The sequence below is a fragment of the Balaenoptera acutorostrata genome, chromosome 19 (assembly GCF_949987535.1).
Source record: "Balaenoptera acutorostrata chromosome 19, mBalAcu1.1, whole genome shotgun sequence".
Lineage (NCBI taxonomy): Eukaryota > Metazoa > Chordata > Mammalia > Artiodactyla > Balaenopteridae > Balaenoptera > Balaenoptera acutorostrata.
Window position 1 is genome coordinate 51,280,611 of NC_080082.1, and position 230,807 is coordinate 51,511,417.

Consider the following 230,807-nt stretch of genomic DNA (forward strand, 5'->3'; position numbering starts at 1 on the left):
TCAACTATTATCAACTCATTGCCAATCTTGTTTTATCTATTCCCCTACCCACTCAACCCCTTCCCCAATTATCTGAAGCAAATTTCAGACAGATTTAATTTTTCTTATAAATATTTCCATAAATATTTTTAAACATAAGAACTATTTTTTGAATGACATAATCATAATATCATTATCATACCTAAATATTAACAGTAATTCCTTTATATAATCACATGTCCAGTGAGGGTCCAAATTTTCCTGATTGGTTCCTTTTTTTTTTTTTTTTTTTACCAGTTTGTTCAAATCAGGAAATCAGGATCCAGAGAAATTCCATACATTGCAACTGGTTGGTTTGTTTTCTAATCTTTTAAAAAAGATTTCCCCCTCCCTTTCTTTTTTCTTGCAACTCTTTATTCATGAAAACCAGGTAATTTGTTCAGGACTTTCCCAAAGTATGAAATTTGTTGACTCTATTCCCTTGGTTTCATCTCATGCTCCTCTGTCCCTGGTAATTCTTAAAAACTAAAGAGCTAAAGCCTTAATCAGATTTTGGTTTAATGTTTTTTTGTTGTTGTTGTTTTGTTTTGGCTGTGCTGCGTGGCTTGTGGGATCTTAGTTCCCCAACCAGGAATTGAACCCAGGCCCTTGGCAGTGAAAGCGTGGAGTCCTAACCACTGGACCACCAGGGAATTCCCTAGAATGCTAGAATGCATTATTGACCCCCAAATTCTTCACACTTCCCTGAATCCACCCATGTTTCCATTATCTCTTGCTGCATAATGTATCACCCCCAAATTTGGTGGTTTAAAGCAATCATCATTAATTATTATCTCGTGGTTTTGTGGTTGACTAGAGCTTAGCTAGGCAGTCCTCTCTCAGGTCCTTTCATGCATTTGCAGTCAGATAGTGGCTCATAATTGCTTTCACTTTAAAGTATTTTATTTATTTATTTATTTATTTATTATTTATTTAGTTGCGTTGGGTCTTCGTCGCTGCGAGGGCTTTCTCTAGTTGCAGTGAGCGGGGGCTATTCTTCATTGCAGTGTGTGGGATTCTCAATGCAGTGGCTTCTCTTGTTGCGGAGCACGGGCTCTAGGCACGCGCGGGCTTCAGTAGTTGTGGCACGCGGGCTCAGTAGTTGTGGTGCATGGGCTTAGTTGCTCCGTGTCATGTGGCATCTTCCTGGACCGTACTTCGGCAGGCGGATTCTTAACCACTGCACCACCAGGGAAGCCGTTGCTTTCACTTTAGATTTTTCTTGTTTTAATGTAACATGAAGTGGTCATCTGTAGAGTCAGTTCATTCTTGATACTTTGTGATTCTCAATTTGTAGAACTATTTCTACTTTATCCTTCATTTTACCTTCCCAAGAATTTTCAATAACTGTTCACTTCTTGCCTTTACTTCTTTATACTTTGCTTCCCATTAAGTGATCACATTTTTCATCACCTAGATTTCAACATCTTTCTTTTCAAGTTTCAACTTTAGTCTTTCAATTCTTCCATGTTTCAGAACCACTTATTGATTGTGTTCATGAGCTGTACAATAATCTGTTTCATTATAGCCTACAAATTGTTCTCTTTCATCCTCTGTTAACCAAATTTTCAGAAAAGGAGACCTGATTAAAATGAAGAGGTGTTTATTTGGGGTTTGTTAGGACTGCAACCAAGGAGATACAGATTTAAGAAGCACCTAAACTGTGTTCCGCTGGGCTACAAAATGGAGGAAGCTTATAAAGGCAAAAAACCACAAGTTTACATAAATTGCTTTTCAAGAGTTAGGATTGGAGCTGCCACGAAAAGAGTGCTTGTTAAGCAAGGATTGGTTGGGGTTCAAAATGATTACACAGTTTCAAAGTTACATAGCCACACAAATATAAGGTTATAGCTAGCAGCTGCTAGCAGATATTGTTTTGAAAACTTGGCTGGTGGTGTCCTTGAGTTTGATATAGTTCAAAAAATTCAAGCTCTCAGTGATGCAGGAATATGTCTGAAACCACGTCCACAGTGGCCACATGGCTCCATTTTTTCCCCACTTTATTTTTTATTTTTATACAATTTTTAAAGGTTACTTTCCATTTACACTTATTACAAAACATTGGCTATACTCCCCATGTTGTACAATACATCCTTGAGCCTATCTTACACCCAATAGCTTATGCCTCCCACTCCCCCACTCCCCCACTCCCTCACTCCCCCACTCCCCCACTCCCCCACTCCCCCACTCCTGTATTTGCCCCTCCCCTCCACTGCTAACCACTAGTTTGTTCTCTATATCTGTGAGTCTGCTTCTTTTTTGTTATATTCACTAGTTTGTTGTATTTTTTAGATTCCACATGTAAATGACATCATGCAGTATTTATCTTTCTCTGTCTGACTTATTTTACTTAGCATAATTCCCTCCAAGTCCACCCATGTTGCTGCAAATGGCAAAATTTTGCTCTTTTTTTATGGCTGAGTAAAATTCCATTGTATATATATACCACATCTTCTTTATCCATTCATCTGTTAATGGACACTTAGGTTGCTTCCATGTCTTGGCTATTGTACATAGTGCTGCTGCTACTGACCAGGGTTCTTGGACCCTTTAATCAATAGAAATTGATAAGAGGCCAGATGAGAAATTCAGGCAAGGCTTTATTGGGACTTGTGCTACAGCACAAGGGAGCAAGAACAAGTAACAGACGTCCTTGCCCGATCCTTGAGGAGGGGCAGCTGGTCCCTTAAATGCGTGCGAGTAGGAGCCGATCAGTGGGTTGGGCCATGTTCAGGGATCATTTGCTCCCAGCACCTCAGGGTTTTGGCCTTTTTGTATCTTATTGTTCATAATTGCCCTGACTCTGCATGTGTGCAGTTATTTTTAGTCTCTTATAGTTTCCTTTGTATTTTGTTGCTGGAGGAGACATTTGTCCAGGTGCAAGCACTCCAGTATAGGGTCCCAGGTCCCAGGTGCCAGCCTGTCTCACTGCTATGAACATTGTGGTGCATGTATCTTTTCAAATTAGAGGGTTTTTTTTTTTCAGATATATACCCAGGAGTGGGATCACATGGTAACTCTATTTTTAGTTTGTTAAGGAACCTCCGTACTGTTTTCCATAGTGGCTGCACCAATTTACATTCCCACCAACAGTGTAGGAGGATTTCCTTTTCTCTGCACCCTCTCCAGCATTTATTACTTGTAGACTTCTTGGGGATGGCCATTCTGATCGGTGTGAGGTGATACCTCATTGTAGTTTCGATTTGCATTTCTCTAATAATTAGCGATGCTGAGTACCTTTTCATATGCCTGTTGGGCATCTGTATGTTCTCCTGAATTCTGTGCTGGGTTTAACAATGAAAGCTCATGTTGAGTGCTACACATGGTATGGGAGGATTTCTGAAATTTTCTTAAAAGCAAGATTCCTGAGTTCATTTTCTTCCCTCTATTGCTATTCCTTCATTTTTCTTCTTTTCTCTCCTCTTCTCATTTGTAGTTGACTTGTTTCCCAAAGTTTGAGACTTTCTAGTATTCCAATCTTTACCTTTTCCAGGCTCAGAATTAGAACCACTGTCACTCTCTGCTTGTAACAGGGCAAAACAAGAAGCAGTAGTGGGAACAGAACTAAATACCACTGAGGCTATTGTAAAGATTTTTCTTTTAAAATACTTGTGTCAAGAATAAGTCCTCATTCATGAATGAAAGCTAGATTTCACCCGTAGACTCCTAACTGATGCTCCAAAACATATTCGCACAAAGTACATAGAGAAAGATAGAGTGCTGGGTGAGATCTAACTCAAGCAGAGTAGCAGCTTCAAAAACTGGAGGGTCCCATGAACTGGCAGTGTCTCTAGGTCACAGCCACAGCTTAGGCACATGGGCCTGGGGTCTGGCACTGGTCTCTCATGTCGAATCCCCATCCACCTGCCCTGGGCACAGCAGAGTGGCCACATCACTTCAGGGGCTCCAGAGTGCGTGCCCACCTATATTGCCTTTTGTGACCTACCCTTGGAAGTCATATACTATCATTTCCAACCACAGGCTCAACTAGTTCAAGGAGAGGGACCATTGAATTTCTCTTCTTCTCAAAGTCATATTGAAAGAATATGTGAGATAGGGAGATCTTATTGCGACTATTTGGAAAAAAAAACAATCAGTCACAACACTCTTGCCTTGAGTGCACTATATGCAAGATATAGTTTCCCTGCCCTTTATTTTGGATTTGGCCATGTGAGTTGCTTTGGACAATGTGCACATTCTGAGCCTAGGCCTTAAGAGGTTTTGTGTATTTCCAGTTTCCCTCTTCATTTTTAGCCACTGCCATGAGAAATATGTGCCCTGGCTACCTTACTGTCCAGAGACAATGAGAGCTGCCCCAGTCAAATCACCTCAGCTTAACCCATGGAGGAAAAGCTAACCCCCAGCCAACCTGCAGATGTGTGAATGACTATAAATGCTTGTTGTTTTAAACAAACTTTCTCACATTTCTTTTTTTTTAATTAATTAATTTATTGTTTGGCTGCGCTGGGTCTTAGTTTCGGTACGCGGGATCTTCGTTGCCACATGCGGGATCTTTAATTGTAGCATGTGGGATCTTTAGTTGCGGCATGAGGGATCTAGTTCCCTGACCAGGGATGGAACCCAGGCCCCGTGCATTGGGAGTGCAGAGTCTTAACCACTGGACAACCAGGGAAGTCCCACATCTCTTTTTCATGGTGAACTTAAGGAAGTTTTTTTGGCTTTTTTGATTGACCCCAGTTAGCCATAATACCCTAATTGTGCAGAATAATCTTTATCAATTATTATCACTTTGGACACAATACTCAAGAGGCTAAAAAGAAAACAGCTTCATTTTTGTCTCTCACTGTCTCTTTAAACATGCTCAGTGGAGCTAGATCTTCTTCGAACCTCTTAAAATTTAATTAGAGATCATGATTTTTCTGATAACTCCTACTTACTACAAATGGCTTCAGCTCAGTAATATAAATATGCAGTCTTCATGGCAGATTGAAAATTAAAACTTCTTCTGCTTTGATCTGCTTGCAGTTTATGGCAAATAGTATTTTCCAAAAATGGCTGTGACTATATTTTTGTTTCCACGTGGTCTTCCAGAACCTTGCCACTTTCCCATCAGGAAGTGGAGTCCATGTTCCCTCCTTTTGAATCTGGATGGGCTTTTAAAACTGTAAGTGGAAATGATGTTATGTGATTCTGAGGCTAGACATAAAAGGTGGTACAACTTCCATCTGGATCTTTCTTGGGACTCTTGCCTTGAGAACCTTGAGCTGCAATGTAAGATGTCTTAGGCTACCATGCTATTAAGAAGCTTAAACTACCCTACACAGAAACACCACCTGGAGAAACCTTGAGATTACATGAAATAAGAGATGTTCAGCCAGCTCCCAGTTGCTCCTGGAACTTCACACTGTTCCATGTTCAGCTATCATGAAAAATCTGAGCCAGAGCTGTCCAGATAGGCTGCTTCTGAATTCGTGACCCAGAGAAGCCATGAAAGATAATAAATGGTTGCTGTTGTTTGAAACCGTTAAACTCGAGAGACTGGATATACAAACACAATACCAGATCGTATACGACAACAGAGCTCTGACCCACAAACTCTGCAGTAAACAGCTGGTTTCCAACCAGAAAACCAAACTACAACTTTGGCAGCAATCAGCCCAGAACAGTCAGAACTTGGTCAATACCAGCTTCCCTATTTTTTGCCTCTGCTTCCAACTCAGAACCAACCAGAGAAAGCCAAACCATCACCCCCAAACCAATCACATAAGTTGCACTGCTTGTAGTTGGCCCACCTCCAGCTTCTCTATGCCAATAACCTCCATTCAGAATATACCTGAAGCCTTCCCTTTTTTCACTATAAAGCTTTGCCACTCCCCTGCCTGCCTTTGAGTCTCTGCCAAACACAGGTGACCGTGGCCTGTAATACCAGTCATTTGAAACAACCTAATGATAAAGAGAAACATTAATTACATAAGTGGCATGTAGAATTTACAGAATATTGTGGAAAACCCCTTAATGTTCAATATACATGTGATTTAAAAAGTAGGTTAAGAAAATACAAATATTAATGTGAAAGGATACTAGTTTAAATATAGCTATGTCTAAATACAGAAATTACTGTTTGTTTGTTTATTTATTTATTCATTCCTGGTTGTAGACGGTGGGAGGAGGCACCCGTGTGGTTTTGCGTTTGTATGTCCAGTCCTAGCAAGGTGGATGATCCCACGTGAGACTTCGAGTTCACCTGTGCCGGCCTCGCCACGCCCCCATCGCGCCTTGGGGAGGGGCTTGGAGAGCGCCCCAACCTGCGCAAGGTCTTCTGGGAGATGTGGTCCCGTCGCCTGGCCGCCTCTTCTGCTTGCGCACGGGCACCACCGGCTGGGCCTTCTGGGTCTCCGGCGCGGGTAGGTCGCGCTGGTTCCGTGGAACAGCGGCTGGTGAAGGCCCCGTGGCGACCTCCATTCCCAAGACCTCCGGGCCTAAAGAGGTGAGTCCCCTCGCTGGCTGAGGACAGCAGGAATAGCCAGGGGTCCCCGGGTCCTGCGAAGGGGGAACGTGAAAACCGAAAGTCCGGTAGTCTCGGAGTCCGAGGGGCGACGCAGGGGCTTCTTGGTTTTATTGACGTGGGGGTAGATGGCTGCGACTACCATTTACCCCCATCTACTACCAACAAGGGGATGGCGTGTCCCCTTGTTGGTGGGCCTCCCGGCATCCTTGGGTTGGGGGTTGGAGGCAGGGGTCCTTGGATTTAGGGGACAGCCCATGACGGGCATTTTGGTTTGGGAGGCTCCGCTGGTGCATTGCAACCCCAGATTGGTGGGGACAGGACAGTGAGGCAGGGTCCAGGGATTTGGGGGTGTCGACTGAAAAAAAAAAGCACAGCCTAAAAGTTGAGAATTATGTTTTATTTGGTGAACTTTCTGAGGACTTAAGACCAGGACGCAGCCTCTTAGATAGCTCTAAGGCAGGGGTCCCCAACCCCCGGGCCACCACCGGGTACCGGTCCGCAGCCTGTTAGGAGACAGGCCGCACAGCAGGAGGTGAGCAGCCGGCGAGGGAGAGAAGCTTTCTATGCCACTCCCCATCTTTCCCCATCACTCGCATTACCGCCCGAACCATGTCCGTCCCCCAGCCCCGCCACCGTGGAAAAATTGTCTTCCACGAAAGTGGTCCCCGGTGCCAAAAAGGTTGGGGACCGCTGCTCTAAGGGACTGCTCTGAAGAGGTAAGGGGGAAGCCAGGATATATAGGAGGTTTGCAACAAAAAACCGGGCAGTCGGAACATCAAAAGATTACTGTTAATTAGGAAAAACCCAGACATCTCAAGTTAATGAATTTAGCGCTTTTCTGTGTATGGGAAGATGCGAGAGTCTGGGCTCATTGAAATCATTCTTTTGATATGTACCTTAGCTATCTAGGGCCAGTATCCTGCTTTTCTCCATCCTGAATCCCCTCAGGGTTCACAGTTGGGGGTGGCTGCAGTGGGTACTGGCTTGCTGGCCACAACATCCTTTGTTTACTGATATGGCAGGCAGCATTCTTAGTCCACTGGGGGAGCATATTGGGGCTGTATGTTCTGAGGTGTTTGTCTGGGCAGCTAGATCTGTGCATGCTTGGGTTTGGGAGATGTGGGGAGGAATTAGGAAGTGGGTGCCCCTGGGTTTGGGATATAGTGAGGGTCATGAGTCTTGGTCTTTATGGTGACAAGATGTTCTGACATCCCTTAGTTTGGAGGTGACTTGGACTTTGAGGAGGGGGGCCAGAGTCTTGGATCCCCCCTTTTGTTGTAGATGCTCCTGTGAGGCCACCTTCACCTCTGACTCAGAGGGCTTTTTCTATAAGTGAGCCAAGGGATGTGTTATCAGAGGGATGGACAGACTGTGCTAGCCACCGGGGTGGGCTGTTCCCCCAGCCAGGCTCTCTGTGAATTGCCAAAGGCCTGCTGCCACTTTGCATCTGAGAAACCCCAGAGCTTAAAGTGGTCAGCAGCTTCTCTAAGCTCCCAGGTGCTGTGGAGTTAAATGACCTTCCCCTGGGTACTTGCCTCTGGGGTAGCAAAACCAGGAATATCACACCTATAATCACCTCCACAGTTATCTGCAAAAGAGAATTCTCCACACTGTTGGCCAGTGAGGGCTGTAGGGGAGTTGTATTTCCTTTGTTGTCTCTTTGGAAGTTATAGTTCCAGGTTTTAAAGGTGGAGGTGTCCCAGTTGTGAATTTGGTATCACAGGTGACTTGTAAGTCACAGGCCTGGCTGTATCTCTGCAAAGCCTCTCTGAGTGCAGAGGTTGCAGGATGAACATGCTCTACATTCTCGTTGGTCTTTCAGGTCAAGGTTGGCTCATGGCTCTTTTATTTTCCTTTAGGTAAGGGTGGATCTGCAGAGACTGAGTATGCGGATTTCTGGCCTGTGACTCAGTCCTCATTGCTCCTGGCTCCCCATTCTGCCCTCTTTGGAATCTGCTGGCCCTGAGAGATCTGTGAAAAGAGGAGAAAATGGCCCCAGGGTTCCTGGCAGCAAGACCCTCAGTGAGTGATTTTTAACCTCTTTCATGCAGTAATCCCTGTCCCCAGTTAGATGACATGTTTGTTCACTGCCTCAAAGTGCCCACCAGGACTCTAAGACAAACATGAAACGTGGCCCAGCTTTGGGAAACTCCGGAGGAAAGCCCACTCTCTCTCCTCAATTTACCTCCCCCCTTGACCCCATTGGTATCAGAGCTCTTGGCACACCTTAAACTTTGCCCCTACTTTTCATTAATTTAGTCCACAAATGGTTCAGCCTCTCTTCCACATGCCCTGGTGTGTACTGTGTACATTGCGAAGTATTGTCTTTTCTTGAGGGCTTGTAGGCCTTGTTGAGGTGGTTTGTTTGTTTTCCTTACTGCAATGAACTTTAAAATTTAAGTGGTATTAAATTAACAAGAATTGCAAGAATAGTACAAATTACACCTGTATACCCTTCATTCACATTCATCAATTGTCAACTTTTTGCCTGTTGCTTTATCATTCCATCTCTATATGTATATTTGTCATTTTCTGAATCGTTTGAGAGTAAGTTGCAGACATCGTCTTTTACCCCTAATTACTTCAGAATGCTTCACCTAAAAACAAAAGACAGTCCCTTAAATAGCCATAGTATAATTCAGGGAATTTAATATTGATACAGTACTATTGTCTAATCTCCAATTTATAATAATAAAAATTTGCCAGTTGCCCTAATAAGTTTCTTTATGCCCCACACCCCCTGCCCTTACCTGTCTTTAGTCTTCTTTAATCTGGAATACTTTCTTAACATTTCTGTCTTTATTGATCTTGACATTTTTGAAAAGTACAGGCTTGTTATTTTAAATGTTCCTCAAATTGGATTTGTCTTTTGGTTCTTCATGATTAGATTAAGATTACACACTTCTGGCAGGAGTAACACAGAAGTGATGTGTCCTCAATTTGTCATATCAGTTGGCACAGAATATTGATTTGTTTCATTATGATACTAACTTTGATCACTTAATGTTGAGTCTGCCAGGTTTCTCCACTGTAACTTTTCTATTTGAGGATTGGAGAGGAAGGGAACAGATCTCTTAAGCTGGATGTCACTATCATGTGGAAGGCATATCGAAATGGGGACAGAGAGGGAATAGAATCTTATATAGAAGATGGCCACAGTGATCCAGATAAAAGCTGATTATGTCCTGGACCAGGGTGATCACAGTGAAGATGAAATGAAACAAAAATATTCAAGAGTTAATGGTGGGGTGGCAGTGGGGGAGAACTTCCCTGGTGGTTCAGTGGTTAAGACTCCATGCTCCCAATGCAGGGGGCCCGGGTTCGATCCCTGCTCAGGGAACTGGATCCCGCATGCCACAACTAAGAGTTCACATGCCACAGCTAAAGATACAACATGCGGCAACTAAGACCCTCTGCAGCCTAAATAAATAAATATTTAAAAAAAAAAGAGTATGGGGGGAATAAAATCAATGAGATTAGGTATTTAATTGAGGGAGGTGTCAACTATAGATTTCTGAGTTTTGCAACTACATGCATGGTGGTGTGATTTTCTGAGATAGGAAATAGAGGGGTTACCAGATATTGGCAGTTATGTGTGGAAATGGGGAATCAGGAAGTGTGCCAGAATCCCAGGAAGAAACAGATAACACACTTATAAGGAATGATCAAAGAAACTTTCATGAAGGGAGTATTTGTAAGTTTTTCAGAGACCATTGTGGGATGGTTTCAGCATCCCTGGATTAGCAACATAATGGAGCCCTTACCACCACAGGCTGAAATGGTTAGGAAAGAGAGCAGTTCCTGGAACCTGGTTTCTTCTTTGACCCTTTGGTTATTTGGGAGTATGTTGTTTAATTTACACATATTTGTGATTTTCCTAAATTTTTTCCTGTTATTGATTTCTAATTTCATTCCGTTGTATTCAAAGAACATAAACTTTATATTATTTCTGTAATTTTAAATTTATTAAGATTTGTTTTATGACCTAGCATATGTTCTATCCTGGAGAATGTTCCATGTGCTTGAAAGTTCCAATATTATTGAAAAATATATGTATTCTGTTGTTGTTAGCTGGAGTGTTCTATACATGTCTGTTAGGTCTAGTTGGTTTATAGTTTTTTTTCAAGTCTTCTATGTCCTTGTTGATCTTCTATTTAGTCGTTCTATCTATTATTGAAGTTGGAGTATCAAAGTCTCCAACTGTTATTGTTGAATTATCTATTTCTCTCTTCATTTCTGTCAGTTTTTGTTTCATGTATTGTAGTGCTCTGTTACTAGATGCACTACATTTTTATAAACATTATATCTTCCTGATGGATTGACTCTTTTATCATTATAAAATGTCCCTCTTTATCTCTAGTAACATTTTTTGTTTAAAGTATGTTTTGTCAGATATTTGTATAGCCACTGTAGCTTGCTGTGATTGCTGTTTGCATGCTATGTATATCTTTTCACCTTTTAACTTATAATCAGTTTGTATCTTTGAATCTAAAGGGTGTCTTCTGTAGATAGCAACTAGTTGAATCATTTTTTTTTTAATCTAGTCTGATAATCTCTACCTTTAGATTGGATTTACAGGAAGCCATTGATTTATCATTTCGTTTCTAAACAAAGAAGTACTTTCTACCAACTTGCAGAAAGTATATACTAATAAGTAATTGTTTTCCTTTAAAAATTACCCATTGAAAAACTCTTTGCACATTCTATAAAACTGGCCTGTATTCTTCAAAATGTTAGTGTTATAAAAGACAAAGAAAAGCAGAGGAACTGTCTAGATTAAAGGGCACTAAAGATACATGGCAGTAAATTGCAGAACTTGCAATTTACTGAACTGAGTCTTCTCTCAGGTTAGAATATTTTATAAAGGACATCATTAGGATAACTAGAAGTGGAATATTTTTGATTGATGGAATGCTTTTTTATGTAATCTGTGACATTTCCTGAATTTGATATTTGCACTGTGGTTATGTAAGAGAATAGCCTTATTCTTAGGAAATATACACTGAAAGATTATGGGGCAAAGGGGCATGATGTACATCTCCTACTCTTAAATGGTTCAGAAAAAAATTATGTGTGTGTATTTGTGCAGAGAGAGAGTGAGAATGGTAAAGCAAATGTGGCAAAATGTTTTAACAAAAAGGTGAATCTGGGTGAAGGGTATATGGGAGTTCTTTATGTTATTCTTGTGACTTTACTATAAGTTGAAATTACTTTCAAATGAGGTTTTTAAAAAGCTGTTTGAAAATGATGGTGCATTTCGTTGATAGAATACTATGCAACCATAATGAAGGAGGAAGAAGCCTTTTAAGTACTAGTATGGAATGTCCTTCTGAATCTATTTAGGAAATCTTGATTGTGGTGGTAGTTACACAATATAGATGTTTGTCAAAACTCATCAAACTGTACCCTGAAAATGGGAGCATTTTACTGTGTATAAAGTATACCTCAAAGTTAATTTTAAAATACAACTCTATAGTTAGGGGAAAAAATTGCAAACCAGTGTGCATAGTATGCTATTGTTTGTATGAAGAAGAGAAAAAAAGGATATGTGACTTTTTCTTGAACATATGCATATTTAAGGATGGATGCATAAAAAGTGTTTAACTTTTAACAGAAATACTTAAACTTAAATGCATATTACTAAGCTGAAAGAAGCCAGTTCGAAAAGGTTACATGTTGTATGATTCCAACCATATGACATTCCGGAAATGGCAAAACTATGGAGACAGTAAAAACATCAGTGGTTGCCAGGGGTGGCTGGGAGAGGGAGAGTTGAATAGACAGAGGATTTTTAGAGCAGGGAAAATACTCTGTATAAAAGTATAATAGTGAATACCTGTCATTATAAATGTGTCCAGATCCATTGACTGTACAGGAGTGAACCCTAATTTAAACTAAGGACTTTGGGTGATTATAATGTGTCAGTGTAGGTTCATCAGTTGTACCAAATGTACCATTCTGGTGGGGGGGTGTTGATAATGTGGGAGGTTGTGCAATCTGGGGAAGGTTGTGGGGCAGGGGTTTTATGGGAAATCTCTGTACCTTCCCCTCAATTTTGTTGTGAACCTAAAACTGCTCCAGAAAATAGTCTTTTTTTTTTTTTTTTTTTTTAAGTTTAACAGAGGTTGTGTCCAGGGAGGAGAGATGGGGAGAGGGAGACTTTTGTCACTATATGTATTTTTACACATATAAACATATGCACATTGTAATACTTTTTCAAAAATAAAAATAAAAATTCTTGGGAAAGAAAAGCTATTTGAACAGAAAGGAGTTTAGGAAAGTGATCGTTTTAGACAACAAATTTACAAAAATAAGGAGTGTTTTTATAATAACCGTAACTGATTAGGAAATTAAATGAAGGGGGACAGATTCACAAAAGCAACAAGAATATCAAACACATTGCTTTGAACCTAAGAAAGAACATGCAGGATCTTTAAGAAGAAGGTAACAAACTCTCTAAGGGACAAGAACATTACCCATTGTTCTTAGATTTTAATAAGTGATTTAAAGTTCCACATGTATTTGGAGCAACATGAAATGGTTTTAAATTAAGAATCTTATAGAAAAATAGATGTTCCAGAACTTGCGGGAAAATACATGTATATAACACATGCACGAACTTTTATCAGTGTCAAGAATATGCTGTTTGTTAAATACATGAACATTTAGTAAGCTCTAAATTTACCACTCTCTGTGTGTTGTAGATTTTAGATCTAGATATCTTTTTTTACTGAGTTAGAAGTGCAAAGGAAATGTGCAAATTTATGACACCCTTTAAGGTAGCAGTAGAAATACAATCTAGTGTATAAATCAAGAAGTGGTGGACTGTTCAGGGACCTTTGGCATTTTTCAGAGTTTTTAATTTTTAAAGGCTTTTATTGTAAATGTTAACGAACACAAGGTAATCAGAGAATTTTTGGAAGCTCTAGAAAAGACAGAAAAAGAAACTCATAATTCCACCAGTTTTCAATAAAAAAATAGAAAGTAGAAAGTGAAATGTCCCCCATTTATCCAAAGGTAACCATTGTAAACAACTTGTTCTCTCTTTCCAGAAATTTTTTTTGCATTTGCTCCTAAACCCACACGGTACTGTGCATATGGTTTCTAAAATGAAAATATTAATAATCTGCAGTTTGCATTTTTTTCTCCAAACATTGTAACATGGACCTCTTTCTAAGGTAATCTATAATGTTATCTTCTCTTTAAAGAAGTTTTAAAAACTGGGTGTTATTGCATGACTTTGCTAATTAGAGTTTTTTAGAATCACCATAACTTATTAAATTTTTGCAAAAACTTTTACAAGTGAGATGTAAATTACATGCAATAAATTGCACAAATCTTAAGTACATCTTGGTGAATTTTTACATATATATACACAGCAATGAAATCACCACCCAAGTAAATATACAGAATGTTTCTGTCACCTTATAAAGTTCCCTTTGTTCTCCCTCCCAGTCAGTTTCCCCGATAGGCAACCACTATTTCTGATTAGTTTTGCCTGTTCTATAACTGCATAAATACAGTTTGTACTCCCTTCACTCAGCATAATATCTCTGAAATTCATCCAGCTGTCACCTTAACATTTTGTTATGTCACTTCTTATTCTGTAGTTTATATTTGTTTAAAAACAAAATAGCATAATATTTTGCTTGTTAAACATATTGCTTGTTGTAAATAGAAAAGTACAATTGGATATAGAGTTGAACGTGGAATTATCCTGTGTCCAATTTCCCATCCAATGCATTGAGAATCATTTACATCTATGTAAAATACTCATACTTTAAAAAAAAAAAATTTACAAAAGTAAATCTTAACACAGTTTGGCTGCTTTCTCTGTAAAGTTACACTAAAGTTGCCTTTCTTTGTCAGTATATACAGAACTGCCTCATTCTTTAGCAGATATTCAGTATTGTGTGGTCCAGTGTGGATGTACTTTCAGATAACTGAAAGTTCTTCAATATTACAAATGTAACTACAATAAATATCTCTGCACTCATATCTTCATGCTCTTGTGCAAGTCTGACATGTAGAATTGGAAGTGTGGGACCAAAGGTGTTCTGTACATTAAAAAACATTTTTTTTAGTGAACTGAATTTTTTGTATTGAGGATTAATTGACACATGATAAACTGCACATAAAGTGTTCAATTTTATATTCATATATATATTCATGAATATATATGAATATATTCAATTTTGACATTTTTATACACTCATGAAACCATCATCTCAATCAAGATAATCAAAGGATCTTATCACCCCCAAAGTTTCCTTGTTCACTTTTGTAACCCTTGCTTCCTGACCCTCCCTGCCCCCTCAATTTGAAGGATACAGTCAAATTGCTCCCCCCTAGAAGACTGTACCTATTTATGTTCTAACAGCATATGAGACTGATCACTTTCCTACAGCCTCACTAGTGATAAGGTTTTCAGATTTTAAAACATTTACTGATCTGATAGCTAAAAAGAGAAATTCAAGTATTTCACCAGTTCACCTTTTGAGAATTGTGGATTTGTATCCTAAAAGTGGCAGGTTTCCAGGAAATCTTCACAAAGGAGGCAGAATTTGCTGCCCTGTGACTTGATCAACCTGTGAAGCTACCGTCCTGAGAAAGTCAGAGCTGGGTACCCCTAGGAAGTAGGGTCATGCCTTGTACGCAGTGGATGCTTAGTAAACGTTTATCACCTTAACTGAGCTTTAGTTTATTAACTGTGCTCTCACTTAAATAGAGAAGTCCAGGACCCAGCCTGAAGTCTGGGCTGCTGGGACATCTCCTCTCCTGCCTACAGGAACAAAACAGCTACCTGAGCATGAAGGCTGCAGGAGGTCCCTCACATGCAGGAGTTCCATCTTTGGTGGAGACAACACCTCCTGAAACTCCCTCTGGATGTTCCAGGTGGAGTTTGGAGAGGCTGAAGAGAGATTCCCTCAGCAGAGCCACTGGGGCTGAGGGGATTCCCCTCCTAACAGGGAGGGCAAGATGTGGGACCATGTAGAAGCTGGAGTGACCTCAAAGAGTAAGGAGAAAGGTGAGAGTTAAATCATTACCAAGGCACACAGTAGGTATTCAGTAGGTTTTTGCAAGGAGGGAGGGAGAAAGTGTCTGGGTCGAAGGGCCATCTGTAAAAGTAGAAAGAGAGGAAAAGGCTTTCTAGGGGAGGGCCTAGAAAAGTCAGGTAATGGTAAACAAGGACCAGTGTTACCAGCTGAATACAATGTGCCCCTTCTCCCTTCTTGGTAACTAAGATACTGGTCTGCTTCAGTGAGCCAGGTTCATTTTTCACTGCTTCTTTCTTCTTACCCAGCACTGCCTTCTGCGGTTTCTGCCCTTCTTCAGGAAGAGGAGGAAATGCCCAAATTACAGGTAAATTAGAGTCCACTTTCTCTCCCTGAAAATATCACCCACATACCTCATTTTGGGGATTGGAGAAGGAGAGCAATATAACACGTATATTGTGCTGGCCCTGGGCTAGACATATGTTACTCCAGTTTCTCAAAAAAGTCTGAACATTGCTGGTAGGAGTGACAAAATGGTGTAATATACTTTGGAAAACAGTTTTAGAGTTTCTTATATAATTAAGCACACACTTACCATTGACCCAGAAATCCCACTGTATTTACCGAGAAGAAATGAAAATAGATGTCCACACAGAAATCTGTATGCGACTATTAGCAGCTTTGTTTATAGTGGCCCTGAACTAAAAACAACCCAAATGTCCATCAACTGATAAATGGATAAATAAAATGTGTTAATCCATATAATTAAGAACTGCTCATTAAAAAAAAAAAAAAAAGAAACAAACTGCTGATACATATAACAACATGAATGAATCTCAAAAGCATTATGCTGAGAAAAATAAGCCAGACACAAAAGAGTACATACTATGTGACTCTGAGACAGGCTGGGCCCTCGACCTTTTGCTGCAGTGCTGCAGTGCTTGCACCTGAACAAACGTCTCCTTGAGCAACAAAATACAAAGAACTATAAGGGACTAAAAATAACTGCATGCATGTGCAGTTGGGGCAAATTCTGGACAAAAGATACAAAAAGACCAAAAAAACTCGGCTGCCACTTCTGAAGAGCTGGGAGCAAAAGCAGGGTACTGCACATGACCCCTGCACTCAGCACCACCAAAGGGTTGGGCAAAACACCTAAGCCACCCCTCTGGCCCGACCCCTGGGCACACCCCTACCCTCACCCCATATAAGGAACCAGCTCACCTAACCCCCTCTGGGAGCAAGGGAAACTGTTGTTTGTTTGTGCTCCCCCTTGCTGCAGCAGGGGCCCCAGTAAAGCCCAGCCTGAATTTCTTATCTGGCCTCTAGTCAATTTCTATTGATTGGGGAGGAACCCCAGTTGGTATCAATTCCATTTATATGAAGTTCTAGAACAGGCTAAATTAATCTATAGCTGTTCTGTGCCTTCTCCTCTCTCTTCATGCTCTGAACAAACCCTTCCCTAGTAGAGAACCCCCTCTTCCCCACAGTGGTAGCCACTATTCTGACTTCTAGTACTGTAGATTAGTTTAGTCTGATTTTGAACTTTTTAAATAGAATCAAGAGTACATACAGTACTCTTTTGTGCCTGGTTTTTTTCAATATTATGTTGTGAGATTGATGTATATTGTTTCATGTATATGTAGTTTGTTCACTTTCATTTCAGTATAGCAGTAGTTTCTAAAACTTTTTGTTTCAGGACCCCTTTACACTTTAAAAAATGGCTTTTATTATGTGGGTTGTCAATATTACCAGATTGGCGGTTCAAGCTAATAAAAATTTAAAATATTTATTAATCCATTCAAAAATTAATCCATTATAGTTAATGTCACATTTTATGAAAAGTACTTAATTTTCCAAAACAAAAAAATAAAAAAGAAGAATGGAAATGTTTTATATTTTTGCTAATCTCTTTAATGTCTGGCCTAATAGAAAACAGCTGGAATCTCATATCTGCTTCAACATTTTCTCAGTTGCAAGCTCACACGACATGTAGCCTCCATATTGTTGTAAGAGAATGAGAGTGTATAAGCCTTGAGAATTATTATGAAAATAATATTGACTTTACAGACCCCCCTGACAGGGTCTTGGGGAACCTCATGGGTCCCTGAACCACAGTTTGGGAATTGGTACTGAATAGTAGTCCTTCATGTAACTCTACCAGAGTTCATATATCCTTTCTATTGTGGATGTGTGAGTGGGGATTTGGGGCCCATAATAAACATTGTTAATATATAATTATCAGAGGGAGGTTTCCTATATAGCATTTCTTATTAACCAAAGAGTCCTTATTGTTGATCTATGTCTTGTTCCTTCCCACACAACTGTCCACTCACTTTTCTTGCCAACTGGAATTCCCCACCTCCCTTCCCTCTACTCATGTTTTAACCATCCCACAAGGCTGGTACCTGGTTTTCTCCATGGTACCTGCCCTCATGGCCCCAACCCACCTTGGACTCCTTCTCTGGACCCTTCCCCAAGTAAATCTCAAGCTTATTCTGATTCATAGAATGTTGTGTGGATGACACCTCTGGAATTGTGTAACTTTTGGTGCACTGTGGTTGAAGTTTGAGTCTTCTCACCCAAAGAGACTTTAAGGGCTGAAGCATTAAAAAAAATGTGCCTCATGTATCTTTTCAATCTTCTACATGATATAACACAATCAAGTGCATGGGTGTGTGCCTAAGTTAGTCTAACTCAGGACCCTGGAAACTGTCAGGACCACTTATAGATGTCACTGGTGCTTGTCAGCTGCATTCCTCTGTGGGAATGGGTATGTCTGAGGGTGACTTTGTTGTTTTAGGAGCTGGTGACGTTCCAGGATGTGGCTGTGGACTTTACCCAGGAGGAGTGGGAGCATCTGGATCCCTCTCAGAGGCACCTGTACAGAGAAGTGATGTTGGAGAACTATGGGAATCTCATCTCCTTGGGTGAGAACAGGATCTTCCTGAACCCATCTGCTTTCTCTCGGGTTCAGTTGTATAGAGTAAATCCTGAGGGGATTTGCATCTGGGGGTCCACATATTCCAGATCCCTTAATGGTAGTGGGTATCAGATTTGAGAGTGCATAGAAATACCTGAGGTGAAGGCAAGAAATGCCAGTTCCTGTCCAAATTAAAGGAGACTAAAGAGATAAGACAACTAAATGCAATGGCTTATTCTAGATAGAAAATATCTAGGAAAAGAGTGCTAAATGGAACATATTTGAGACAATTGGCATCATTTACAAATTAACTGTGAACTAGATACTAATACTGCGTCAATGTTAAGTTTCCTGATTTTGATGGCTGTACTGTGGTTATGGAACAAAATGTCCCTGTTCTTAGGAAATGCGTACTGGAAGAATTTAGTCATAGAGAGCCATGGGGCCTGTAACTTTCTCTTAAGTGGTTTAAAAAAGAATTGTGTGAGAGAGAATAATAAAGTAAATGGGCCAAATATTAACAATTGGTGACTATGGGTTAGGATTCTACAGGCATTCTGTTCTGTGTATCACTCTTGCTATTTTTCTCTAAAGTAAAAGGTTATCCAAAAAATCTACGTCCCTAGGTTCTATCACCAGGGCTACTGATTCAGTGGATTTGGGATGGAGTCTGCATTTTTGATAAGTCTCTTCAAACCACACTTTGGGCAGTGCTTCTCTGGTGGACACAGAATCATTACTGCCTGTTCACCCCACTGAGAATTATTACTGTTGTATGTTGCAAATAGGCCTCTTCACTGAAGTTCCTGGAACTCCTGGAACCATTTTTTTCTCTGGGGGAGAAAATATTTGTTTGTTTGTTTATTTATGTGTGTGTGTGTGTGTGTGTGTGCCTACATATATATAAATATAAAATGTGATTTTGATGCGCAGTGGTTTTATTCACCTTTCCCAGTCTTCATAGGACCTTCACGAATACCAAGTGATAAGTTTGACTTGTAGCAGGGTCCTTGTCCACATCATATTGCCCTAATCCACCTGTCTTTCCCCTCAAGCAGGACATCTGCTGTCCAAACCAGAAATGATTTCCCATTTTGAACAAGAAGATGATGTGTGGATGGAGGAAAAAATACCAAGAAGCTCCTATTCAGGTGAGAACCAGTCAGCCAGGAGAAAATGCCATTAATAATCCTATGAATCCATGAAGGGGTGGGTAGCAACTTCAAAAATATATATTATTTGACTTTTTATGCTGATAATTTAATTGAAAATATTTAAATATTTATTTGATTGGAGGCAAATATCTTTTTTTTTCATATCTTTATTGGAGTATAATTGCATTACAATGTTGTGTTAGTTTCTGCCATATAACAAAGTGAATCAGCTGTATGTATACATATATCCCCATATCCCCTCCCTCTTGTGTCTCCCTCCCACCCTCCCTATCCCACCCTCTAGGTGGTCACAAAGCACTGAGCTGATCTCCCTGTGTGATGCAGCTGCTTCCCACTATCTATTTTACATTTGGTAGTGTATATACGTCCATGCTGCTCTCTCACTTCGTCCCAGCTTACCCTTCCCTCTCCCCGTGTCCTCAAGTCTATTCTCCATGTCTGTGTCTTTATTCCTGTCCTACCCCTCGGTAAATGAGAACCATTTTTTTTTTTTTTTAGATTCCATATATATGTATTAGCATACGGTATTTGTTTTTCTCTTTCTGACTTACTTCACTCTGTATGACAGACTCTAGGTCCATCCACCTAACTACAAATAACTCAGTTTCATTTCTTTTTATGGCTGAGTAGTATTCCATTGTATACATGTGCCACATCTTCTTTATCCATTCATCTGTCAGTGGACACTTAGGTTGCTTCCATGTCCTGGTGATTGTAAATAGTGCTGCAATGAACATTGTGATACATGATTCTTTTTTTTTTTTTTTTAATTTATTTTATTTATTTACTTTTGGCTGTGTTGGGTCTTTGTTGCTGCGTGCGGGCTTTCTCTAGTTGCGGTAAGTGGGGGCTACTCTTCGTTAAGGTGCACAGGCTTTTCATTGTCGTGGCTTCTCTTGTTGCGGAGCATGGTCTCTAGGTGCGCAGGCTTCAGTAGTTGTGGTACGTGGGTTCAGTAGTTGTGGCTCGTGGGCTCTAGATCACAGGCTTAGTAGTTGTGGCGCATGGGCTTAGTTGCTCCGCGGCATGTGGGATCTTCTTAGACCTGTGTCCCCTGCATTGGCAGGCAGATTCTTAACCACTTCGCCACCAGGGAAGCCCCATGACTCTTTTTGAATTATGGTTTTCTCAGGGTATATGCCCAGTAATGTGATTGCTGGGTCATATGGTAGTTCTATTTTTATTTTTTTAAGGAATATCTATACTGTTCTCCATAGTGGCTGTATCAATTTACATTCCCACTAACAGTGCAAGAGGGTTCCCTTTTCTCCACACCCTCTCCAGCATTTATTGTTTGTAGATTTTTTGATGATAGCCGTTCTGACCGGTGTGAGGTGACACCTCATTGTAGTTTTGATTTGCATTTCTCTAATGATTAGTGATGTTGAGCATCCTTTCATGTGTTTGTTGGCAATCTGTATATCTTCTTTGGAGAAATGTCTATTTAGATCTTCTGCCCATTTTTGGACTGGGTTGTTTGTTTTTTTGATATTGAGCTACATGAGCTGCTTGTATATTTTGGAGATTAATCTTTGTCAGTTGCTTCATTTGCAAATATTTTCTCCCATTCTGAGGGTTCTCTTCGTTTGTTTATGGTTTCCTTTGCTGTGCAAAAGCTTTTAAGTTTCATTAGGTCCCATTTCTTTATTTTTGTTTTTATTTCTATTTCTCTAGGTGGTGGGTCAAAAAGGATCTTGCTGTGATTTATGTCAAAGAGTGTTCTTCCTATGTTTTCCTCTAAGAGTTTTATAGTATCTGGCCTTACATTTAGGTCTTTAATCCATTTTGAGTTTATTTTTGTGTATGGTGTTAGGGAGTGTCCTAATTTCATTCCTTTACATGTAGCTGTCCAGTTTTCCCGGCACCACTTATTGAAGATGCTGTCTTTTCTCCATTGTATATTTTTGCATCCTTTATCAAAGATAAGGTGGCCATATATGTGTGGGTTTATCTCTGGGCTTTCTATCCTGTTCCATTGATCTATATTTCTGTTTTTGTGCCAGTACCATGCTGTCTTGATTACTGTAGCTTTGTAGTATAGTTTGAAGTCAGGGAGCATGATTCCTCCAGCTCCATTTTTCTTTCTCAAGATTGCTTTGGCTATTCAGGGTCTTTTGTGTTTCCATACAAATTGTGAAATTTTTTGTTCTAGTTCTGTGAAAAGTGCCATTGGTAGTTTGATAGGGATTGCATTGAATCTGTAGATTGCTTTGGGTAGTATAGGCATTTTCACAATGTTGATTCTTCCAATCCAAGAACATAGTATGTTTCTCCATCTCTTTGTATCATCTTTAATTTCTTTCATCAGTGTCTTATAGTTTTCTGCATAAAGGTCTTTTTTCTCCTTAGGTAGGTTTATTCCTAGGTATTTTATTCTTTTTGTTGCAATAGTAAATGGGAGTGTTTCCTTAATTTCTCTTTCAGATTTTTTCATCATTAGTGTATAGGAATGCAAAAGATTTCTGTGCATTAATTTTGTATCCTGCTACTTTACCAGATTCATTGATTAGCTCTAGTAGTTTTCTGGTGGCATCTTTAGGATTCTCTATGTATAGTATCATGTCATCTGCAAACAGTGACAGTTGTACTTCTATTCCGATTTAGATTCCTTTTATTTATTTTTTTCTTCTCTGATTGCTGTGACTAAAACTTCCAAAACTATGTTGAAAAATAGTGGTGAGAGTGGGGATCATTGTCTTTTTCCTGATCTTAGAGGAAAAGGTTTCAGGTTTTCACCATTGAGAACGATGTTGGCTGTGGGTTTGTCATATATGGCCTTTATTACGTTGAGGTAAGTTCCCTCTATGCCTACCTTCTGGAGAGTTTTTATCATAAATGGGTATTGAATTTTGTCAAAAGCTTTTTCTGCATCTATTGAGATTATCATATGGTTTTTATCTTTCAGTTTGTTAATATGGTGTATCACATTGACTGATTTGCATATACTGAAGAATCCTTGCATTCCTGGGATAAACCCCACTTGATCATGGCATATGATCCTTTTAATGTGCTGTTGGATTCTGTTTGCTAGTATTTTGTTGAGGATTTTTGCATCTGTGTTCATCAGTGATATTGGTCTGTAGTTTTCTTTTTTTGTGACATCTTTGTCTGGTTTTGGTATCAGGGTGATGGTGGCTTTGTAGAATGAATTTGGGAGTGTTCCTTCCTCTGCTATATTTTAGAAGAGTTTGAGAAGGATAGGTGTTAGATCCTCTCTAAATGTTTGATAGAATTTGCCTGTGAAGCCATCTGGTCCTGGGCTTTTGTTTTTTGGAAGATTTTTAATCACAGTTTCAATTTCAGTGCTTGTGATTGGTCTGTTTATATTTTCCATTTCTTCCTGGTTCAGTCTTGGAGGTTATGCTTTTCTAAGAATTTGTCCATTTCTTCCAGGTTGTCCATTTTATTGGCATATAGTTGCTTGTAGTAATCTCTCATGATCATTTGTATTTCTGCAGTGTCAGTTGTTACTTCTCCTTTTTCATTTCTAATTCTGTTGATTTGAGTCTTCTCCCTTTTTTTCTTGATGAGTCTGGCTAGTGGTTTATCAATTTTGTTTATCTTCTCAAAGAACCACCTTTTAGTTTTATTGATCTTTGCCCTTGTTTCCTTCATTTCTTTTTCATTTATTTCTGATCTGATCTTTATGATTTCTTTCCTTCTGCTAACTTTGGGGTTTTTTTTGTTCATCTTTCTCTAATTGCTTTAGGTGTAAGGTTAGGTTGTTTATTTGAGGTTATTCTTGTTTCTTGAGGTAGGGTTGTATTGCTATAAACTTCCCTCTTAGAACTGCTTTTGCTGCATCCCATAGGTTTTGGGTCATCGTGTTTTCATTGTCATTTGTTTCTAGATATTTTTTGATTTCCTCTTTGATTTCTTCAGTGATATCTTGGTTATTTAGTAGTAGCCTCCATGTGTTTGTATTTTTTACAGTTTTTTTCCTATAATTGATATCTAGTCTCATAGCGTTGTGGTCGGAAAAGATACTTGATACGATTTCAGTTTTCTTAAATTTACCAAGGCTTGATTTGTGACCCAAGATATGACCTATCCTGGGGAGTGTTCCATGAGCACTTGAGAAGAAAGTGTATTCTGTTGTTTTTGGATGGAATGTCCTATAAATATCAATTAACTCCATCTTGTTTAATATGTCATTTAAAGCTTGTGTTTCCTTATTTATGTTCATTTTGGTTGATGTGTCCATTGGTGAAAGTGGGGTGTTAAAGTCCACTACTATTATTTACTGTCGATTTTCCCTTTTATGGCTGTTAGCATTTGCCTTTTGTTTTGAGGTGCTCCAATGTTGGGTGCATAAATATTTACAATTGTTATATCTTCTTCTTGGATTGATCCTTTGATCATTATGTAGTGTTCTTCTTTGTCTCTTATAATAGTCTTTATTTTAAAGTCTGTTTTGTCTGATATGAGAATTGCTACTCCAGCTTTCTTTTGATATCCATTTGCATGGAATATCTTCTTCCGTTCCCTCACTGTCAGTCTGTATGTGTTCCTAGATCTGAAGTGGGTCTGTTGTAGACGGCATATATACGGGTCTTGTTTTTGTATGCATTCAGACAGTCTGTGTCTTTTGGTTGGAGCATTTAATCCATTCACATTTAAGGCAATTATTTATATGTATGTTCCTATTACCATTTTCTTAGTTGTTTTGGGTTTGTTTTTGTAGGTCTTTTCCTTCTCTTGTGTTTCCTGCCTAGAGAAATTCCTTTAGCATTTGTTGTAAAGCTGGTTTGGTAGTGTTGAATTCTCTTAACTTTTGCTTGTCTGTAAAGGTTTTAATTTCTCCTTCGAATTTGAATGCAATCCTGCTGGGTAGAGTAATCTTGGTTGTAGGTATTTCCCTTTCATCGCTTTTAATATGTCCTGTCACTCCCTTCTGGCTTGCAGAGTTTCTGCTGATAGATCAGCTGTTAACCTTATGGGGATTCCGTTATATGTTATTTGTTGCTTTTCCCTTGCTGCTTTTAATATTATCTCTTTGTATTTAATTTTTGGTAGTTTGATTAATATGTGTCTTGGCATGTTTCTCCTTGAATTTATCCTGTATGGGACTCTCTGCACTTCCTGGACTTGATTGACTATTTCCTTTCCCATGTTAGGGAAGTTTTCAACTATAATCTCTTCAAATATTTTCTCAGACCCTTTCTTTTTCTCTTCTTCTTCTGGGACCCCTATAATTAGAATATTGGTGCATTTAATGTTGTCCCAGACGTCTCTGAGACTATCCTCAATTCTTTTCATTCTTTTTTCTTTATTCTGCTCTGCGGTAGTTATTTCCACTATTTTATCTTCCAGGTCACTTATCTGTTCTTCTGCCTCAGTTATTCTGCTACTGATTCCTTCTAGAGAATTTTTAATTTCAGTTATTGTGTTGTTCATCATTGTTTGTTTGCCCTTTAGTTCTTCTAGGTCCTTGTTAAACGTTTCTTATATTTTTTCCATTCTATTTCCAAGATTTTGGATCATCTTTACTATCATTACTCTGAGTTTGTTTTCAGGTAGATTGCCTATTTCCTCTTCATTTGTTCGGTCCGGTGAGATTTTAACCTTGCTTCTTCATCTGCTGCATATTTCTCTGTCTTCTCATTTTGCTTAACTTACTGTGTTTGGGGTCTCCTGTTTGCAGGCTGCATGTTCGTAGTTCACGTTGTTTTTGGTGTCTGCCCCCTGTGGGTAAGGTTGGTTCAGTGGCTTGTGTAGGCTTCCTGGTGGAGGGGACTGGTGCCTGTGTTTTGGTGGGTGGGGCTGGATGTTGTCTTTCTGGTGGGCAGGGCTGCGTCCGGTGGTGTGTTTTGGGGTGTCTGTATGATTTTAGCCAGCTAAAATCTCTGCTAATGGGTGGGGTTGTGTTCCTGTCTTGATAGTTGTTTGGTATGGGGCGTCGAGCACTGGAGCTTGCTGGCCGTTGGGTGGAGCTGGGTCTTAGCATTGAGACGGAGATCTCTAGGAGAGCTCTCACCGATTGATATTATGTGGGGCCAGGAGGTCTCTGGTGGTCCAGTGTCCTGAACTCGGGTCTGACACCTCAGATGCTCAGACCTGACACCTGGCCGGAGCACCAAGACCCTGTCAGCCACATGGCTCAGAAGAAAAGGGAGAAAAAAAGAAAGAAAATTAAATAAATAAAATAATTTTAAATTTTTAAAAAAATTATTAAAATAAAAAGAGTAATAAAAAAAAGAGAGAGCAGCCAAACCAGTAAACAAATCCACCGATTATAACAAGTGCTAAAAACTATACTAAGATAAACGTAAAAATCAGAAACAAGTCAGTCGCAGACAGCAAACCCGAAGTCTACAGTTGCTCCCAAAGTCCACTGCCTCAAGTTTGGGTTGATTTGCTGTCTATTCAGGTATTCCACAGTTGCAGCGTACCTCAAGTTGACTGTGGGGATTTAATCCGCTGCTCCTGAGGCTGCACAGAGAAATTTCCCTTTCTCTTCTTTGTTCGCACAGATCCTCGGGTTCAGCTTTGGTTTTGGCCCCACCTCTGCATGTAGGTCGCCCTCAGGCATCTGTTCCCGCACAGACGGGATGGGGTTAAAGCAGCAGCTGATTAGGGGGCTCTGGCTCACTCATGTGGGGGTGGCGAGGTGGCGGGGTGGGGGAGGGAGGGGTATGGTAGTCATAATTGGAATTGACATTGCAACAGCCTGAGGCGCGCCATGTGTTCTCCCAGGGAAGTTGTCCCTGGATCATGGGACTCTGGCAGTGGCGGGCTGCACAGGCTCCCAGGGGTGTATGGATAGTGACCTGTGCTTGCACACAGAATTCTTGGTGGCCGCAGTAGCAGCGTTAGCATTTCATGCCCGTCTTTGTTGTCTGAACTGTTAGCCGCGGCTCACACCCGTCTTCTGGAGCTTGTTTAGACGGTGATCTGTCTTCTGTGGGCAGACAGGGAAGGAATCTCCTCTCCTTGCGCACCCTGAAACAATGGTTTCTTTCCTCTTAGGCAGGTCCAGAGTTTTTCCCAGACTCCCTCCCGGCTAGCTATGGCACACCAGCCCCCTTCAGGCTGTGTTCACACAGCTAACCTCAGTCCTCTCCCTGGGGTCTGACCTCCGAAGCCCCAGCCCCCACCCGCCCCGGTGGGTAAGCAGACAAGCCTCTTGGGCTGGTGAGTGCTTTTCGGCACCAATCCTCTGTGGGGGAATCTCTCCACTTTTCCCTCTGCACCCCTGTTGGTGCGCTCTCCTCTGTGGCTCTGAAGGTTCCCCCCCGCCCACCCCCCGTCTCCACCAGTGAAGGGGCTTCCTAGTGTGTGGAAACTTTTCCTCCTTCACAGCTCTCTTCCAGAGGTACAGGTCCCATCCCTATTCTTTTGTCTCTGTTTTTTCTTTTTTCTTTTGGCCTGCCCAGGTACGTGAAGATTTTCTTGCCTTTTGGGAAGCCTGGGGTCTTCTGCCAGCGTTCAGTAGGTGTTTTGTAGGAGTTGTTCCACATGTAGATGTATTTTTTTTTAAATTAATTAATTAATTTATTTATGGCTGTGTTGGGTCTTCGTTTCTGTGCGAGGGCTTTCTTCAGTTGCGGCGAGCAGGGGCCACTCTTCATCGCGGTGCGCGGGCCTCTCACTATTGCGGCCTCTCCTGTTGCGGAGCACAGGCTCCAGACGCGCAGGCTCAGTAGTTGTGGCTCATGGGCCCAGTTGCTCCGCGGCATGTGGGATCCTCCCAGACGAGGGCTTGAACCCGTGTCCCCTGCATTAGCAGGCAGATTCTCAACCACTGCGCCACCAGGGAAGCCCTGTAGATGTATTTTTGATGTATTTGTGGGGAGGAAGGTGATCTCCACGTCTTACTCCTCCACCATCTTGAAGGTCCCCCCCATATCTTTTTTTATAAAAGTATTAAATGCCCAAGCTCCTCAAACTCACTTGTAACCAGCATTACCATTTTCTTAGTTCCTCATTAAAATTTTGACCGTTGTTCACTCCATAATTGTATGAAAGTTACATTGTTAGCTTTTTGATAATTATACTTTGACAACATTAACCCATTTGTAGCTCATGGAATTTGACTTGGTGTTTCTAGTAACATTTAGTTTCCTTGACTAAGGAAAAGGTCCCCAATATCTTCCCATTCCCCTTGAAGCAAAAATGAAAAACCTAATGTCAGGAAGACAGAGACCAGCAGCAACACTTCTTCACTCAGTGAAGTTTCTTTGCCTTACCAGTACTGCCTAAGTGTGTCCAGGAGTACCGTGCAGCCTCAGACAAAACCTCTGCTCACTGTCGTCATCTAATATTCTTTGTCCCAGGAGTCAAGGATGAGAATGATGGGATTCTCTCTTGGCCAGTATCTCCAGGAGAAAAACCCTATAGCTGTCCCCAGTGTGGCCAAGACTTTAGCCAGCTCAGAAACCTTCTAATTCACCCGTGAACCCGTACGGGAGAGAAGCCCTCTCCATATGACGGGGGTGGAAAAGCCTTCAGTGAAAGGACAACAGACCTTAACCTTCCTGTGCTCCTTCCAGGAGACAAGCCCTACCGATGCATGGAGTGTTCTGGAGTCTTCAACTTAGAATCTGCTCTGAGAAGGCACAGGAAGGACCACATGGGAAAGAAACCTCACACATGTGAGGAATGTGGGAAGGACTTCAGCCGTAGCTCCAACCTGTCCATCCATCGGCGAGTACACACAGGCGAGAAGCCCTACAGATGTGGTGTGTGCGGGAAGGACTTCAGCCGCAGCTCCAACCTCTCTATCCACCAGCGCATCCACACAGGTGAGAAACCCTTCAGGTGCTGTGACTGTGGCAAGGACTTCAGCCGCAGGGCAGCCCTGCAGATCCACCAGAGTGTCCACACAGGAAGGAAGCCTCATGCCTGTAAGGTATGTGACCGGGGCTTCACCTCACGCTCTACGCTGGCACGACACCAGCAGGACCACGCAGGAGACAAGGCCTATGTGTGTGACACATGTGGCCGGGGCTTCAGCCAGAGAGCCAACCTCTACCTGCACCAGCGTGTTCACACTGGGGAGAGACCATTCCGGTGCGAGGCCTGTGGGAAGTGCTTCAGCTGGAGCAAGGACCTGGGTATCCACCAGAGGGTCCACACGGGAGAGCGGCCCTACAGGTGTGAGGCTTGTGGGAGGGACTTCAGGCATCGTTCGGCCCTCAAGAGGCACCAGAGGGTGCACACAGGGGAGAAGCCCTACCCCTGTGCCGTGTGTGGGAAGGGCTTCAGTCAGAGAGTCCATCTGCAGACGCACCAGAAAGTGCACTGTAGGGAGAGGCTTCCAGGATTGGGCTCTGCACATGCAGGTGCCTTCCGTGGCCAGGGCGAATGCCAGGGCATGGGTGCTGAGGTGCACAACGTAGATCAGGCTTAATGATGTTTGGCATTTATTAGTATTTATACAGAAAAGAGGACAGATCAACAACACTTAGATAGATGGAGAAATAGAACATTTTCAGCCCTCCCAAAAGACCTCTGCATGCTTCTTTCCACTCACTACCCCACAAAGGGAGTCACTATCCTGACTTCTAAAACCATAGATTGATTTTGCAAGTTATAGAATATCATACAAGTGGAATTACACAATATGTAATCTTTCATATAGAACTTTATTCACTCAGTGTCTGCATCCATGTTGTTGCATGTATTCAGAGGTTCATTCATTTTATTACAGAGTAGTATTCTATTGTTTGAATGAACCACAGTTTGTCCATTCACCTGTTGATGGACATTTACATTTGGGTTATTTCCAGGTTTTCCAGGTTTTGTTCGTTATGAATAAAGCTGCTGTGAGTATTTGGGTACACATCTTTGTGTGGACATATACTTTAATTTCTCTTGGGTATATACTTAGGAGTAGAATTGATGGGTATTTTTTTAATTAATTTTTTTAAAGATTTCTTTGATGTGGACCATTTTTTTAAAAGTCTTTGTTGAATTTATTACAATATTGCTTCTGTTTTATGTTTTGGTTTTTTGGCCACGAGGCATGTGGGATCTTAGTTCCCTGACCAGGGATTGAACCTGCACCCCCTGCATTGGAAGGCAAAGTTTTAACCTCTGGACCGCCGGGAAAGTCCCTTGATGGGTATTTTAAAACTTGTAAAAAACTGGGCTTAGTATTGTCTTGTACATTGGATTTTTACATGTACTTGGAAAATTTCAAACAAATACAGAAATGGAACAGTGTAACAAACACTCATGTCCCCATCATCTAGCTTCAGTAATCAATTCATGATGAATTTTGTTTCCTCTATTCCACCCTGTTCCCTCACACAGTCCTGAAGTATTTTAAAGCAAATCCTAGACTAGGATATTGTGTCATCTTTATATAGTATATATCTTCAAAAAATAAAGATTTGTTTAAAATGTTTTTCCAAAGAATCACTCTGTTTAAAAATTTTTTTATTAAGGTGAAATTCAGAAAACATAAAATTCACCATTTTAACCATTTCAGAGTATATTATTCAATAGTTTTAAATATATTCACAATGTTGTACAACCATCTCCACTGTCTGATTCTAGAATATTTTCATCAGGCCAGAAAGAAACCCCGTTACTATTAAGCAGTCACTTTGCATTCTCCCCCTCCCCCAGCCTCTGGCAACCACTAATGTACTTTCTGTTTCTATAGATTTGCCTATTCTGGACACTTCATATAAAAGGAGTCAGGCAATATGTGCCCTTTTATGTCTGGCTTCTTTCACTTAGCATAATGTTTTCAAGGTTCATTTATGTTGTAGCATATATTAGGACTTCATTCTTTTTATGGCCAAACAATAGTTCATTGTATGGATATACAGCATTTTAAAATCCATTTTTAAGTTAACGGACATTCGGATTGTTTCCAGTTTTTGGGTTTTATGAATAATGCTACCATAAACATTCATATACGAGTTTTTCATTGAGCATATGCTTTTAATTCTTTTGGGTATATATGGAGGAGTGGAATTAGTGGGTCATATGATCATTCTGTTTTACTGTTTGAGGAACTGCTGAATTGTTTTCCATAGATCCATTTTATCTTGCCATCAGCAATGTATGAGAGTCCCACTTACTCCACATCCTCAGCAACACTTGTCATTTCCCATATTTTGTTTGTTTGTTTTGTTTTTAATCATAGCCATACTAGTGGCTATGAAGTGGTATCTTACTGTGATTTTGATTTACGTTTCCCTAATTACTAATGATGTTGAACTTCTCTTTATGTGTTTACTGGCCATTTATATATCTTCTTTAGAGAAATGTCTATTCAAGTGCTTTACCCATTTTTAAATTGGATTGTTTATCTTCTTGTGTTTGAGTTGTAATAGTTATTTATATAATCCCAGGCCCTTATGAATATATTATTTGCAAAGATTTTCTCCCACTCTTTGGGTTGTATTTTCATTTTCTTGTTGGTGTCCTTTGATGTGTAAAAGTTTTTAATTTTGATGAAGTCCAATTTATTCTTTTCTCTTGGTGCTTGTGCTTTTGCGGTCATATTTAAGAAATAGTTACATAATGCAAAGTCACAAAAAGCTATACCTATTTTTCCTTTTAAGAGTTTTATAGTTTTAGCTCCTACATTTAGGTTTGATCCATTTTGAATCAATTTTTGTATGTAGTATGAGGTAGAAGTCCAAATTAGTTCTTTTGTATGTTGATACCCAATTGTCCCAGCACCATTTGTTGAAAAGACTATTCTTTCCCCATTGACGAGTCTTGAACCCTTGTTGAAAATCAATTGACTATATGTATGGGTTTATTTCTGGACTCTCAAGTCAATTCCACTGAGCTGGGACTTCCCGGGCAGTCCAGTGGTTGGGACTCTGCATTTCCACAGCAGGGGCCGGGTTCAATCCCTGGTCAGGGAACTAGGATCCTGCCTGCCACACAACATGGCCAAAAAAAAATCAACATCAATTCCATTAATCTATATGTGTGTCTCTATGCCAGTACCATACTGGTTTGATTACTGTAGCATTGTAGTAAGTTTTGAAAACAAGAAATGTGAGTCCTCCAATTTTGTTCTTCAAGAAAAAAGATATTTTTGGCCATTCCTTTGCAATAACAATATGACTTTTAGAGTCAGCTTGTCCATTTCTGCAAAAAAGGCTATTGGGATTATGATATGGATTGCACTGACTCTGCCGTAACTTTGGGGAGTATTGTCATCTTACCAACATTGTCTTCCAGTCCATGAACACAGGATGTTTTTCTGTTTATTTGGTTTTCTTTAATTTCTTTCAACAATATGTTTTGTAGTTTTCAGTGTACAAGTCTTATACCTCATTAGTTAAACTTATTCTTAAGTATCTTATTAATGTTATTGTAAATGGAATTGTTTTCTTAATTTCATTTTTGGGTTGTTCATTGCTGGTTGTACGGAAATACAACTGAGTTTTGTATATCAATTTTGTATCCTGCAATTTTGCTGAACTCGTTTATTAGCTCTAATGGTTTTTTAGTGGATTTTTTAGAGCTTTCTATAAGATCATATTATCTGTGAATAAAGATAGTTTTATTTTTTGCTTTTCAACTTGGATACCATTTATTTCTTTTTCTTGCCAATTGCCCTGGCTAGAACTTCCAGGACAATGTCTAAGAGACCTGTTGAGAGCAGATATTCTTGTATTGTTTCTTGTCTTAGAAGGGAAAGCTTTCACCATTAAGTGTGATATTAGTTATAGGTATTTTCATACATGCCCTTTTTCCTTCATTCTGTTAATATAATGTATTCCATTAATGGATTTTCCAGTATTAAACCAGCCTTGCATTTCTGGGATACATTCCATTTAGTCATAGTGCATACAGTAATTCTTTTTATAAGCTGCTTGATTCAATTTGCTAGTATTTTGTTGAGGATTTTTGCATCTATATTCATAAACAATATTGGTCTCTAGTTTTTCTCTTCTGTGATGTATATAACTGGCTTTGATATGAGGGTAATATTGGCCTCATAGAATGAGTTAGGAAGTGTTCCCTCCTTTTCTTTTTGAGGGGAAAATTTGAGAAGTATTGTTAATTTTTCTTTAAATGTTTGGTAGAATTCACTGGTGAAGCCATCTGATTCTTAACTTTTCTTTGTTAGAAGTTGTCTCAGTCAATTCGAGGTGCTATAACAAAATACCATAAACTGGGTGGCTTAAACAACAAACATTTATTTCTCACAGTTCTGGAAGCTGGGGAGTCCAAGATCAAGGGGCCAGCAGATATGGTGTCTGTTCTTGCTGTATCCTCACATGGCAGAGAAGAGAGACTGAGAGAGAGAGAGAGGGAGAGACAGGGCGCACTCTCTGGTTTCTTCTTCTTGCTAGTCCCATCATGGGCACCCTGCCATCCTGACTTCATCTAAACCTAATTATCTCCCAAAGACTCCACATCCAAATATCATCATGTTGGAGGTTAGGGCTTCAATATTAATTTTGTGGGAGACACATACGTTCAGTCCATAACAGAAGTTATTTGTTTACTGATTCAATCTCTTGTCATAGAAAGGCATACTTCTCTTGAATAGGTTTTGACAGTTTGTGTGTTTCTAGGAATTTTCCCATTTCATCTAGGTCGTCTAATTTGTTACCATAAAATTGTTCATAATATTATTTTATAATCCTTTTTATTTCTGTAAGGTCAGTAGTAATGTCTCCTCTTTCATTCATGATATTAGTAACTTGAATCTTCTCCCTTTTTTTCTTAGTCTATTATTACCAATTTTGTTGATATTTTCAAGGAACTAACTTTTGGTTTTATTGATTCTCTACTGTTTTTCTATTTTTTTGTTTATATCCTTTCTAATATTTATCATTGCCTTCTTTCTGCTTACTTTACATTTCTTTGCTCTTCTTTTTCTAGTTCCTTAAGGTGGAAGGTTAGGTTATTGATTTGAAATTTTTCTTCCTTTTAATGTAGCAGTTTATAGGTATGAATTTCCCTCTGAGTACTGCATTAGCTGTAGCCCATAAATTTTAGTGTGTTGTGTTTTTGTTTTCATTTATCTCAAAGTATTTTCTAAATTAGTTGTGATTTTTTTCTTTGATTAAGAATGTGAATTAATTTCCATGTATTGTGAATATTCATATTTCCTTCTGCTGTTGATTTCTAATTTCATTCCATTTTGGTCAGAGAAGATACTATGTATGGTTTCAGAGTTTATACATTTATTGAAACTTGTTTTGTGATATAATGTATTGTCTGTCCTGAAGAATATTTCATGTACACTTGAGAAAACTGTTTATTCTGATGTTGTTGGGTGGAGTGTTTTATATATGTCTGTTCAGTCTAGTCGGTTTATAGTGTTATTCAATTCTTCTATTTCCTTGTTGATCTTCTATCTTGTTGTGTGTCCATTAAAGGATGTGAGGTATTGAAGTCTTCAGCCATTATTATTGAACTATTTCTCCTTTCAATCTTGTCAGTTTTACTTCATATATTTTGGGGCTCTGTTGTTAGTTGCGTATATGTTTGTAATTGTTATATCTTTTGATAGATTGACATTTTAATTAATGTATAATGTCCTTGTCTTTTGTAATGTTTTCTGGTTTAAAGTCTATTTTGTCTAATATTATAACAATTCCAAGTCTCTTTGAATTATTAATTGCATAAAATGTCTTTTTCCACCTTTTCACTTTGAAACTGTGTCTTTGGATCTAAAGTGAGTCTTTTGTAGACAGCATATAATTAGATCTTTTAAAAAATCTTGTCTGCCAATCTCTGCCTTTAATTGGAGAGTTTAATCTGTTTACATTTAAATAATTACTGATAAGACAGGACTTCTGCCAGTTTGCTATTTGTTTCATATGTTATACATGTTTTGTTCCTCAAATTCCTTCATTATTGCCTTCTTTTATTTTTAATCGAATTTTTTTGTACTGTACCATTCTGATTCCCTCCTCATTTCTCTTTCTGTATATATATATATTTTTTTTCTTAGTGATTTCTTGGGATTACAATTGACATTTTATTTTATTTATTATTTTTATTTTTTGGCCATGCAGTGTGGCTTTCAGGCTCTTAGTTCCCCGACCACGGTTGAACCTGGGCCACAGCAGTGAAAGTGCTGAGTCCTAACCACTGGACCACCAGGGAATTCCCTACAATTGGCATTTTAAACTTATAACAATCTAGTTTGAATTAATACCAACTTTGCCTCGGTAGTATACAAAAACTCTGCTCCTTTACAGCTCTATCCCCTTTTTTTATTATTGTCACAAATTACATCTTTATACAGGTGTGCCCATCAATATAGATTTATAATTATTTTTTCATGCAGTTGGCTTTTTAAAAAAATCTTTATTTATTTATTTGGCTGTGCCAGGTCTTAGTTGTGGCACACGGGATCCTTGTTGCTGCGTGTGGGACCTTTGTTGCAGCATGTGGGATCTTTAGTTGTGGCATGTGAGCTCTTAGTTACAGCGTGCGGGATCTAGTTCCCTGACCAGGGATTGAACCCAGGCCCCCTGTGTTGGGAGCATGGAGTCTTAACCACTGAACCACAAGGGAAGTCCCCATGCAGTTGTCTTTTAATTCATATAGGGGTCAAAATGAGTTATAGACCAAATATACACTAATACTGACTTCTATATTTACCTGTGTAGTTACTTTTACTCGCATTCTTTATTTCTTCATGTGGATTTGGGCTATTTTCTAGTGTCATTTTGTTTCAGCCTGAGGGACTCTCTTTAGCATTCCCTGAAGGGCAGGTCAATACTGATGAACTTTCATCTGGGACCGTCTTAATTTCTTTATTTTTGATGGATAGTTTAACTGGCTATAGAAATCTTGACTGACAATTTTGGTTTTTCTTTTTCAGCACTTTGAATATGTCATCTTACTGCCTCTGGCCTTCATGGTTTCTAATGAGAAATCAGCTGTTAATTTTGTTAATGATTCCGTATACATGATGAATGGCTTCTCTCTTACTGCTTTAAATATTCTCTCTTTATCTTTGGCTTTCAACAATTTGATTATAACGTGTCTGCCTGTGAATCTCTTTCAATTTGTCCTATTTCGAGTTTCTTGAGATTCTTAGATGTATAGGTCCATGTTTTTCATCAAATTTGGAAAGTTTTTGGCTATTACTTTCAAATATTCTTTCTTCCTCTCCCCTACCCAGTTTGAGACTACCATTTTATGTATGTTTGTATGCTTGAAAATGTTCCACAGGTCTCTTATTCATTTTTCTTTTTCTTTTTCTTTTTGCTTCTCAGACTGGATAAGTTCATTTGATTTATCTTCAAGTTTGCCAGTTGTTTCTTCTGCCTGTTCAAATCTGCTATTGAATCTTCTAGTGAATTTTTCATATTAATTATTGTACTTTTCTGCTCCAAAATTTCTATGTAGTTCATTTTTGTAAATTCTTTTTCTCTATTGATATTTTCTATTTGGTGAAACATTGTTCTTGTGGTTTCCTTTCACTCTTTGAACATATATAAAATAATTGATTTAAAGTCTTTGTCTATTAAGTCTTTGTCTAGAAAGTCTTTGTCTGTCTGAGCTTTTTCAGGGACAGTTTCTATTAATTTCCTTCCCACCCTCCCCGGTGGATGAACTGTACTTTCTTTTTATATATTTATTTATTTATTTATTTTTGGCTGTGTTGGGTCTTTGTTGCTGCGCATGGGTTTTTCTCTAGTTGTGGTGAGTGGGGGCTACTCATTATTGTGCATGGACTTCTCATTGTGGTGACTTCTCTTGTTGTGGAGCATGGGCTTTAGGCACGTGAGCTTCAGTGGTTGTGGCACTCGGGCTCAGTAGTTGTGGCTCATGGGCTCTAGAGTGCAGGTTCAGTAGTTGTGGCACATGCATGGGCTTAGTTGCTCCGCGGCATGTGGGATCTTCCCGGACCAGGGCTCGAACCCGTGTCCCCCTGCTTTGGCAGGCACATTCTTAACCACTGCGCCACCAGGGAAGCCCAATATTCAATATTTGAACTGGGTCAGAGGATGTAGCTTGAGGGGGAATACTGACTTTTCTATATAGAATTAAATAAATGGAGGAAGAAAACTGATCAAAAATGCCTGAAAGCATAGGGAAAAAGAAAAGCAGAATTTTTAAAAAATGAGTCAAAAAGTAGCAATATATCATAGTGACTAAGCTTGTTATATCATAGTGACTAAGCTTGTGGACTTGGAAGCCAATCTTTGTGGGTACAAATTCTTGCTTTCCACTTTCTGTGTAACATTGGACAAAGCTTTCTAGTACCTTTTCTGGTCTTATTTTCCACATCTAAAAAATGTGAATAATTGTACATTTCTTAGGGTGAAATGGTATAATCCATTGTTATAATCAATGTAAAATACTACACATAGGCCTGGCACATAATAATTGTTCAAATTATTGTTACTATTACTATTATTACTAATTCAATAAAATAATGTGTTGAGTTATTGGATGGAAAGACAAAGATTCTAAGATTGGAAAAGAAATTTTGAGCTACATGCTGTTTTTAAGAAACAACTAAAATAGACTTGTACAGGTTGAAAATACAGGGATGTTTTAAAAAGATATCACAGGAAAATGTTAACAAAAGATTCAGGTATAGCAATATTAAAATATCAAACAAATAGAAAGCAAGGAATAATATTAAATATGGCATAGCTGATTCACTTTGTTATAAAGCAGAAACTAACACACCATTGTAATGCAATTATACTCCAAGAAAGATGTTAAAAAAATACATAAATAAATAGGGCAAAAGGAGATTAAAATTCTATACCACTAGAAGAGAAAAAAAACTAAACAAATGAGTAGAACCAAAGGCAGGAAAGAAAAGAAGAGGAAAACAAAATAGATAGGATCCTTGAAAATGAAGGGAGTAGTGAGTTTAAATCATAAGCACACAGGTATGTTAAGCATAAATATCCTATTAGGAGAAAACCACTTCGTATTGTATAATGTTAATTTTTTGGTTTTGATAATTGTGCTATAGTTATTTCCAACGTTAACATTTGGGGGAAGATGTTAACACACAGAAACTCTCTGTACTATTTTTGCAACATCCAGGGAAGCTTGTAGTTAAAAAGTTAAACAATTATAGAACCAGGGGATAAGGCTAATAAAGCAAATAGGGCAGAATGTTAGAATGAGTCTAATTACTCAGAGAGATGTGAGAGTTTATTACTCCTTTAAAAATGATCAGCAAAATAACTTGGAAATAAAAAGTGAAATCACTGAAATAAAAACAGTATAGTAAGTGGGCTGGATGGAAGAATAAATACAGTTTAAGTTGGACATGTTAAACAGGAAGATAGATCTGAGGAATTTGCCAGGATGCAGTGCAAATGGCAAGTATGAAACAACAGCTGAAAGTCATAGAGGAATCTGAAGGTCTACTGTATTCTCATCTCATAGAAATTCTAAAAGGAAAGAGCAGCCAAGAAGAAGGGGAGGAAAACATAGTCTATTCCCTGCAGCTGCAGACTAATGGTCCAAGGGGCCACAAATGGTTCTGAGTGGTCATGTGTTGGCAGCTGTGGTAGAAAAAGGCACCCTCATGGGTGGCTTCTGGGAAAGAACATTTATCCAGACAGTCTTAGTGCCCATTAAAAGCTGAAATTCACAGACTCTTCAGTGAGCAATTCCAACCTAGAACAAATGCTCAGTACAGTGTTTCAATGAAAACAAAGCATTGAAAATAATTTAAATATCCACCAGTACAGGAATGGGTAAATAACCATGGCTCATTTTTTTTTTTCCTAACAAAAAATATTTTAATGTAGGAATCAACATGTGAACATTATATTTAGGTGGTAAAATTCAGGTTACAAATATAAGATAAATATCAAATAATATCATACTTCTGGTTTAATGGAGAACAGTTGTGACAGTCATGCTTAACACCTTGGTTAAGTAATGAGAGAAATGGGTTGGGGTGTCATAGAAGTATGCAAAAATTTAACAGTTCAAATGATCCTTAGCCCTTCTGAGAAAATATAGATGGCAAATATGTGGCAAATATTTCTGTAATATGGTGGTTTCAATCCATTAGTGAGTGTTCTGTTCATGCATTTAAAGTAATGGCAGATGTTTCTGAGCACTGAAAATTAGATTCAAAGTAAGTCTTTGCTCAAGAAGTTAATGATACTATGAATCCCTTATATTAAAAAATATAGTTTATGGAATCTTAAAAAAAAAAAAAAAAAAAGGTTCTGAAGAACCCAGGGGCAGGACAGGAACAAAGATGCAGACGTAGAGAATGGACCTGAGGACACGGGGAGGGGCAAGGGCAAGCTGGAATGAAGTGAGAGAGTGGCATGGACACACATACACTACCAAATGTAAAACAGCCAGCAGGAAGCAGCCACACAGCACAGGGAGATCAGCTCGGTGCTCTGTGTCCACCCAGAGGGGTGGGATAGGGAGGGTGGGAGGGAGACGCAAGAGGGAGGAGATAGGGGGACACATGTTTATGTATAGCTGATTCACCTTGCCATACAGCAGAAACCAACACACCATTGCAAAGCAACTACACTCCAATAAAGATGTTAAAAAACAACAACAACAAAATATATAGTTTAAATTTGTAAAGTTTAAGGTAAAGCATACTTGTTTTCATAGTTATTTTTAGATATAATTGAGACTACACTACCATATATAATCAGCTATACTGCTGTGCACAGTTAATTCCAGTTACCGTATTTTATATTTGCTGATCATCAACAGTACACAGTTCATGCTCCAAAAGAAATATATCAATCCAGCAAAATGGTTACATTTAATTTTATTTTAAAGACAGATTAACTAAATTTAAGGAAGAATTGGCTTTTCTTGATATCTCATTTTCAAATTACTGATACAAATTTACCAGAGAGTAATTATTTATTTTGCCTAACATCAAACAATCTGCAAAAAGTTTCCAAGATAGAGGCATTCCTTGTTCCATTTCCAAAAATAAATAAAGGCTTTCTAACTGAAAGCATTTACATTCCTAGCTCTCTAAAGTAAACATTAAAAAACAAAGTACAAAAAATGATCTCTTGGCTTCTGAATAGCCCACTTAGTTACATAAAGTATTTTCTGTCCCAACACTTTCTCAAATTCAAGATATTTACTTCCTAAGAACATGACAAACAGTCTTCATTTCAAACCATTCAGTCCGTTTCCATGGCAACACTGCAGATTCCTTGGCCACCATAAGTTGCATTAGTTGACTGTGGAATTTCTCAATCTTCTTTACATCTTGAGCTTGGCCTGTTCTATACACCAAACAAACTAAATCATCTGTTACTTTAATATACAAACTCCCATCAGAATGCCTATATTTGAGAACCACACGTGCCTTCATAGGGTCTGCGAGGTAGAGTTTCTCCGCTGCACGACTGAACTCCTCGCAGGTCTGGTACTGTGGCATCGTGGGCCCGCGGCAGAACAGGAGAGAGAGGCAAAGCTACGGACCGGAGGTGGAGGCGGCGCGATGCGGCCCACCTACCTCCCTACCTCTCGCAGCCACCTACCGCGGCAGGGGCCCAGCCAATCCCGGCTCATTTTTACTATGAAACAATATGCAGCTTAAAAGAAAACCAGAAATATAAGATCTATATGTACCAAGATGGAAAAATTCCCAAGAGATAATGTTAACTAATCAAACCAGATATAAAACTATGTATAATTTATATACACAAAACGAAACTATTTCTATATATGTTTTATATTCTTAAAACAAATAAGATCATTAACATATACACACTACTATATATAAAATAGATAACCAACAAGGGCCTACTGTATAGCATAGGGAAGTATACTCTATTTTGTAATGACCTATAAGGGAAAGAATATGAAAAAGAATATGTATATGTATATATTTATAACTTAGTCACTGTGCTGTACATCTGAAACTAACATGACACTGTAAATCAACTATACTTCAATAAAAAACAAAAACAAATAAGATCAACACTAGGGACTTCTCTGGTGGTCCAGCAGCTAAGACTCTGAGCTCCCAAAGCAGGGGGCCTGGTTCAATCCCTAGTCAGGGAACTAGATCCCACATGCCACAACTAAGAGTTAGCATGCCACAACTGAGAGTCCACATGCATGCCGCAACTAAAGATCCCGCATGTGCAACTAAGGATCGTGCACGCCGCAACGAAGATCCCGCATGCTGCAACCGAGACCCGGCACAGCCAAATAAATAAATAAAAATAAATTAATTAATTTAAAAAAAGATCAACACTAAAAAATGTACACACAGGTAACAATTACTTAGAAAATGTAATAATCACAATTAATATATATCATTATAAAACTAAATAAAAACTTAGGATAGGTCTAAGAATAGGTCTTAGAATAAAGCCTCAGAATAGGTCTAAAAAGAATTATGGAAGATCTACTTGAATAAAAGTATAAGATTTTACTGAAAGACATAGAAGACCTGAATAAAAGGAAACAGATACCATAATTCCCAATAGGTAGATTTAATGTTAAAATGTCAGTTCTTTCTAAAATATTCTATAAATTCTAGGGCATTTCAATCAGAATCCCAGCATCGTTTCTTTAGTAGAATTTGAGTAGCCCATCCTGATACTCATTTGCAAGACAAAATGGGCCAGAAGAGCCAGAAAAGTTTTGGAAGATAATTACATAATGGAAGGACTTGCCCTATCAGAAGTCAAATAGTCTGCAGAACTTCAGTGTGTTATTGGGACAGTAACAAACATGGAAGAGAGGGGGGAAAAGATGACTCTTCAGTAAATGGTGTTTGGACAGTTGTTTATCCATCTGGGAAAAAAATAGTTACATCTCTACCTTACACTCTACCCCGAAATAAATTCCAAGGGAAATTTAAAAATCAAAACTATAACAATTAGGTGACATAAAGTTTTTTTTTTAATCTAAGCACGAGGATATCTTTGCATATAAGAAACAGAACCCAGAATCCATAAAGGAAGAGACTGATAAATGTAACTATGCAAAAACTGAATATTTAAAAGTCAAAAGACACTATCCCCTCCACCCAGGATGTGTACGTTGAGATTGAAGCCTCTGGGAGCAAATTCCAATCCAGCCCAGTGTGGGAGGCATGCAGTTTTAGCCGGAGGTAACTCCTGGAGGAGACAGTATGTCTCTCACAAAAAGCAAAGCCCTTACCCTTGACTTGGAATGCACTCTTTGTCCCAGGCCTGAGGAATGTAAAAGAGATTAGCAAAGCTATCTCAAGCCGGGAGACCTCAGGGAACTGAGAGTCCTGGTTGTTCCTTATGGCTGGGGGCTGTGTGTGTGCCTGGTTAAGGGAAGATAATGTTCAAGGATGGTCGTTGTAAACTTGTTGACGTCCATGGTGGTGACTGAACTGAGACGATAAGCAATTCTATGGGTTCATTGTCTAATAATGAGTTCCTCTTCTGTCTATATAAGATTCAGTAAATTCTAAATAAAGTGCCTTGCAACCATCAGTTGTCTTGGTCCTTCTGACCCCATACTCGCGGTGCTATTCAGTCCCTTACCCATCTCTGTCGGGACCTGGAAGACCCCCTGCGGTGGCTGGACCGTCGCAGCCCAGGGGAGCAGAGACTTGGGACTGACTTCCCCTCAGACCCCTGCGGGTCAGCGGGGCACCTGGTACAGACTGGGAAACCTGAGCAGGCAAATATAGGGTGCCAGGAATAATGATACCGACTCACGTGGACACATCTCCCACCGCTCCAATCCCCAACTTTGCTATGCTGCAACTCTGCCCTCTCCCCAAGTGCCTCGGATTTAAAACCCTGCGGAAAAGATGATTCTCCTATCACAGACTGGGGAATCTAAGTGGGCTACGGTGTGGTAAAGGACTCTGTTCACTTCCCCTCCCCCAACCCCACCCCGCCATAGCTACCCCGCACCTGCCCCCTCCCCCCAAATCCCAACTGCTCTCTTGGGTAGAGCGAGAGAGGGCATGTCTAGCAACACGCGGCAAATGCCTGGGGTAGGAGACGAGTGAGACTCGCGCAGTGACGAAGGAAACACATAGCCCCCAGATTAGAGAAAACGGCGGGAGACTGCACACTGGATCCTCAGGGGGACGCGCTGGACGAAAGCTCGCCAGTTAGACAAAGAGAAATCGTCGGACCTGAAAAGCCCTTGGTTTCCATAGCAATGTCTCAGTGTCCGCTGGTTCACGGATTTCTTTCCCAGGGGCCCTTTGTTGTTGGGAGGGCTTGTCCCTGCCGGTCACTCACAGCAATGGCCTAGCGTCCCAGGCCTCCAATTGGCTCCTTTGTTGTTGAGAGGCCCCGCCTTCACCAGTTATTTACAGCCCGGCGGTACCTCCCACCAGGTCTCCCATTGGACCCTGATGCGACCCAGACAAAAACTTCTTCCTAAAAGCCTCCGGTGTTTGGGTGTCTGCCGTTTCTAAAAAACCACCACCAACACCGCCCTTCACTCCGAGGTGTCACTGTCCCTCCAGACCGCACCCAGTGGTGGGTGGAATCGGTGCACTTGGCCGGACCCCGAATACAAACTGACTCACTGACCTTACACAATCTCCACCACTGACACACAGATCCTGATCAATGACCCCACAGGTCTGGCCTTCACGTAGCCCCTTCACTGATTTCACAGACACCCCATCACTGATAATGCAGATTCTCCCATCCCTGACCCCACAGACTTTCCCATCCCTGACTCCGTAGAACACCATCTCTTACTCCACAGACCTATTAATAAGGGGTTATATTCAAGGAGACTGTGTTGACCATTTTACACATCCATTTAGTGTGTGTGTGCTGAATACCTGACTTAGGTAGATTTTAGCATCTTGGTGGCCAATGCAGTTTCTTTGCCTTTTCTTCTTCTTTTTTCTTACTGTAGTAGCATCTTTAAAGACCTCACCCCAGTAAGTATGGAGTACCGTTTATTAGTGCCTATCCTTTATTGAATCCTTGTCATAGGCATTTATTTTCAATCATAGAAGTCACAATTCTTGTATATAATTCAAGGACACTAAAGATGCAGATATAAGAATGAGGGTTTTTTAAATATTATTATCTGTTTTTGGCTTCTGCAGATCATAAGTTCATTCACTTGTCTCAGATCACTAAATATATACTTTGTTTCCTTAAAAAAATTCTGATGAAAACCTTAAAAAGAGTAAAATTCTTTAGGAACTAGTGGGAAAACTCCACGGAGATGTTTTAGAAATAATGATCCTAGGGCATCTGAAATGACACGAACTAAATCTTGATTTCTTTGTCAATTACAAAAAATGTGGACTTCGGAGGAAATACTATATAAAAAGATACACAGACACTGTTTTATTGAGATATAATTCACATACCGTACAAATCACCCACTGAAAGTGTAAAATTAAATGGCTTTTAGGGCGCAGGGCGCTCTCGCTCGGTTGCGGTGCTCCGTGGTGCGGTGGGGCGGCCTCTGGGGCTCCCAGCCCTTCCCGGACTCGGCTTTGGGCTGACAATGCCCCGTGGCCACATTAGGGCTTCCCTCTGCCATTTAGGGAGGGGCGCCGGTGCCCTCAGCTGCCTCTTGTGGACATGAAGGCTGACTTTCTTGTCTTGACCACGTAACCAAGAATAACCAGGTGACATGAGTTAGTCCCTCCTTTCAGAGAAGTGACCTGCCATCGCTAGAAACCACAGGATGGTTCCTACAGTAACGTGGACCCAACCCCAGAAGACACTAAGTGAAAGAAAGCAAAGTGCGGAAAAACACACTGACAAGCTGATCCTAATATTCACTAGGAAATGCAAGGGACCCAGAATAGTCAAAACAACCTTGGAAAATAAGGACAAAGTTGGAGGACCTCACACTCCCCAATTTCAGAACTTACTGCAAAGTAACAGTAATCCAGACAATGTGGTACTGGCATCAGGATAGACATGTGGATTAATGGAACAGATTAGAGAGTCCAGAAACAAACCCATACACCTATAGGCAATTGATTTCAATTAGGGTGACAAGCTCATTTAATGGGATCAGAATATTCTTTTCAACAAATGGTACTGGGACCACTGCAAAAGAATGAAGTTGGATCCCTAACCATACCATATACAAAAGTTAATTCAAATTGATCAAAGACCCAAATGTAACCTCTAAAACTGTAAAACTTTTAGAAGAAAATGTGAGAATTCCCTGGCAGTCCAGTGGTTGGGACTCCACGCTTTCACTGCTGAGGACCCGGGGTTCAGTCCCTGGTCGGGGAGCTGGGATCCTGCAAGCTGCACAGCCAACAAAACAAAACAAACAAAGAAGAAAACGTAGATGTAAATATTTATGACATTAGAGTACACAATGATTTCTTAGCTATGACATCTAAACCACAAGCAACCAAGGAAAAAAATTAATGGGACTTCATCAAATTTTAAAACTTTCATGTGTCAAAGAACACTGTCAAGAAAGTGAAAAAATCCACAGAATGGAAGAAAATATTTGCAAGTCATATATCTGCTAAGTATTTATTACCCAGAATATATAAAAAACACAACTCAATAATAAGAAGACAACCCAATTGAAAAATGGACAAAGGATTTGAATGGACGTTTCTCCAGAGAGGGTATACAAAAGTTCAATAATCCCATGAAAATATACACAATTTCATTAGTCACTAGGAAAATGCAAATCAAACGCACAATGAGAAACCACTTCACACCCACTAGGATGAGTACAGGAAAAGAAAAATGGGCAATAACAAGCATTGTCCAGGATATCAAGAAATCAGAACTCTCATACACTGACGGTGGGAATGTAAAATGATGCAGCAGCTTTGGAAAATCGTTTGGCAGTTCCTCAAAAAAGTAAACGTAGAGTTACCATATGACCAGCCAGGTTTATACCCAAGAGAGTTGAAAACATATGTTCACAAAAATGTGTACCTGACTATTAAGAGCAGCATGATTCCTAATAGCCAAAAAAGAGAACAAATATCCATCAACTGATGAATGGATAAACAATATGTGTCTCTCCATACAGTGGAATCTTTCTTGGCCATAGAGAGGAATGAGCAGTGACGACACACTACAACATGGATGAACCTTGAAAACATTGCTCAGAAGCCAAAACACAAGGCCACATATGTATGCAAATCATATGCATCCATAGATGTAATATCCAAATACTGCATATATGCATTTATATGCAGTGTTCAGAATAGGCAAATCCATAGAGACAGAAAGTAGATCACTGGTCTCCAGGGCTAGGAAAAAGGCAATGGGGAGTGGCTACTAATGGCATGGAGTTTCTTTATGGGGTCATGAAAATGCCCAGGCGTAAGTGGTGGTATTTCCACAACCCTGTGAATATATTAAAAACCACTGAGTTGTACACTTTAAAATTGGTGAATGGTAAGTTTTGTGGAATATGAACTATATCTCAAATAAACAAAAAACAAGTAGGTTACAAAAAAAATTAAATGACTTTTAGTATATTCACAAAGTCGTGCAAACATCACCACAAATTTAGAACATTTTCATTACCCCCAAAGAAATCCTAAATCCACTCTTCTATTTCCTCCCAACTCCCCTACTCCTGGACAACCACTAATCTACTTTCTGTCTCTATATATTGGTCTAGTCTGGACATTTCATGTAAGTGGAATCACATAATATGTGGTCTTTGTGACTGGCTTCTTTTACTTAGCACAGTGTTTTCTAAGTTCATCCATGGTGTAGTGTCAACCTTAAAAATAAAATGGCCAGTTATTTTATGAGCAAAATGGGCTTATTCAGGAGAAGCAAAGAACTGCATTTCAGGACAAGCATGTTATAGGAAAAACTATAGGCAAGTACAACTGGCAAAGGAGAGGAACAGAAAAAGGAGGAGGCTGGGAGGGGCTGTTTTGAACTAAACCATTGGATGAAAGAGTTCATGGTGCAGCGTTTCTCATTGGCTGGGCTTGTTGCTGGGCAAGGAGAAGTCTTCCCCTTCAGGCCTGTACCACTTCCTCTTGGGGTGTGTAATTGAAATCAAGCGGTAGTGTGTGAGGTCTCCCCCTTCCACCTCCATTTTAAATGAGATTTCCTTTATTCTGTTTCACAGTAGCATGTATCAGTACTGCATTCCTTTTTATTGCTGAGTATTATTCATTTGTCCGGATATACCGCATTTTATTTATATATTCATTGGTTGATGGATATTGGGTTGTTTCCACTTTGGGGCTATTATGAATGCTAAGAACATTCAGGTACAAGATTTTGTGTGGACATATGTTTTCATTTCTCCTGAGTATATACCTAAAAGTGGAATTGCTGGGTCACTGTCACTTCTTGAGGCATCCATTTTCTGTCATGAGCAGTTTGATTTTAACACCTTGGAAGGCACTGAGGTGGATAATCTGGGATGTGAGTCTCCCAATCCTTGGTGCTAGGAAGGATGTGGCCTGCATTTGATCCTATATATGTGGAGGGGGCACTGTACATAAGGATAAACTTAAGGTTGAGTTTATTGCTTGATTTTGAAACTCTGCCCAACAATTGTAAAGGAGATAGAAATGTTTGGATTCAAATAGAAGAAAAACATATTCCGGTTAAAATTCTCAGTTTTCACCAGCTTGTAATGTAGGGATCTATATCGAAGAATGGCAAGGTTTTTATGCGTATTTTCTGCATAATACTAAACTATATATACTATAATACTACTATTTTGGGAACAGTCTCCAAGTGGAAGAATGGGGCTCTGGACTCTGTGGGTGGAGATTAAAGTCGAGGGGCACCGTGGGTCTCTGGGGCAACCAAGAAAAAAAAAATGCAGCAAGGCCAACGACCCCTTTGAAATGGAAAAATTTAAAATACTCACACGAAAAGGAGTTTGCTGAAATTAAACCAGTCAGTTGTTGCTTATAAGCGCAGCGTTGCGCTCAGAACCTGAGGTAAGCTGTAGAACATTGAAATGGCTGTCATTTGAATTAAATGCAATGTCTGCTGCCTGCCCACTCTGTATTGATTGCTGGTTAGAAACGTGCAACCTGCCCCGGGGCTCGGTTTTGCAAAGGGGAGCGTCACAGAGAGCGTCTGTTTGATTTCTTGCATTAATGTCTCCCCTGTCCATTTCCTTAATTTTTTTTTTAAATTTATTTATTTATTTATGGCTGTGTTGGGTCTTCGTTTCTGTGCGAGGGCTTTCTCTAGTTGCGGCAAGTGGGGGCCACTCTTCATCGCGGTGCGCGGGCCTCTCACTCTCGCGGTCGCGGCCTCTCTTGTTGCGGGGCACAGGCTCCAGACGCGCAGGCTCAGCAATTGTGGCTCACGGGCCTAGTCGCTCCGCGGCATGTGGGATCTTCCCAGACCAGGGCTCGAACCTGTGTCCCCTGCATTGGCAGGCAGATTCTCAACCACTGCGCCACCAGGGAAGCCCCCATTTCCTTAATTTTATTACTTATTAGCCCAGTGATGAGACCGGCTGTGTGCAAAGTCAGGTCTCGGAGTTAACGGGGTCGTAGCACCTGGACAAGGCCGGAGGATCTCCAACGCCGGGTGTAAATCTCAGAGAAGGAGCAAACAGCGCGAAGGGTTGATTGTAAAGTCCGGGTGGGGTGCCCAGCGCAGGAATTCTGAAGCTGAGACTAGACTCGCAGGACACCTTTTGTTAATGTTTGTAAGCGGGTCGGCCGCAAACGCTTCTTATTGGCCAACGTGAGCGAAACCTCCCCTCCTTTGCACATCCATTGACCAAGAGCTCTGTTTATACATATTTGAGGATACCCGCGTTTGTGCCTTCCTCCTTTGCGTTGCCTGGAAACGGTGTTCTGTCTATTAACAGTTGATTGTGTTTCCCATTGGCTACCGTTTCCTTCGGAAGCCCGCCCTCACAAGAAGCACCAACGAGCGCCGGGCCAATAAAAGCAGTCCTGGCGGAGTGTACTAAACGTGGTAGCGAAGCTGTGGTTGTCCCGGCAGGGGACTGCTGGACAAGGGGCGCGGCTGGGCGGGGGGGCGCCGCGCGGCGGGAAGTCGGCTCTCAAGGGGGGAACCGGGGCTCCGGCTCGGAACCTGAGTGTTACCACCTTCCTTACCTTACCCTTCCCCTTTCCGACAGAACTTGGTGGGCGGCCTAGCCGCTTGGGCTGCTGTACTTGGTTTCCCAACCTCCGACTCTCAGGGTCTCGGGATTAAAAGTAAACACGGGGATTTTTTTTAAAGCCCACCCGGGTAAAACGCCCTTTTATTTTTCCGCAGGGTTGGTTGGTTTGTTTCAGAACGCCCTGCGGGGCGGAGGGGGCGGGGAGTTGGTCGACGGGTTCAGGTTTATTAAATAAAATTAATTCCTGGTTTAGAGTGTGTTAATACTGTAGCGCCCCAACCTTTAAAAAATCCCATTCTTGCTAGCTGTATTATTTAGTGGGATGTCTTGTGATAAGGACAGCCAATTACAGTGGCTTTGGGATTTTGTTGCTGTTGTCCTCACTGAAACAAAATTTTAGTTTTGGTTGTCCTAACGGCAACTTCTCAGGCATTATAAAATCTTAATTTGAGAAATGGCTGTGAAAATCACAGCAAGTTACTTTAGAATTTTTTTCTTTTAAAGGAACATAAATTTCCGCTTTTGGTATTTTATTGTTAATAATGATTCCCAGTTTCTTTAAAATCTTATTTTTTGGCAGATATATAGAGAATGGCTTTTCTGAAAGGTACAGCCAGCTAAGGAGGTTTGGGGATTTTGTTTTGTTTAAAGAATGTAACCCTGTAAATAACAAGGTCCTACTGTATAGCATAGGGGACTATATTCAATATCCTGAGATAAACCATAATGGAAAAGAATATAAAAAAGAATATATATGTATATATATATATGACTTAACCACTTTGCTGTACAGCAGAAATCAACACAACATTGTAAATCAACTATATTTCAATTAAAAAAATGTAATCCTGGTTTTGACTCTTTTTTTAAAAAAATATTTTATTTATTGATTTTTTATATTTATTTTTGGCTGTGTTGAGTCCTCGTTTCTGTGTGAGGGCTTTCTCTAGTTGCGGCAAGCGGGGGCCACTCTTCACTATCGCGGCCTCTCTTGTTGCGGAGCACAGGCTCCAGACGTGCAGGCTCAGTAGTTGTGGCTCACGGGCCTAGTTGCTCTGCGGCATGTGGGATCTTCCCAGACCAGGGCTCGAACCCATGTCCCCTGCATTAGCAGGCAGATTCTCAACCACTGCGCCACCAGGGAAGCCCTGACTCTTTTAATAATGGTAATAACACCACCTTCCCAGCTCTTTTAAAACATTACTTGGTAGATCCCTTATTTTCATAGGACTTATTTCATATGTTTGGATGAGAGACCTAATGTGGGCTTTTTATAGAGCAGCCCTTACACTCTTTATAGGCCTTGTCCTTAATCCTCAGCATCCCTCTGCTCCTGACATTGTACCTAAAACTAAATTGAGTTTTTGTTGTTATGGGAGAGTTGCAGAAATATCCAGCACTAACCACTGTCTCCCCCTGATATTTCTCCACATCTTTGTACTGAATCCATTACTCAAATGGGTGTCCCTTTTCTTGGATGCCTGGAAACCATGATTGGATAGTCTTCTGACCTCCCTGCTGAGTTATCATTCTTTTCTCTCCTCTCTCTTTTCTTGTCCAAACTTGAGTTTGTGACTCTCAGCTCCTTTATGACCAGCCTTTTGATGCCTTTGGCTCCCTCTGACTCAGGAGTCCTTACTCCCAGATCCATGAGCCAAATTTTAGAGGACCATGAGAAAGTCCCATCTAAATTTTGGTAGTCCCATCTAACTGAAATGGAGAGTTTCCTTCTATCCTAAATGTAGGCTCCCTGGGTATGGAGCTTTGTTAGCAGTAGAGTCCATAGCAGTGTTTATGTCATAATACAGCATCTCCAAGTAGCCTTTATGGTTCTCACTGCTTCCCAATGATGGTTCCTAATGACAACCTGCCACTCACTGTTGTTACTCCTGTGTTAAAGTGGTTGGTCCAGGGACTATGTTGCATAAGAAGTTACACCCACATTTAGTGGCTCAAACAAAATATTATGCTCATGGGTTCTGTAGGGATCAAGAATTAAGACAGGACACAAGCATGGCCAGCTTTTCTCTATTCTACAATGTCTGTGGCCTCAGCATGGAATACACAACAACTAAGGGCTGGAACCATCTGAAGGCTCATTCCCTTGTGTCTGGTGCCTGGGCTGGGATGTTTGGAAGTCTGGGCTCAGCTGGGACTATCCTATGAAGTGCCTACACGTGACTTCTCCATATGGCCTTGGCTTCCTCAGAGCCTGGCAGTCTCAGGGTAGTCAGACTTACTACAAGGCACAGGGCTCCAAAGGCGGGTGTTGCAGTGATCAAGGTGGAAGCTGCATGGTCTTTTATGACAGCTTTGTAAGTTACAGAGAATTACTTCTGTGCTCTGTTAGTTTCAAACAAGTCCACTCAGAATCAAGGAGACAGATGGTGGACCCCACCTCTCAATAGAAGGAGTGTCAAGCAATGTGCAGCCATTTAAAAAAAAACTTTTATACTGACATGCCTATTAATATATCAAAAATTTTAAAATATTGTGATAGCTGCATTTCTATGTAGTTGTTTGAAATCCTATGAATTTTTTTTTTTTTTAAATTATTTATTTATTTATTTATTTATTTTTGGCTGTGTTGGGTCTTCGTTTCTGTGCGTGGGCTTTCTCAAGTTGTGGCAAGTGGGGGCCACTCTTCATCGCGGTGCGCGGGCCTCTCACTGTCGCGGCCTCTCTTGTTGAGGAGCACAAGCTCCAGACGCGCGGGCTCAGTAGTTGTGGCTCACGGGCCTAGTTGCTCCGTGGCATGTGGGATCTTCCCAGACCAGGGCTCGAACCCGTGTCCCCTGCATTGGCAGGCGGATTCTCAACCACTGCGCCACCAGGGAAGCCCATGAAATCCTATGAATTTTATGGCATGCATTTTACAGCATTATTCTGAGAAGGATTCAAGGACCTTCTCAGATGTAAGGAGGGCCTAGGACATAGAACGGCTCAGGCTCCTTCCCAAGATTTGAAGTGCACAGTTTCAGCCCTGGTTTATTGGTCAGGACAGGACTTTCTCATTTGTCTTGGACTCAGCGGTGATTTAGAAATCAGTCTATGACCTTTCTCTTTTTTTGGTTTAATTTTTTTCTGTTTTTCTCACCTCAATAGAGATTAGGAGATTCTTTTGCAGCCCTGTTCTTCTGTCTCGGATGCATTTGAAGCCAGTCTTTAGACTCATCTTACTGGTTTTGCCAAATTGCATTTTCATCCTCGTGTATATTGCATTTTCTTTTATGACCATTCATCAGTTTAGAAGTGTGTTTACTTTCCTGAGTTTTCATTTTCTTATTTTTCTTCTGTCATGTCTAGCTCCCAGAGCAAATACCAACCAAAAAGAATAACTTGAGGGATGTGGAGAGATACTTTCATTTCACTTATCACCAAATAGGTTGATTTTTAGTAATTGAGCATTAGGCACAGGCCTGGGAGGCCAAAGGCCTCATTTAAATCCCAGATCCAGTCTTTATTAGCTATCTGACCTTGAACCCAGCAATGAACCTCTCTGTGCCTTTGATTCATCATGAGGAAAATGGTGGTATCCAGAGTTGCCAGGTTCACATTAATTACCCAGAAGAAGTGCCTGGTCTTCATCTGGTCCTTGCTCCTCGAACCTTTGCCTGTTAATTGAAGAAATGCTGCTATGAACACTTCCTGGAGGTGTGGATGGCATTATTCTTGAAACAGTTTACAGAAAAGCTCCTTCACGTTTTCAGCCTCTTCCTCTGCTTTCTGTCATTCCTAAACCATCTCACTCAATCTGGTGTGATCTTAATCGTGTGTGTTTGCACAGATGTAATTTTTGGCTTATATGTGTCTTCAAAGCCTGATTGCCCACTCCTGACCTCTACCAGTATATGGAGTTTCTCAGGACCTACTCCCCAGCACATCCTTAGAGTCTCCTACCCACCTCCCACCCGCCAACTGCAACTTTATTGCTTAAACATTTCATGGCGGGCATTTCTTCCTGACATTGTATTATATTATATTATATTATATTGGGTTATTGTTCTCTGTGTATCTGTGCTGTGCTGCACTTCATGGAAGCAGGTGGGCCTGAGTAAGAATTTGCCTTCTGCTGAAGAAGGCTCATGAGTTGTTGTTGAACCGGGGAGAGACTGGGTTGATGTTACTTAAGGGCTTCCCCTCAGAAAGGAAAGACTGAACCTTCTCAGGCAAATCTTGTTTTTTATTCTTTTAGGTCTGAGTTTTGAACATATCTTGCTAGAGGTTGAAGAGGTAAGGCTAAGCTTTCAACATTCACACTGAGAAAGGCCCAGGAGGTGACTTGGGCCACAGTTTGGGGTGGCTAAACTGGATAGTAGGAAAGTCTAAACATAACCCGGAGGGAAATGAGAAAAGGCCCTCAGAAATCATGGAAAAAAATCCCAAAGTGTCTCTTTCCCTCTTTCCCCATGGTATAGCTGGAATGTGTATTCCCTTCCCTGTTCCACCCCCAAAAAGACATGAGGCCACACACTGCAGTGCTAGTGAGGGACAGAGGAGCTGTGGGCATGAGAATTTGATCACTCATTCAGACTCACACTCAGATACTTGTGTGTCACCTCCTGGTGTCCCCCCACTGGATAAGTGCTTCTCCAGGCCCAGCATATTTCAGTTGAGACATGCAGTCTGTGTAGTACCTGATGGTTTGGTTGTGACCTGGTATCATAGTGATAATAGAGACAGTGACCCTAACAGTTTAATGACCTTTCAGCCTGTGGGTAGGTAACTGGGAGATAGATACTGTAAGTATTGTAGTCTCTGTCTTAGTCACCTGTGATGGTTTTTTAATTTTTCACATACATTGTTGAGAATGTTTTAATAATTATAGATAATAGAGAAACTACTAATCACTCTAAAATTCTCCTGTTTCTTGGTCTAGAGCTGGGACTGGACCTCCCAGCAACAAGGAACCCTGAAGGCCAGAGTAAAAAGACAAGTACTTCCCTTTAAATTTCTCATCTGTTTTTTTTTTTCTCCCTGTTTCTTCTTCTTTTTTATTTATTTATTTTTTAATGCACATATTCTTAAGTACTTGGGGACTCTTAGCATGGTGGTAATTAAACTGGATTTGTAATTTTTTCATTGGAGAATTTAGCACGTTTTAAAATAATATATATATTTATTTATTTATTGTTTTTGCTGTGCCAGGTCTTAGTTGCGGCACGCGGGATCTTTGCTGCGGCATGCAGACTTCTTAGTTGTGGCATGCAGACTTCTTAGTTGCGGCATGTGGACTTCTTAGTTGCAGCATGCAGACTTCTTAGTTGCGGCATGCATGTGGGATCTCGTTCTCCAACCAGGGATTGAACCCCGGCCCCCTGCACTGGGAGCAAGGAGTCTTACCCACTGGACCACCAGGGAAGTCCCTTAGGCCATTTTTGCTTATTACTGTAACTAATATGTTCAGTTTTATTTTTATCATATTATTTCATGCATTCATTCATTCACATTACATTATTTTGTCTTATGGACCATTTAAAAAATATATATATTTATTTATTTGGCTGTGTCGGGTCTCCGTTGCAGCACATGGGATCTTTCGTTGCTGCGCTCTTTGTGGCGCATGGGCTCTTTGTGCGGCACAGGGCTTCTCTCTAGTTGTGGCCTGAGGGTTTTCTCTTCTCTAGTTGTGGTGCAGGCTCCAGAGTGCACGGGCTCTATAGTTTGTGGCACGCGGGCTCTCTAGTTGAGGCACCCGTGCTCAGTAGTTGTGCCGCAGCATGTGGGGTCTTAGTTTCCCGAACAAGGATCGAACCCATGTCCCCTGCACCGGAAGGCAGATTCTTTACCATGGGACCACCAGGGAAGTCTCCTGGAGCATGTTTTCTTTGCTTTTATTTTCTCTTGTGATAGTTGATATCATACAGCCAATATTTAGTTTTTTTTTTTTTTTTTTTAAGGATTTTCTTTTTAATTAATTAATTTATTTATTTTTGTCTGTATTGGGTCTTCGGTTCGTGCGAGGGCTTTCTCCAGTTGCGGCAAGCGGGGGCCACTCTTCACCGCGGTGCGGGGACCGCTCTTCATCGCGGTGCGCGGGCCTTTCTCCATCGCGGCCCCTCCCGTTGCGGGGCACAGGCTCCAGACGCGCAGGCTCAGCAATTGTGGCTCACGGGCCCAGCTGCTCCGTGGCATGTGGGATCTTCCCAGACCAGGGCTCGAACCCGTGTCCCCTGCATTAGCAGGCAGATTCCCAACCACTGCGCCACCAGGGAAGCCCAATATTTAGTTTTAATAAGTGGTTAATTTTATACTTTTCAAAAACATCTTTGCTGGCACATTTTCTATAATTATTCAATTCAAAAATAATACAAGAACTTTGGACTCCTCATTTTAAAATGAGGAATTCACGATGTATTTTAACTTTCCCTGCTCAACTTTTTAGGCCATGCCAATATCATCTGGGGTACATTGTGGGACACATGTTTATTAATGTTGACATTGTTTACAATATATAACCTGTTTTTCAGGAATCCCTTTAGACTTGGACATTAATTTACTTATATTTATGTCAATTATTTAGACAATCTCTGGTTAATGGTGTCAGTGCTTCATTTTATAACTTTTCAAACCTTGAGACCTTAATTTTGTTTCGTCTGCTAGGTTTAGGGATTATAGCTTTGGTTAAGATTTTCAGGAGAGGTGCATCAGTAACAGATAGGTGGCATTACATATCTCACATTATCTTTCCTTTCCTTGGCACATGAACAGCATCTGGGCTAGGCAAAAAACTCCTGGGTCACAGAACTCCCCCTTCACACTGTACTGATATTCCTTCATTTTTCCCTGTGTTTGCTGTGGTAGAATCTGGGATCAGCTGAATTTTTTTGTAAGTGACTTACAAAAGAACCAAAATCCTTCTCTTTCATTATGTTCACATCATTTTACAGGGTTATAATTGGCTTATTCAGACCCCAGGATAGAAAATGACCCATCTGAAGACCTCAGGCTCCAACCATATCACAAGAGTTGTCTGGTTTTGTTTGTGTGATTGTTTTATTATTACTGCCAGGTTTCAATGGTGGATATCCCCTCAGAGAATATTCCAGATTCCCTGAGTAGTTGCCAGGTCCAGGTCCTGTATCCCTCTTCTGTTCTCTGAAATAGTTCCTGTCAGAGTGGGAAGACATGATCTTGGATATTTAGTTTCAATCCTTTATGAAAAGTTGTAAAGATAATTTTCTACCCTTAGCTGTAAAGCACTTTTGGTGGGAAATTAGAATTCCTCTAAGAGGATTCAACTCTCATTTGGGTTACCCTAATTTCAAAAATTTTGGCTGTTAGAATTTTCTTTAATATTCATGAAGAAGTATATTTTATTTCCCATGAAGATTCATTCTCCTTAACAGTGAATTTTGAACTTTGTTTTCTTAAACATCCAAATTAGGTTTTCCTTTAGTTTTCTCTGTTATTGATGTCTAACTTAACCTTAGAGGTAGGCTTCCCTGGTGGCGCAGTGGTTAAGAATCTGCCTGCCATTGCAGGGGACACGGGTTCGAGCCCTGGTCTGGGAAGATCCCACATGCCGTGGGGCAACTAAGCCCCTGCACCACAACTACTGAGCCTGTGCCACAACTACTGAGCCTGCGCTCTAGAACCCGTGCTCGGCAACAAGAGAAGCCACTGCAATGAGAAGTCCGTGCACCGCGATGAAGAGTAGCCCCCGCTTGCTCCAACTAGAGAAAGCCCGCACGCAGCAACAAAGGCCCAATACAGCCAAAAATAAATAAAAATAAAATAAATTTATTTTTAAAACACAAAAGAAATTAGAGGTAACTTTTAATCAAAAAGGGCATAGCATAGAGATGAGAAGAGGGCACCTTCAACCCCAGCATGGAAATGAAGTTCCTATTCCAAAAAGAAACATCCTCACAATCTCAGCTTACTGATTTGGAGCTTCAATTCTCTTCCAGTTTATACTTGGATGGGAGTCGGGGGGGAAGGAGACACTCTTCAGCCAGCCATTTTGATATTGGGTATTTATGTATCATTTCTTCCTAAGTCTCTTCTCATTTCTATTATAATTTGTTTTGGGAGCTGTCAGTGATTTAACAGTATCTTTTAAAACTTTTTATAAAACTAAGTAGTTTTGTGTGTCAGCCCAGTATCCACTAGTGTCACCCATGCTACCCCTCTGCTGTGCGCAGATGGCGGCATGTCCACACCTGAATCTCTCCTGTGTCCCCCACTGTCAACAGCCAAAGGTACTCACCAGGGGAGTCAGCCATCCCCTTCTGTTCACCTCTACTGTGGTCCCCATGTTCCTACCTCCCTAGAGACCATTTCTCTCCAGAACAGCGGTTTTCAAGAGAAATATAATGCAAGCCACATATGTAATTTTAAATTTTCTAATACCTGCTTTAGAGAAATTAAAAAGAAACAAGTGAAATTAATTTTAATAATATACTTAGTTAACCCAGTATATCCAAAATATCATGATTTCAACATTTAATCAGTCTAAAACTTATTAATGAGTTAATTTGCATTCTTCTTTTTCACACTGTTTCTTCAAAATCTGGAGTGTATTTTACACTTAGGCATTCTCAGTTTGGATTAGATGTATTTCAAGTGCTCCATGGCCACATGAGATGGCTACCTTATTGGACAGTACAGCTCTAGAGAATGATTTTATGTACACTCTCCATCTCTCTTCCGGCCTCGTTTATTCTCATTTGCCCCAACACCCCCCAGAGTCTGTGACTATTGCCTCTCTCTCTCCTTTCTTTCCATTTGTCATGATCTTTTTTTAACATAGAAAATCATTTCCTTTCTTAAAATTCTGGCCTGATTTCTTCTGTCTTACATTCCTCTAGCCCCCATTTCAGGGGGTGACACACCTTTTTGTCTTGGTTGGGCATTTGCTTGCAATTACCTCCTAATGATTATTTTCTTTGACCCATTAGTTGACTTAGATATTTTTCCCATTTTTTAAAAATGTATCTTTCTTGACAGATCTCTAAATTAATTTTAGAGTTAAACTAGAAATCATAAATTTAGAGGTTTGTATAGAGTCCCTTATGTTTCTGCCTTGATTTTTAAAATAGCACATATAGGTAGATGTATTTTAAGATTCTAATATCTCTCTCTAAGTATTGCTTTGCCTCACTGAATATTTTTGATAATTATTTTTATATCTTTTCTATATATTTTAGGGTTTCCATTAAACTGATATAGAATTATATCAGAATAATTTATTTTTAAAAACTCCTACTTGAATGGGAGTGACTTTTACCTAGGAAAGGACATAAAAATGGGTGTCTTGAAGAAGTTCTTTCCTGTGCTATAATGGAGTGTTTTCAGGAAACAAGGTGTCAGACCCCCCCCCCCGCCACTCCCCCAGGAGGGAAGGTGGAAAGTAGGGGTTCTCAGAGTGCCAGGGTCACAGATTTTTCTGGAAGGTTTACATGGGGACCCTGGTCGGGTCCATCACTACCTGACGGAACACTCCCTGACTGGTACCTTGTACTTGTAGACATGATGCCGAAAATGCTCTTTCAGTGTCTTGAAGGTTTTTATATTTGAGAAGTTTACAGAGAAACCCCTAGCAAAAGCTTCAGGTCCCTTCTGCTTCTTTGCTCTTCAGTACCTCCCCTAGACCTAGCGTTAGATTAGTTAATAGTGTGGTCCTTGGACCAGTAGCATCAGTGTCACCTGGAAGCGTGTTAGAAAAGCAGATTCTCAGGCCCTGCTGAATCAGAAACTCTGGAGGTGGGGCCCAGCAATCTGTGTTTAAGAAGCCCTCCAGGTGGGTCTGCTGTACCAAATTTGAGTTACTGACACACGTCTGCTCTCTACCTGGCCCTTGCACAGGCATCTGGATCCTCTTGGAATCACCACTCCCCAGTGCCCTATCTTGGAACTTTCTAGTCCCTCCTACTTGAAGGCTGTCTTCCACAGCCCCTACACTTCCTGGCTTTGGTTTCTAGTGAGTTCTGTGGTATGTATGTCCATGTTTGTGACATTCTGGGAGGGGTGGCCCAGGCTGTGATTTGCCTCCTACTGCTGCAGGCATTAGTGGTGTTCAGAAGGGAAGGGAGAAGCTGTGCTCATGTGCTTCCCACTAAACAGAGAGACTGACACTCTCTATAGCTGTTTTATTTTTACTTTATCTCCTTGTCAACTTCACAGTGTAAATGCAGTTTATGTAAACGTCTCTACTGGGAGATGCATAAATATAAGTATTTATGTGAACATATAAAGTCTGCATATGTGGATAATCTCCGCATACATATCATTTATTTATCCATCATTACATACCTGTGGTGGCTAGCTGATTCCTCTACCTTACTTCTGTCTCTGTACCCATCTCTACCTGAACATGTATTAAATATTTTATTTTGAAAATAGACAAATATTATGTTTCCTTTGTGTTTTCTCTTTCACGGTGGAGCCTTCCCTCTGCTGGGGCTTCACTGTGAGACCAGCAGGACTCAAGGTCCTTTGGGAGGTCCTGGCTTCTCCTGAATCCTCTCTCACCTCTCCTGTTCTAACTGCTCTCTCTGGCCAGCTCTGCTGGAACAGAAGGTATTGCCTGCCACCCTATGGCTGCAGGTGACACAGCAGAGGTGTGGGCGGCTGTCTCTTGACTGATTCCTAGTCTTGCCCCTGAACCTGAGTTCCCACATGCATGGATTTAAGCACTGTCTTTCTGAGGAAGGGACTGTGCTCATTTTCCTCGTCTCCTCTTGAGGGGCTGTTTCCCGTGTTTATTGACTCCTCGTTTGTGCCCATCACTTGCTAATGTTATCCATGCTGCCCTCTATCTCTGTGTAAGATGGGAAAGCCTCCACACTTGACTCTGTCTCTTGTTTTTCATCCAATGTTACTCCCTGAATATACCCTCCAGGGGTATCTGTCTTCTTCCTTCCACATCTAGCACGATCCTTGTGTATCCACCTCCCTAAGGACTGTTTCTTTTTTTTTTTAATACATATTTTTAGAAATTAATTTATTTATGGCTGCGTGTGTCTTTGTTTCTGCGTGCAGGCTTTCTCTAGTTGCAGCGAGTGGGGGCTACTCTTCGTTGCGGTGAGCGGGCTTCTCCTTGAGGTGGCCTCTCGTTGCGCAGCACGGGCTCTAGGCACGCGGGCTTCAGTAGTTGTGGCACGCGGGCTCAGTAGTTGCGGCGCACAGGCTTAGTTGCTCGATGGCATGTGGGAGCCACCCGTACCAGGGATCGAACATGTGTCCCCTGCATTGGCAGGTGGATTCTTAACTAGTGCACCACCAGGGAAGTCCCAAGGACTGTTTCTTTATAGTGATTTTATGCACAAACTCCATATGTTCTTCCTGCCTCCTGTATCCCCATGAGCACCTCTCCCTGCCCCCATCTAATTATTTCTTCCCTCTCTCATATCCTATTGTTCCGTTCGTTTTCTGCCTTGAAAGTTGACCGCTAGCTTCTTAGTTTTCTGCCTTAATTTCTAAGTCATAGATTACTTTCAGGCTAAAAGTTTCCTTCTAACCACTGTTTTATTCCTCATCATTCATTGGAAATTAAATCAATTTTTAATAATTTGATTCATCAGTGATTTAGACTAGACCTTCTTCCCCAGTTCTGGAGTTTTGTTTTTCCCTTTTGTGGTCATTTTTATTTAAACTTTTGACCTCACTGAAACTAGAACTTCCGTCCAAAAATGTATATAGAGCTTAAGTTTTTGCCCTGTTTTTTTTTTGGCATTGTGTTTAAGGTGGTATCTCTGGGCATTCAGGTAACCTCATTCCACAGATTTCGATCTGAAGTATTTTCACTATTGTTTCTTCCAATGATTTTGTAGATTGCAGGTCAATTTCTTATTCAATTTATCAGTGACACAGTAGTTTGTATGGCTTTTAATTTCAAAGAATATTTTTTCACTTTTTTTCTTTTTAACTGATTTTTATCTGATGTTAATTTTAACCAGATATGTTCCCTAGGTAGGCATGACTAGATTTCTTTCCATTGTGTTTATAATTTAAATGGATTTTCACATCTTTGAGCCTCAGAGCCCAGATAGGAGTGTGGGAAATAGGACTCCTCAAAGGACAGAGATTAAATCTCAAAGCTCTTAGATTTATTAAGCAAACTCAGGTCCAGGGTAAAAGGGTTCTGTACCCCCAATTCCAATGTGTGGGGTGTTTTTCCTCCACACATCCAAGCAATTCTGGGACACCAAATGTGTGTCCTACAATTCAACTCAATTCTGACACTGTTTACCCAGAGATAGCATCAGATTCCACAGGTGAGGGGCTCAGTCCTTGTTCCCCACTCCACCCACCCAAGATACCAGTCATAAGTCCAGGTTGTCACCTGGGCTTCTGACCAACTGGCTATAGATTGGAGGTTCCAACAACTCCCTCCTCATTTAATTTGCTGGAGTGGCTCACAGAATCCAGAGAATCATTTTACTTACTAGATTACCAGTTTATCATAAAAGATTATAACTCAGGAACAGCCAGATCGAAGAGATGCATAGGGCAAGGTATGGGGGAGGGGTGCAGAGCTCTCATGCTCTCTGAACACGCCACTCTCCCTGAATCTCTACCAACCTGGAAGCTCTCCAAACCCCATCCTTTTGGGGTTTTATGGAGGCTTCATTACATAGGTGTGATCGATTAAATCATTGGTCTTTGGCGATTGATTCAACCTCCAGTCCCTTTCCCCTCCCTGGAAGGGAGAAAGGGGAGAAAGTTCCCAGAGCCCCATCATCACCCAACCTGCTGTTATGTTTGATTTATTATAGATAACCTGTCAGCCTGGATCTCTCTTCACAGACTGTGTACACATGTCTACACATAAGGATCTGGATTATCTCAGGATCCCACCTCCTCGGCTCCCCCTCCCCCTACATCCCTTCTCTGACACTTTTCAGTCCCTCCATTTCATTTGTGCTCCTCTCAGCCCCATGCCTGACTTTGGTGCCCACTGAGTTCTTTTAGAAACATTCTGCATTCAGGGATATGAAATCCTTGGTGAGGTCTGTCAAGGATTGGAATAGGGTGCTGGGCTGATCCTCCTTCCTGAACCTCTGTTTAGTCGGGGAGGCTGATGCTAACATGCAAACCTTTTTTTTTTTTTTTTTTTTTTAACTCCTCCAGGCAAAGGGATATTGGGAAAGATTCTGGAGTAGAGTGTTAAGATTTAACAGTATTCTTTGAATATTTGCACCATGATGGGCCTTGGAGGTGCCTTGAGGGTGGTGCTTTGAGTGGAGTAGTTATCAGGAAATTGTCGATTTTAAGGAAGTCAGGAAAGAAAAGATCACTCACAATTCAACAATTCAGGGTAAGCTCCTAAAGGACTCTTTCTGGCTACTTAATGCCCAGAAGCCAAGCCCTCACCTCTTATGAAAGCTACAGGCCAGTAGATGCCAATGAGGTTCACGTAGCATCAGATCTATCTATGCTTTTCCTTAATGTGGGGATTTTGGGTACAGAATTTAAGGAAGCACCAAAAACACTCAGTAATCAAGATAAATATTTTAATGTATTATCTTAAAAATAAAAATGATGAACAAAATCTCCCCTCCCCCCAATCCATGATGAACAAAACTGTCAAATTATGCCTCCTCTTCACCCCTCTCTCCCTCACCGCCGCCGCCGCCGCCGCCGCCGCCAGCTCGGAAAGTTTCCTCCAAGCTATACCTGTACCAGGGTTTGCTGGCTCGAGCCGCGGGGCTTCATTATACTACTACCACCAGGGAACATTTTGCTCTTTACCCAAGTCCAGCCTCTCCACTCCTCAAAATCCCGGGCACACAAGACGAAAGCCACTCCCACCGCCATTCCAAGTTGGCCCAAGCCAATCCTGCTCTCTCCGAAAACAGCCTTGGTGTTCCCTGTCTATACTGGTGCCCCCTCCCAACCTCGGGGACGTAAAGCCGGTATCACTCCTATCTGGGAGTCCCAACAGAGCATCACTCCGCTTCCCCACCCTCCAAGTGCTTTATTCTGAGCCGCGCCCACATCGGCCCGCCTCTGGTCCAGCCCGTGCCGACCCTGGTTTCAGCTCCGGGAAGGGGACACCAGTGGAGACTATGGTGGGGAAGCTTAGCTCCCCCGCGCCGCTGAAGGTCAGTGCGCACAGTCTGGTCACCCGCCGCCGCAACACCAGGCTCCAGGACCACATTTCCTAGACTTCTCGGGGGTGTCCGCGACGCTCTCGTGGCCTGCAGATCTCATTGGCCCTCGGCGGAGAAACTGGTGAACCTTGCGGTCTGGGCACCTTAACAACGGGCTCCTAAATTTGGCTGTATAAGAGGTGGATGTGAGAGTCACCCTGCGATGGAGAAGCCCACGCCCCTCTCCTCTCCATCCCAAGACTACACTCTCCAGAGGCCTCTGCGGCCACTTCCGCCCTCCCTTCCGCTCGCCCCTTAGCGTGAGGAGTCGGCGTAACAGGAACACTTCCGGCCGGTGGAGTCCGCCCATCAGGCCGGTTGGCAACGGGGCAGACAACAGTATTCGGGTCCTTCTCACACCTCTGCTCTTAGTTCCCGAGCTTCAGCCTCAGGATCGGTAATGTGCACCCCGCGTTCCGTGAGTGCCCAATAGTCACTGCCTCGTCCACTCAGCACGTCCCCATGCTTGTCCCGGTTTTACTCACGACGACACAGTCTGCCTTAGGGACAAACCCTTACTCCGCTGCTGGGGGATATGGGCTTCACTCTCTGGCCAGAGCTTGGGGCTGAGCTTGAGGGTGCTCGGTCACCCTGGGCCCTTTCTCCAGGGGTCTAGATGGGAATTGGCTTGTGGTGGTGAATTCTGTGACACTCCCAATCCCCAGTAGTGGGGCTCTGGAGCACACCCCGCCTGCACTTGGGAGGGGTTTTCCAACTAGGCATGCTCTTATATCTCTTCACATCCTCAGATCTGCCTTCTGAGACTTTGCCCTTCTTCAGGGAGAGCACTCAGGAGATCAGGAGAATGGCCACGGGGTTCCTGAAAGCCAAAAAAGAGGTGAGAATTTCCGTAAAATTCCATATTGGCTGTCAAGAGGATGAATCCATTCCCTTTTCTTGCTCTGGAGGCTGCCTTGTTGGTATTGGGCAAACTCTTTCCTGGTCCTGGAGGAGTGGCTTACATGGAGTTTCCCTCAACATTTCTTTCTGCTCCATCCATACTTCAGTCATCCTCGAAGTAGTTAATTGTGAACAACACACATGGAGCAATTTAAATAAAAATACAGGGACATCCAGGCTTAATTGTCCAGTGATAAGGATGAAAGGCAGGGACAGCAGAGTAGACTGTGGCCTGAAGTGGCTGGGGAGGACTTCCAGGAGAAGTAGGGCTGTTTGAACTACCCCTGCGAGTCTGGTAAATTGGAGAGTTGGTGAAGACATACCAGTGGGAGGGCAGGAAGAATGGTTAGTCTGAGGCTGGGCCAGTGGGCACACTGCCCTTAACACAGTGTGGGAAGATCGTATTTTAGGTTGATTTTTAAATAATGTACTGGTGAAGATACAGACTATCTTCACCAGTACATGGTATGGTCTGACCTGAATTTTACATTTGAGAGCATTTTCGGCGTCTGGCAATGGGGAGATTTCACCAAAAATTCTGGATTGCTTGCCTCTCAGAAAATAAACTGCACTCTACTTTGGTGTCAGGGAATTTGAGCTGAACAGTGTCTGCATCATTTGGACAGGTCCTGCAGTCTTTTTGCTGTAGTTTCCACAGTATCCTCCATACTGAGATTGAAACCATTGAAATCTAACGTTTTGCCTGTCTCTCTCAGTTTTATTACCTGCCTGGCCCCTGAAGGATTTTCGTTTTCCACCTCTGAGTCTGGGTGGCCAGGTCGAGTGCCAGGCTGAGGAGTGTAGACTTTGTCTTTGAGTAAGATGGATTTTGAAGGATGTTGAGAAGGGATTTGACATAGGAAATCAGAGCTATAAGCATATAGGAACTTAAGGGGAAACTTTCTAACCCCTGAGAATGGTGACTATGATGAGTTTGACTTACTTTGAATGTGACTGATATTTATTGAGCACCAACACAGTTGCCAGGCTTGTTTACTATCATTTTTGATATGCACTAACTTGGTTATTTCAGATCTGCCTTCATTGTCTTGATTTCTTATGTTTTTTAATACATTTATTTATTTTAATTATTTATTTTTGGCTGAGTTGGGTCCCCATTGCTGTGCATGGGCCCTCTCTAGTTGCGGCGAGCGGGGGCTGCTCCTCGCCGTGGTGCGCGGGCCCCTCATTGTGGTGGCTTCTCTTGTTGCGGAGCATGGGCTTTAGAGTGCAGGCTCAGTAGTTGTGGTGCACGGGCTTAGTTGCTCCACGACATGTGGGATCCTCCCGGACCACGGATCGAACCCGTGTCCCCTTCATTGGCAGGCGGATTCTTAACCACTGCACCACCAGGGAAGCCTTCTTGATTTATTCTTAATCCTGGTCTCCATGTTAGAGATTTACAATTTCCTAGGCATTATCAGAACAACTTTGAGAGTTCTGCGTTTCTCATTTGTAAAATATTATATTCATCTGAAAAGTGTTAGTACCAAGAATGCATAGGAAATCTGGGGCATTTCCTAAGGTAACATTGAATCTTTTGTGTGTACTTTCTTCACCACTCATAATGTTACTAGGGAAGCATTCTGATTTTCTGGGAAAAGCCAGAAATTTGTGTGAGCTGACTTTTCCTGCCCTTAATACTTTAAAAAAGAAAAAAGAAAAAAAAGCATTATGAAAACTTGATCAAAGTGCACAAGCATTTGAACTGATAAGTTGTTTAAGATGAAACCTCTGTGCCTAGAGGAGTACCTGGCACACATGATATGTTTGGTGCCTGGAGGAACCACACCTTAAAGAAATTAATTTGAAGGAACTAATAAGTAACAAGGGAGTTTCTGTTTGTTTTGATATGTTATTTGGGGCATGTAATTAACCACATATTTCAGGGTGTTTGAAGAGGATTTCCAGGTACTCTAATATGCATGACATCTGAATTACACAAAACAATTTAAGCAAATATACAGTAGGATATTAGCTATCACTGCCTGAGAGGGTAAAGTAGAATTTGTAACAAATGAGTTGGGCTGGCAGGCACATGATGTTACTAATTCTTAGTATTTTCTCCTTGATTCCATTGAACAAATTTGCTGAATGTTTACTGTTTGCAGAACTCTTGATAGACTACATTCAATGATGTGTAAAGCACAGCCTGCACACTTATGAGTCTTGCATTTTATTTTTAAATTTCTTTATCATTGGGATTTGGTTAATTTTATATACATACACACACACACCCCTACATACATACATTTTGATAGACCTTAATGATAAGATCATATTGTATTAAAGCTAGTGACATTATATCTACTCAGACCCATTTTTTAATAGATGAAGAAGGAACAACCAACATTTATCCAACTGAAAGCGATTTCAATATTAGTGCTTTGAGTGAATGATCCAATCCATTAGTTCTCAATTTGGGGGAACATTTAACTTGTTCTCAATATTTAACTGTTGCAAATAATGCTTCTGTGATCAACTTTGTGCATGAAATTCTTTTATAGATTTGTATTTATTCTCAAAACTAAAATATGACAAGGTGAGTAGAAATAAATATTTTGAAGCAGTGAGCACTCACACCAGTTGGAGCTTTGGAACCCTGCTTGTTCTAAAACATGTGATCCTATCAATTATTTCTTCCTTTTTTGAGATTCCCTTGTTCCATCACCATGTTTCACTTTACATTGTGCAGTTTTTTTGTTTTTGTTACACTGTGCAGTGTTACATTCCCAGGGTAGACCTGTCAGTGCAGATCTTCTTCTCTCATGTGAATGTTCACAATAATGTCCTGATTTGTTTCCCCATGTTGATATGTTCCTTTGCTACCCATTGCATCTGTAATCCTCATGTCCCCCAAACATTACAGTAACATCACTTTTCTGATCAGAAGTCTTCCTTCAGTGTCTCAACAACAGTGTCTTAGATATTCAGGGCAGTCTTCACTTCAAATGTGTTCTGTTTATGACATCATGTTCTGATTATTCATTCTGAAAATGTGTTTATTGCCAGCACAGTGGAGTAATCTCATATACACCTTTAATTTAGATTAAATTCATTTTTTAGGCACTTGGCTGGAAAAAGGGAGAAAAATAACTATTCAAGTCATTCAAATAAATCTATCCTCTATCACCTAATGACTTCATGCCTGGGAGGCAGTGAGAAATGGGAGGACTGAATCTGTTGCTGTCTGAATCTCTCTTAGGAGTTTGTAACAGCATGAGCATCTTGGCGATCAATTAACCTTGATCTCAAGGTTAATACTACTTGCAAAGTATTTTTCATATAACGTGACTCCTTTATCAATGTATAGGTTGGCCTTTGCTTCATAACAAACTACCCAAAACTTACTGACTTAAAACAAAATAATTTAGGGACTTCCCTGGTGGTCCAGTGGTTAAGACTCCGTGCTCCCAATGCAGGGGGCCTGGGTTCCATCCCTGGTCAGGGAACTAGATCCCGCATGCTGCAACAAAAGGTCCCGCATATAGCAACTAAAAGATCCCGCATGCTGCAACGAAGATCTCACACGCGGCAGCGAAGATCCCGAGTGCTGCGACTAAGACCCGGTGCAGCCAAATAAATAAATAAATATTTAAAAAGAAAAACAAAATAATTTATTAGCACACAATTTGATAGGTCAGCATTTTGAGCTGGGCACAGATGGATGTTTTGCAGGTTTCACTTGTGCTCTTGTTGCTGCAGTCAGCTGGTGGTTTGACTGGGGCTGGGTGACTATCCATGCATGACAGTTACCAAGCTGGTTGTCTCAGGTGTGTTGGTTTTTCTTGGTTCTTTTCCATGTAGGCTTGGGTTTGTTCTAGAGACTCTGCTTAGGCTTGATCAAACGATGGTCTTGGGTTTCCCTACACAGCAAGAGAGAGGACAACCCCAATGGACAAGCATGTTTTAAGCCTCAGCTCATGTTACGTTTGCTGATGTCCCTTTGATCAAAGCAGGGCACATAGCTAAGTGCAGAGTTGTGGAAGGGACTAACACAAGGGTGTAGATATAGGGAGACGTTATACAGTGGGGTTCATTACTGTAACTACCCTCTGGTCCCAGTGATCCATGTCCTTCCCTTGTGCAAGATAAACTCACTCCCCTCCCAAGATCCCCAGAAGTTTCATCCTCAAAGTCCAGTATCATATGCATATCAGTCTGGATGTGGCTAAGGCTTCTTCAGTGAAACTCCTTTTGAGTCAGAGATGTATACTAAAAAGACAATTTATTTGTTTCCCTCTACCCCCAACTACCCACCTAGCACACAGTGGTGAGACATGGACAGGAAAACTGCAATATACACTCCCATTCAAAGAGGGGAGGAGTTGGAGGCACATAGGAGGCCTCTTCATTTTGAACTGTCTCCAGCCCTTTTAGTCAAACTGATACGACTTCTTTAGAGTATATATATATATATTTTTTAATTTATTTTATTTAATTTATATATTTTTGGCTGCGTTGGGTCTTCGTTGCTGTGCATGGACTTTCCCTAGTTGCGGCGAGCAGAGGCTACTCTTTGTTGCAGTGTGTGGGCTTCTCATTGCAGTGTCTTCTCTTGTTGCAGAGCATGGTCTCTAGGCACGTGGTCTTCAGTAGTTGTGGGGCACAGGCTCAGTAGTTGTGGCTCATGGGCTCTAGAGTGCATGCTCAGTAGTTGTGGCTTATGGGCTTAGTTGCTCCGTGGCATGTGGGATCTTCCCGGACCAGGGCTCGAACCCATGTCCCCTGCATTGGCAGGCAGAGTCTTAACCACTGTGCCACCAGGAAAGCCCTGATATGGCTTCTTTAAAAACTCTTTGGGTTTCCCATGTATCAGATTATATTACTCTATTAAACAAAAAGCTACAATCACATTTCCTTTCCAGATAGGCCTCTCATCTTTGGGCAGGGTGTCAGTGCTGTGGAACAATACCTGTAAGAATCTCAGAAGCCCTTTTGTCTACTAGGCATCACCTTAACAATTTCAGAGGTCATAACATTTGGGTCTTTTAGCCAAACTCTTGATCTTTACCCTGAGGCCATTTCTTCTTTTGAGACTCTTGCTGGCTGGAGAGACTGGAGATGTAAAACAGTTTTATTTTCCAACCCAGCAAGTCCTGGCTTGTCTATATTATTTCCTCTAAATTATGCTTGCAAACTGCTTAGTTGCTTCTTTAACTCTTCTCTTTCTATACATTATCATGTATAGAAGCTAGCTAGAAGCATCCAGCTGAAGCTTTTAACAGGCTTTCAGGAGATCTATTTAGTCAGATGTGAGAATTCATTAGGTATTTTTTCTTTATCCTATATTAGTTCCCAGACTGCTAGCTGTATTGCTACTCAGTGGGAGAGGTTTGAAATGGATCATCCAGTTAGTGTTTACCATACCCTCCCTACATGCATGGGTCTCAGACAAAGAAACCATGAATCTTTCTAGAGCTGCAGGAATACCAGTTGTATTAAACTTGTTGAAATAATGTAGGTTGGTCTGTAACATAGCTCCTTTGTCAGAGATTTTCAAGGTATGTGTGTGTGTGTTTATTCTGAGGAGGATCTATAAGATCAGATCACTACAGGGACTGGGCAGGAACTTGAATGAGTGAATAGTCTTTTTCTCTCTAACATTTAATTATGAACAGCTTCAAACATAAAAAAAAAAAAAAATACAAAGACTTGTACCTTGACGTTCACATACCCACCACCGAGATTCAATAATGAGTATTTTGTAACATGTGCTTTACCACCTGTCTATTCACATGTGTAGTCCTCTACCATCAGTTCAAGGGTAGTATTCAAATATTGCCTTACATGCACAGTAGAGGACAGAGTTTTATATTCCTTTGACCTTTCAGACTCTCTGTAGGCTGCTACAACCTGCCTGCTCTCTTTCCCAACTAGCCACTTTTCATTCTTTATTCCCTCCCATCTCACATGCCTTGTCTGGAGTACCTAGCCTTCCTCGCTCCTTCATCCTTTGAATCCTGCCTAGCCTTTAAGACCAAGATCATACTGCCCTCTCATGAAACCATTTCTGATCTCTGTATCCTACAGTGACCCCTCCCTCTCCAGATTCCTCTGACCCAGTGATTTGCAACCATGACTATACATAGGAGCCCTTAAAAGTATAAAAGCCTTATCCCTGAAGAGCCTGATTTTATTGATTTGTGGTGGGACCCAGGAATCCGTAATTTAAAACACCACACAGAGAATTCCCTGGCGGTTCAGTGGTTAGGACCCGGTATTTTCACTGCCGAGGGCGTGGGTTCAGTCCCTGGTTGGGGAACTAAGATCCTGCAAGCTGCGCGGCACGGACAAAAACAAAACAAAAACCAAAAAAACCTCACCACCCACTTACTGTGTGGAGCAGTCAGTTGTCTGAGTCCTTACATTTATCAACTCATCTGATCCCCAGCACAACCTGGGAGATAAGCACTGTTATTCTCAGTTCAGAGAAGAAGAAACTGAGGTGCTGAGAGGTTAACTAATTTGCCTAAGGGTACACTAGTTGGGGACAGGTAGGTTCCAAATCCAGGCAGAGTGTTTTGAATCCAGGCTCTTCACCACCATCCACTTCCATTCCTCAGGCCCGAGCAGCACAAGTGGCAGTGTGAGGGAGGGGAAGGAGTGAGCCCTGCCTGAAGTATACGTAGTGGTGGGTTATTCATCCCCTGCCCCAGAGGCTGAGCTGCTTCATGTAGAACATAAATGCTTAGACCAAGTAGTCTCTGAAATTCTTCAAACTCAGCAAGAGGATTATTCTTTTAATGTAGTGTGTATGATGTCTTCCTCATCTTCCTGCTTAGATTTAAAGCTCCCAATGTGGAAGAACTTTTGCTTTTATCCCCCATGGCAGTGAGCCTAGCATGTTGACAGTGATAGGTGCACAATGATGCTGGCTAGATAGAGATGGGAGAGTAATGGTCTTTGAACTATTGGCACGAAGGTCATGTATGGGAGGAGAAAAATTCTTTTTTTCATTGGCTGTACATTAGACAAAAGACATTTACAAGAGAAAAACAATTGGCAATTTATTAACATGTGCATCATGCATACACATGGGAGTACTCAGTGATGGATAACTCAAAAGGGGTGGTTAGAACTTGAACTTATATAGCATCTTAACAAAATAGCAATAACTTTTGAGATGTGACAAGACAAAGGAAAAGGACTTTGCGTTTCTAGGCAGCAAATTGTGGGAAGGTTAATAATATATGGGGGAACTAATGGAAGATAAGGGCTAGTTAGTAAAGATTTGCTATGTAGATTTCTCTGGCGCCGATCCCTGGGCTGATAAGGGTCTAGAGTTGTATCTGGTGATTAATTTCTGTCCTCCTGGTAGAGAGGGGAAGGGGGACACCTTTGCAAATTTATGTTCTGCTTTTAGGCAAATGGGAGAGGGCAGAGAGCTTTTCTTGTGTCTGCTTATTAATTGCCTTCAGCTCAAAATAATCCTTATGCCAAAGTGGCATATTTTAGAGTGGTATATTCTGTTACCCTTTATTCATCATCCATAGTCAGGTCTAGAAATCTTCTCTACCTCCTCAGGGATGCCTTTTGATCTCTCATCCTGAGGTGTGGACAAGGCAGACTCCTGGATGAGCAGAGGTGTGTTTTGTGTTAAAAGGCGTTCATGGCGTTCGGGGATGTGGCTGTGGACTTCACCCAGGAGGAATGGAGGTTGTTGACCCCTGCTCAGAGGACCTTGCACAGGGAGGTGATGCTGGAGACTTATAACCACTTGGTCTCACTAGGTAAGAAGGGCTTCCCGTAGCACTTAAAGTCTGGCTCACAGAGTATTTTCTATATGTCACGAAGAAAGGCTACTCACAAAGCAGCTTTGTCTTAGGGTTGGGCTTCAAAACAAAAATTTACCTTTTTCCTCAGGTGGCTCTGGATTCAGTAGAGTTGAAAGCAGGTAGATTTATTCATATTGTGTATGCCACTCTGCATTTTTTTTTCTTACTTTATCTTGCCCCAAACCCAGGAGATTTTCATTCACCGTGTTAATATGCTGTTTTTCTGATCGGAGTCACCTTTTCTTAATCAACCCTTCTACTGCAGAGAGTTCACTATTCATAGGTCCTCTGTATCATCCTCTGGGTTTCCCTCACCATTTTGCCTCTGAGTTCTGGAATGGCCCCTTGAGCTCATAACCAAGAGTCTCCTTTTTTTCTTTCCTTATGAGCAGAAATTTCATTTTCCAAACCAAAACTCATTTCTCAGCTGGAGCGAGGGGAAGAGCCCTGGATAGAGGAGAGACAACGTCCGCTGGTTCTCTGTCCAGGTGAGTGTGACACAGGGTAGTTGGAACCGTCTGCAGCATGGCAGGTAGGGAAGGATGAGGCATCTCTCAGGTACTGGGAGGAAGCTCTTTTCTAGGCCCCTAGGTCCCTGGTAAGGCTGCCTGGCATGACCTCTTTTCCAGAATATCATCGTCAGTTTAAGGGAGGGACTTTCCTGGTTTCCTTGTCGCTTCCCTCCACCAGGAAGCCTCCCTTCCTCTCACTTGGCATTGTTTTCTGCGGGGGATACTTGTGACCAGTTCAGTCTGCTGCCATTTTCAGAAGTGAGTTTCATCCTATTTATTTTTGACTTGATATTTGGAAATTACTTCAAAATTACAGAAAATTTTCAAAAATAAAACTAGTACAAAGAACATTCTTATGTCCTCTACACATACACATATATGTATAAATATATATGGCATATATGTTTTTATAAAATGGCATCATAAAATCACCTACTAATATTTCACCCAGTTTGCTTTATCATTGGCTTGTGTGTCTCTTGTGTGCATGCTCTCCCTTCTCCCTCCACCATACGTATATTTGTGTGTGTGTGTATATGTAGGTTCATATGTGGATGTATGTTAAAAGATTTTCTAAGAATGGTGATATTCTCATATAACCACAGTACAGCTATCAACTTCAGTAAACTTAACTTCAACACAATAATTTTATCTAATACCTATCATCTACCTCTCATAATTGTCAGTAGACACAGTAATATTTTTTCCTCTCCAGAACATGACCCAGTAGTGCATTTACATGGCATATCTATTTAGTCTCTCTTAATATAGACCATTTCAATACCTCTCTTTAGAAGTATACAGTTCCACAGCTCCTTTTTTAACAACTTCATTGAGTTATAACTTATATACCATAATCTACTTATTGTAAGTGTACAGTTCAATTATTTTGAGTAAACTTTTAGAGTTGTGTGATTATCACATCCACACAACTTTAGAACATTCCATCACTCTAAAAAGTTACCTTGTGCCCATTTGCATCTATTTCTCCTCCCATTTGAGCTCCAGGAAACCAATGGTATGCTGTCTCTATAGATTTGCTGTTTCTGGACATTTTATATAAATGGTCTCATAAATATATATTTGTCTTTGTATCTGGCTTCAATACATAATGTTTTTGAGGTTCATCCATGTTGCAGCATGTACTGGTAATTCATTCCTTTTTATTGCCATATAATATTCCATTGTATTGATATACCACATTTTGTCTAGCTATTCACAGGTTGATGTGAATTGGATTGTCCACCTTTTGGTTATTGTGAATAGTGCTGCTAGGAATAGTCATGTACCAGTCTTGATGTGGACATATGTTTTCATTTCTCTTGCGTAGATAACTAGGAGTAGAATTTCTGGATTGTATGGTATGTTTATATTTAACCTTTTAAGAAACTGCATAATTATCTTCCCAAGTGGCTGTACATTTCTATTAGCATTTATGTTTTACATTTCTATTATGTTTATATTTTCTATTTTTGCATTTTCTAGTAGCAGTGTTTTAGAGTGTCAGTTTCTCTACATCCTTCCAAGCCAGCACTTGGAATTGTCTCTAATTTTGATTACAGACATTCTAGTGGGTATGTAGTGGTATTGCATTGTGGTTTAATTTGCATTTCCCTAATGACTGATAATGTTAATCTTTTCATGTGCTTATTAACCATTTGCATATCTTCTTTGGTGAAATAGCTACTCAGTTCTTTTGCCCATTTTTAAGTTGGATTGTTTGTCTTCTTTTTGAGTTGTAAGAATTTTTCATATATTCTAGACACAAGTCCTATATCAGATACAGGATTTTCAATTATTTTCAACTATGAAATGAAGTTTCAGAAAAAAGACAAGTCTGTGGATTGTCTTTTCATTCTCTTAATGGTGTCTTTTCAAGCATAAAGGCTTTAAATTTTGATGATGTTCAATTTAACAATTTTCTAATGGATTGTGCTTTTTGTGGTATAACTAAGAAGTTTGCTTAACTCGAGGCCACATAGATTTTCTTCTTTGGTTTCTTCTAGAAGTTTTATACTTTTAGCTTTTACACTTAGGGCTGTGATCCATTTTTAGTTAATTTTTATGTGTCATGTGAGGTGAAAGTCTAAATTCATTTTCTTGCATATGAATATTCAATTGTCCTGGCAGTATTTGTTAAAAATAGTATGCTTGACGTAGAGAATGGACTTGAAAGCATGGTGAGGGGGAAGGGTAAGCTGGGATGAAGTGAGAGAGTGGCATGGACATATATACACTACCAAATGTAAAATAGATAGCTAGTGGGAAACGGCCACATAGCACAGGGAGATCAGCTCGGTGCTTTGTGACCACCTGGAGGGGTGGGATAGGGAGGGAAGGAGGGAGACGCAAGAGGGAGGAGATGTGGGGATGTGTGTATATGTGTGGCTGATTCACTTTGTTATAGAGCAGAAACTAACACACCATTGTGGGGCAATTGTGCTCCAATGAGGGTGTTAAGAAAAAAAAATCGTATGCTTTCCCTCGTTTAATTGCCGTGGCTCCTTTGTCGAAAATCAGTTGACTGTAAATGATTCATTTCTGGACTCCTAATTTTGTTCCATTGATCTCTATGTTTCTTCATATGACAACAGCACACTATCTTCATTACTGGGGTCTTACAAAGTTTTGAGGTTGAGGAGTGTAAATACTCTAACTTTTTCAAAATTATTTTGGCTATTCTATGTTTTTTGAATTGACACATAAATTTTGGGTTCAGATTGTCAATTTCTACAAAACAAAACAAGCTTACTCTCGTTTTGATAGGGTTTGCATTGAATCTATCAATCAATTTAGGGAGAATCACCGTTTTAATAATATCGAGTCTTCTAATCTATGGTTGTCTATTTAGGACTTTAATTTCTCTCAGCAATGTTTTAAAATGTTCGCCTTTCATGTCTTGTGTCAAATTTATTCCTCAATATTTTATTATTATCTATGTTATTGTGAATGGTATTGTTTTCTTAATTTCATTTGTGGAATGTTCATTGCTAGTATGTAGAAATACAATTGATTTTTGTGTTTTGAGCTTTTATCATATTACCTTACTAAATACAATGATTACTTATTGTCTCTTTATTGAGGATTCCTTGGAATTTTGTACGTCCTGGATCATATAATCTGTGAACAAAAGAGAGGTTTACTTCTTCCTTTCCAATTTAGATGTCTTTAACTTCTCCTCTTCCTTGTTCTGCTACTCCCCTCCTTTAGCCTTTTGGCTAGAACTTCCAGTGCAGTGTAGAATGGAGTTGTTGATAACAGACATTCTTGTCTGGTTTCTGAACTTAGAGGAAAATATTCAGTCTTTTATCATTAAATATTATGTTAGCTGTAGGTTTTATGTAGATGCCCTTTATCAGGTTGAGGAAGTTCCATTCAATTCCTAGTTTGTAGAGTATTTTTACTAAGAATGGGTATTGGATTTTGTTAGATATTTCTGCATCTGTTGAGATGTTCATGTAGTTTTTGTCTTTATTTTGTTAGTATGGTGTATTTCATTAATTGATTTTCAGATGTTAAATGAGCTTTGCATTCCTGGAATAAATCCTACTTTATTATAATGTATAATTCTTTTTAACTTGCTGCTGGATTTAGTTTGCTAATATTTTGTTAAGGATTTTTTTCACCTCTGTTCATGAAGGGTATTTATCTGTATTTTACTTTCTTTTTGATATCTTTGTCTGCTCTGGTATCAGGATAATGACTACATATAATGAGTGGTGAAATTTTCTCTCCTCTATTTTTTGTAAGAACTTGTGAAGAATTTGTATCATTTCTTCTTTAAATATTGGTTAGAATCCCCCAGTGAAGACACTTGAACAAGGGCTTGTCTTTGTGTGAAGACTTTTAATTACTAATTCAGTCTTGTTACTTGTTACAGGTCTATTCAGATACTCTAGTTTTTATTGGGTTAGTTTTGATAGTTTGTGTTTTTCTAGAATTTTTCTGTTTTGCCTTTGTTGTCCAGTTGTTGGCATAAAGTTGTTTATACTACTCCCTTTTAATCCTTCTAATTTCTGTGAGGTCAGTAATGATGTTCCCTCTTTCTTTCTTGATTTGGTAATTTCTGTCTTCTCTATTTTTCTTGTTCATTCTAGCTAAAGATTGTTCAATTTTGTTGATCTCTTCAAAAATCAACTTTTAATTTCATTGATTTTCTCTACTCATTCTGGTTTTCTATTTGATTAATTTTTTATAAATGTGTATTATTTCTTTCCTTCTGCTTATTTATTAATTTGCTCTTTTTGTAATTTCTTAAGATAGAAACTTAGACAGTTGATTCGAAACCATTCTTCTTCCTTAATGCAGGCATTTAAAGCTATAAATCTCTCTCTAATCACTTCTTTAGCTACATCCCATAAATTTTATTATGCTGGGTTTTGTTTTCATTCTGTTCGAAATATGTTTCAATTTCTCTTCTGATTTCTTCTCTGTCCCTGAGTTACTTAGAGGTATCTTGTTTAATTTCTACGTATTTGTGGATTATCCATCTTTCTTTCATTTGTTGATTTCTAATTTCATTCCTTTGTGGTAGAAAAACATGCTTTATATAACTTTAATGTTTTTAAGTTTATTGATATTTGTTTTTTGGCCTAGCATATGATCTGTTCTGAAGAATGGTCTATGTGCACTTAAAAAGAATATGCATTCTGCAGTCATTGGATGGAATGTTCCATACATGTCAGTTTGGTCAAGTTGATTTATTAAGTTTTCTGTATCCCTGGAGATTTTCTGTCTAGTTGTTTCTATTATTGAGAATAGAATAGTGAAATTTCCAATATTGTTGAATTATCTAATTCTTCTTTTAGTTCTGTAAGTTTTTGTTTCATGCATTTTGGGGCTCTGTTTTTAGTTGTGGATACCTTTATAATTGTTTTATTTTTCTGATTTATTGCCCTTTTGTCTTTATGAAATACCCCTCTTTTTGTCTAGCAATAATCCTTGTCTTGAAATCTATTTTGTCTACTATTAATATAGTAGCCATTCCAATTCCCTTGTGATTACTGTTTGCATGGTATATCTTTTTTCATCCTTTTAACTTTTAACCTACTTGTGTTTTTGGATCCAGAATGTGTCCCTTGTAAATAGCACATTGTTTGATATTGCTTTTTTAATCTAGTGGGATAATCGCTGCCTTTTGTTTGGAGTGTTCAGTTTGTTCATATTTAATATAATTATTGATATGGTTTAAATCTGTCATTTTGCTATTTATTTTTAATATGTCTCATGTCTGTATTTCTCTAGCCCCTTTTATGGCATATTGTTGTTTTTTTTTTTTAATTTAAGTGTACTATTTTAATTTCACTCTTGATTTTAAATTTGTTTTGGAGTTATTTCTTAATGCTGCTCTAGGAAATAAAATATGCACCTTAATTTATCACAGTCTACCTCTAATTAATACTAACTTAGTTCAAGTAAAATATTTATACATATATTATAAAGCCCACAATATTGTGTTATATTTATTGCCTTTTATAATAGTTTTTTGTATTTTAGAGAAATTAAGAGGAAAATATACATATGTTATCTTTTATATTTACCCACATATTTACCAGTTTCAGTGGCCTTCATTTCTTTCTTTTCTTTTCTTTTTTTTGATCCTGCCACGTGGCATGCGGGATCTTAGTTCCCTGACCAGGGATCAATCCTGCTCCCCCCACAGTGGAAGCATGGAGTCTTAACCACTGCACTGCCAGGGACGTCCCTTGGTGGCCCTCATTTCCTCTTGTGGATTTGAGTTAGTGTCTCATGTCATTTCTTTTCAACCTGAAGGACTTACTGAGTATTTCTTATAAGGCATGTTTGCTATCAACAGATACTCTGAGTATTTGTTAATCTGAGAATATCTTTATATCGATTTCTCTTTTTCTTTTTGGCTGCATCATGTGGCTTGTGGGATTGTGGGATTTTAGTTCCCTGACCAGGGATTGAACCTGGGCCCTCAGCAGTGAGAGCTTGGAGTCCTAATCACTGGACCTCCAGGGAATTCCCTCAATTTCACTTTTGAAGCATAGTTTTGTGAGAATAGAATTCTTCATAGATAGAAGTCTTTTCTCTTTTATTTCAGCACCTTAAGTACATTATTCCACTGCCTTCTGGTCTCCATTGTCTCTGATGAGAAGTTAGCACTAGTCATATTGTTTTTCCCCTTGTACATGTTGAGTCATTTTTCCTTTGCTGTTTTCAAGATTTCCTTTTTGTCTTTTTTTTTTCTGATAGTCAACATTTTGGCTATGATGTGTCTAGCTAGGATCTCTTTGTGTTTATTTTGGGGTTTGTTGAGCTTCTTGGATCTGTAGATTGTTTTTCATCAAATTTGGAAGTTCTTTTTTTTTTTTTTAATTTGGAACTTTTTAAGCCACAATTTCTTCAGATTTTTTTTCTGCTCTTTTCTCTCTGTCTTCTCCTTCCTGAGTTACCATTACACATAGGTTTGGTTTACCTGATGGTGTCTTACAGGTTTCTGGGGCTCTTTGTTTTTCTTCAGTCTTTCTTTAACTCTGTCCTTCTGTTTTAGGTAATTTCTATTGATTTATCTTCAGGTTCACTGGTTCTGGTGCAAAGTCAAATATGTTGTGGTATCTCTCTAGTAACTTTGTAATTTTAGTTATTTTACTTTTTAATTTCATAATTTCCTTTTGTTTCTTATTAATTGTTTCTGTTCTTTATTGAGATTCTCCATTTTAAGTTGTTATCATACTTACCTTTAATTTTTCACACATTGTTTTCTTTAGTTCTTTGAATATATTCATAGTATCAGCTTTGAACTCTTCTTTTTTTTCCCCCCTATATCAGCATCTGGGCCCACTCAGCAACAATTTCTATTGGCTGCAATTTTTTCCCTAGGTATGTGTCACTCTTTCCTGTTCCTTTGAAAACTGGATATTTTAGATATTATATTGTAGCCATACAAAAAACAGGGTGCAGGCTGGATTATAAAAAATAGATCTTGGGAAGTATGGCTGAATGGGAGACAGCTTGTGATGTGAACATATTATGAATGACCAATGGGCAAAGCAAAATGGCCTAGGCAACCCTACCTATGACTGCTTTGACTAAAAACATTCTTTATTCAGCAGGATCAAAGCTAGAAATTCAACCTTGTCCCTCCTGTCCTCTGGCATTCTCTAGTCAACAAGCCCTCAGCCAACATGTGTGGCTCAGTCATCTCCCTCAGTTTTTCTCAAGTTTATGTGCAGGAAATCATCTCCATTCAGGGAAACAATATTCAGAAGATCAGAAACAGCAGCAGGAGCAACTCTTTGATCAAACCTGCTCAAGCAACAAAGCAGAAATTCAAGAGAGAGAAGATTTCAAGCTTTTGTTTGGGAGAGTAAGTAAAAGCAGCACTTCAAAGGCATTGTCCAGAACCCTGGAAGAACAGCCAGTAAGGCCCAAGGAAGACAACACAGTGGTGGACATAGGGCCCAGCCCTGCCCAGAGGACAAACCTAGAGGAAACAGACAAAATATTACATGGTTTAGAAGTCTCAGGATTTGGAGCAATCAAATATGGAGAGTTTGGGCTAGGCTTTATCAAGGAGTCAAACCAGCTCAACCTCCAGAAGACACACACAGGGGAGACCGCTTACATGTACACTGAGTGGGGACAAAGCTTTAGCAGTATGTCAGTCCTCATCAAAAACCAGAGGACACACTCTGGGGAAAAGCCTTATGTGTGCAGGGAATGTGGACGAGGCTTTACCTGGAAGTCAAACCTCATCACACACCAGAGGACACACTCAGGGGAGAAACCGTATGAGTGCAAGGAGTGTGGACGAGGCTTTACTTGGAAATCAAACCTCTTCACACATCAGAGGACACACTCAGGGGTCAAGCCTTATGTGTGCAAGGAATGTGGGCAGAGCTTTAGCCTGAAGTCAAACCTCATCACACACCAGAGGGCACACTCTGGGGAGAAGCCTTACATTTGCAAGGAATGTGGACATGGCTTTCGCCAGCATTCACACCTCATCAGACATAAGAGGACACATTCAGGAGAGAAGCCTTATGTTTGCAGGGAGTGTGAGCAAGGCTTTAGCCAGAAGTCACACCTCACTAGACACTTAAGGACACACACAGGAGAGAAACCTTATGTGTGCACAGAATGTGGGCGTCACTTTAGCTGGAAATCAAACCTCAAGATACACCAGAGGACGCACTCAGGGGTTAAACCTTATGTGTGCCTGGAATGTGGGCAGTGCTTTAGCCTGAAGTCAAACCTCAACAAACACCAGAGGTCACACACAGGGGAGAAGCCATTTGTATGCAGGGAGTGTGGGAGAGCCTTTACCCGGAAATCAACCCTCATCACACACCAGAGGACACACTCAGGGGAGAAGCCATTTGTATGCACAGAGTGTGGGCGAGGCTTTAATGATAAGTCAACCCTCATCTCACACCAGAGGACACATTCAGGGGAAAAGCCTTTCATATGCAGGGAGTGTGGTAGAAAGTTTAGCCAGAAGCCAAACCTGTTTAGGCACAAGAGGGCACACTCAGGGAATATACCCTTTGTGTGCAGGGAGTGTGGACAAGGCTTTTGTGATAAGTTAACTCTCATTACACACCAGAGGGCACACTCGGGGGGGAAGCCTCATGTATGCAGGGAGTGTGGGCAAGGCTTTAGCCGGCAGTCACACCTTATTAGACATCAGAGGATCCATTCAGGAGAGAAGCCTTATATTTGTAGGAAGTGTGGGCGAGGCTTTAGTCGGAAATCAAACCTCATCAGACATCAGAGGACACACTCAGGATAGAAACCTTGTGTGGACAAGTAGTGAAACCTTTAGCCAATAGTCACACTGCATGAGACACCAGAAGTCCCACCCAGGGCTGTAGCTTTAGTAATAAGTCAGCCATTGCCAGACACTAAAGTAGAGACATCTTATGTGTGATGGGGGTGTTCACGAGACTAATGGTAACGGTCAACATCTCCAATCCACCTGAAGGAGAATTGCTGGCCCATTTTCAGGGGCTCTGGCTTTCCCTAGTGGGGATGCTAGGTTGTGGAAGGTCTCTCAGGTAACTTGATGGAGAGAATACTTATTAAGTAGGTTGAAATTAGAGAATTGATACTATTCCAATATCATTTCCCAAGTATACTTGAACACTCCTTCCACAGTAACCTGGATGTTACAAAAACAGCAATTCTAGAATCCGTCTCTTGATGTCTGTCTTACCTTCTGAGAACAAGAGACAGAAACCATGGCTGATTTAATCTTGGTTCCACAGAGCATGACCCAGCAGAGTCAGCTTCAGGGAGAGTCTGGAAAATGGTCAACTCACGGGGACAGAGATAGTGCTTGGGTAGAAGGTTTTATTATACAAAAGGCTGACAGGGAAGAAAGATTGTAGGCATCCTAGCTCTAAGTTTGGGAAGAGGTGTCCATTTTTGGAAATATCGTATCTTTGCTTGCTTCCTGGGGCTTTCTCTGGTTTTCAGGTTGAATCCATACTAAAAATGTTTTTATTGACTAGTGTTTTTAGACTAGAAATGTACTATGTAGTGTTATGAAGAAAGTATGTACACATATACAGAAATACAAAATAAAATTACTTTCTATTCTTTGAGTTACCATACAGCATCCCATTAGTAATTATTTGGTTTAAATTTTTCCTACCATTGTAAAATATACTACTTTGTTGGTTGAGAATACTCTTTGAAAATGGCAGTGTCCCACAAATTCATTTAGAGTCGTGTCCCAAGGCCCAGTTTCTTTTCATGAAACTTGACTAAATGACTGTGAATTTTATCTGGAAAATAAGTTTTCTAAGAACAGGCAGGAAAATATAGAAATTGTATAATAACTTATCTTTTTATCTCTGTACAGGTATTTAGAATAGATTTGAAAACATAAAAGAACAAAGTATATGAGTATTTAGAAAGTGGTGATGTAGAATTTAAAGTACAATACTCAGTGGTTGGGTCATTGGCTTTCAGTTTAGGGAAAAAATAAACATAGGTCCCAAAGTCTCGATATCCAAAGGAGTTTGAGTTAGAGAATCACTATCTCAAATAATATGAGGTGTAAGAGTCATAATTTTTGTTCAAAATCTAAGTTTGAGTGGACTGAGCAGAACCTGGTGAAAAATTATGAAATATTATCTTAAATGGAGCAGCTGGCATGGCCTGCCCTTCTTAGCCCTCCCCATGGTAAATCCTGGCCTCATGCTATTACATTTTCTCAACAGAAAAATACCTTTTGAGTTTTAATCTCTTTAAGTCTTAGAACTTAATTACTCTTTTCCATAAAATCATGTCACAAAAATAAAGATTCCAAAATTAAACATGTACCTTTCACCAGTTTTTTAGCTTTCGGAAGGAATATTTCAGTTTTCAGTGTAATTGCTTCATAAAAAATAAAAGATTTTGCCTTAAATTGTTTAAAACTCTCAACAGGAAAAAATAGAGCACTGCTGGTATATGAAGATTTAAATAGATTCAAAGGGATACAAACTCTGGGAAACATTTCTATGGAGCAGCAACCAAACAGAAAGATCTGGAAATGTTCTGAGAAATAGGTAGAAAGAAGTCCCATCCTTTGACCCTGCCCAAGCCCACCTCTACTGATTCTTAAACCCACATCAGGCCTTCTGCTTAGAACCTCTCAGAAGAGACAGAATTAGGACAGGTAACCTGAGTTGTCTGCCTGGGCCTAGCATTAAAATCTGTGTGCAAATTTGGAAACTGATTAGGAGGCAAACACCACGTGGTATTCAGATATGTGAATCCTCTCAGTCTTGGAGGTTTTTTCTTGTTTTGTCTTTCAATCTGTGTCTGGACTATCCATGCAGGAGTGCCCCATATTTCATAACCTGAGGTGACAGTTGTAGATGTTTAAAACAGACAGAAAATGTGCCCCAGAGCAACCACTGCCCATCCTACCAATCCTATGGTAAGTAGTAGCCTATACTGCAGAAAATTTTGAAGAAAAGATGATGAACAGTATGAAACAATGAATATTGCTTCAAATCCGTTAAGCCTGTTATGGTCCATTGAAATGTTCCATTTTAAAAGGGGTAGCAGTAAATTTTAATGTAATTGTTTTCATTTAATTCTAATTCTAATTCTAATTTATTATTATGGATCAGTGGTTCCCTAAGTGTGGTCAGAGCATGTTTGGGGGCCCTTTCAAGTGATCTGCATGGTCAAAACAAATTTCATTATAACACTAAGACATTACTTGCTTTTTTCTGTTGTGCTGAAATTTGCATTGATGGTGCAAAAACAATCGTGGATAAAACTGCTGGGCTTCTAGCATGAATCAAGGCAGTGTCACCAAACTGTACTACTAGTATTATTGTATTTTTTACCACCCCCTACTGTGGTAAAAAAAAATGCAAGTTCCACTTAAGAATGTTCTTCATAAAAAAGTAAAAATTAATTTTGTTAAATCTTGACCTTTGGGTACAACATTTTAAAATTATACTGTTAATTTTGAGATAACTGTAGATTCACACACAGTTACAGGAAATTATATAGGGAGATCCCATGTACTCTTTACTCACTTTACTCCAATGGTAATGTCTTACAAAATGATACTATAATATCACAACCACGATACTAAAATTGATATATACACATCTTTTAAAAACTTTATGTGATAAAAAGAGAAATACACATAAAGTCCTTCATGCTGAAGTATGAAGTTGTTTCAAGGAAGTGCACTTCAATGATTGATTTGTGAGCTGAACCAGCTACCTTTTTATGGACACCAATTTTATTTGAAAGATTAGCTGACAAATTTTGAATAAGATGACTCAGACTTGGATATTTGGTAGACATTTGTAAAAAAATGAAGTGATTTTTTAAAACAATAAAGAAAACTGACAGTAATTTAGTTAATTTGACTTTCAAGCAAAAAATTAGAATATTGAAAAACAAGTTATCTGCCACCATGAACTTGACAGTTTCCCAATACTTACTCCTTTGTGATGAGATTGGGGGTGATTTTAATGAATGTGATTTTATAATACCATATAATGAAATATGTTGATGGAAGATCTGCCTAATTCATTGAACCAATATTTTCCAAACAATTAGTACATAATGCTGCAAAATCATCTGTGGGTATATTAAAGTATAAGACAGACAAATGGATTCCAAGAGATAAAAGCCAGATTCCACATTATAAGTAACCTTTAAGAAATTACCACTTGTTGATTTTTGGTGTAGTGTCAAAGGATAATGTTGACAATTACCTGAAAAGGCTATTAAAACACTCCTCCATTGTCTAACTCTATATCTATGTCAGGCCAGATTTTATTTATGTCAACACGTTAAGTGCAGAAGCACATATAAAATACCAGCTATATTCTATTAAACTGGACATTAAAGAGATTTGCAAAAATATAAAACAATGCCACGCTTCTCACTTTTTTTTTTTATGGTGGAAAATGTTCACACCCAAGTGAAAGTGAAACACTTTACTTTTCCCCTTTATGTGTGTTGTTTCTAGATGTTTATGGTCTGTAACCCACACTGAAAATACTACACACACACACATCAGAAAAAAAGTTGCATGTTATAATACCTAACATACTATTAACATCTATGCTTTATATAGTTTAAACTAGGCATAGAAGAAACAAATGCAAAGAAAATACTTAACACCTACTGACAGATATAAACCTACAATCTGAGGTATGCTGCTCTATCTAGACAACACAAACTTGGGGCATATTCACTTATAGAACTAAATGATATAATTACTTAATCTCCTTCATGCTTTTGGCTATGTCTCTTTCTGACTATACTTGGCAATTTTTTTTTTCTATTTTTTAAATCAAAGAAGCAGCTTTATGCTTTTAATCATTTCTTCAGTGTGTCTTTTTTATTTTATATTTGGTTAATTTCTGTTACTATTTAATCTCAAGCTAATTCCTTTTTATTGTATTGATTTTTCAAGCTTACTTAATCATAATTTGGTTTATTTATCTTCCTTTTTACTGTTCTGAAAGTCAGTTCATTTTTAAGTGGCATATAATTTTCATTTTTATTTTCTCTTTTAGACAAGAATTACTGTTTCAAAGAGTGCTTACAAATGGCTAGATGGACATATTCATTTTTACAATATCCTAGTATTTAGCTTTTTATTTTGTAGCATTATAATCAATGTATTTTGTGATTTCTTCCATTTTAATTCATAAAGTTCAGTTTTGAATGTGATCAAGCTCTGTATCGTAAAGCAAGTATTTAATGTGTGAGTGTGTGTATATCTATTTTAATAATATGCCAAAATTAACACAAATGGTTATAAAATTTGATATTTTTCTATATAGTTATTTTATTCTCTTGTTTTATATTAATGATCTGTATTTTTATTTATTAATTTATATTATATGTTTAACACATGTAAAATTAAATCTGTGATATAAATGTAGGTATAAATATTATTAATAGAACAAATGCCATTGTGTTCACCCCAGCAGAAGAAATAAGCCTTAATTATTTTTAAAAACATAGTATTTCCATTTCTGTAAGTGATATAATAAATAAATTTATGATCATGTTAGGAAGCATTTCTTCATGTATTTCAATCAAATTTTGCTTAACATATTTCAAAGCTGTTTTATTTAGACCTGTAGAAATTAATAACATTTCTTCTTGATGAATTTTTCCCTTTTAAAACCCATTCAATGCGTCTAATTAGTCTGCTCTCAGTATTGTTGCATTTGTCTTTTTTGGTAGTATTTACTTTTCTCAATTCTTTGTTTTCATCTTGATACTCTTATTTTGTGAATAGAGTGTCCTATTCAACATAGCGCTGGAAGCCATAGTCAGAAACAATTAGTTACAAAAGAGAAATAAAAGGCATCTAAATTGGAAAGGAAGAAGTAAAACTATCTCTGTTTGCAGACATCATTCTATACACAGAAAATCCAGGTGAATCCACAAAGAAACTACTAAGCCTAGTAAGTTCAGCAAAGCTACAGAATACAAGATTAACACACAAAAATCAGTTGTATTTTACATATATATATAACTGAACCACTTTGCTGTATACCAGAAACTAACACAACATTGTAAACCAACTATACTTTAAAAAAAAAGTTGTATTTTCATACGCCACCAATGAACCATCAGAAAAGGAAATTGAGAAAACCATCCCATTTACAACAGAATCAAAAAGAATAAAATACCTAAGAATAAATTTAATGAAAGATGTGGAAAGACTTCTACACTGAAAACTATAAAATTTAAAAGAAAAATACCTATAAAACTATATAATTTGAGAAGACCTCAATAAATGTAAACATATGCCATGTCCATGGATTGGAAGACTTACAATTGGTAAGATGTCAGTACTACCCAAAGAGATCTACATATTCACTTCAATTCCTATCAAAATTCTGATGGCCTTTTTGACTAAAATAGAAAAGCTAGTCCCCATATTTATGGAATTGAAAGGGGCCTTAAGTAGCCAAAACAATACTGGAAAAGAAAAGCAAAGTTGTAGGACTCCAACTTCCTGATATCAAAACTAATTACAAAGGTACAGTAATCAAGAGTGTGGTACTGGCATAAACATAAACATATAGGCAAACAGAATAGGATTGAGAGCCCCATTAATAAACCTAAACTTCCATGGCCAATAGAATTTTGATAAATGTGCCAAGACCATTTAATGGGGAAAGAACAGTCTGTTACACACATGATGGGACAAATGGATAACCTAATGCAAAAAAAATGAAGTTGAACCCCTACCTTAGTCTACATACAAAAATTAATTCAAAATGGATCAACAACTTAAATGTAAGAGCTAAGTTGTAAAATTATTAGAAGACAACATGAATAAATCTTCTTGACCTATTTGGCAGTAGATTCTTGGATTTGACACCAAACATATGAGCAAAAAAAAAAAAAAAAGATAAATTGGACTTCATAAAAATTAAAAACTTTGTGCATCAGAGGATATTAAGAAAGTGAAAGGACAACCTACAGAATGGTAGAAAATATCTGCAAATATATACCTGATAAGGATTTAGTATCCAGAGTATACAAAGAATTCTTACAGCTCAGAACAACAACAACAAAAAAACCCCACAATTTTAAAATGGGCAAAGGTCTTGGGAAGACATTTCTCCAAAGAATATATACCAATGGCCAAAAAGCATTTAAAAAACATTCATGATCATTGGTCATTAAGGAAAGGCAAATCAAAACCACAGTAAGATACAGCTTCACACTTATTAGGATAGCTGTAATAAACAAATAAAAGATGAGAATAACAAGTGTTGGCAAGGATGTGGAAAATTGGGAACCTTCATACATTGTTGGTGGCACAATGTAAAATGGTGTGGCTACTATGGAAAACAGTTTGGCAATTCCTCAAAAGTGAAACGTATAACCATATTACCCAGCAAATCCACTCCTAGGTACATACCCAAAAGAATGAAAACAAGTACTCAAAAAATACTTGTTCATGAATATTCATAGGAGCACTATACACAGTAGCCAAAAGGTGGAAAGAGCCCAGATTTCCATCAACAGATGAATGGATAAACAAGTTATAGTAGATACATACAATGGAATATTATTCAGCCACAAAATAGAGTGAAGTACTGATACGTGCTACAACTTAAATGAATTTCAAAAACATTTTGCTAAGTGAAAGAAACCAAAAGAAAAGGTCACATATTGTATGATTCCTTTTATATGAAATGTCCAAAATAAGCAAATCCATAGAAAGCAGATTAGTGTCTACCTGGGAATGGGAGAGGGGGAATGGATAGTGATTACTTAGTGGGTATGGGGTACTCTTCTGAGGTGATGAAAAATTTGAAACTAAGATGGTTTAATAACATTGTGAATGCATTAAATGCCACCAAATTGTACTTTTTAAAATGGCTAATTTTATGATAATTGTGAATTTCACCTCAAAACAAAAAGTAAATGGATGGAAAAAGATATACCAGAATAAAGTAGACTTCAGAGCAAAGAGATTTACCAGAGACAGAGAGATACACTACATACTGATAAAAGAAAAACCAGAAAGACGATACCAAACCTAAATATGTATGCACCAAATAATAGAGCTTCAAAATACATGAAGTAAAACCTAACAACTGAAATGAGAAATAGACAAATCCAAATTTATAGTTGGGGGCTTTAATCCCCCTCTTTGAGTACTTGAAATAATGACTAGACAGAAAATTATCAAAGATTTAGAATAAATAGCAGTCAACAGGATCCAATTGACATAGAACACTCCACTCAACCACAGCAGAATACATGTACTTTTCAAGTACCAACAGAATCTATAACAAAATCAACCATATCCTCGGCTATATGATAAACCTCAAAATTTTTTTAAATACTTGAAATCATACAGAGCTTCTTCTCCAACCACAGTGGAATCAAACTAGAAATTAGTAACAAATATAATAGAAAATTCTTAAACCACTTGGAAATGAGAAAGGGGACCTTGCAAACATTAAAAGGATATGTAAATACTATGAACTACTCTCCACCCATAAATTCAATAACTTACATAAAATGGGCCAATTCTTCAAAAAAAACAAAAACAAAAACCCTCTTACCAAAACTCATGAGATGAAGCATAATATGAATATTCCTATAAGTATTAAAGAAATTGAATCTAGGGAGTGACACCAACAAGGGCCAAATAAGATGTCCCTCACTTATATGCCCCCTTCAGCAATAATTTGGCATCCACCCATGAACAAAAGTGACTTTGTGGGGTCTTTGTGATCCAGTGAAACCCCAGTGGAGTCCAAGACTGAGGAGCCATTTTGATAAGGTTTGTTCATACACTGGCAACTGACCCACCAATGATGGTCCTGGCTACAGACCAAGAAACGGCTCTGTACCCCAAGAACTCAGCTACAGTCCCATTTGACTTTGGTTCTGTCACCAGTACTACACACTAAGGAACCTGGAAGGATGAACGTGCACCTATGCATTGGGTAATAGACCTCAGTCCCAGCTGTAGACCCTGAATTGGTGTGTGAACAAGTTCTATTCCTTTTCAGCTAGGGTTCAGGAGTCCCTGGAGGTAAGCCCGCCAAAGCAATCTGAGCTCAGTCAGATTGTAGATTCTGAAAGACTCTTATAACTGGGCTCCAGCCCATCACAGCCACAGTCCATGAAGTCTTGTTGGCACAGGGACTTTGCAGGAGACATTCCCATCTCTGACCCTGTAGATCCTGAAAGGGCCCTCAGCAGCTACAGTCTGCCAACAGTCCTGAGGGTCCAGGTTCCCAGTAGGAGACACTTCATTTCCATCCCCAGAGATCCTGAAAAGGCCCTATACTTGGCTCCAGCTCCTTCCAGCCACAGTCCATGAGCAGCCCTGCTGGCACAGGGACCCTATGGGAGACACATCTGCATCTCAGGAGATCCTGAAATGGCTCTATACTTGGCGCCATCCTCTCTAGCCACAGTCAGGTAGCAGTCCAGCTAATCCAGGGACCTGGCAGGAGAAACACCCATCTGTACCTCCACAGCCAGGTTTGTAGACCTCAGTTTTAGCTGTGGAAACTGAAACAGCCCTGGGGCTTGGTTGTAGCCCCTCTCAGCCACAGTTCAGAGCCCATCCTTATCACCCAGGGGCCCATCCAGTGGCTAAGTAGCAGCACTTCCAGGGACCCGATGGGAGCCACACCCATCCAAATGGTATAGCCACTTTGAAAGACAGTTTGGCAGTTTCTTATAAAATTAATACTCTTACCATATGATCTAGCAATCATGCTTCTTCATATTTACCCAAAGGAGTTCAAAACTTAGGTCCACACAAAAACCTGCATAAGTATGTTTATAGCAACTTTATTCAAAATTGCCCAAATTTGGAAGCAACCAAGATGTCCTTCAGTAGATGAATGGATAGATAAACTCTAGTACATCCAGACAGTGGAGTATTTTTCAACATTAAAAAGAAATGAGTTACCAAGTCACAAAAAGGCATGGAGAAATTTAAATGCATATTACTAAATGAAAATCTGAAAAGGCCATGTACTTCCAACCACATGACATTTCAGAAAAGGCAAAACTATGGAGACAGCAAAAAGATGAGTGGTTGCTAGGGGTTAGGGAGGAGGGCTGAATAGACAGGACGCAGAGGATTTTTAGGGTAGTCAAACCATTCTGCATGATACTACAGTGGTGGATACATGTTATTATATATTTGTCAAAACCCATAGACTGTACAACACTAAAAGTGAATTGGAATGTAAATTACAGACTTTGGGTGATAATGATGTGTCAGTGTAGGTTCACCAATTGTAACAAACGTACCACTGAGATTTGGAATGTGGTAGTGGGGGAGGTTGTACACGTTTGGGAACAGGGAGTATATGGGAACTCCCTTGTACTTGGAGCTCAGTTTTGCTGTGAACCTAAAACTGTTCCAAAAATTAGTCTGTTGTTTTAAATCATGAAAATTTCTGTCTTTAAAGCATTAGAAATTTAAAATTATACTGGTAACTTTTTTCCTTGAAAATTTGAAACGAGTTCACCAGTGAACTCTCCGAACCTGGTAGCTTCTGGGAGTTAAGCATTTTGATACTTCTTTGATTTCTTCCATAGTTATTAGCCTTTTAGTTTGTTCATACATTTAGAGTCAACTTTTTTTTTTTTTTTAAAGCTGTTTTTTTTTTTGTTTTTTTTTTTTAATTTTATAGCTACTTTATTTATTTATTTCTTTATTTTTGGCTGTGTTGGGTCTTCAGTTCGTGCGAGGGCTTTCTCTAGTTACGGCAAGTGGGGGCCACTCTTCATCGCGGTGCAGGGACCGCTCTTCATCGCGGTGCGCGGGCCTCTCACTATCGCGGCCCCTCCCGTTGCGGGGCACAGGCTCCAGACGCGCAGGCTCAGTAGTTGTGGCTCACGGGCCCAGCTGCTCCGTGGCATGTGGGATCTTCCCAGACCAGGGCTCGAACCCGTGTCCCCTGCATTAGCAGGCAGATTCTCAACCACTGCGCCACCAGGGAAGCCCTAGAGTCAACTTTTATAATACAAGCATAACATCTATTTCTAGCAGATATTCATATTTATTTTTATACACTTATACAGATTTTTATATGAGTAATAACTCTTGTAACAGCTTTTGTATTTCTGGTTATTTCCCCTTCTTTTTTTTTTAGTTTTTGTGTTTGTGCTTCTTCTGTTCTTTTTGATAATATTAGTAGGTGATTTATCTATTTTATTTTATTTTCTAACTCCAGATTTTGGATTGATATATTTATGCTACAGTTTTAAATTTCATTTATTTCTGTTCTTTTATACTTTTTCATTAGTTTCATTATGATGTTCTCCTACTTATATGATCTGAACGCAAATCAAAACAGTAGTGTAATATTTTTCCCTTCAGATTTTTACAAATGTAAAATATTGAGTATCAGTAAGATGTCAGGAAAAAGAAGGGTTGCCAGATTTAGCAAATAAAAATGCAGGATGCTCAGTTTAATTTGAATTTGTGATAAACAGTGACTAATTTGTCAGTATATCCCAAGTATTGAAACTCAGAGTATATGGCAATCCTAAGCAAGGGGCATTGTCAAGCTTTGTTGGTGCAATTAAGTTAGTATAGTGTTTTTTTTTTTTGTTTTGTTTTTTAATTTATGGCTGTGTTGGGTCTTCGTTTCTGTGTGAGGGCTTTCTCTAGTTGTGGCAAGCGGGGGCCACTCTTCATCGCGGTGCGCGGGCCTCTCACCATCGCAGCCTCTTGTTGCGGAGCACAGGCTCCAGACGCGCAGGCTCAGTAGTTGTGGCTCACGGGCCTAGTTGCTCCGCGGCATGTGGGATCTTCCCAGACCAGGGCTCGAACCCGTGTCCCCTGCATTGGCAGGCAGATTCTCAACCACTGCGCCACCAGGGAAGCCCAGTATAGTCTTTTTGAAGGGCAATTTGGCAAGATCTAAAGTATTTTAAATGTATTCAGAGAATCTTTTTCCTTATCTCTCATAAGGAAACTCTTGCTCATATGTACAAGTATAATATGTGTGACTGTTGATTGGAGCATTGTCTATAATAGAGAATTCCTGGAAATATCCACATACTCAAGTATCAGGGAATTGTTTTAAAAGATATGATACTCCCAAATAAAGTATACCCACACTTATAGTTCAGCTCTGTGTGTGGAATATTACCGAGGGTAAATTAAGAAAGTGAACCTTAGAGCATTGCTCATGTTTCCCACTTATGGAAATAAACTATCTATGCAAATGTGTGTGCGTGTGTGTGTGTACAAATGCACGGAATTGAAGATGTTCACGAAATAGTTAACAGAGGTTACCCTTGGGGAAGAGACTGACTTGGTAAAGAGCACTGAGTGAAATCTGACTTTTGACTTTATACTCTTTTGCATCCTCTGGATTCTGCCCAGCCATAAAATATTAATTAATTATAGTAACTAAAATTAGACAGCCTGCCCATACCAAGAGTTAGCAAGGATCTGGAGGATTTGGAACTCTGACACACTGCTGGTGAGAATGTAAAATGGTACAACTACTTTGGGGAATAGTTTGGCAGTTTCTTTTCTTTTTTTTTTTTTAACATCTTTATTGGAGTATAATTGCTTTACAATGGTGTGTTAGTTTCTGCTTTATAACCAAGTGAATCAGTTATACATATACATATGTTCCCATATCTCTTCCCTCTTGCGTCTCCCTCCCTCCCACCCTCCCTATCCCACCCCTCTAGGTGGTCACAAACCACTGAGCTGATCTCCCTGTGCTATGCGGCTACTTCCCACTAGCTATCTATTTTACGTTTGGTAGTGTATATATGTCCATGACACTCTCTCACTTTGTCACAGCTTACCCTTCCCCCTCCCCTTATCCTCAAGTCCATTCTCTAGTAGGTCTGTGTCTTTATTCCCGTCTTACCCCTAGGTTCTTCATGACCATTTTTTTCCCCTTAGATTCCATATATATGTGTTAGCATACTGTATTTGTTTCTCTTTCTGACTTACTTCACTCTGTATGACAGACTCTAGGTCCATCCACCTCACTTCAAATAACTCAATTTCGTTTCTTTCTATGGCTGAGTAATATTCCATTGTATATATGTGCCACATCTTCTTTATCCATTCATCCAATGATGGACGCTTAGGTTGCTTCCATGTCCTGGCTATTGTAAATAGAGCTGCAATGAACATTTTGGTACATGACTCTTCTTTTTTTTTTTTTTTTTTTTTTTAAACATCTTTATTGAAGTATAATTGCCTTACAATAGTGTGTTAGCATCTGCTTTATAACAAAGTGAATCTGTTATACATATACAATATGTTCCCATTTCTCTTCCCTCTTGCATCTCCCTCCCTCCCACCCTCCCCATCCCACCCCTCTAGGTGGTCACAAAGCACCGAGCTGATCTCCCTGTGCTATGCGGCTGCTTCCCACTAGCTATCTATTTTACATTTGGTAGTGTATATATGTCCATGACACTCTCTTACCCTGTCACATCTCACCCCACCCCCTCCCCATATCCTCAAGTCTATTCTCTAGTAGGTCTGTGTCTTTATTCCCGTCTTGCCACTAGGTTCTTCATGGCCTTTTTTTTTTTTTTTTTCCCTTAGATTCCATATATATGTGTTAGCATACTGTATTTGTTTCTCTTTCTGACTTACTTCACTCTGTATGACAGACTCTAGGTCCATCCACCTCACTTCAAATAACTCAATTTCGTTTCTTTCTATGGCTGAGTAATATTCCATTGTATATATGTGCCACATCTTCTTTATCCATTCATCCAATGATGGACGCTTAGGTTGCTTCCATGTCCTGGCTATTGTAAATAGAGCTGCAATGAACATTTTGGTACATGACTCTTCTTGAATTATGGTTTTCTCAGGGTATATGCCCAGTAGTGGGATTGCTGGGTCATATGGTAGTTCTATTTTTAGTTTTTTAAGGAACTTCCATACTGTTCTCCATAGTGGCTGTATCAATTTACATTCCCACCAACAGTACAGGAGGGTTCCCATTTCTCCACACCCTCTCCAGCATTTATTGTTTGTAGATTTTTTGATGATGGCCATTCTGACTGGTGTGAGATGATACCTCATTGTACTTTTGATTTGCATTTCTCTAATGATTAGTGATGTTGAGCATCCTTTCATGTGTTTGTTGGCAATCTGTATATCTTCTTTGGAGAAATGTCTATTTAGGTCTTCTGCCCATTTTTGGATTGGGTTGTTTGTTTTTTTGATATTGAGCTGCATGAGCTTCATTGCTGGCTTTGAAGAAACAAACTGCCATGAATTCTATAGCCACAAGTGATTTCTGCTAACTACCTGAAAGAGCTTGGAAGCTAATCCTTTTCTAATGAAGCCTCCAGATGAGAATGCAGACCAGCTGACACCTTGATTTTAGCCTTGTAAGATCCCGAGCAGAGGACCCAGGCAAGCTATAGCCAGATTCCTGACCCACGGAAACTATGAGATAGATAAATGGGTTTGTGGTAATTTGTGACATAACAGTAGAAAAATAATACACTGTTAATTTTATCTATCTGTTTTTTCACTATATGTGAAACACTAACATATTTCTAAAAGTCAAAACTACACAAAACAGTTCACCAAAAGGAGTAGAATTCCCTCAATCACTTCTATTCCCTTCCTTCCCCATATGCTCTTCCTCTTCTGGATTTGAACTCAAGGCATAAGAATGATGTTTAGCTGTGGGCTGATGTGCCAAAGCCAGCAGTAAATAGATACTGCAACAATTAGATTTTTTCAGCTAACATGGAGAAGCAGCAATGAAAATTAGATCAAACAAAAGCTGGATGGCTCTCAGAAGAAATTCACATAAGTTCCTTGTAATATATAAAAATATAGGTAAATGGATATGCATTTAGATATTTTAGGATAAAATTTAAATGTTTTAGTGTGTATCATTTTACATGATTTCCCACTAAAACCAAGCTTCTGTAATTAATCAACTGATTGCACTTGATAAAAGGTATCCACTATGAAAATAAATGATATAAAATGCATTTGATATAACTGTTCAGCTGATAAGCCACATGAACTTCTTGCTAAGTGGAGAAACAAATGCCTTCATTGTAAAAGCCACTTCCTGTTGGGCATTATATAACTTCCATCTTAATTGAAATTCCTAAATTATTATTCTTGTACCATCCTTTCCACTGAGCTGTACACACATATATCTAAATGCCTACTTGATATCACCTCTTTGATACCCAACAAGCATCTCAAAGTTAACATGACCCCCACCCCCATCCTAGACACCTGCTACATACTTGTTGTTTTCTGTCTTGGCAAATGATACTACCATTCATCCAGATGTTTAGGACAAAAATTTAGGCATTATATCTAACTTATTCTTTCCTTCATATTCACATCCAAGCATCAGCCATTCCTGTTAGTTCTACACTTAAATTGCATCCCAATTTGACCATTTTTCATTGACTTTACCATTTACTACCCTAATTCAAACCACCATCATATCTTAAGACCAGTGGTCTCCAAAATAAATCATATAGAAGCAAAACTGCCCACTGACAATTAGAGACCTGAGTCAACAGGACAAGTGGAAGTCCCCAGCCAGGCCCTTCTCTTCTCACCCCCCATCCTTGTTCCATGCCATAAGGGGCCTTAGGTTTAGACACTCCATCTTGCATGTCTAAGCTCTGTCTAATCTCACCAAATAGCTTCCACTTGGCCACCATGTACACATAGGCAACACATTCACCTTTCGGAGGACAGATCAAGGGATGGAGCTTTGGACACAGAAGAGGTGTACAGGCTCTGGAAGCAAGCTTGAGGCTACTTGAATGAGGAATTCTCAGATACCCAAAGCATGGTCTGAAGGGGGTTGTGAGCTCTGGACATGCATGTCTCTTTGCATATGGACTTCTTCTCATCAGGAAGGAAAGGTCTTGGCCAAAGGAAGGCCAAATTGTGGCTCTTTGTTTTTTTTTGTTTGTTTGTTTTTGTTTCTAAAGTAAGCTCTGTTTTTTTTTAAATTGATTGATTGATTGATTGACTGATTGATTGCTATGTTGGGTCTTTGTTTCTGTGCTAGGGCTTTCTCTAGTTGCGGCAAGCGGGGGCCACTCTTCATTGCGGTGCGCGGGCCTCTCACTATCGTGGCCTCTCTTGTTGCAGAGCACAGGCTCCAGACGCACAGGCTCAGTAATTGTGGCTCATGGGCCTAGCTGCTCCGCGGCACGTGGGATCTTCCCAGACCAGGGCTCGAACCTGTGTCTCCTGCATTAGCAGGCAGATTCTCAACCACTGTGCCACCAGGGAAGCCCTCTTTGTTTTTTTGAAAGATATTTATTTATTTATTTATTTGGCTGTGCCGAGTCTTAGTTGCAGCACGCAGGACTTTCGTTGCTGAGTGCGAGATTTTTGTTGCCATGTGGGATCTTTTTTTTTTTTAATTAATTAATTTATTTATTTATGGCTGCGTTAGGTCTCCGTTGCTGCGTGTGGGCTTTCTCTAGTTGCGGCAAGTGGGGGCTACTCTCCATTGCGGTGCACGGGCCTCCCATTGCAGTGGCTTCTCTTGTTGTGGAGCAAGGGCTCTAGGTGCCCGGACTTCAGTAGTTATGGCACGCGGACTCAGTAGTTGTGGTGAACGGGCTTAGCTGCTCCGCAGCATGTGGGACCTTCTCAGACCAGGGATCAAACCCATGTCCCCAGCATTGGCAGGCAGATTCATAACCACTGCACCACCAGGGACGTCCCATGTGGGATCTTTTTAGTTGCGGCATGCAGGATTTTTTTTTTTTTTTTTAGTTGTGGCATGCGTGCTCTTAGCTGCGGCGTGTGGGATCTAGTTCCCTGACCAGGGATCGAACCTGGGCCCCCTGCTTTGGGAGTGTGGGGTCTTAACCACTGGACCACTAGGGAAGTCCCGGTGTGGCTCTTTGTATGTTAATAATTATTAAAATGTTAGAGGTATTTGTTATTTTAATCAACTGGGTACTAATAATTATAATAACTAAATCTTTAAGAAAATTTTGACACAGAGCATTTTGGTCACAGGATAAGAATTAAAATTTCATTTTTGTTGCAGAGAAGTAAAACAAGATTTAATAAAAGATTTTTGAGGATAAGCAATTGTTATATTAAGATAAAATTCAGTGATGAAAGTGGAGTGGAAATGATTTCAAGTAAAAGGTACCATGCAAAATTTCTAAATGTTAAAAAAGAGCTTGCTTATGTGTTTAATGAATGATGAAGATATCTAGCATATTGAAAACATGCTAGAAATTATATCTTTGCATTATTTAAACTTATGAAAACATTGTAGGTGTCAACTTAAAAATGTAAAAGGGAGTACATTATTTTTAAAAATTGTTTCAAGGGGAATGTAGCAAAACATATGAAAGACCACTGCTCTGATAAAGGAAGATCAAGCTTAGTAAATGATGTGTCAAGGTATACCATCACAGACATGTATGCTATTGAGAAGTAAATAAGGTTGACCCCTGTACCACACCAGCTATCTGAACTTTCATAAGTTGTCACACCTCTGAGTCCAAATTCTCCCAACTGTAAAATTGGATAAGAATATTTATTTGTAGTATTGTGAGGAACAAATCAGATAACATTTACAAAGGAGATTACACAGTTCTTGGCTCTTATAAGTTACCCATTCAATTTAAATTCTCTTCCCTAGAAATTAGCAGTGGGTTTTATATGTATCTGGATTTGACAATCACAAATTGTGGTGTGGGAGGTTCTTCACTAGCGTTAATGTTAGAGTATGAATGCTTTCCAAACATCTCAATAAGCCGTGTCAAGTAAGCCCTGGTAAAATCGTGCTTTATTCTTCCCTCCACAGGGTTATACAAAAACATTCTAGGGCAAAGAATACGGATGGTCAATTAAAATAACTAAGACAAGAAGTCGTTCTTGGTTTCTTCATTCTCAATTTTACTTCATTCTCAATTCAAAGAAGAACTACTGCCTTCAAATAAGAAATAACTGAAAAAACAGAGCTTATAAATACAGAGTACAGTTTGGTGGTTGCCAGGGGCAGGGTGCGGGGGTTGGGCAAAATGGGTGAAGGGGATCCGTTATAAAATAAATCATGGGGATGTAATGTACAGCATGGTAACTATAGTTAATAATACTGTATTGCATACTTGAAAATTGCTAAGAGAGTAGATCTTAAAATTTCTTACCATAAGAAAAAAAAATTTTTTGTGACTATGGTGATGGATGTTAACTAGACTTACTGAGTGATCACTTTGCAATACATACAAATATCAAATCATTACATTGTGTACCTGAAACAAATGTAAAAGTCAATTATACATCAATAACTAATATACATAATAGTCTATAAAACAAATCACATACCATGATTCTCACACTTGTTAGGATATTGAGGACTGTGACATCATGAGGGCAATTAGTGGTTCACCATGAAATATTTATATTCGATAATAAATAAAGTTGGGAAAAGGTATATTCATTATAAAAACTACAACAAAATAGGTAAAAACATGAGTGCATCGAAATAACTACATATTAAACTAGACGTAAGCTATTTCAGAATTCGTATTGCTTTGTTATTAAGACACCATTACTAAATATGAGCCAGTTTTTGTCACCTACTAGGATTCCTTTATAAGGAAGTAGAAACATTGTTAAGAAAAGTTCCTGGGAAGAAAAATAACTTGGAAAGCTATATTAATTTATTTTCCAGCAAATTTTAAAATGCTCATGTGCTGATTACTTCCCTGTTGTTGTTTCAGCTCCAAGCATGTCTTTCTCTTATTCTGTGATGCTAGGGCTGGGACTCTGACAAAGACATTTCCCATTCTCCCTTGCTAGCTGGCTTCCTGTTATAGTTTGCCAATGGAGGCATTAAAGGGATTTTGGGAGACAGAAAGGGAGAAGGAACCCGCTTCGTATTTTCCAGTTCTTTTAGTATCTCTCTAGCAGCATCTAGATATATCTAGTATATCTCTAGCAGAATCTCTCTAGCTTGCCTGTAGAATCTTTCTGCTTTCCCAGCACCAGTACCAAACCTAGTTAACAGCCAGGCTGACACCCCTCTTCAGAGCTTTTAGGTTCTAGTAAATCCATCTCTTCCCCTTTGTTCCCCAAGCTCTAGGGTTTAGCTGCTTCCTGAAGTTACAAATCTCTCCCCTTTTTGCTCTTTGAGGCCTTCCTTCAAAGTTGTATAATCAATTTCCTGTAATTAAATCTTCTGTTTGAAATTCCCAGTATAGTTCTGCTTTCTTGATTAGACCCTGATAAACAGAGTCCTACGACAATTTCTTTGAGCAGTACAAACACGTATAAGGTTGACATACTTTGAGGACCACTGCCGTACTCTACTGGAGATGACTGGGCTCAAACCAGTGTTGGACTTGGTATGAGACAAGAAAAATAAAGGACAAAAAGTCTTCTTATGATCAATTACTGACATATGAAGAGATAGTCATATATACAGTTTCTCTGAAGGTACACCTTACCAGTCAGGAAGTATCTTAAATTTCTAGCACTTTAGAATGAAACATCCAAGAAGATCTCTAACCTGCTTGATAGTTAAGTCCAAGGAAGAGCTGTGTGATGTATTTGTCAAGCACCAAACCACAATTATCATCCAAAGAATTCTTTTTTTTTTTTTTTTTTTTTTGGCTGCGTCGGGTCTTAGTTGTGGCATGTGGGATCTTCGTTGAGGCATGTGGGATCTTTCATTGCAGCGCGGGCTCTTGTGATGCGAGGGCTTCTCTCTAGTTGTGGCATGCAGATTTTCTCTCTCTAGTTGTGGCGCATGGGTTCTAGGGCACATGGGCTCTGTAGTTGTGGTGCTCGGGCTCCAGAGCATGTGGACTCTGTAGTTTGAGGCACGTGGGCTCTCTCGTTGAGGCACCCCAGCTCAGTAGTTGTGGTGGGCAGGCTTAGTTGCCCCGCAGCATGTGGGGTCTTAGTTTCCCGACCAGGGTTCAAACCTGCGTCCCCTGAATTGGAAGGCGGATTCTTTACCACTGGACCGCCAGGGAAGTCCTATCATCCAAAGAATTCCTAACTGGTAAATTTCCCATTAAAGCAACCCAACTATTAAATGTTTGTAAAGCCTTAAAAAATAATTGCTTGCTTTCTTCTGAATGTAACAATGCAATGTAACAACAGTTTCACAGAGTAAACTGCAAATCACTTTAGTCCTAGTAGCCAGACTCCCTTTGTCTAAGACTCTGGGGCTTTAGCTATTAGAGGGCTCTTTCTGGGGAGGGGATTAGAGGGAATCTCCAAGGATGTGTTCTTATTTCAAGAACTTCCCTTTGCTTCCACACACCCCTACTTACCGAGATCTTGACTTGGGTGCACCTTCCCGATCTTCCAAGGTCTGGGGAAGAATGTTGATTTGTTTGGAACCTTCACTGACAAAGACTCTCTCCTTGACCAAACTTTTAGTCAGACTCCTCTGAACCCTCTTCTTAACTAGGCTTCAACCTTTGGGCTTCAGTGTTTGTCTTTGCAACACCCACTTTTAGCAAGAATTCTGTCATGTCAGTTTAGCTTGAGTTCTTGATATCTGATCACTCTCAATATCTAATTAAATTCCTCATCCACCCAGGTGGTATCTGATCACTCTGGCCAGCCCTCAGCAAGAATCCTGTTGGTCAGTATAGTGAGAATTCCCCCCTACCCTTTATGTCTCCTCTTTGTAATTTTCCATGAACTGACCACCCCCCAACCCCAACTTGCTCCTTGCCTATAAATCCCCACTTGTTCTTGCTATATTTGGAATTGAGCCCAGTTCTATACTGAAGTCTCTTTCCCCCTATTGCAATAGTTCCTGAATTTAAAAAACAAAAAACAAAAAACAACCCCCTCAACTACTGTTCAGCTCTGGTTTTCTTTAACATCACTCAGGGGTTCACATTCTTGTCCTCCTGACTGTGGACAGTTTTTCTTAAAGCTGGGCCCTAATTAAAGTTGTAAAGTGAAAAGGAGAAACAGCAATAAACCCCAGAGCTGTTGGCTACAACATTATAAATGGCTTTGGTGCAAATGAGCATCTTCCTACAGCTGGAATATAATTACCCTCTGTGCCTGGCATCACATATGGGGCAATCAGAGAAGGGATAATAAAAATGAGGATAACACTGACCCTACCCATGGCCGGAGGTGAAGGGTTGGGTGGGGGTGGGAGAACAGTTAGACCTGGAGACAGGCTCACACACAGACACACAAACACTCTTCTCCCACGTACTCAACCCTAAAGACAAGCCCAGAAACACCGCCCATTATGGATAAACTCCTGCGAGCTCTGGGATAAGAACACAGTTACAGAAACGTCATGCCCAAAGTCAGCCACAGTTCCTCACACACCCACAATCACTCTCCCATTCTTGGCGTGACAGACCCACAATCTGTCACACAACGACCCACACTCACGGGGCGTGACTGAAAATACAGAAGCTCACTACACCGACAGAACCCGTCGTCCCGTGGTGAGCAAGTACAAAAGTGTGCAGCGACAGTCACACACACAAACCGCCCCACCTGAGCATTCAATAACAGTCACGGACGTGCGCAGCTTCACCATTCCCTCACACACAGTAGCCCAGAGTCATTTGAGCGCCCAAGATCGCCCAGGGTCGCACACAGCGCTCCGGGTACCCGCACCTGCAGCTGCGGTCACCTGTAGCGCAGGCGCGATGTCTAGGCGTGCCTCGGGGCCCTCTGGGAAATGTTGTTCTTTCCGCAAAGAGGCCGAGGCGCAAAGCGTTCTGGGGCTCGTGGTCCGCGGGGTCGGAAGGAAAAGCTGAGTCGCTAGTCCAGGTTCCTGCAGCTGGAGTTTACCCAGCCGAGCTCGGGGTCCCGCGCGCCTCAGTCCCCGCCCCGCTCCGCCCCGCAGGGGATTCTGGGAGGCGACGTCGCTGGTCTCGGGTCGTTGGGCGTGTTTCCAGAGCCAGCGGCGCCGGGAGGTGAGTAGGGCCTGGCTACGCGCGAGAGCCAGAGGGCAGGGCCGGGCTTGGGGTGGACCGGCAGGGAGCGGGATGGAGACCAGGAGGGCGCCGCCGAGGAGACTGTGTGACAGGCTGCGGGTGTGACAGGGTGTGATCTTCTGTGTCACCGTGTATGTGATTGTGCGCGACTGTGACCGTCTGCCTCCGGTATAAAACTCCGAGTCTGTGTGTGTTTGTGCGTGACTGTCTCCGCAGGTGTAACTGTGTTATTGTATATGGGTTTGTGAGAGATTGCGGGTGTGACATTGTGTGTGTGTGTGTCGCTGTGTGGGTGTGTGTGTGACTGTGTTTGACCCCTTGTCCCTGTGGATGTAACTGAGTTTGAATGTGTGTGACAGAAGGTGTGATTACGTGCCCATGACCATCTATCTCTGCAGGTATAATTTTGTGTGAGTAATTGTGGCAGGATGTGTGACTTTGTGTGGTATGTCACTATGCATGAGATTGTGTGTGACTGTCTCTCTGTTGGAGTAACTGTGTATCATCATCTCTATCTTTGTGTTAATACCACTGTGTATGTATGTGACATTACAGTCGCAATTATGTGACCACATATATGTGTGTGATTGGGTGAGAATTTGTATGTGTATGTCAGACCTAGTGTGTGATTGTGAGACACAGAAAGATTAAAATTACTCACCCACATTCACACAGTTACTAAGTGACAGAATCAGGACTTAAGCCCAGGCTATTTGGCTCCAGAATCCTTGCTGTTAATTGCTAAACTCTCTTGATCTTTCCCACGCTGTGAGGGTGAAAAATGGGGGCCCTGAGTTCTGAGGGTGTTGGAGAGGATTGTCTGTGGTCTTGGACTGGGACCCTTCTGGACATGGAACTTAACCTGGGTCTCTTCGTTTGGTCCCATTGTGAGTAACAGAACCCCATCTAAAGGCACTGTAGTGAAACCATCCTCATATTGGCTGCCTTTGGGGGAGGAAAGCCCAACCTGAAAACCCAGTCTTCCTCTCCTTAGGCCATGGGGTTTGAGATTTTAGGTTTGTCCTTGTCAAAACTCTTCCATGTTTGGTGCTGAGAGAGGCTGATCCATGGCTCTTTTTCTCACATACCAAGTGAACTAAGTGTTTGGTTCTGACTTTACGTAACAAAGAAAAATGCTCTCATTTCCTTTTCAACTGTGTGTGTAAAATCTAAGTGGCAATAAGGGCGGCACTTCTCTATGCCGGGAGTTGGCTCAAGCAATCTTGACAGTGAGGAAAGGTTCTGACAGTTGGGTTGATTTGCCCAAGGTCACGTAGCCAATGAGGAAAGGAGTGGAGAGTCAGTGTGTGTCTGGGGGTCTATATAAAGCGCAAGTCTTTCCCAACACCTTTCAGAGACTGATGGTTCATCTCAAACTTGAAAAATATTATTCAGATGATACACAGCGATTTGAAACAGCAATTTAAAAGCTATTTCTTTTATGCAGGTGCTACTTAGAGCTCCCAGGTGCTGAGAAGACTTCACTGATTCTCCTCTTGGGTTGCAAAGGCTTTTATGGACAAATTCAAGCTGCATTGCACTAAGGAAATAATTTTCTTACAGATTGAGTTGGTTAGTGCAGAGTAGCCCAGAATTAGGGGGTTGTATATCTTAAATTCTAAGTCAAACACAACTGTCTTTGTTTTCAGAGTGAAGAAATGTTGGCTCTGAGAAGACAAGGAACTTGTTTCAGGCTGTGCAGTTTCTTGTTGGTTTGGTATTGAAATTTGTCAGTGTTTGCCTCAGGCTGAATTTCTGTGGAGTAATAAAGGTAACACCTGCTGCCTCTGAATATGCTTCTCTAAAAAAAATATAGCATTGATTTCTCAGGTTATGTTGAATATTTCCCATACAAACATTGTGGTCTCTTGAAAGAGGACCAGTCTTTGAGCCACACTGCAGTTTGACTCTTATGACTTTGAGTTAGCTGTTTAAGCTTTTTGAACCTCAATTTCACTTGGTGGTAAAATGGGGATAATAATACCTACCTTTGCAGTTTTGTGAAGATTAAATAAGATAATGACATACACAACATGTGTAACATTGCTATTTATATTACAGGAGCCACAGTAAGATTTATTTATTTGTTTATCAAATATGTTTTTAGCACTTACAGTGGTTCTGGCATTATTCTAGCACTAGAGATATACCAGTGAACCCAACAAATCCTGGCTGTCTTAAATCTTATACTATTGTTTGGGAAGACAACAGTTAACAGAAAAAAAAAAAAAGTAACATGTCCAATGATGTTAAATGCTAAGAAGAAAAATAAATCAAGATAAGGAAAAATAATAACTGGGAGGGAGATTCTCTTTAGGTAGAATAGGGAGGTCCCTCCAATGTTGTAACAATTGAGCACAGATAAGAATGAAGAGAGGGAATGTGCCGTGTCCAGGCAGAAGGAAAACCCAAGGCCACAGCCTTGAAAAAAGAGTGTGGACAGTGTTTGAGGAACTATAAGGAAATCTGTATGCCTGGAGTGGGGCGAATAAGGGGGAGAAGAGTGGGAAATGAGGTCTAAGGGGCAGCCAGGGCTAGATCATAAATTGTCTTATTGGCGATAGGATGGACTTTAGATTTTGTTGAGTTCAGGCTGTGTGTCCTTAATATTAGTCAGGACTTCAGGGGTTAAGTTCAACTTTGGCCTTTTTTCTCAGATCTTGGAACGGGGTAGGGCTGGTCCATGTAAAGAAACTAGGGACCGTAAAGGGGCAAAAAACTCTGTGAGTCTCAGATCAGCAACATAGGGCTGCTCTGCCATTTTTTTTTTTCTTGTTTAACTCTCCCTTCTCAGGACTTTGTTCTCCAAAAGAGAAAACTGAAGAAGGAAGGAAGAATGGCTGTTGGACTATGTAAAGCCATGTCCCAGGTAAGTTGATGTTTTCACTTTGTTTCCAGAAATTCCACATCATTTTTCAGGACTTTGGGACCTCAGAGAGAGTCACAAGTAGCCCAGTGAGCACTCTCTTCACTTCTCTCTCTCCACTATTTGTTCATATAATCCTTCTACAAAACATTTAGTTGCTTTTTTTACTCAGTGTTGTGCTTAAATGTATGATGGAACAGAATTTTTCCTCTTTAGATGGATCACGATTTGTTGTGTTGGAGATGAATGCAAGTGAAATAAAGGATGGAGTGTGATTATCAAATAGGGAGGTCAAGGACGGCTTTTCTGAGAAAGTGACAATTGAGCAAAGAAAAACCTGAGTGAAAGTAGGGAGTAAGTTTTGTGGAGATCTGGGGAAGGGCTTTAAAAATGTAGAAGGAATAGCAAGTACAAAGTTACTGTGGTGGGAGCATGTTTGATATGTTCCAAGGATAGCAATAAGCCAGTATCCTCAGAGGGAAATGTGCACTGTGAGATCAGAGCAGTAGCTGGGGACCAAATTATGCAGGCCCTTAAAAGTCATGACCAGAACTTTGATTTTTGTTCTAAAGGTGAAGGAGAACCATTGGGGTGTTTGTGATGTGATTTGATTTATGTTTTAAAAGGAAAATAAATAGCAGAGAAGTAAGAGTGGAAGCAGGGAGGCCAGTCAGGAGACTGCTGCAGTAATCCAGGTGGGAGGTGATAGCTGCCTGGACCATGGTGGTGGCATTGGAGCTGGTGAGATTCTGGGTGTATATTGGAGATAGAAAGTATGGGATTTGATGAGGGATTGGTTGTGGAGTATGAGAGGAAGAAAGAAATCATGAACGACTACAAAGATTTTTGACCTGGGCAATTGTGTAAATGGTCATGCCATTTACTGAGATAGGAAGACAGGGTGGGATGAGATAAGAATCAAGAATTGAGTTCTAGATATATTAAATTCGAGAGACCTGTTGGATATCCAAGTAAAGTATTGATTATATATCTAGAGTTCAAGACTGGAGATGTGAATTTGAGAGTCATTAGTGTATTTAAAGCCATGGGACAGGATGAGATTATCTTGAGGGTAGGGTTGTGGCGAATGTAGATAGGAAAGAGGTCCAAGGACTGAGATTAAGGCATTCAATATAAGAGGCTGACAAGAAGAGGAGGAACCAGCAAAAGAGACTAAGAAGGACTGATGTAGAAGGAAAACCAGGAGAGTGTGGGTCCCGGGAGTCAATAGTAGAAAGCATTTCAAGGAGATGATCAACTGAGTTAAATTCTTCTGAGAGAGACTGAGGAAGATGCTAGGACCATATGGGAGTACTTGGCAAACAACATTTTTAAAAAAATTTCAGGGTTTGGTGACCTTCAGGGACGTGGCTCTAAATTTTTCCCAAGAGGAGTGGGAATGGCTGGACTCATCTCAGAAGGATTTGTACAGAGATGTCATGTTGGAGAACTACAGGAACTTGGTATGGCTTGGTAAGGATATGTATCCCCCATAATTCAAATCGTCCCTATGAGGTGTTTTTGCTTCCTCCATTGGGAATATCTAGGGCATCTTAAATGCTCAGCTGGATTTCTACTTCGTGTTCCCAGGAAATTATTCAAAGTAGTTTCATAGAGTTATAAATGAGTATAGTTCCCTTTGCTCTAGAATGATGGTTTGGGATAGCAGCATTAGTATGGCGTGGGAATTTTTTTAATTGCAAATTATGGGGTCCCACTATAGACCTACAGAATCTGGGAATAGGCCTAATAGTCTGGGTTTTAATGAGCCCTCCAAGTGGTTCTGATGCCCATTAAATTTTGCGAACCACTGTGGCTTCTGATTCAGTAGGTTTGGGTTGGGGCAGCCTGAGAATTTGCGTTTCTAATAAGTTCCTAGGTGATGGTTCTTCTGCTCTAGTATTTTGAGAACTGCTGCTATGAAAGCTTTGTCTTTCTCATTCTCCATTCAAGCATCTTGCCATTCTCTGGCCCTTCCTCTAATGTCCTTTCTTGCCTGATGACCAAGAGATTGAGTCTGGGTCTGGAACAGCAATAGCAAGTTGATTTGTTTATCTATCTGTCTGTCTTGCTGGCTCTCATTTTTCTTCTCCTGTAAACAGGACTTTCCATTTCTAAGCCCAACATGATCTCCTTATTGGAGCAAGGGAAGGATCCTTGCATGGTGGAGAGAGAGACGTCAGATGGTCAATATGCAGGTGAGTGACGGGGAACAGGGAGGGCTGTTGTAAGGTGACAGCCCAAGTGGTCATAAGAAGACTGCCCTGCATTTGAGGAGGCTGTCCTGGGCTTCAGGGGGTCATTTCCTCTCTATATCTATCAAGTTATAGTCTCAATAATATTTCTACCTATACCCTAAATCTTGTTCCTTTTAAGTTCTTCTTTCCCCTTTATGGACAGAGTTATATACATTTCTAGATTTCTTTTTAGAGTTTTTATTTTTATCAAAGTTATGCATGCACATTGGTTGAAGAGACAAGTCTTTTATAAGGCTTATTCCTTTAAAAAAGGAGGTCTCTTGCCCTGCTTCCCAGTTTCCCTGTCCCTAGAGGGATCCACTTTCTTTACTTTTGCAGCTTCTTTTGGTGTTTCCTTCATGTCTCTAATAAATATGTTTATGTTGCTATTTCTTGATTGTTTTTTTCAGATTTAGTCCTTATCCAATATCTTCACTAAGAAAATAAGAATTTAGTACTTTCTTATCCTGAATCCAACATGTGTGTGAGCATGCACACGCACACACACAATTTCTGTCTTCCTATCTCACCGATATCATAATTTTTAAAGTTTTATTTATTTTTTTAATTGAAGTGTAGTTGATTTACCACGTTGTGCCAATCTCTGCTGTACAGCAAAGTGACTCAGATATACACATATGGACATTCTTTTTTTTTTATATTCTTTTCCATTATGGTTTATCACAGGATATTGAATATAATTCCCTGTGCTATAAGTAGGACCTTGTTGTTTATCCATTCTATATATAATAGTTTACATCTGCTAATCCCACACTCCCAGTTCTTCCCTCCCCCACCCCCTCCCTCTTGGCAACCACAAGTCTATTCTCTATGTCTATGAGTCTGTTTCTATTTTGTAGATAGGTTCATTTGTGCCATATTTTAGATTCCACATTTAAGTGATATCATATGGTATTTGTCTTTCTCTTTATGACTTATTATGGTAATCTCTTAGTTGCATCCATATTGCTGCAAATAGCATTATTTCGTTCTCTTTTATGGTTGTGTAGTATTCCATTGTGTGTGTGTGTGTGTGTGTGTGTGTACCACATCTTCTTTATCCTTTCATCTGTAGATGGACATTTAGGTTGTTTCCATGTCTTGGCTATTGTGAATAGTGCTGCTATGAACATATGGGTGCATGTATCTTTTTGAATTATAGTTTTGTCCAGGTATATGCCCAGGAATGGGATTGCTGGATCATATGGTAATTCTATTTTTAGTTTTCTGAGGAACCTCCATACTGTTTTCCATAGTGGCTGCACCAACTTACATTCCCACCAACAGTGTAGGAGGGTTCCCTTTTCTCCACACCTTCTCCAGCATTTGGTATTTGTAGACTTTTAAATGATGGCCATTATGACCGTTGTGAGGTGGTACCTCATTGTAGTTTTGATTTGCATTTCTCTAATAATTAGTGATGTTGAGCATCTTTTCATGGGCCTGCTTGCCATCTGTATGTCTTCTTTGGAGAAATGTCTATTAAGGTTTTCTGCCCATTTTTCGATTGAGTTGTTTGTTTTTTTGTTGTTGAGTTGCATGAGCTGTTTGTATATTTTGGAGATTAAGCCCTTGTCGCATCATTTGCAAACATTTTCTCCCATTCCATAGGTTGTCTTTTTGGTTTTTTTTATGGTTTCCTTTGCTGTGCAAAAGCTTGTAAGTTTGATTAGGTCCCATACCAATATCTTAATTTTTATTGAATCACTGTTCAGTGTTTACATCATTATGGCTATTAAGTGCTAGTCGTAGCTGTGCTGTGCATATACCAAGATTACTTTTTCTGTACTTTTTATTTTTCTTGGCATTAATAATTATCTGGGGTTTTATTTTTTTTCCTTAGTTTTCTATATACATATTCCTAACTCAATTCTTAACTCCCGATCAATTGTTTAAATCTCTTAAGACACTCAGACACATTAGGTTATCTATTGATTTTATCTTCTTGGAGAAATCTCTCCAGAGTCTTCAGATATGCTTCACTCTAGACAAATGGCTCATTACATTTGCTTGCATTCTGTTTGGGTTTATCTAACGTTTTCTCATGATTAGATTGAGGTAGTGCATTTTTGAAAAGAGTGCCACAGAAATAATGTTGTATCCTTCTCAGTGAGTGCATCATACCAAAGGATTGATAATATTGATATATCTTATTATCAATGATGTTAATTTTCATCACTTGGTGAAGGTGGTATCTGCCTGGTTTCTCCATTGTAAAGTTACTATTTTTCTATTTATAATTAATAAATATTTGGGGAAGATACTTGATACTATGCAGTTTCTTCTGAAACTTTTGCCCACTAATTTTAGCATCCATGGCCCTGTTGGATCTTGTTTGCAACAATTACCACTGTTGTGGTATTGACCTAATGTTGACATTTTTATTTCCTTCTTTTCTTTACACATATTAACTAGGATTGTTCTGTCTGGAAGAGCTGTTTCATCTCTCCCATTTGTTTATATATTAAAATATTTCTTCATATTTATGGAATGATGGTTTTTTTTTTCCTGTGTGTTAAAACTACTGTATCATTATTTTGTTGCTCAAAGTGTTCCAGCTTTGACCATTAGGATCTTCTTCAAGTTGGTTCCTGTGACCTTTTAACATGCCCCACTTCGTGGTTCCAGGTATTCCAGGTTCATCTTGTTTTCCTTTCCCCAGCCTTGAATCAACCACTTCTCCAAGGAGCCCTGGTTCCTTTTATTTGGAAATGATGTTTAGAAACCAAGGTCTGGGTACTAGGTGTACTTATTGCTACTGGAAGTGATTTCTTCTAGGCCCTCACAGCAGATTGAGCTGGAAAATATATGTATGTATACCAACACACACTTCTAGACAGACACACACTTCTATATTTATTTCTGCCTCTATTTTTTTTAATATATTAAATTATTGGTTTATGTTGATACCTTGATTTTAGTCCTACCCTCCACAGGGTTTATCATAGCCTTTCTCCTTTACTTACTTGTAATTTCTTCTTCTGACAATGAGAAGCAATGTATTTAATTATTTGCTCAATTTAAGTATACACACAAAGTAGTTTCAGAATTTCTAACCTATTCCTCTGTGAGAAATAAATTTACTAAGTAGATTACATTATTTGTATTTAGGTACATATGTACTTTTTTAGTCTTAAGTATTCAGTCAAAAACTATTTTCCAGAGTTACTTAGGTTAGTTCTTCTAGGTTCGTTTGTTTCTGTTGATTCCTATTACATCCTGATTGATTTCAATTTTTTTTTTGTATCTGAAACATTACTATGCTCCTAAGAATCAGACCTTTACAAGAATGTATCCTCAGTAAAGTGTTGCCCCTCCTCATCCTTACTGTCTTGTTTCTGTTCCCTACTTCTTCCTGCCCCTTTCTTACCCACCCCTTGTAGATCACCAGTCTGTATTTTCAGGTTTGTCCTTTTTACGTTTCTTTTGCACAAGTGAGCAGATATACCTGTAGATTTGCATTTGTTCTTTTCACTTAGCTATAATGACATGGTTTGAACTGCAAGGGTCCACTTATATGTGAATTTTTTCAATAAATACTTACTACATGATCCGAGGTAGGTTGAATCCATGGATGCTGAACTGCAGATTCAGAGGGCTGACTGTAAAGTTATACCCATAGCCCCTGCATTGTTCGGGGGTCAGCTGTACAGGAAATCACTCCATATGAGTTCATGGAGAGCTTCCTCATTTTTCTAACAGCTGCAGAATACTCCATTCTGTGGATGTTATGGTAATTTATTCAATACTCTATAATGTGTGAACTTTTAGGATGTTTGCAGTAGTTTACAATTACAGACAATGCTGCAATAAATAACCTTGTTAATATGTATGTTCCTGTTGTTGAGGCTTTATTTTCAGGGTTGTTTCGTAGATGTAGGATTGCTAAGTAAGTGCATATGTAGTTTAGGAATTGCCAAATTTCTCCCCAAAATGTTGTACCTGTCTGCTTTTTGTATTAGTTTCTTATGGCTCCTGTAACAAATTACCACAAATTTAGTGGCTGAAAACAACACAAATTTATTATCATATAGCTCTGGATCCAGGTCAGAAGTTGAAAATGGGTCTTACAGGGCTAAAATCAAGATGTTAGCAACCTGCCTTCCCTCTGAAGGCCCTCAGGGAGAATCTGTTTCTTGCCTTTTTATGCTTTCTTTAGGGCCTTTATCATCTTTTTATTTTCAACTTTGTAAAATCACCTTGTTTTAAACGTGAGCTTTATATGCAGTATAGAATTGAGTTTTGCTTTGTAAACCAATCTGGATATCATTTCAATTTAATAGGTGAAAGTCCAACCACGTTTTTGATATGTTTGGGCTTAATTCTGTACATTGTTTTGTGTTATATTTTCTGATTTTTACAGTTTTTAAAAAAGACTTTAACTTGTCTGTTTTCCTAGGCTTTTTTGGGGTCGTGTAATACTACAGTTTTTATAATAATTAGGAAGATTCTTCTTTTATTCTAGTGCCTTCACGGTTATAGTGCTCTGTTTCTTTAGACAGTATTTATTCCTTCTATTACTTGATTGGTCAGCTTTAAAAACTAGACTTTGATTTTTTTACCTGTTACAGATGAGTCACTAAGTAGCCTTATTATACTCCCCACCTTCTCTTCCCAAATTTTGTTACTTGTATGCTTTTTACATTGTCCAGGCATATTATATTTACATGCCCTTGTGTCACATTTATCCCAACCTTTTCTTTTGTCTTAATTCTGTAGTTGAATATATTTAGTGTTTTCCACTAGGTCATTTTGCTGAAATTTCTCTGGACATCTCTGGATTGGCTGAAACCTGCTCTCTAGCAGTTTCCTCAAAAAGAGTTCATGCAAACAATGTCCCTCTAAGCTCTACCTTGTTCATAATTGGCCATTCTTTCCTTAAGTTGCTTATAGTATAGTATTGGTGTTGAATGTTGTTACAAAGAAGTCTGATGCCAGCTTGATATTTTCCCTTTATGTATAAGTGCCTTTATATTTTGTTCTGACCTCCTAGATGGTTCTTTCTTTCATTTTAAAGTCATTTTATCAGGACATGTTTTAGTCTTGACCATTTTGGGTCACTTTTTCCTGGTAGATAGGTTCTCTCTCAGGATGGAAAGTCAAGTTTTTATTTCTGGAAATATTTTTTTCTTTTTTTACTGATGAAGTTAAAAATATAGGAGAGTATAGAGAATAACATAATAATATAGTAAAGGATTTCCTATTGATGAACAATTTTTGTATTTCTGAATTGCATACTTCATCATGTGTATTATTTATTTAATATACTGCTTGATTCAATTTTTAATATTTAAGAATTTTGCCTGTTATCCATGAGATTGGTCTGATACAAGAACGGTGAAATAGATCAGTGGAACAGTGAAGAATGTACAAAAATACACCCATGTATATATGAGAACTTAGTATTAGATAAAGGTAGTTTTTCAAATTAGTGATGCAAAAAGATTTTCTTAAAAGTTATGGATAATATTTGTATAATATTGGGTTTTGGAAAGTCTTTCTTAAAATGACGTAAAGGCCAGGCTCTATAATGGAAAAATTGGAAGATTTGAGTTCATACAAATTTTTAAAAAATTTTATCAGAAGCATTATAAATCAAGATGACATGTGACAATAAAATCATAAATGAAGATGACATGTGATTTGAGGGAGAAAAATGCTCATAAAGCCTTAATGTCTTAAATTTATAATGACTTCTATAAACTACTTAAAAGAAATGCCAGTGTAATTAAAATATATGCAAAGTACGTGAATAAGGAATTCACCAAAGAAGAAACCACAAAATATATAAAAGGTACATAAATATATATGCAAATGCTCAATTTTATAATCAGAGAATTGCAAATTAAAACAATAATGAGGTACTCTTTACTTGTAAGGGCAAAGATTTTTAGAATGATGTTAGCCAGTGTGAATGAGTTCGAAGACATATTTCATGTGGCTGACAGGAATGTAAATTGATAAAAAAAAGTCAGAACCATGACTTTCTCCCCTCTTTCCCCCAAGTAAATTCTTTAATTTCTTCTATAACAGTTTTCTTTCTCCTTGCAAAGGTAAAAAGGAGACATTTGCTTTCTTGATATTTTTCAGAAGGGGACTCTTTGTATGAAATCAAGGCATTATCTCCAAAACGGTACATTGATGAAGAGGATATATCCCAGGGGATGATAATGGAAAGACTTACAAGTTATGGCCTTGAATCCTCCAGTTTCAGAGAAGCCTGGAAATATGAGGGTGAATTTGAGCAGCATCAGGGAAATCAGGAGAGGCATTTCAGGCAAGTGACAACTCTTAAGGAAATCTCTGCAATGAAAATAGACAATGAATATAATAATTCTGAGAGAAATGTTCTCTTGAACTCAGTACTTTTAACACAACGGAGAGTTCCCACAGTAGAGCAAGTACATAAATTTGATATTTATGATAAAATGTTCCTCCCAAATTCAGTTCTAACTGAACATAAAAGACTACATGCTGAGAAGGAATCTTTGATAGGTAATGAATGTGAAGAATTCAACCAGAGTACATACCTTAGTAAAGATGCAGAAATTCCTCCTGGGGAGAAACGTTACAAAAGTAATGATTTTTCAGATCTCTTAAGTTTCCACTCATTACTTACTCAACATCACACAACTCATCTTGGAAAATTATCCCATGGATACGTTGAATGTGGTGCTGCCTTTAGCTGTTACTCGTTCTTTACTCAACCTCAGAGAATTCACAGTAGAGAGAAACCATACGCATGCAATGACTGTGGAAAAGCCTTTAGCCATGACTTCTTTCTCAGTGAGCATCAGAGAGCTCATACTGGGGAGAAACCATATGAATGTAAGGAATGTAACAAAGCTTTCAGACAGAGTGCACACCTTGCTCAACATCAGAGAATCCACACTGGAGAGAAACCCTTTGTATGCAATGAATGTGGGAAGGCCTTTAGCCGTTATGCCTTCCTTGTGGAACATCAGAGAATTCACACAGGAGAGAAACCATATGAATGTAAGGAATGTAACAAAGCCTTCAGACAGAGTGCACACCTTAATCAACATCAGAGAATTCACACTGGAGAGAAACCCTATGAATGTAATCAATGTGGAAAAGCCTTCAGCAGACGCATAGCCCTTACTCTGCATCAAAGAATTCACACAGGAGAGAAACCCTTTAAATGTAATGAATGTGGAAAGACCTTTGGCTATCGCTCACACCTTAATCAACATCAGAGAATTCACACCGGTGAAAAGCCCTATGAGTGCATCAAATGTGGGAAGTTTTTTAGGACTGACTCACAACTTAACCGACATCATAGAATTCATACTGGAGAGAGACCTTTTGAATGCAGTAAATGTGGGAAAGCCTTCAGTGATGCTTTAGTTCTAATTCATCATAAAAGAAGTCATGCAGGAGAGAAACCCTATGAATGTAACAAATGTGGGAAGGCCTTCAGTTGTGGCTCATACCTTAATCAACATCAGAGAATTCATACTGGAGAGAAACCTTATGAATGTAATGAATGTGGGAAGGCTTTCCATCAGATCTTGTCCCTTAGGCTACACCAGAGAATTCATGCTGGAGAAAAACCCTATAACTGTAATGAATGTGGGAACAATTTTAGCTGTGCTTCAGCTCTTAGACGACATCAGAAAATTCATAATAGAGAAACTCTCTGATTATGTATAACACGTATAAGAAAGAAAACATTTAGTCACCATTCAGTCCTTATTAAATAAATATCAGTGAGTTCTTCAGTTAGTAATTCTATGAATGTAGTACCTATGGAGAAGCCTTCAGTTCATGAGCATCCCTTATTTGAAATAGCCTGAGTAGTAGACATCTATTACTTCTGGATCTGTTCTGTACCCCATTTGAGACTTACCTCACCCTCAATGCATATCATTCTGATGAAATTGTTTAATCAGGGAGAGCAGTAGATTGGTCATAGGCAGGCCAATTATTTTCTTCAACCTCATGATAGATAAGGGATTTACAAATGTCCCTGTCTAGACCAGTAGAGTCCTAGGGGGTTATTGTTATGGGTAGTAAGAAAAGATTTTTTTTTCCCCACCCCAGAATTGCAAGTTTCAAGGATTTAGTAAGGTTAAAAACTCACCAGTAGCCTTTTTGCCACCACCTGAAGAAAGCCTTCCCAGGATAAATCCAACACAAAGGAAAACTGAGGTCAGAGACAGAAATCTGAGGGTGCTGTTTGATCTTCTGGATCCAGTCATGTCTGAAGTCTACACCATTTTTTACTTTTTCATTTTTGTGATCCAATAAATTTTCTTTTTTCTGCTTATGTTAATTTGATTTGGGTTTTTGCCTCTTGGAATCAGAGTCCTGACTCATACACGCCATGTTTGCTACACATGTGAGAAAACCTTAATCTTTTATATGGCATAATTGTTTATCCTGAGTATAAACCTCATAAGTATATGAAAGTTAAATACACAGCCTTCATAAAGCTGAGAGGATTGTTACATTTTATTTGTTGATAAAAACTAATTTAGTATTCATTAGTCTGTTTCACAATAAGGAAGAATTTTTAAAAATTCACTAGTAAAACTTATTACCAGGCTTTCTTATAGGGAATTAAAATCATTTGTGGCAGTGACTCACTATAGACCTTTAAAGAAAGACTGGCCAGCTAAGAGAATAATGGATACATCAGTTTAATGAATGGCTCTTCATCTTAAAGGAATTATTTGATTTTCTACTTTCAGTGTAGGTTTAAACATATCGTGTGATAGAATAAGATAGAATTGTAAATGAGGTCTTCTTTTGTGGGTGGGTTGTAAACTTGGTTTAAGAAGTTTATGGATAACTTCTTTGGAACTGGACATTAGACATTTCTGGCAGACAAAAAGAATGAGCCATTTTCAACTAATGGTTAAAGTAAAGCAGTTGGAGCCTAAAATTTTTAGAGTATAAATCATTACTATTCAGAGTAATGAGGAACAGGAGGGTGTGGAGCAGTATATTCCTCTTTTATCTGAGTGGATATACGAAGGTAAACTTTAATATGGAGACGTTGCCACTTTGAACAGTTAGAACCAGTTATAATCTTGGGCATTGTCTGGAGAGCATCTGTAAAAACAGATCAGGACAAATGAATTATGAAAAAGTGAAGGATTTACATGTGTATATATGTGCGTGGAGCAAAACAATGACTACGAATATAATAATGTCTTTAATATTCAATTTATACTTATATCTAATAAAAATCTGAAAATTATTTTTCTTAAATATTAAGACAAATTCCCTTTGAACAACTTAAATTACAGATCTAGTATAATTGAATACTTCAAACCTTGAACAGAAACAAATATAGTGGTTTTAAAACACTGCCAAACTTGCATTATATCTAAAATATATTAATAATCGTAAGCTAAATTCATGTAATCATTCCTTTATTCTCTCATATTTCCTGGGGGTATAGGAACACGTATTTTAATATGTTCTAAGAGTTTAGTTATAACTTACATCAGAAAGCTCCTCAGGGTTACTCTAAACTTACTAAGCTTAAAGGAAAAAAAATAATAACTCAGACCAGTGATGAGTCTGAGTTGTTCACTAATTGATTCTTGATCTAAGTATGGCACCTGATTTCTTCCTCCAAGGTGATATAAACCCAAGCCACTGATTCTGTTTTTACAGTTAAAACTTCACTTGTAATGTTGATAAAATCTGTTACAACCATGCCTTTAGCACAGGTGTTTGTATTTTACAATCTGATGTTTCTCCTCACAATGAGGTACCTAAATTTTGTTTATCTGCAACTATACAATCCATTGTCTTATTGTGATATATTGACTTGATCTTTTAGCATCATTAAAAACTCATGCTTTATTAGTACCTTATAGATATTAGGACCAGCTAGAGATTTCCTATCCTAAGAGATAAGAGTTTGAGTCTGTTTAGTTAATAATCTTTAGGACATGAACTAATCCATTTAGAACACACTGGTTAAACCTTCTCCACTTGGTTGAATGTGATCAATGACAATGACTTTTTGGATTTCTTTTTTAATCTGGTTATTGTGCTGAACATATCTTTCTGCCTCGTTACAGTTTATGCAGTTTTTGCTTGTCATATAGAAGAGTTTTCTTTATTTACTCTTGCTTAAGTAGAAGGTTTGTATTTGTGTGTTTATGTGTATGTGTTTTATTTAAAATTTTTGTATTGAGCACCTACTCTGTGCCAGGCTTTGTTCTAATCCAGGCTTTGGAGGTAACAGTTGTGAGTTAAACAGACAAAAATCCTTGCCTTCATAGAGCTAATTTCTAGTGAAGAAGATAGACAATAAAAAATATATATAAGTAAAACATATACTATGTAAGAGAGTAACTTCTAAGGAGAAAAAGATGAAGGAAGAGCTGGGTGACCAGGTTGATATTTTAGATTGTGTGGCCAGTGAAGGCCTCTTTTGAAGTTAACTTTTGATTGAAGACCTGGGAGAGATGAGAGATCTGTCTATTCATGCTACATATACACGTACACACATATACACATGTATAGGCCTTATCTACCTAATGGAAAGGAAATGCATATATGTATATGTATGTGTGTGTATATATATGTTTTATACTTTGTTCTTACTAAATTCTCATTATGCCTCTGGATTTGTGTATTGCATTTTAACATTTTTCTTTTTAGTCTCATGAACTCATGGCCTTCTACAGTCTTAACACATTTTAATTATAATGTATATATATTTTTTGATGCTCAAATTATCAGAATTTAGCCATTGGGGCCACTTTAAGCTAACTCCTTGCTCCCTTCAGCATTGCCCTGACATTTCTGCAAGCAACTTTACTTTCTGGCAATAATAGGATATTCCAGACCCATCCTAAATATTTTCTGTCCAAAGTTAGCTACCTTCCAAGGAATTTAGGGAGGGAGAAAACAAGCATATACTTTTGAAATGAGACAAGCTGGGACCTGGAATCTAGCACCCTTTGCTACAGTGCATGCACCTGGACAAATGTCTCTTGGAGCAACAGAATACAAAAAAAACTATATAGGACTAAAAATAACTGCATGCATATGCAGTTGGGGCAAATTATGAACAACAAGATACAAAAAGACCAAAAACCCAACTGCCACTTCTGAGGTGTCGAGGGCAAAATCAGGGTACTGCACATAATTCCTGCACACAGCACCACCAAGGAAGTGGGCCGACCACCTAAGCCACCCTTCCAGCCTGACACTCACCCCATTTAGGGATCAACTCACACCCCCATGCACACACCAAGAGCGAGCAAGGGCATCTGTTACTTGTTTTCGTTCCCTTGTGCTGCAGCATGAGTCCCAATAAAGCCTTGCCTGAATTTCTCATCTGGCCTCTTAGCAATTTCTATTGATTAAGGAGTCCAAGAACCTTGGTCAGGAACAGAGAGAGGTTATGAAATCAGAAATAGAAGTTTTCCAATAATTTTTCTCAGCAAAAGGTCTTGCTAGATGGATTTGGGGGCCTGAGAAAGAGTCTAAAGTAAGATTGCATTTTCCTTATATACTATATTTTCTATTTTCTATCGTTCCTCTTGCCCAAGAAGAAAAAGATGGCCCACAGTAGAGCTCATTTTAATAAGAAATATATATTAATTACTCTATAAAACTTGAAGTTGTTTTAGGATTTGTGAACATTGTTTCAATAACATTGTTAAAAAAGAACCATTTGAAAATTGATAATTTAAAATTGCCTCAATTGATGTAAATGAGTCAAAAGGAAATGTGGCTAAGCTTCTTCAGGTGTGTTAAAATTCCACTTGCTCTCTTCCTCCTAATAGAAGGTTTTCTTTCTTTTTAAAAGTATTTCAGACATCTCTTCCTGAGCAAGTGCAAAGGTTTATGTGATGTATTGATAGAAGTAAATTTTCCATGGAGTCCTGTACCCTTTTAGCAGTTACTGTATTTGGATGCTAGGACTGCACATGAATTGGGGGCAAAATTGCTGCTCTTATGATTGGGTCCCTTTTAGAGACAGCTGGAAAAAATGTTTGCTTTTTAGAGCATCATTTCACATTGATTCTAATTCTTAAAATATTTGCTGTACCCTACTTTATTCACAGAGCTCGGGACAGGGAGACAAATTGTATGACAGAGAAAAGCAGATTGCTTGAAGCCATGAGTTGAGGCTACTTTAGTGACAGAAGAATGAGTCACTTTCCTGGTCAGCTTTCTTAAGGCATTTGAGTGGGGGAATTTCTCACATGTTCTTCCAGAAAGAGTAGTGGAAGTATCCACTCTTTTGATTATTGGCACATGTATAGATGTTGGCGTTAGACCTTCACATGGATGTCAGGTCTTTGAGTTGGGAGAACCTGAAAAGGTGATTATACTTCTTTCAGACTCAGTTTGGTTATCTGTAAAACTAAAATAATTACAGCCTTCCACGTTTTTGTGAGGATTACTTGACTGTAATATATGTAAAAAGTTAACATGGCAATTATTAATGATGAAATTAAGTAGGAAGTTGAATTGCATGCCTGAGAGCCAGCTGCTTATATGAGACAGAATTGCAAATTCAGCCCCTGTGTCCTGTTTCCCAGTGTATGGAGTCTCAAACAGCAGTGCTCCTAGCCCTTCTCTCTGGTCCTGGAGAGGGAACTGCAGCTCCAGAGTCTCTTCAGAGCTCCCTGTTGGGATATATGGGGCTGTTAGGACTCTGCCTTCTATTAAAATAGAGGCCAGGAAGGGTATGGCTCTTGGTTTTTAAATTTTGCATTTATATTTTTGGACCTCAATTCCTAGTATATTACCAAAATTGTTTAGTCTAACACTCACTTCTTGGTTCTTTCCCCTGTCGCTCCCAATTCCTAATCTCCCCCATGGGCACATACACAGCTATGTTTGGTATGCATCCTTAAATGTGTATATATCCCCTATCAAATAAGTCATGTTGTGTGTTTGAAATTTATATTATTGGTATTATGCTATAAAAGTGTCACTTTTTTCTACTCAGTACCATATTTTGGATTGATCATGTTCTTCTGTGAACAGTGCTGTTATGCTATTCAGTGCTTCTAACATTTGCATAGTAATTCATAGTAAATGTTTACTACTTTTAATTTATTCATTTCTGCATACAACTCCTGGCTGGCACAAAGAACATCCTGGTATGTGTTCCCTTGTGGACCTGAATTAGATTAGACTACTTGCTGTAGAATATTGTGCAAAGGACTTTTTTGCACAATGTTATGAGGTACAACCAGATTACTTTCTAAAATGGCTGCAACTATCTACATTCTCCCCAAGAGCACCTCTGTGTCCTTGTAAACACTTGATTAGATTTATCTTCCTTGAATATTTTAGTTTGCATTATTGTTATTGACTACTGGTGAGTTGAAGTTATATCTCTATACTTCCTCATGATTTGGACCTTCTATCAAGTGGGTCTTTATTTTTTTAACCATGTTTAACTCTTATCAAATAGGTCATCAAATCTATTTACAAAAGTTTAGTTAAAATGTACTTGTAAGTCCATCTGGGCTTTAGGCTTTTTCTTCTTTTGAGGGGATGTTTCTATACTATTTCAGTGTATCAGATTTATTCAAATTTTGTTTCTTGTGCCAACTTTGGTATTTTATATTTTCTAGAAACGTATTCATTTTGTTTAGGTTGTCAAATTTGTTTGCAAACAGTCATTCATAAGATTCTTTTATAATTATTCTAACTTCATTTGGATTCTTACTCATTTTCTCATTTACGTCTTTGCTCTTCTATTTTTATCAGCTTTGACAGAGGTTTACATAACTTACGGATCATTGATCTTCAAAAAAGCCTATCTCTTGGTTTTGTTATCCTTTTCTCTTATTTTTCCTAATTCTTTATTGATTTCTTCTGCCCTTTATGTTTGTCATTTAATTCTTTTTTGAGTGTGCTCTGCCCTCTTAATCTACATTTTTGTGGGGTTTTTTAACATCTTTATTGGAGTATAATTGCTTTACAATGGTGTGTTAGTTTCTGCTTTATAACAAAGTGAATCAGCTATACATATACATATATCCCCATATCTCCTCCCTCTTGTGTCTCCCTCCCACCCTCCCTATCCCACCCCTCTAGGTGGTCACAAAGCACCAAGCTGATCTCCCTGTGCTATGTGGCTGCTTCCCACTATGGGTTTTACATTTGGTAGTGTATATATGTCCATGCCACTCCCTCACTTCGTCCCAGCTTACCCTTCCCACTCCCCATGTCCTCAAGTCCATTCTCTACGTCTGCGTCTTTACTCCTGTCCTGCCCCTAGCTTCCTCAGAAGCTTTTTTTTTTTTTTAGATTCCATATATATGTGTTAGCATACGATATTTGTTTTTCTCTTTCTGACTTACTTCACTCTGTATGACAGAGTCTGGGTCCACCCACCTCACTACAAATAATTCAATTTCGTTTCTTTTTATAGCTGAGTAATACTCCATTGTATATTCCAAATCTACATTTTTGAATTGAGAATTTAGTTTTTTGTTTTCCCTGAAAATGTACTTAAGTTGTATGTTTCCCACTACTACATAAGTTGTGTCCTACAGTTTTGGCATTTAGCATTTTCATTGTTGTAGTCTGTCCTATGCTGTTGCATTATGCATTTCCACATGTTCTGGAATTTATTTTAGGGGTTCCTTTTTAACTCACAATTCTTGGCTGTCTTTTTATTTGTTTCTAATGCTATTACATTAGAGGTTTATATTAATTCTTTGGAATTGAATGAGTCTTCCTTTATAGCCTCATATGTAATCAATTTTTATAACTGTTACATGTATATTCAAAAAGTATATGTATTTTGAGCTTTTGAGTATAAATTTCTCATCTGTTAGGGCAAACCATTAAACTACTGGATCTTTATCAATCTGATAAGTGGGAAATTATATCCCAGTGTAGTTTTTATTTGCTTTTTTCTTATTATGAATGGGTTTAAGCTTCTTTTCTGTGAATTGTCTATATTTCTTGCCCAATATTCAATTGGAAAGTGACCTTTTACTTATATAATAGGGAGGTTAGCTTCTTATGATGTGATCTGCAAATTTTTTTCCAGTGTATTATTTGTTTTTTGAATTTGCTTACAGTCCTCTTTTGCCATGCAAAATTGATTTTTACGTTATCTAATTTACCAATATTTTCTTTTAAGGCTCTTAAGTTTTGATTCATATTTAAAAGGCCTATATCTTGAGACAATTTAATATGTTTCACATGATTTCTCCTTCTGTACTTTCATTTTTCTTACATTTTAAGTTTTTTCATAAGAATCTCATTCTACCCCCATATGACTACCCCATTTCTCAGCATCATTTACAAATAATCCACCTTTCCCACTTATTGTAAATGTCAACTCAAGCATATACTAAATAAACAGATGTAGTTTGGTACATTTATGTATTTCCTATTCTTTTAATACCGGTTATATTAAACAGGTATTAAGTCTACTATCTCTTGTCAATTGTTTTCAGAGAGGGGGTTTTGCCATCTCTGGCTATAATTGTGAATTTGTCTGTTTTTCTTTTTTGGTTCTATAGGCTTTTGCTTTATGTGTTTTGAAGTTCTTGTATTAAATGCCTAAACCTTTGGGATTATTATGTACTCTTAACTAATATATCCCCGTATCATTACAAAATGAACTTCTTAGTCCCTGGCAATATTCTTTGCTCCCAAACCTACTTTATCTGATATTAATATACACACTCTAGCTTTCTTTTAATTAGTCTTAGCATAGCATATCTTTTCCCATCCTTTTACTTTTAACCTATTTGTGTCTTTCTATTTAAAATGTGTTTCTCGTGAAGAGCATACAATTGGGTATTGTTTTTAAAACTCAGTCTGCAAATCTCTGCTGTTTAATTGCAGTGTTTACACCATTCACATTTAAAAAATTGTTGAAGTGAAATTTACATAATATGAAAATAGCCATTTTTTTAATCCTCAATAAACTTTATTTAGACACAAAGAGACACAACAGAAAATACATACACAGATACAGATTTTTTTTTCTCTATAGGATGAACAAACATCACATAGGGAATTTAAAAATTGGGTGCATGGAATGTAAGAAAAAATTGCAAAGTTCCTTGTTCACTCACACTTAAAACAAACACATATTTCAGGGGAAGACAGGGATATACCATCCCTACAGCAGAATTCACAGTTGTCTATAACAGTACACAGGTGTTAGGAAGGTAATCAAAGGAGTTAGGGATCCAGTTACTCTTGATATGACAGAATGCTCACAACACTAGTAGAACTCTGTTTAAACAGAAGACAGAATCGAAGATGCCACACCCCCTGCACAGATGCTCTGCAAGCTGTCGGCTAGGTCATAAAGCAGCTCAGCAGAAATGCCACGTTAACTTTCAGCTTGTGGGAAAATAGCCATTTTTAAGTGAACAATTTAGTAGTATTTAGTACATTCACAATGTTGTTCATCCACCACCTGTCTAGTTCCAAAACATTTTCATCATTCCAAAGTAAAACCCCTTACCCATTAAGCAGTTTCTCCTCATTCTCCCCTTAGCCCCACTAAGGCAACCACTAATCTGCATTCTATCTCTATGGATTTATTTGTTTTGGATATTTCATATAAATGGAATCATGCAATATGTGACGTTTTGTATATGGCTTCCTTAGCATAATGTTTTGCAGGTTCATCCATGTAAGCATTATTTGTACTTCAGTTTTTTTATGGTTGACTAATATTCCACTGTATGTATGTACCACATTTGTTTATCTGTTCATTGTTGGATGTTTGGGATATTTACACCTTTTGGCTATTGTGAATAGTGCTGCTGTGAACATGTGTGTACTTGTACTTGTTTTCAGTTCTTTGGGTATATACCTAGGAGTGGAATTGTTGAATCATATGGTAATTCTGTGCTTAACTTTTTGAGGAACTGCCAAATTGCTGTCTACAGTAGCTGAAGCATTTTACATTCCCACCAGCAGTATACAAGGTTTCCAGTTTTTCCACATCCTAACACTTATTTTCCTTTTTTAAGAATTATAGCCATCCTAGTGGATGTGAAGTGGCACTTCGTGTGGTTTTGATTTGCATTTCCCTAATGACTAATGATGTTAAGCATTGTTTTGTGTGCTTGTTGGCCATTTGTATATCTTCTTTGGAGAAATGTCTATTCAAGTCCTTTGCCCAAATTTTAATTGGGTTGTCTTTTTATTGTTGAGTCATAAAAAGTTATTTATATATATTGGATACTAGACCCTTATCCTATACATAATTTGCAAATATTCTCCCTTTCTGTCGGTTATCTTTTCACTTTCTTGATAATGTCTTTTGATGCACAAAAGTTAATTTTTATTTTTATGAAGTCCATCTTACCCAACCAATGAGATGTAAGCAAAAGGGATGATTATCATTTCTGTGCCTGCTTTATCTGCCCTTCCTCTACCCTATTTGCTGGGAGATATTGAGAATTTTAATACTCATCTTTGCCCCAAAGATGGAAACTACTTGTTCAGGAAGGCAGAGCTATCCCACCAGTCCTGGACTGCTCACCCTTAGACTCTTACATGAGGGAGAAATGTATGATATTTAGGTCACAGTATTTTGGGGTCTTTATTATATCAACATAATCTACACCCTAACTTATACAACTCCAGTGTGCCATACAAATATTACCATTTTCTCTTCGTGCCATGATAAAGGTTGGGAAGCACCATGATCTGCACCATTTCTTCTTGGTCCCTTTTGCTAGCCCCTCCTCCTCAGTGTCATAAAGGGGAAAATCCTTTCTCTCCTATCCATCCAGGTATTTAGCTTATTCTGGCCCCAAGATATACATTGAATACCCCTAATTCTTGTAGAAAAGTTGAGCATATAATGGGTGTTGGCCAAAGGAAGCTATTGCCTTGCCTTGGGAGGCACCTGGGGTAAATAAAGGTTGGTGGGCCCTGGTGCTGGAAGCCCCCAGGATGTCCCCCTCCACCAACCCCCCAGGAGTCCAGCACCCATGAAAGACTGTACCTGCATTATGGGTTGCCCTGGCATAGTGTTTCCTTCCTATTTGGGAGACAAGTCTTTTTCTCCTGCTCTGCTTGACCTGAGACAAACAACGATACCAGGTAAAACGAGCCTCTCAAAGTTTATCTTTCAACTCTGAGCTCGGTTATAATTCAATGAGCTACCAAAATTAACGTGAGCTGCTAGCTCCTTGGCTTGTTGGTCCCCCTGGACAAGAATCACCTGAGCGCTTCTCTCCTAGGAAGATCCTCCCACCTCTGGGGCTTGACCCTTTCCTTCCGGTCTCACCCCTACTCCCCCTCCCCTCACCTCCTCCACTCCCCCGAACGGAGCTTATTCCTTTCCACTTGTGATTTCGGTGCCTTCCGTCCCACCCCTCCCTGCAATGCCCCATGTCTGTGCAAGGGCACCACTTGGGACCCCAGCCCTAGTTCTTCCAGCGGATCAGTGGACGGGTCGGGGCTTTCTTTGGCTCTGGGGCGTATCCGGGGCCGCCCCTCGCGCGCGTTACAGCTCTCCGAGCACCGGCGTCTGCCTCTTAAACTACAAGCCCCAGAGCCCTTCGCACCTGAGCGTTTCCAGCCGTCTCCCTGCCCCCCGCCCCAACTACATTTCCCAGGGGCCACTGCGGCCCGATTCAGTCTGGTGACGTAGCGGCGTCGGTGCCTAGCGTTTCTCAGCGTGAGGCAGGTAAGTGTGTTTCCGTCTGGTTCTGGGGCGCTAAGCGGTGCGACCTGAAGCTCCAGAGGGGTCAGACTGTGCGGGCCGAGGAGGTGCTGTCTCTCGGTCTTTGTCCGGGCGAGAACGAGTACGTCCGGTTTGTCGGCGTGCGTTCGTCTGTGTGTCTACCAGGCTGCTCCTTCGAGTGTGTGTGTCAGTGTGTGTCTTTTTGTCTTGTGTTGCTACGAGGGTTGCATGTGTGAGGCCACAATAGCGTGTTTGTGGGGCCTACGCCTGATCTGGTGTAGTGCGTTACTATGGGTCTGTGATTAAGGGGAGATTGTTGCAGCCTGTGTGACTGACGCTGTGTCACCACGTTGGTGAGACTGTGTGACCCTGTGTGGCTGTGCCAGTGTGAGCGTGCGACAGCTTTTGTGTGGCTGCCGCCGGGGGTAATCCTTAGTAACCCAGTGATTCCTTGGTGTTCGTGAAGTTCGTGAAGCGTTTCCTTTCTCTCTGCCTCAGATATGGCTGCCTCTACCAAAGTAGATAGGGTGAGTGACTGAGAATCTGTCTTCCTTGGAGGAAAGGCCTGAGCCTTGCCTTTCTGCATTCCTCTTCCCTGTAGTGCCTCGCCTAAAAGTGGGCTCAAGCGGAGATAGCAGTACCAATTTGTGGAGCACGATCATGGCTCTCCCGGGCCGTCATTTTCTAGGGTCTCTGATGCCTACAGCTGTGAATCCCTCTTGCTTCTTCCTCCTTTTCCCCAATAGCCTTAGAGAATCCCTGGGAAAATGACCTCTAGGAGAGAAGACAGGAATTTGAGTTTCAGTTTGAAGCCTTCAAGCACAGAGATTCTCCTGAGTTGCAGACTCGGTCTTGTAATGTGAATTCACAGATGTGGCCCCATATAGCTAAGAGAAGACGGCTGGAGTTTATGCTCCTCAAGGCCGCACTGTCTCTTACCTAAAGAGGGCTAGTTTTGGAGTCAGAGAAACCTATATTCTACTCTGGGCTCCATCACGTCCAAACCATGTCATTCTGGATGAGTTACGTTAACCTGGTTTCCATCATCTGTAAAATGGGGGGAAATACTTAACATTGCACTTTGTTTTGTGTTTTTTATTTTTTCATTTTTTGAGAATCAAATGAGATAATATATACAAGTTCTTACCTAGTTGCTAGTATTATTGATATCATTATTGCTATTAGAATTATTAAGGTAATTTAAACACATCGTTTGAACATCTCTGGTGTGTACTTGCCCTGTTCAGGAGAGAAAGTTGTGAACTCCATCCCATTGAACCTAAGGCAAGTTCTGTGGCAAAATGCAGCCATTTTGTCAAGGATGCAGGCTGTACCTTGGTGTCTAAGGGACTCAACTCCAGCTTTTGAGGGTTTTTTTGGGTTGAAGAATCTTCATGTGTTATCCAGGGCCAGAGAAGGAAGTGGGGTGAGTTTCAAGTTGTGTGTTTGGAAGCTGCAAGACAGGCCTGCAGCCTTCTATCTCCTTTTTCCTCCTCCAGACCTACAGGACTCTGTACTCCCCACCAGAAGAGCCTGAACGGAGAAGTTTGTACCATTTAAGCCTTAAAGCCATGGCCCAGATGAGTTGGTATCTTCCCTCTTTCTTCTAACACCATCTTGTTATGATGACTTATGCACGACATTTTGTCTAAAGTTTGCTATCCTAACAGGTTTCTCTGAGCAATTGGTCCTCAGTTCCTTGCATCCCTAGAGATGAGAGGGCTGAAGATATGTTCTCAATTTACCCAATTCTTACTCTTATCATCCCTGCTCCCGCGACCCTCTCTTCATGTATTTATTCAGGAAACTAATTCCACCCATCCAGGGAACTTTGTGCTCCCCACAACCCTGATGATGCAGAAATACACATCTTGGAGAGAATTGAAAACCTTTGTAACTTACGTTGTCATGTGGAATATTTACCAGCCCATGAGGCACAGGCACTGCCAGAAGGACATAGGCCAGGGATGGAGCAAGACGTTAGAAGGACCCTTTTCAATCTGAAATGAACCCTTTCATTTCAAGATTGGGGGAAACTGGGGAAGGGCGGGTGTCCCAGGTTTTGAATAGGTCATTTTGGAAGGTGGTTGGTGCAGCAGCTGTTTACCAACAGATGAATCTGTAAAACTCTAAGACTGATACATTCTCTTTGCATTTTAACATTTCTGAATTGGGGATGCCTTTTTTTCAACCAATGGCGTCTTCAGTTCGGTGAAATACAGTAACATTACCTACCTCATAAATAGTAGTTTTTAAGGCCAAAGAGGAGATAGTCCTGAGAGACCTGACAGGGACCACCTTCTTTAGGAGGACTTGAAAAGAAGGTTTGTGATTGAGGCCTTTAACACAGAGATGTGGGTCAACGGGGTAGGGGTTTGGGCAGGGAAATGATAAGAGATGAAGCACAGGGTTCATTGTTGTTCCTGAAGGGTCCAGTTTAAAGTTGATGCAGTTTGAGTAATGACCATGTATGTGGAACTCTGAGTCAGCTTTACCAGCTCTCTGTCATCAGGGTGTAGTGTGGCCCAATGGACTGTTACAAGTCACAAGTAAGGAGCTGATCTCCTTGACCTGAAATTTGGGGATTCCTTGGACGGGTTCCCAGAGGTCCTTGAACTCTAAGAAGTTGTATGTATGGAGTTGCATATTGGGGCCTAGGTGTATTTTTCTAGGGATCAGATTAAAAAAATTTGACTTAATTCCCAGAGAAATAACCCGTGTCCTAGCTCAGGCTGGTATAATAAAATACCATAAACTGGGTGGCTTAGAAAAACATTTCTCACAGTTCTGGAGGTTGGAAGTAACATCAGGGTGCTAGCTAGCCTGGTTGAGTTCTGGTGAGAACCATCTTCCAGGTTACAGACTGGCAGCTTCTCCTTGTATTCTCATGTGGCCCAAAGAGGGCGCTCTGTTCCCTTCATCGCCTTCATCCCATTTATGAGGTCTCTATCCTGATGACCTAATAATCTCCCAAAGGTCCCACCTCCAAATACCATCATATTGAGGGTTAGATTTCAACATAAGAATTTTGGGAAGACGTAAACATTCAGTCCATAACAACTCCCAAAGTGTCAAGAACCCCTGGACTAGAATCCCAAGACTATAAGAACTGGCAAGGGTGTTTGCAATAATCTTGCCCTAAATCAGTGCCCTACAATGAATGCATTGCTGAGTAATTTATGGTTTGTGCATATCACAGAACTTTGTATAACCATAAATCATATTTAATTATTCAACAGTTAGTTACACTTGAATATAGACTGGGTATTAGACGATGTTAAGGACTTACTGTTAATTTTTTTAGGTGTGGTGCCATTATATTAGGTGTCATTCTTTAGAGATGTAACCTGAACTATTTAGAGCTGAAATGTCATCATATCTAATTTAAAGTAGTTAGCAAAATATACATAAATCAAATATGGCACTCTGTAAACAACCATTAAGCATAGGTGATGAGTATATGCTTGTTTATTGCTCTCATTTGTATATTTGAAAAATTTCATAATAAAAATGTTTTTAAAAAGCATAGGTAGATTTTTTTAAAAAAAGACTATTTTAGAGAAATTTGAGGTTCATAGGAAAATTAAGAGGAAGGTACAGAGGTTTGCCATATATGTCTTGCCCCCACACATGCATAGCCTCCCCCATTATAAACATCACCCACCAGGGTGGTACATTTGTTAGTTGATAAACCTACACTGACAATCATAATCACCCAAAGTCCATAGTTGACCTTAGGGTTCACTCTGTGTTGTACAGTACATTTATCCATCATTATAGTATCATACAGAGTATTTTCGCTACCCTAAAAATCCTCTATGATCCACCTATTCATCCCTTCCTCAACCCTTATCCCTGGAAACCACTGATCTTTTTACTGTCTCCATAGTTTTGCCTTTTCCAGAATATCATATGGTTGGAAGCATACAGATGTGGCTTTTTTTAGATTGGCTTCCTTCACTTCTGTGCATTTAAATTTTCCTCCATGTCTTTTCATGGCATGATAGCTCATTTCTTTTTAGCACTGAATAGTATTCCATTGTCTGAATGTACCACAGTTTATCTATTCACCTACTGAAGGACATCTTGGTTCCTTCCAAATTTTGGCAATTGTGAATAAAGTTGCTGTAAACATCCACTGAATGTACCACATTTTCTGGTACATTGTCTGAATGTACCACAGTTTATCTATTCACCTACTGAAGGACATTGTCTGAATGTACCACAGTTTATCTATTCACCTACGGAAGGACATCTTGGTTGCTTCCAAATTTTGGCAATTGTGAATGAAGTTGCTGTAAACATCCACGTGCACATTTTTTGTGTGGACATACATTTTCAACTCATTTGGGTAAATATCAAGGAGTGATTGCTGGGTCAGTGGTAAGAGCATGTGTAGTTTTGTAAGAGACTGCCAAACTGTCTTCCAAAGTGGCTGTTCCATTTTGCATTCCCACCAGCAATGTATGAGAGCTCCTGTTGTTCTTCATCCTTGTCAGCGTTTGGTATTGTCAGTGTTCTAGATTTTTAGCTATCCTAATAGGTGTGTAGTGGTTTCTCGTTGTTTTAATTTGCATTTCCCTGATGACATATGATATAGAGCATCTTTTCATATGCTTATTTACTATCTGTATATCTTTTTTGGTGAAGTGTCTGTTCAGATCTTTTGCCTATTTTTAAAATCAGGTTGTTTTCTTATTGTTGAGTTTTAAGAGTTCTTTATATATTTTGGATAACTCCTTTATCAGATACATTTTTTGCAAATATTTTCTCCTAGTGTGCAGCTTGTCTTCTCATTCTTTTGACATAAATATTTTTCCTGTTTTTTGAAATAATCACTTATAGAAAATAAATAAATAGTATCATTAGGGAGAATATTAGATAATAGACACAGTGATGAACCAGAATACTCGAGAAATTAAATTGTATTTAAATAGTATTTATGGAGAAAAGTATAATATTTTTAAAGATCTTATAAAATAAATATATGTACTGTATTTATTTATTTTAATTTTTGTCTATGTGGTCTTTCTCTAGTTGCAGCAGGTGGGGGCTACTCTTTGTTGCAGCGCGCGGGCTTCTCATTGTGGTGGCTTCTCTTGTTGCGGAGTACGGACTCTAGGCACGCGGGCTTCAGTAGTTGCATTGCATGGGCTCAGTAGCTGTGGCTCACGGGCTCCAGAGCACAGGCTCAGTAGTTGTGGCACATGGGCTTAGTTGCTCCATGGCATGTGATATCTTCCCAGACCAGGGTTTGAACCCGTGTCCCCTGCACTGGCAGGTGGATTCCCAACCACTGTGCCACCAGAGAAGTCCCCTATAGGTCCTGTAAAACAGTGTTGCCCACCATCCAGTTCTACCAGGATTAAGTCATTGGCTAATGACTGGAAGGAATTCAGGACAAAAGACAGGATAAGGTACCAGCCCTGCAGTCTTTGGGGATCTTCTCTGGTCCCCAGACAGGCCATCAAAATGTTGACCTAAAACAGACTGCCAGATGTTTCTCCAGATGGGTTTATTCGGGATCAGCAGAGAATTGCAGTTTGGGTCTGCAACCATGTTGAGCCTTGTGCAAGACTGCCCCCCATGGCTAGGGAAGGAGAGCACTTTTATAGAGGGGAAAAGGAAGTTGGGAGGGCTACAGTAGACAAAGCTAGGCAAGAAGAGTCTTTCTTCCTGTTGGGCTCTATCATTGCAGGGTGTGAGCGCTCCCCCTTCTGGTGTCCTGACTCGATTTAATTGAGGTTTCTGTCATTAATTTTTGACATGTTGAACCCATGAACACAAGCCCCACTGGCCACCAGAGCCAGGCTATCAAGGGATATATTCTCTGGGCAACAGCCACAAAAGCTGGGGCACCTGATGTGTGCACCAGTTTTTTGTTGGAGATACCTGCGATCTGGGGTGGGGCAGGGGAAGAGCATGAAGATGGCAGCCACTAGCCTTGATATTAGCTGCAAGCCTCCCTGGTCTCTGGAAAGGATTGTATGTGGCCCCAGATGTGTGTTTAATTAGAAGCCTAGCCCTGAGGCCACAGCTATGAAGATAAGCTAATAGGCCTCTTTCACAGAAAGACTGGGCATTTCAGTCAGCTACCTCTCCATTGTGCCCCAGGTTGGGAGGAGCAGGGTGTAGCTTGTTATGAACATTTTCTCCGTTTGCTACAGTCCTATACAACCTGTGAATATAAGCCCTGCTGGCCACCAGAGCCAGGTAATCAAGGGGCATCCCCTGGGCAGCAGCCACAAAATCTGGGACTCCAGATGTGTGCACAAGCTCCTTTCTGGGAGATACCAGCAACATGGAGTGAGGCAGAGGGATAGTGCAAAGTTGGTACCTGCCAGCCTTTCTGATCTTTGGAGAGTATTTCAGTAGACTTCTAGATGAGTGTTAAGTTAGAAGCCTGCCCCTCAGGCTGAAGCTTTAAGATAAGCAAATAGGCCTCTTTCACAGAAAGCCTGGGGGTGTGTTTCATGCTGCTACCTCTGTCCTGTTTCTTGTAAGAGCAGCCAAGTAAGAACTGTTTCTGTTACCGAACCAAACTTGGGTCTGCTTGCCTGCGTGCAGTGAAGCCAATCTGCTGACACTGGGTTGTGCTGAAGGAAAGTGCAGCATTTATTGCAGGGCGCCAAGCAAGGAGTCCAGGGCAGCTAGTGCTTAAAAGACCTGAACTCCCTGAGGGCTTTCAGGGAAAGGTTTATAAAGACAGGGTGAGGTTTCTTTAATATTGAGCTGCATGAGCTGTTTATATATTTTGGAGATTAATCCTTTGTCCGTTGATTCGTTTGCAAATATTTTCTCCCATTCTGAGGGTTGTCTTTTCGTCTTGTTTATGGTTTCCTTTGCTGTGCAAAAGCTTTGAAGTTTCATTAGGTCCCATTTGTTTATTTTTGTTTTTATTTCCATTACTCTAGGAGGTGGATCAAAAAAGATCTTGCTGTGATTTATGTCAAAGAGTGTTCTTCCTATGTTTTCCTCTAAGAGTTTTATAGTGTCCAGTCTTATATTTAGGTCTCTAATCCATTTTGAGTTTATTTTTGTGTATGGTGTTAGGGAGTATTCTAATTTCATTCTTTTACATGTAGCTGTCCAGTTTTCCCAGCACCACTTATTGAAGAGACTGTCTTTTCTCCATTGTATATCTTTGCCTCCTTTGTCATAGATTAGTTGACCATAGGTGCGTGGGTTTATCTCTGGGCTTTCTATCTTGTTCCATTGATCTATGTTTCTGTTTTTGTGCCAGTACCATATTGTCTTGATTACTGTAGCTTTGTAGTATAGTCTGAAGTCAGGGAGTCTGATTCCTCCAGCTCCGTTTTTTTCCCTCAAGACTGCTTTGGCTATTCGGGGTCTTTTGTGTCTCCATACAAATTTTAAGATGATTTGTTCTAGTTCCATAAAAAATGCCATTGGTAATTTGATAGGGATTGCACTGAATCTGTAGATTGCTTTGGGTAGTATAGTCATTTTCACAATGTTGATTCTTCCAATCCAAGAACATGGTATATCTCTCCATCTGTTGGTATCATCTTTAATGTCTTTCATCAGGGAGAAAGGGAGAAGCTCAGAGTTGTGAGTTTCCTCCCAATTGTAGGTTGCCATGCCAAGGGTGGGGTTTATGGTGAGATTGCCTCTCAGCCTCTCCCTACCTGTTTGGTTTTTTTAATTTTATTTATTTATTTATGTATTTAACATCTTTAGTGGAGTATAATTGCTTTACAATGGTGTGTTAGTTTCTGCTTTATAACAAAGTGAATCAGCTATACATATACACATATCCCCATATCTCTTCCCTCTTGTGTCTCCCTCCCTCCCACCCTCCCTATCCCACCCCTCTATCTCCTACCTGTTTTGATGGGGGTTTTTTCCTTGTTTACCCAATACATGGGAGTTCCTCAACTAATTTTTGGATTTCTTTCAGAGGGAATTGTTCTGTATGTAGCTGTAGATTCATTGTGTCTGCGGGAGGAGGTGATGAGTTCAGGATTCTTCTACGTTGCCATCTCAAACTAGATCCTCATTCCGCCCTTTTCTTGAGGAATAATGCATGTCCAAATTCAGATAGCTCTATTGACCCGTCTGTCCGGTGAAATCTTAGAAGTAAAACAGACTTCATTCTATCCTATTTTCTCTGTCCCCCTTTAGTCCCAGCTGGCACTTTTTCTGCTGCTATAATTCCATCTCTCTTCCTGGCTCCAGCTGAGATGGCTGATTAAACGCATTGGTAATCTCTTTATGGAGTGACTGTCCAGCCACACTCTTGGTGTTCTCTCCAGAGCACATTTTCTCATTTTTTGCAACGTGGATAGGCTGAGAATTTTCCAAATCTTCAAGATCTGGTTCGTTTTTGCTTAAAAGTTCCTTCAATTTATCTTCCTCTCCTCCCTCATTTTATAATAAACATTAAGAAGAAACCAGGCTGCACCTTCAACATTTTGCTTAGAAATCTCCTTAGCTAAATCCAAAGTTGTCACTAATTTCCACAAAACACTAGAACACAGTTCTGCCAAGTTCTTTGTCACTTTCTAACAAGGATCACTTTTCTTCCAGTTTCCAAGAGCATGTTCATAATTTCCATCTGTGAGCTCACCAGAATCACCTTTAACATCTGTATTTCTACGAACAGTCCCATTAATGCAATCTAGGCTTTTTTCTTTTCTAAATTTATTTATTTATTTATTTATTTTTGGCTGCTTTGGGTCTTCATTGCTGTGCATGGGCTTTCTCTAGTTGTGGCGAGCAAGGGCTACCCTTCGTTGCCGTGCGCGGGCTTCTCATTGTCGTGGCTTCCCTTTGTTCCAGAGCATGGGCCCTAGGTGCGCGGGCTTCAGTAGTTGTGGCACATGGGCTCAGTTTTGGCTTGTGGGCTATAGAGCGCAGGCTCAGTAGTTGTGGTGCACGGGCTTAGTTGCTCCTCAGCATGTGGGATCTTCACACACCAGGGCTCAAACCCATGTTGCCTGCATTGGCAGGCGGATTCTTAACCTCTGCGCCATCAGGGAAGTCCGTAGGCTTTTTCATACATACACCTAAGAACTCTTTCAGCCTCTACCCATCACCTAGTTCCAAAGCCATAACCACTTTTTTTTTTTTTTTTGGCATTTGTTACAGCAGCATTCCTACCTCATGGTCCCAAAATCTATCCACAACAGTCACTTTCCAGCTTAAATCTATTATTGTTTCCCTTTATCCAGTGGAAAATACCTGATCTTTTCTGCATGAAATGCTTCATCACCTGGTCTCTGATTACCTAAAGTAATCTCTCTGGACTCCATATGATTTTCTTGCAGTCTGCATAATCCCCACTCATTCTGCCACTTCTGTGATACTACACATGAGGTTTCCTTTACCTAAAATTAAAATATCTGTTACTGTATTCCCAGTTTTTATGGGGTTTATTTAATCTGTCTATATTTATTCAGGGAAGGCTTCATGCCCTCCCCAGGGCTATGTCATGTACTTTCTTCTGCTCTCCCAAAGCCTTCTGTTGTCTTTAAAACATTTACCAGAGTGACTTTTTCCATTTAAAATAACTTCTTTGAAATTATACATGCTGTTTGTAACATATTAAAAAAATACACAGATGTAACTTTTATTACAATTATTTTAATGTAATTTTTACATAACTCTCTTTTATCCCTATCTGTAATCCGTTCAAACTCACCGTGTCCTTAAGTTTGTCTCCTTGTGAAAAAATGAAAGACAAATGTTATTGGTTTTTGTTGCTTTTTTTTTTAATTTTTAAAATTTTATTTATTTTTGGCTGTGTTGGGTCTAGTTGCAGCGAGCGGGGGCTACTCTTCGTTGTGGTGCACGGGCTTCTCATTGTGGTGGCTTCTCTTGTTGCACAGCATGGGCCGTAGGGTGCATGGGCTTCAGTAGTTGTGGCTCACGGGCTCTAGAGCGCAGGCTCAGTAGTTGTGGTGCAGGGGCTTAGTTGCTCCACGGCATGTGGGATCTTCCCAGACCAGGGATCAAACATGTGTCCCCTGCATCCGCAGACGGATTCTTAACCACTGTTCCACCAGGGAAGTCCCATTTTTTGTTGCTTTTATTTTTAATTTACATAAGCAATATGGTGCAATAAACTTTTTAAAACTTTTTTCACTCAGCAAAACCATGTCTAGTTCTTTTGTTTGTACTGCTCCATAATATTCCACCTGATTTTATTTGGCCATTCCCTGAGTGAGCGATACTAGATTGCCTCTAATTCCTCCAACAAACTCCACCCCTCCAACAGCATAACAAACAAGACTATGATTAAAATTCTTATACATATCTTACAGAAATGTGAAATTTTCTCTGGGATATATACCCCAGAGAATGAGATTGGTGTATCATAGGGTTCACTTATACTTAATTTGACCAAGAACTGCCAGGTCACTCTCCACTATGACTGTATATTCCTGGTAGTATTGTATAAGAGTTCCTCTTTCACCACACCACTACCAACACTTGGCATTATCCAGCTTTCTAATTTTCACAGTCAGCTATGTATAAATTGGTATCTTGTCTAAATTTTGTTTACCTGACTATTGAAAAGTTTGAACATTGTTTCTTTGACTTGTTAAATATTTGGTTTTCCCAGTCTGTAAAATGACTTCATATCTTTTTCTTGGAGGTATCTACTTTTTTCTTTTTGATTTGTATAGTTTAGTAGCATATTCTAGTTGATAGTCTAGATGATAGTTACATGTTAGTGCTAGATGTTGCAAATATCTTCTTTCAGCCTATCATTTTTTTTCTGGTAACTTTGGGGTCCTTTGCTTAATAAACATTAATTTTGGTATAGTGTAAGGCATCTTTGAAATTCTTTTTTACCTATAATTTGTGCTTCCTTGGATTTTGTTTTAAGGTCTCCCCAACTGAAGTCACAAATATATTCTACAGGATTTTTCTCCCATTTATTTTTCACAATTAGGTTTTTATTCCACCTAGAATCCTTATTTGTATAGGACTTATGGTCAGAACCCACTTATATTTTTCTCATGTAATAAGCTACTTTCCTAATATAATTTTCTAATAGTTTATCATTTCTTTACTACTAAAGAGTGTATATATATGTGTGTATTTCTCTAATTAATTCCATTGGTCTATGGGAAAGTTAACAACTAGAGGGAAGCATCCACACAAAATTGCTCTCACTTCTGACACCAATTCCAAGTCTGAGGGGTTCCCAAAACTACCTTAAGTTGTCTTTTTTTTAAAATTCATTTTATTTTTAATTTCTTTAGTTTTGGCTGCATTGGGTCTTTGTTGCTGCATGCGGGCTTCCTCTAGTTGCAGTGAGTGGGGGCTACTCTTCATTGCGGTGCACATGCTTCTCATTGTGGTGGCTTCTCTTGTTGCGGAGCATGGGCTCTAGGTGCATGGGCTCAGTAGTTGTGACTCACGGGCTCTAGAGCACAGGCTCAGTAGTTGTGGCGCACGGGCTTAGTTGCTCTGTGGCATGTGTGACCTTCCCACACCAGTGTTTGAAAACATGTCCCCTGCATTGGCAGGCAGATTCTTAACCACTGCGCCACCAGGGAAGTCCTTAAGTAGATTTTAGAATAAGATTATAAGGTAGCTCAAAAAATCCCACTGGGATTTTATTTGGAATCTCATTGAATTTATATATAAATTTGGAGAAATTTGATATTTTTGATATTTTTATTTTGCTAAGTCATCTGATCCAAGAACATGGAATATCTTTACATTTATTCAAAACTTCCCCTTTAAGAGTTTAAAGGTTTTTCCATAGTAGTCTTGTGTGTTCTGTGTTAATTCTTAAATATTCATTGCTAGTGTGGAGAAATTTTATTGTTTCTAATAAAATGATCTTGAATCTAGCAGACTAGCCAAACTCTCATAGTTGTCCAATAGTTTATATGTTCACTTGGTTGGATTTTCTAAGTAAATGAATCTTAACGTCCTCAAATATTGAGTTTTATTCCTTCCTTTTCAGTCCTCACACATCTTATTTTTGTCATCTTAGATCATTGTTTAGGAATTCCAGTAATATGTTAAACAATGCAAGTGGTACCAGTCATTCTTTTCCTGTAACCTATGTTTAAAAGGATTGACTAGTTTCTTCATTATGAACTACATTTTGCCATGGGATTTTGCTGTGTATGTTACATATAATTAAGAAAGGTCCCATTTAGTCCTACTTTATTGGAGGTTTTTTTCACCCCAATGACTAGTCCTTGAATTCAATCAAATTACGTTTCTGTACCATTCGCATTCCAAGGAACATCACTGAGGGAGCACCTTTTTCTCTTATCCTGAGGAGGCAGGGTCTTTATTCCTTTTCACTTCTGAGTTCCTTGTATCTCTGTCTTTAATGCAGGGCTTTTCCTCCTACTGATACAAGTGGGATACTCCCAAATCCCTGCCCTTCCCGTGCGGGAGATGGGAGACCTATCCTTGACAGCTCTTCTCTGTCATTTGCTTGCTCTGGAAACTTGACTCTTTTGTAATCAATGGGATATTTATGGTAGATTAAAAATGGGCCACAAATCATTCAACGTTTTCCCATTGTGGGGAGATACCTGATTCCTCACTTCTTGAATCTAGGATGATCTTAGTGGTTAGCTTGACTAATTGAATATGGCAGAAGTAATGCCTGTGGCTTCTAAGGCTAGGTCATAAGAAGCTGATGCTTCTGCCTAGTTATCTTGGAATACTCACTCTTGGGATGCTCCATATTGGAACCCAGTCACCATACTGTGAGAAGTTGAAGCCACACAGAGGCCGTATATAGATGTTCCTGGCAACTGCCTCAGGTGAGCACCTAGTCAACAGCCAGTGAGCCAAAGTGGATGTCCCAAATTAGATGAAAGACATGAAACTACACCTCCAAGAAGCTTAATGAACTCCAAGCAAGGTAAACTCAGATCCCCACTGAGATGCAGTATACTAAAATTCTCAAAAAACGAAGAGAAAAGTCTTGAAAGCAGCCAAGATAGAGACTTGTCACAAACAAGGGATCCTTAGTAAGATTAGCAGCTGATTTCTCATCAGAAACCATGGGGGTCAGAAGGCAGTGGGATGAAACATTTAAAATGCTGGGGTGGGTGGAACAAAAAACAACCAACACTGTCAACCAGGGATTCTATATTGGCAAACCAATCCTTCAAAAATGAAGGAAAAATTAACATATTTCCAGATAAACAAATGCTAAGAGAGCTCATGTCTACAAGACCTGCACTGCAAGAAATGCTAAAGGGAGTTCTTAAGGTTGAAACAAAATGACATGAGACAGTAACTCAAAGCAATACAAAGAAATAATGATCATTGACAAAGGTAATATATAGATGTATACATTAAAGCTATCACCATTGTTTTTCAGGTTTGTAACTCTCTTTTTGTTTCCTATATGACTAAAAAGACAAATGCATACAACAATAATTATAAGTCTATGTCAATGGGCACATGATGTATAAAGATGTAATTCGTGAAATTACAACATAAAAGTTTGGGATGGAGCTGGATAGCAGCAGAGTTAATGTGTCATTAAACTAAGTTGGTATCAATTCACACTAGATTGGTATAAATTTAGGGCATTAACTATTAATTCCCAAATTGCAACCAATAAATTACCTTAAAAACATACTGAAAAAGAAAGGGGGGATAAGAATTACATTGGAAAAGGCATTATTAGAAGAACTGAACAAAAATCATATAAGACATATAGAAAACACATAGCAAAACAGAAGAACTATGTTATCAGTAATCACTTTAAATATAGATAAACTTACAAATTAAAAAACAAAGGAAGCAGTATGGATTTTTTGATAACTTGATGCAACTGTATGCTGCTCACAAGTGATTCATTTTATACCCAAGTCACAAATAGGCTCAAAGATAAATGATGGGAAAAGATATTCTAAGCAAATGAATAGCAACCAAAAGAGATCTGGAAGGAGGGTCAAGATGGCAGAGTAGTAGGATGTGGAGCTCACCTCCTCCCACAAACACATCAAGAATACATCTACATGTGGAACAGTTGTCACAGAAAACTAACTGGAAACAGGCAAAAGATATCCTATACAACCAAAGCGGCAAGAAAGATCAACATGTAACTGGGTAGGATGGGGAAAAAAAGGCATCAGGTCAGGACTGGCACCCTGGGAGGGATTTGTAAGGAAGAGAAGAAGGTCCACACGGGTAGACCCTTGCCCTGGAAAGGGAGCATATTATATTGACTTACAATCTGGGCATCCCAGTCCTAGGGTCCTGAACAGAGGAGACAAGTCACCTTGCCTACTGGGAAATCTACTGAGACAGACAGGAGGATTGAAGAAGCTTAGACTCTCCTCTCAAGGAGTGTGTGTGTTCTGGCTCACTAACAATCCATGCAGAGAGAGACTTGCAATAGTGGGTGCTGCCTTGCCACACTTCCCAATCTGAAGGGGCGAATACCTTGGACCTGCTCACTCCTCACCATGGCCTGGCATGAGGTCAGGGCAAAGATTCAGTCTAACTATGCAGAGATAGATCAGGGTGCCTAGGACGTGATCCAGGCAGAACCATGGAGACCATTGTCATTGCATGCACAGGGGAGCAGCAGGGCTAGCTGGGCAGACATTGCAATGTGCAGACCAGGTGGTGCCACAGGAGTGGCTAAGCACTGAATCCTGGGCAGAAAGGCCCTGGGTGAGGACTCAATCTAGCTACAAAGAAGCAGCCAGAAGGGCCTGGGGCGTGATCCAGGGGGAGCTACAGAACCCATTATCGGTGTGTAGAAGGAAGTGGCAGCTCTAGTGGCAGAGCCTATTGTAAGCATGCACATGGCGGCAGCAGGTCCAACTGCATCAGACACTGTCAGCACACTCACTGGGCATTGCCACAAGAATGCACAGCAGCTAAGTGCTGAAACTGAGGCAAACTGGCCCTGGGCGAGAGTACCCAGCAATTCATTTCCCAGTGAGCGTGCCCCGGCTCTGCTGACTACACACTGCACCTAGTGCCAGATCTGGGGCAGACAGATCCTGGGAGAAGTCTGCTACAGAGTCAGACCAGATCCCAGGCAGCAACACAGCCACCTCAATTCCTGCAGCCACAACACCCTGACACCCAGCCCCAGTCTACTGCACACCACAGCCTTGCACTACATCTGGGATGAACAAAACAGGAAGAGACACGACCATGGGCTGCTTGTGAGCAGATGCCTACTCAGGCAGTGCATGCATAGGTTCTCTGTGACCACACAGGCCTCACCTGGTTTAGCAATCACTTCCTTTGGGGCAGGACATGAACTCAAGGGCAATGGAACCTGATTGAACTTGACCTCGGGGCTTCTACCGTAACAACTGGAGAGCAGACCCAGCCCTGGAGAGGGTGATGACAGCCACAGGGTAAAGAGGAAGCCCCTCCTCACATCCAGAACAGGCTCAAGGCACCACAATGCAAATCACACCCCCTATCAAGGGGATAATGGCCACCACACTCTGAGGAAACACATGGCTGGCATCCATGCCAAAAACAGCCCTCACACCAAAAATATTGGACACACAGCCTACACAGGGATGCTCTCACATAAAAACAGCTCTTCAAGAGCACGGTGGATAACTGTTTCTTCTAAATTCATAGAACAGAGAAAGTTAAGTGAAGTGAAAGAGCAGAGGGCTTAATCCTAGTTAAAAGAATAAGAGAAATCCCCTGAAAAAACAAATAATGGAACAGACCTTAACAGTCTACTAGACCCTGAGTTCAAAATGGAGGTAATAAAAATGCTAAAGGAATTAAGAAAGATTACCAATAAAAATTCAAATCACTGTAATAAGGAACTAAAAACTATAAAGATGAATCAATCAAAAATAGACAATTCAATTGCTGAGATAAAAAACAATCTAGAAGCAATGAATAGCAGACTAAATGACACAGAAGAACGAATAAGTGATCTGGAAGATAGAATAATGGAAATCACCCAATCCAGAACAGCAGACAGAAAGATACATTTAAAAAAATTAAAGTAACATACAGGATTTATGGGGTAATATAAAACCTGCCAACCTATGCATAATAGGGGTTCCAGAAAGAGAAGGGAGAGAAAAGGGAATTGAAAATGTATTTGAAGAAATTATGGCTGAAAACTTCCCAAACCTAAAGAAGGAAACAGATATCCAGGTACAGGAAGCACAGAGGGTCCCAAACAAGATAACCCAAACAGACCAACACCAAGACATATAATTAAAATTCCAAAAGTTAAAGAGAGGATTCTAAAGGCAGCAAGAGAAAAATAGTTACAAGGGAACCCCCATAGGCAATCAGCTGATTTCTCTGTAGAAATTTTGCAGGTCAGAAAGGCCTTCCATGATATATTCAAAGTTCTGAAAGAAAAAAACCCCACAATCTAGGATACTCTACCCAGCAAGATTATCATTTAGAATAGAAGGAGAGAGAAAGAATTTCTTAGACAAGCAAAAACTAAAAGAATTCAGCAATACTAAACCTACCCTGTAAGACATATTGAAGGGTCTTCTCTAAATAGACTAAAAGCAAGAATATATAGGAAAGGGAAAATCACAATAAGAAAGGCAAATATATAAAAGGATTGAAGACCACTTAAATGAGCCAGTAGATTTTAAAAGTCAGAAAATTTTGTAAAAGCAATTATAACTACAAGTAACAGCAAAAGGATAAACATAAATATGTAAAATAGGACATTAAAATCACAAAATGTGGGGGAGGGGAGTTTAAAATGTAGATATTTTAGAATGTGAACTTGTATGACTATCAATTTAACACAAGTAGATATAGTTATGGGCCAACATACTTGAGCGCCACAGTTACCACAAATCAAAAACATACAGTAGGGACTTCCCTGATGGCACAGTGGTTAAGAATCTGCCTGCCAATGAAGGGGACACAGGTCGATCCCTGATCCAGGAGTATCCCACATGCCATGGAGCAACTAAGCCCATACGCCACAACTACTGAGCCTGCGCTCTAGAGCCCACGAACCACAACTACTGAGCCCATGTGCCTAGAGCCTGTGCTCCACAAAAAGATAAGCCACCGCAATGAGAAGCCTGTGCACCACAATGAAGAGTAGCCCCTGCTCGCCACAACTAGAGAAAGCCCGTGTGCAGCAATGAGGACCCAACGCAGCCATATATTAATTAATTAATTAATTTTAAAAGTTCATTTTTTTTGGACACTTCTTTATTTCTTTATTTCTTTATTTATTTATGGCTGTGTTGGGTCTTAGTTTCTGTGCGAGGGCTTTCTCTAGTTGTGGCAAGCGGGGGCCACTCTTCATTGCGGTGCGCGGGCCTCTCACTATTGTGGCCTCTTTTGTTGCAGAGCACAGGCTCCAGACACGCAGACTCAGTAATTGCGGCTCACGGGCCCAGTTGCTCCGTGGCATGTGGGATCTTCCCAGACCAGGGCTCGAACCCGTGTCCCCTGCATTGGCAGGCAGACTCTCAACCACTGCGCCACCAGGGAAGCCCCCAAAAGTTCATTATTATTGTCTATCATCCATCCATCTATTCACTCACTTACCATCACTCTATCCATCCATGTATCCATACATCCTCCCTCCCTCCCTCCCTCCCTTAAAAAAAATCAATAAGGCAACAGAGGTCCTAAATGATATAATAGACCAGTTGGACTTAACAGATATCTGTAGGACATTCCATCCAAAAACAGCAGAATACATGTTCTTTTCAAGTGCACTTGGAACATTCTCTAGGATAGACCACATACTAGGTCACAAAATAAGCCTCAACAAATTTAAGAGGATAGAAATTATTTCAAGCACCTTTTCTGACCACAACAGTATGAAACTAGAAATCAACCACAGAAAGAAAAACAGGAAAATAATGAACTGATGGAGACTAAACAACATGCTACTAAAAAAACTAATGTGTCAACAACGAAATCAAAATACCTTCAGAGAAATGAAAATGAAAATACAACCTTACACAATTTATGGGATATAGCAAAAGCAGTTATAAGAAGGAAGTTCATAGAGATACAGGCCTTCCTCAAGAAACAAAAAAGTCTCAAACAACCTACCTACCACTAAAAGAATTAGAAGAGTCAACAAAACCCAAAGTCAGTAGAAGGAAGGAAATAATAAAAATTAGAGAGGAAATAAATAAAATGGAGATCAACAAAAATAGAAAAGATCAATAAAACCAGGAGCTGTTTTTTTTTTAAAGATAAAATTAACAAACCTCTAGGCAGGCTCACCAAGAACAAAATAGAGAGGACATCAATAAACAAAATAGGAAATGAAAGAGGAGAAATAAATGATATCATAGGAATACAAAAAACCATAAGAGAATACTATGAACAGTCATATGCCAACAAATTGGGCATGATAGAAGAAATGGACAAGTTTCTAGAAACATAGAGCCTGCCAAAACCGAGTCAAGAAGAAACAGATAATTTGAATAGACTGATGACTGGAAGTGAAATAATATCTAGAATTTAAAAAAAAAACCCAAAACAAAACAAAACCAACCTCCCTCTAAACAAAGGTCCAGGGCCAGATGGCTTCACTGAGGAATTCTACCAAACATACAAAGAAGAACTTATACCTATCCTTCTCAAACTCTTCCAAAAGACTGAAGAGGAGGGAACACTCCCAAATTCATTTTATGAAGCCACCATCACCCTGATACTAAAACCAGACAAAGACACTACAAAAAAGAAAATTACAGGCCAATATCTTTGATACAGATGCAGAAATACTCAACAAAACATTAGCAAACCAAATCTAACAATACATAAGAAGGATCATACACCATGATCAAGTTGGATCATTCTAGGATGGTTCAACATACGCAAATCAATCAATGTTATACACCACATTAACAAAAGGAAAGACATAAACCACATGATCATCTTAATAGATGCAGAAAATGCATTTGACAAAATTCAACGTACATTCATGATAAAAAAAAATATCTCTCACCAACGTGGGTATAGAGTGAAAATACTTCAACATGATGAAAAACCATTTATGACAAACCCACAAGCAACATAATACTCAACAGTAAAAAGTGAAAGCCTTCCTGCTAAATTCAGGAACAAGACAAAGATGCCCACTCTCCCCACTTCTATTCAACATAGTATTCGAACTCATAGCCACAGCAATCAGACAAGAAAAAGAAATAAAAGATATCCAAATTGGAAGAGAAGAGGTAAAATTGTCACTATTTGCAGATGACATGATACTCTGTATACAGAACCCTAAAGACTCCACACCAAAACTATTATAACTAATAAATGAATTTAGCAAGGTAGCAGGATACAAGATTAATATACAGAAATTTGTTGCATTTCTTTACACTAACAGTGAAATATCAGAGCATGTAAAAAAAAAATCCCGTTTAAAGTGGCATCAAAAAGAAATACCTAGGAATAAACAACCAAGGAGGTTAGAGACCTATAGGCTGAAAACTATAAAACTGAAGGAAAACTGAAAATGATTCAAAGAAATGGAAAGATACCCCATGCTCTTGGATTGGAAGAATTAATATTGTTAAAATGGTCATACTGGGCCTTCCCTGGTGGCACAGTGGTTAAGAATCCACCTGCCAATGCAGGGGACACGGGTTCGAGCCCTGGTTCGGGAAGATCCCACATGCCACGGAGCAACTAAGCCTGTGTGCCACAACTACTGAGCCTGCACACCTAGAGCCCGTGCTCCGCAACAAGAGAAGCCACCGCGTTGAGAAGCCCGTGCACCACAATGAAGAGTAGCCCTCACTCTCCGCAACTAGAGAAAGCCCGTGCCCAGCAACAAAGACCCAACTCAACCAAAAATTGTTGGGAACCAGCTGCAAGCTGACACAGTTCTTGCAGCTTAAAGCATGGCAAAGTCCTGCTTAATCCTTGACAGGACCTGAAAGAGTTATTAGAGAAGATATGAGTCTTGGCCCGTGAGGTTGCTTGCGGTTTCTATAAGTATAGTTTGTCCTTGGCATGCTTTGGTAGTCACAGTCTGTTCTCACGCATGTTTATATCCTGGTTCACAGAATGTTTTGTACTATAACTTCAACACTAAGGAAATACTGTCTGATGATTCAGTTTGGTGATTTTAACAAAAACATGTATTGTCTACTGCAATATATAAAAAGAGGTTTGACGAGAAATAAAGTGTGTGTGTTTATACACCACCCTCCTGACCCTGTCTCTTCTTAATCCCCTCACCTGCTCTCAGGACTTGTTCCTCAGTCTTACAGCGACTGACAAGTGGTGCCCGAACAGGGACCTGAGTACGTGGGCTGTTGAGAGGGACCCCGGAAATATTTCACGCACAGACATATACAGGGTAAGTTGGATTGTACTGGGGGATATTTTAGATGTAGCCTTTCTTTCTGTTTTGTTCTCTTCAGGAGTAAAAATGGGGCAAACTGGATCTAAGGAACAACAACTTTTCGTTCAGCTACTATATGTTATCCACTCGGGGCGTTAAGGTTATGCATAAACAGCTTGATCGTTTTCTTCATTTGGTGCAGGAAATTTGTCCATGGTTCCCAGAGGGAGGAACTGTTAATATTCAAACATGGGAAAAAATAGGTCAACAATTGAAAACTTTCTATTCCCTTCATGGACCTTCTAAGGTTCCTGTGGATACTTTTTCATTTTGGAATTTGATAAGAGATTGTCTTGACCCAACTCATGAGATTCAGAAATTATTCAAAGCAGCGTCTTTACGCCGCTTCCCTTCTGCTCCTCAGTTACAAAATTTGCCTGAGGAACCTGTTTCTCCTACTGCGCCTCCCTTGTTGGCGACCATGCCGTCTTCAGAGTCCCTGGAGGATGATGATGAACTATCCCCAGAGGATGAGACTGAATTGGAGGAAGAGGCTGCACGATATCACAATCCTGATTTTGATGATGGCATTTTTGCAGCTCTTAAGAATGTGCCTGCTGAATCTGAAAACTTTCCTATATTAGATAAAACTTCATTTACTGCTTTAGCCCAAGCTTTAACTTGGGTAAAACATTTTCATGATGTTACTCAAGATGCTTCCCTAGCCCCTATTGCGCATTCTTCTGGCTCTTCCTTGCCAGCGAAAGCTCCTGATGAGTCCCCTTCAGTAAATCAGGGGTCTATTTCTGTTTCTTCTACTTCCTCTCTGCCTGTGAGTCTTTCTTCTCCACTCCAAACTGCTTTATTTCAAGCTTCTAAGCAGGGGGAAGATATATCTTCTTTGGGGTTTGAAAACAAAGAAGGGGGAATATACCACAACCCTGCACAATTTATTGCGACGTTCTTTATATACTTTAAATTTTTTGAACATAGATAAGCAAGGACAGACAGCTGCAGAAAGATTTTGGCATCCTCGTGCCTTGCCTTTTGCTGAAGTCCGTTGGCGGGATCCTCTGACTAATCAATGGAATGGTCCAGATCCTGTACTAATATGGGGACGAGGGCATGTTTGTGTGTTTCCTAGGGACCCTAAGGATCCTCGTTGGATACCTGAGTGCCTCGTGAGAGTCTATGGATCCGGACCAGATGGTGAATTCCCTCCCCTGCAATATGGATCCGGACCGGATGGTGAACTCTCTCCCCCGCCATATGAAGAGAACGCGGCTCAACAACACTCCCAATCCTCCCAAGAAACCAGCTCTCCAAGCTCGTCAGTGTCGTCTCTCCTGCGCCACGTGGATGGCCAACCCTCCAACATGGGGCCAATTGAAACGACTGACCCAGAAGGCGGAGGAGATGTTGATGCAGCAGCAAGTGACTAAGTCCCCACAAACGTTGTTTGTGGCTATGTTGGCTATTATCTCTTGTCAGGTAGTTTTGGGTAATACTGATGCTTATTGGGCATATGTCCCTGATCCTCCATTACTTCGCCCTGTAGAATGAAATGATCCCTCAATTCCTGTTTATGTTAATGATACTTCCCTTTTTGGCTATCCAAGCAGTGATTTTATTACCCCTCTCACTGTAACTCGTTTGTCATATACTGCCTTTTCTTTGCGTGCCCCTATCTGTTTTTCCATTCCTGCATTTTGGTATAACCAACACGAACGATACCGGCATGGATGTCTTTCGGTAGGACCCAGGCCTTCTTATACATATCAGTTCCAGTATCGGGATGAAACGTGGTCTCGCAGGAATGGATTTTGAATATTATGAGGCTATCCACTCCTTATTTTAAGGCTACAGAGGATCCTCCTAAGGACTTGCCTCCCTGCACTCAACAATATTTTCCCCCTTTTCTAACCCCTCAGAACCTTTATGGTCATATCCTCCGTGGCATCAATGCCGATATTCTACACCAGTGTGGCATCGAATTAATTCCTCATACTACTGAAGCTGTTTTGGACTGGTCTTTTCCTCAACCTTTTGCTGAACTTCTTATTAATAAGATTGAATCTCCAGGGGGATGGGTGACGGGTGTCCTCTCCACCAATTTAGGAAATGTACAAAATAATATTTGGAAGTTGATGGCTGCTGTGGGGCCTGTTGTCCTTTCACATCAACAACATCCTGTTAGGAACTTAACCGCTTTTGTTATGGCTTGTGTTCCATCACCCTATGCTATTCTTACTGGTTCTGTCTACGTTTTTCAAAAAGAAGGGTTTTATGACATACGTTGTGATAATTGTAATTTGACAAATTGTATAACCACGGGGGAATCAAACCGGGGATTTCTTCTTGTTCATCAGCCTCCCTTTGTTATGCTCCCTGTAAATGTTACAGGTCCTTGGTATTCTAATTCAGGTTTGCAGGTCATGCATGAACTTTCCCTTCTTTTACAACGGCCTAAGCGATTTTTGGGGCTACTTATAGTTGGAATTACAGTGCTCGTTGCAGTCATTGCTTCTGTAGCTGCTTCCGCTACTGTGCTGACTCAAAGTATTCACACTGCCACATTTGTGAATAATTTAGCTGTTAATGTCTCTAATGCTTTGGGAACTCAAGAAACTATTGATTGATAGAAAATTAGAAAGTCGTGTTAATGCGTTGGAAGTTGTTCTTATTCTTGGAGACCAATTAGCTGCTCTAAAAACTGCCTTTTCTATGCATTGTCATGCAGAATTTTCTGCAGTCTGTGTAACCTCTAAGCCATGTAACGATTCGCAGTGGCCTTGGCCTCAGATTAAGAATCATTTATTGGGAATTTGATCTCATTCCAATCTATCCCTTGATATTACTCGCTTACATGAGGATATCACAAATATCCAGCATGCAGCTCCCCTAGATGTAAATCCAGTGGAAATTGCTCAAGACATATTTACCCAGATTACACGTACTTTTGCCCTGAGTTCTCTTATTAACCTCCTTTATCCTACAATTAATTGTTATTGGTATTTTAATATTATTGTGTATTTGTTGTTTTCCAGTCCTCCTGCGAACTGGCTTACGAGCAATTGCAGAACTCCGAGCTGGACTCTACCACCTCACATTAAAAAATAAGGAAAGGGGACATGTCGGGAACCAGCTGCAAGCTGACACAGCTCTTGCAGCTTAAAGCATGGCAAAGTCCTGCTTAATCCTTGACAGGACCTGAAAGAGTTATTAGAGAAGATGAGTCTTGGCCCATGAGGTTGCTTGCGGTTTCTATAAGTATAGTTTGTCCTTGGCATGCTTCAGTAGTCACAGTCTGTTCTCAAGCATGTTTATATCCTGGTTCGCAGAATGTTTTGTACTATAATTTCAACACTAAGGAAATACTGTCTGATGATTCAGTTTGGCGATTTTAACAATAACATGTATTGTCTACTGCAATATATAAAAAGAGGTTTGACGAGAAATGAAGTGTGTGTGTTTATACACCACCCTCCTGACCCTGTCTCTTCTTAATCCCCTCACCTGCTCTCAGGACTTGTTCCTCAGTCTTACAGCGACTGGCAAAAAATAAATGAAGGGAGGGAGGGAGGGAGGAAGGAATTTATTTAAAAAAAAAAATGGCCATACTACCCAAAGCAATCTACAGATTTAGTGTGATCCCTATCAAAACACCCATGATGTTTTTCACAGAACTAGAACAAATAATCCTAAAATTTATATGGAGTCACAAAAGACCCAGAATTGCCAAAGCCATCCTGAGGAAAAAGATCAAAGGTGGTGGCATAACCCGTCCAGACCTCAGACAGAACTACAAAGCTACAGTAATCAAAACAGCATGTTATTGACATAAAAACACATATAGATCAATGTAAAAGAATAGAGAACCTGGAGTAAACCCAGACACCTACAGTCAATGAATCTACAAGAAAGGAGGCAAGAATACACAATGAAAAGACAATCTCTTCAATAAGTGGTGTTGGGATAGTTGGACAGCTACATGCAAATCAATGAAATTAAAACACCATATATAAAAGTTAACTAAAAATTGTTTAAAGACCTAAATTTAAGACATGACACCATAAAACTCCCAGAAGAGAACACAGTCAAAGAGCATTCTTGGACATAAACCACAGCAATATTTTCGTAGATCAGTTTCCCAAGGCAAAACAAATAAAAGCAAAAATAAACAAATGGGACCTAATCAAACTTTAAAACTCTTGCACAGCAGAGGAAACTATCAACAAAACATAAAGACAGCCTACTGAATGGGAGAAAGTATTTGCAAACAATGCAACCAACAGGGGGTTAATATTCAAAATATACAAACAGCTGATACAACTCAATATTAAAAAACAACATAATTTAAAAATGAGCAGAAGACCTAAATAGACATTACTCTAAAGCAGACATACAGATGGCCAACAGGCACATGAAAACATTCTTACCATTGCTAATTATTAGAGAAATGCAAATCAAAACCACAATGAGGTATCACCTCACATCATTCAGAATGGCCATCACCAAAACTATAAGTAATAAATGCCGGAGAGTGTGTGGAGAAAAGGGAACCCTCCTACACTGTTGGTGGGAATGTAAATTGCTGCAGCCACTATGCAAGACAGTATGGAGTTTCCTTAAAAAACAAAAAATAGAGCTACCATGTAATCTGGCAACCCCACTTCTTGGTAAATATTTGGAGAAGATGAAAACTCTAATTCCAAAAGATACATGTGTCTCAGTGTTCATGTAGCAGCACTATTTACAACAGTCAAGACAGGGAAACAACCCAAATGCCCGACTGGCTTAAGAAGACATGATATATGTGTGTGTGTGTGTGTGTGTGTGTAATGGAATATTAGTCATAAAAAAGAATGAAATATTGCCATTTGCAGCAACATGGATGGACCTAAGGAATATTATACTTAGTGAAGCAAGTCAGACAGACAAATATATGATATCACTTATATGTGAAATCTAAAAAATAATACAAATGAATATACAAAAGAGAAATGGATTCACAGGCACAGAAAACAAACTTATGGTTACCAAAGGAAAAAGGGAGGGGGGGAAGGGATAAATTAGGAGTATGGGAGTAACAGATACAAACTACTATACATAAAATAGATAAGCAATAAGGATTTACTGTATAGCACAGGAGATTGTATTCAATATCTTATAATAACATATAATTGAAAATAATCTGAAAATATATATATATGTAACAATCACTTTTCTGTACACCTGAAACGAACACAATATTGTAAATCAACTATATTTCAATTTTTAAAGGTTTAAAAGTTAGTTGTAATCTTTAAAGATATAAAAGTATTCACTAGAGGAACTAAAAAAGTGATCTTGTGTAGATAGATTAAAACACAAAATGGGTTTTAGGTCTAAATTTTTATAAGACAAAGGAAATTATCTATTGATAAAGGTGTCAATGCATTTAGAAGATAAACATACTTGCACTAAACAGCAGAGCCTCAAAATATATGTAGTAAACATGGACAGAATTGTTGGGAGAAATAGTTCTACAATAGTTGGGGACTTAAGTACCTTATTTTCAATAATGAAAAGTATATCTAGATAGAAGATCAATAAGTAAGTGGAATTGGACAACACAAAAACCAACTAGCCCTAACAGACATATTTGGAACATTCCACCCAACAACAGCAGATACACATTTTTCTGAAGTGCACATGGAACATTCTCCAGGATCATAAAGTAATTCTCATTTTAAACAACTGAAAGCATACCAAGTATCTAACTAATATGAAACAAGGTTAGAAGTCAATATTAGAAGGAAAATTGAAATTTTTGCAAATATATGGGAATTAAACAACATACTCTTTAAATGACCAATTGGTCAAAGAAGAAATCACTGGTGAAATTAGAAAATACTTTGAGATGAAGGAAAATAAAAACACAACATACCAAAACTTATGAGATTCAATGAAAGCAGTTCCCAGAGGGAAATGTACAGCTATAAATACCTATGTTAAAAAGGAAGAAAATCTTAACCTAACTTTACATCTTAAGGAAGTAGAAAAGAGGAGCAAACTAAACCCAAAACCAGCAGAAGGAAGAAAATACAGACAAAAGCAGATACAAAGAATAAATGAAATTTAAAAATAGAATCAGTGAAACCAGAAGTTGGTTATTTGAAAAGATTGAAATTGACAAACCTTTAGATAAAGTGTTTAAGAAAAAAAAGAAGATGCAAATAACTAAAGTTAGAAATAAAAGTGGGGACATTGCAAACTTTACAGAAATTTAAAGAATTATAAAAGAATACTACAAATAATTGTACACCAACAAATTAAATAATGTAGATTAAATGCACAAATCTCTAGACACAAATTACTGAAATTGACTCAATAAGAAATAGAGAATTGCAACAGACCTGTAACAAGTAAAGAGGTTGAATCAGTAGTTCAAGACCTTCAAGAAAGAAAAGTCCAGGTCCAGATGGCTTCACCAGTGAATTTAAACTTTTAAAGAAGGATTAACACCAATCCTATTCAAACTCTTCTGAAAAATAGGAGAGAATTATCCCTAACACATTCTATGAAGCCAGCATTATCCTGATATAAAGCCAGACAAAAATACCACTAGAAATGAAAACTACAGATAAATACCTCTCATGGATATAGGTACAAAAATCTTCAACAAAATATTAGCAAACCAAATCCAACAGTACATTAAAAGGATTGCACAGCTTGACTAAGTGGGATTTATTCCAGGTATACAAAGGTGCTTCAACATAAGAAAATAAATGAAGTTAATACACTTCATTAATAAAGCAAAGGCAAAAAAAACCCAACATGATCATCTCAATTGATGCAGAAAGGCACTTGAAAAAATTAAACAGCCTTTCAGGTTAAAAATGCTCAGCAAACTAGGAATAGAAGGGAATTTCCTTAACATGATAAAGGGCATTTATGAAAAACCCACAGCTAACATCATCCCCAACGGTGAACACCTGAAATCTTTTTCCTTAACACCAGGAACAAGACAAGAATATCTGATTTCACCATTGGTATTCAACATTGTACTGGAAGTCCTAGCCAGAGAAATTAGTCAAGAAAAATAAAAGGCATCCAAATTCTAAAGGAAGAACTAAAACTATCTCTGTTTGCAGATGACATGACTCTATACATAGAAAATCCCAAAATGTCCACAGGAAAAAACTGGAGCTAATAAATTTTAGTAAAATTATAGGGTACAGGATCAGCACAAAAAAATTGTTTTTCTATACACTAGCAATCAACAATACAAAAAGGAACTAAGAAAATTCTATTTATAATAGCATCAAAAAGAATAAAATATGTAGGAATAAATTTAACCACAGGAGTGAAAGACTTGTACACTGAAAACTATAAAACACTGCTGAACAAAATTAAAGACATTATTAAATGGAAGGACATTCCATTTTCATCAATTGGAAAATGTAATAGTGTTGTATTACTCTACTAGGTCTGCCATAACAATGTACCACAGACTGGATGGCTTAAACAACAGAAATTTGTTTCTCACAGTTCTGGAGGCTGGATATTCAAGATCAAGCTGTTTGCAGATTTGACGTCTCCTGAGGCCTCTCTCCTTGACAGATGGCCTTTTCTCTGTACATGCACATTTCTGGTATTTTTTCCTCTTCTTAAAGAACAAAATTCGTATTGGATTAGGGTCCCACTCTTATGGCATCATTTAACCTTAATTGGCTCCTTAAAGGCCCTATCTCCAAATATAGTCCCATTGTGGGTTAAGGCTTCAACATAGGAATTGGGGGACACAATTCAGTCCATAACAACTAGTAAGATGGCAGTAATCCTCGAAGCAATTTACAGATTCAGTGCAATCCCTATCAAAATTCTAATACTTTTTTTTTTCAGATTGGAAAAGCTGATCCTCCAATTTATATGAAATTTCAAGGGTCCCCAAATAGTCAAAACAACACTGAAAAAGAAAAACAAAATTGGAAGACTCACACTTTCCCATTTCAAAAACTACTTCAAACCTAGAGTAATCAAAACAATGTGGTACTTACATAAGGGCAGACATATGGATCAATGGGATAGAGCTGAGTCTAGAAATAAACCCAAATAGCCATACCCAATTGATTTTTGGCAAGGGTGCCAAGAAAATTCAATGGGGTACAAATAGTTTCTTTAAGAAATCTGCTGGGACTACTGGTTAACTACATGCACAAGAATCAAGGTGAACTCCTGCCTCACTCCATTTACAAAAGTTAACTTGAAATTGAACAATGACCTAAATTTAAGAGTTCAATTATCAGATTCTTAGAAGAAATATAGGGGTAGATCTTCCTGATCTTGAATTTGTCAACTGATTTTTAGATTTGACATAAAAAACACAAGAAGCAAAAGAAAAGATTAAAATGAAATTCACAAAAACTATAAACTTTTTCTACAAAAAGACCTTATCAAGAAAGTGAAAAGACAACATATAGAAGAAAATGTTTGTAAATCATGTACCTGTTGACCATTTGTATCTTCTCTTGAAGAGACAGAAATCCTAACACAACTCTGCTTGCTTGTGGTCTATTTTAATTAAATGTGTGTGTGTGCACGCACACACACTACCACTCTATTATACTGTCAGATTTTTCTTGGAATTCCATATGTTCTTTTCATACTGTAGATTAGACCTAAAACTGATTCCTACCTTATCCCCGACTGCCTCGATTCCTGTTTCTCTGCATACTCGATGGGTTAGACCAGCAAAAATCACAAGGCTGACTTCAGTGGTCAGTTTGGATATGTGCCTTTGTATCCCTAATAATGGTGAGACCTTCATGAGCAAGGGACACCTTCGATGGTGTACATGGTTCATGAGAAAATAGCTAGAACTGATAGGGATCTTCATTACTTGGTCTCATCCTGCTCAATAGTTTTTCAACTGTGGTTCCAGGAAGGAAGCTCTAGTTAGATCCCACAGTATTTATCAAGATTCTTCCCGCTGGTAGGAGCAAAGCTCCATCTAAATTACCTTCTCAATTAGGTTATTTGAAACTCAAGTCACTTCAAGGAAAAGAATAGTGGAATTTTCTCTGTAAAGGTGACAATTACTCTAGTATTAGGCCAGCCTCTTGTCTCTTAAATATTAGCTCTGCATCTTTTTTTGTTGCCTTTTTTATTTTGGCCTATGTTGGTCACTTAACTTTTTCCAGTATTCAGCTTTAAAATCCCATTCCAGAAGTTAACTGGCCACTTATCCCAGAGAAAAATGGAAAACATCCTATGATTAGGAAAAAGGCAAGGATGTCTTCTCTCACCAGCGTATCTGGAAGCCCCAGCCAGTGAAATAAGACCAGAAAAGTAAATAGAAGGCATACAGATTGGAAAGAACAGCAGCAACAACAACAACAAAATTGTCTCTATTTGCAGATGACATTGTTTTCTATATAAAGAATGAAAAGGAATCTACAAAACAAAAATATCCCTCTCTTGCCAATGAAACAGTTAAGTTTATATCTAACAATATATGTACAGGAGCTGAAAACCAGAAGACACTGATGAAAAAACTCAAAGATCTAAATAAGTGAAGAGACATATTGTGCTTATGGATTGGAAGTCTCAACACAGTAAAAATTTCAATTTTCTCCCATGTAATATAAAGGTGTACTGCAATTCTTATCAAAATCTAAGCAGCATTTTTGAAAAAAAAAGGTGGATCTAAAGTTATAAGGAAAAGCAAAGGAATTAGGATATAGCAGTTTTGAAAAAGAAGGATAAAGGGAGAAGAATCACTATTTAGCTACAGTAATCAAGACAGTGTGGTGTTGGTAGGGTGACAGATACATAAATCAATGGAACAGAAAAGAGTTCAGAAATAGACTCACATAAGCCAGCCACCTCATCTTTTACAAAAGTGCAAAACAATTGAATAGAAAAAGGATAATTTTTTTCAACAAATAGTGTTGGAACAATTAGACATCATAGGCAAAAAAAATGAACCTTGACCTAAATCCTATACCTTATACAAATTAACTTAAAATATATCATAAACTAGGTAATATCCACATTAAACTTTAAAATTTTTGTGCATCCAAAAAAACCAATATTTTAATAATGCAAATATTTGACAAATGGTTTGTATACAGAATATAACACTAAAAATTAAAAATTAATTACCCATTAGGGCCACACCCAGTGGCAGTGAGGTAAGTTTGCCTCTGCTTCACCAACAGGGTAGTATCAAGCAGGATGAACTTCCATGGTGGCCCAAAAGCACTGAGGTCGAACTAGGTGGTTCCAAGCAGTGCTTCTCAATAATCAGCTTCTCACTCTCCTCAGTGTTATCAGGGCCCAATGGGGAGCTGAACTTTCATCCCCACTTAACAAACTCTAGCAACAAAGGTGGTGCTAGCCAACACCCTCTCCCCACTTTCATCCTCCCCATCTGTTCTAGCTGGGCTGAATGCAGAGCTTAACTTCCACCCCCATCCACTGAAAATGAGGTGGGTGGCCGTGTTCGACTTTTGCTGGGGTGGAGTCTGTGGGGCCTAGCAGGGTGCTGAACATCTACCCCAACCTGGACTTCTAAGCTACACCTAAATAGAGTAACTGCCTGCATAAAGGAAGGATCTCGAATCTAACAACACAACCCCCAAAATGTCCAGAATAGAACTGAACATCATTAATTGTATCAAAAAACAGGAAAATCTCAAACTGAATGAAAAAAAAGACAATCAAGAGACATCAACACCAAGATAAATTAATCTGACAAGAAATTTAAAACAGCAATCATAGAAATGCTTCAATGAACAAATTATGTACACACTTGAAACAAATAAAAAAATAGAAAATCTTTGCAAAGGAAGGGAGAATATAAAGAGCAAAATGGAATTTTTTTGGGGGGGCTCTGTTGGGTCTTTGTTGCTGCGTGCGGGCTTTCTCTAGTTGCGGCGAGTGGGGGCTACTCTTCATTGTTGTGCATAAGCTTCTCATTGTGGTGGCTTGTTGTGGTGCATGGGCTCTAGGGCGCACGGGCTTCAGTAGTTGTGGTGCACATGGGCTCAGTAGTTGTGGCTTGTGGGCTCCAGAGCGCAGGCTCAGTAGTTGTGGTGCACAGGCTTAGTTGATCCACGGCATGTGGGATCTTTCCAGACCAGGGATCAAACCTGTGTCCCCTGCATTGGCAGGTGGATTCTTAACCACTGCACCACCAGGGAAGTCCCCAAAATGGAATATTTTTAACTGAAAAATACAGTAGCCAAAGTAAAAGACTCAATGGATGTGCTCAAGAACAGAATGGAGGGGAGAGAGGAAAGCATCAGTGAACTTAAAGATAGAACAAGAGAAATTACCCAATATGAACAACAAAGAGGGAAAATATGCTGAATCCTGGAAGGAAAGGGGAAAGTCAGGCTGAAAAGGCATTCAAAGAAATAATGGCAGAAAATTCCTCAATTTTGGCAATAAACATAAGCCTACAGATTCAAGAAGCTGAGCAAACCCCAAACAGGATAAACCCAAAGAAATCCATGCCAAGACACATCATAATCAAAATTCAGAACACTAAAAACGAGAAAAAAAATGAAAGCAGCATGAGTAATGATACATTACCTGCAGAGGAACAATGATTTAAATGACAGATTTCTGATCAGAAAACATGACGGCCAGAAGGAAGTAGCACATTTTTCAAGTGCTGAAAGAACTGTCAATCCAGAACTCTATACCAGCAAAAAATATTCTTCATGAATGAAGGTGAAATGAAGACATGCTCAGATGAAGGAAAACTAAGAATCTGTCAGGAGATCTATTCTAAGGAAGTTCTTCAAGCAGAAGAGAAATGAAGGAAATGTGGAATATCAGGAGTGAGGAAAGAACATAAAGTAAAAATATGGGTACATTTAATAGATTATCTTTCTCCCGTTGACTTTCCAAAATTATGTTAGATGGCTGAATCAAAACTGGCTACATTATCTAATGTAGTTCTTAAGGTATATAGAGGAAATATTTAAGATAACTATGCAATAAAATGGGGTAAATTAAAGGAGCTCAGTTGAGATAAGGTTTTGAACTGGTTCAATGTTAACAAAAGTAGACTGTGATGAGTTACATATGTATAATGTAATACCTAGGGCAACTACTAAAAAATTATACAAAGAAATGTACTTAAGAACTCTATAGATAAGTCAAAGTAGAATTCTAAAAAAATGCTCAAATAACCCACAGCAAGACATGAAAAGTGAAACAGAGGAACAAAAAAACAGAACAAAACAACAAATAAAGTGGCAGAGAATGTTCATAGCAGATTTGTAATAACCCCAAATTGGAAACAACTCAAATGTCTTTCAATGGCTGAATGTTTAGAGAAACCATGGTATACCGATACCATAAAAAACTACTCAGAAATTACCCAAAAAAGAACAAATTATTGTACCTGCAACAAGTGGAATTCATCTCAGGAGAATTATGTTGAGTGAAAAAAGCCAATCTTAAAAGGTTATATAGTGATTACATTTATAGAGCACTCCTATATGAAAAAATTATGGAGAATAGATTAGTGGTTGGCAGGGATTAGAAGTGGGGAACAGGGGGAGGAAAGAAGGATGGTTGTGACTACAAAGGGATAGAACAAGGGATCTTTGTGGTGTTTCAAGTTCTATATCTTGATTGTGGTGGTAGTTACACAAATTTACACTAGATAAAACTGTATAGAACTAGAGATACACATACAGAAGTGCATGTAAAATCAGTGAAATCTGATACGGCCTGTGAATCACACTAGTGTCAAATGTGATACATAACTATAATTACATAAAACATTACCATTAGGGGAAAGCGGATATAGGGTACACAGAGTACTCTAGGTTATTATTTCTTCAATTTCTATAAATCTGTAATTATTTCTAAATAAAAACATTTTTTGAAAGTCCCAGTAGAAAAAAACAGACAAAATACATGAATTGGCTATTCACAGAAAAGGAAATTTGAGTTCTATAAATATTTGAAAGGCCTGAATATAAAACAGCTGTGGTATAGGAAGAAGTGAACTTTCACATCCACTGAGCTCTTTACCTGACACATAAAAATCACCAGCATTTGAATTCCCATTTAAGGATCTAGAAACCAAAGAAAGATTTGTTGAAATACATTGAAACTGCTTCTGCTCTGATACGGCTTGATATTTTACATTAACATTTTACAGTATGCATGAATGGTCTTTCTCCCTCAATTTGAACCAACCCAAATGCAGGTGATTTTGTTTTCCAAATGGAGAGTCAGTTACCCCAACAACTGAATATTTCTTTTGTTTCTTCACTGCTTTCAAATAGGGAAGAACTTGTGTTTAAAATAGAAATGAAAAATTTAAAAATTGGTCTCAAAGGCTACGGTATGCTTCTGATGTGTGTATCCTAATTAACATTATGAGGAGAGGGTAAGCAAAATATTACCTTAATTCAGGTTTGGTTTGTGTATTATTAAAGATATTTTTCTATAAATGTTAGTATCTGATCAAAAATAAGAATCCATTTTAAAATTGTTTCTATAGGTGCAGGTTTTCTCTATCCATTTGATTTTTTAAAAAATAAATGTATTTATTTTTTTGCCTGTGTTGGGTCTTCGTTGCTGCATGCGGGCTTTCTCTAGTTGTGGTGAGCAGGGGCTACTTTCTGTTGCGGTGCATGGGCTTCTCATTGAGGTGGCTTCTCTTGTTGTGGAGCACAGGCTCTAGGTACATGGGCTTCAGTAGTTGTGGCGCACAGGCTTAGTTGCTCCATGGCATGTGGGATCTTCCCAGATCAGGGATCGAACCCGTGTCCCCTGCATTGGCAGGCAGATTCTTAGCCACTGCATCACCAGGGAAGTCCCTATCCATTTGATTATTTTAGAGAAACAAGAAAATAAAGACAGGCAAGAGAGAATAAAAAAACAAAACCCACAATATAATTTTGACAACCAGATTTGTTACTACTGTCATATCTGCTTTCATTCTTTTATTAAAGAAATATTACAGATAAATATAACAAGTGCCTTCACTTCCTAAAAGGCAACCAATGTCATATATGTATCCATGATCAATACACAGTACTGTTCTTTGCATTGTTTTATTAAATTTATAGAAATGTTATATCATGTTTCATTGTACATTTTGCTTTTTTCTGTCAATATTATGTAATCTATCCATGTAATGATATATCAAATTTGTATCTTTAAATATTGTGTTCTATCATACAAATAATCACATTGTATCAATCTATTCCTCTACTAATGGAAATGTATGTTCTTTTCAATTTAGAGTAATACAAACCATGATGCAGTGAACATAAAGAGATGCATGAACACATGCATCTCTGTGCATATATGTGGGTGCCTCTGAAGCCAATACACCAAAGTAGAATTGAATGTTCCATATTTATGTTTTTAAAGAAATTCTGTTACTCTAAAGTAATAAATATAGTCTATTTTTTCATCATATAGAATTTTTCTTTTTATATTCTAGTCTTCAATCTGGGTTTTATTTTTGTATATGGTATAAAGAACTAACATTTTTTGTTCATATGAATCTTCCATTTATTGAATAGGCCATCCTTTTTCCAATGATTTCAATAGCACTATAACACACAAAATTCCCATGTCTTTACTCCAGTCTTCAATTTGTTTCCACTGATTTATTTACTCATAAAGAACACACTGTTTAAATGCTACGAGCTTTGAATAAATATGCAATGATATCTAGTAGTCTATCTTCTCTTTTGTTTTTCACGTTTGTTTCAGCTATTTGTGGCCCTTTACATTCCTATATAAAATATTGAATCAGTTTGTGAAATTCTTAAAATATAAGTAACTGGTAAAAACTTTGAGTGGAAGTACTTTAAACTTAGTGATTTGTGAGAAAATTTATATTTTTTTACCATGTCAAGTCTTTTCAGAAAATGTTATTTTTCTCAAAATTTCAAGTGGGACCTTTTGTGACCTTCAAAATGTTTTATAACTTTATATATATGTGTCTTGTAATTCATTATTGTTTATTCTCAGATATTTTATATCAAGATATTTTCTAATTAACTATTCTAGTATGAGAGGTTATTTTAAGAGTTTTTTTTTTCTCCAATCTTCTTTTTCTTGGTTAAGAGATTGGCTAGGAGCTCAAGTATCATGCTGACATGCTGATGCAAATATCTTACTTCAGGTTTTAAAGAGAATGCTGGATAAATATTATCGTTAGATAAGATGTCTGCTGAAGATTTCTGACGATCAGCTTTCTCATTACACAATTTGTCTCCTTGGTGAGAACTGTGTCACAAATGTGACTTCTTCAAACGGCTTTCCCACATTCAGTTTTCTGCTCTAGATCCGATAATGTAATGTGCAAGGAGGTGCTAATTCCTTCCGAAGGCTTTTCCATATTCACAAGATTCATAGAGTTTCTATTTCTAATGAGTATGAATTCTCTGGTGTCTAACAAGGTGTGACTTTTGGCTGAAAGCCTTACCACACTCATTACAACGATAAGGCTTCTCACCTGTATGTTTTCTCATATGAAGTGTAAGAGATGAGATTTGAGAAAAGGCTTTTCCACATTTACTACAGTCGAAGGGTTTCTCACCTGTATGACCTCGTATATGTATAGTAAGGGAGGAACTCTGGGAGAAGGCTTTTCCACATTTATTACATTCATAAGGTTTCTCACCTGTATGACCTCTCATATGTACAATAAGGGAAGTTCTTTGAGAGAAAGCTTTTCCACATTCATTACATACATAGGGTTTCTCACCTGTATGACTTCTCATATGTAAATTAAGCAATGAGCACTGAGAGAAAGCTTTCCCACATTTATCACATTCATAAGGCTTTTCTCCTGTGTGACTTCTCAGATGAAGAGTAAGGGAAGCAATTTGAGAGAAGGCTTTACCACATTCATTACAATCATAAGGTTTCTCTCCAGTGTGAACTTTCTGATGTGTAATAAAGTTTTGCTTTTGGCTGAAGGCTTTACCACATTCATTACATTCATAGGGTTTCTCTCCAGAATGAATTTTTTCATGAGCAATGAGATTTGATTTCTGGCTAAAGGCTTTGCCACATTCCTTACATATATAGGGTTTTTCTCCAGTGTGAATTCTCTGGTGTCTAACAAGATTTGACATCTGAATGAAAGCTTTCCCACATTCATTACATTCATAAGGTTTCTCTCTAGTATGAATCTTCTGGTGTGTAATGAAGTTCTTTTTGTGGCTGAAGGCTTTTCTACATTCCTTACATTCATAAGGTTTCTCACCAGTATGACTTCTCAAATGTACAGTAAGGGCTGAGCTTTGAGAGAAGGATTTTCCACATTCATTACATTCATAAGGTTTCTCACCTGTATGAATTCTCACATGTATAATAAGCATGGAAAACTGAGAGAAGGCTTTTCCACATTTATCACATTTATAAGGTTTCTCTCCTGTATGACTTCTCATATGAAGAGCAAGAGATGCTATTCGAGGGAAGGCTTTACCACATTCATTACATGCATAAGGTTTCTCCCCAGTATGAACTTTCTGATGTGCAATGAGGCTTTGCTTCTGGCTGAATGCTTTTCCACACTCATTACATTCATAAGGTTTCTCTCCAGTATGAATTTTTTCATGATCAATGAGATTTGATTTCTGGCTGAAGGATTTCCCACACTCCTTACATGCATAGGGTTTCTCTCCAGTATGGATTCTTTGATGTCTAATGAGATTTGACATTTTAATGAAAGCTTTCCCACATTCATTACATTCATAAGACTGCTCCCTACTGTGGATTTTATGATGTTTAATGAGTTTTTCCTTTTGGCTGAAGGCTTTTCTACATTTTTTACATTCATAGGGTTTCTCTCCAGTATGAATTCTCAGGTGTCTGATGAGGTCCAAAGTTTGATCAAAACCTTTTCCACAATGATTACACTTAAAGGGGGTTACTACAAGATGGGATAAGCTATTGCCAAATGATTTCATAGGTTCGTTATAGTCACAATGTTCTTTTCTTATAAGGATTCTCTCATTATAACAGTTGAAATTATTATGTTCTAAACACTTTCCAAATAAGTCGTATTTATAGAGATTGTGACTGGAAGGAAAAAAGTCTGAGTTTGGAGAAAATGCATTTGCTAATTTCTTATGACAGTCATTCACTTTTTCTTCAGTCAGTGTTTTTGTGAATTTATCTTCAAGTTGTGTCAAAAGTCTGTCCTGGATTTTCTGATGCTCATCCATCCCCCATATTTCTCCTAAAACAAATTGCAAATAAATATCACTTGTAAATTTTTCCAATATTATATCAAAAAAAATTTTTTTAAATATACTAGTATGGGATTAATTATTAGCTTATGGCCTAGTGTCCTATTAAGCAAATTCCAGGTACATATATCTCCTATTTCCTAAGCTTTAGGAAATTCCAGGAAAGGAAATATGAGTAGAGACAGATATTTATGAATACAAATAGCTTTGACTGCTTTTAAATGGGATCTGAAAGAAAAAAGGTAAACTGTTGGATAAATAAGAGGGAGAATTCAGAATGTACAAATAAAGTAAGAAGAAGTAGCGATAGAGAAAAAGACAAAAACAGGAAGCTAAAAAATCATAAAAGTATTTTACAGGACTCCATTTAAATAAACTTTTATAAACTGTTTGATATAATTTTCTGGAAAATATAAATTACCAAAACTGACTCTATAAGATGTAGAAAACAAATACCAATTTCCACAAAATAAAAAGAAAAATATGAAAAGAAATACCCCAAAACAAAACAAATAGAAAAGGTCCAGAGATATTATCATGGGAATTTAAACAAACATCTAAGGGACAGCTGTCATGCTGTACAAAATATTATGAAAGAAAAAAGAATTCCCATTTTTTTGTGTGTGAGACAAACATAATATTAACACCAACACCTGATAAAGATGACAACCAAAAAAGCAAACTATACACCAATTTCATTTTTGAATATCAATGCAAAAACTCTACATAACAAAATGACCCAGAAGAAAAAACAAGTGACCCAAAAGCACATTAAATATAAGACATACATATGTTGTTTTTTTCCAGGAATATAAGTATGTTTCAATATTAGAAAATCTATTACTAAAAGTAAATACATTATAGGTCAAAAGTGAAAAATCAAGTAATCATTTCCAAAGATATTAAAAAGATGATAAAATTCAACACCTATTTTCCATAAAAATAACTTTATAAAATGGGAACAGACAGACACTTATTTAACTTGAGAAAAAGCACAGTACAACTTAAACCCTGGCACTGTTCTTAATGGGAAAAATCCCAAAGCATTCACATTAAAGTCAGGAATAAGAAAAAGATAAGTACTATCACAACTATTATTACAGTACAGGGTAGTGTATTAAATAAGAGAAAGAAATGAGGTATAAAAACTTGGAAAGGAAAGGTAAAGTTAACATTATTTGTCAATACTAAAACTGTTAACTTGTAAAATCGATTCACCTGAAAAATTATAAAAAGTAAAAAATTAAATTCACTATATATAGTAAATTAATATTCAGTTTCAGTAACCTTCATATAAATGAACAACTATTTAGAAAATATAACAAAAGACTACACTTACAATGACAACAAAAATATGAAAAATCTGGGAATAAATTTAATAAGAAATGTCTAAAAATTATAAGAAAACTTTAATATGCACACACAGATTTGAACAAATGAAAGTGTTATAGGTTGAATTGTGTGTTCCCCCTTTAAACTATATGTTTAAGCCCTAACCCCCAGTACCTCAGAACGTGAAGTTATTTGAAAATAAAGTCATTGCAGATGTAGTTAAGATGAGGTCATACTGGAGTAAGGTAAGACCCTAATCTAATATGACTGGTGTTCTTATAAAAAGAGTGCCACATGAAGAGACAGAACACAGGGAGAACACTATGTGAAGATAAAGACACAGATTGGAGTTATGCTGCCACAAGCCAAGGAATGTCTGGGGATACCAGAAGCTGAAAGACACAAGGAATCTTCTCCTGTAGGCTTCAGAAGGAACATTGCCCTACTTACACCTTGATTTTGTATTTCTAGCCTCTACTTCGTTATGGCAGCTCTAGGAAACTAAGACAAAAGGTGTATCACATTCCTGGAAAAGAATATTTGACAGCAAAAATGGTAATTATTTGCAAGTTAACCTATCAACTTAAAGTGGTTTCAATAAAAATGTTTGAAAATGCAAGTAAATAATAGCTCAAGGGAAAATGATACTAGGGGTTGCCAGCAGAGAGGAAGACATGGGTAAGAGAAGAAAAATTACTCTTCAATATATATCCTATTGTACTTAAAAAAATTTGTACTACAAGTATGTATTATATATTTTTAAAAGTAAATAAATAAAATTGTTCTGAACAATACAGTAATTAATAAAATGAGAACAAACAATAGGAAGGTAAAAATTGGATAAAAGAATCAGAGTAGGGACTTCCCTGGTGGTCCAATGGGTAAGACTCCGCTCTCCCAATGCTGGGGGCCTGGGTTTGATCCCTGGTTGGGGAACTAGATCCTGCATGCATGTCGCAACTAAGAGTCTGCATTTCACAACTAAGAAGTCCATATGCTGCAACTAAGAGTCCACGTGCTGCAACAAAGATCCTGCATGCCGCAACTAAGACCCAGCGCAGCCAAAGTAAATAAATAAATAAATATTTAAAAAAAAGAAGAATCGGAATATAAAACTGGAAGAGCCTGCATAGCATGATTGAAAGGGAAAACAAAGAATGGGAAATTATGCTTAAATATGGCCTCACAAATACATGAATTTATCTCTGATCCTACACAAAACCACACTAAAATGAGATAAGGAAAGAAAAAGATATAAACTAATAACAAAGACAAAGACCACTCTTCCACCCTAGAGAAGATGGGAGATTACTCTCTTGGGAAATATAAGCAGAAAGGCTCTAGAGGCAAGGACACCAGGCAGAGAAATTCAGAGATAAGGAACTGGCTCAAACGTAGAATAAATGAAAGTCTACATACCCAAGGGTGAGACATTCAGTCCTCAGTGGCTTCTTAGCTCTAAGATAGGAAAATGGAGATTTTTCTCCCTCTCTGCCAGACTGAGAATAAAGTAAAGGAAAAATGCTTGTGAAGCTATAATGCAGGTGAAGTTAGAGACGTGGTTGCAGATTATAAATGTAGAAAAGAAGGCAGAATACTAAGCTTAAGCTATTGAGTCCCTGCAGTTCAGGGAAACAGAAAAGCTCAATTAAGCAAAAGGTGTTGAGGGAGAAGGTAAGATCAGGTCTTTAAAGTACTATCCAAGCAGAAGTGAAAAAGAGTTCCAAGGGCAAGATCAAAATATCAAATGTGACAGAAAAGACTCCATGTTTTAAGATGGTGGAATGAAAAACTATCTGATCTCTTTTCCTCTATACAAACAGGAATGAAAAGTCATTGATTCTTCAATGATCCTAGGTGGTGGCTGTAACCCCAATTATAATAAATGAGTTAGTGTTGACAAATACAGTGAAGGGTGGAATAGGGAAAAAAGGATTCTAAGAGAAGACAGCTGTTCATGCTGATCTTGGGCAGAGCAAGCAGCTGACATTGTCAAAATGGATATCACACCTTGAAGGGCAGAATTAATTAACACATGATTACAACATGGAAATTTGAGAGTGCAGACTGATTACAGGAGACTTGACATCCCAAGGTATGTCAAGGAAGCCAGGACTGAACAAGGAAACACTGTGAAATACTGTCTTTTTAGGAAGAAGTTTGTTGGGGTGAGAGTGTAATATTCAGAGTTATGAGAAGACTTGCAGCTGCAGTTCCTTTTTGGATGAGAAGAAATAAAACCTAAACATATATTCACACAACCATGTAGAATAAAAGGCTTTAGTATGAAGAACAAATGCATTCCTATACATCAAGAGTCAGCAAACTTTTTCTTAAAGGTCAGAGAGTAAATATTTTAGGCTTCATGGGTCATATAGTCTTTGACACAACTATTCAACTTTGCCTCTGCAATGTGAAAGTATTAATAGTCAAGATGTAAATGATTCATTGTGGCTATATTCCAGTAAAACTTTATTTACAAAAAGAAGTGGCTGGCCTACAGGTCATAGTTTGCAGATTCCTGCTCTAGATCAGAGAACTTTCTTTCCTTCCCTAACAATACCCTTCTTTAAAAATCAGGTCAAGGAGGAACTATCCTCACTCATAAATGAGAAGGTACTGGAATCAGATCTCTAAAAAAATATAAGAGAAAAAAGAAAAAAAACATGAGATAAAGAAAGCAGACAAAAAATTCAAGCTAAAACAATTGACACATAGTAAATGAAAATCTTGATTAAATGTATTGCCATGAATGAAAAAACTTAATGAAAATACCAACTATAAAAAGAGCTCAAAATAGAAATATAAATGCATGAGGAAGAAACAATGAGAAAACAAAAAGGGTTAAAAAAAAATTAACTAGCAGAACCAAGAAAGAAAGAAAAGAGAAAAATAAAACCATCCAAAATAATGAACACCATGCAAGTGGGGGGAAAAAAGAGAGAGACAGATAGGCTACATAAAGACTTTTAGGGACTCCCCTGGTGGTCCAGTGGTTAAGACTTTGCCTTCCAGTGCAGGGGGTGTGGGTTCGATCCCTGGTCAGGGAGCTAAGATCCCTCATGCCTCGGAGCCAAAAAACCAAAAAACATAAAACAGAAGCAATACTGTAACAAATTCAATAAAGACTTTAAAAATGGTCATCAAAAAAAAAAACTTAAAAAAATATTTAACGACTTTAAGTATTGAAATTACAGTAGGGTAACCTCATATTGCAAAACAAGATAGTGGATAAAGCAGAAATTCTGAAGCATCACTGGGCTTATAGGAAGTAGCATAAATCTCCAAGAACACTGCAGTCCTCTCCAACAACCATGCGTGAACACCATACACACAAAAAATGAACAAAATAAAAACAAGTATTAGCCAAAACCAGGTCTGAGAGAGAGCAGACCTGAAAGCAACCTGCAAGACGGATCTGTCTGGAGTACCTATGCAAAGCCTTGTTAACTAAAGTATAAGGCTCTTGGGCCATCAATTAAGAGGAGAAGCTCAACTAAGATTCCTACAAAAAGCCAGGACCTTCAAAGACTGTTCAACTGATCCTCACTTGGTAACGCCTCTTGGCATCCACCAGAAGCACATGCAAATCATCTTCAGAGGAAAGCAACCCCAATTTAGGACAATAGAATTAGCACAAATTAAGATTTTAAAAATTTAGATTTAGAATCAGCAATCATCAAGTATGTGAAGAACCAAAATACACTGAGTCCTCAAAAACAAGATATTTAAACCTGAGAACTTAAAATACTGGAACTGTCAGATACAGAATACAAAAGAGCTATGTACAGTATTTTTAAAGAAGCAAAAGATAAAAACACAAAGCTGAAGAAGCCACAGAAATTACTAGGAAGAATCAGAAAGATGTGAGAAGAAAAAAACATAGCAAAAACAAAAAACAAAAACAAAAAGAAGAGGAATTTACAAAAATACAAAATACTACTAAAAATTTTTTCAAAGGTGGATGAGTTTAAAAGATGAATAAACACGGTTGAAGAGAGAATTAGCAAACTGGAAGATATATCTGAAGTAATTACTGAGAAGGCAACACAGAGATACAGAGGAAGAAAATAGCAAAGGAAATTTAAAAATATGGAGGAAAAAAAAGGTCTAGCATCTATCTAATATGAGTCTCAGTAGTAGAGTGTTAAGGCAATGAATGAGAGCCAATATTTGATGATGCTAGCTGAGAATGTTGCAGTATTTACAGAAGACATAAATAAGAAGACAACACTATGAACAATTTTATAAAAACAGATTTGAAAATACAGATGAAACAAATTGTTAAATATAACAGATGGCCCGGGAACATCAATATATGGTAACCTTCTTAAAATACAGAGGAAATTTAAATATTTATGGCAATTACTTTGTTCAACTCTGTGAAAATTAATTTGAAAACCAGGATTAAAATGGATATCTTTCTGGAAAATTACAGCCTATTATCAAAAACTATTGCCAAGAGAGACAAAAACATCTATATAGAACAGTTATAAAAGGAACAATGGAGAAAAGCTGTCAAAGAAACTTCCCTCAAAAATCTGCAAGGTCCAAATAGTTCAACAGGTAAGATAAATAAAAATTTTACGGGAGTTTTATGCCAATGCTATATAAATGTTCTAGAACGTGAAGAAAAGCTTCTAAATTTTATTTATGAAACCAGTGTAACATTGACTTCAAAGCTTGACAGAGTTAGGATATTTAAATTCATAGCGAAAATGTAAGTATGATTCATTATTATGTAAATAATATTCACCCATATACAAAAAAGGAAAAAGAATCATATGATAAATCTCCTGTAAGAAAAGATTGTTATTTTAACTATGTGAACTTTAACGGCGGCAAAAAGTACTTTAAAGAGCAATGAGTGACCGGAAAAAAATACTAGAAAAACAAGAGAAAGGGCTAATCACCATAATGTTAAGAATTCATATAAATTAAGAACTCAACAGAAAAAATGGGGCATAAAACACAAACTGTTCACAAAAAAGAAATATAGATAGATTTTAAACATATGAAAAGATGCTTGCCTTCATTTATAATAAAGGAAATGCAAATTCAAACTATAGTAAGTTATTTTTCACTTATCAAACTGGCAAAGATTTAAGGAATGCTAATAGACTAAGTTGCAGAAATTGTTAGAAGTATAAATTGTTATCTCCTTGAAGAGCAAAAAAAGACATCACAATATCTTTCAAGTTAAAAATATATGTATGTATATGTATGCATGTATATGTATATATGTGTATGCATTATACATATGTATACACATGTATCACAAACACACAAGCACATGCATATATACGTGACAAATGTAGCAGAAAATGGGAGATAACAGAAAAGTAGCACTGACTTTAAAACTTTTATTGAAGTAAAAGGATTGTAGACATTACTGAAGTATGAGAGCAAAAGCTAAATTACAGTGGGAAGTGTGACTATGGGTACAAAATATGATGCTAAAGCATTTACAATGGAAGGAAAAAGAGAAAATAGTAAAGGACTCTAAATGTCAACAAGTGTATTTAAACAACTTCAATTCTGTAAATATCTGAACGTAAAAGGAAAGGAGCCTATGTAAAAAGGTGGGCAGAAAGACTAGAATGATTATCAAAGCAAAGCTGGGAATGAATTAGGAAATGTTGATATCTAGCACACAGGTAAGAAAGCTAACTGGTCTTTTAGGTTCTGAGGAAAGAAGTTAAACATGTTATCTAGAAATGAGATCTTACATATATAAAAAATTCATACCAATTGTCACTACAAAGTTCTATGGCCTTAAAAAAATTAACTTTGAAGAACATTTCAGAGTGATCAAAAACTTACAGATTAACAATTAAAGGGCCCTGGCCCCTCCTCACCTGTATGGTTCCTTCCCACTAACCTGGACAATGTCTCTTTGACACTTCTTCCTCCACCACCCATGGTTCTTCTTCTTGCTCCAACTTGAAAATCACATCAGGTTTGGTGAATGGACATCCTGTCAAAGGGAAGTGACATAAGATTTGGGCATAAATACTAGGAACAATCATTCAAGAACTGAGGCTGGCCCAGGGAAACCAGGCTTTCTGAAGGACAAGAAAACTATCTTTTCTAGGGATACTGCCCCTTGAAACATAACCAAGGATGACATTTTGCTTTGAAAGCTGCAGCATGCACATGAATGTGAGCAAAGGCACCTAAAGGCCAAACTCAGTCTAACATTTAAAGGTTCCACACATTTCAGAAACACTGGGGGAAAAAAAGGTAATCTACTCCCAGAGTTTGAGTTATATAGGAAACTACCCTTACCCACAGTGATTAAGTTGTTATAGTTTTCTAGCATCACATTCCGGTACAGGTTCCTTTGAGCAGGATCCAACTGCTGCCACTCTTCCTCAGTGAAGTCAATAGCCACATCTTTGAATGTCACTGTTCCCTGTAACAACATATTCCCACTCAATCTGGAGTCATCCATCTTAGATGTAGTGGACAAAACATATTGAAACTTGTTCTGATAGTACACAAAGGTAAGAGATTATAAAATAAATTTTACCTGTTTTTGTTATTGTCTGAAAGAAAAATATCATTTTAGCAACATCCTGTTAGTTTATGTTCATTTATTGATTTAGCAAGCACACATCTTTAATAACTACTGTGAGATAAAGAGATCTTGGGTACTAATTTATACTGAGTGTAAAAACTGGGGGAATACAAAACTTTACTCAAGTTAATTGGTCTGGGAACTCACTAGATCCCTGTGATTCATTGGTACATGAAAAAATGAAAATAGGATTTGGATGGAAGCAGAAATGGGGAGAGAATGACTTTGAAATATAGTAGGAACATCCAAACAGAGATATTCATTGATTTAGCAATTGCACATATTGTTCATTAGATCAGAAGAAATCTAAATTGAAAATGAGGATTTATTGTCCATAAGCCTATAACAGATGTCTGCAGCCACAAAAACTGGATGTATTTTTGTTCAGAGTTCACATATACTGAAAAAAGAGTGCCACAAATAGAATCCTACAAATACCAACAGATATAGAAAAAAAGATTAGTTAATGAAGTTTTTTTTAAATGGTCTGAACTTGAATTACAACCAGAACTGTGAGAAAACAGCACCAAGAAAGATTAAAGTGTCAGAAATGAGAGACTGGTAACAAATTTCTTCAAAGAAGTGTGATTTGAACATAGAAATCAAATGCACTTTTCCTAGTTAAAAACCAAAATGCCCCAAAAATATAAACATAAGAAAAAATCTTCAACAGCACTGGAACAAAGGTAGCTGTCCATATTTCCTATACTTTGAGAAATTTCTATGAGAGATGGGGTAAGATAAAAGGAAATCACCAGGAGCTAACTCATAAAAAATGTTTCTGATAATTTATTTCTAGGTCCTAAAAGGACCCTATGACCATGAACATCCACTAAGGTTGAGAGTATGCTGTGGGAATAATGGAAACTCCTCTTTTGGAGCCCTTTTCTGCTAAAGATCAAGGACTTGTAAACAATCAGGCTTAAGAAACCAAAAGCAATCATGGCAAAATAAGACATCCCTCTGCAGTGGCCCCACTGCAAAAACAGTAATTTGGCATCCATCCATGGACAAAAGTGCCTTTGTGGGAACTGTGGGGTCCAGCACCATATGCTAAGGGACTCAGAAGGAGTCTTGCCTACCCACACATTGAGTTATAAGCATACAGACCTCAGTCCTGGCTATAGACCCTGAGAGGCATGTGAACTGACTCTAGCCTCTCTTGGTCATGGTCCAGGAGCCCCCAGAAAATGACTGTCTTAGACAAGCACCCAATAGAAGACAGAGCTTTTGTGAAAGTACACGTCTCCAGCCAAGAAGTTCCAGTACATCAGTGGAGCAAAAAATACAAGTTTGGACTCATCAGAGAGGGTAAGAGGAACAGTTTGACTTTACCTACTTCACTCCTCCACCAAGGCAACACAGTTTAGGGCCAAGAGAAATCTTGGCCCATGATTTCATTCATGAAGGAAAATAAGAATGTGTGAATACCCTGCTTTCCCAGCTATGTGGGATGGTGCCAAAGAGTGTCATTTTTCTCTCATCACATCCAAAGTACTGAATTGTGAGCTGCGTCACTGAAAAGTCTGAGAGAGCAGGAGATAACATTCTCAGAGGACGTTACAGAGAAGCGGATCTTACTAACTGTGCTAAGGACACCATCAAGAAGAAAAAATGAGAGGAGTCAAATAAATAAAATAAAAAATGAAAGAGGAGACATTATGACTGATATCACAGATACAATGACCATAAGAGACTGCTATGAACAATTATATGGTAACAAAGTGGATAACCTAGAAGAAACATAGAAACATACAACCTACCAAGACTGAATCATGAAGAAATAAAAAATCAGAACAGAACAATATTGAATAAGGAGTTGAATCAGTAATCAAAATCTTTCAATAGAGAAAACCCTCTCCTCCCACCAAAAAAAGAAAAGCCGAGGACTAGATGGCTTCCCTGGTGAATTCTACCAATCATTTAAAGATGAACAGATGCCAGTCTTTCTCATACTTTCAAAAAAAATGGAACTGGAGGGAACACTCCCAAACTCATTTTACAAGGCCAACATTACCCTGATACCAAAGGCAGATAAGGACACTACAAGAAAAACTATAGGCAAATATCTCTAATGAATACAGATGCAGAATTTTTCAACAAAATATAGGCATACTAAATTCAACAGCATGTTAAAAGGATCATACACCACAATGAAGAAGGATTCATTCCTGGGATGCAAGGATAGTTCAACATATGCAAATCAATACATGTGATACATCACTTTAATAGAATGAAAGACAAAAATTATATGATCATTTCAATAGATGCAGAAAAAGCACTTGACAAAATACAACATCCTTTTGTGATAAAAACTCTCAAAAACTCTCAACTGAGTATAGAAGGAACATACCTCAGCATAAACAAGGACATATATGATAAGCCAACAACAATATCATATCCAATGGTAAAAGGTTGAAAGCTTTTACTTTAAGATCAGAACAAGACAAAGGTACCCACTCTCACCAGACCTATTCAATATAGTATGGGTAATCCTAACCAGAGCAATCAGGCAAGGAAAAAAAATACATTCAAATAGGAAAGAAAGAAGAAAACTGTCTTCGGTTTTTTTTTGTTTTTTTTTTTTTGCATATGATATGATCTTATATATAGAAAATTCTAAAATCACCACCAAAAATACTGTAAGAACTAATCAACGAACTAAGTAAAGCTGCAGGACACAAAACCAACAGACAGAAATCAGCTGTATTTGTATACACTAACAACAAAATATCTGAAAAAGAAATAAAACAATCCCATTCACAATAGCATCAAAAACAACAAAAATACTTAGCAATAAATTTAACCAAGGAGGAGAAAGATCTAGACACTGAAAAATATAAGATTTTGATGAAGGAAACTGAAGAGGACACAAATAAATGGAAAGATATCCCATGTTCATGGATCACAAGAATTAATATTGTTAAAATGTCCATACTACCCAAAGCCATCAATAGACTCAATGCAATCACTATCAAAACTGCCAAAGACTTTTTTCGCAGAAACAGGAAAAAGTGATCTTTTTATGGAAAAACCCGAATGAACTTTTTGGCCAACCCAGTACAATTTGTATGGAGCCACAAAAGACCCCAAATGGCCAAAGCAATCTTGTGAAAGAACAAAGCTGGAAGCATCACATTTCCTGATTTCAAACTATATGACAAAGCCATAGTAATCAAAACAGTGTGGTATCTGCATAAAAATAGACACATGGACCCATGTATAAGAAATGAGAGTCTAGAAATAACCCCCTTGTATCAGTCAACTAATATTTGACAAGGGAGTCAAGAATATTCAATATGGGGAAAGGATAGTCTCTTCAATAAATGGTGTTGGGAAAATTGGATAATCACATGCAGAATAATAAAACTGGACACATCTTACACCGCTAAAATTAACTCAAAATGGTTAAATATTTTAAATTAGACCTGAAACAGTAAAACTCCTAGAAGAAATCATAAGGATAAAGCTCTTGACATTGGTCTTGGCAATAATTTTTTAAATATGACATGAAAAGCATGAGCAATAAAAGCAAAAATCAATAAGTGAGGCTACATCAAACTAAAAAGCTTCTGCACAGAAAAAGGAACAATCAACAAAATAAAAAGGTGATCTATGGAATAGAAGAAAATATTTGCAAATCATATATTTGATAAGGGGTTAACACCCAAAACAAAGAACTCATATAACTCAATAGCAAAAAAAAACCCAACTTGAGTAAAATTGGGCAGAGGAACTGAATAGACATTTTTCCAAAGAAGACATACAATTGGCCAACAGGTACATGAAAAAATGCTTGACATCACTAATCACCACGGAAATTCAAATCAACACCACAATGAGGTGTCACCTCACACCTGTTATAATGGCTATCATCAAAAAGACAAGAGATAAAATATGTTGGAAAGGATGTGGAGAAAAGGGAACCCTTGTTCACTGTTGATGGGAATGTAAATTGATACAGCCACTATGGAAAACAGCACAGTACAGAAGTTCCTTAAAAAACTTAAAAATAGAATTACCATATAATCCAATAATCCCATTTCCAGGTATATGTCCAAAGGAAATGAGAACAGGAGTTTGAAGACATATATGCACTCCCATGTTCACTGCAACATTATTAACAGTAACCAAAATATGGAAACAATCTAAGTGTCTGTCTACAGATGAATGTATACAGAGATGTGATATATACGTATACAATGGAATATTATTCTGCCATGAGAAAGATGGAATCCTGCAATTTGCAACTCCATGGATAGACCTTTAGGGCATTATGCTAAGTGAAGTAAGTCAGATGAAGAAAGACAATTACTCTATGATATCCCTTATATGTAGAATCTTGAAAAGTCAAAATTATAGAAATGGAGAACAGAATGGTGCTTGCCCAGGGCTAGGAGGTGGGGGTGATGGGAAGATGCTGGTCAACAGGTATAAACTTCCATTTATAAGATGAATAATTTCTGGGGATCTAATGTACAGCATGGTGACTATGGTTAACAATACAGTATTATATACTGGAAACTTGCTAGAGAGTAGATCTTAAATGTTCTCGCCCTAAAAGAGAAATAATTATGTGAGGTGATGGAGTTTTTAACCAACTACTGTGATAATAATTTTGCAGTATATAAGTGTATCAATTCAACACGTTGTACACCTTAAACACAATGTTACATGTCAATTATATCTCAATAAAGGTAGAAAAGAAAATTTTTAAAGAAATGAAAAAAGAAAAAAAAAAAAAAGAAACCAAAGGCAAAGTGTCAGGGTAAAAAAACACTGAAAGGACTTCCCTGGTGGGACAGTGGTTAAGAATCTGCTTGCCAATGCAGGGGACATGGGTTTGAGCCCTGGTCCAGGAAGATTCCACATGCCATGGAGCAACTAAGCCTGTGTGCCACAACTACTGAGCCTGCACTCTAGAGCCCACAAGCCACAACTACTGAGCCCATGTGCTGCAATTACTGAAGCCTGCGCACCTAGAGCCCGTGCTCTGCAACAAGAGAGGCCACAGCAATGAGAAGCCTGCACACCACAACGAAGAGTAGCCCCCACTCGCCACAACTAGAGAAAGCACAGCGACGAAGACCCAATGCAGCCAAAAATAAATATATAAATAAATTTTAAAAAAAAACACTGAAATGCACGGGATAGTTGGGACTTCCCCTTAAGTGGGATAAAGACCAAAATAAGCTCAGAAAAAGTACCTGGTGAGGAATTACGGCTGAGGAGAAAACATAATGCAGAAAGCTAGTCCTACTATAATGGTTTCATTAATCACATGAAAGGATAAGAGCACATAAGATGAATTCTTGCTGACAGTGCCTCAGCCTCAGATTTCTCCTCAGGGAGTTGTATTTTCCTCAGTAAGTTGGATCAATAAACTAATAAATAAATTACAAAACTAACACCACAGATTTTGCAAGAAAATTGTAATTGTACCCTGCTCAAGAGTGACAGAATCCAAAAAGAAATCATTAAAATAAACTTGACGAAAATACTTTTTTAAAAATTTAGTAAATATGAAGCATAATCTTAATATGAGAAATCTAGAACTTATATACATAAATCCCCATAATTAAAAATTGATATTTTAAGCATAAACACTGAATTAGGCAAATAAGTTTAATGAAGAAAAATAAATTTAAAAAATAAACATACAAAATTAGGAATAAATACTGAAACAAACTGAACTTCAATGAAATTAATAATTTAAAAAGAAATATGAAACCAAGACTGATCTCAAAATGAAAAAAAAAAAGAAAAAAGAAAAGAAATCCAGAACAGTTGATACTGTAGCACAGACTTTTACTCTTCTATCCCAATATTTATTTCCCCCATTTCCAAATTTTTGGCTGGGCATATGGCCTCCTGTGCCATTATCATTCTTATTATCATTCTTCATCTCCTTTGAAGCTAGGTATTTTTATATAAGGTTCTGGACAATAAGATGAAAGGAGTATTATGTGCAACTACTGGTAAGTGAGCTTAAAGGGAAGAGGTATACATTTTCTCCCCAGCTTCCTCCTTCCTATAGACTGTTAAGTAACTATGATGACTAGGGCAAATATAGGCATTTGGGATAATGAGGTAGAAGCCAAGTATTAGAGGATAATGAGGTAGACAAATGAAATAGAGGAATCCTGGGTCTCTCTGCCTTAGAGATACAGGACCAGCCCTGATTTGTTGGTACCTGAATTCCTACAGAGACTAATAAAATTCTGTCCTGTTTAAGCAACTGTTATGTAAGATTTCTGTCACAGTCAATAATACAGGTAAATCTATTAAGACAGATAAATGCTTATGCTAGAAAGAGAACATTTCAAAATGCTATCTTTGTGGCAGCCATAGAAATATGCTCCCAGATCCCCTTCAAGAGAACCAGCTGTGAGACGCATAATTGGTGAACAACCTCCAGCTGCTCTATCTTTAGTTCTACTACTGTGTTCATGCTGAGACCATGCTATGCTCAAGCCACCACTGGCTATTTTTCCAGCCAAAGGCTAAGCACAGTGAGGGTATTAGGGACTGGACTATTTTACCTGACATGGGACTCCTCTAATGGGAAAATTTTGGTCAGCAACTCCCCACTGGCCTGGATGAGACTTTCTCACAGCTGCATGAAGGTCTGAGATGGCAGAATAAAGAATCAGCAAGCTTAAAGATCGAGAGATCAATAGAAACTATACAATCTGAAGATGAGGAAAAAAAAAAGAGTGAAGAAAAATGAACACAGACTATGAGAAATGTGAGACAGAAATAAGTACATCCACATACACATAATATGAGTACCAGAAGGAGAGGAAAGACAGAAGACTACTCAAAGAAATACTTGCTGAAAACTTCCTAAATTTGATTTTTAAAAAACACTAATATACATATCCAAGACACTCAATGAACCCTAAGCAGGATAAACACAAAGAGATACAAACCTAAACACATCATACTCAAAATGCTGAAAGTAACAGTACAGAGAAAACCTTAAAAGCTGCAAGAGGAAAACAATCCTTTATCTACAAGGCAGCCACAATAAAATTAACACCTGACTTCTCATTAGAAACAATGAAGGTCAACGCAATGGGACAGCAATATTTCAAGTGCTGAAAGAAAAAACACTATCAACGAATAATCCTGTAACTAGCAAAGTTACCTTCAAAAATGATTATACTAAGTGAAAGAAGCCAGACACAAAAGTCACATATTTTAGCATTCTATTTATATAAAATATCTGGAATAGATAAATACAGAGACTGAAGGCAGATTGGTGGTTGCCAGGGGCTGGGGGAGAGGGGAAGGGGGTAGTAAATGCTTAATGGGTATGAGGTTTTATTTTGGGGTCATGAAAATGTTTTGTAACTAGATAGAGGGGTGGCTGCACCACATTGTGAAGGTACTAAATATCACTGAATTGTTTGCTTCAAAATTATTAATTTTATGTAAATTTCACCTAAAAAAAAAGATGAAATATATTCCCAGAGAATTCATTGCTAGCAGACTGGCCTAACAAGAAATAATAAAGGGGGAAAAAAAAAGTAATAATAAAGGAAGTTCCTGAGGCTGAAGGGAAGTGACACCAATCATTAATTCAAATCCTCATGAAAAAATGAAGAGTTCAAGTAAAGCACTAAGCAGAATACAGAACACACAGCAGCCTTGTCAATTTAATTTTATTGTCCTAGGCACTCTGTTCTATGTTTCTGGAGATGTGAACATTTGCAGATGAAACTTAATATGGCAACAAAGAACAAAATGATGTGATATTCTTGCACTAGGGTTAATTTTTTGCTTCTGGATGGATGTGCTTTGTCATCAGTAATATCTTCAGACCTTCCATGGCCTTATTTATACTGCCTTGGGCCTCTCACTGGCACTCACAGATTCCAAACGTGTAACCAGTATACTAGTTTTGAAACGCTTTTTAATGTATGTTCCCTTATTCTTCATAACCTTTCTCCATTTTAGTTTTACTGTAAAAAGAAAGACAGGGGGGAAGATGACTGGGGGAAACCCTTTCTTCCCCCTTGGAGGCCTGGGATAAAGGAAGGCCATGGAGGTAGGGACATAGGCAGTTAAATGTGTGCTCAGAACTTCCCACACTCCAGGGCATTAAGGTGAAGTAAGAAAGGTAGTGAATTAAGAGGGCAAAGTGTCATGGTCAAATTGGGGGAACTTTAAGTAGCCTTTGTGTCCCATGTAGCATATATCCTGAGTAGGGAGTGATAGGACCCTTGCAGAAGGCAAGATGACACCACAGACTATTGCACATGGAAGCCAGGGATTCTTTGGAGGTTATGACAGAGACTCAGAGTCTATGGAGACAACAAGATCCAGGGGAGGAAAGTTGAAAGGAGGGGGCCCTTGGATCATGACTGAGCTGAAAAACATACCACAAATTCATCAGCTACAGAATGCCCAGAAAAAGAAGCCAGCTAAACTAGATTCAGTGGATACCAGTCAGCACACATCCATAGAGAATCACAGAGGACCCTCTTCCTCCCAAAGCTATGAAGATTTTCTTCTATATCTCAGATACCACCTTAAGAGAGGACAGGGGTTTAGAGGGGAATCTGAATAACTGAATAATTCTTCAAAGAAACAGTTTACTGATAGGACTAAGTTTTGAATCAGACTGCATCAAAACTAGTTTTTCTTTTCATGCTACTGATCAGAACTCATAAGAGATAGGCGAACACATTTTTAAAATAAAGAAACTATATTTTTAACATACATATCAGTGTTGTATGAGTAATTCTGTGACTCATACATATGAAGTCATTGAATAAAGTTAAGGGACAAAGAAATATGGACTATATGTATGATGTGAGGAGGTAAATGGCTTTCAGACAAGGTTCAAATTCTCTAAAGAATTTACAATCACAAAATTGACTTTAATAGAACAGTATTGGCCTTGGGCAAAATTCATCTTCATAGTTTAAGACATCTTGTCCAAAACAGCATTCACTGAGGATGTGTGATAGGTACAGAACTCCTGCTAAATAAAACAGGCTTGCAAGGAACTTATATCTTGGCTTCACCTTACCTTCTAACACCAGAATCAAGAAAATCTGCTTTCAGTAAAGTTCTGGTATCAGTTATGTATACCTTAGTATAAATTAAATTAATGTATTAAATATCCAGGAAAAAAATATTCAAGTGGTTCCCCCAACCAGGTTACAGGATTAGTTTAACATTCAAAAATTGATGACTTTAAAGGAGGAGGATCAAGATGGTGGAGTAGGAGGACACGGAGCTCACCTCCCGCCATAAACACATCAAAAATATATCTACACATGGAACAATTCTCACAGAAAACCAACAGGAAGCTGACAGAAGGACTCCTATACCTAACCAAAGCTGCAAGAAAGATCTCCACAAAACTGGGTAGGATGGGGGAAAAAAAGGCATCAGGTTGGGACCTGCACCCCTGGGAGGGATCTGTAAGGAAGAGAAGGTCCACACAGGCAGACCCTCGCCCTGGGGAATGATCAGGTTGACTCACAATCTGGGCATCCCAGTTCTGGGGTCTTACATGGAGGAGACAAGCCCCCTTGCCTAATGGGATCTGCTGAGACAGAAAGAAGGGCTAGAGAAACCTAGATCCTACTCATGAGGTATGCTAGAGAAGCCTAGACCCTACTCATGAGGTGTGTGCATATGCTGGCTTGCCTACAATCAGGATGGAGAAAAGCTTGCACCGGCAGCTGCCACCTCACCGCACTTCCTAATCCTAAACAGTAAATGCCCCAGCCCTGCTCCCTCCACACCACAGCCTGGTGTGAGATCAGGGGAAAGATTTGTTTAGCTCCACAGAGACAGACAGGGGGCTCCAGGGGTGTAATCTGGATGGAGCCATGGAGCCATTGTCAGCGTGCACACGGGAGGGTGGGTCTAGCCAGGGGAGACACTGTCAGCACGCACATCAGGCAGCAGGTCTAGCTGGGCAGACATTGTCAGAACATCGTGTAGTGCCACAAGAATGCATAGTGGCTAAGCACTGAATCTCGGGCAGGTAGGTCCTGGGAGAGGGCTTGATCTAGCTATGCAGAGACAGCCCAGATGGCCTGGGGTGTGATCTGGAGGGAGCCACAGAGCTTCACTGTCAGCTTGCGCACAGTGGTGGTGGCAGCTCTAGCAGTGGAGACTTTTGTCAATGAGTGCACAGCGGCAGCAGAACCAGCTACAGCAGACAATGTCAGTGTGTGCACTGGGCAGTGCCACAAGAATGCATAATGGCTAAGTGCTGAATATTGGGCAGACAGGCCCTGGGCAGGAGTGCACAGCAGTTGGTTTCCCAGCGAGAGTGCTCCAGCCCCACCCACTCAACACAGCAGCTTAGCACCAGACCTGGGGCAGACAGATCCTGGGAGAAGTCTGCCACAGAGGCAGCCCAGATCTCAATTCCTGCCCACCTCAATTCCTGCCCACCTCAATTCCTGCAGCAACAACACCCCGACACCCAGCTCCAGTCTACTCCACACCACAGCCTTGCACTAGATCTGGGAGGAACAAAACAGAGAAAAGGATGCACCTTGGGCTGCTTCTGAGCAGAACCCTGGACACCTACACACATGGCACATAGGTTTGCTATGAGCGCATGGGCCTCACTTGCTTCAGCATTCACCTTCTTTGGGGTAGGGCACGCACGGAAGGGCAGTGGAGCCTGAGAAACCTGACCTCAGGACTTCTACTCCAACATTTGGGAAGCAGACCCTGCCCCTGACAGGGTGGTGACAGCCATGGAACAAAGAAGAGACCCCACCTCCCATCTAGCACAGGCTCTGGACACCACAAGACCAACTATCAAGGGAATAACAGCCAGCACACTCTGAAGAAAAATGTGGCTGGCATCCATACCAAAACCAGCCCTCGCACCAAAAATGTTGGACACACACAGTCTACAAAGGGACGCTCCCACATAAAAACACCCCTTCAAGAACACAGTAGATAACTGTTTCTCCTAAATTCACAGAAGCAGAGAAAGTTAAGTAAAATGAAAGAGCAGAGGGATTACTCCTAAAAAAAGAACAAGAGAAATCCCCTGAAAGAACAAATAATGAAACAGACCTCACCAGTCTACTGGACCCCAAATCCCCAAAAAAAGGGTAATAAAAATGTTAAAGGAATTAAGAAAGATTATCAATAAAAATGAAGATCACTGTAACAAGGAGCTAGAAACTATGAAGGTGAACCAATCAAAATTAGACAATTCAATTACCAGGATAAAAACCAATCTAGAGGCAATGAATAGCAGACTAAATGATACAGAAGAGTGAATAAGTGATCTGGAAGATAGAATAATGGAAATCACCCAATCAGAAAAGCAGACAGAAAGACAAATTAAAAAAAAAAAAGAAAGAAACATGCACGATCTATGGGATAATATAAAATGTGCCAAGCTATGCATAATAGGGGTTCCAGAGGAGAGGAGAGAGAAAAGGGGATCAAAAATGTATTTGAAGAAATCATGGCTGAAAAATTCTCAAACTGAAAGATGGAAACAGATATCCAGGTACAGGAAGCCCAGAGAGTCCCAAACAAGATGAACCCAATCAGACTCATGCCAAAATATATCACAACTAAAATCAGAAAAGTTAAAGAGAGGATTCTAAACGCAGCAAGACAGAAATAGTCAGTTAGAGGGAACCCCCATAGGCTATCAGCTGATTTCTCTATAGAAACTTTTCAGACCAGAAGGGAGTGACATGACATATTCAAAGTCCTGAAAGGAAAATATCTGCAACCTAGGATACTCTACAGCAAGATTATCATTTAGAATAGGAGGAGAGATAAAGTATTTCTCAGACAAGCAGGGCTTCCCTAGTGGCACAGTGGTTAAGAACCCATCTGCCAATGCAGGGAACACGGGTTCAAGTCCTAGTCTGGGAAGATCCCACATGCCACGGAGCAACTAAGGCTATGCGCCACAACTATTGAGCCTGCGCTCTAGAGCATGAGAGCCACAACTACCGAGCCCACGTGCTGCAACTACTGAAGCCCGTGCGCCTAGAGCCTGTGCTCTGCAGCAAGAGAAGCCACTGCAATGAGAAGCCCGCACACCACACGAAGAGTAGCCCCCACTCACCGCAACAAGAGAAAGCCCATGCACAGCAATGAAGACCCAACACAGCCAAAAATAAAATAAATTAAATAAATTAAAAAAAAAATTTCTCAGACAAGCAAAAATTATAGAATTCAGCAATACTAAACCTACCCTAAAAGAAATATTGAAGGCTCTTCTCTAAATAAACAAGAAACAAGAATCTATAGGAAAGGGAAAATCACAATAAGAAAGGTAAATATATAACAAGATTGAAGACCACTTAAGCCAGTACATAGATTAAAAACAATCAAAAAAAATTTTAAAGCAACATAACTACAATTAATAGCAAAAGGGTAAAACATAAATATGTAAAATAGGACATCAAAATCACAAAATGTGGGGGAGGTGTAAACTTTTATGACTATCAGTTTAACACAAGTAGAGATAGTTATGGGTCAACAAACTTGAACTCCACAGTCACCACAAATCAAAAACATATAACAGATTCACAAAAAACAAAGATAGGAACTCAAGCATAAAACAAAAGAAAACCATGAAACCACAAAGGAAAAAAAACAAAAAGAAGAAATGAACAAAGAACTGGAAAAACAAGTGGAAAACAAGGTTTAAAATGGCAATAAGTATATACCTATAAGTAATTACTTTTAATGTCAATAGACTAAATGCTCCAGTCAAAAGACACAGGGTGGCAGACTGGATAAAAAAGAAAGAGCTACCATATGATCCAGCAATCCCGCTCTTGGTTATATATCCAGGAAAAATGAAAACTCTAATTTGAAAAGATACATGCACCCCAATGTTCATGGCAGCACTATTTACAATAGCCAAGACATGGAAATAACCCAAGTGCCCATCAAGAGATGAGTGGCTTAAGAAGATGTGGTATATATACACAATGGAATGTTAGTAGCCATAAAATGAATGAAATATTGCCATTTGCAGCAACATGGATGGACCTAGAGAATATTATACTTAGTGAAGTAAGTCAAAGACAAATATTATGATATCACTTATATATGGACTCTAAAAAATAATATAAATGAATCTATATACAAAATAGAAACAGACTCACAGACATAGAAAACAAACTTATGGTTACCAAAGGGGAGGGGGAGGGACAAATTAGGAGTATGAGATTAACTGATACAAAGTACTATACAAAAAACAGACAGGCAATGAAGACTTACTCTATGGCACAGGATATTATAGTCAATATCTTGTATTTATATTTCAACACCTATAATTGAAAATAATCTGAATATATATATTTATAACTGAATCTCTTTGGCTGTACACCTGAAACTAACACAATACTGTAAATCAACTATACTTCGATTTTAAAAATTGATCACTTTAATTGACCAAATTAACAGAAGAAAAGGAGAAACATTATTTGATCAAGATCACATATATGGGCTTCCCTGGTGGCGCAGTGGTTAGGAATCTGCCTGCCAATGCAGGGGACACGGGTTCGAGCCCTGGTCCAGGAAGATCCCACATGCCGCGGGGCAACCAACCCCATGGGCCACAGCTGCTGTGCCTGCGCTCTAGAGCTCTCGAGCCACAACTACTGAAGCCCGCGCACCTACAGCCCGTGCTCCGTAACGAGAAGCCACCGCAATGAGAAGCCAGTGCACCACAACAAAGAGCAAAAGCAGCCAAAATAAATAGATATAATAAATTTATTTTTTTTTAAATCACATATACAAGAAAATTGTATGACAAAGGTCAATACCAATTCATGATAGACCCCCTTAGCCGGCTAGGAATAAAAGGAAATTTCCTTCATCTGTAAGAGTATTTACAAAAAAACTTTCATGGAATATCATACTTACTGGTGAATCATTGAAAGTATACCCTTAAGACTGAAAAGGAAACAAAGATGACTGCCACCACATCTATTCAGCATTATACTGAACATTTAGCAATTGAAATAAGGCAAGAAAAAAGGGAGGGCATGAGAATTCAAAATGATGAAAAGTGTCTATTTGCAGATGATATATTTGTAAACATAATTCAGTTCAATTTGAAATAAAAACCTAAGCAGCTTTAATTGTGGAAATGGACTAATTCTAAAATTTCTAAGGAAATATAAATCACTACAAATAGCTACAGCAATGTTAAAGAAAAACAAAGATGGAGGATTTGTTTTCATTATCAGATACCAAGATTTATAATGAAAAAGACATGGTAATTAAGATAGAATGCTATTGACATAAGGAAAAATAAAACAATGGAAGAGGATATAAAGTCAGAAATACATATATTAACATGAATATGTCTTGAAAACAATATGGGGTGAAAAAAGTGAGTTGAAGAACTGTCAGTCCATTATGTTCCTTATTATTTAAAAATCTAAAACAGAGAGCAACATTATATAATATTCATATATACAAATCAGTGTGGTAAAAACATAAAACCATGGACTCTTGATATACATAAAATTCATGAAAGTGACTGACTCTGGGGACAGAGTATCTGTAATATTCTAATTATTTTACTGAAAAAAAATCTCAAAGCAAAAATGACAAAATATTCAATATGCTAATTCCAGGTATTGGGTATATGGCTGTTTATTCTATTTCTCCCTCTCTCTTCCTAGATTTTAAAATAATAATTTTTTAAAAAGATGAGAGAAGACAGAGAGAGATGGAAGCAAAAGCAGCTCTGTATTACTTCAATTTTCTATGTTCTCACTGACTTCAAGTTTATTCTCATCAATTCCTTCTTCTATTTTCTCACATTGTTTCTAATTTCTAGAACTATATTTTGTTCATTTTGTTTATATTTATTAACATATCATTATTATTCAGCCTGCAGGTTTTCTTCTGTACATTATTTTCTAGATGTTCTGTAACATAAATTTTTATGTCTTTCTTGATCTAAGTTGCTTATGCTAGTTTTAAAATTTCCATGTGGAAATGTTTTCTTTTTGAATTTTTATTATTAACTTCCTATGTAACTGCATTCTGGAACATGTACAGTTTGTACTTTTGAAATTTATTGAGTTTTATTTAGGCCTAATATACGGTCAGTTTTTTAGTTTTTCCATATCTAAAAAAAGGATATTAATTGATTCCAGGCTATAAGCTATGATAATCAATTAGCTCTATCAAATTATTATTGGTAGTTATGTTCATTTTGTTGTCTGCTTTATGTGTCTATCATGAGCTAAGACAGATCAATAAAAGTTTCCTATTGATACGTTTCTTATTATTTTCACAGTATTCCTTATAGTAAATTTTCTGCAGTTTATTTGGTACAGAAGTAGTCCTAACCATTTATCTTTATTACCTAACGCACTTATCAGCATTTTAAAGCACTGTTCTTTTTGTTTTTTTAAAGCTTACAGTCTTGGATGAATGGATAAAGAAGATGTGGTACATATATACAATGGAATACTACTCAGCCATAAAAAAGAATGAAATAATGCCATTTGCAGCAACATGGATGCAACTAGAGATTATCATACTAAGTGAAGTCAGAAATAGAAAGACAAATACCATATGATTTCACTTATATGTGGAATCTAAAATATGGCATAAATGAACTTATCTACAAAACAGAAACAGACTCACAGACACATAGAACAGACTTGTGGTTGCCAAGGCAGAGGAGGGGAGGGAGAGGGATGGGCCGGGAGTTTGGGGTTAGTAGATGCAAACTATTACGCTTAGAATGGATAAACAACAAGGTCTACTATATAGCACAGGGAACTATATCCAATCTCCTGGGATAAACCATAATGAAAAAGAATATTAAAAAAAGAATGTATATATGTGTATAACTGAATCACTTTGCTATACAGCAGAGATCAGCACAACATTGTATATCAACTAAACTTCGATAAAAAAATAAAGCTTACTGTCTTGAATTTTATAGTACCTAATATTAACAAATAGCCGTTTTTCTTTCTTTTAAACTGTATTGATATGGCTTTACTTAAACAATGTTTAAATTTTCTCTGGGTCAAAAGCTTCCCATCTATAAAATGAAAATGTTGGAATAAATATTCTCTTAAATTCTCTTTGAAGAGTTAATCATTCTCAATAGAAAAGGGGACAGCTAGGAATAAGATGAGATTCTTTCATGAATCCTGGATTTTTTGACAGAGTGTAAAAATATAGTCTTTTCTAACAGGAAATTTTGCTTTTCTAATTATCATATGTTTATTTACTACCTAGAATCCAGTTAGTAGTTTGCCATTGGTAGTTCACTATTTCAGGTAACATTACCTATTCCATATTAGGTTTGTGAGGAGATATAATATTCAGCAATTTTTGCTATTAACTTTCTTATCTTGATTAATGGCAACACTAACACCTTTTTTGAAAAATGGAACTGTAGCATAAGTTTTGATTCCTACCTCTTCTTCAACACCTAGGTACAATGTGTCAACAAGTTCATTTGACTCAGTCTCACCAATACCTCTTAAATCTCAACTCTTCTATTTCCCCTATATGTTTAAGTAGTGGAACAGGAGAATTAAACAATTGAAACTTTTTTTTCTGATAGCTCAGAGACTATTTGAGGGTCTCATAGTAGTTGAGGTTTTCATTATGAATACTAACTGCCACTGAAGAGAATGAGAAAATAATTCTTATTTGAGCCCTGGAGTTATGGTTTTTTATTCAATAAGTTACCGACTTACTAGATGTGCCCAGCACTGGTTTAGAGCCTAAGGATATAGCTGTAAGACAGACATAAGTTCTGGTCCTCCTGGAATGTGCATACTAGTTGAGGGAAACAAATTAAAACATAAACATGTAAATATGTAAGATAGAATAAGATAGTGTAATGGTTGATCTTATGTGTCAACCTGACTGGGTTGCAGGTTGCCCAGACATTTGGCTGAACATTACTCTGGGTGTGTCTGTGAGGGTATTTCTACATGAGATTAACATTTGAGTCAGTAAAGTGAGTAAAGCAAATCGTCCTCCCTAATATGGGTAGGCCTCAGCCAATCAATCAAAGACCTGAATAGAACTGAGTAAGAGGGAGCTGTTTGAGTTGGGACTTTAGTCTTTTCTGGTAGCTTTACTAGCATGTTCAAAGTTCCCCAGGGATAAAGTTTGTCTGTTCCAAGTGTGGAAAAAGCTAGTATCACTGAAAGACAGTGAATGAGGGAGGGTATAGCAAAAGATAATGGTAAAGAAATAGGAAGAAGGCATATCATGAAGGGTTTTGTAAAGGACAATAAGAAATCTGGATTTTATTCCAAGTGTAAAGGGAAGCCATTAGTTGATTTTAAGCAGAGAAGTTAACACCTCAGGTTTTTAAATTATCACTTCGGTTGTTCTCTGGAGAATGGACTACAGATGGTTAAGAATGTATGCAGGGAGATTAACAGGCAGTTACTGAAGTACTTCCAGGTAAGAGATGATACGGCCTGGGTTACAAGAGCCATGGAAATGTTGACAAGTGATCAGATTTGAGATATGATGAAAAACTGGACTAATCTGATGATTATTTTAGAAAATCATTTTATTTGCATTTCATTAATCATGAGTGAGGCTGAGGTCATACAGGACTGTGGTTGTTTACAGGCTTCACAGTTACACCACCTGGGACTAAATCCTGATTCTACTACATCCTTTACCTATGACCTTGAGTAAATTTCTTAATCTTTCTATGCTTGTTTCTTAACTCCTGAAAAAAAAATGAAGATTCTTTATGAAGTCTATGTGAGGTAATTGATGTAAAACTTTAATTAACAATAGAGATTAGTTTTTATTATTATTTACAATTTTTATCAGGCATTTGTTCTTACTTTTTCAATTTTGGATTTCTTTTTCATGTCCTATATGCAGTTTTCTACTGGATTTTAATTTGGTTTGTAAATAGTATTTAAATACCAGATTGGGTCTACCATATGTATTATTAAGATTGTTGTCAAGTTTTGTCAATTTACTTTATGGTGATTGTATCAATAGGAGAATATAATTTTTATGTACTCAAATTTAGTTGACCTTCTTTTTTACTGCCTATGAGTTTGATATTATGCCAAAAAAACAGCTAGTGACTGTAGAAAATATACTCAAGATGGTTGTCTTGCAGTAGTCAGAACTCTCATACACTGTTAAGAGTACAATTTTGGACAATCACTTTGGAAAACTGTTTGGCAGTATCAATTAAAGGTAATCTTAAACATAACTTATGACTCAGAAATTCTACTTTGGTAGAAAGAAATATGTACATATGTGCAACAAAAACCTACAAGAAAATTCATAGGAACAGTATTTTAATTGTTCCCAAATAAAAACTACCTAAATGCCTATCAGTAATCGAATGGATACATAAAATTATGGTTTATTCACATTAATTAAATAATATACAGTAGTAAGGTTAAGTAAACTACTTACATGCAATGATTCAACATGAATCTGGCAAACAAAATATTAAGCAAAAGAAGTCAGACACAAAGTATATAGGTTACATAAAGTTTAAAAATAGGCATAAATAATCTATAGTGATATAATCTGAACAGTGGTTACCCCTGGGGTGAGGGTAATAACTGGGAAAGGTGCAGGAGTCTAATGGGTGTTAGTGTAATATTCCATTTCTTGATCCAGTGCTTATGCTGGTTAAACACATGTATTCACTTTGAAAATTAACTGAGGAAAAAACTAGAGATACAGAGAAGCTGCTAGATAGGGGCACCTGGTCAAAGAAAGGTATATCTCAGTATGGCAAAGCTCTGCGCTAAGGGTGAAAAGGCAGTAAAGTGAGATTTGTTCAATAGCTAAGAGTGCAGGATAAATCTGAAAGAGAAAGATTCCAAAGGAAGTCTGAAGAAAAAGGATGAAGTTCTGAGGAAAAGGAAATGTCCTTGAAGAGGAGACAGACATTACTTATTCTAAGAGTAAAATGAAGAAGAAATAAGGAACCACGGATTCAATTCATTAAAACCACAAACATTCACAAAAACCACATATACCAGGCATTGTTCTAGGGGCTGGAGATACAGCAGTAAACCAAATAAAGCATACTCTTTGTTCACATTCTAGTGGACTAAAATTATAAGAATTTACCATAAATGATTACTTCAGACTGTGGCTGAATCTCAGCAAACACACATGGAAAAAGATAATTATACAGGGTCATTTGAAAGACACATCCCATCTATTTCTTCAGATAGTCTAGCTTTTTTTTAAAATAAGGTATGAAAGCATAGAATAATGTGGTAAAATGCATTAATCTTAAGTGTACAAACTGAGACATTTTTATACATTTATGTATTTGTGTACCTACCACTCAGGTCAAAATACAGAGCATTTTCAGCATACTAGAAGATTCCCTCATGTCCCTTCCCAGTAAATACCCCTTCGGGGTAACCACTATTTTCTATCACTGAGATTAGTTTTCTAACTTCAGATATTTGGAATCACATAGAATGTACTCTTATTTCTGACTTCTCTTATGACACATGTTTGTGAGATTATCTATGTTGTTATAAGTAGCAATAATCTGCTTTAGGGAGTGTGTGTGTGTGTGTGTGTGTGTGTGTGTGTGTGTGTGTTTATGTGTATAGTGTCCAACTGCATGAAATACTATAATTTATTCCATTTTCTGTTGATGTTGATTTGCGTTCTTTCCAATGCTGGGCTATTTTGACATATATTCTTTGCCTTATCCTCGATCAAAACAGACCATCAGTGGGGAGTTTCCTGGTAGTCTCGTGGTTAGGATTCGGCACTTTCACTGCCATGGCGCGGATTTAACCCCTGGTTGGGGAACTGAGATTCTGCAAGCCGTGTGGCATGGCCAAGACTTTAAAAATTATTAAAAAAAAAAAAAAAAAGACCACTAGAAAAGCTGGGTTTACCAACTACGGGAAGTCTCACTACAATGTATTCATTGACCTAGGTGCCAATGAAAAACTTACTTCTGCTAATAAATGTTCACTTTTATCCTTATGGACAATGCACATTATGTAATGGATTTCTGCCCTTGTTTACCTATTATAATGAAATTCAAAATTGAAGCCCAAGTTTAATCTCTCTGAATGAAAGCATTTCTGCATAATCATATTTTAACTCTTTCTTGGTCTTAACCTTCCAACTCTGTTTCCTCTGAAAATATGTTTTATCTGTACAGGATTTTCCAATTTAGTGTATGGATTACTGCAATTCCCTTAAACTGCACTGTAAAATAAGGCAGGGAACAAATATACTACTTAAAATTTACCTGCAACTCAGTCATTTCCTTTTCTTTCTGGGAGTGGACTGGGCCTGAGAAGGCAGAGCTGGAGAAGAGAATAAAAGCCATTAAACAAGGTTTGTTTTGCAGTTCAAGAAATCTGCACCCACAAGGTAGATTAAAGGTCACTCTATAGCAAAATGATACTTGGAGCCATCAGAAAGGCCAAGAATATACATTCCCCAGGTATAAAGATGACTACTACATCATGTGGAGCTTATGCATATGGTGAACAGGAATAGGAGTACATATGTAGGAGATGCCCCATGAATTTATCAATAGCTCTGTATCAGAGAATAAACAGTTCACGTGGAGCAGAAAGATATATAGCTTCATGAAAGCACATCACCAAGAAAATTATGAAACTGACAACATACCTAAGGTATTTTAATGTATTGAGACTTTTAAAAAGAAATATTTTAAGTACAAACTAAATGGGAATTTAACTAAAATGGTGATGATTTTATATTTTGAGAAAAGAGTCAGGAGAAGTTTATGTGTGTGAGTGATGTGTATCAGAGGTACTGGTGGTGGTAAGAACGTTTAATTCTTATTTTCCATAGTATAAAAAATCTAAATCTGAAAAGTGTCAAATAATAGCAGGATAAACATATGATTTGGAAAAACGGAGTAAACAAAAGAAGGCACAGTTAAGAGTTGAAAGTGATTCTTTCTGGGGACAGGAATTAGAGATGGGGAGAAAAAAGGAACAGGGTATAGTTTTTCTTATTCTTATTACAAGACTAGTAGCACTATTTGATTTTTTTAAAAAACAATTAACATATTATTTCGCCCAAATACAAACTGAATCATAAAACAATGTACTATGTACAATTAATAATATTATGTATTATGTAATATTCATAATATAATGTACATGCTTATAAGCATGGGGTAAATAATGCATGATTATACGTATAATGTAGTATGTACTATCAACAGGTTAATGCAGGGGTCCCCAACCCCCCGGCGGTCCGCGGCCTGTTAGGAACCTGGCCGCACAGCAGGAGGTGAGTAGCGCGAGAGCATGGCACTCCCCATCGCTGGCATTACCGCCTGAACCATCGCTCGCTGGCATTACGGCCTGAATCATGCCCCACGCCCCAATGGAAAACCTGTCTTCCAGGAAACTGGTCCCTGGTGCCAAAAAGGTTGGAGACCTCTGGGTTAACATACACGCTTATAAGCGTGTGGGGTAATTAATTAATGCACGGTTATACATATAATGTATTATGTGTGGCAGCGGTCCCCAACCTTTCTGGCACCAGGGACCGGTTCTGTGGAAGAAAATTTTTCCACGGATGGTGGCGGGGGGGATGGTTCAGGCGGTAATGCGAGCAATGGGGAGTGGCAGATGAAGCTTTGCTAGCTTGCCCGCCGCTCACCTCCTGCTGTGTGGCCCGGTTCCTAACAGACCACAGACCAGTACCGGTCCACAGCCCGGGGGTTGGGGACCCCTGATGTATGATATAATATATATGCAATTCCAGGACACCTAAATCAATCAACTCTCATATCAACACAACGAGGTCTATATTATGGACAATGCTCAGAAATTTGTGGATCAAATCATAGTTTTATACCCATTTTAGTACCACTAAAATACTTTGAAAAATGATCCGCATCAATATTATAAATTCATTAAGAAGCTAAACAGCATTAACTTGTTAAGTTAAAGACTGGGAGTTAGGGGGACTTCCCTGGTGGCACAGTGGTTAAGAATCCGCCTGCCAATGAAGGGGACACGGGTTCGATCCCTGGTCCGGGAAGATCCCACATGCTGAGGAGCAACTAAGCCCCTGCGCCACAACTACGGAAGCCCACGCACCTAGAGCCCGTGCTCCTCAACAAGAGAAGCCACCGCAATGAGAAGCCCGTGCACCACAACAAAAAGTAGCCCCCGCTTGCCTCAACTAGAGAAAGCCTCGAGCAACAACAAAGACCCAATGCAGCCAATAAATAAATAAATAAATAAAAATACCTTAAGAAAAAAAAAAAAAAGACTGGGAGTTAAAACTCCCCTTAACGATATGCTACAACTGGATATATCAACATGATTTATTACTATTCTATCAATAATTCTACCCCTATTTATTATATTCCAACTAAAAATTTCAAAATATATTATTCAAACACAGAGTTGATGTCTACCAAAATACAAAAACAACCTGCCCCTTGAGAAACAAAATGAACGAAAATCTATTTGCCTCTTTCATTATCTCAACAATAATAGGACTTCCTATCATTATCTTAATCATCATATTCCCAAGCATTTTACTCCCAACACCTAATCAACTAATCAATAACCATATAATTTCTATTCAACAATGACTAGTTCAGCTAACACTGAAACAAATAATAGTTATTCACAATCACAAAGGACAAACCTGAGCACTAATACTAATATCACTCATCTTATTTATTGGATCAACAAATCTATTAGGACTATTACCACATTCATTTACACCTACTACACAACTCAATAAATCTAGGAATAGCAATTCCCCTATGGGCAGGAACTGTAATTACAGGCTTTTGCCATAAAACAAAAGCATCCTTAGCTCATTTTCTACCACAAGGAGCACCGGTTCCTCTTATTCCTATACTAGTAATCATCGAAACTATTAGCTTATTCATTCTCAACCAATAGCTTTAGCCGTACAATTAACAGTTAACATCACAGCAGCACATCTATTATTCCTTTAATTGGAGGAGTGACTCTAGCATTGCTGAATATTAGCACCACCACAGCCCTCATTACATTTATTATCCTTGTATTACTTACTACCCTCGAAATCGCCATTGCCATAATTCAAGCTTACGCATTTACCTTACTAGTAAGTCTTTATCTACATGACAATACACAATGACCCACCAAACCTATGCATATCACATAGTAAATCCCAGTCCCTGACCCCTTATAGGAGCTCTCTCAGCCCTTCTAATAATAACATCAGGCCTAATTACATGATTTCACTTCACTTCAACATTATTATCACTAGGCCTTAACAACGTATTAATGATGATGAGACATCATCAGAGAAAGCATTTCCCAAGGCCATTATACATCAGTTGTTCAAAAAGGACTCCGATATGGAATAATCTTATTATTTCAGAAGTCCTCTTTTTTACTGGCTTTTTTTGAGCCTTCTATCACTCAAGCCTTACCCCTACACCTGAACTAGGTGGATGCTGACCACCAACAGGCAGCCGTCCCCTAAATCCATTAGAAGTAACACTTCTTAATACCTCTGTATTAAGGGTATCCATTACCTGAGCCCACCACAGCCTCATAGAAGGAAACTGCAAACACATACTCTAAGCTCTTATTACAATTGCCCTAGGCTTTCATTTTACAAGTCTACAGGCCTTAGAATACTACGAAACATCCTTTACAATTTCAGATGGGTCAACTTTCTTCATAGCTACAGGATTCCACAGACTACATGTAATTATGGCTCTACTTTCCTTATCATTTGCTTCTTACATCAATTAAAATATCACTTCTCATCTAACCATCATTTTGGCTTCGAAGCTGCTGCCTGATATTGACATTTTGTAGATGTAGTATGACTATTCCTTTACATATCCATTTATTGATGAGGATCTTATTCTTTCAGTATTAAACAGTACAGTTGACTTCCAATCAATTAGTTTCAGTATAATCCAAAAAAGAATAATAAATCTAATACTGACATTAATTACAAACATAGCACTAGCCTCACTAATTGTATTAATTGCATTCTGACTTCCCCAATTAAATATTTACACAGAAAAAAATAAGTTCTTATGAATGTGGGTTTGACCCTATAGGATCAACACATGTACCATTTTCCATAAAATTTTTCCTAGTAGCCATTACATTCCTCCTTTTCGACTTAGAAATTGCTCTCCTTTTACCCTTACCCTGAGCATCTCAGACAAATAATCTAAAAACAACATTCATTATAGCTTTATTCCTAATTTTATTACAAGCAACAGCCTAGCCTAACCAAAAAGGACTAGAATGAACTGAATATGGTAGTTAGTTTAAACTAAATTATTTTGACTTGTTAGATTATGATTAAGTTCATTACCAAGTGCCTTTAGTATATATAAATATTATTATAGCATTCACAGTATCTCTTATAGGATTATTAATATATTGATCTCACCTAATATCTTCACTATTATGCCTAGAAGGCATAATACTATCACTATTCATTATAGCAACCCTGATCATTCTAAATACACATTCTACCCTAGCCAGCATAATGCCAATTGTTCTGCTAGTATTCACAGCTTTCAAAGCTGCACTCGGACTGTCCTTACTAGTAATAGTATCAAACATATACGGCACTGATTATGTACAAAATCTTAATCTCCTCCAATGTTAAAAATTATTATTCCTACAATTATACTAACACCACTAACATGACTATCAAAGAACAGCATAATCTGAATTAATACCACAGTCCACAGCTTATTAATCAGTCTTATGAGCCTTTTCTTCTTAATCAATTTAATGACAATAGCCTCAACTTTTCACTAATTTTTTTCCGACTCCTTATCAACACCATTATTAATTTTAACATGATTCTTCCCATTAATACTAATAGCCAGCCAAGTTCACCTATTCAAACAATCATTAACTCAAAAAATTATACATTACCATGCTAATTATATTACAAATATTCCTAATTATAACACTCACTGCCATAGAATTAATCTTATTTTATATTTTATTTGAAGCAACACTAGTCCCGACACTTATTATCATTACCCAATGGGGTAATCAAACTGAACGACTTAATGCAGGAGTTTATTTCTTATTTTATACACTAGTAGGATCGCTTCCACTCTTAGTAGCACTAGTGCATATTCAAAATATCACAGGCTCACTAAATTTTCTAATACTTCAATATTGAACACAAGCAATATCCATCTCCTTATCCAACATTTTCATATGACTAGCCTGTATAATAGGCTTTATAGTAAAATACCTCTTATAGCCTTCACCTTTGATTACCTTAAGCATATGTAGAAGCCCCTAATGCAGGATCCATAGTCCTTGCAGCCGTACTACTAAAACTCGGAGGCTATGGTATATTATGAATTACAACAATACTAAACCCATTAACAGATTTCATAGCATACCCTTTTCTCATACTCTCCTTATGAGGAATAATCATAACGAGTTCAATTTGTTTACACCAAACAGACTTAAAGTCACTTATCACATATTATTCTGTCGGTCACATAGCACTTGTTTTCGTAGCCATTCTTATCCAAACACCTTGAAGTTATATAGGAGCCACCGGTCTAATAATTGCCCATGGCCTCACATCATTCATATCATTCTGCCTCACAAATTCAAATTACTAACAAATTCACAGCCGAATGATAATTTTAGCCAGAGGTCTACAAATATTCCTCCCATTAATAGCAACATGATGACTACTAGCAAGCCTAACAAACCTAGCTCTACCCCCAACTATTAAGCTAATTGGAGAACTATTTGTAGTAGTATCATCCTTCTTATGATCAAATGTCACCATTATCCTAACAGGAATTACTATAGTAATTACTGCCTTATACTCAATATATAAGTTAATCATAGCACAACAAGGCAAATATACAAACCCTATCAATAATATTAAGCCATCATCCATACGAGAAAATGCTCTCATAACTCTTCACATTTTACCTCTCTTATTCCTATCGTTAAGTCCCAAAATCATTTTATGGCCCTTGTACTGTAAATATAGTTTTAAAAAACACTAGACTGTGAATCTAGTAACAGAAGACTAAACCTTCTTGTTTACCAAAAAAGTATGCAAGAACTGCTAATTCATGCCTCCATATCTAACAGTATGACTTTTTCAAGCTTTTAAAGGATAGTATTGATCCATTGGTCTTAGGAACCAAAAAATTGGTGCAACTCAAAACAGAAGTAATAAACTTATTTACCTCTTTCACACCAGTTACACTATTTATACTAACAATACCAATCATAATAACAAACACCAACATCTACAAAAGTAACATATATCGATCCTATGTAAAAACCACTATCTCATATGCTTTTATCACCAGCTTAATTCCAACAATAATATTCATTCACACAGGACAAGAAAGAATTATCTCAAGCTGACACTGAATTATTATCCAAACCCTTATATTATCACTTAGCTTCAAACAGACTCTTTCTCAATAATATCTGTGCCAGTGGCATTATCTGTCACATGATCTATTATAGAATTTTCAATCTGATATATGCACTCAGATCCTAACATCAATCGATTGTTTAAAAACTCCTTTTTCTTATCACAATACTAATTCTTGTCACTGCTAACAATCTTTTCCAGCTTTTCATTGGATCAGAAGGAGTTGGAATTATATCTTTTCTACTTATCAGGTGACAACATGGATGAGCAGATGCAAATACAGCTGCTCTCCAACTAGTTTTATATAATCACATTGGAGATATTGGATTTATTATTATCAGTAGCATGATTCCTATTTAAACGCATGAGACCTACAATAAATATTTATACTTAACCTAAATCACCCAAACCTGCCTCTAACAGGACTTGTATTGGCCACAACTGAAAAATCCGCCCAATTTGGCATCACAAATGACTTCCCCCAGCAATAGAAGGCCCTACCTCCATCTCAGCCCTACTTCACTCAAGAATAGTTGTAGCAGGTACTTTTCTACTTATCCGCTTTTACCCTTTAACAGAGAATAATAAATTTATCCAAACAACAATATTATGTATCGGAGCAATTACCACATTATTTACAGCAGTATGCGCTCTTACCCAAAATGACATTTAAAAATTCTTGCCATCTCTACTTCAAGCCAATTAGGCCTTATAATAGTAACAATCGGTATTAACCAGCCTTACCTAGCATTTCTCCATATTTGCACACATGCCTTGTTCAAGGCCATACTATTTACATGCGCTAGATCCATTATTCATAGCCTAAATGATGAGCAAGACATTCAGAAGACAGGTTTATTTAAAGCAGTATCTTTTACCACAACAGCCCTCATTATCGAAGTCTCACACTGACAGGAATACACTTCCTCACAGGATTCTACTCTAAAGACCTAATCATCAAAATCGCTAACATGTCATATACCAACACCTGAGTCCTACTAATAACTCTCGTCGCCACATCCCTTACAATTGTCTATATCACTCACATTATTTTCTTTGCACTATTAGGACAAACTTTTCCACTTTAATTCTAATTAATGAAAACAACCCACTCCTAATCAATTCTATTAAATGTTTACTAACTGGAAGTATTTTCGCTGGATTTCTTATCTCCAACAATACTCCCCCAACAACAATTCCACAAATAACTATACCTTATTATTTGAAACTAACTGCCCTTGCTGTAACCATCTGGCACTGAAGTCAACCTCACCACACAAAACTTAAAATTTAAGTACCCTTCAAATTTCTTCAAATTTTCCAACCTCCTAGGGTATTTCTCCATTATTATACACAACTTCCCACCATACTTAAATTTATCAGCAAGCCAAAAATCACATCAGCCTTCCTAGATTTAATCTGACTAGAAAGTATCTACCAAAAACTACTTCCCTTATTCAAATAAAAATTTCTATGCTAGTATCAGACCAAAAAGGCCTAATCAAACTATATTTTCTTTCATTCCTCATTACCCTCACCCTAAGCATAATTCTGTTTAATTACCACGAGTAACCTCTATAATAACCACAACACCAATAAGCAATGATCAACGGGTAACAATTACTAGTCAAGTACCAGAGCTATACAATGTCGCAATTCCAATAGCCTCTTCACTAAAAAAACCCAGAATCTCCCATATCATAAATTACCCAATCCCCTAGTCCATTAAACTTAAATACAATCTCCACTTCTTCATCCTTTAAAACAGGGGTCCCCAACCCCCGGGCCACAGACTGGTACCGGTCCACGGCCTGTTAGGGACCGGGCAGCACGGCAGGAGGTGAGTGGTAGGCAAGCGAGGGAAACTTCATCTGCTCCTCCCCATCGCTCGCATTACCACCTGAACTATGCCCCCCATCGCTCGCATTACCACCTGAACCATCCCCCACCCCGCTACCCGCCGACCGTAGAAAAATTGTCTTCTACGAAACTGGTACCTGGTGCCAAAAAGGTTGGGGACCACTGCTTTGAAACTTAGAATACTATTGAAAATTCTATCAACCCTGAAAGAAATATACCTAGAACGGTCTTATTAGAAACTCAAACTTCAGGATACTGCTCAGTAGCCACAGCTGTCGTATAACCAAATACTATCAACATTCCCCCTAAATAAATCAAAAATGCTATTAGACCCAAAAACGAACCACCAAAATTCAACACAATCCCACAACCAAAACCACCACCTACAATCAACCCAAGTCCACCATAAATAGTTTTTTTTTTGATTAATTTATTTTATTTTATTTATTTTTGGCTGTTTCGGGTCTTTGTTGCTGTGCGCGGGCTTTCTCTAGTTGTGGCGAGCAGGGGCTACTCTCCGTTGTGGTGTGCAGGCTTCCCATTGCGGTGCCTTCTCTCATTGCGGAGCACGGGCTCTAGGCACGCAGGCTTCAGTAGTTGTGGCTCACAGGCTCTAGAGTGCAGGCTCAGTAGTTGTGGTGCACAGGCTTAGTTGATCCACGGCATGTGGGATCTTCCCAGACCAGGGCTCAAACCCACATCCCCTGAATTGGCAGGAGGATTCTTAACCACTGCGCCACCAAGGAAGCCCTAGGTGAAGGTTTTGAAGAAAAACCCACAAGACTAATTACAAAAATAGTACTTAAAATAAATACAATGTATGTTATCATTATTCTTACATGGAATCTAACCATGGCCAATGACATGAAAAATCATTGTATTTCAACCCTAAGAACACTTAATGACCAACATCTGAAAATCATCCATTAACAAAAATTAACAATGCATTTGTCGATCTCCCAGCTCCATCAAACATTTCATCATGACAAAATTTTGGTTCCCTACTGGGCATTTGTTTTTGTTTTTTTCTGGGGTTTTTTTGGCCCTGCCACAAAAAGATCCCCGCCCTGGCTTGCAGGGATCTTAGTTCCCTAACCAGGGATTGAACCTGGGCCCTCAGCAATGAGAGCACAGAGTCCTAACCACTGGACCACCAGGGAATTCCCTAGTTCTACAAATCTTGACAGGCTTACTCTAGCAATACATTATACATCAGATACAATAACCACTTTTTAATCAGTAACACATATCCGAGACGTAAATTATGGATGAATTATCTGATATCTACATGCAAATGGAGGCTCCATCTTTTTTATTTGCCTATTTATTCATGTAGGACAAGGATTATACTATGGATCCTACACCTTTTTAAAATATTTACTTATTTTATTTATTTTCTTCTTTTAAAATTTTTTTGGCTGCATTGGGTCTTAGTTGCGGCACGTGGAATCTTCGTTGAGGCATGCAGGATCTTTTGTTACGGCACGTGGGCTCTTCGTTGTAGAGCTTAGGCTTCTCTCTAGTGGTGGTGTGTGGGTTTTCTCTCTCTAGTTGGGGCGTGTGGGCTCCAGGGCGCATGGGCTCTGTGGTTGTGGCCCTCGGGTGAGCACGTGGGCTCTGTAGTTTGTGGCACGTGGGCTCTCTCATTGAGGCACGTGAGCTCAGTAGTTGTGGCAAATGGGCTTAGTTGCCCCATGGCATGTGGGATCTTAGTTCCCTGACAAGGGATCGAACCCATGTCCCCTGCATTGGAAGGTGGATTCTTTACCACTGGACCACCAGGGGAGTCCCAGACCCTACACCTTTTCAGAAACATGCAACACTGGAATCATCTTATTATTTACAGTCATAGCTACAGCATTCATGGGCTATGTCTTACCTTGAGAACAAATATTCTGAGGAGCAACGGTTAATACTGTTCTCCTCTCAGCAATCCTATGTATCCGCACAAGCCTCGTCGAATGAATCTCAGGTGGCTTTTCAGTAGATAAAGCAACTCTTACATGATTCTTCGCCTTCCATTTTATTCTCCCATTTATAATTGCAGCACTAACAGCTGTCTACTTACTATTCCTCCACAAGACAGGCTCCAATAATCCCACAGGAATCTCATCTGATATAGTCAAAATTACATTTCACCCCTACTGTACAATCAAAGACATCCTACGTGCCTTGTTACTAATTTTAATACTAATAATATTAGTGCTATTTTCACCCAAACTACTAGGAGACCCAGACAACTACACCCCAGCAAACCCTCTCAACACACCACCTCATATCAAGCCAGGGTGATATTTTCTATTTGCACATGTTAATTCTATGATAAATTCCTAATAAACTAGAAGGAGTATTAGCCCTAATCTTTTCAATCTTAATTCTAGCATTTATCCCAATTCTTCACACATCCAAACAACGAAGCATAACATTTCCACCTCTCAGCCAGTGCCTATTTTGAGTACTAGTAGCAGACCTATTAACACTAACATGAAGTGGAGGACAACCCGCAGAACACCCCTTCATTATGGTATTTGTCTTTCTGTTTCTGACTTAGTTCACTTCACATGCTAATCTCTAAGTCCACCCATGTTGCTGCATTTCCATTTATTTTTAATTTATTTTCTTTCATCATGTTTTTTTTTTCATTTTCAGCATACAGTGCCTGTACATACTTTGTGAGATTTATTAAGTATTGTATTTTGGGGTGCTAATAAAATGGCATTTAAAATTTTACTTCAGCAGCAACATGGATACAACTAGAGATGATCATATTAAGTGAAGTCAGAAAGAGAAAGACAAATACCATATGATATCACTTATATGTGGAATCTAAAATATGATACAAGTGAACCTATCTATGAAACAGAAACAGCCTCACAGACATAGATAACAGACTTGTGGTAGCCAAGCAGGAGGGGAAGGGGGAGAGATGGAGTGGGAGGTTGGGGTTAGCAGATGTAATCTATTATATACAGAATGGATAAACAACAACGTCCTACTATATATATAACACAGGGAACTATATTCAATATCCTATGATAAACCATAGTGAAAAAGAATATTTAAAAATGTACATATATGTATAAATGAATCACTTTACTGTACAGCAAAAATTAACACAACATTGTAAGTCAACTATACTTCCATAAAAAATAAGAAATAAAAAAATTCTATTTCAAATTCCAATTGTTCATTGCTGGTATATAAAAATAACAGACTTTGTATACTCATTACATATCCTACAACCATGCTAAAGTCACTTGGTAGTTCTAGGAGTTTTTTTAAATATAAATTTATTTATTTTTTATTTATTTTTGGCTGCGTTGGGTCTTTGTTGCTGTGCGCGGGCTTTCTCTAGTTGTGGTGAGCGAGGGCTACTCTGCATTGCAGTGCGTGGGTTGCTCATTGCAGTGTCTTCTCTTGTTGTGGAGCATGGGCTCTAGGTGTGCAGGCTTCAGTAGTTGTGGCACACGAGCTCAGTAGTTGTGGCTTGCAGGCTCTAGAGTACAGGCTCAGTCAGTAGTTGTGGCACATGGGCTTAGTTGCTCCGTGGCATGTGGGATCTTCCCAGACCAGGCCTCGAACCCGTGTCCCCTGCATTGGCAGGCGGATTCTTAACCACTGTGCTACCAGGGAAACCCTATTCCAGGAGTTTTTTATAGTTCTTTGGTGTCTTCTATTTAGAGAATCATGTTGTCTACAAATAGAAAGTTGTATTTCTGTTTTCCAATTTGTATGCCTTTATGTCTTTATCTTGCTTTGTTCACTGGCTAGGATTTCCAGTAGGATGGTGAATAATGGTGGTGACAGAGGATATCCTGGCCTTGTTCCCAATCTTAGGGGTAAAGCATTCAGTATCTCATCATTAACTATAATGTTAGCTCTAGTTGGTTTCTGTCTCTGTTGTTTTTTTTTTCAGAATGTAAAGAATGTTCCCTTCTATTCCTAGTTTGCTGAGATTTTTTTCATGAGTAAATGCTGAATTTTCTCAAGTACTTTTTCTGCATCTATTGAGATAATCATATGATTCTTCTTCAGTATCATATTATGGTGCACTACAATAACTGATTTTCAAATAATGAACTTGAAGTTCATCTTGCCTTCCCAAGATGAATCCATTTGGTCACGATATATTATCTTTTTATATACTGCTAAATTCAATTTTTCAATTCAATTTTGAGGATTTTTGTTTCTAAGTCTGTGAAAAATATTGGTCTGTAGTTTTCTCTTCTTGTAATGTCTGTCTGGTTTTGGTATCAGGGTAAACCTGTTTCATAAAATAAGTTGGAAAGTGTTCCTCCTCCTCTATTTTCTGGAAGAGTTTATATACAATTGTTATAATTTCTTCCTTAGATGTTTGCTATTTCACCTGTGAAATTACCTGGGCATAGAGTTTCCTTTTTAGAAAGTGTTTTTTTTTTAAATTGAGGTATAATTGACATATAATATTATATTAGTTTCAGGTATACAGCACAATGATTTGATATTTGTATACATTGCAAAATGATTACCACAATAAGTCTAGCTAATACTCATCACCTTACATAGTTACAAATTTTTTTTCTTGTGATGAGAACTTTTAAGATCTACTCTCAGCAACTTTCAAATACACAATACAGATTATTTTTAACTACAGTTGTCATGCTGTACATTATATGCCCATGATTTATTTTATTACTGGAAGTTTGTACATTTTGACCCTCTTCACTCATTTCACCCCCTTCCCTCTCCACCTCCCCCCTCCCCTCCCCTCTGGCAACAACCAATCTGTTCCCTATAGCTATAAGCTTGGATTTTTGTGTGTGGGGGGTGGGTTTGTTTGTGTTTTTAGATACCACATAAGTGAGATCACATGGTATTTGTCTTTCTCTGACTTATTCCACTCAGCATAATGCCCTCAAGGTACATCCATGTTGTCACAAATAGTAAGATTTCCTCTTTTTTATGGCTGGATAATATTCCATTGTGTTTACATACCACAATTTCTTTATCCATTCATCCATCGATGGACACATAGGTTGCTTCCGTGTACCAGCTATTGTAAATAATGTTGCAATGACTGTGGGAATGCATAAATCTTTTCACCTTAGTGTTTTCGCTTCCTTTGGATAAATAACCCAGAAGTGGAATTGCTGGGTCATATGGTAGTTCTAATTTTTATTTTCTGAGAAACCTCCATACTGTTTTCCATAGTGGCTATACCAGTTTCCATTCCCACCAACAGCGCACAACACAACACATCCAAACCAACACTTATTTCTTATCATTTTTTTAAAATTGGTTCCCCCACTCTTTTTTAAAAATTTATTTATTATTTTTGACTGCATCGGGTCTTAGTTGTGGCACACAGGCTCTTTCGTTGTGGTGTACGGGCTCTTCATTGTGGCACAGGCTTCTCTCTAGTTCTCTCTAGATCTCTCTAGATCTTTTACTTTGTTTAATGGCTAAACTATTATTGTTTCAAATTGCTTGACTGTTTTCCTTTGTTTCTGCATTTTCTCACTTCTCTGATTAAATTTGCTCTTTGGAACACACCCCCAAAAAGTCTGCATCTACCTTCAAATAATATGACACTGCTTCACTTGTAGTATAAAAACCACAACAACATATTCCAAATTCCTCCCATCCTTTGTGTTATATTCGTCATATATTTCACTTTTACCTATGCCATAAACATACAATATTTACTTTAGATGACCATGTATCTTTTAGAGCAATTACGTATAAGAAAGGAAATGAATTTTATTTGAATTTCATTGATTCCAGTTCCAATGCTCTTCATTTCTTTGTGCAAATCCAAGTTTGATTGATATCATATTCCTTCTGCATCTCCTGTAGAGAAGGTCTACTGGCAATCAGTTTTTTTTAAATACATATATTTATTTATTTATTTATTTATTTTTGGCTGTGTTGGGTCTCATTGCTGTGCGAGGGCTTTCTCTAGTTGCAGTGAGCAGGGGCTACTCTTCATTGCGGTGTTCGGACTTCTCATTGCAGTGTCTTCCCTTGTTGCGGAGCACAGGCTCTAGGCACACGGGCTTCAGTAGTTGTGGCACGTGGGCTCAGTAGTTGTGGCTCGCGGGCTCTAGAGTGCAGGCTCAGTAGTTGTGGCGCACAGGTTTAGTTGCTCCACAGCATGTGGGATCATCCCGGACCAGGACTCGAACCCGTGTCCGCTGCATTGGCAGGTGGATCTTAACCACTGCATCACCAGGGAAGCCTGCAATGAGTTTTTGATTGTCTGAAAAAGCATTTCATTTATTTATTTTTGGCTGCATTGGGTCTTCATTGCTGCATGTGGGCTTTCTCTTGTTGCGGTGCGCAGACTTCTCATTGCGGTGGCTTCTCTTGTTGAGGAGCAGAGCCTCTAGGCGTGCGGGCTTCAGTAGTTGTGGCTCGCAGGCTCTAGAGCACAGGCTCAGTAGTTGTGATGCATGGGCTTAGTTACCCTGCACAGGCTTCATTGCTCTGCAGCATGTGGGATCTTCCCGGACCAGGGATTGAACCCATGTCCCTTGCATTGGCAGGTGGATTCTTAACCACTGCGCCACCAGGGAATCCCTGAAAAAGTATTTATTTTTCATTTTTGAAGCATATTTTTGCATGGTATAGAATCCTGTATTGATAGCTTTTTTCTTTTAGTACTTTAAAAATTTGTCTTCATTATCTTCTTGCTTGCATGATATCTGATGAGAAGTCTGCTGTATGTGATTCTTATCCTTGTCTCTCAGTACGTAAAGTTTCTATTTTCTTGAAGTTGCCTTCAAAATTTTCTTCCTTATCTTTCTTTTTCAGCAGTTTAAATATGATAATGCCCAGGGACATTCTTGGTGGTCCAGTGGTTAAGACTCTGTGCTCCCAATGCAGGGGGCCCAGGTTCAATCCCTGGTCAGGGAACTAGATCCCACCTGCCACAACTAACAGCCCGCATGCCACAACTAAAAGATTCTGCATGCTGCAACTAAAGATCCTGCATGCTGCAATGAAGATCCCGCATACCACAACTAAGACCTGGAGCAGCCAAATAAATAAATAAATAAGTATATTTTTAAAAAATATGATATGCCCAAAAGTGTTTTTCGTTTTTGTTTTATTTGTATTTATCCTGCTTGGTGGTCTCTGAGTTTACCAGTTTGGTGTCATTAACTTTGAAAAAGTTTCAGCCATTATTTCTTCAAATATTTTTTCTTCATTCTCTCTCTTAACTGGGATACCAATTAAGCATATATTAGACTTTTTATACTGTCCCATACCTCTTGGATGCTCTATTCTGGCTTTTTTCACCCACTCTTTTTCTCACTGTGTTTCAGTATAGGTAATTTCTATTACTCTAAATTGAAGTTCACAGATTCTTTCTCCAGCTGTGTCCAATCTACTAATGAGTCTATCATAAACATTATTCACCTCTGCTGTGATTCTGATTTCTAGCATTTCTATTCAACTTTTTCATATAGTTTCCATCTCTCTGCTGAAATTACCCATGTGATCCATTACATATTAGTCATAGTTATTCTAAATTCCTATTGGGTTGTTCCAATATCTATGTCATATCTGAGTCTGGTTCTGATGATTGCTTTAGCTCTTTGAAGTGTGTTATTTCTTACCTTTTCACATACCTTATAATTTTTTGGAAAGCTGGACATCTTGGGTAGTACAGCAAATATAAAGTTAAGTATTTCTTATGCTTACAGATTAGCATGCCTTTCCTTCTGCTAGGTTTTTAACACGGGGGTTTGAGTCAGCAGATGGGTGGGGTTTAGGTTTTTCATTGCTGTGGTTACCTTCATTGTATCACAGGCTTCAAATTCTTCTAAAGATACCTGTGTTTAAGGTATGGGTTGGTTTACCAGGCATGTTTACTCAATATATGTTTCTCCCTTGGCGATGAGTATTCCATCTGTGCTGTTCCCCACAGAGAATCTCTCTTGCAGGTCTCCCAGCTATGTTCCACTATTATTTTTATTTGATGCTTGTTATCCTCATGGGCGGATTGGGCAGTAGGGGTTGGTAGAGGAAAGCAGTCTCTTATATTCTCACTAAGCCTAAGTCTCAGGCAGGCCCCATGTCCCTGGGTCTTGGTTATGTATGTGGCTTTCATGAACGCTCTTGCCTCTCCTCCAGCTGTGTGCTAGGTCTAGCACATATTCCTTCCCCACTCCCAGAGGTAGTGCTTTTTTTTCAGTTCACTTTCTTAAACTGCTATAAGTTTCCACCTGTGCCCTAAGGTAACAGTTTTTGTTGCTTTTTATTATACAAACTAAAGTTTTTTTATTCTGCAGCAAAGATGGGTCTGTGCTGTTGTTCCCTTTCCCAAAGCAGCACCACAAGGAAAGATATCACAGGGTTCTCCTCCATCTTCACAATGAGGGTCTGATGGGATTCCTGGAGGAAAAGCCTAACAGAGATTGAAAACTCCCAAATTTGCAACTCCCTCAGTGGCTTTATACTCTTGCTGGCCCACATTCAACCTCTGACAAGTTGTTTAAAAAATTTAACTGTATCTTCTTACTGGCTTATATGGTGTCTGGCAGTATCCACCCCATGTGAGTGAAGGCTCAAGTCCTATTTCTCCCAGAAGGCATCTGTTTTTCCTCAGATTTCAGGTTACTTGGTTGCCCTGTGACCTCAGTTCTCTGAAGAGTTCAAAAAAAGTTGTTAATCTGCAGTTCATCCAGTTTTTTCCTTGTTTTAAGGGTGGAGGCAGAGCTCTTTCCATCTATGTCCCTGAGCAGAAACCCAAAGTCCCTCCATTACAATAAACTTTTAAGAACTGCTTCACTTGGAAGGCACACAGCAAAAGTCCCTCAGCTTATTTTGGCATGGGGCCCCAAAATACCTCCCACATGAAGTTAGGATTAAGATGGTATCTTAATGTTAAGTAAATTAGCTATGTTGGAGTTGCTGCGGGGAAGTGTTACAGGCAAAGCAGTAGCGATTGGCAAGGCGTCAGGGAAAAAAGAATAAATTTGGAGGAATTCAAAGTGGACTGACTGGAGAAATACTTTAAAAACAAATTCTCATATTAGATGTTCTATTCATACCAAATGTTATTTTTCTTGTCCCTTTGTAAAGAACTTACTTGAGGTATATCCATTTTTTCAGTTTCTGAACTACTATGCATACTTCCCTCCTGAAATGAGCTCAGTTACAGTTAAAAAACAGTAACAGCTTGGGCATCTGTATCATCATCATCGTCATTATCATCATCTCTACCTGCTTGAATCCAAATTTTGCCAAAAACTCCAAAATCATTGAGAGCCCCACCCCGGCTGCATTTCCCAAAGCAATTCTCTAGATAGTTTGAGCTAACTTACATACTGGGGAAATGGCTCCATTGTGGATGAGTATTTTCTTTCCACCACCAAAAATCACATGGGAGGGGGGCACAAGTTATGGTTATGTGCTTTTTAAAAAAAACACAGTGCACTCACTCCCTTAAAAGCCACTGCATATCATTTCCCCCTACATAGAAACCATTCCCTGATTGCTGATCAGCTGCATCTTTCACTTGACCAATGCCTTCTTGTCCTTAAGTCAAATTAAGAACTACTTTATCCAGGAAATTCCCTGGCGGTCCAGTGGTTAGGACTTGGCACCCTCACTGCTGTGGGCCCAGGTTCGATCCCTGGTTGAGGAACTAAGATCCTGCAAGCCACGCGGCATGGCAAAAAACAAAAAACAAACAAACAAAAAAACTACTTTATCCCTTGATCAGGATACCCCTCTATTGGATCTATCTTATTCCTACATCCCATGAGCTTGCCCAACATGTGGCATTTATCATTCTGCCATAGCATTTGCTGATTCGTCTCTCTCCCTAGGACTGTGAATCACTTAAGGCAGGGACTACTTATATGGCTTCTTTATGGCCTAGCACAATAATTTACATTTCAAAGGGTACAGTAAAAGTTTGTGCAGTGCATTTAAAATAACTATGACTAATATGCTCAGGGCTCTAATGAACAAATTAGAAAAACAGATAATGTAAGGAGAGAAATAGACACTATTTCTATAGACACTAGAGAAATAGACACTATAAGAAAGAATCAAAAGGAATGCTAGCAATCAGAAATATATTAACAGAGGTGACCTAAATGGGAAGGAAATCCAAAAAAGAGGGATTATATGTATACATATAGCTGATTCACTCTGCTGTACAGCAGAAACTAACACAACATTGTAAAGCAACTATACTCCAATAAAAATTAATTTAAAAAAATACACTAACAGAAACGAAGGCATTCAGGAAGAGGTAGAATTGTCATTATATGTAGATGACATGATACTCTATATAGAAAACCCTAAAGACTCCACACAAAAAACTATTAGAACTTATAAATGAATTCAGCAAGGTAGCAGGATACAAGATTAATATACAGAAATGTGTTGCATTTCTTTACACTAACAAAGAAATATCAGAAAGAGAAAGTTAAAAAAAAAATCCCATTTAAAATCACACCCAAAAAAAACCCACCTAGGAATAAACCTAACCAAGGAGGTAAAAGATTTATATGCTGAGAACTATAAAACATTGATAAAGGAAACTGAAGACAATTCAAGGAAATGGAAAGATATCCCATGTTCTTGGATTGGAAGAATTAACATGGTTTAAATGGCCATAGTACCCACAGCAATCTACAGAGTTAATGTGATCCCTATCAAATTACCCATGACATTTTTCACAGAACTAGAACAAATAATCCTAAAATTTACATGGAACCACAAAAGACCCAGAATTGCCAAAGCAATCCTGAGGAAAAAGAACAAAGCAGGAGGCATAACCCTCCCAGACTTCAGACAATATTACAAAGCTACAGTAATCAAAACAGCATGGTACTGGCACAAAAACAGACATATAAATCAATGGAACAGAATAAAGAGCCCAGAAATAAACCCACACACCTACAGTCAATTAATCTTTGACAAAGGAGGCAAGAATATACAATGAAGACAAGACAGTCTCTTCAGCAAGTGGTGCTGGGAAAGGCGGACAGCCACATGTAAATCAATGAAGCTAGAACACTCCCTCACACCATGTACAAAAATAAACTCAAAATGGCTTAAAGACTTAAATGTGCCATGACACCATAAAACTCCTAGAAGAGAACATAGGCAAAACATTCTCTGACATAAATCACAGCAATGTTTTCTTACGTCAGTCTCCCAAGGCAATAGAAATAAAAGCAAAAATAAACAAGTGGGACCTAATCAAACTTATAAGCTTTTGCATAGCAAAGGAAACTATCAACAAAATAAAAAGCCCACAGACTGGGAGAACATATTTGCAAACGAAGCAACTGACAAGGGGTTAATCTCCAAAATATACAAACATCTCATGCAGCTCTTTGTCAAAAAAACAAACAACCTAATCAAAAAATGGGCAGAAGATCTAAATAGACATTTCTCCAGAGAAGACATACAGATGGCCAAAAATCACATGAAAAGATGCTCAACATCACTAATTATTAGAGAAATGCAAATCAAAACTACAATGAGGTATCACCTCACATCAGTCAGAATGGCTATCATCAAAAAATCTACAAACAATAAATGCTGGAGAGGGTGTGGAGAAAAGGGAACCCTCTTGCACTGTTGGTGGGAATGTAAATTGATACAGCCACTATGGAGAACAGTATGGAGGTTCCTTAAAAAACTAAAAACAGAACTACCATACGACCCAGCAATCCCACTACTGGGCATATACCCTGAAAAACCATAATTCAAAAAGAGACATATACCACAATGTTCACTGCAGCACTATTTACAATCGCCAGGACATGGAAGCAACCTAAGTGTCCATTGACAGATGAATGGATAGAGAAGATGTGGCACATATACACAATGGAAAATTACTCAGCCATAAAAAGAAAGGAAATTGAGTTATTTGTAGTGAGGTGGATGGGCCTAGAGTCTGTCATACAGAGTGAAGTAAGTCAGAAAGAGAAAAACAAATACTGTATGCTAACACATATATATGGAATCTAAAAAAAAAAAAAATGGTTCTGGATAACCTAGGGGCAGTACAGGAATAAAGACGCAGAAGTAGAGAATAGACTTGAGGATGTGGGGAGGGGGAAGGGTAAGCTGGGATGAAGTGAGAGAGTGGCATGGACATATATACACTACCAAATGTAAAATAGCTAGCTAGTGGGAAGCAGCCACATAGCACAGGGAGATCAGCTCGGTGCTTTGTGACCACCTAGAGGGGTGGGATAGGGAGGGTGGGAGGGAGACGCAAGAGGGAGGAGATATGGGGATATATGTATATGTATAGCTGATTCACTTTGTTACAAAGCAGAAACTAACACATCATTGTAAAGCAATTATACTCCAATAAAGATGTTAAAAAAAAGAACTCAACCATGTTAAAAAAAAAAAAAACTAAAAGTAGAGTTACCATATTATCCAGCAATCCCACTTTGGGGCATATATCCTGAAAAGACAAAAACTCTAATTCAAAAAGATATATGCACCCCATTGTTCACAGTGGCACACTATTTACAATACCCAAGACATGGAAGCAACCTAAATGTCCATCAGCAGATGAATGGATAAAGAAGATGTGGTGGACATATGTATAATATATATATTATATATATATATATATATATATATATATATACAATGGAATATTATTCAGTCATAAAAAAAGAATGAAATAATTTGCAAATTTGCCATTTGCAAAAACATGGATGGACCTGGAGATTATCATACTAAGTGAAGTCAGACAAAGACAAATATATCACTTACATGTGGAATCTAAAAAATAGTACAAATGAATCTATATACAAAACAGAAAACAGACTCACAGACATAGAAAACAAACTTATAGTTACTAAAGGGGAGAGGAAGCAAGGGAGGAATAAATTGAGAGTATGGGATTAACAGATGCATATAAAATAAACAACAAGGATTTACTGCATAGCACAGGGGACTATATTCAATATCTTGTAATAAACTGTAATGTAAAGTATCAAAAAAAGAATATATATGTGTATAACCAAATCACTCTGCTGATAACCAAATCACTCTGCTGTACACTTGAAACTAACATAATATGGTAAATCAACTATACTTCAACAACAATAAATAAATAAAAGTCCAGAATTTTCCAAAATATATTTATATGGGAAAAAAGAAGAGGAACCAAGACTGTCTGAAGAAATATCTGATTTTAGGGCTGGAGTGGGAAAACTACAAGATGAACCTAGAACATCTTGTGCCAGAAATTAAGGAAGTGCTCAAAAACTGATAGGGCCATGTTAAAAAGATAAAGCAACAGGCTCAAAGAGGCTGCCACTGGCCAAATTAGGGGCAATTTGAGCACGAAAATAAATATTTACAGTAATAAATTATAACCTACTGAATAAAATAAGAATCCATGAGCTCAACGGGATATAAACCAGTAGGGAGAAAGAAAAGCTCTTCCTTTGCACTATAATGCCAACCAATAAATGTAAAAGGAATAATATAAACATAAAACCACTTACCAACTGGATAGTGGTTCAGACTGAAGCTGTCAATGGAGGCTAAGAATGGGTAAAGTTTCAATGAGGAACAGGATTTTAGCATCATACTGGAACATTTTCCAACAGTTAAAAAGAAAAATAGAACTTTACAGTGAAGACATCAACATGACTAGATGATCAAGGTTAACATCACCAGTGATGGGACAGAATGACATAATGAGAAAATCAAAGTTTGTCAGGAATACATGCCTGAGTCTAGGCATGAAGAAACATCCAATGGAATCAAGTTGAGTGCCAGCCTACAGAATATAAGGCCTGTATTCTTTTAAACTCTCAAGGACATGATAGACAGAATGACTGAGGAACTGTTCCAGGTTGGAGGAGGCCAAAGAGACATGACAACCAAATGCAATGTATGAAGGAATCCTGTACCTGAAAACTAAAAAAGACATTTTGGGGGGACTTCCCTGGTGGTGCAGTGGTTAAGACCCCATGCTCCCAATGCAGGGGGCCCAGGTTCAATCCCTGGTCAGGGAACTAGATCCCACATGCATGCCGCAACTAAGAGTTCGCATGCCACAACTAAGGAGCCCACGTGCCACAACTAAGGAGATGGCGAGCCACAACTAAGGAGCCTGCCAGCTGCAACTAAAGAGCCCACCAGCCACAACAAGACCCGGCACAACCAAATAAAAATAAATAAATATATATATTTTTTAAAGTATGAAGAAAAAGACATTTTTGGGACAACTGGCAAAATTAAAATTTGAACAGGTTCTCTAAATGGCAATGTTGTATCAATGTTGATTTCCTGACTTATTGGGAGGTCCTTGTTTAGGGAAATACACACTGGAGTATTTAGGGGATGAAGGATCAGGTCTGAAGCTTGTGGTCAAATGGTTGAGAAAAAGACTCATTTTGTGTGTGTGTGTGTGTGTGTGTGTGTGTGTGTGTGTGTGAAAGAAAGACAGAGAGAGATATCACAAGTTGGTGAATCTGGGTGAAGGCAATAAGAGAGTTTTTCTGTACTGTACTTGCAAATTTTCTGTGAGTTTGAAATTAGTCTGAGATCTTTTTTTTTTTTAATTAAAATTGCTTAGTGCTGATGGAACTCTAAAAAGAAAAAAAAAGAATGCCTTCAATGGACTCATCAGTAGACTCAACATGACTGAGGAAAAAATCAGTGAACTTGAAGACAGGTCAACAGAAACTTCCCAGTGCTCACTTCAGCAGCATATATACAAAAATTGGAATGATATAGAGATGAATAGCATGGCCTCTGCACAAGGATGACATGCAAATTTGTGAAGCATTTGATATTTTTTAAAATGATGGGGGGGCAGGGATAGAAATGTAGATCTTTAGAATGCATTCAAACTTTGATTATTATCAACTTAAATTAGACCATTATAAATATAAGTGGGTTTATGTCTGTCTCATGGTAACCATTAACCAAAAATTTGCAGTAGATAACAAAAGATAGTGAGAAATGAATCTAAGCATACCAATAAAGAAACCCATCAAACCACAAAGAAAGAGAGCAAAAGGAGAAGAAAGGAACAGAGGAACTACAAAACAGCCAAAAACCAATTAACAAAATGGCAATAAATACATACCTATCAATAATTACTTTAAATGTAAATGGATTAAATTCTCTGATCAAAAGACATAGACTGGATGAATGGATAAAAAAAAACAAGACCCATCGATATGCTACCTATAAGAGATTCACGTCAGTTGTAAGAACACACACAGACTGAAGGGTCCATCTTTTTCCATGATGATATTCCATGCAAATGGAAACCAAAAGAAAGTTGGGATAGCTATACTTATATCAGACAAAACAGACTTTAAAACAAAGACTGCCATAAGAGACAAAGAAGGGCATTACATAATGATAAAGGGGTCAATCCAACAAGAGGATAAACATTTGTAAATATATATGCACACAACATAAGAGCACCTAAATATATGAAGCAAATATTAACAGATCTAAAGGGAGAAATAGGCAGCAATACAATAAGACAATGGATAAATCGTTCTGACAGAAAATCAATAAGGAAACATTGGCCTTAAACAACACATTAGACCAGACAAACTTAACACATATATACAGAAATTCCATCCAAAAGCACCTGAATACACCTTCTTCTCAGGTGCACATGGGACATTCTCTAGGATATGACAGGCCACAAAACAAGTCTTAACAAATTTAAGAAGACTGAAATAATATCCAGCATCTTTCCCAACCACATGGTATGAAACGAAGTCAATTACCAGAAGAAAACTGGAAAATTCAGAAATATGTAGAGACTAAACAACATGCTACTGAATAACCAATGGGAACAAAGAAATCAAAAGCAAAATCAAAAATGTCTTGAGACAAATAAAAATGGAAGTACAATACACCAGAACTTAAGGAATGCAACAAAAACAGTTCTAAGAAGGAAGTCATAGCAACAAATGCCTATTTCAAAAACCAAGAAAAATGTCAAATAAACAATCTAACTTTAAACCTTGAGGAACTAGAAAAGAAGAATAAAAGAAGCCCAAACTTAGTTGAAGGAAGGAAATAACAAGAATTAGGGCAGAAAAAAATGAAATAGAGACTAAAAAGACAAGAGAAAAGATCAATGAAACCAAGAACTGATTCTGTGACAAGATAAACAAAATGGACAAACCTTTAGCTAGACTCACCAAGTAAAAAGAGAGAGGACTCAAACAAAATCAGAAACAAAAGAGGAGATGTTACAACTGATACCACAGAAATACAATACAAAAGATAAGTGACTATTACAAACAATTATACGTCAAAAAATTGGACAACCTAGAAGAAATGCATAAATTCCTAGAAACATACAACCATCCAAGACTGAATTATGAAGAAACAAAAAATCTGAACAGACCAATTACTAATAAGGAGGTTGAATCGGTAATTTAAAACCTCCCAGCAAACAAAAATCCAGAACCAGATGGCTGTACTGGTGAATTCTACCAAACATGCAAAGAAAAATTAATACCAATCCTTCTAAAACTCTCCCAAAAATTAGAAGAGGAGAAAACACTTCCAAACTCATTTCACAAGTCCAGCATTACCCTGATACCAAAACCAGACAAGTATACCACAAGAAAAGACAATCACAGGCCAATATTCCTGATGAACACAGATGAAAAATCCTCAACAAAATATTAGCAAACATGAACTCAACATACATTAAGAATCAAACACCTCACGGCTTCCCTGGTGGCACAGTGGTTAAGAATCCGCCTGCCAGTGCAGGGGACACGGGTTCAATCCCTGGTCCAGGAAGATCCCACATGCCACGGAGCAACTAAACCCATGCACCAAAACTACTGAGCCTGCGCTCTAGAGCCCACAAGCCACAACTACTGAAGCCCGCGCGCCTAGAGCCCGCACTCCGCAACAGGAGAAGCCACTGCAATGAGAAGCCTGCGCACCACAATGAAGAGTAGCTTCCACTCGCCACAACTAGAGAAAGCCCATGTGCAACCACGAAGACCCAACGCAGCCAAAAATAAAACGAATTTATTTTAAAAAAATTTTTTAAAAAAGAATCAAACACCTCAATAAAGTGGGATATATTCTAGGGATGCAAGGATGGTTCAATAACCACAAATCAACAAATGTGGTATACCACATTAGCAAAATGAATGATAAAAAGCCATATGATCATCTCAATAGATGAAGGAAAAGTATTTGACAAGATTCAACATCCATTTTTGACAAAAACTCTCAACAAAGTGGGTATAGAGGAAAACGTACCTCACATAATAAATGATATATATGACAAGCTCAGAGCTAACACCATAGTTAATGGTGTGAAGCTAAGAGCTTTTCCTCTAAGACCAGGAACAAGACAGGATGCCCATTCTCGCTATTTTTGTTCAACATAGTACTGGAAGTCCTAGCCAGAGCAATTAGGCAAGAAAAAGAAATAAAAGGCATCCAAATGGAAAGGAAGAAGTGAAACTTTCATTATTTGCAGATGACATGATATTATACATAGAAAACCCTAAAGACTGCCAAATAACTGTTAGAACTTATAAATGAATTCAGTAATGTTGCAGGATACAAAATTAATATACAGAAATTGCTGCATTTCTATGCACTAATAATGAACTATCAGAAAGAAAAATTAAGAAAACAATTCCATTCACAATTGCATCAAAAAGAATAAAATACCTAGGAATAAGCTCAACCAAGCAGGTGAAAGACTACACAATGAAAACTATAGGACACTGATGAAAGAAATTGAAAAAGACACAAATAAATGGAAAGAAATTCCGTGTTCATGGATTGGAAGAATTGATATTGCTAAAATGTTCATACTACCCAAAGCAACGTATAGATTCAATGCAATTTCTATCAAAATTCCAATGGAATTTTTCACAGAAATAGAACAAACAATCCTAAAATTTGTATGGACCCACAAATGACCCCAAATTGCCACAGCAATCTTGAGAAGGAATAACAAAGCTGGAGGCATCATGCTCCCTGTTTGCAAACAATACAAGACTTCTCTTTGTTTTGTGTGTTTGTTTTGTATATACTTTAAAATACTTTGTTTTGTATATTTGACTTTCCAACCATGTAAATGTCTTACATGATTATAAAACAAAATTAAAACAAATGTTAAAACAAAAGCTAAAATAATTAATTAAATTAAATTAAATTAAAACAACAACCAAAAAACCCATAAGCCACACCGAAAAATCAAAAGCAGAGTGAAACAAATGAACCTACTCATATGTTACATTTGTGGCTTAACCACACACAGAGAAATTAGTTCTAGTTACTTTAAAGCACAATAATTGGGTTATACGTCCCTAGAGAGACAACCCCAAAGCAAATAGATCTATAAAGAAACATTAAATTATTTGCAGTAGGAATATTTTAAGTACTAATAATATTGCTCTGAACTATCTTATTTATATATACATATACACATCTACAGATGGATGGATTAATAAATAAAAGACACAAAAATGAAACCAAAGTAGAAACTCTATAATTCTAAATTTTTTTGATTGCAAATAGCAGTACGAACTCATGGGGTCTACTCTGTTAAGAGTATATTTCCAGCTACAACATTAATAAACATTGAAAACATATCACGTGAAAGAAGCCAGTCACAAAAGACCACATATTGTACAATTTCATTTATATGAAATGTCTGAATAGACAAATTCATCGAGGCATAAATCAGATTAGTGGTTCATTAGACTGGGAGGAAGGAGGAGAATATGAGATTGACTGCTAATGGGTACGATAATTCTTTCAGGGAGGACAAAAATGATGTAAAATTACACGATGGTGATGGGTGCACAACCCTGTGGATTTTTTTCAAAAACATTCCGTTGTACACTTTAAAGGGTAAAACGTATGGTATGTGAATCAAGCTACTAAAAAAAACTACAAGAATATATTTCCTAGCTCTGCCCACCAAAACAAAAAGCCTAGAAACAATGACCATGTCAGTAGCAATAAGCACCATAACTGGGGTTTTCTCCCAACCATTCTAGCTAGTCCCTTTCAGTCTTTTTTGCTGGTTCCTCCTCATTTTCCAGACTTTCTCATGTTGAAGTGACCCAGAGATAAGTCCTTTACCTCTATCATTTTCCATCTACCCTACCCTCTAAGTGATCTCTTTAAATATCACCTGTATGCTGATAATCCCCAAATGTATGTCTCCAACCTAGGTCTCAGATCTTTCTTTTGAACTTCAGACTTGTATATCCCACTGCCAACGTAATATTTCCACCTGAATGTCCAATGGGCATCTCATACTTCAGATACAATATTCCAAACTGAAATCTCACTATCTCTCTATGCCCCAGGTTCTTCCTACCTTCTTTCCCTTCTCAGTTAATGATAACTCCATTCTTCAAGTTGCTCAGATTAAAAAATATTGTGTCATCTTGTCACACTTACACTCCACATCAGTTCTATCAGCAAATTATGTCAGCTTTACCTTTAAATTATATCCAGTACACGACTACTTCTCACCAGTTTTACTACTCTGGTCCAGGTCACCAATATCTTTTCCCTAGATTAATGCAATAGTTTCCTAATTGGTCTCTCTGCTTCTGCCCTTGTCCCTGCCCTCTTCCCCTACTCTTCTTCTCATAATTCTCTCATCAGAGTAACCAAGGCAATCCTCTTAAATCGTAAGGAGATAATATCACTTGCATGTTCAAAACTCTCCAATAGCTTCCCATCTCATTCACAGTAAAAAGCCAAGATCCTTAACATGGCCCATAAGGCCCAATCTGATCTGCCCTCCTTCCCTCCAATTACCTTTCTTCTCTCATCTCTCACTACTCTCCCTCTCATTTGCTCTATTTCAGCCACACCAGCCTCTTTGTAACAGGCATATTCCCACCTCAGGGCTTTTCTAACTGTTGTTCCCTCTTCCCTTAATTATGTGCATAACTAGCACCTTTATTTCCTTCATATCTTTATTATTACATTTTCAGGATGCATTCTTAACTACCCCATCTAAAACTCCAAGTCTCATCCCTGATTCTATATATCCTCCTGCTTTACTTCTTCTCTTAGAATGTTTCACTATTTAATGTATGTTATATTTAACTTACCTCATTTATTATCTGGCCCACAACAATGTAAGTACCATGATAGCAGAGAGTTTGTCTCCTTTGTTCAATGCTATATCCCAAGTATCTATAATTATTCCTGTCACACGCAGCATTCAATAAATGGTGAGTGGATGAATGAATGAATCCTCAGTACCTGAAGAACCTGGAAAAGAAATTTGAAAATAGAACACTGCTTTAGAAAAACACCTTGGAAAACACATAATTCACACAAAAAAAGATTTTTAAATGGTTGACTTCAGTAGTAATCAAATAACTGCAAATTAAAGAAATTATTTTACATCTATGAGGTTAACAAAGATTACTAATACTAACGATAACCATTGTTATCAAGGGTGTATGAATATAGGCAATCTTATACTATGCCAATAATACTGTAGATTATTGGAACCTTACAAGAGAATAACTGGATAGAATTAGGGAGTCTTTAATAAGCACATATATCTCAACCTATCAGTTCCACTTCTAAGAGCCTGCCCCCCACCAAAAAAAAATTAGGAAAGTGCATCATAACATGCCAAATAGTTGCTGATAAACCCATTCTTTATAATGGCAAGAAGTTGAAAAGAACCAAATTACCCATCAACAGGAGAAAATGCATTAAAATGTATACCATAAAGAAACTTTTAAATGATGACATAGATGTGTAATTGTTTAAATGGAAAAATATTAACTGCACATTGTTAAATGGCATATGTAGATTACAGAACTGTATGTATAGCGTGATTCCAATTTTATAATATACGAATGCTTATGTATGTATTCACAGAGGGAGGGGTGAAAAGATGGGAAATAAATTTTGATAGTGGCTGGTAGAAGTATGAATGCTTTTTGCTTTCTTGGAGCTTTTCTTTATTTTGTGATTTGGGGGAGGGAGTGAGGGGCAAGGCGCATTGTTACTAAGCACACAAAACAACGTGGCCAATACACAGAAATAAAATTTTAAATAAATACTGAAACAACGTGTTGGGGCTATTGATATCTCATAGAAAAACATATTTACGATTACCATCTCTAAAGAAATGAAGCACTGGTACAAACAGTCTCACAAATCTACACACACAACCGAACTCTGCCTTTTATCGTGGTTTGCAGGCACGTTCATAGTGAAACAGAAAAGGAAAAGCACATCCACAAACTCCGCCTGCACACACGACTCCACGGCCACATCAGTCACAGACAAATGTCTGGCAAATAAAGTCCTATCAAGCCACACGCTCACAGTCCTTCACACGTCACTCCCACGGCCTCAGGGAACCACCCGCACGGGCAAAGCCCTGCCCGGCGTCCTCCTCCAACAACACAGGCACCGGGTGGTCCGCAGGCCCCTACTCCACCCAGCACAAAGAGTCCCGGACTCTGAGCTCGCGGCTTCCCGAGCACCCACCACCGAGCCCGCAGACACAGGCCCCAATTCCGCACCTCAGCGCCGCCCAAGTGGCACAGCCGGTGCAGCCCGAGTTAGGTAATCCATTAAGGTCAGTGCCGGCTGTGGCCGAAGGCAGCACAAGCCTCGGTCCGTTAGACGCAGGATAACTCTTCCCAGAGCCCCTCGCGGCTCGCCGGGGCGGGACTAGCCCTCCAGTTGACGAGTAGCGGGAATAACCAACCGCTGCGTTGAGGGGCTCTCAGATCTGCCGAGGGGCCTCAGCTGAGAGTTTTGCGGCAGCTGCCTCCAGTGAGTCCGGCCCTCGGAGCCAGGGAGTGCCACTTGGTGCTGAGACGAATCTGAAAAGGTCCGCAGTTTTCCTGCCCCGGACTACATTTCCCAGAGGCCTTCTCGGCCCAAATCTATTTTCTGCGAAAAGTCGCCTCCTCCTTACAGTTGTCTGGATCTTCGGGTTCTAGGCGTTACGGTATCTGGTTCGTGAAGGAAGCACCGCTGAGTCGGTTTCGTTCCGTCTGGTCCCGGCTCCACCTGGGACTGGACTTCAGTGGGGTGAAAGTGGGGCAAGGTCTGGGCACCGTGAAGAGACGAGATGGGCCAGCCTGAGCCTCAAGCTCCTGGAGGCAGTCAGAAAAGGGAGGAGTACCGTTGCGTGATCGGGTGTGGGAGATTTCAGCGGTGGAATTTGTGGTAGGGAGTCTATGGGCTCGAGAGACTCTGAGGTCCAGTGACTTTAGGGTCGTGCGAGTTTGCGACCATTCGTGTGACCATGGTCGCGCCGTCTGTTCTAGTGACCTCTTGATTCTGACTCTGCAGTTTTAAAGAGACAATGTGCTGTGTCCGTTCTTTGTGTTTCTGCTTTTCTGACGGGCACCTGTTACAATATTGAAATTTACATGGTTAAGTCAATACACGAGTCACCAAAATATTAAATGGAAAAAAACTATAGAGATTCGTGATTGTGTATTACTGGAAACACCCATGCTTTTTTTTTTTTTTTATTTACACTGTGTTACTCCACATTCCGTGTGTGTTATATGGACAGAAGTGATACAGGTAATCTAGAAAGATGTTGTTGAAGAAGGCAAAGACACTGAGCCATCAAATGAAAGGTCATGTCAACAATTCAAAGTAGCCTCGACATCAGGAGTGAAAAGTGTAAGTTGAAAAGTAGACAAGTAAGCAAGTGCAAAAACCTAAGAATCCAGCAACCCGGACTATATGTCACTCTTGCCCTAAAGACCTGATTTCTTTTTTCAACATTTCATATGAGTTCCGCTCTGATTTAAGAATTTAAAAACAATTGACAATGAAAGTTGAAGACCCACTGCAATAATTTTGCAGTAGAGACCAAAATGGAGAAAATATCCAAGAAAACACTACTGTATGCTTTTGTGCAATAGTATGTTGGCAAAGAGAACAGAATACAGTAGACTACAGCATGCTAAATATCAGGAACTTGTAGTCGTTGAAGGTATCAAAGAGGCTTCTGGCTCATAAGCTTACAGTGAAGCTACATAAAGCCTAAAGAACTATGTTATCTCTAGGAAGCAGAATAAGATAGTCTTCCTTTCACAGCCTTCCTTTCACTAGATGATAATAGGCACTGTTTCTGAAAAGTGTGAATTTCTTTCTGGGAAGGGAAAAGAGGATCCCAAACACTGCATAGAGAGAACATGTCCTCTAAATAAGTTTTGCTTATTTGTCTCATGTGTCTTTACCAACAGTATATTTTTTCTGTCAACTGTAAGAATTATTTTTTGCTAATTATTTTGTTAAAAGATGAGAACAGAGTTGGTTCTATGTCCATTCAGCTTCCTGATTTCATTTTTTATACTTGTAGATTTGTCTATTTCTCCTTTTATTTCTGTTAAGCTTTGCTTTATATATTTTAAAGCTCTCTTGTTGGATGATACATATTTAGAGTTGTAATAGCTTCCTGTTGGATTGATCCAATAGGAAATTATGGAATCTACCCTTTATAATATCGCTTTTTGTCTTAGTCAGTTTTGATATTACTGTAGCTTCACCATCCTTCTTTTGGCTAGTGCATTATCTTTTTCTACCCTTTTGCTTTTAACCGTTCTGTTTTATTTTTAAAGTATGTCTCATTAAACAATATTATTTTAAAAATAAATAATGACAATCTTACTCTTTGACATATTTAGTGAATTTACATTTAATGTAGTTGGGTTTTGGTCTACTACCTTAGAATTTGTTTTCTTTTCGGCCTAGCTTTTTAAAAAATTTTAACTTTTTATTTTGAAGTAATTCTTGATTCTCATGCAGTTGTAAGAAATAATTCGGGGAAATCCCATATACCCATTATCCAGTTTCCCCCAGTGGTAACATCTTGCAATACTATACACTGTATCACAACCTTGACATTGATACTTTCAAGATATTTCCATCATCACAAGAATACTTCATGTTGTCCTTTTACAGCCATACCCACTTCCCTCCTTCTCTTAACCCCCTCCTTAAGACCTGGCAACCCTAATCTGTTCTCCATTTCTATAATTTTACCCCTTCAAGAACGTTATGTAAATGGAATTATAAAGTATGTAATTGGACTATTGACTTTTTCACTCAGCATAATTTCCTGGAGATTCATACGTGTTTTTACATATGTAAGTAATTCATTCCTTTTTAATGCTGAGTAGAAGTCCATGTGGCTATGCCACAGTTTGTTTAGCCATTCATTCATTGAAGGACATATGGGTTGTTTCCAACTTTTGGCTGTTATAACTAAAGCTGCTATATATATTCATATACAATTTTTTCGTGTGTATGAAAACAAATTTTCATTTCAAACACCAAGGAGAGTTTTAGAAGGAATTTGTCCATTTATTTATTTTTTTAATCTATCTGGAATTTTCACTGAGATTGTATTGAATATATAGATCAATTGGGGAGAATTGACATCTTTAAAATGGTGACTCTCATAACCATAAGACACAATATGAGCACAATATATATCTTCTTTAATTCCTCTAAGCAATATTTTATATTTTTTAATGTACAGATAATGAAATATTTTGTCAGATTTACTCCTAGGTATTACAGCGTTTTTGATGCATTGTAAATGGTATTTTTAAAAATTCAATTTCCAGTTGTTCATTGCTGGTATATAAGAAATACAATTGATTTTTGTATCTTGTAGCCTGATACCTTGCTTAAGTCACTTAGTATTTCTACTAGAGTTTGGAGGTTCCACTGGATTTTCTACATAGATGATCGTGTCATCTGTGAAAAAAGACAGTGATATCTATTCCTATTGCAATCGGCAGATATAGTATGGACCCACCTACCCACCCAAAATATGGTTGGGATGTTGAGACTGATGACGCCACACACACACCAAGAGGGTATGAAAAGTTTTATTACTCACACAATGAAGCTTTCTAGGAAAAGCAAGGCAGGTGTCCCAAGAAAGTCTGCAAATTGTTTGCAAAAGCAAGGAAAGGAAATTGGCGTGGAGCGTTTATGGCAGAGGCTTGTGTGGTTTAAATCTCCCGCTAGTGTCAAAAAAGAGAGCTCCTGAGCTTGCCCAGGTTGGGGGCACAAGAGAAATAAGGAGTGACACTCAAAGCTGTAAGCAGCTTCTTCTGCTGCTCCTGGTGCTGCTTGTGTGCGTGTTTGGTGAGGACCTGGAGAAACAGCAGCTGAGGAGACTCCGGAGATCACCATGGCTGACAAAAAGACCAAGGAAGGACTGAGAACAATGATCATATTAATTTGAAGGTGGCAGGGCAGGATGGTTCTGTGGTGCACTTTAAGATTAAGAGGCATACACCACTTAGTAAACTAATGAAAGTCTATTGTGAATGACACGGTTTGTCAATGAGGCAGATCAGATTCCGATTTGACGGGCAGCCAATCAATGAAACAGACTCACCTACACAGTTGGAAATGGAGGATGAAGATACAATTGATGTGTTCCAGCAACAGACAGGAGGTGTCTACTAAAAAAGGAACCTGCTACTTTACTCCAGAACTCTGTTCCACAGACCAAAAGGACATTCTCGCTTAGAAAAATGCAATTTGGTTCCACCACATCCTAACTACTACAGTACAGTTTTCTCTAGTCTTTCATTTTCCTCTTCCCCATTCCTTTATTGTACGTAAAGTAACTGGTGTATGCAGAAGCATATTGCTTTATTTTTTATTTATTTATTTTTAAATTTATTTTTGGCTGCGTTGGGTCTTCGCTTCTGTGCGAGGGCTTTTCTCCAGTTGCAGCGAGCGGGGGCCACTTTTCATCGCGGTGCGCGGGCCTCTCACTGTCGCGGCCTCTTGCAGTTGCGGAGCACGGGCTCCAGACGCGCAGGCTCAGTAGCTGTGGCTCACGGGTTTAGTTGCTCCGCAGCATGTGGAATCCTCTCAGACCAGGGCTCGAACCCGTGTCCCCTGCATTGGCAGGCAGACTCTCAACCACTGCGCCACCAGGGAAGCCCCCATATTGCTTTCTTAAAAACTAAATTATGGCCAATGGTATGTTTTGATTGACATCAAATGAAAATGGGATGGGGGAAAACACTAGTTCTGTGAAAATGTCCCCTTTCCATTAGTGGTATGCTTGGTCACCTCTTATCTTTATATGCCAGTAAGTTATTTTGCTCTCGCTGTTTAACAAAAAAAAAGGAATATAAAAAATCCTTGCATACCTTGTTCAGCTGGAGAATTTTAATGTTTTTCATTTATCATTGTTAAACCAAGGACAATTTTATGACTTTTTTCTATGTAGATGTCACAAGTAAGGTAGTCTCTTTAAGTAGGGATAAATTACTCTAAAAGAACTAAATCCTAAAATAGTACAAATAAACTTATTTCCAAAACAGAAATAGAGTCACAGATGTAGAAAACAAACTTATGATCACCGAGGGGGAAGGGGGAGGTAGGATAAATTGGGGGATTGGGATTGGCATGTACGCACTACTATATATAAAATAGATAACTAATGAGGAGCTACTGTATAGCATAAGGAACTCTACTCAATACTCTGTAATGACCTATATGGGGAAAGAGTCTAAAAAAAAGTGGATATATGTATAACTGATTCACTTTGCTGTACAGCAGAAACTAATACAACATCGTAACTCAACTATACTCCAATTAAAAATTAATTTTAAAAAAAGAAAGAAGGCTTCCCTGGTGGTGCAGTGGTTGGGAATCTGCCTGCCAATGCAGGGGACACGGTTTCGGGCCCTGGTCTGGGGGGATCCCACATGCCGCGGAGCAACTAGGCCCATGAGCCACAATTGCTGAGCCTGCGCATCTGGAGCCTGTGCTCCGCGGCAGGAGAGGCCGTGATAGTGAGAGGCCCGTGAACCAAGATGAAGAGTGGCCCCCGCTTGCCGCAACTCGAGAAAGCCCTAGCACAGAAACGAAGACCCAACACAGCCATAAATAAATAAATAAAAAATTTTAAAAAAAGCTATGAGCAGGCAAACATCAAAAAATGAAATTAGGCTCTTCATCACACTGTCAAATCTGTATGCAGTTTATTTCTTTTTCTTTCCTGGTTTCTCTGGCTAAAACCTTCTATACAAGATTGAACAGAAGTGGGGACAGTGAATATCGTTGCCAAGATCTTACTTAGAGGGAAAGTATTGGTTTTTTTGGTTTTTGTTTTTTCTTAATTTTATTTATTTATTTATTTATTTATGGCTGTGTTGGGTCTTCGTTTCTGTGCAGGCTTTCTCTAGTTGCGGTAAGCGGGGGCGACTCCTCATCACGATGTGCGGGCCTCTCACTATCGCGGCCTCTCTTATTGCGGAGCACAGGCTCCAGACGCGCAGGCTCAGTAATTGTGGCTCACGGGCCCAGCTGCTCTGCAGCATGTGGGATCTTCCCCAACCAGGGCTCGAACCCGTGTTCCCTGCATTGGCAGGCAGACTCTCAACCACTGCACCACCAGGGAAGCCCCAAGTATTCAGTTTTGTACTATTAAGTGAAATGGTAGCTGGAGATTTTTCATAGATGGCATTCACTGAGTTGAAGATTTTTTCTTTTTCTGATAAGTGTATTTATCAAGAATGGATGTTGAATTTTGTCAAATGCTCTTTCTGCATCTGAGATGGCAATACGTATTTTCTTTCTATTTTAGTTTGTTAATATGTTGAATTACACTGGACTTCAAATCTTAAACCAATATTATATTCTTAGGATAAACACCACTTGGCCATTGTTGCATTATCACTTTTTTATATTGTTGGATTCAATTTGCTAAACTTTTATTAAGAACTTTTTGCAAATAGGTTCATGAGGGATATTAATCTGTAGGTTTTGTGGGGGCGGGGCAGGTGGGGTAATTTTGTCTAGTTAACTCATAGAATGAATTGGGAAGAATTTCCTTCTATTCAATATTCTGGAAGAGTTTGTATAAAATTGTTATTATTTATTCTTTAAATGCTTAAAAGAATTTTAAATGTTTAATAAAAATTAAAATTAAATAGAAATGTTTCATAGAATTTACCAGTGAAGCCATCTGGACTTGGCTTTTTTTTGTAGGAAGGGATTTTTTGGTTTATTTTTTAAGATTTATTTATTATTTATTTGTTTATTTTATTTATTTATGGCTGGGCTGGGTCTCAGTTGCAGCACGCGGGCTCTTCGTTGTGATGCACGGGCTTCTCTCTAGTTGTGGCGTGGGGGTTTTCTCTTTAGTTGTGGCGTGCAGGTTCCAGGGTGCATGGGCTCTGTAGTTTGTGGCCTGTGGGCTCCAGTTGAGGCGCGCAAGCTCGGTAGTTGTGGCACACGGGCTTAGTTGCCCTGCGGCATGTGGGATCTTAGGTCCCTGACCAGGGATCGAACCCACATCCCCTGCATTGTAAGGCAGCTTCTTTACCACCGGACCACCAGGGAAGTCCCTGTAGGAAAGTTTTTAATTCCAAATTCAATTTATTTTATAAATATAGGGCTATTCAGGTTAATTATTTATTCTTTAGTAAGGTTTGATAGTTTGTGTCTGTCAAGAAATCTTTCTATTTCACCTAAGTTGTTTAATATATTGGATTAAAGTTTCTATGCTGTACTTTGTCATCCTTTTAACGTTTGTAGAATCTGTAGTGATGTCACTTCTCTCATTCCTGATATATCTCCATTTCTTTCCTGACCAGTCTTGCTACAGTTTTATCATTTTTATTAATCTCAAATAACTAACTTTTGGTTCCATTGATTTTTCTTTATTTTTCTGTTTTCTATTTCATTGATTTCTGCTCTATTTATTATTTCCTTTGTTTTGCTTACATTGTGTTTAATTTGCTCTTCTTTTTCTGGTTTCTTAAAGTGGAAGATGAAGTCATTGATTTGAGACCTTTGTTTTTTGTTAATATAGACATCTAGTTTCTAGAAATTTCCCCTTGAACACAGTTTCAGTGGCATCTCATAATTGCTATGTAATATGTTTTCATTTTCTTTCAGTTCAACATACTTTCTAACTTCCTTTTTGATTTCTTTTTTAATCCATGTGTTATTTAGACATGTGTACGTTTCCAAATACAATATTCAATAATTATCCAGATATCTTTCAGTTACTGATTTCTAATTTAATTCCATTGTGGAAAGAGGCTTGTTTTGTGGCCCAGAATATGTTTTATTTTTGGAAATGTTCCATGTGCCTTGAAAAAAATTAGTATTTTTTGCTGTTGTTGGTTGTAGTGCTCTGCAAATATCAATTAGTTCAAATGACAGTGTTTTTCAAATCTTCTATGTTTTAACTGATTTTCTGTCTACTTGTTCTAGCGATTACTGAGAGTATTACTGGAATCTCTGACTTGTAATAGTGGATTTATCTCTTTCTCCTTCCAGTTTTATCAGTTTTTGTTTCATGTATTTTGATGCTATTATTAGATGCATGAACATTTACAATTGTTATTTTCTAATGATGAACTGACCACTTTATTACTATGAAATGATCTTCTTTATCTCTGTAATATTTTTTGCTCTGAAACCTACTTTGTAGATATTTATATCCACTCCAGCTTTCTTTTTTTTAACAGTTTTATTGAGATGTAATTTACATACCATATAATTCACCCATTTAAAGTGTATTTAATTCAATGATTTTTGGTATACTACATTATTACATTTTTGTATTATTGTAAAATACATAAAATTTGCCATTTTAACAATTTTTAAGTGTACAATTCAGTGGCATTAAGTACATTCAAAATGTTGTGCAATCATCGCCACTATCTATTTCCAAAACTTTTCATCAACCCAAACAGAAACTTTGTAAACACTAAGCAATAATTCCCAATTCCTCCCTCCCCGCAGTAACCTCTAATCTATTTTCTTTCTCTATGAATTTACCTAATCCAAATATTTCATATAAGCAGAATTATACAATATTTGTCCTTTTGCATATGAGTTATTTCACTTTGCATAAATTTTTCAAGCTTCATTCATGTTGTATGTGTCAGAACTTTATTCCTTTTTATGGCTGAATAATATTCCATTGTATGTGTATAGTACACTTTGTTTATCCATTCATGTTTTTTCCACCTTTTGGCTATTTTGAATAATACTTCAATAAACATTGGAATACAAGTATCTGTTCAAGTCCCTGCTTTCAGTTCCTTTGGATATATACCTAGGAGCATAATTGCTGGGTCACATGGTAATTCTATGCTAAACTTTTTGAGGAATTGCCAAGCTATACCATTTTATATTTTCACCATAACTGTACAAGGGTTACAAGTTCTGCACATCCTCACTAACGTGTGTTATTTTCAGTTATTTTGAAAATACCCATCCTAGTAGGTATAAAGTGGTATCTCATAGCTTTATTTGCATTTCCCTAATTACTAATGATGTTTAGTCTTTTTATGTGTTTATTGGCCATTTATATATCTTCTTTGCAGAAATATATATTCAAGTCTTTGCTCACTTTTTGAATTGGGTTGTCCTTTTGTTGTTGAGCTTTAGGAGTTCTTTATATATTCTGGGTATTAAACCCTTATCGGATATATGATTTACAAGTATTTTCACCATTCTGTGGGATGTCTTTTCACCTTCTTGATGATGTCATTTGATGCACGAAAGTTTTTAATTTTGATGAAGTCCAATTTATCTATTTTTTCTTCGGCTGCTTGTGCTCTAGGTGTCATATCTAAGAACCCACTGCCAAATCCAAGGTCATTCCAGCTTTCTTTACACAGCATTAGCATGGTATATCTTTTTCCATCCTTGTACTTTTAACCTATTGGTATAGTTATATTTAAAGTGAATTTCTCATAGGCAGCATATAGTTGAGTTGTGCTTTTTTATCCAATCTGATACTCAGTCCCTCTTAATTGGGATGTTCAGATCATTTATATTTAATCTGATTATTGATATAAACCTTCTATCTTTCAATTTGTTTCCCACCTGTAATTTGTTCCCTTCTCCTCTTTCTGACTTCTTTTGGATTAACTGAGTAATTTTTATGACTCCATTTTATCTCCCTTGTTGGATAATAGCAATAACTCTTTGTTTTGTTAGTTAAGTGGTTGCTTTAGGGCTTAGCGTGTACATCTTTCACTTAACACAGTGTCCATTCAAGTGATATTATATTACTTCCCATAGAATATTGGAACCTTTACATTAGTTTATTTCCACGCACTTCTCTTCTCCTGGCATTTGTACTATTGTCGTCATACAATTTGCTTCTATATTTGTTAACATATATATTAATAATATAGATACCCTTAACTACATTGTTTTCATTCTTGCTTAAACAGTAATTTGTATTTTGGCAATAATTATATAATAAGAAAATAGTATTATGTGTTAACCCTGTAATTACCATCTCTGGTGCTCTTCACTCATTTGTGTAGATCCAGATATCTATTTGTTATCCAAATACACATATAATAGGTCTCTTGAATTTCCCCTTCCACTCACTAATATTTTATTCACCATTTTTAAAAATGATTTATTTATTTATTTATTTATTTTTGGCTGTGTTGGGTCTTCATTTCTGTGTGAGGGCTTTCTCCAGTTGTGGCAAGAGGGGGCCACTCTTCATCGCAGTGCACGGGCCTCTCACTATCGTGGCCTCTCCTGTTGCAGAGCACAGGCTCCAGACGCGCAGGCTCAGTAGTTGTGGCTCACGGGCCTAGTTGCTCCGCGGCATGTGGGATCCTCCCAGACCAGGGCTCGAACCCGTGTCCACTGCAACGGCAGGCAGACTCTCAACCACTGCGCCACCAGGGAAGCCCTATTCAC

The 230,807-nt window shown here is 38.6% G+C and overlaps 5 protein-coding genes, 1 long non-coding RNA gene, 2 other non-coding genes and 1 pseudogene across 20 annotated transcripts; 7 read left to right on the plus strand and 2 right to left on the minus strand.

Moving 5' to 3' along the window:
* Nucleotides 1-6,331: 6,331 nt before the first annotated feature.
* On the plus strand, nucleotides 6,332-33,199 carry LOC130705650 (zinc finger protein 239-like). 6 transcript variants are annotated; one of them, XM_057533372.1, is made up of 8 exons: nucleotides 6,332-6,466; nucleotides 8,347-8,509; nucleotides 13,540-13,665; nucleotides 15,276-15,515; nucleotides 15,792-15,850; nucleotides 18,287-18,413; nucleotides 19,462-19,557; nucleotides 28,074-33,199. In XM_057533372.1, the coding sequence occupies exons 4-8, from the start codon at nucleotides 15,467-15,469 to the stop codon at nucleotides 28,931-28,933; spliced, it is 1,191 nt and encodes a 396-aa protein (XP_057389355.1). In that variant the 5' UTR covers nucleotides 6,332-6,466; nucleotides 8,347-8,509; nucleotides 13,540-13,665; nucleotides 15,276-15,466; the 3' UTR covers nucleotides 28,934-33,199. The 6 variants fall into 6 exon arrangements, with proteins under 6 accessions (XP_057389355.1, XP_057389359.1, XP_057389357.1 ...); XM_057533376.1 differs by having other exon boundaries at nucleotides 19,465-19,557; XM_057533374.1 differs by lacking the exon at nucleotides 13,540-13,665.
* A 29,655-nt stretch (nucleotides 33,200-62,854) lies between these two features.
* On the plus strand, nucleotides 62,855-78,997 carry LOC130704536 (zinc finger protein 875-like). 2 transcript variants are annotated; one of them, XM_057533429.1, is made up of 7 exons: nucleotides 62,855-62,991; nucleotides 63,344-63,432; nucleotides 71,101-71,227; nucleotides 71,665-71,760; nucleotides 71,963-72,042; nucleotides 78,580-78,630; nucleotides 78,864-78,997. In XM_057533429.1, exons 2-6 carry the CDS (start codon nucleotides 63,400-63,402, stop codon nucleotides 78,628-78,630), a joined length of 387 nt encoding a protein of 128 aa, XP_057389412.1. In that variant the 5' UTR covers nucleotides 62,855-62,991; nucleotides 63,344-63,399; the 3' UTR covers nucleotides 78,864-78,997. The 2 variants fall into 2 exon arrangements, with proteins under 2 accessions (XP_057389412.1, XP_057389413.1); XM_057533430.1 differs by having other exon boundaries at nucleotides 78,861-78,984.
* Nucleotides 78,678-81,356, plus strand: ZNF875 (zinc finger protein 875). The gene has a single exon (XM_057533319.1). The coding sequence runs from the start codon at nucleotides 78,827-78,829 to the stop codon at nucleotides 80,540-80,542; it is 1,716 nt and encodes a 571-aa protein (XP_057389302.1). The 5' UTR covers nucleotides 78,678-78,826; the 3' UTR covers nucleotides 80,543-81,356.
* Nucleotides 81,357-101,515: 20,159 nt separating this feature from the next.
* On the plus strand, nucleotides 101,516-115,093 carry ZNF527 (zinc finger protein 527). Of its 5 annotated transcripts, none has more exons than XM_007166768.2 (6): nucleotides 101,516-101,673; nucleotides 103,344-103,465; nucleotides 104,489-104,563; nucleotides 105,907-106,033; nucleotides 106,663-106,758; nucleotides 112,888-115,093. In XM_007166768.2, the coding sequence occupies exons 3-6, from the start codon at nucleotides 104,531-104,533 to the stop codon at nucleotides 114,459-114,461; spliced, it is 1,830 nt and encodes a 609-aa protein (XP_007166830.2). In that variant the 5' UTR covers nucleotides 101,516-101,673; nucleotides 103,344-103,465; nucleotides 104,489-104,530; the 3' UTR covers nucleotides 114,462-115,093. The 5 variants fall into 5 exon arrangements, with proteins under 5 accessions (XP_007166830.2, XP_007166834.2, XP_007166833.2 ...); XM_007166772.2 differs by having other exon boundaries at nucleotides 105,907-106,023; XM_007166771.2 differs by lacking the exon at nucleotides 101,516-101,673 and adding an exon at nucleotides 101,741-102,581.
* Nucleotides 113,032-221,203, minus strand: ZNF569 (zinc finger protein 569). Of its 3 annotated transcripts, none has more exons than XM_057533282.1 (6): nucleotides 220,631-221,203; nucleotides 219,191-219,353; nucleotides 191,089-191,146; nucleotides 170,549-170,675; nucleotides 170,142-170,237; nucleotides 113,032-113,100 (listed from the first exon to the last, which is right to left on the minus strand). In XM_057533282.1, exons 2-6 carry the CDS (start codon nucleotides 219,193-219,195, stop codon nucleotides 113,057-113,059), a joined length of 330 nt encoding a protein of 109 aa, XP_057389265.1. In that variant the 5' UTR covers nucleotides 219,196-219,353; nucleotides 220,631-221,203; the 3' UTR covers nucleotides 113,032-113,056. The 3 variants fall into 3 exon arrangements, with proteins under 3 accessions (XP_057389265.1, XP_057389266.1, XP_007166827.3); XM_057533283.1 differs by lacking the exon at nucleotides 113,032-113,100 and adding an exon at nucleotides 125,195-126,208; XM_007166765.3 differs by lacking the exon at nucleotides 113,032-113,100 and adding an exon at nucleotides 160,716-162,918.
* Nucleotides 125,378-147,075, plus strand: LOC114235539 (uncharacterized). The gene is made up of 3 exons (XR_003621689.2): nucleotides 125,378-125,437; nucleotides 145,599-145,709; nucleotides 146,839-147,075. It is a non-coding gene; the product is annotated as an uncharacterized LOC114235539 (long non-coding RNA).
* TRNAE-CUC (transfer RNA glutamic acid (anticodon CUC)) lies at nucleotides 200,194-200,266 on the minus strand. The gene has a single exon. It is a non-coding gene; the product is annotated as a tRNA-Glu (tRNA).
* On the plus strand, nucleotides 213,790-213,896 carry LOC114235542 (U6 spliceosomal RNA). The gene has a single exon (XR_003621694.1). It is a non-coding gene; the product is annotated as a U6 spliceosomal RNA (small nuclear RNA).
* Nucleotides 221,204-224,283: 3,080 nt separating the features above from the next.
* On the plus strand, nucleotides 224,284-224,564 carry LOC103003513 (small ubiquitin-related modifier 2-like; annotated as a pseudogene).
* The last annotated feature ends 6,243 nt before the right edge of the window (nucleotides 224,565-230,807 follow it).

What these genes read in the sequence shown, in the direction of transcription:
- ZNF569 (XM_007166765.3), bottom strand. An exon ending in TAACAACTTAATCACTGTGG is followed by an intron (nt 170,238 to 170,548) that starts GTAAGGGTAGTT and finishes TCCCTTTGACAG; the next exon opens with GATGTCCATTCACCAAACCT. An exon ending in GTCAAAGAGACATTGTCCAG is followed by an intron (nt 162,919 to 170,141) that starts GTTAGTGGGAAG and finishes AATTTGTTTTAG; the next exon opens with GAGAAATATGGGGGATGGAT.
- LOC130705650 (XM_057533372.1), top strand. Translation starts at nt 15,467, where the DNA reads ATGTGGGACCATGTAGAAGCTGGAGTGACCTCAAAGAGTAAGGAGAAA. An exon ending in AGGAAATGCCCAAATTACAG is followed by an intron (nt 15,851 to 18,286) that starts GTAAATTAGAGT and finishes TTGTTGTTTTAG; the next exon opens with GAGCTGGTGACGTTCCAGGA. An exon ending in TGGGAATCTCATCTCCTTGG is followed by an intron (nt 18,414 to 19,461) that starts GTGAGAACAGGA and finishes TTTCCCCTCAAG; the next exon opens with CAGGACATCTGCTGTCCAAA.
- ZNF875 (XM_057533319.1), top strand. Translation starts at nt 78,827, where the DNA reads ATGACTGCTTTGACTAAAAACATTCTTTATTCAGCAGGATCAAAGCTA.
- ZNF527 (XM_007166768.2), top strand. Translation starts at nt 104,531, where the DNA reads ATGGCTGTTGGACTATGTAAAGCCATGTCCCAG. An exon ending in TATGTAAAGCCATGTCCCAG is followed by an intron (nt 104,564 to 105,906) that starts GTAAGTTGATGT and finishes AAAAAATTTCAG; the next exon opens with GGTTTGGTGACCTTCAGGGA. An exon ending in GTCAGATGGTCAATATGCAG is followed by an intron (nt 106,759 to 112,887) that starts GTGAGTGACGGG and finishes GATATTTTTCAG; the next exon opens with AAGGGGACTCTTTGTATGAA.
- LOC130704536 (XM_057533429.1), top strand. Translation starts at nt 63,400, where the DNA reads ATGGCCACGGGGTTCCTGAAAGCCAAAAAAGAG. An exon ending in TCCTGAAAGCCAAAAAAGAG is followed by an intron (nt 63,433 to 71,100) that starts GTGAGAATTTCC and finishes TTGTGTTAAAAG; the next exon opens with GCGTTCATGGCGTTCGGGGA. An exon ending in GTCTGCTGCCATTTTCAGAA is followed by an intron (nt 72,043 to 78,579) that starts GTGAGTTTCATC and finishes CCCCTATATCAG; the next exon opens with CATCTGGGCCCACTCAGCAA.